We start from the raw sequence: 222,727 nt of genomic DNA, 5'->3' as shown, positions 1-222,727 counted from the left end.
AAGTACGACATTGGAAGCTGGATCCGCTCCCTCTGCCTGGCAGAAAATTGCTCTGTAAATTACAGGGTTGAAAGCAACCCCTCGAGCTCCTGACTTAGAACAAGGTAATAATTTAGGGACTAGAACGGTCTGGTTGAGTGAGTTCCTATAATAGCTAATATCACACCACACGCCCATCATGCCCATTTTATTAAAACACAAACAAACAAAAAAATAGGAAACAGCATAGGTTTGGGACACTCGCCCAAGACCTCGTAGAAAATTCGTGACAGCAGCTGAGGTGTGGCCCTCCTTCCTCTTCCAACCCCGCTGGGAGTCGCAGAACGGGCCGGGGACTCTGTCCCTGCAGGCTCGGCCACAGACCCAGGCTATGTGGTCCGAGGCCAATTCCTTTCCAGGTCTGGGCCTCCCTATCTCTGTTGAGCATGCTTTCCCCTCCTCGGCCAGCCTTGGAGGATTGCTCCACCTTCACTTCTGGGGGTGGGGCTGATGGGGGGCTCCCCTTGCCCTCTCCACCTCCACTACCTCCATCCCCACCCCCACCCCCACTCGTGCCTTCAGGGAGGTCACAGGATCCTGGCTGGACCTATTCCAGCCCTGTGGGCCCCAAGGCCGTGCAAATGGCCCCAGGAGTAGGCGCTGAGGTCTGAGAGGGGAAAACCAGAATGCTTTTACCCAGATGGTTCCAAACAGGGACTGCTAGCTTAGCTCTCCCTTTCCTTTTGGATCGTGAGCCATAAGATGTGCCCCTGAGTTGCAGGCTGCCGTGTCCCTGCCACAAGAGAACGGGACCAACCCAGGGCCAGAGTACAAGACAGTTGAAGGCCGCAGGGAGGATCATATATTCTCTGGATCAACCTGTCGCTGCCAGATCCACCCTTGCTTCCTGAGACCCTAACCCCCCGCCCCACTCATCCCTCTTTGCTTCCCTGTATGAGTTTGCTAGCGCAGCCATAACAAAGTGGCTTAAACATTGAAATTTAATGTCTCACAGTTCTAGAGGCTAGAAATCCAAGATCAAGGTGCCAGCAGGGTTGGTTTCTTCTGAGGCCCCTTTCCGTGGCATGTAGACGGCTGTCTTCTCCCGGGGTCCTCACATGGTCTTCCCTCGGCCCCTGTGTCCCCTCTCCCTCTTCTTATAAAGACACCAGTCATACTGGATTAGGACCCACCCTAATGGCTTCATTTTAACTGAATCACCTCTTTAAAGATACTGTTTCCATGCACAGTCCATTCTGAGGGTGAGGCTTGCAACATGTACATTTTGGGGGGACACAGTTCAGCCCATAACACTCTCCCCCATTCACCCCCCCCTCCCCCGGCCTACTTAAGTCAACATGAATTGGGTTTCAGTCTCCTGACCCTTGAGCCTCCATTAAGCTACACGCTATCCACCGGGCTTGACCCCAAAACGCCCCTGTCCCTTCTCCTAATCTCTACATATGCCACCTACCTGTGTGCGCGCACACAGCCTCCCCTCAACACGTCAAACCCTCTATCTGCACTACACAGAACAACATAGAAGGATGAAATGATTTTTAAATCTTTTTTTTTTTTTAACTGACCTAATCTTCCCAGCTAGAGCTGCGCCCTCCCTTGAGCCTGTGACATTGCATTTGTGGGGACGACACTGCCCTGTGTCTCCTCACTACCACACCACCATCTGGACACCCCAAGGGATGTCACCCCTCTTTTGGTTTCCTGATGGCGTTTCAATGCCACTCTGTTCCGCGGCCAGGCAGGACCACTCCGGCTCTAGCCCGCCGTAGCGGTCAGTCCGGAGCCAAGAGGATGGAGCCAATGTCATCCTGACAACACTGAGCCCAGAGCACCCAGAGCAGGGCTCTGTGGGGGGCCCCACGGAGGCAGCCGGCATGCAGCACCATCCATGCGAGAGCCAGGGACGAGTCTCTGGCCTCAAGTGATGGACAAAAAGAAACACATAACATGGAAGCCGGTGTGAGGGGAAAAAAACACACAAGGCAAGGGGAGAAGACAGCAGGAGATGCTCGGGAGGTGGGCACGGCGCCAACAAGGTGGTTCTTTTGCTCCTTCCCTCTCCGGAACCACCCGTGGCTCTGGTTTCGTGGCCTCTTAACTCCGTGAACTCTAGCGTCAGAGTCATCGGCAGCCTTGGACTGACTTGTTAAAGATGCCAACCCCCTTCACAGAAGCACCCAGAGTGTGGGGGGTGTGGGGTGCAGTCTGCATTCGTGGGAAAAAGCAACCTGCAGCATCACCAAGATTGATCTTCAGACCCACGCAGAATGTTCCTCTGAGGCTGGATTCCCCAAGACCACCCTATTTCTGCCACATCCACAGACCTGCCCCATAAATACAGGCCTGATGTCTCAGTCCAGCTGGCTGCCCCCTTCTCGTTGTGTCCATCATCCTGGTTGGCAGGAGGGGCGAAGGAGCTCTCCGGGGTCTTTATTATAAGGGCACTCATCCCATCCATGACGGCTCACCCTCATGACCTTTTATCTCCACTTTACAGACGCAGGAAGAAGTTTAGACACTGGCCTACGGTTACACAGTTGGGAGTAGTAAAAGTAGGACTCAAACCCAGATATTAACACTATGTTATAACCTCCCCTAACCTAGGTATTATGCTTCTAGTAATATGACCAAATATAGCATCAACTTTTTAAAAAAATCCATATCCCACAGTTGTCTCATTTAACTTGTGGCCAGCTGAGTCAGTGGTGTTGAAGTCAAGTTGCCCTTGGGAGTTACTAGGGGAGTTGCGTTAAGAATTTGGATTCCCAAATCCTATCCCAAACCTAGTAGTTTAGGGGTAAAGCCTGGAGATCTATATTCTAAAGCTAAACTGCAGATTTTCAGGACTCAGAGTTTCTGATGCAGTAAGTGTGGCACAGGGCTTGAACATTCATATTTTTTGAAACCTCCTTGGGTGAATCTATGGCACATCCAGCAGTTGGGATCATGGCCCCAGGATAACCAAGTCCAGTATAGATGGGTCTCGAGCCATTATAGCTCCCAGTCCCACCACCCACCACTAGATGGCGTGAACCTACGTCCCTTGCCAGCCCAACCCAGCTCTACCCAGGAAGGAGCAAACCAACCCAGACCACCCAGCGATCCCCACCCAACAGGCACAGCTTCCTGAGGCAGGTGCCCCTCATTGTCTCTGCCCCTCCCTGCAGCCCAAAGAGGGTGGCTCTTGATGGGGGAAATGTCTTTTGTTTTTGTTTCCCCGACATGAGGCAAAAACACATCTTCAGTGGGACAGGCAAAATTTGGAAGCTGGGCTCGGGACAAATTGGAATACCTGTTGGCCCACCCAGATTCCCTCCCAGACAGGACACCCAGATCCTGACGGGCACAGTGCTGGCAGTGAGCTGAGGACTGGGGCCGATGCTAACCCAGGCTCCAACAGTTTCCCTCCCTCTGAGGGACCCCAGGTGGGTGGCCCCGGGAGCAGGACATTTGCTGGGAGGTAGCTGGGAGCAGACGTTGTTCCCAGGCAGAGAAGGCTATAAACCAGCCCCACGGGACCATATCTGACTCTCCAAGAGATTCAGATACACAGATGGGGCACCGGCAGCATGGCCATAAACTTCACCTTGTCCAGCCACCTGCCTCATCCTCACGTTCCTAGACAACAAATGAGCCTTCCTCCTGGTCCCTGGGCACACCGAAGAGGGCCTCTCACCTCCAGTGCTAGGTCACAACAGGGATGATCAGGCAGCCAGGTGTGAGGAAGGGGCGACCCTCGGCTCAAATGAAGACAAATGCATGGAAGGACTCTATGGTGAGCAGATCAGTGGGCCCCCGGAAACACCCACGCCCCTCATCCCCAGAACCTGGGGCCATGTTAGGTTACATGATCAAAGGGGGATTAAGATCACTGATGGGATTAAGGCTGCTACTCGGGTGATTTTAAAATAGGGAGGTGATCCTATTCTAGGATTGCCTTCTAGGTGGGCCCTGTGTAATCCCAAGGAGTCTCAGAAGTGGGCGAGGGGGACAGAAGAGGAGAGTGCAGGGAGATGTAATCACGAGGCCGTGTCCGAGAGATGCTACTGGGCTAGCTTTGCAGACTCTGGAGGCAGGGGTCACTAGCCCCAGAGCTCCAGAGCCTCTAGGAGCTGGAAAAGACAAAGCAACAGATTCTCCCCTGGAGCCTCGAGGAAGGAATGCAGCTCTGCCCACACCGAGATTTTTAGCCCAGGGAGGCCTGTGTGTGACGTCTGTCTGCAGAACTGAAAAATGATACATCGTGTTGTGTGAGGCATCACGTTTGTGGTGTTTGTTAAGCAGCCCTGGGAAATGACGGGGCAAGGCCGCATAGCCGGCTCATCCCACTTAACCCTCTGCTCAGCCCCGGGGGAGCGGGGGGAGGGAAGCAGCCTCTGTTTTACAGAAGAGGTTCAGTGAGGTTGATTAATGTGTGGTTTCACGTTGTGGGGTAAGAGGAAAACTTGGCGTCAAACTCCGCTCTGCCAGACCCCAAAGCCGAGATCTTTCTGATGCCCCGATGGCAGAGCCATGTGCCCCAAGCGTGGCTCCCGTCAGCCCCACCTCCTGGTGTTCACGCTCTGGTGAAACCCCCTCCCCTCCAGTGTGACTTGCTTCTAAGACTAGAATCCAGCAAAAAGGATGGGATGTCACTCCTAATGTCAGGTTACAACGAGATCCTCAATTCGGCCGAATTGAGTACGGGACGTACTTCTAGATGCGACGCTCACTCATATCAGGCTTCCCCTCCTGCTAGATCAGCCTCTGGGGAGATTCAGCGCCCAGAGACCTGCCTTCAAGGTTGGTCCCACCACTTCCTACCTGCATGACCTTGCCTAGACAATACCCCAACCTCAGTCACCTTGTTTAGAAAAGGGGCATGAGATTAGGTGTGCCTTTCTCTCCCTGGGTTGTTGGAGGGATTGGATGAGACCCAGGCGAAGGAGTATCCTGAGGGCCTTTCTCTCCCTGGGTTGTTGGAGGGATTGGATGAGACCCAGGCGAAGGAGTATCCTGAGGGGCAGAGTCCTTCCAATACCACTCTTGTCATGTAATAGTCACGGCTGGGCTCGTCATGCCCCCCCGTGCACCACACCTCGGAAGGGGAAGTGGTTCTAGCTGGGAGGGGGCAGGTGGAGGGGGAGAAATAGTATGGGGATCTATCTGGAATAGAAGTAAATCATGCTGTGAAGTTCACGTATTCATTCATCACCTGCTTATCAAGTGTCAGCAATGAGGAAACAAATGGGACGTGGTCCCTCCCCTCGAGGGGCTTACGTTCTACCGAAAGAAGACATGTGAGCAAACAAATTCCCTGAAGAGTAACAGGAGCTCTCGTGGGGCACCCGAGGCACAGAAAAGGCCACAAAAAGGGTGCCCCAGCCCCCCCACCCCACCCCCTACCCCCCACCCCACAGTTCTGTGCCTTTGCCCAGAGGTGCCTACTCTTCAAAGGCCCATCCCAACGTCCTCGTGGCTCCTCTTAAGAAGTGAGGCCCTGGGGAGCACCTGGGTGGCTCAGTCGTTAAGCGTCTGCCTTCGGCTCAGGTCGTGATCCCAGGGTCCCCGGATCGAGCCCTGCATTGGGCTCCCTGCTTGGCGGAAAGCCTGCTTCTCCCTCTACCACTCCCCCTGCTTGTGTTCCCTCTCTCGCTGTCTCTCTCTGTCAAATAAATAAAATCTTAAAAAAAAAAAAAGAAGTGAGGCCCTGGTCATTAATGTTTATACCACACAGGACATGAGGCTGCTGAGCTGTCTGGCACAGCCCTGAGTGGGCAGCAGTGACCTGTGCCTAATTGCCCCCTCAGGGCTCAGCTAAGGGGTACAGTTGGGCCATGGGCTGCAGACTCAATTATGTACATCAACCACGGGGGATTGTCATTATCAGGACTGCCCCTCCCCCCTGCCACCTGACAAATGTGTTTTATCACACACCACCCATTTGCTGTACTAACATTGTTCTGGTTCAGGAAATAATCGGACCTGGAAGACAGAAATATGCCCCAAACATACAGATTAAGAGGGAGATGTAAATATTTTTCTATTGATACAAAGTCTATTAACTCTGCAATTCGTTTTTAGTTTTTCCCATCCATAATCATAGATAAGTAATATAGGTGAAAAGTTATTCATATAGTTATTCATATAGTTTTACAGTTATTCATAGGAGTTGAACAAATACTTGTGGGCTAGCCTGGAAAACCACCTAGGCTTTAATAACATCATTGCTATAAGAAAACAGTTTTGATTCCCGGTTCACGCACCTATCAAGGCACCTTTGGAATGTAAGCAGCTGGTTGGGTATGGACTGGCCAGCTCCCATAAAGCTTTCTTGACTATTTCAATCAGGAGCATTCAGGGTGCAGTCATCACTGGTAATGCCATTGGGTAAATAAGGAGAGAATACTTTTTTCTCCCCCAGGAGGCCATCCCGTTAAGTCAGAACAAGGGGCAAGATCTAATTTAAAACCTTCCGGGGAAAAAAGATAGCACAAATTTCACAGGAAAATGAGATTATCAAAAATTTAAACCAGAGTCCTTCTAAAGGCGCTAGGGCAATTTTAAAGATTCATAGATTCATAAAAGGGACGTTGGATCAAGTCCCCGCTGCCAAGTGGTGAAAGAGTCCTGAGAGATTTGTCCCGTCAGCCTTCAGGAGACCAGCAGGTGCACCCAGACCAGCCTCCTCTAGCCAGGAGCAGTCTTATGTGTTGACCTCAGGGTACCAAGCTGTGATGGAAAGCAGGGCCCTGGTTCAGGGGTCCTCGAGCATAGGAAACACCTGAATGGATGTTTAAAATACAGATGCTCCCTAGACACACTGAGCTAACTAAGGGGTTCTTAATCCTGGAGGGGAGGCACAGTAGAAGCACCTGGAATGTGCTTTCCACCCTAATGTTAGGGTCCCACCCCCGGAGATTACTATTCAATTGGTCTGAGGTGGGGCTCATAGTTCCTCTTTAAAAGGTGTTCCTAACAGGCAGCCAAGATTGAACACCACTGATTTTTTCATCCAACTTCCCACCCAATATAAGAGTTTCCCGGGACGCCTGGGTGGCTCAGTCGGTTAAGCGTCTGCCTTCGGCTCAGGTCATGATCCCAGGGTCCTGGGATCGAGTCCCGCATCGGGCTCCCTGCTCCGCAGGGAGCCTGCTTCTCCCTCTGCCTCTGTCTCTCTCTCTGTCTCTCAAGAATAAATAAATAAAATCTTAAAAAAAAAAAAAAAGAGTTTCCCAAGACAACTTGACAGATGTATCTAGCTTAAGTTCCCAGACATCCCCCCCTCCTTCTTGCTGCTGAGACCAGAGCAAGCCCTATGTAAATGCTGGCTGCCATTTTACTATCATCATTTGTATTTGGTCATTGCTGCAAGTTCAGCTCACCTGTCCCCGAATCCCAGGGGCCAGGACCCCCTCTGGTTTGGGTGGAGCATGGGAGCTAGGCTAAGCCAATCAGAGTCATGTTTCATTCCCCTACCTGCCCCCCACCAGGTAACCTACTTCTTGGTTGGGAAATTTAAGGTGTGAGAACTAACAGGGTCATGTGTATAAAGATTTTAGCACAGTACCTGGTAAGCCCTAAATAAAGATGGTAACTGGTGCCCCTTAAAAACAATGGTTAATTGTCTGTTTTCCCAGTAGCTTCCTCTATGCTAGGCCTTAGTGTAAGTACTTCAATAACACTAACCCATTTAATCTTTCTAATAACCTCAGGAGATCGGTAACATTATCCCACTTTTCAGGAGAGAAACCCCCAAAACCTGCCACGTGAGATTGAATTATTAGCCATTATTCTGGAATCAGCCTCCCCTTCAGGCCTGACTGTTGTCTATTCCTTCAACAAACATTTAACTGAGCACCTGCTAGATGCCAGGAACTGTTTTAGGCACAGGGGATAGTGCACTGAGCCAGAGAGTCCCCGGGGGTCCTGGAGTTTACATTTTAGTGGAAAAGACACCAATAAAGAGGGAATCAGTAGCAGAAACCAGCTCCTCTGGGCTTTTGCAAAAGGGAACTTACTGGAGGTGGCCCTCAGGGCATCAATCAAAGGATGGACTTGGTCAGATTCAGATCCAGAGGAGAAGCATCTGATTGGCCAGGCCTGGGTCACGTGCCCACCACCGTGGCCGCAGGAGGGCAGAGCTCCCAATTACCTTCCTCTCTACCAGACCTTGTCCAGAGATGAGTAATTCCCCCAAAAGGACATCAGGTGGGTGGGGAGAAAGGAGAGATGGATGCTAGGCAGGCAGAAAACAAGCATCTGTGACCCCAGCCCTCGACTATTAAAAGACACAATCTTCCACTTGGACCCGGTCCCCGCTCTGAGCTGAAACCCTGTTCCCCACTTGGGACTTGGTTTCCATCAACCTAATCCTAGGTCTGTATGACTCTAGTGCTGAAAGCTACAGTAACCCAGCCATACGGGGGACCAAGCCTCTGTCGTGTGTAGGAGAAGCGGGTTGTATACCTCAGGGTCCAACTAGAGAAATAGAACCAACAGGAGACATATGTGGAAATTTATTGCAAGGAGTTTGGCCAGCTGGCAAGTCAAGCCTGAGCTCAGTAGGGCGGGCCATGGGGAAGGGCTGGCTAACACTCTGGGGCAGGGGGCAAGGCAGCCATCCCTAAAATCCACAGGTAGGATTTATCCTTCATCAGGGAAACCTCAGCTCTGCTCTTAGGGACTTTCAACTGATTAGATTAGCCCTACCCAGATTATCTAGGATAACCTACTTTACTTAAAGTCAATCATTCCGGACTTTGATCTCATCTATACAATACTTTGGCAGCAACACCTAGATTAACATTTGACCGTGTAACTGAGGGCAGAACCTGGCCAGGTTGACACATAAAAGTGTCCATCATACAGAGGTGACCTCACTAAGCCTCCGAGAACATGGAGCATGTTTAGACAGAATAAAGGAAAATTTAATGCCCAGTTCAGTTCAAATTTCAGACAAACAATAATTTTTTCGAATACATATAGAAGAGAGCACAAGGAAGGAAGGGAGGGAGGGAGGCAAAAAATATCCTTTAAAAGCCCTCCTACATATAAAGACTTGAACTCAGAAGCAACCCCGGGAAGAAATGGGGCACACAAGGACCCTTGGCCCCTCTCATTCACTAACCAGCCATGCATTTGGAGAATATTTATTGAGCACCTATTATGTGCTAGGTAAAAAAAGCTATAGCTAACATTCCCATAGTGAGTGTGTGTGCCAGGTTCTGCTGCGTTTTTGCTTATTAGTTCATGTAATATGCACAAATCAATGGGGTAGGTATCATTCTTATTTTATAATGAGGCAACAAAGGCAAAAAGACTAAGAAATGGTCCACAGTCCCAGAGCAGGTAAAAGGTAGACCTGGGATTTGAACCCAGGCAGACTGGTTTCAGAGCTCATGATCCTTGATTGCCTGTGTATTAGTCAGGGTTCAAAGCAGCAGAACCAGTAGGCGATTTTCTATATATCTAAAGGGAGGGAGGGAGAGAAGGAAGGATGGAGGGGAGGAAGGAAGGAAGGAAGGAAGGAAGGAAGGAAGGAAGGAAGGAAGGACAAAAAGGAAGGAAGGACAGGTAGTAAGGAAGGAAAGAGGGAAGGAAGGGAGGGAGGAAAGGAAGGAGGGAGGAATTACCCTTTAAAAGTCTTCATGTATGATAAATATGTATATATGTATATATGGCATGGAAGGCACATTCTGTCACCTCCCCGTCACCTCACGCTCTATCGGTCACTTAAGGCCAGCCCTATTCGGTGTGGGAAGGGATGCCCAAGGTGTGAATACCAGGAGGTGGGGCTCACCCACGCCATCTCAGAGGTTCTGTCCCTCTACGTTTTGAGCTTTGTACTTGGGGAGTTGACAGTCAACAAGACCAACTCATTCTCTGCCCTTCTGATGCCTTATAGCACGAGAGATGAAACAATCAAGAAGTAAACAAATAAATAAATCATTACAAACTGCAGTGTTATGAAGAAGGCAGAGAGCTGCTGGGGTGACTCATTTCCAGCAGGGAGGGCAGAGAAGGCCTCTCCGAGGAGGTGACATTTGAGCTATGACCTGAAAGATGAGGGAGAGGTGGCAGTCAGAGCAGGTCTGAACGGCAAGTGCAAAGGCCCGGAGGTGGAAAAGGCTCAGGGCCCCAGGGAGAAAGGTCAGCGGGGCTGGTGCATATTCAAGGAGCGTAGCCTTACATGAGGTTTGATCATGCAGGTGTTTGTAGGTCAGCTGAGTGGTTAGAGCTTTGTCAAACACCTCCCAGAGAAAAGAGAAACTCCCTGGCTGACTTTGGGGAAGGGATCCCTAGGAGGGATCTAGAAGAAGACCTTGTACCTGAAACTCAATGGCTCTCTTTGCAAAGCACATCTCTGCATTCAGGGTGGTCTGGGATTAGAACCAACATCAACCTACCAGGGAGTCCAACTGGTGCTGTTTTCAAAATGTTACTGGCACACGTCTCCCTCCACTGTCTCCACCTGCCTAGCCAAGCCCCATCATCGGTCACTGGATCATTGTCATAGCCTGTTAGCTGGTCTCCCTGCTTCTGTCCTCATCCCCATCCATTCTCCACGTAGCAGCCAGCTCCCCTTAGAAACGTTAAGTCAGACCTCATCACTCCTCTGGGGAAACTCGGAAGGCACTGCATCTCACTGAGTAAAAGCCAAAGTCCTCGCCACCTGTATGGCCTCTCTGTCCCTCACCTCTCTGACCTCATCTCCCATACCCCTCCCACTTGCTCAACTCATTTCTGCCAAACAGTTCCCCGGATACCCCGGGATCCTACCTCAGGGCCTTTGCACTTGTTGTTCCCCCTGCCCAGAACACTCTCCCTATCCCACAGCCCCCACCTCCCCCCCCCCCAGGCATCCCTCACCTCCTTCAGGGCTTCTGAAAGTCACCTTCCCTGACCACTTTGTTCAAAACTCCAACCCTCCCTGTCCCCAAGCCTCTAGCACTTCCCATCGTCCCTCCTGCTTTGTTTTACTTATAGCACTGATCTTTATCCAACTTACTTCACTTTATGTACTTACTTATGAGTTTATTGCCTTCTCCCCTGTGACAATGCCAAGTTATATGAGGGCTGGAGTGCTAATCTCTCTCCTCCCCTGCTGTATGCCCAGAGACTAAAACCCTACCTGGCACATAGTAGGCGATCAATAGAGTAAATCTAGAATCTGACATCCACTAATCATGGAAGGATGATTACTAGGAGACTCTAAACTTTGGGGACGACAGTTCCAGTTTAGCCAGATAGCACTGGGAAAAACCAAAGAATATGGTCCCTTCCTCCTAACTTACAGAGGAGGCCACTAGAGGCCAGGATTCTTTGTGTCCCCGGTCCTGCCATTTACCAGCTGTGAGGCTTTAGGCAGGTCGCTTCTAGTTTTCCTATCTGTAAAATGGGAAAAATGTACTCGGTCATCTCTGAGTTCCTACACGACATTCGAGACTTCAGCAGGCACCATCACAAGAGAAAGAGCAGAACTTTCTTCCAAGTTTCAGAAAATCTCTACATACATTGCCAGCATGAGGTCAGATGACATTTTTGAAAGGGGAAATGCTGTTGGCAAGGGGCCGACGTATTTTTACATCTTCTTCTGAACGTGGCTGCTGTGGTGTGGGACCCTCTGTCTCCTTTCTGCTTCTCAGACTCTCACGCCTGCCACCCCGACACGGCTCTGCAGGGGGAGGGGAGTGGAGGGGCAGGAAACACGCTAGTTCCCTATTCCCCGATCTTGGAGCATTTTCAAATAGAATGTCTAAAAGGCCTGAAAGCACTCCAGGGTGGATGTCTCACAGAAACGGGAACTTCTGTGCCCCAAAAACCAGCTGCAAAAGTGTTCCTAGCTGCTTTACTCATAATAGTCCCAAGCTGGAAAGGAACTGAATACAAACATAAATTATGGGATATTCCCACGATGGAATATTATACAGCCGTGAAGAAAAATGAAGTACAGATGTACGAAAACCCAGACACAATATCGAATGAAAGAAGCCAGTCACAAGAGAATACATACTGTACGATTCTGTTTATTTGACGTTCAAAAATAGGCAACAGTAGATGAGGGTGATAAAGGTTCGAATTGAGGACCCTGGGGAGTCTTGAGCTGGGAAAGGGTAGGAGGCGGCCTTCCTAGGTCCTGGGAATGCTCTAGATTTTGACCTGGGTGGTGACCTCACAGGTATATACATAGGTAAAAACCCATCGAGCTGTCCACTTAAGAGTTTTGCACTTCACTAAATGTAAATTATGACTCAATAAAAATAAATAAATAAAAATCAGTAAAAGGCTGGAGTCGGAGGAGAGTTCCAGCACAGGGAGGCCCTCCACCCGCCCCCCCGCCAACCATCCACAGGGGATTTCCACAGGATTGGGTGGCGGTTCCCACCTCCCCTAGCAGCCAGCAATGTCATTAACTCAGAACTCAGCACATCTGGCCACGACTTCCTCCTTCTGAGTAACCCGCTCCCCAGAAGCTTAGAGGACACAGGGCACAGCTGCTTCTGGCCGCAAGCTGTTTACCCTCCTCCACTGCCTTCCTACCTCCTTCCTGAGAGCCCTCTGAGTGGGTCCCATTTCTCCATCCCTTGCCTTCCTCCCCAAACAGTATTCCATAATCCAGGATGAGCTGGAGAAGAAATTGCAGCGGGGCACCTCCCTCCTCGCCTCAGTGGCTCGATGGGTCGGTCCCGAAGCTGGTTCTCCAGTGCCAGCCGAGACACTGGAGAGTCTAGTTCAACTGGCAGCACTATGTCCTTGACACTCCAGTTAGAGGTCTGCTGAGTAACCCCAGCCTCAAGTGCAGCGACCCTGTCACCCCACCCCTCCCTGACCTGACCTAGAACAGTTTCATTTGTGTTGCGAGTTTTTCTTCAATAATAAGATCTGCCTTTTACAGAGCAACTTTGTTTGCTGCCCTTCACTGACACTGACTTGGTCAGGACTCCCACTAACCCCATTTTGCAGATGAAGAAGCTGAGGCTCCATAAGGTTAAATGCCTCCCGCAAGGAGCTGTAGTCAGTAACTGTGGAGCCAGGATTTGAACCCAGGCAGCCCAGCTGCAGGGCCATGTGCCTCTAAGTACCGAGCTAGACTCCCTCCTATAGGAACAACGCTAAATACAAGTGCCAGCATTTCGAATGGTGTCCAGTGTTAGCTAAAGAGCAATGTAGGTGAAAGAAAGCGTTATGTTTCTAGCAGGAATTTATCTCAATCTCACTTAATACCCATTTTTAAACGTTGAATTACATTGAACTAAAACCAAAACAAAACCCTTCCCTCTTTCTGGCCAGAGGGCCAAGTTAGCTCAATGGTGCTATCCAAACCTGGTCCAGATGCTGTGCGGGTGGATGCCGCCTGGGAGAAAGCCCAAGGACCTGGGGTGGGTCTGTCTTTTCTGCAGGGTGGGGGGAAGAAGTTCTGCAGGGAGCTGAGCAGAAAACCCAGGACGGCTCTCTAGGCTCTGTCTTATAATTAGATTTTGGAGAAGAAAGCTTTATCCTGCTTGCAAGGCGGGCTGCTGATTTACAAATTGATGGCAGCCAGCATCTATCCTTTCCCGTAACGAGGTTTGCCAACTTTCTGACTCAACCTCTTGTTTTGTCCTTCCATTTTTATCCCTGTTCTTCTCCAGGGGGTCGATCTGTCCTGGCCGTCTGGACTCTCATGCTGCGGTTAAAGTGGCTTGCCGTGGGAGGTCAATATATTTCACTGTGCCAAGGATGGCCAACCTGTCAGTCACGGCCACCCTGCCAATCAGCTGGGGGATGGGCGGGGCTTAGTAAAAGTTCGACCAGTGGCCTTTCACTTTCACCCAGGTAAGGATTCGGACTGGCCTCTGCCACGGTGGTCAGGTACCAGGGAGCTCGGGAAGCCGGAAGGGTGTAGGTGAAATAAAGCCATACCTTTGGGGGAACCAGATGGCTAGGATGATCTACTCTGGGTTCAAGTCTCAGGTCTGCCCCTCGCTGGCTGTTGACTTTGGACAAACACTTCATCTCGGCCTCATTTCCAATTTGAGGTTGAAATGAGAGAACGCACGTAAAGAGCTTAGCACAGCACCTGGCGTGTAGAAAGATGATGAAGGGTGACATCTTAAATTAACTGATGCGTTTTTCATTCCCAGTTTTTGTTACTGCTTCAAGATCCTCTCCACCCCCCAAATTCAGGCAGCTGTTATCATATGCCTCCAGAAAGGGATGACACAGCAAAAAAAAGAGAACCAAAGAGTCCTGGCTTTGGATTTTGAAAGCCTAGGAAATCAGGGGAAATAGAAAGGACTGGTGTGTTTAGACAATAGAATGGGGGGGGGGCAGGGCGGGGAAAGAGACACAGATGCTGGACTAGCAAGGCTTCCTGCCTCTTAGGGCGGACAAAGGTTCCCAGATCAGGAGGAGGAGGGAGTGTCTGAAAGGAAGGGAAACTGAGAATGAGGGCCCTGGGCTGTGTCCCATTGTGTTCCTTTCCCGTGTGGAGCCAGGGAGGGCAGCAAGACCCCAGACTGAATGGCCATTTGATAAATCAAGGCAGATGGGTCTGAGACAGCTCCACAGTGCTTTTCTGCACCCCAGCAAGGAGCAGGAGAAAAATGGGGCCCAGGGACCCAAAAGTGACACCGAAATAGGAAAGAGTGAGGTTGCCAACTCAAGCGACTATGTGGGCTAGGCAGATTTTGCAAATGAGTGAGCCAGGCCCCATAATAGGGAATGGTGGGGACTGTGGCAAGCCGACAGTGAGCATGCCTGGTATATTGGGGCAGCCACCACGCAGTGGGACTGCTGCCCCACTGGGATGTGTCCCCAGAATGATCTGCTCCAAATTTCTAGATTTTTTTTTTACAAGACATGAAAATCTTTATTATTTTTTACAAAATGTGAAAATATTATTTTTACAAGACATAAAAATATTATTTTTTACAAAATACGAACATATTTTTTACAAGACACCAATATCTTGTTTTTCTTTCAAATATCTAGACGCTTATGTGAAAATTCCCATTTCAGATATTGGCAAGTGATCTTTTAAAATACGCTATGGATCAAATGAAACGTATCTGTGGGCTACATGTGAGTCAGAGGATACCAGGGAGTGACTTGTCCTGCAAGATTTCCCTCAGGCTCAGCATGGACTTGCAGGGACCAACAGCCCAGCAACCAGTGTGGGGACAGGGATGGATGGCATTTGCACCAGATGTGCCCCTAGGAGGCTTTGGCATGACACAAGGCTTCAGAATTTAGATGCAACCCCAGCAGAGGGGGGGGGGGGGGGAGAAGGAAAGCATTTCTGCCACCTGGCAGAATAGGGGCTCCTAGATAAATCAGGCTGAGTCATGGAAAAATAGTTCCATTTCCTGCCAGCTTGAGTTTGTGGTCCGAGTCTCTCACCTCCTCTAGTGATCTGGGGAATTTAACTATTTTTATGCTGCACATGTTTTGGGGAATTCTTTCCTCCCTTTTGTCCCTGGGTATTTAGTTTCCCCAGGTTCAAATCTTTATCTTGAAATAATAACAGATTCATAGGAAATTGCAAAAAAAAAAAAAAAAAAAAATCCCAGGGAGGTCTTGTGTGTCCTTCACCCAGCCTTTGGAGCAATAGTGCAGCCAGGAAATTGACGTTGAAATGGACATTGGTACAACCCACAGAATTTATTTGGATTTCCGGGTCCACCTCTATTCATTTGTGAGTCTATCTGTGTGTAGGGCTGTGCAGTTCTATCATGTGTACAGGTTCATGTAACCGGCCCCTCCCCCTCAGTATCCAGAACTGTTCCGTTCCCACAAGGTCCATCCTGCTGCGCGGTGGAAGCCACACCCATGCCGGCACAACCACACCCCCTGGCAAGGTTCTTCATCTCCAAAACTTGGTGCTTTCAAGAATATTCTATGAATGGAATCATACAGTATGGGACCTTTCGAGATTGGCTTTTAAACTCAGCATGCTTCCCTTGAGAGCCATCCAGATTGCTGCATGCCTCGAGGATCTGTTCCTTTTTATTGCTACGTAGTATTCCACCACGGTGTGGATCTACCACCGTTTAACCACTCATCTATCGAAGGACATGTAGGTTGTTTCCGGTATTTGGCCATTATGAATCCTTATTTTTTATAAAATTAGCTCAGAAAATGCCAGCCAGTGGCATCTGTGTTCTGAGTTTGGACAAGGTGCAATATTTTCCATGATCCCTCAATGATGGAAGTTTGCACAGACTTTTTCATTTGAACCCTGCAGAAGCCCTGGGAGGGAGGCAGGGCAGAGATTCAGTCAGTCAGTCAACACATTTTTATTGAGCACTTACTATGTACTATGTACTATTCTAGATAACTGGGGATACAGGAGTGAACAAAACAGACTCAAATTCCTTTCCTCGTTGATTATCCCCAATACTCATCAGGGAAACCTGAAGCTCAGAGAGGCTATATAATTTGCTTAAAGGCACACAGGTGGGAAGTGAGACTTGACCCCGGGACTTCTGACTTCCAGGCCACTAATTCTCTGGTTAGATTTTGCCATCTATCTTCACTGACATCAACTTCAGAGCAAAAAGCACATGCTGGGGATCCTGTATGCAGTATTTTTTTTTTTAAGATTTTATTTATTTATTTGAGACAGAGAGAATGAGAGAGACAGAGCACATGAGAGCGGGGAGGGTCAGAGGGAGGAGCAGACTCCCTGCAGAGCAGGGAGCCCGATGCGGGACTCGATCCCGGGACTCCAGGATCATGACCCGAGCCGAAGGCAGTCGCTTAACCAACTGAGCCACCCAGGCGCCCCTGTATGCAGTATTTTAAGCAGTGGTTCTTAATGGGGGCGGGTGGTGATTCTCCCTTTCCCCCAGAGACGGTTGACAATGTCTGGAGTCATTTTTGGTTGTCAGAACTTGAGAGGGGTGTTGCTACTGGTGTCTAGTAGGTAGAGGTTCAGGGAAGCTGCTAACCATCCTACGGTGCTCAGGGCAGCCCCCACGACAAAGACTTATCCCACCCAGATGTCTATAGTGCCAAGGTGGCAAAACTCTGGTGTAAAGTGCCCTAAATGTCATGGACAAAGACAGCAACTACCTAGACAGCAGTGTGTAATACTGAACACACAATTATTTGCATGGCAGTTCTCGTGAAGGCAGCACACTGTTGGTCGGGGGCTGATAGAGGGTCACTATGAAGCCTGGAGGGCTGCCTGAAAGAGGATGCAGAACATGCAGGGGTACCGTTCCTCTGTTCCATGCTCTCTTCTTCCATTTCTCTTAAAGAACCTTATTAACCTCCTTCATGCAGAAATGGACCAGAGAGCAGAGCTGAACATGCAAAGCCTTTTTAGGAACAACCGGGAGGCAGGCAGGACGCTCAGTCTGCATTGTGGAGTGTACAAGAAACATAACCTCAGTTTTCAGAACTAGGCTTAATTTCGATTTCAAGTCCCCGTTTTGCTGGGTGGGAGAAAATCACAATTAATCAGAGTCTCCCTACTGCTTGTTCTAAGTTGTATCTATATTTCTTTTTTTGGTGAAGGGAGCTCACAACGTGCCAAGACCTGGACAGGGGCCAGCAGCAATCTGCTCTTCTCTGGCACCTGCTGACATGGCCTCATTTCTGTCTTCCGGATGGCAGACGTGCCTTCCTGGCCTCCTGGATGCCCTCTCTTCACCCAGCTTCTCCCTCTTTCTTCTCTCAGCTTCTTCTGCCCACCTCTTAGGCACACGAGGGACATTGGCAGGGCCAGGGAAACTGCTGCAGGACTGTCGCCACTCCATGTGACCATCCCCTCTGGTACCATCCTGGGTGAGGGACAAACATCCTCCGAGGCTCCCCCCAGCCCACACCCACTCTCAGAGCTGCCACAGGACCATTGCTTTGGCCACCACTCACCTCCCTGGAGACCCACATCATCATAGCTGTTTCCCCTCTCCTCTGGTCCTCTGCGTGGACCCCCAGCCCCGAGACACCTGATCTTATCTGGGTCTGGGCAAGTGGTTGTTGGATCTTACTTAGTACCCAGACCTTTCGTTAATGACATAAACATTACGCCCAGGGCTCCCACTTTTGAAACTCAGAGCTCAGGTTCTTACAACCCCAAAGTCTTGATTCTTAAAAATCAAAACATTATTTCTGCTTTTCTGGTGAATCTGGTTCACCCCGAAATAAGAAGAGCCACTGGCTGAAAGAGCAAAAAGGAAAGGAAAAAAAAAAAAAAAAACCCTTTCATAGCTATCATGAAGTATTAGCTCACTCCAGCAGTATGTGAGGAATGAATGGAAGACACCGTTGTGTTCTTCTGTGGGCCCTTCCCAGCCAGGGACAGCTGAATCTCGGTCCCCAGGCTCATCTCCCATCCTCCAAACCTGGATCAGAAGTCCCTAAGAGCATCGCAAGCCGCACTAGCGGGAGAGCCAGGGTAGAGAAGGGTGTGGGTGCCCGGACTGCAGGAAGCCTGGGTTCCCAGCCACACGCCACCACCTACCAGCTGAGTGAGCTTGATCAAGTCACTTAAGGTCTCTGGGTCTCAGTTTCCTAGTCTGTAAAAGGGGGAATATAATACCGCCTTCCTGTGGTTATGAGGGTGATTAATGAGACAGAAATTGTAAACTGTGTAGAATGGTGCCCAGCACGGCCCAGCGCGGAGTCAGCGCTGTAGGGGGGCTGGCTGCTATGGCCGTCACTCACTTATCCTAGAAGTGAATGGGTTTCCTGGAATCCAGGTCACACAGGGCCCCGGGGCTTGCTGCTGGGGGTTTCAATGCAGTCGCTTCACCGAGAGAGGGTCAGGGCGTCTGTGCCCGGCCTCCGGCACTGCTGTCAGCTCCTTGCAAGAGCATCAGAGGGATTCTCTCTGGATCCTTGCGTTGCAAGAAACATAAGACTAGTCATTAGACTAGTTTAAGTAAAAAAGGAAACTCATCGGAAAAACAGGAATGCTGCTCAGCACTAAAAAGGAAGGAAGGCGGACAGCAAACCGGGGAGCTTCCCTCTCGTGCTCTCTGTGCAGCCAGCTTCCTGCCTTGGTGGAAACTGGCGACCTCCCTGCACCCGGGCCGGCGGGGGGGGGGGGGTGCTGCTCTAGGTGCCTACTGGGTGCACTGGCCTCTTCTTCCTATTGGCAGAGGCTCCATCTGATTCGGGCGTCTGCACCAACCCCAGTGACTCCTGAAAGTCTACACCAGTCTTAAGGGCCCTTGCCAGTCATGGGTTTCAGAGTGAGCATGTGACCCAGTTCTGGCAAGGGAGCTATCAAGGAAGTTTACAGGGAGCTTCTGGGAAAGGTCTCATCCCTGATGGAAAAGGGACCACGGAAGCGTGACAGGGCCTGGAGCCTGAGAGAGCCATGAGTAACAAGGCTGAGTACGTCAGAGGGGCCTCCCCGCTCATGAAGTCCTGTTTCCTGGGCAAGAAGTCCAGACTCAATGCTGAGGGCCCCGGGGAACCATGGCTCAGGTCTGTGTGTCACACCGCTGACCGTGAGACATGGAGAACGCATTCAAGGGGGACGGCCTGGAAGAAGGACACCAGTTAGGAAGCAGCTGGATGAACTGCAGATGGGACACAGAGGAAGGTTCTAAACAATCGGGGTGATAAGGAGAGAGACTTGCTGGCTCTCTGTGCTCAGGGGCCTCAAGAACTGGTACCCTAAAGTAAGGAGGTCCTCACTAGCTCCATTCTGGACTGTCTGACTCGTCTACACAGGCCCAGTTACAATGGTAACTGAGGTAGAGACATAGTTTCTGAAGCATTTTTTGGGAAATTGAATCCAAATGATTTCATTTAAACCAATAGTCCACCTACCCAATTTCACTTTGCACTGTATGAGCACAACTTCTCTGCCACCCAGACCTGATGCAACCTTCCAAGAGGTTGGGCCAGTACGTCCCGGGTGAAACCAGCCTGTGAGCACATCCCTTCCCAGTGACTAATGGGATCCGCTCCAGATGAGGGACATGTTACAAGTACACGTACGTATGTGATTACTGCTGACTTTGGCAAGAGTCACACAGTGGAGACATTACTCAGCTTCTCAAGGGTTTAGAAATGAGCCCTCCTCCAGAGTGAGTGGGAACAAGGGGTCACCTGCTCAGAATGGAGCAAAAGAGTGGCTGATGGGGGAAGACACAGGGGCAAGGGAGGGTGTGCTCCTGAGGCACAATACACAAGCCTCCTGGATGCCTTTTTTTTTTTTTTTTCTTAGCACATACACACACTGCTTTTCGATTTCTAAGGGCAACCACAGTTTGGTTTCATTCCTTCATAACATGTTCTTTTTTTATTTTTTATTTTTTTTAGAGAGAGAGAGAGAAAGTGAGTGAGCACGGGTGGGGGGGAGGGGCGGGGGGCTGAAGAGAGAGAACTCCAAGCAGACTCCCTGCTGAGCGTGGTGCCCAACACGGGACTCAATCCTACAACTCTAAGATCATGACCTAAGCCGAAATCAGGAGTCGGACTTTCAAGTGACTGAGCCACCCAATGCCCCCTCACATATACTTTCTAGGCATAAGCAAATATATGTGTGTCTATAGCTTAAAAAAAAAAAACTTGTGTGGCATCATAATGCCCAGTCTTTTGCCTCTCTCAATTCATGATACATCTTGGCTATTCTTCCCTGTCAGCTCTATCTCCTTCTTTTTCGTGACCACATAGCATCCCGGCACAAGCCTACACCATGACTTAACTATCTTCTACTGGGGACATATTCAGGTTGGTAACCATTTTCCCCATTCTAAATAATCAGCAGTGAAAATCCTTGAACACACGGTCTTGAGCACCTATGTGAGTTCCACATGATGATCTGTTCCTCTAAGTAGGTTTTCAGCTTCACTTCCTTACAGATTGAGGTCTAGTCACCAAGCAGAGACAGTCTAATACTTTAAACTAGTTACTTGCCCACTCAGCTGGAGCAGATACAAATGTTTGCTAGGAGAAGGCTCAGAGCAGCATTCTCTCCTCTTAGAATCCAGACTTCCAGAAATGGTCAAGCTAATGCGCCAAGCGACTCGTGTTCAGATGACACTGGGCCATTGACGAGGCACTCAGCCACATCCTGTCGCACCTGACTCTCATGTCAGTCCGCAGAGCAGGAGTTTTTACAGAGGATTCAGAAACTGTTTTACAGAGGATTTGGAAACTGAGGCTCAGAGAGGATGAGACATCTATCCAGGGTCACACAGCTCGTAAGCGGCAGAGGACTCAGAAACGAGAGACAGATCTGATGAAATCCTGCCTTCTTTCTAAATCCATGGTGCAGATTGTATCACGGAGCCTCTTAGAGAAGAGACATATGGTGGATGCTTAGCTGAAAAGGTAGGTGACATAAACATCTGCCTACATGGGAACCGTCATCTTCCCCACCGCCTGTTATGGTAATGGGTAACGGAAATTCCACCATTCAAGATTTACTTCTTTGGCTCTTTCCCCAAGGACACAGTCACATCTCAGGCCCTTGTGAGCTGACAGAGAAGTTGGCAGTTCAATGAAGTCAGGCTCCTCAATAGGACCTAGAAAACCAGGGAAGAATCAGAGAAACTTACCATGGAGAGGGAGAGGGCTGTGAAGGGTAGGATGACAAGGAGAAACACACTTCCTCTGCCACTTTCTAGTTTTGCCTGTGGCTCCACTTTAGATGGAAATTTCTCCAGCCTCTTCCCAGATTAGCCAGGGTGAACTTGCCTAAAAGGAACACTCTGAAGATGATTTGCTGAGATAGACGAGACCTGCCCAGTTAGGCACAGCAGGATGGATCTGGAGTTGGATCCTGGCATGGAAAAGTACTGAGGTTCTTTGCTTCCAGATGGGAGCTAGAGCCACTGTCTGAAATGATTATCCCCAGTCTGAGCCTCTCCAAAGTTGGTCTTGCAGAGTGAAATGAAAGCCAGATTCTGGGTCTTATCTGAGAGCTACATGACTGTTTCTCATCAACCATTTGGAGACTGGAAGGTTCCCAAATTCATTGTCTAAACTTTGTGATGGAATACACACAGCTCTCCAATGTGAGCTTGTGATCACAGGTACTTGCCTACACAAACAGTTCACCCCATTCAATAAAAAAATGTTACTATTTGGGGCTTTCAATTAGCCAACAAGTATTTATTAAGCACCTGCAGGGGGCCAGGAGAAGTGGGCAGGACACAGGGGTCCCTATCCTCAAGGAGAGCAGGAGGCAGACTTGTAAAGAATTATGTCCCTGTGCAGAATGAGACAAAAGTAACTTCTCTTCCTGAAAGACAGGAGAAGCAGGGAACCTTGCCTCAGGGGAGAGAGTATATGCAGAGTGACAAGGAATTCTTCCAAAGCTGGGAGAACAATTGAGGTCTAATTGCTGATACTTCCCAGCTGTGTGACCTTGGGCAATGATGACCTCACCTTCTGAAGCCTCAGCTTTCTCTTCTATAAAGTGGGTGTAACCAAAAAGCATCCCTGGGGTTGTTACAAGGATTAAATGGGCTGGGAAGTGAGTAGCAACCTGGTGATGGGTCCATAGTAAGGATGTGAGGAATAAGCTGTTATTGTTATATTCATAGAGATTCATCACTGTTTCCCTAAATGCTTTCCTCATCACCAAATCACAAGTCAGCCCCAAATTTGCCTATTTGTGGACACCAGGGACCTGTGGAACTGTTACTGGTCAAGTTAAAAAGCAACAATGGGAGAAAATAACCCACGTGGGACAACATAGGTATACATACCTTTGGATGATGGATACCCATGAACTTGGAGTTTGATTACAATTTCACCAGGGTGGACTTGATTACAATTCCACCAGGGTGTCTAATTTCTGTCTGGGACAAAGCAGATTCCCAGTAGGAGGCGCCTTCTGTCCTCAGCTGGATCCTCTGACACCCGGCCAGCTGCCTATTGGCCTTTCTCAGGGTTCAGAGAACTGGACAGTTGCGGGAGAAGGGGACCCCCGAACTGGCCTCTCTTGGAATTCAAAACAATCTAAGATTGGGAGAGACGGCGGCCTATCTTCTCCCTCTAGGTTTAGAATCCAGGTTTTTTTGTGGTCTGGCTGAGATCAGTTTGGGCGCGGGAGAGGCATGGTTCCAGGGCAAACCTCCAGGTGGGGGCGGGGGGGCAGAGGCAGAGCCGCCGCGGTAGAGAGGCACCCTCACCAGTTCCGGTTTACCCTCCCCAGAGCCAGGTCTCAGGCAGCAGTTCTGGGGCTCTAAGCAGAGGTGGGCCAACGCCTGCAACCTGGTGGTCAGGACGACGACAGCCGGTATTTCATTGGGAAAGTTCTCCGGAAAGCTGGGAATGAAAGCCCCCAGTAGGCGAGATTCTCGGGATAGGGCGCCCGCATCCCGTATGCATGCAGGCGCGGGCCCCCCGAAATGGGCTCCACCCGGACCGTGCGACCGGGAACCTGCAGGGGGCGCGCAGGGGACCGGAGAGAGGGTGGGGGGCCGGGCCGAGGGCAGGAACAGACTCGCTTTTTAAAAACCTGCTTCCTCCTTTCCTACCTCCACCCATCAGTCACCTCGCAAACCACCAACCCTGGGCGGTGCAGACGGGTCCCAGCGCCCCGAACACGCCCAAGGGTGAAGAGGGTGGCCTCGGTGGCCTCCCCAGGAAGTGGGGGGGGGGGGGGGGGGGAGAGGCCGGCGCACCGGGCGGCCAGGTGAGCGCGGGGCCAGGTAAAGGCGCGGCAGGTGGGTCCGCAGTGCTGTACCCGCCTACTCGCGCCTGAGTGGGGATTGGGGTATGCGGTGGGGTGGGGGGGTCTCCCAGCTCTACTTAACATTTAAATAACCTGGACTCCGGTCCCGAGTCACCGTCCCCCGTTCCACCCCCACTTCCACCTCCGCGGCCCGGGGGTAGGGATGTCTGGGCTCTGTTCCCTTCCCACATCCCTGTTTAGCCAACTCGGAGGGCGGGGTCGGGGGAGGACTTGGCCCAGCGTCCCCCCACCCGCTGGCAGCCCCCCCGCAATCCGACGCGAGAGAGTGGGTGCTTTCCCTCCGCAGCTCGGGTCCGCGCCCCAGTCCTGAGGGTGGCGCGGAGGGCCGGGAGGGAGGGTCGGCTGGTGGGCGGCGCCTCTCGGGGCTGGAGGCCGCTCCGGGCCGGCGCCGCCCTCTGTCTCTCGCCGTCCCTCCCTCCTGCCCGCCGGCGCTCCGAGGCCGAGCTTCCTGCGTCCCCATCCCGCTCCCGGAGCGGGCTGTGCGCCCTCTACGCCACCGCCTCCCTCGACCGAGACCCCCCCACGCCGCCGAACCTCCGGCCCCGGGATCATAGCGCTCCGAAGGAGGCAGCCCGGGGGGGACCGGGTCGGGGAGCCCCCGGTCCCCGGCCGCCCGACCGTGACCGTGCTGGACCCGCAGCCGCCCGGGTGAGTCTGCGCCGCCGCGCCTTCCGCCCCGCGGCGCCCCGCGGAGTGACTGTTGGCGGGGCCGGGGAGGGAGTCGAGGGCTGGCGGGGTCTGTTTGTCCGTCCGTCCGGGAGTTTCCTGTCCCGGGTCTGCGGCCGGGAGGACTCCGAACCGGCACCCACTGGAGCCGCGCCCCGCCAGTGCGGGACACCCCGCCTCCACGGCACCGCGCTGACCTCGGCCCGGGGAAGGCAGCCAGCCTCCGGGGCCCCCTGTTGGCGAGGACAGGCGCCATCCGCCAGGTGGGTTTCGAGCTCTCGGCCTCGACCAAGAGGCACCTTCCACCCATGCTTAGAGCAGAACTTCCCAGTAAGTCCCCGGAAACCACCCTGGCGCTGCCCAATTGATCCCCCTTCCCCCATCCCTAACTCTTTTCTGGAAACCGAGGCTTTGGGGGAATTTAGATTCGTGTGTGTGTTTTAACGTACCAGAGGCAAAAAAAAAAAAAAGGTGAGAAATCGGGCGTGAGCGAAGTGGGGTGAAACTCAGTTTCTTCACTGTGAAATGGGTATGATAACCTCCTGGGATGAGGTGGGGCACTCGTGCCTAGCACATAGCAAGTACTTAAAATCCAAATCAGATCTCTTGTCTGCTTCCCGATGGGAGGCGTGTGGCCTGGGACTGCCAAGTCTAATTGAAAGGGATGGTCACTTCTAGCAAGTAAGCTTTCCTAACCAAGGGGTGGGGGAAACAGGAAACCTGGATGTCCTTACGGTTCCCCAGCCCTGCCTGGGCCCTCCCTGGCCGGTAGCAGCCATGGGGCACCTGTGCACTCTCGGATGAGCTTGTGTGGCCGGGGCCAGATCCCTCCTAGCAGTGCGGGTGGTCCAGGCGCCGGGGTTCCCGGCGCCGCTGGAGCGGCGCGGGCGGGGCCTAGGTGGGCGGGGCCGGAGCCAGCCCAGGAGAGCTGCCGGAGAGGGGTTACCCTCTAGAGCTGGCTTTTGGCTTTCGTTGGACGTAGTGCTCTTGGAGTATGGCTTCTCTAGTGGAGGGTCGGCTCTGGGACCTGTGAGCGGCTTTCACACTTGGGAGACTCGTCACACAAGGATCTTGACCGAAGTTGATAGGAACGAACGGAATTGGGAAGGAGCCCCTTTCCCTCCAAATGCTTCCCTCCGCAGCTTGCCAGAGGTACTGCCCAGACTGGGACAAAAGGCAGAAGAGAGGAAGGGGAGGAGGCTGGTGGCGCATCTGTTTCTCACAGTGTTCTGTCCAGTGGTTGGATGATTAGGGCCTCCTGGGCATGAAGCAGGGCCAGGCCTGCCCCAGAGATGCAGAGCCTAGGGACCTCAAGAGCTCCCAGCCTAGTGAGTAGTAAATGACAAGAGTCGCTCAGAGGTGATATTACAGTCAGGCCCCAGCACTGCCTGGCTGTGTGACCCGCCTCACTGGCCCTCGGGTTTCCTCATCTGTACGATGGGAGTGATAACCTCCTAGGTGGGACCTTCATGCCTAGCAGGAAGTTCCTTTACAGGGCTTAAGGGAGAACAGGAGAGAGAAAATAACTCAGGCTGAGGTGTGCTGGGACGCCCTGCTAAGAAAAGGATGTTCGACTGTGCAACAGTGTATTGGAGTCCCTTGTGGAGGGGGAAGGAAGGGTGTCTGGGCAGATGGAACAGCGCAAGCAAAGGCACTGAGGTACAAAGGTACACGGGGTGGGGTGGGCCTAGGGGAGTGTGCTCAGGCAATGGCAGATGGGTTTGTGGGAAGGTGGGGAAAGTAAAAGGAATTGGAGGGTCTGGGATGGGGGCCAATCATTGCACGTGGGATTTTATCATGTGGACGTCTGGGAACCATTCAACAGATGTTGACTGAGTGCCTTCCATGGGCCAGGCACTGTTCTAGGTGCTCAGGATGGATCACTGAACAAGAAAGACAAAGAAACAAATCGCATTCAAGATCTTTAAGCAGGGGAGTCATCTGACCCTGTTTGATCTATGTGAGGAAGATAATTCTGTGTGGAAGTCGGATGAGAGTTTGGGGAGGACTGCTGGGAGAGAGGAGGCTGGTCTGCGGGCTGGGGGCAGTGGGGATGAAACGGGGGGCTAGAGTGGAGCCCCGCACAGGAGGCAGAGATTAACATGTGGTCTTCACACGTGACCACTGCTCAAGGGTGAAGTTTGTGGATTTGGTGTGAGGCCCAAACTGCCAGCCTGTCTTCCACCAGAGAGCGCGGGCGAGTGCCGGGGACCTTGGCAGGGCCCAAGCCCCTCCAGCTGTGGCCTTCCTGCTCCTAGACTCCAGAAGGCACAAAACCTAGGAGTTTCTATGTGAGGAATGGCAAAGCTGCAGGCAGAGCCAGGAGCCCATCTCCTGGGCAACCTGCGTCTTTTAGGGCTCCTGTTTTCCTGGGTCACGGTTCTGGTAAATGTTCTCTCCCTCCATGCGGCTGGCAGTAAACCTCTCAGGACCCTCAGGCTAGAAGAGGGGCTTTGGCTCTGGGCTTCTCTTCTCCCCATTCCAAATTGAGGTGGAATTCAAGGGACTGAGCAGAGTTTTCTCCCTAAGTGCTGAGAAAGTTCCAGAAGCTCAGATGTCTTCTGTTGGGGATGTGGTGAGGGGTCTGCTTCTGGCTCTTGGCTTTTGCTTTCAGTTTGTTCTGAAGCTTGGACGGGTCATTCTTGCAATTGATAGCTCTAAGAGTGTCCTCTGTGATGGAAGTCTCCCTTTGCTTGGAAGGGGACCACACTCTGTCTTTCACCAGGAGGACCCCAGAATGTCTTGGGTGGAGGGGACCACTCTCATTTGACAAATAAAACTCAGAGAGGAAAAGCGCACATAGCAAGTCAGCAGCAGAACTGGGACTGCCACCCACCCCCTGACCACTGTTCATTCTCCCAGGAGACTGGCCACGTTCAGGTCAGAGACTTGTTTTAGACCCCAGTTTAGTACAGGTTTGGTGGTTTCTCAGGACCTCTGTCTTGCTGGCCGCTTCATAGAGTCTTGTTCCTCCCCAGCCTGGACAGGTGGCCCAGCTTGGCCTGGCAACATTTTTGTTCTCCTCGCCTTGGATTGAGCCCTTGGTGCACTGGCTGGCCCTCCTGGGAGCTCTGGCCCCCCAAAGAAACAGGTCTTCCCTGCTTCAGGCCAGACTGCCCCAACACGCTGGCCAGAGGCAGCCCTGTGAGACTCTCTGCTGAGCTCTCCCCGACTAGCTGTGGCCTCAGACTCTTGACTCCTCCCTCCCCTTGGCCCCAACCCTTATCTCCTGAGGCTGGTTGGCCCTGCCTTCTATCCAGTGTTGTTTACTTGCGCTAAGCTGCCAACAGTCTCTTATTCTCTCTTGCCCTAGATTTATCAGACCTAGCAGCCCTTAAACCTGAATGCTGGTCCCTTTAGCTCTTAGAATTTTGGAGCCAGAGGGGACCTTAGCCGTCAGAACGTCTAATCTGCTTATTTTACAAATGGGGAACTGAGGCCCAGGGAAGGGAAGGCACTCACCTGAGTTCAGGGCTAGGACTAGACCCCATTTCCTGATTTCAGGGATGGTTCTTGAAAATAAACCAACACAATAAAACCAGAGGAGCCCACCCCCCCTCCCCCGAAGCCTCTGTCTCTCTACGCTCCACACGGGCAGGTGCTTTGGAGACGTCCACAGTGACCTATCCAGGAGGAGTACATGCTGAGGGACCCGGAAGACGAGGGGTGCACATCAAGGAGTATGTATCTTGACATTTTCAGGTCCTATCTGTTCAAACTGATATTAACGCCAGGGAGTAAGCTAGTGATTAACCGACCTTATTTGCTGCTCTTTATAATGTACCTCTGAATGGATCGGCATTTAAAGTTGTTTTCTCCCCCAGATCACCAAGGAAGTACATGCTCACTGTAGAAAACCTGGATGGGTTTTTTTGTTTGCTTGCTTGCTCTGCTATCTAATATCCTGGTTCATTGTCATAACATGTATTTTCCCTGTGTGACAGCACGGCAGTTCTAACCTGTCAATCTCACACACTTCTACCCTCTGATGGCTGGAAGGTTCTCAGGAAGCCAGCTTTTTGTGGTATGTCAGAATACTCCAGCCACCAAAAATCCTAGCACACTATGCAAATTATTCACCGTGTGGGACTTCAGGGGGCCATGTCTCGCACCACCATGGTGTTTGGGAAAGGGCTATGTTTACAAAAATCTGAAGCAAAGATCCGATTCTCAGTGAGCATCTTAGAAATGGAGGAGGTTAGGGGCGCCTGGGTGGCTCAGTTGGTTAAGCGACTGCCTTCGGCTCAGGTCATGATCCCGGAGTCCTGGGATCAAGTCCCGCATCGGGCTCCCTGCTCGGCAGGGAGTCTGCTTCATCCTCTGACGTTATCCCCTCTCATGTGTTCTCTCTCTCTCATTCTCTCTCTCTCAAATAAATAAATAAAATCTTAAAAAAAAAAAAAAAAAAGAAATGGAGGAGGTTAGCCATCTCGGTGGGATGGGTGTGATCCAAAGATTATAGGAGGGAAAGAGAAGTCTTCGTTTCCTCTGTGTTGGTTTTTAACCCAGCCAAGTGCTCCCACCACCCTGTTACCACCCCTTGCCCTGAATCTCCCCAGGATTAGGCACTGGGGTGGCAAGTGTGGGTCCCTAGGAAAATCAGGACTGTATTCCGCTTGCTTGTCTCCGAGCCCTGCATCTTGCACAGCAAGATGACTGTTTCGATGGCAAGCCAGAATTTGTTGCTTACTCAGGTGATCCAGGTTGGTAACTTCACCTTTGGGACAGGGTCACCTGGTGTCACCTCTCAGACTCTAAGATCACAGCTTCATTAATGCCATGTAAATTGTCTGTGCTAGAAGTGATCTCGGAGGGTCCCTTAGGCCAATGCCTATAGACTGTGGGCAGCAACTTTGTGGGTTTTAAAATCAGTTAAGTAGTTTTCCACTGGCTTTTAAAAAGTGAAATAGAAGAAAGCAGACTAGAAAACAAAATGCATCTCCTGTCGTGAGAAGCATTCTTTAGTAAAACTTTCATCTCAATTATCTGTATATGGGTATTCACTGAGTCACCAGATAACTATATTTCCATCTGCGTGGTAAGAACCTTGGGCAACCCTTGCTCCGGTCCATTGGGTTTCTTTTTAAATTGAGGTACAGTTAACATACAATATTATATGAGTTTCAGGTAGACAACATAGTGATTTTGACATTTGTATCCACTGCAAAATGATCAACACAGTAAGTCTAGTTACCATCTATCACCTGACAAAGTTATTACAATGTTATTGACTATATCCCTCACGCTGTACATTACATCCCATGACTTCTTTGTTTTATAACTGGAAGTTTGTACTTCTTCATCCCCTTCACCCATTTTGCCCCCACCAAGCCCTCTCCCCTCTAGCAGCCACCAATCTGGTCTCTGTATTCATGAGTCTACGGTTTTTGTTTAGTTTGTTTTGTTTTTTAGATTCCACATATTTGTGAAATCAGGTGGTATTTGTCTTTCTCTGTCTGATTTATTTCACTTTGCATAATATCTTCTAGGTCTATGCATGTTGCTGCAAATGGTAAGATTTCATTCTTTCTTATGGCTAGGTAGTATTTATTTATATATATAAATATTTATATCGCATCTTCTCTATTCACTCATTCATTGAAGTATACTTAGGTTGTTTCCATGTCTTGGCTGTTGTAAATAACACTGCAATGAACATAAGGGTGCATGTATGTTTTCAAATTAGTGTTTTTGTTTTCTTTGTATCAATACCCAGTAGTGAAATTGCTGGATCATAGGGTAGTTCTATTTTCAGTGTTTTGAGGAACTTCCACACTTTTTTCCACAGTGGCTGCACCAATTTACAATCCCACCAACCATGCACAAGGGTTCCCTTTCTTCTACATCCTTGCCAATGCATGTTATTTCTTATCTTTTTATAGCCATCCTGACAAGTGTGAGGTACTATCTCATTGTGGTTCTGATTTGCATTTCATGATGATGAGTGATGTTGAGCATCTTTTCATGTGTCCGTGGCCATCTGGATGTCTTCTTTGGAAAAATGTCTATTCAGATCATCTGCTTATTTTTTAATCAGATTCTTTGTGGGTTTCTTTTGTTATTGAGCTGTGTGAGTTCTTTATATATTTTGCATATTAACCCCTTATCAGATATATGACTTGCAAATGTCTTCTCCCATTCTGTAGGTTTTCTTTTCATTTTGTTGATGGCTTATTTTGCTGTGCAGAAGCTTTTTAGTTTGACGTAGTCCCAATTGTTTATTTTTGCTTTTGTTTTCCTTGCCTTTGGAGTCAGATCCAAAAAAACATCGCTAAGACCAGCGTCAGGGAGCTTACTGCTTCTGTTTTCTCCTAGGAGTTTTGTGGACTCAAGTCCTACATTTAAGTCTTCAATCCATTGTGAGTTAATTTTTGTGTATGGTGTAAACAGTCCGCTGTTTTTTATACTGTGATTCTGGGAAAGTTGGAATTCTTTGGACAGGTCCCAGAGGCATTCAGGGGGTTGAGGGGACAGAGCTGAGTAGTGGGAGGCAGGGCCAGCTGGAAGGAAGCTCTGTTTACAAATGTTCCAGATGTCAGGGGTGTGAAAGATTCCTTTAAGAAAGTTCTGTGGCTTGGGGCACCTGGGTGGCTCAGTCGTTAAGCCTCTGCCTTCAACTCAGGTCATGATCCCAGGGTCCTGGGATCGAGTCCCGCATCGGGCTCCCTGCTCTGCTGGAAGCCTGCTTCTCCCTCTCCCACTCCCCCTGCTTGTATTCCCTCTCTCGCTGTGTCTCTCTCTGTCAAATAAATAAATAAAATCTTTAAAAAAAAAAAAAGTTCTGTGGCTTTAAAAACAATACTAAACAGCAGGTTGGAAACCAGTGGCTTATCTATCCACCTCAATTCTTAGAAGAAGAAACAGAGGCCAGAAAACAGAGGGTCTGTACGGGGCAGGTGGGGTCTCCAGCCACACCCTCAAGGGTCTCTAAGTGTAGACCTCTGACACCTCTCCAAATGATGTGCCAAAGTCAGTATCAGACGGAGCTGTTGGCCTGAAACACGTTCACCATGCAGCCTGAGTCGCCCACAGGTTACACGTTCATGTACACCAGGAATTCATGTTTATCATAAAGCCCATAACTGTCATGCTCATGGCCCAGTTTATATTGCCATGGTGCACAAAACATTAATTTGTTCAGTGTCAGCATCTAAAACTCATTACAGGATTGGTAAGTCCATTTCGGCATTTCTTCTTTTCTTAATGTCGCCAGAGCTTCACTAATGGAAGCATCCTAGAGGTGATGGGCCCAAGGTCACCCAGCAAATCATGGCAGATCCAGGATGGGAACTCACCATGGTAGGTGAGTTCCTTTTTTTTTTTTTTTTTTAATATTGTGGCCTCATATGATGGACAGTTCTGGATGTCTCCAGAAGGTTCTGCTATTTCTTTGATTCAGGATATAGAACCAGGTGGCTCTAATTCTTGGTGAATTTTATGTCTTTGCCATTTTTTCCTCTCCACATCTGCTCTGGGAAAGAGAATTTACTTACCTTACCCTTGTTCTACATTTTCTGCACACCTACTGGCTGGGCGTCTACAGGGATACCTCATTTCATTGCGCTTTGTAGAGACTGTGTATATTACAAATTGAAGGTTTGTGTCAACCCTGTGTCCAGCAAGTCTCTTGGTGCTATTTTTCCAACAGTATTGGCTCACTTCCTATCTCTGTGTCACATTTTGGTAATTCTCACAATATTTCAAACTTCTTCATTATTATTATATTTTGTGTGGTGATCTGTGATCACCGATCACGACTTGCCGAAAGCTCAGACGATGGTTAGCATTTTTTAGCAATTACGTATTTCGCAATTAAGGCATGTACATTGTTTTTTTCAGCCGTAAACACACTTTGGGACCCTAAATATTACGTCTTCATTAGCTGCAGTTTGGATGGTAGCAATTACATAGCGGAGTTGTCCTTGGGTCATTGTGTTCAACCAGTGACAGGTGCAGATTCTACTGTGGTGGTGGGAGGCGTTATCTTTGGCTCACCACAAGCCGTGGCTTTTAAGAAATGTACTGGGATGTTCTGTGTGCCAGTGGAGAACTAGAGGGCTGGCTGGATGTAAAGGCACCATTGCAGTTCAGTTGACAGGGATGACGAAGCCCAGGAGCGGGAAGAGGAAATTTCTTTCAGACCTGGAGTGTCAAGGGCAGGCTTTCAGAAAACTGAATCTATGCTGAAATCTGAAGGGGGGCAGAAGGTTGGCAGCAGAAGAGGTTAATTGACATGGGCTGATACTAGATGTGAAGGGTGGGATGGGAAAAACCTTTTATACAATTTCTTCTTAAGAGTCATTTTGGAAGTGAGACTCATTCATTCAACTGGTATTTATTGAGTTTTCTTTCTACAGGCCAGGTATTCTGGGTTTGGGGGGGACATGGTCCATAAGAGAGACATGGTCCTTGCTCTCGTAGAGCTGACACCTTATTGGGGCAGAGTGAGGAATCAATAAATTAGGACACAAATAAGTGAAGTAACCAACAATCATATACTCACAGAACTAAAATCTTTACCACTCCCTCAACTGCCTGCTAAGGATCAAGGCTAAGCTAAAACCCTTAGCTTTCAAAGTCTAAAGACTGGACTCTCCTAAATACTGGACTCTTTAGAGTACAGACTCAGTTTACCTTTCCAGACCCTTTGCTGCTGCCCCGCCCCCTCCCCCCAACCAACGGATGAGTTGTAAGGAACCAGAACCACTTTCCACCTCCGCCTCCCTCCTACACCCCCACCCATAGCCATGAACTGTGATGGTTTTTCTCTTTCTATTCCTTCTGCTTTTCTGCCTAGACCATTCTCTGTCCTAGACAAAACTCTTAAAAAAACAAACACACCCAAACTCTATTTATCTTGGAATAATTTTAGATTTATAGAAAAGTTGCAGAAATAATAGCTTTCTTATATCCTTCACTCAGCTTCCCCTGATGTTAGCATCTTACCTAACATGGCGTTTGCAACAAAGCTGAGAAATTCATGTTATTACTTACAAAATGGCAGACTTTATTTGGATGTCACCAGGTTATTTTGTTGTTGTTTCCGCCCTGTGATCCATTCCAAGACGCCACAGGGCATTCAGTTGTCCTGTCTTCTTCGTCTCTCCCGGTCTATCCCAGTGTCTTAACGTTTCCTTGAATTTTGTGACCTTGAAAGCTTTGAAGAGTACTTGTCAGTATTCTCTAGAACGCCCCTTACTTTGGGTTAATGTCATCTCATGATTAGACTGGGATTTGGGGTTCGGGGAAAGAATGCAACAGAGGTGAAGTATCCTTATCATTGCATCACATCAGGATTTACACGATATATAGCAACATGACTCACCAATGATGCTGATCTTGATCATTTGGTTAAAAGTGGTGTCTGCAAGACTTCTCCACTGTAGAATTACTACAGCCCCTTTTTGGAGGGGGCTTTTATAGGGTGATAGTAAAAGGTAACATTATAAAAGAAATAACTGAAAATGATTGATAGATTAGGCTCCTAAAATTAAAAAACTTCAATACAGCAAATGATAAACTAGGGCAACATTTGCAACACATGGCAGACAAGGGGCTGTTTTCCGAATACATACCGAGCTTTTCCAGTTAGTAAGGAAAAGTCAAATGCCCTCAAGAAATGGAATAAACAAAAAACAAAACAAAAACAAAAAGGAGTTGGAACTAAGAAGAGATGCTGTTGGTCAACAAGCATGTGGGGAGAAAAGAAAAAGAAACAACCAAGAAATGTAACAATGATATACCAATATTATCTAATTTATTGTCCCTATTCAAGAGTCCCCACAATATCAGGGTCCACATTGGGATCACCCATTGATTTTATTTTTCTTAAGTTTTTATTTAAATTTCGGGTAGTTAACCTAGAGTGTAATAGTAGTTTCAGGTGTACAATATAGTGGTTGAGCACTTCCATTCAACACCCAGTGCTCATTACAACAAGTGCCCTCCTTACTCCCCTGGGCCACCCATTGATTTTAGTCTCCTTTAATCCAAGATAGTCCCCAAACCTTCTTTGGTCTTCCACGGCATTGACATTTTTGAAGAGATGGAGCCAATGTCTTAATTGCTTTGCTTCTCCTCTCATGACTGGATGAGTTCTAAACTTTTATGGCAAGACATTCTCATATGCGCTGTGGGATAGTTGTCTTGTATCCCATCAGAAAGCACAGCAGGTCAGAGTTCAAGAAAGAAGGAGGAGGAGGAGGAGGAGGGGGCAGAGAAGGAGGAGAAGAAGAAATGTCCTTAGGCAATAAGCATGTGGGAAAAAACCCCAACATTCACCCCCCATCATATTAAAGAAAATGCCACTTAAAACAATACCATCTTTCACATATGAAATCTTTAATGTTTTGAATGTTTCAAACTTTTAAGTTAAAAAAAGAAGGCTGATCCTTCACAAGCTCATGGTGGGGCCAAGGACAGTCCGAAATGCATGTCAAAGCTTTAAAAAAAACACAGCAGTTTCAATACCAAGAATTTATCTAGAGGAAACACAATTGTGTAAGGAGTTAGTTTCAATACTGTTATTTTTTTTTAATAGCAATAAAATTAGAAACCAACGATGTATCTGGAGTAGGGGATTGGTTAGTTATGTAAATTATGAGTCTTCCACGTACTGGAATATTCCTCAGCCACTAAAAGTTATGGTTTAGAGGAATACTGGTGCTGTGCAAAATTGTTATGGATCAACATTTTAAAAGTTAGGGCACCAAGCCACGTTGCAGTAAGATCTCATTTTTGTAAAAAAAGAAAAAAGAAAAAGTATGTTTGTTTACAAAACACACAAGAAAGCCTGAACACCATCATAGGTATTATCAGTAGTTAGGGATGGTGGGGTAATCGGTGATTTTCATTTCCTTTCTGCTAATCTAGATTCATTAATGTTTGCTTAATTAAGAAGCATTGTTTTTATAATAAGAGAAAAATGTTGTTGTTGTTTTTTTAAAATCTCCTAGGGTTGTAGTGGATTCCCCCAAGGATGACTGCTAGTTAAGGTGCTTGTGAGCTGTTGAGGGCTTGCGTTAGATCAGCCCCTAGTCCAGGTGGTTCTTTTATGATTTTAACTTTGAGCATCTGGTTCTCCCTTCCCAGACTTAAAAAGCTGAGAAGGGGAGCATGGTGAAAATACAGTAGCACACTCGCCTGCACCTGTGAAAACCACCTGTTCTAGGCTGTTTCTGTCTCCCCCAAATTCGTATGTTGAAGCCCTACTCCCAATGTGATGGGATTAGAAGGCAGGGCCTTGGGCAGTAATTAGGTTTAGATGAGGTCCTGAGAGTGAGTCTATCCTGATGGGATTCGTTCCCTTAAGAGCAGAGGAGGAGAGAGAGATCACCCTGGAGGGGCCCAGGAGAGGCCCCAGGAGAACCCAGCCAGAAGGCCACCATCTACAAGCCAGGAGGCGGGCCCTCCCTGGACACCAGATCTACCGGCACCCTGACCTTGGACTTCCAGCCTCTGGAACTGGGCGGAGTCAATGTCTGTTGATTAAGCTGCCCGGTCTGTGATGGTTGTTTCAGCAGCCTGAGCTAAGACACCACCCTCCCAGCACTCTGTCATTTATGTCATTATGTCACATACATCCTTCTAAATTTACAAACAGTAAAATTCACCCTTTCTCATGTGTAGTTCTGTGGTTTTGATAAACGCATACCGTTGTGTAACCGCCACCACAATCAAGAGATAGAAAAGTTTCATTAGCCCCCCAAAATTCCCTCGTGCTGCCCCTTTGTTGCCAGCCCCTTCCCTCCCCCTGGTCCTCAGCAACCACTGGTGTTGGCCGTCCTCAGAGTTTTCCCTTTGCCAGGACGTCATACAAATAGAATCAGACATTATGAAGCCCTTTGGAGTCTGGCTGCTTCTACTCAGCATCCCGCTTTGAGATTCTTCCATATCGTATTGCTCCATTGCATGGGTAAATCCGTTTATCCCTTCACCTGTTGTAGAATATGTGGATTGTGTCTAATTTCTAGTTCCGGGGCGATCATGACTAAGGTCACTATGAACAGTCATGTGCAGGTTGGAGTATGAACACACACGGTTTTCTTTTCTCTTGAGGAAACACCTAGGAGTGGATTTTTTTTTAAAGATTTTATTTATTTATTTATTTGAGAGAGAGAGAGAGAGAGACAGCATGAGAGGGGATAGGGTCAGAGGGAGAAGCAGGCTCCCCGCTGAGCCGGGAGCCCGATGCGGGACTCGATCCCAGGACTCCAGGATCATGACCTGAGCTGAAGGCAGTTGCTCAACCGACTGAGCCACCCAGGCGCCCGGAGTGGATTTTTTTTTTTAATTTTGTTTGTTAATCACCACATCACATCATTAGTTTTTTTGTTTTGTTTTGTTTTTTTCAAGATTTTATTTATTTATTTGAGACAGAGAGAATGAGAGAGACAGAGAGCACATGAGGGGGGGAGGGTCAGAGGGAGAAGCAGGCTCCCTGCCAAGCAGGGAGCCCGATGCGGGACTCGATCCCGGGACTCCAGGATCATGACCTGAGCCGAGGGCAGTCGCTCAACCAACTGAGCCACCCAGGCGCCCCACATCATTAGTTTTTGATGTAGTGTTCCATGATTCATTGTTTGCGTATAACACCCAGTGCTCCGTGCAGAACGTGCCCTCCTTAATACCCATCACCGGGCTAACCCATCCTCCCACCCCCCTCCCCTCTAGAACCCTCAGTTTGTTTTTCAGAGTCCATCCTCTCTCATGGTTCCTCTAGGAGTGGATCTTTACATGAAGTGGCCAAACTTGAATGTGTCATGCTGAGGATCCAGGGAGGGGAGGGTGGGTGGGAGGAGTATACTCTTGCTGAGCACCTACTGTGTGCCTCCCACAGCACCAGGAGCTTCGTGCGCATGGCCTCACGTGGTCGTCAGCACAGCCGAGGAAATAACAAGCTCCGGCTACCCCTTGACCCACAGAACAGGCAATGACATACATTTCAAACCAATTAACGCAGAGTTACTGTCTTTGAACTTGGAGAGGGTTTGCGGTGGCAGACTGTTGAGCCTCCACCGAATGTCTTCCCTCCACATTCCAACTTTGTTCTAGCATTTACTATCTTCACTAGAGAGTAATGGCTCAAAGTCGATTAGGTTGAGGGCTCTCTCCCTGAACTTCCATAAGAAGGTTCTTCCCAGTTCCGACTGCCGGCACCACTCGGTGTATGGACCTAATGAAATATGAATCACCACCTGCCTCAACTTGGAACTTTAATGACCGATGTTGAACACCCAGAAGAAACAGAGTCACACCACCCCCGCCCCCTTGACGTTTTGCCTTTCCCCATCCCATGTGGGTCCTACTCCGCCAGCAAGTCAGTTGACCTTTTCTGCATTGGTGATCTGCCCCTTCCCCATGTCACAGCAAAGACGGTCACAGTGGGTTGTGTCTAGTTCTTAACTTAAATAACTTTTTCTCAACTCTTTTTGTTTCATTAGAAAAAAAATGTTACCCGTGGTGAACATTTTTAAAAATCACACACTGTATAAAGGGATATCCAATGAAAAAATACAAATCTCCCTTTCATCTCAGACCCCCAGTCTCGTTCCTCAGAGATAGCCACGGCTCACCGTTTCTTGTTTAGGCTTCCAGAAATGTTCTGTGTGGATAAGGTGCTTTTAAATGCTGCTTTTCGATGTTCAAGTGTTATAGTTGTCCAGTCGTTCCGAAATTGTTGGGTACTTTTAAACTCGTAATCACTCATATCGGGGTCCTCGGATTGCCTTTGAGGACCCACAACCCACCTGAAATTTTATGGCAAACTTCCATCTCTGCGTTTTTCGGTGGAGGGTCAGTAGCTTTCATCAGGGGTCTGTGCACACACACCCCGCCCACATGCACACCCCCCCCACACACACACAGGAAGAAACATGGCTTACACAAAAAGGCATGGCGGGCGGGTATGAGAAAAGCAACCTTTTACTGACAAAAAGTAGTTACATGTGTAATCAGCTGGGGGTGCAAGTTCCGAATTTATGGATCACTGGTCCCTAGTTCTGTGGTTGGAAGCCAATGGAGCCATTGAACAGTTTTGTCCCGGGCTAAGGGGAACCGTGCCTGGCTGAGCCAACAGCCATGAAGTTCACCGAGCTCTTCAGCCCTGGGTATTTCTACTGAGTCATTGCCTGTGGGGAAGTGTGTTGGCAGCTTTAGAACACAGGCATGCTCTTGCCCGGGATGGAGTTACCCATTCACTGGGAACTTCTCACAGAGAGGAGGAGACAAACCTGCTTCTGACAAGAGGATTTCCGGCTGAAAAACATTCAAAAAGATTTTAGGGAAATTCCTGAGAGCCAAAGCCATATCTGGTTGGTGTTGAAAGTCATGAACGTGTGGGGAAATGTCCTTCATGGGGTCAATATTCTTGATGGGGTGGAGGGTACGGAACAACCAGGCTCCCCATATCCTTGTTTTGGGGTGGCCCTGGAGGAGGAGACCGATCCTGGCTGGACGGATGGAGAGAGGGTCTGACCTTACAAGGTAGTTCCCGTGTTGGTTTAAATGCACATCGCATTTTGTGTATATTAACTCATAACTCATTGATCCTCATAACAGTTCAATGACATGGGGAAACTGAGGCAGGAGTATGCTAGCTACTGTGCAAACAGCCCCACATCTCAAGGGCCCAAGACAATTAGGTCACAGTGTCACCTGCTGGGTGGGGAAGGTGTGGAGTCTTTGCTCCACAAGGTCCTTCAGGGACCCAGGCTTCTTCTGTCTTCAGCACTTGGTTTCCAAGGGCTTGGTGAGCTAATAACACCAACCACTAGTTGTAGAGAGGTTTTAAGTCCTGGTAGTCTGGTTCCAGAGTCTGTATTCTTAACCACTACATCATAGTAAGAAATGATAGCCCTGGCTTTTAGCTAGATTTACGTGGTGTGTCACCTCAGAACTGGAGGGAGGGAGAATACGAGGCGTTCTGGAGAACATTGGCGCCTCATTGCCAATGCCAGTCCTAAGGACTGAGCTGGGTAAATGTCATGGACATTTTTACCTCATCTTCTGCACATAAACATGAAAGCCTTTCCCCCCAAAAGTTTGCACCTGAAATACATGTGCGTCAGCTTCGTTGCTGCCTGGCACACGGGTCTTTCCGCCACAGACATCATCCGTGCTGTGACTGCCCCGTATTGCTGCTTGTTGTAGGGAGGAGGTTTTGCTAAATTTCAGCACCCTGATTAAAACCTTTTTCCCCAGTTGAAGTGTCTTCTTGTGGAAACAACCCAAATGTCCAACATAAAAGCCCAGACAATAGACTGTGGTACATCCACACAAGGGAATGCCACACGGCCGTTAAACATGGCGGTGATGGAGACCTTGAGAGACCTCGAAAGACAATTCTAATCTCCCATCCAAGTGCTAACCAGGCCCGACCCTGCTTAGCTCCCGAGATCAGACGAGATCGGACGCGTTCAGGGTGGTATGGCCGTAGACGAGACAATTCTAATCTCTTAATGTGAAAAAGCAGATTTTGAAAGCAGTCCGCTTTTTTCATTTTAAAAAGGATACAAAGAATTTAAGATTTTGAATATTTACTATTTCTAAAGTTCCTATAGAGAACCACGTATGGCTTTGTATTAAAGTTACAGATTTCAAAATTTAAGTGCTGGCCCTAAGGACTGGACTGACTTGGGTAATTGCTGAATGTCTCCTAATGGGGAAGAGAGTTGTAGGATTTAGTGAGGATTAAATGAGCTATGGGTAAAAAGTACACATGGTAGATACTCAGTACATTTTTAGATGCTGTTATTGTCATAACTGCTTTTAAAAAACCTTCCATTCTGACAAGCCCACTCCAAATCCAAATGAACCATTTCCAGTAGTGGGAGGTGGGGGCTTTATTGCAACAGGCCTGGGGTTGTGGACCTGTGAGGAGGCCAGTGTGCACCCCTGACGTCCCTCTGGCCTCTGCTGTAGGGCAGGGTAGAGCTGAGTGACTGAGCTGCTGCTTTTAAGTGTTGCCCAAGGGGGCACCTGGGTGGCTCAGTTCGTTAAGCAACTGCCTTCAGTTCAGGTCATGATCCCAGTGTCCTGGGATCGAGTCCCGCATCGGGCTCCTTGCTCAGTGGGGAACCAGCTTCTCCTTCTGCGTGCCGCTCCCCCTGCTTGTGCTCGCTCTCTCTCGCTCTCTCTCGCTCTCTCTCTCTCTCTGACAAATAAATAAAATCTTTAAGAGAAAAAAAAATGTGTCGGCCAAGGGGCGCTCTGGCTGATGTCCGGTTTCTGTCCGCTGCACAGAGAAATAACTCAGGTTCTGAGTCAGACTACCTGGATTCCACATCGATTAAATAGAATTTAATGCCACCACCGTAGGGTGGGGGTGAGGATGAAGTGGTCCTAAGCTTGCGGAGCCTTAGCACAATGTCTCAGGAATTGCCAGTGCTCACAGACAGGTTAGGCCTCAGAAATCCATATGACATAGTTACATTAATAATACAACATATTTTACACTGTTATAGTTCCAGAATCTTTTCATCATCCTAGACAGAAATGGAGGAAGGCTTTTTAAATGCCTATAGGAGTGGTTCTTAAATTTCGGCACGTGTTAGAAGCTGCCCCAGAATTTCTCATCCAGTAGGTCTGGAGGGTTGGGGCCCAAGAACTTGCCTTTCTGACCGGCTCCCAGTGGTGCTGATGCTGTCGGTCCGAGACCACACTTGGAAAACCACTGCCTAAGATTGCAAGGTCTGCAGGAAAGGGCGGATGATGACCTCATTCAGGCTGAACCCGAGGAGCTGGGGACTGCAACCAATGGAATTTATGATAAGAATTAGATCTTTCCCAGTTATGGGGGGGGGGGAGCAGAAGTGAAGATGAAACAGGAACTGAGGGACCAGGGTGTCCAGCCACCAAGGTGAGACCACAGGGAGGCTAGTGGAGAAGCCCGTGGGCAGCTATGGCCTGGTGGGTGCCCAGCCAGGTGTCCGGCGGCAGGCCTGGGGACACTGTGGGTCAGCAGGACCAGCAGTCAGAGAGAAGAGCTGGACACAGATCAGGCAGCAGGACGGGCTCAAACCTGCTGGGCCCCACAGGGCCTGTCCATCACTGCATCTACCTCAAGAGCCTAATGGCTGGCTACTTCTTCACTTCCAGCTTCCAGATTTCCCACAGACTCCTCTTTGGGCCAATTCTAACCTAGAGCCAATAGGAAGGAGGATTCTGGGGAAAGCAATTCCGGCTTCACCAAATTGACACAGCATAAGCTACCCTAACAGATCAGTCAATTCCTGCCATGGAGCTGCCTCCCTGAGCCCATGGGTGCTTTGGGGGGCCTGGCTGGGGGTTCTCCAGCTCTCCCAGCAGGACCTTCTGTCTGGCACAGATGTGGCCAGCGATCCCCAGCGATCCTTTGCTCAGAGCATCAATCAGCTGGATTCGAACCTGTTAGGGAACTTACAAAAAACAGATTCCCAGGCCCTAGCCCAGGCCTCCGACAGCAGGACCCGGGAATCTAGATTTTTCACTTGCTCTGAAACTGATTCAGACATCCAGCCAAGTTTGGGACTCCTGACATGTGGAGCAGAAAGGAGACTCTGGGGCCAGGCAGACATGAGTTTGAATTCTGGTTCTATAAGTATTAGCTTTGTGATCTTGGGCAAGCAGCTAACCCTTTCTGATGTGAGACTGTTGACTCATCTGTAAAATGGGCATAATGCCTGCCTTCCTCGTGGAGGGTCGTGGGGACTGAATGACAGAATGTATCACAAACTTCTGGCACGTGAATATTATGGTGCTTAATACAGTTAATAACTGTGCATATACACGTCCAGGGGTGTGTCAGATGGGCCCAGAGTCTTCTCTTTCTTCTTAGGAATCTGGGCCTTCACCTGGCCATATTCTTACACAGATTGTTTTCCTGACATCATGAAAACCAGACTTGCTTTTCCTGTGTCTCTATTCATACTCCAGGCATTGTTTCATATAAAGATCAGTTGCTTCAATCTTGAAAAAGAAGAACAAAACTGGAGGTTTCACACTCCCAAATATCAAGATATGCTATGGCACAGAGAGCCCAGAAATACACCCACACTTTTATGTTCAATCTATGACAAAGGCAGCAAGAATGTACAATGGGGAAAAAAGATGGTCCCTCCAATGAATGATGTTGGGAAAACTGGACAGCTACGTGCAAAAGAATGAAACTGGACCACTTTCTCACATCATATACAAAAATAAACTCAAAATAGATGAAGGACTGAAATGTGAGACCTGAAACCATACACATCCTAGAAGAGAGTTCAGGCAGAAATGTCTCTGAAATCGGCAGGAGCAATATTTTTCTAGATATGTCCCTTGAGGCAAGAGAAATGAAAGCAAAAATAAACTATCAGGACTACACCAAAATAAAAAGCTGCACAGCAAAGAAAACCATCAACAAAGCAAAAAGACAACCTACAGGATGAGAGAAGATATTTGCCAGTGACATATCCGATAAAGGGTTAATATCTAAAATATATAAAGAACTGATACAACTCAACACCAAAAAAACAAATAATCCAATTAAAAAATGGGCAGAAGACACAAACGGATGTGTTTCTCCAAAGAAGACCTCCAGATGGCCAACAGACACATGAAAAAAATGCTCCATGTCACTCATCATCAGGGAAATGCCAATCAAAACCACAATGAGCGATCATCTCACACTTCTTAGAATGGCTGTAATCAAAAAACACAAGAAACCACAGATTGCTGGTGAGGATGTGGAGAAAAGGAACCCTCTTGCACTGTTGGTAGGAATGCAAACTGGTGTAGCCACTGTGGAGAACAGTATGGAGTTCCTCAAAAAAATAAAGATAGAATTACCATATGATCCAGTAATTCCACTCCTGGGTATTTACCCAAAGAAAATGAAAACACTAATTCAAAAAGAAAGAGCCCAGGTGTCCATCGATAGGTGGATAGATACAGAAGATGTGACATATATGTACACACACAACACACACACACACAATGGAATATTACTCAGCCATAAAAAAGAATGACATCTTGCTATTTGCAACAACATGGATGGAGCTAGAGAGTGGAATAAGTGAAATTAAGTCAGTCAGAGAAAGCCAAATACCATATGATTTCACTCAAATGTGGAATTTAAGAAACAAAACAAAGAAAAAAGGAAACAAAAAACCAGACTCTTAACCATAAAGGACGAATTGATGGTTCCCAGAGGGGAGGTTGGTGGGGGGAGGGGGATGAGGGAAATAGGTGATGGGGATTAAGGAGGGCACTTGTTTTGATGAGCACTGAGTAATGTATGGAATTGTCAAACCACTATGTTGGACACCTGAAACTAATATAACACTGTATGGTTAATTATACTGGAATTTTTAAAAAAGAATAATTTCTTCAAAAAAAATATCAGTTGCTTATTTCTTCTTTAGGCAAACTTCACAAATTCCATCTTTAAACAAAAATGATTCCATCGAGACCACCCCAACCTCCAGCCCGGTTTCATCTCAAAACGTTTCCTTGAATCTGGAATCTTTGTTGTTTTCTTGGAACATTTCCATAAACATCTTTCCTTCCATGTCTGTCACTTTGACACTCAGTCAATTGCTGTGGTCTGTGTAATAGAACGACCTGCGTTTCCAAGAAAGCAAAGCTGGAAGATTTCGCAAGGTCTGCTCCTCGGTGGATGAAAGCGGTACCTCCCGGGCCAGGCTATTTGATAAAAGGAGCTTTGGCTTTGAAGTGAGCTTTTAAAGAAGCCTGTTATTCCCAAAGCAAACAAAAGCAGCAATAACGAAAACAGAAGCTTTTGCATTTCAGCTGCTAGAAGGGTGAAAAGGGAAAGGATGATTTTTAATGGTCAGAAATCAGGGAAGGGGGGACCTTTGGAAAAGAGCTTTCAACATTAGGCCGAGGCCCAAGGGCACGGAGTGAATGCAATGTTCCACACCTTAGACACACCTCTGTAGGCTTCAGTGATGTGATCTCACCATTTCCCGTATCAGTCTGAACTCTGAGATTTTTCGTCTTAGAGACATCTGTAATCATTCATTGTTTGGGGCGCTTTCCCCATCTCCGGAAAGGACCCGGATTAGTCAGCCCAGGCTGCTAGAACAAATACCATATACACTGGGTGGCTTAGTAACAGAAACCGATTTTCTTACAGTACTGTAGGCTGGGAGGTCCAGGATCAAGATCTAGCATGATCAGGTTCTTGTGAGGGCTCTCTTCCTGGCATGCAGATGAATGCCTTCTTGCTGTCTCTTCACATGGCCTCTCCTTGGGACATAGGTGTGGAGAGAGGGAGAGAGAGCGCGCGCGTGCAAGTTCTCTAGAGTCTCTTCCTGTAAGGGCACTAATCCCATCAGGCCAGGGCCCCGCCCTCATGACCCCCTCAACCTGATTACCTCCCAAAAGCCCCATCTCCAAATACCAGGACATTGGGAGTTAGGGCTTCGAAACATGGATTTAAATTCAGTTCTTAACAGTGCCCTAGCATCCTCTCGATTGCTCAGGTTAAAATCATCTGCCCCCTCACCCCACTTTCCCTCCCCAATCAAATCCATGATAAATTCATCTCCATTAGTCAACTTTGCCCTGGGCTAGGAGTGTACCCTCCTAACTGGCTCCCTGCTGCCCTTCTGCCTTGCCCATTTCCAAGGTTATTTCTGCCTCAGGGCCTTTGCACTAACTGCTGTCTCCACCCAGGACTCCTCCCACCTTCCCATTCTGCTGTGCTGCTACCTTGTTGATCCCAGCTGAAACGTTTCCTTCTCTGAGAGGCCTTCCTCCATCACCTCATCTAAAGAACCACCTTCACCTTTATGCTGATGTTTTGTTTTCTTTTCTGAACAATTGTTAATCCATCCCTTCCAATGTTTAGAAGAGAGGCTTCATAAGAACAGGCCTTTCGTCTTGCTCATTTTTGTGTCCATTCCTGTGTCTGGCACCCAGGATTGCTCAGTCAACATTTGTTGAATGAATGAATGAAGTCAGCAGAGATTTGTTGAGACTTTGCAATGCATACAGCTCTTTACCCAGTGTTAGAGGAATCCCGGAGAAATGTCAAAATGCCCAGAGGCAGCAATAAGAGGAACACAGGTATTAAGCCCTGCCTGCTTAACTTCAAATGTAGTTAGAGAAAGTAGCATGAAAATGACACCCTCCAGACCTCTCTAAATGGTCAGGATCAGGTGGCTCATACCAATGACTGGCATTGACAAAGCTCGAGAAGTGGAGAGCTCCTTCTCGCTGGCCATGGGAGGAGGCTTCACAGAGACAGGGCATGCGAGCTGGATGTGGAAAGAGGTTAGGCCTTCATGGTCAGCTGGGGGAGGGGAGAAAGCCAATGCAGGGAGACGGGACAGCATGCAGAGGATGGAAGGCAGACCCATGTGACTGGAGTTGTGACATCAGGACTATTTCCCTCCCTTGGACACGTCCCTGACATTGCACTGATCCTTCTCCTGGGAGAAAGCACGTTTTCCTCCACCCTGTATTGCTGGTGCCTGGTACAGGAGCCAAAGCGGGTACTCCAGGAACACTGGCACAGGAAGTAAGCTTGAACGGGGGTCCGGGTGCTCCTGTCCTGTAGGCTGTGAGGGACTCCTTTGCAGCTTTGATAGACACAGTGGCTGGAGGGTTAGCATGGCCAGGGGGCTGAGACAGCCTTAGAGAAGTGGGTTATAATAATTGTCACAGTCAGCCAGGCCTGAGAAGTAAGAGGGAGGTGGACGGGGGCCAAAGAAAGGCTTTGGGAAGGGAGAAGAATTGAATTTGGGACCAACTGAGTCCAGAAGCAGACAGGGGTTGCAAACACATGTGTCTGAAAGGAGGCAGCAGGGGGTGTGTTAAGGAGAAAGTCAGGCCAGGCGTGAGGCATCAGGGAGTGGTGGGGATCGTGGCAAAGTGGAAGGCAGGCCCCTTCCATAGGACACAGCTCTGACTCAGCACCAGCTGCTTGTTACATGGGAGAATTGGGGCCAGGCTTACCAGATTTTCAAGTTTTATATATGAGATCACACCCATGCTCTCACTATTGGCTACCACTCCATATTACATAAAATAAATAACCCTCCACAGTCCAAAGAAGATACTTCTATGGGTCAGATACAGCCCTCAGGCTGCCAGTTTGAGACCCAGAGGTGTGTGTGTTCTGGGGGATAGAGTAAAGAGGGGAGAGAATGCCCAAGGGCATTGAGATTTCAAGACCAGGTCACCAGGACAAGAGTGAGCCATTGCACTGTAATTAGGAAGTCGGAAGGACAGGGGTGTGCGGAGTGGAAGATGTTGAAGTGAGGTGGATGGTCTTATGAGCTGGGGAAGTTGCTGACTTGCAAAGGCGGTGGGTTTGAGATGGGAGGGAGGGCCTGTTTGTGCTTAATTGGGGACTAGTAAGGAAGTGGTCTCTCTGGGCCCCCTGTGCTTCTTTAAGGGGATTATTCTGGTTTTGATTTTTGTCTTTGTGTTTTATCTACCGCCCCCCGCCACGCCCCCTAAGATGGCCTGATCTGGCCCCTGGCAGGAGGCACACGTAAGGACACTGGTGTTAGAGACGTAGGGACAGGGTTCGAGTCCTGGCCCAGCCCCTGGCTGTCAGGGACGTTGAGCAGAGTCCCTTCAGGCCCCGCTTTCCTGGGTCTTTGTTACCCGTGTATGAGAATGCCAGCCCTGATGGGTTGGGAGGAGGCATCCACAGCCCCCTCCCCAGTGTTCGTGTCCCACCCATGATGGTTGAAACTGTTGTCTTTTGGCTCTCCTTCCTCCTGTGTGGCTCCCACCTTCTCTTCTGAAATGAGGGACACAGACACGATGAACCCAGGGCCCTTCCTGGTTCCACTCATCCTGCCTGGGCCTCGGGAGTCCCACCGTGGCGATCCCCTTGAAATCTGAATACAGTCTGGCTGGAGGTGGAAGGCAGAGGGGAATCTTGCAGCTGATGCAGTCTGTTCTCCCTCCCCCAGCCACCTAACACTGCAGCACACCCTAAACAGCTCAGAAGAACCCCCTTTCACCGTTGAGGGACTCCAGCCATGGGGGGAGGGGTCCTGAAGAACAGTCATCGGCCACCTCCCTGGTCAGAGATGCCACGGAGCATCCTGAGGCCCTGCGTGTAGATTGTCTGACAAGGTGTAGATTGTCTGACAAGCCCCTCTGTGGTCATGGGGCTTACAGTCGCCAGCAGGAGGGAGGGTGACACAGGCTAGAGGTTAAGTACTTACTGTGAGCCAGGCACAGGTTAGTTGGTGTATCTGGCTTACATGTTTTCCTGAAGCCCCCACAACAGTGCACTAAGGTGGGTTCAGTATCATGTCCACTTTACAGATGAGAAAACTGAGACCCAGTGCAGTGAAGCTGCTTGCTCCCCACCCCACCCCACTCAGGTTGCAGAGCTGGGTCTCCCCGGCTAGCAGGAGACCCCGTTATCTATCTGTACAGAGCTAAGCAAATGGGTACATTCGGAACATCTTGGAGGAGATGCATTACAGCTGAGACGGAAAGGAGGTGAACGCGGCCCGAGGGAAAGAGGCTGTCCGGCCAGACGTGTCCTCTGTCCCCGGGGCTGTATGGGTTGAGGACAGTCTCTCAGTTGTCAGGAGTCACCAAATGCATCCCCAAACCAAAAGAGGAAGCAAGATAAAGTCCTAGCGCTTTCAGTACTGACCGTGTGACGGACGCCACGTGACGGTGTTAAATGCTCTACCCACTCGAGCTCATGACCGCCTTCCAGCATTTGTATGAGAAAAGCCCCCTACATTTTATTAGGCTCTTTCTACAGCTGATCTGAAATAACTTGCTCAAGCTCATCCAGCCAGGAAGTGGTGTAGCTGGGCGTCGAATCCAGGGCCTCCTAACTCCGGAGCCAGAACGTTTAGCCCTGGCCCAACAATGCCACACTCGCTAAGCTGTCAGCACTTTGCTGAGTTGATGCACAGGCCACATGAGGCACATGTGGCCAGAGCTCCTGGGCAGAGCCAGGAGGCAGTCTTGGTGAAGGAATAAATCCATCTCTGGTCCTCCCTGGCCTCCTTCCATTCTGTGGCTCTTCCAAGCATCACCTGCCCTTCCTTCCACTCCACCTGTCTCTGCATCCTCGTGTCCAGTGGACTTCCCGGGCTCTGCCTGGGTCCACACTGGGGATGAGAGTTCCAAGGCTTTTGTGAGCATTGGGACCACTTAGGGAGCTTCTGGGCCCCAGAATCTGCTTATTTAGCAAGCCCTGCCCTCCCTATGCCAGGTTGGGGATGCAGAAGTCCTCAGGTAGCAGTTGGTCTCAAGGTACTGTTCCCTCTGCTTCTTGACCCCCATCTGCTGCTCAGCCGACCACTGCCACCTCCCGCTGTTCACCTCAGCCTGCTTAATCTTTACTCCGTATTACAGGTAGTACTCCTAGAATCCCCATTTTACACATGAGGGGAACGAGGCTCAGAAAGATGTGGATTTAATCATCACTGATTCTAACCATCTTTACTGCCTCTGCTAAACTGGTATTGGGGGGGGTCCCTGAGGGCCCCTGGTGGGGTTTAGAGGAAGGGCCGTGAATGATGCATTTTCATGAGTGCATTCAGTCTGTAGACTATAAGGGAAGGAGCCATGAAATTTGGCCAAAGCCTTGGTACCCAGGGGCGCCTGGGTGGCTCAGTCGGTTAAGGGGCCGACCCTTGATTTTGGCTCAAATCATGAGCTCAGGGTTGTGGGATTGAGCCCCCCATGGGGCTCCCTGCTCAGTGGGGAGTCAGCTTCTCTCCTTCTCCCTGCTCATGCGTGCTCTCTTTCTCAAATAAATAAATCTTGGGGCGGGGGGGAAAGCCTTGGTACCCAGAATATTCCTTGCACCATTTCCGTGGGCTTTTAAGTCCTAATATGAACAGCTGACACCATTAGTCAGAACAAACCATCCAGATTTAGTTCAGCTTTCAAAGCTAAATGTGAATCAAAATGTAGAATGGTCATTGGTTAAGGAAACTGATTCCTCTGTGATCCAGAGCATGTCCTGTAATCTCCAGGGGCCTCCCACCTGGACAGAGGGCTGAAGAGAGTATAGCAGGGAATCCTAGCCCCCCCCCCCACGGGACTGCTGTAGCACCTGGAGAGAGGGTTAAAATAAATTCCTCTACCTGTGTCCCAGCCATTCCCCTGCTGGGTATTTGCAGAGAGAAGTGTAAACATATGCCCACGCAAAGACTCCTACGCAAACGTTCCTGGTGGCCTTCTGCATAACAGGCTGCAGGAGGAAGCAGCCCAGGTGTCCATCAGCAGGTGAACAGGTAAACTGTGCCACTGTTGCTCAGTCAGATAAAGAACGAACCACGAAGACTGGCAACTCTGCGGATGAAGGCAAGAAGGCAGAGAGAGAGCGCATGCTGTAGGAGTCCATTGATAGAAACCTCTAGTACAGATACAATTAACCCATCATGGCAGAGAGCAGATCAGTGGTTGTCTGGATGAGGAGGGTGAGGGCTCACTGGGTGAAGGCACACACACAAGGAACTCTCAGGGGTGATGGATCTGGGCAGTGGTTACATGGGCGTATACAGTTGTCAAAACTCGTCAAATTGTGCACTAAGGTCTATGCATTTTACTGTATATAAATTATACTTTAAGTAAACAAATAAGCAAAGGAGCAGATGCTTCCGCCCCGGGCCCGACAACTCTGAGTCAGCAGGTCTTGGGAGGGACCCCAGGGCATCTGCGTTTCAACCAGTGGCCCAGACAGTGGTGACCCCCAACCTGGGATGTTCACCCTCAGGCTCTAATCATGAAAGTCTCTTCTGGCCAAGACAGTTGAGTCTTTGAAGATGTCGAGCACTTACTGCTAGTCTGTTTTTAAGCATAAACCTAACTGGGGTCAAAGTCTGGCCCTGGGGCTGTCTCCCCGTAACTGGCAAGACCAGCTCTAAGCCATGGACAAAGCGCCCTCAGTCACCACGCCGATCCTGGTCATGTGCCAGGCATCACAGGGTCTGCTATGCTAGGAACAGAGGGCTGGACTCCACGCGGGGCTGCAGACGCCTGCCAGGTGCTGGGCATCAGGCAGAATTAGACAGGGCCTCTCTGGGTTCTGTCTCCCTGGCCACCCTCCAGATATTAATGATTTTGGCTGCATGTTGAGGAACTATTGTGTTATGGACACTATGCTGGTTGTTTTGTGTTGAATTCAATAACAGGATGCCATCATTAAGAGCCTGGGCTCAGAGGCAACCTGGGCTCAAGTCCCCACATTTCTACAATTAGCTGTGTGTCTTTGGGCAAGTAACTTAACCTCTCTGAGCTCCTCATCTGTAAAATGAAGAGGATGGCAATACTTCTTTCTTCATAGTGCCTTAAGCATGGAAAACATGTTGGAAATGTTGGCTATTATTATTATTATTACCTAATTTAATCCTAATAACCCTATGGGTTAGGAGCTATTCTTATCCCTATTTTAGAGAGCAACATCTGAGGCTCAGAGAGGCCAAGCCCCTGGCCCAAAGTCACACAGGGAGGACCTGGAATTACAACTTGGGGCGCCTAGCTCCTGATGCTTTCCACTGCACCGTACCCACCATCAGCTTTGTGGGATGGGGGTCTCACTGTAAAAGACCCCCGGGTACTGGAATGAGTATCCATCCCCGCTTGAGTGAGAGATGTGCCCTTCCTCGGGAAGGCCGTACACACTAGTTCTGAAGATGGGTTCAGATCCCTGCTCTACCAGTTGTGTGGGACTTTGGATGAGTTGCTTAACCACCTCAGTTTCCTCATCTGTAAAACGGGGCTGCTAATACCGGCCTTGAAAGGCTGTTGCGAGGATGACGTGAGTCACTAGGTGCAGGGCACGCAGAACAGCCCCCGGCACATGGTAAGCCCGTCACACCTATCAGCTCTATTTACTGTATCTGCTCCGCTCCTGACTGAGCTAGGAGGGGCTCTGGGGGCAGATGCACCCGAAGCTGTCCCCCACGACTTCGAGGAAGTGACAGGACAGTCTCCAGGGTGGCCTGTGGCAACACGTAGCAAAAAGCCTTCTTGAACCATGTCCAAGGAATCTGAAGATCTGCGATTAAACCCTCTCTTGGATTCTCTCACCTGAAAAACTCAAAGCCTTCATCCCGGGCTCTGTTTCCTGCCCATCCTGTGGCCGCCTTTGGGAGAGATTCCCGCCCCACTGAGCCGGCTCGACAAGACCAGAAGACCGAGCTCAAGGGGGACAAACAACCCCTTTTGTTTGTTGGTTTTGCATGATTCATTGATTGATCGCCTGCATCTTGGGAATCACAATGTGGGTTTCTCAAGCTTCTCTGTTTCCCCTGGGTTGCAAGCAAAAGTCAAGCTGTGACATCCAGCTGCCTTGGTGAGACGTGCAGGCTGGTTTATAAATGACAAACGTGTGACTGCAGCAGGCTGAAAGCAGGGTGACGACACAGCATGGCATGTCACTTCTGGATTCAAACTCCTACTCTCTTCGTGGCTGTGTGACCTTGAGGATCTGTCTGTCTGCCTCTCTGAGCCTCGGTTTCATCATCTGTAACATGGGCACAGTCGTGCACCTCCTCAGGGGGCTGTTGTGAGATCGGAAGCCTGGAAGAAGGCGGAGGGAGCCAGGGTCCAGATGACAGAGTGCCCGGAAGGCAGGTGGGGAGTTTGGATTTTATTCTTAGGGCAGTAGGGAGCCAGGCAGGAGAGTGATGTAACTGAAGGGCACTACTGGAAGCTCGTTTGGGCTGCCACAGGGGCAAGGGCAGCAGCGGGGGGACCAGGCAGGAGGCGGATGCGGTCGTCCAGGTGAGGGTGGCCACAGTGGACATAGGTGTAGGTGTCTTTGGGCTCACTGGGTGAAGGCACACACGAGGAACTTTTGGGGGTGATGGATCTTTGGGCAAGGAGAATAGATAACACTTGCCAAGGTGTTGACTAGAGATATCCTTAATAATCTCCATAAAAATGATTGTGCATGCTTCTTTTAAAAAATCTTAAACCAGGGCACCTGGGTGGCTCAGTTGGTTAAGCGACTGCCTTCAGCTCAGGTCATGATCCTGGAGTCCCGGGATCGAGTCCCGCATCGGGCTCCCTGCTCTGCGGGGAGCCTGCTTCTCCCTCTCCCACTCCCCCTGCTTGTGTTCCTTCTCTCGCTGTGTCTCTCTGTCAAATAAATAAATAAAATCTTTAAAAAAAAAAAAATCTTAAACCAATCATCTAGGGCAGTGGTTCCTGGCTGAGGGCATCTTCCCCCCGCCCCCCGCCCCCCCCCCCCCAACCAGGGAACGTTTGGCCATGTCTGGAGACATTTTTGTTGTCCCAGCTGGGACTGAGATGCTACTGGCCTCTAGTGGATAGAGACCAGAGACGCTGCTAGATATCCTGCGATGCACAGCACGGCTCCCGCGACAAAGAACGATCAGCCCGACATGTCAATGGTGCCGAGGTGGAAAAGCCCTGGTGTAGAAATGTCGAAAGTCAGAAGGATGCTGCCCCTTTTTCTCACCCCACCCACGCCCCAAAGATGACCACCATGACAGGTTTGCTGCATAACCGTCCAGGGGCTGCTCGCTGCATATACGCAGATTCCTGTAAATCACCTCACCTGGCAAGGAAGACGAGGCAAGTGTTCAAAACTTGGGAGGAGGGTCTAGAGGAGGGCATCTGTTTTGCTGAATCTCTCACCCCACAATAAAGGTCATGGCCCAGCCAGAGGAGCCGGGAGGTGGGCAAGTGGCCTAAAACCTATTTCCTCTAAAAGTTGTGAAACTCCTCCTTTTCTCCAAAGAACTCTCTACAGACTGCATATCCTGATGATGCATGAAGCCTCTGTAACAGGGCTAACTTTGGAAATCTGAGAATTTCAGTGCTGGAAGAAACTTTGGGATAATCTGCAGTCTCGCCCGACCTCCTGTGTCTCAGATGGGAAAACTGAGGCCAGAGACTTTTTTGTGAATGGGAAGATCCTTTTATAATAGATAGTCTCTTCTTAATTTATTGGGATCAGAGATTTTAATCTCTGATTTTTATTGTGATGTGTGGTGATAGCTTATGTTTCTGATTTTATTTTCTTGGTGGCTTCCCTATGTGAGGTTGGTTACGATGGCTGACAGAGGAGACATAATTTAGCCTTGTCATTCCTCAGTGGCTGCGTGGAGGCTCTGGCCTGGCAGTGAGAAACACTTCATCAGTTCACAGCTGGAAAACAAAGGACAATGTATTAAATTTCCCCCAAATAAAAATTAATGGCATCTAAGGGTGTGCCCTCTACCCAAGATTCCCTCCTACTGTTTTTACTGTGACACAAAGCTTTCTACCACACAAAGACAGCGGTAGAAGGGAGGATGCTTTTTGTCTGGGTTTTGTTTTGCTTTAATGCCCTTCCATGGTAGAAGAGAAAGGTTGTGACCCAATGTCAGGCTTCTCCAAAGATTGGGAGGGACTTTACTGGTCTGTGAATTCCCGGGTCTGGAAGTCCTGGTTTCATCTTTTTTCAGTGGCTGAACTGAAGGCGAGGCTCGGCGTCACCCTCAAATGCCCGTGGAGCGCCACAACCATGTGCCGGTCACCTTCCAGCACAGCCTCAGACTCAGAGTGCTGTAGCCCGTGGCCCCCCTCCAGCAGGCCAGTGGGGAGAAGTGAAACCTCTAGAGAGGGGCAGGGGGTGCATTAGGATGGGTAAGGAGCCCTCCCAGGGAGCTATCCTAATGCACCCCCCCCCCCCCGCCCCTCACTGGCTACCACAGACCAGAGCTTATTAGCTGTGTTCCAGATAGCTCCCTGGGAGGGCTCCTTACCTATGTCCCAGACCCCTCAGGCTGGGCAGAAGGACCTAAATGCCAAGCTGAGGGCTTTGGTCTTTGATTCTCTGGCACTGGGGAGCCACCGAGGGTTTCTGAGCAGGAGAGTAACAGGACAAAAAAGGCTGTTTCTGGAGGATCAAAAGGGCAACGGCATGCTGGATGAGTTGGATAGAAAGGAAAGACAGTGGGGCAGGAAGCTCAGGTAGGGACCCTGGGGTGTAAGGCGCTATGCTGGAGTGGTAGCAGCTGAAGCAGAAAAGGAGGAATAAATGGACCTTTGAATTGACAGGGGCTGATGGGAAGGACTAGGGAGAGCCAGCAATCACAGATGAGCTAGCTTTCGAGCCCAGATGAGGACGGACCCTCTCCCAGCCTCAGTTGTCTGTAGAATGGGGGGAGACCAGGGGTGTGGGGAGGATGAAACGAGATTGTGCATGCAGAGTGCATGGAAATCAGCCCAGACCCAAGGGGAGCTGCAGGCAGGTGCTAGGGGCCAGGAGGGTGATGGGGAGCCATGGAAGGATCTTGACTGAGGGTGGTATGATCACAGTTGCCTTTTGGAAAGACCCCACCACCACCACCACCAAAAACAGCATAGAGAGGGCAGGCTGGGAGGCAGGGAGGCCCCAGAGGAGGCCTTCATGGTCCCCATCCAGGTGAGGTTGGCCTTTACCGAGCAGGAGGTGGCGGGCCATCCTGGGGTAGGGACTCTTCCCAGGGGCCCACGTGCTTGCTGGGTCCCCTCTGTGCTCGGGCAACCGCTGCGTTGAATGTGGGGAGGCAGATGTTTGCCCAGCACCCCAGCTCCGGGCTTCTCTGTGCCTTAGCTGTGCACACAGTGCAGATGCTGGGCCCGCCCCTGGGACAGCTGCCAGACAACCAACTCCGGCCGTTTGACCAGAGGGACAGTAGCTGCCCATAGTGGGAACCCAGCAGCACCGGATTCACCCTCCCTTCCAAAAAATCCAGCCCACACCCTAGCCCTGTATCTGCGCCCTCCCCCACAGTGGTCTCCCCAGCAACCCCCCCTTGCCTGTTGGGGACCAGGTCCTCATGGCTCCTGCTCTCTACTAGCTATTTCTTCCTCCTACTACCATTTCTTCTCCTTCTCTCACCGGGGCCCCTCCATCTCTGCTCCCTCTTTGAGCCTCTCTGTTCCCTGGTGCCCACCCCCACCCCGCTCCCTGTGTCATCTCTCCTCGTATTTCTTCCTTCTCCTCCTCTTGGGCATGCAGGAGGCTGAGGGCGGAGTGCTGTTGAGGGTTCTCTCGGTGCCCAGCACAGTGCCCGGCCCACAGGGTAGAGCCATGGCGACCCCTCGGGCGTGTCTGCCTGTCCCCTCATGCCCTTCCAATGCCTTCCCCTCTTCCTCTCTTTCTTCCTGCGTGTGTCTGTCGGCTGGCTGTGCATTATAATCTTGGCAGTAACGTTTTCAAGGGCAGACCTGGTTCTTCTTTCTGCCCTGTGATTCCTGCTAACAGCCTACAGGCATTCCCAGCCTCGTGATTTATGACAGTATCTACCGGGTGGGGGGGTTCAAGGGTGGTGACACACGGAGAGATTTGCCCCCAGCTTTCAGCCCATGGACCGCATCCTTCCTCAGTCACTGCCGTGGCCCCAGGCCTCTCTTAGTCAGCAGCCCTAACAGTCATCCTCAAAACATCCCGACCAAGGAAGGAGATCCAATAACCCTGCAGTTGGGTCTTGATTCCTGGCCCTGCATTCCAGAACGCCTACCTGTGCAGGTGCTCGTGGCCTGACCTTGCAATCTGAGAGGATGTGTGAGGAGGTGTCCTAGGGGAAGGTGGTGGCCACTGCTCACTTGGTCAGCACCAAGCTTGCCTCAGAAAGGGGAGGTTTGGGCCAGTGTGGTTTTGCTTTTGGGTTTTTTTTTTTTAAGTCATTATTTATTTTAATTTTCTTTTTAATTAGGCAAGAGGTTTATATTGGTTCATGCAACTGGCATATTGGGAAGTCCAGCGGGATTCTTGGGTTCAAGTGGTGTGTTCTGGCGTCCGGCTCTCATTTCCTCCGTGCTGGCTCCCTCCTCGGGCAGCCTCTCCCACCAGATGGCCACCAGCTGCCACCAACTACCTCCTGTCCCGCCAGCAAACCCAGCGGGGGTTCCCCTCCCGGGCATTTCCCCAACAGGGAAGAATTGAGTCTCATTGGTCCCGGCTGGGCCAGGCCCCGCCCTTTGAGAAATAGGAAGATCTGATTGGCCAGGCTTGGTCACGCCCAGACTTCGGGCCTGGAGAAGGGGGCTGGGATGCTGAGCACCAGCCTGGCCACAGGGCAGCTGTGCCCCGGTGCAGGTAAGCCCTGGGCAGCCTGGCTCCTCCAGCCCAGCATAGCCCGGCCTCCCAGGCCTCCAGGGACCCTCCTTGGGAGTGACTTGTGCCAGGGGCTCTGTACAACTTGGCGCTGCGGAGAGCACAGCAGTGCCTCATTCCAAGGGTCCCTGCAGAGACTTTTGTGATAATAATAGGTAACCCTCAGAGTCCCAGTTGGGGATTTTCCAATTTGATCCTGGATCTTTGTAAAGAGAGGGCCTATGTGTGGGGCTGGCCGCCTCAGTCCCCCAGCACCTGGACTTCCGCCCGGCACATGCCGTGGGTGCCCAGTTAACGTTGGGGGTGGGCAGAGAGACTGCCAGGAGACAGCAGGCAAGACAGAGGTCGGCGGCCTTGCTCCTGCCCCCCAGGACCCACTCTCACCGGGCAGCCTCCTCCATCGTTGCCCAGCATGTGGGTCCTGCACTGCCTGGGCCCCCTGTAGGGTGGAGACCATCTGGCATAGCCCCTGGCCTGAGGGGACAGGGACACATGCTGCGGGGCTTCCAGGGGGATGATCCAGGTTCAAACATGGACAGAGGCTGTGGTGTCTGAGTGCTCACCAGCCTCAGCCCCCCTTCCTCCCTCTGCAGTGGGGACGACGGAGCAGCCGGCGACTGTTTTGATGTGCAGAAGTGTCTAGCTCAGTGCCAGGAAGGAATTGCAACCCCCAACGCTGTGCTGTGGCCTGGGACATGTGACTAGCCGCCTGAAGCCCCGAGTCACAGGAGCTGAGCCTGGGTGGCAGAGAGGCGCAAGGTCAGCACTCAGCCCTGACCCTGGACTTCCAAGCAGGTTACTGAAGACACTGGTGTTTATCTTGGTCACTGAGCGGCCTGGGACAAACCCGAGTCCTCTCCATCTCTGTGCCATCAGCAAAGCTTGGCTGCCCGCAGTGGACAAAGGAGTGCCTTGTTCGTGGAAGCAGTGTAGCCGTTCAAAAAAACCATGCTTTTACAGCCTGGCTTGGGGGCAGAGGAGAGGCAGGATGTTAGAGGGACTCTGGACTCAGACCATCTGGTTCACCGCCTCATTCTGCTACTTATTAACCTGAGACTTTGGGCGGGTTACTTAGCCTCTCCGGGCCTCAGTGTCTGCATCTGCAACATGGGGGTGATGGTAAGCGGTCTCTCTGTGAAGATGAAGTGAGATAATCCCTGCGCAGGGTAAGCATCCAAGGCGTGTTAGCTGTTCTTATCATGATTTAAAGACACATGCTTTTGAAAACAAAGGGCCCTTTTGTAAAACGTGTAATCCCCCAATTTGCGTCTGATGTGGGTTGTCTGTATCCAGATTCACCTGAAGCATTAAGAGCCACGCGGGTAGGTTCCAGACTGGGGTTTCTCATCCTGGAGGACAGTCCCGGAAAGGCCTGTGAACCCGAGATTGGGCAAGATTGTGCCTATGGCCCTTACCGTAGGCTGGATGACAAATGTATTACTGAATAATGGCACCCTCCTCCCCCCAACGATGTCCACCTAATTTCAGAGCCTGTGATTATGTTACCTTCCTTGATCAAAGGCCTTTGTGGATTCCCATTATCCAGATGGGTGTGTCGTAGTCACAAGAGTCCTTGTAAGAGGGGGTAGGGAATGTCAGAAGGAGGTGTGCTGATGGCTACAGAGGTGGGAATGAAGTCCTGGGAGACAGAGGAGGGGCCTGGGAGCTAGGGAGCTGAAGAAGCCAAGGAAAGAGATTCTCTCCTGACTCCTCCAGGGAGAATGCAGTCTGGCTGACACCTTGATTTTAGAACTCCTGCCCTCCCGGACCACAGAGGATGAACTGGAGTTGCTTTAAGCCACGAAGTTTTCGGTGATTTGTCACCGCAACGGGAAGCCAAGAAGCCCTTCTCAGGAGAGGGTCTGTGGTCCTTTTCAGATTTCCACCCACGTTGACAGGCAGATGCTCAACAGTCACAGGTGCAGAGTATCCCGGCTGGCCTCCAGAGCCCCCTGCTGGGTGTTAGGACAACCACCTTCCCTCCGGGTCTGGCCTCCCTGACCCTGTGGAGCGCATCTGACATGCAGGTGTATTCTCACCAGTCATTTCTTTTCTGGAACAGACTGCAAGAAGCCCCACAGAACAGCGTGTCCCATGGCTCTGGGGGTTTCTAAATTCCGGCCAGGACGGGCGCTGTGGAGTGTGCCTCCCTGGCCTTGGGCCTCCCTCTCCAAGTTTCTGGTGCCTCTCCAAGCTGCCTCTTAGCAGCTGCTAGAGGCCACAGCCTGGCACCTGACTTGGGTTTATCATTCACGCACCCAAAACAGCACCAGCTTTGTGGCAGAACCTTCCGGGTTCCCACACATTACAACAGCCGCTAGCAGTCGGCCAGACCTGATGTAGGTTATGACACTGGACCCTCAGAAGCAGCATCTTCCTTGTACAGGGAAGGAAACGGAGACTCGCAGAGGTAGAGTGCATTGCCAGGGGCATACAGAATTAAGCAAAGCCTGGACAGACTCTAAAACCCATGTATTTTCCACGATACCGCTATGTCATGCCACTCCTTCATTCAGCAATGATGCAGCTCCTCCTACATGCGCCAGGCCTGTTCTAGGACAGAGGGAAAGCAGTGAACAAAACAGACCAGAACAAAACAGCTCCGCCCTGCGGAGCTCACATTCTGGATCAGCGCTGTCCCGTGGAGATAGGATGCAAGCCCCATGTGTCATTTTCGATTTCCTGTAACCACATGATTTTTTTTTTTTAAGTACAAAGAAATAGGCAAAGATCGTGATCTTTATTTAGCTTGGTATATCTGAAATATATCATTTCAGCCCAAAATTGATTACAAATGTTAATGAGATGTTCTTGTTGCGTTCCTCTGTCTTTGGAATCCGATGTGTACCTTGCACTTGTACAGAACATCTCCGTGTGGACCGGCCACATCTCAGCGGCTCACTAGCCACGTGTGGCCAGCGACTGTTGGGCAGTGCCCCTGTGGCAGACAGCTGATGCCCATCCGGACAGTGACCTGGGTGCAACCTGTGTCGTGCCACCCTGGGAGCTCCACGGCCATCAGTCCGTCCCTGCTAACGTCGAGGATGGCTCAGCAATGGCCCCACGTGGCTCTGCAGCTTCTTGTGGCTGGGTGGTTGTGGAATTAGGGAACCAGCATTTCTTTGCGGGGTGGTGGGTGGAGGTGCTGGGCCTCAGCTCAGGAGGTTGGATTAATCCAGCCCTTAATTTGCACCACATCATCTTCAGTAGCCATGCAGGGCCTCTGTCTTGTTTGATTATTGCTGCTATTATTTTATTCCCCTTTTCTCCCCTCCCCTCAGTCCATTCTCCTTTCCTCTCCCAGCACCCATCCCCCACCCTGGAAAATGCCCTGATTGGCCCCTGTGATTGGCAGGTGCTGCCCCTGGAGTCAGGGTTAGGGTCACACACTTGGACTGAGAGCCGGGAGATCCTGGCAAAGGAAAATCCTAGTGCCGTTCCACCAGGAATGGGAATGGCCATGGGCCGGTGGAAGAGCAGAGTCCTCTGGACGCCTCCAGGCTGCTTGAGGCTGACCATTGCCCCTCCCCCGCCTGCCCCACCTCCGGAACCTCTGGACCCTGTGTTCCCTCCCGACTCCCGGCCTCTCTGCCCGAAGAGCCCTTCTCAGCTTCTTCGTCCAGGCTGTCCTCTTTCCCCAGGTCAGGTTCAGGCTCTCAGAGAGCCTGCACTAAGCCTCTCATGCCCCTCTTTCCTGTGAAGATTGCTGCTCGGCCAGCACTCCACTGACGAGCACTTTCTCTGCACATTCTGTCTTCGGGAAGGTATCGTTATTGCCATTTTACAGATGAGGACACTGAGGCTCCATAGGGTATAAGGAATAGCTAGTTGAACAGAGGAGCCACGGCCGGTACAGAGTCCTGCCTTGCAGGGCCATAGTCCCCTCTCTTCCCGATCCACATGGAGCGCAGTCGCCAAGGCCTGGCTCTGGAATGTGGCACCTTTGCCCTACAGAGCTGCACCTGCCCACAGCCAGCCTCCAGGCTTCGCTCCCACCGCTGTAAGCCTCTCAGCCTGACTTTCAGACTGACCCACCCTTTCCAGTCCTCACCCCTAGTCCTCCTATGGGGAGAGATGGGGTCCTCACTGACCTCCCCTAATCTCTCCAGAGCCCACTGGGAACACGCTGTTACCCTCTTCATAAAGTTCCCCTCTTGGTCTGGTGCTCTGTACCCAATTACCACAAATTTAGTGGCACAAAATAACTCACATTTATTATTTCAGTTTTTGTGGGTCAGGAGTTCAGGCACAGCTCAGTCCGGTTCTCTGCAAGGCCACAATCAGGGTGTAGGCCACGGATGGGTTCTCATCTGGAGGGTCAAGTGGGGAAGGATCCACTTCCAAGCTGTTGTGGCTGACGGCAGAATTGGTGCCTACACTTGTCATTGGGAGCCTACCTCAGGTCCTTGCCACATGGGTCTCTCCCCAAAATGTTCACTCACTTTATTAAAGTCAGCAAGCAAGAGAACATCTCCTTGCAAGGTGGGACATTACAGTTGTACATAATATAGTCTCACATATTCATCCCATCACTTGCCATATTTTATTGGCCAGAAGCAAACCACAGGTTCCTCCCACACTCAAGTGGAGGGGTCACGCAAGGGCATAAGCACCAGGAGGCAGGGACCGCGGGGCCACTTTATGAGTCTGCCTGCCATATACTTTCCCTCTGATTATCTTTTCTTAATGGCAGGATGGGAGACTGGAGTCAGAGAGACCTGCTGTTTGGCTTTAGGCAAGACCTCATTTTCCTCATCTGTAAAATGGGGCAATACCATCTGACTCGGTATTCATGGGATGATTAAATAAACTCTATAGGTAGAGCTTTTAGCAGTATCCTTGGCATAGCTGTTAGGCTATAAATAGTAACAAATTCACTGTTACTATTCACCAGGCCTGGGCTGGTTTAGGTGACAAAAAGCCCTACATAACAATAGATTCAATAAAGTAAATGTTTGTTTTCTTTCATGTAAACAGAGTCCAGAGTTCAGCAGTCTAGGGCTGGGAGGATGGCTCAGCAATCAGCAGGGTCCCAGGCTCCTCTCTTACTGCTCTGTCATCCTCGACTTCATGCTCCAGCAGGGCTGCTGAGCTCCAGCCATCACATCTACACCACGGTCAATAGAAAGGAGGAAAGGGAAAAAAAAGAGAGAGAGAGAGAGAGAGAGATGTACCTTCTAAATGTCCCTTCTACAAACCCTTCCTGAATGTCCCCCTCCCCTGATACACACTTCTGCTTATGTCCCATTGGGGGGAACGTAGTCCTGTGGCATGGCACAGCTCAAGAGGCTGGGTAATGCTCTTTATTCTGGGAAGCCCTGGAAAACTAAGCACCAGGAGTTTCCTTACAGTGGAGGAAGGGCAGAGTGGATATTTGGAACCATGAGCTGGCAGAACAAAACCACCCTACTGAGAATATCAGGCTAGTGAGTCAACATTACCTGCTCTTCTTTCCCTCCCTCCAGCACAGGTAAGAGAAGAAAAGATCAGGTGAGCTGGGCTGGGAGGTGAGCTGTGCCCTCCAGGTGACATCTCACTTCGGCCAGCTGGTTCTGGGGCATCCCGAGGAGGTCATCGCCTTTTCCAGCCCTTAGCTGGGGCCTGACTGGCAGTTACAGACCAGAATGGCAGAGAGGAATGGCAGCCAAGGCACGCCCGCTGGTGCCCCTGAGAAATCGTTTCGCACCTCAGGGGTTTCATTGGGGCTCATCTGTTGACGATGAGGCCACTTCCCATGGTGGCGAGCACAGAATCCAAATGTCATCTGTCCCTTAACCCTTCACTCCTTAACCCTATGAGGTTGACACTGCCTGATCTACTGGACAGAGGGGATTGAACCCCAACCCTTGCACAGACTGTGCTCCCCAACTTCTGTGTATTGTTGGGGGGTTATAGGAGCACTCTCCTCCCGGGCTACTGGGAGCAACAAGGGACACGGTGTTGGGGAGTGCGAGCGATGCTGTGGACATCGTGAGCACTCGTGGAGGTTCGTTCTCCTTTTATTTCCCAACAGAGGTGCCAGCCCCACCAAGCAAGCCTCCTCCATGGGCTGTTATTCTCCTCCTCATCTCCTGCGGGCTGCCCTGTCTTAACCTCGGTTCCAGTTTTATGATTAAACATCCCAGCGTCAATTATTTACATGTCCAGATGACTATCAGGGGTTGCAGGGGGCTGAGTGACTCACATGGGAGAAGTTGGTTTTTATGGAGGGGAAATAGCATGAAGGGAAACAAGGAATTCTACCACCTGACCACAGAGACTGAGGTCAGCCTCAGAAGGGCTGGAAGCATCCAGGGTGCCGCGAGGGTGCTCTCAGTGGGGGTGCGGGGCACCAGGAGGCAGGAGTGGGCGGTGGAGCACTAGCTCTGCCCTCAGACATAGCCAGTTCGAAGCTTAGCTGGATGACTTCGAGCAGGCGTCTTAACTTCTCTGAACATCCATTTCCTCATCTGTGAAATGGGGATTACTCCAGAAAGTTTCTCATCAGGGTTCTTGGGAATGTTCAATGTGTTAATATATGATACATTTTTAAAATAAGTATATTAACTAAATCATAGAAATAATAAATCGTTAATATTTATATCAAGTAAGATATACCAAATTGTCTAAATGCCATTAATAACAATAATAATAAATGCATGGAAAGCACCCAGCACTTGGTAAGCGCTTAGGAGACCGTCCACGGATGCCTACTGTGATCCCAGAACGTTAACAGTTGGGAAAAGAATTGGGTGTGACTTTCAGGGAAGTGACTTCCCGAAAACTGGAAGCAGGTGGAGATGGGGGGCTTCCAGTGGGAATCACAGGTAGCACGGGAAGAGAGGGCAGGGAGAGAGCTGGACAAGCTTGAGTGGATTCCAAAACGGTGCTTGGCAGAAGGTTTGGGAACCCCTTCTGCGGAAGCAGCATCACTGTGGCTAAAAAAGAAAATGTCCAGATATGGGCAGGATAAACGCTCTCGGACTGTGTCCTGGCCTCCACAATCAAGGGCAGCCCCGCTAAAGGCCTGGGAACGGGGAGGGCTTTGCTTCTGCAGGATCCATCGGCCAGCGGAGGTCTGCCTGTCTTCTCTCCACACCTCCAGTTTTGACTCAAAACCCCCATATAAGGACCCCAGAAAATAAACGTCTGCCAAGCTTTGTCCCGAGGGCTGAGGAACTGGAGGTATGAGCCACCAGGAAAGCGGGTGCCTGCTGATACAGCGTGAGAATGCACACCTTTGTCGGTTTCCACCCCAGCCACGTTAGAACAAGTGCAGGCTTGCCTCCAGAGCAACCTCGGGTTAAAATGTAAACCCAGTGCAGGAGGGCCAGGCTGCCCAGCCTCCCTCTGGCCTGGCCACACGAGGAAGAGGTGCAAAATTCACCAAGGGATCCATTTGATCAGGATCCAGGAACGGTGCCCAATTAAAGGAGCTGTTGGACAAGTGAACGGTCTGAGCACCGGCAGGTGCCAGAGGAAGGGTATGCTTGTGCGGGCGGCCTGCGTGCATTTTCTGCGGCTGCTGTAACAAATTACCCCACAGGGTGGCTGGAAACAACACGCCTGAACTCTCTTGCAGTTCCTAAGGCCAGAAGCCCTCAGTCAGTTTCATGGGCTCAAGTCAGCAGGTTTGCAGGGCTGGTTCCTTCTGGAAGCGGAGGGGACAAGTCGCTTCCTCGCCTTCTCCAGTGCCAGAGGTGGCTGCACCCCATGGCTCAGGGCCCCTCCCCTCGTGGCCACAGCCCCTGGCTTCTGACCTCACATCTCCTGCTTCCTCCTCTGACCTTTTTTGCCTCCCTCTTCTAAGGACACTTGTAATTAAATTGGACCCACCTGGATAATCCCAGCTAATCTCCCCATCTCAGGATCCTTAACTTAATCACACCTGAAAAGTCCCTTTTGCCATATAAAGTTAACAGTCACAAGTTCCAGGGATTAGAATCTGGATATTTGGGGTGGGGTGGGGGATCATTATTCAGCCTCCCATTACCTTCTCCCAAATTCTGAGAAACACGGAGTGGGTGAGTGGCAAATAGCCCCGAGCTAAACCCCAGATTCTTCTCTGCCCCCAACTTGAATGGCCTTGAATTAGCCTCTCACACCCCCCGACCCCCCACCCCGGGCCTCTGTAAAGATGATAGATGCTCACCTGCCTCCACAAATCTGGAAATAACAGCTAACACATTGGGAGCCGTTACTCTGTGCTCGTAATGCAGTCACTCATGGATTTTCCAGCCTTACTGTCCCTGGAAACAGCCCGGCAGGCTCCTGCCTCAGGACCTCTGTTCTGTGGTTCCCTACGCCTGGAAGGTCCTTCGCCCAAATATCCACATGGTTCCCTCCCCCACCTCCTTCAAACCCCTGCTCAAATATCGCTTTCTCAGTAACTGTGTTCCCTGACCACTGCATTTCAAGTCCCCACCCCCACACTCCCTACCCCCTCCCCAGGGGGGTATCAGCATTATTGTTCCCAGCTTGTCCTCCCCACCCAGCATTCTATGGAGTTTTCTCCAACAGGTGGTTGTCTGTTGTCTTGGCCATTCCTCTATCCCCAGCACTTACAGCAGGTCCCGGCACACAGTAGGTGCTCTGTTAATGTTTTGTCGAGTGAATCACTAAATACCCGAACCCCCAAACTTTGAGCCCATCATGCATACCAACCCGCGAGGTTTGATCCGAGTCCAGCTCCCCCGACCGGTAAGGCTGCTGAAGCGGACAAAGGTGAGAGGGAGCCTCCAAGCGAGTGTGAAAGAGCCGGGCTAAGGTGGGAGCACAGCCGCTGGTCCCATGAGCTCCCTGTCCCGGGAAGTTCTACGACATCTCGCTGGCCCCGGTCGGGGGGTACCTGTAACAGGTGCCACCTGCCCTGCCTTGGTGAGTTTGGCTGAACGGCTGCTTTCCTACTGCCTCGTGGATGAGGGAGTTCTGAACAAGGAGACTCTGCACAGGGCCACCACTTACATGCTGTGTGACCTGGGGCGAGTTTCTCAACTTCTCTGTGCCTCAGTGTATTCAGTGATAACGTGGACAGAAGGGGGGATAAGAGCACCTCTCTCATAGGATGCTTGGGCGGAACAAATGAGCTGACCCATGCCAAGCACTCAGTGTGAGCCCAGCACACTCTAGGGTCTGGGAAACAGTAGCAGATGTATCCGTTGCTGGCTGCAGGCTGGGGCCGGCTGGGATGGTCAGCGCCTGCGCTCAGCCTTGCTTGCCAGAGTGGGAGGCCACTGGTGGCCCAATCCCAGAGCCTGGAGAGGGATCAAACGGTCAGACTCCCTTTGAATCGGTGGTGACAGGAGCTCTGGTTGCTGCCCTGCGTCTCATGGGCACCAGACTCTGTCCTGGCAGGGGACACACAGCGATGTCACCTTTCCCAAGAAAGACTGAATGTGGCTGGAGCCCTTGAGACTGGTTCCCAGTGCCAGCCTTGCAAATAGGGTGACACACCAGCCACTTGCTTAGAGAAAGATACTGCGTTCAAGCTCCAGAAGACTTAGATACCCGGTTTGTTTTTGTTTTGTTTTTAAGATTTTATTTATTTGAGAGAGAGAGAGAGTGAGCGAGCCAAAGCAGGGGGAGAAGCAGGCTGAGCTGAGCAGGGGGCCCGACGCAGGACTCGATCCCAAGACCCTGAGATCATGACCTGAGCCGAAGGCAGATGATTAACGACTGAGCCAACCAGGCGCCCCAATACCCGGTTTGTTAACTCATTCCTTCTGTTGATGACTCCTGGAGTCATCAGAACGTGTTTGACTTCCTTAATCTCACCAACACTTAAATGGATGAGCAAGGAGACTGGAAATGTCAGGTCTTATAAAATCCATGGAGCTCTTCTGTTGGGAGGGGGGAAGCTGCCTCTTTTCTCTGTAACAAGTGGCAAGCATCTGGGAACTGTCCTCTCCCCCATCTCTGCAATTTCTCAGGCTGAACCCTTCCCACAGGTCTCCTTCATGTCCTCGTACCCCCAAACTCCACCCATGGTAAATGTACATACACCTTAAGGCCTTGCAAAGCGGCTGCTTTTTTTTTTTTTTAAGGTTTTATTTATTTGAGAGAGAGAGAGAGAGAGGGCACACAAGCAGGGGGGGAAGGGCAGAGGGAGACGGAGAAGCAGCCCCGAGCCGAAGGCAGATGCTTAACCGACTGAGCCACCCAGGCGCCCCCAGCTGCCGCTCTATCTTCCTTCCCCCACCTGCTCCAAAGCTAATTTGTTGCTCTCTCTCTAGCCTCCTGTTAAGCCCCATTTTAGCAGTGCTGGTGATTAAAAGCATGGGTTTTGGAATCAGACATACTTTATCCCTGCCTTGTACTAGCTGTGTAACTTTGGATTAGTTACTTTACCTCTCTGAACCTCGGTGTCCTTATCTGTAAAACAAATATAATAGCTCTCGAAGGATTGTGCATGGATGTGTGTCTCCCAAAGCCCTGGCACACAATAGGAACCCGGGAATTGTTGGACTCAAACTCTCTAGAAAGCCAGTTTCACAAAGGCACATCTGTTACCCCCAGTGCTTTTGTGACGAAATCTCTCTGAGGATGAAGTGCAGTGCTCACTGCTGGCCTGCCCGCCCTGCCCAGGGAGGGGTGTGGTGCGAGAGGAGGAGGTACACTGCAAAGTCAGTGGGGATTTGATTGTGAATCTTGCCTGCTGCCTAGAGCTGTGTGACCGAGGGCAAATTACGTAACCTCTCTGAGACTCACAGATAGTGGGGCTAATCATTCCTTGAAGGGTGGATGCTGCTGGTACTTATACTACTATTCCTATAATTACCGCTCTGCCTGGCAGATTCCTGCACATCCCTTCTTTCCTTTTACCCCCGTCAGCTTTCTCGGGCCCAGGCAGCCCTCTCTCCTCCCCTCTACCTTTATGACTCATTTGCACTCACTGCACTTCATTTTTCCTGAATGCTCAAGCTACAAAAACTTGTTCTCAAAGAATGGGAACCTGACATCTTTGACCTTGGTTGGTAGGGAGGTGGCCTGAAATGCCCAGGCAGGACTGGGGCAGCATGGTGGTGGTGGCTCAGCGCCTTTCTCCTCCCGTCCCCCACTGCCTGGGACCGGAACTTGGTGACCAAAGTGACTAGGGGCTGAAACTTGGCCCAGAGGCCCCCACTGAGTTCTTCCTTTGTGATGGGAATGTGGCCTGGTTCCCTGGGAATGCAGCTGGGGATCCCTTTCCCAGTTATGCAGCTTGGCAGGCAGAGGTTGGGGCACAGGGAGACTGGTCAAGGAGCCTCTTTGTCCTGGGATCTGGTCAAGCTGCCAGGCACCTCGGACCGCTGAGATTCCCCTCCCCACGAAAGGCAGCCGGGCCGGGCCAGGCGCTCCTGGAACTGTGCCTTCCAGGGCCAGGGGGCAAGCTTGATGTCCACGCAGGGGTCTAGATCAGATCCCTGCTTTCCAAATCCCCATAGAATTTCTGGGATTCAGAAATTCTGGGAACGGGACAAGGGAAGGCTTAGCTATCACTTGGGACCCTTTGCTCTGCCTCAGCAAGGACAGCACCGTTTCTTTTTTTTCTTTCTTTCTTTCTTTTGTTCAATTTATTCAAAGCATTGTCTTCACATTAGATTCATAGAGACTCCAGTCCAGGTGCGGGATGGCCACACTCGGGTCTCAACCAGGTGGAGTGCTCTAAAGTCCAGAGCTGTGACTATCCGCCCCCACCCCGGACATCCCTGCTGGCTCTGGTTCGCCAAGGGTGCCTGGTGGGAGGGAAGACAGAGGCTGCCCAAAAGGAGGGAGGCTCGGGCTCTCACCCCTGCAGACTTCTGCCTAGGAACACAAGGGAACGCTGAAACCTGAAACTCCACCATGGAGGGATGCCTGGCTCAGTCAGTCAAGCGCCTGCCTTCGGCTCAGGCCATGATCCCAGAGTCCTGGGATCGAGACCCATATTGAGCTCCTTGCTCAGCAGGGAGCCTGCTTCTCCCTCTCCTGCTGCTCCCCCTGCTTGTGCTCTCTCTCATTCTGACAAATAAATAAATAATCTATATATATAAAAAAAAAAACCCTCCACCAGGGCATGTTGGTAGAGTCACCTTCTTGGGTCAGAATGGAAGTCACATCTAGCCTGGGCACCTCTCCCATGTTGCTGGCAAATCGTTTGTTTACAGATACTCCGGAAAGTTGCTCAAACTAATCCTCTCCCCCTCGGTGCCAACCGTGGACTAGGAATTTCCCCAAATTGAAACGGGATATTGGTCAAACTTTTTAACTTGCCAGATATTCATTCTACCAATAGTTATTAAGCACCTGTTAGGTTCCCTAACGAGAACTTTCATTCGGGGAGTTTATCCTCCACTGGGGGAGACAGGGAGCCAACAAGAAAGCGAAACAATACTATTATAGATTGTGAGGTAATGTCATCCATCCATGGGAAGAAATGTCATCAAGGAACCAAGCATGGGGCTTAAGAGTAGCTGGGTTATGGAGAGACATTTTATATAGAATGGTTAAGGAAATCCTCCCTGAGGAGGTGGCATTTGAGCTGAGAGACAGAAGTAGTAAAGAAGTAGCCAGACCAGGGCGCCTGGGTGGCTCAGTTGGTTAAGCGACTGCCTTCGACTCAGGTCATGATCCTGGAGTCCCGGGATCGAGTCCCGCATCGGGCTCCCTGCTCGGCAGGGAGTCTGCTTCTCCCTCTCCCGCTCCTCCCTCTTGTGCTCTCTCTCTCTCTCTCTCACTCTCTCTCTCAAATAAATAAATAAAATCTTTAAGAAAAATTAATTTAAAAAAAGAAGTAGCCAGACCAAAGAGACAGATGGAAGTGTTTCAGGCATGGGGAACAGCAAGTACAAAGGCCCTGTGGCAGAACGTGCTTGGTGTGGGTAAAAAACAGAACAGAAGCACTGAGGGTTGGTGAGCCAAGAGAGAAGATATGAGAAAGGCAGGAGCCAATCCAATCTGGTGGGGCTTGAGGCCACAGGAAAGGAGTTTGGAATTTATGCGAAGAGTGGTGGAAAGGTGTTGATGGGTGTTGGAAATTCCTATTACAAAGTAATTCAGCCAATGAAAAGGGTCTCTATAAGGTATCTGTGAAGTGTAAGGAATAATGTAATAAATAAACACCCATATATTGTTTGGTTTTACCTGGTTTGGAACATCACAGAAGTGGAAACATGCTGCATTTGCTTTTCTGTTCAATGTCACGTTTGTCAGAATGGGCCACGTTGGTGCACATAGCTGCGGATGACATATTCGTGGCTGCGTGGGACTCGCGGAATAATGCTGTCATGGCTTATCCTTTCTCCTGGTGCATGGCCTTATTTGATTTTCTAATGTTGAACCAATCCTACATACTTGGGATAAACCCAACTTGATTGTGATGTATTATGTATTTATCTTTTTAAAACTAATTAATTTATTTAAATTTAATTAATTAACATATAGTGTATTATTAGTTTCAGAGGTAGAGTTCAGAGATTCATCAGTTGCATATAACACCCAGTGCTCATTCCGTCACATGCCCTCCTTAATGCCCATCACCCAGTTACCCCATTCCCCCCCAGCTCCCCTCCAGCAACCCTCAGTGTATTTCCTATGATTAAGAGTCTCTTATGGTTTGTCTCCCTCTCTGATTTTGTCTTATTTTATTTTTCCCTCCCTCCCCCTATGCTCCTGTTTTGTTTCTTAAATTCCACATGAGTGAGATCATATGATAATTGTCTTTCTCTGAAAGACTTATTTTGCTCAGCATAATACCCTCTAGTTCCATCCATGTTGTTGCAAATGGCAAAATTTCATTTTTTTGACGGCTGAATAATATTCCATTGTATATATATATACCACATCTTCTTTATCCATTCATCTGTTGATGGACATCTTGGCTCTTTCCATAGTTTGGCTATTGTGGACATTGCTGCTATAAACATTGGGGTGCAGGTGCCCCTTCGGATCACTACATTTGTATCTTCGGGGTAAATACCCAGTAGTGCAATTGCTGGGTCGTAGGGTAGCTCTATTTTCAACGTTTCTGAGGAACCTCCATATTGTTTTCCAGAGTGGCTGCACCAGCTTGCATTCCCACCAACAGTGTAGGAGGGTTCCCCTTTCTCCGCATCCTCGCCAACATCTGTCGTTTCCTGACTTGTTAATTTTAGCCATTCTGACTCGTGTGAGGTGGTATCTCGTTGTGGTTTTGATTTGTATTTCCCTGGTGCTGAGTGATGTGGAGCATTTTTTCATGTGTCGGCCATTTGTATGTCTTACTTGGAGAAATGTCTGTTCATGTCTTCTGTCCATTTCTTGACTGGATTATTTGTTCTTTGGGTGTTGAGTTTGATAAGTTCTTTATAGATTTTGGATACTAGCCCTTTATCTGATAAGGCATCACAAATATCTTCTTCCATTCTGTCGGTAGTCTTTTGGTTTTGCTGATTGTTTCCTTTGTTGTGCAAAAGCCTTTTATCTTGATGAAGTCCCAATAGATCATTTTTGCTTTTGTTTCCCTGGCCTTTGGAGACGTGTCTAGCAAGAAGTTGCTTGTCACAGAGGTCACAGAGGTTGCCGTCTGCGTTCTCCTCTAGGATGTTGATGGATTCCTTTCTCACATTGTGGAATTCCATTTGCTGGTATTTTGTTTAGGATTTTTGTTTGTGTGCAGACAGATCAGATTGGCCTGTCATTTTCCTTTCTTGCCTTGTCCTTGTTTGGTTTTGGTATCAAGGTTATACACTGCTCATAAAATGACTTGGGGGAATGTTTCCTCTTCTTTTAGCCTCCGGGGCACTTGTGGAAGACAGATAAAACCGCAGAAGGGTCTGGTAAACGCAGCTACCAGACTGTCATCCTTCTGCGGTCCCACTTTTTGGTACAACTTTTCTCGCTTGTGCCTCCAGCCCGACCTATGCCCCCACCCCGCCAAGAAAAAACAAAAACACATTCCTCCCTCATAAGCGTCTCAAATTGAAATGCTCACAGCTTGATTAGAAAGCTGTGTTTCTGGTTTTTTACAGGTGGGTCCTTAACTCAAAAGTTTAGCATGAAGAGTTGTTTTCAGGCCTGCCCTGAGCGCCCCCACGAAACAACAGGTAGGTGCCTCTCTTAACAGATTAACCACTCTTCTTGAAAACCCAGGTATAGGATCACTCACTTATCCTTTAGGGCCTCCCCGAACATGAGCCAGAGTCCAGCCAGAGGTGAGTCTGGCGGAGCTGGGACCCGGGTCTGCCCGCCAAGGCTGCTCTGTTTTAGGGATGTGTTGGAAACTATGTGGTCCAAATCCTCTAAGCACAAAATTAGCTTCTTTCCATATTTTTGAAAGGGAAAGAACACCTTACTAAATATAACATGGGTCAACAAGCCAGAAACAAGATAAACAGCCAGCAGCTGCAGCTCAGGAGCTGGGTTCCACACCCCTGGTGAACCCACCAGGGTCCTGGTCCCCAGAGGGAGGGCAGAATCGACGGACAATTTTAAGCGACCCCCAGGACACATAACCCTGCCACGAACCCAAAACACAAAAACCTTTATTTCATTTTTTTATTCTAAAACCAACACATACACATTTGTGTGTTTCCGATTGTTACTCTCCCAGTAAGAAAAAGAAAATAAAAATCACTCTAATCCCACCGTGCAGAAAACAACTAAAAAGACCATGGAATGCATAATCTGAGTGTTTTGAAATTTAATATAAAACATAAGTGTTTCGGGGCGCCTGGGTGGCTCAGTCAGTTAAGCGTCTGCCTTCGGCTCAGGTCATGATCCCAGGGTCCTGGGATCGAGCCCCACATCAGGCTCCCCGCTCAGTGGGAGGCCTGCTTCTCCCTCTCCCGCTCCCCCTGCTTGTGTTCCCTCTCTCGCTGTGTCTCTCTCTGTCAAATAAATAAATAAAATCTTTAAAAAAAGAAAAACATAAGTGTTTCTCAGCCTTTTTTCCCAGTATTGTTCCCTAAAGTCTTTTTAGACATTGTTTTTGTAATGCCCCCATTTTACCCCCATCCCATGAAATTTTAATACTGCAGATATCCTGTGTGTCTGTTAATGTATGGTGGAGGGCCACAAACCATTGTAATATCTAAGACTATATTACACCATCCCCAAGAACGAATTTTTGCCCCCGCCCACCGTGGGTGGTCTCACCCCACTGGGAATGCAAGCTTTAAATAAAATTAAATAACAAACCTTTCTAGAAGAACTTGCTATGTGCTGGTCACATATAAATCTAGGTGCTTTATGTATGTTTTCTTGTTCACTTATCATAACTCTCCTATGAGGTGAATACCAGAAAGACTTGGTCTCCTTTTACAGTTGTGGAAGCTGAGCCACAGAGAGGTTAAGTAATTTGCCAAAGCCACACAGCTGGGAAAGTTGGGAGTGAGGATCTGAGCCCAGGCAGCCTGGTTCCAAAGTTCATAACTGCTTTGCCTTGCAACAACACCTTCTGATTGTAACAAATCCAAAATACAGAAACAGAGTAACAGGTATACTTCCCAAGCCCTCTCTATTCTCTGAAGCAATCATTGCTAAGTTTGGAATGTGTCTTGCCTGAGATTTTTACATATATGTTTGTATATATGAAAATCTTCTGTCTCTTGTTTATTTTAACGTAAGGAGGATCATCCAGTCTTCCTTCCTATATATTTATGTATACAGATGTGTATATAGAACTTCTTAAAAATTAGAATCACACTGAACATACTTTTTTTTTTTTAACTTTGACTTTAAAATGTATCGTTAGCTGGCTTAAAACCATAATTTAACCAGCACGTGTACCATGTTTTATTTAACCAGATGCAGATTATTGGCTATTGAGACAGTTTCTAGTTTCTCACTGCTACAAAGCTACAATGAATATCCTTGCCTTGTACATAATTCTTAGAAGTTGGAATTACAGAGCCAAAGGGTATAAGCATTTTTGAAACTTTTGATCCATCAGTGCCAAAATTTGCCGTCCGGAAAAATTGTATAAAATCGCTTATCCCAACACCATTACCCACATTGGGTATTATTGCCTGTTTTCCATCACTGACCATTTAACAGGCCCAAATGTGTGAATCCCGACATTTTCATCTCTTTTGGTGACTCTCATCTGGGGCTTGTTTTACTCATGTGACAGGTAAGGCAAAGCTTGAGTCGAGAGAGCAGGGAGGGTAGGAGGTTAAAGTAGCCCCAGTCACTGGTTTAGAAAACACACTCTCCACCTCCCAAGGACAAGGCCTACCTGCTGGACCCCTAGCAGGTGCTCAGTCATGGGCTTTTTCATCTCCTGCTTCCCACACCAGCTTCCGGCTGCACCTCCGCACCACTGTGCCCTCCTCCTCCTCCTCTGGCCATTTGGCAGAACTGCTAAAGCCCTCATCCTTTCCCTTGCTGGCTATGAGTGATATTTGGGAAACAAATACCCTCGTGTGTTAGGTAGCTGATCCACAGCAACTGTCTGCAGTGGGATGGGATCCCTGTTCAGTGCCCTGCATGCCTACACATACATGTTCACACATCAGTATGCATGTATATGTGGGTGTGCACGTGTGCATTTAGCACTGCACCATCCGGGTGCAGACCCTCTTATCTGAAGTGGGACTTGTCTCTCACAGAGACTTTCCATACGCCCTTCAGCCTGAGTTAGGACACCCACCTACCAAATTCCACAGTTTCTAGACTTTCTTCCCACTTTGTCGTTACTCCTTGTAGACTTTTCTGCTGGCCCAGAGCCCCACTAACCCTTAACTTGCTCACCAGTGTCCCTCCAGTGCCTAACACTGCTTAGCAGATGCACAAGAAATATTTGTGGAGTGAAAAAAAAAAAAAAGAAGGAACAGACCTCAAGCCGATAAAGGATATTATCCCAAATATTTTTAGAGTATTTTTTTAACAAAGTGGCCACTTTCAGATTGAGCCCGTTGTTTGATGAGAAAATATCTCTGCAGCATTAGATTTCAAGTGGCCTGGTTGGCCGTCCTTCTGGAAAGATCGGAAAGAATGCAGAGTTGAAAATAGGACCTTGCCCATCCAAACATCTGTCAGGCTTTACTGTTCTGCAAAGGTCGCTGGCCTGGGAATAATGTACTGAGGAGCAGTTAGCCAGGAAGGGTGCTGCTCACTGGTCCTCCTGGCCCCTGAAAGGGTTCTGAGCTAAACCTTCAGGTGACTTGCTTATCTGGCTCACTCTCCCAGCTTACAAATGGTTGTGGAATCCCAGGACGGTGGGCTTGTTTCCTTGAGCACAAGGTCTCTGAGCTGCTTCGTGGGAAGAGGGTTTCTCGCCCAGCTGGGCACAGCAGCTAAGATGGTGAATAGGCTGGCTTCTGCCCCTTTAAGAAAAGCGAAACTCCGTGGGGCTGAAGGGAGGCGAGTCTTGCAGGTAGACTTCAGGTGGCTTCCATTCATTTCATTCAGTGATTGAGCAGACATGTTTGGAGTCCCTGCTGTGTTCTGGGCACAGAGATGTGTCATGGGAAGAGAGAGACTGGCCACAGTAGTCACTGGTGGCCTGTGGGAGTCCACAGAAGGGGCAGCTGAGGAGGGGGGACCAGAGAACTGCAGAAACGCTGGAGGGGGGTGTGCAGAGAAGGGCGAGGTGAGAGATGAGGGGGGAGAGGCGGTCACACGCGTGACTCCAGGAGCCCAGATTTTCTGCTGCAGGAAATGGGGAGCCATGGAGGGTGAGGAGCAGCCCACAGGCCGTGTGGACTGGGACACACCCCCGATGGATGCCCGTCGCCCAGGCGATTTGGGTACAGCTACTGACCACGGCTCACGCACACCATCGTTCACGCTCCTCGCTGGACCCCGTGCCCGCCGAGATTTCACTGCACTTCATTAAATTCCACAAAATGTTTTCAGGCCCCAGAGTGCTGACCTCTCTGGTCTCCTGCATGGAAAGGTCTGGCTTTTCCTTTTCGGGTGGGGTAGGCGGATCAGCCCTCCTTCTGCAGGCACGTAAGCCATCTGGAATGCATCAGCGGCCAGGCCCGGCCAGCGCGCGGCTCGGTCCCGCTCTGGGACTCCTTCAAGAGTGCGCCGCTGCGTCCACAAACGCGTCCGGAATCCGAACTGAGCCTCCTCTCTCTTCTTTCTGCTTTCCTTCCAGACCTCTCGGCCGCAGCTGTCCACGCAGGATGCCTCGAATTTGCTGGAAGCCGTCCCTCGAGAGCGCAGCCGCTGCTTCTTTAGGGCGGCACTAGGGATTTCGTTCCGTGCGTTGAAGGGGTTTCTGTTGTTCTTGCTGCGGCTGCTGGTGCGCTCATTTATTTACTTTCTTGCTTTGCACCGGCCCTCGGCCCGCTCCCACTGGCATGATGGCCCAGTCGAAGGCCAACGGCTCCCACTATGCGCTGACCGCCATCGGCCTGGGGATGCTGGTTCTCGGGGTCATCATGGCCATGTGGAACCTGGTGCCCGGGTTCAGTGCCCACGAAAAGCCGACAGCTCAGGGGAACAACAAGACAGAGATAGGCAGTGGCATTCTCAAGAGCAAGACCTTCTCCGTGGCCTACGTGCTGGTCGGGGCTGGGGTGATGCTGCTTCTGCTCTCCATCTGCCTGAGCATCCGGGACAAGAGGAAGCAGCATCAAGGCGAGGAGATGGCCCACATCCAGCACCAGCCAGGGGTCGAGCCACACGGCCGGGAGGAAGACAGGTGAGGACGGGCTGACCGCCCTCGGACTGGGGGATGGACACACACACACACACACACACACACACTCACACCCACAACGTTCACTGACGAGACTGCTTTAGTCTAGGAGGCTCTGCCTTCCCACTTTCCCCCACTAAGGCTTTGTAAAGCAGTTTATAATTTTCCAAATAACTTTATACTTCTATCCCAGAGTTTCCCAAATCATGCGGTATGAATAGATTACAGGTGTATCAAGATTTTGACACCAGCAGGAAAGCTGCATGGGGCCCAGGGCAGCCAGAGCCTCCAGACGGGCTGTGTGTACGTGCTTTGCGTTGAAAAGGTTGGGAACCAGTGTTCTATTTGGACAAAAATGCCACAAACACATTTAAGAGATAAGCAATAAATCGGGGAACACATGATGAAGGTTGACATCCCTACTAGAAAAAGAGCCCTTGCAAATGAGTATGACAGGGGAGCATATCAGTAGGAAAAGGGACAAAGGATACAAGCAAGCATCTCATAGATGTTCAGACAATAGATGTCCAACCTCATTCGTCACGAAATGCAAACAAAAAGAAGGTGTCGTTATTCTTTGCCTATCTTAATGGCCAAGCCGGGCAGCCCTCGGTGTTGGAGAGCTGTGGGGAAATGGGTCACTGATGGGGGTATTGACTGACACAACCTTTCTGAAGAGGAGTTTTCACAGTGAGAGGAGATATTGAAGATGCGTGTTCCTATCCATTCTGTTCCTACGAGTTCACCCTTGGGAGAAAAAATCACGCAAGTGCAAAGGAGTCTGTGCCCTTAGGTTTATCAGAGCGTTGCTTAGAACAGCAAAAAATTGAGAAACAACCTAAATATCCACCATTCAAGCTAAATCATGGCACGCCCACTCGGTGGCATTCTGCACAGCCATTGCTGAGCTGTAGTTGCTAGTGCGGGACCATATGCACCGTGGTGAGAAAGGGAGGTTACAACACGGCATCTGTGGTGAGGTCCTAATCGCATCAAATGTTGCAGCTGTGGGATTAGAGGGGGGTCTGGAAAGGTGTACAACAGAGTATTAACAGTGGTTGTCTCCAGGTGGAAGGAGATGGGACGGTTTTCTTTTCTGCCTTAGGTTTTCCTGTGTTTAGATTTTCTGCAACTTTGTCATCCTTCTAGTGGGAAGGGAGTTGTTTTTGGCTTGGAAAAACGAAACCTATTTTCTGATAATAAAAGATCATGCACACATATTCTCGAAAACTCAGGAAATACAGAAAAGAACAAAGAAGGAGAATCAGTCTCCCCTAATTCCCCACCCTAGCCAGGAGCACACACATGCTAAGGGAAATGAGAGGTAGGCCTGGACAAACAGGGAGGGGCTGATGTTGACCACTATCACCCTACAGGTTCAAGTGCAGAGTCCTGGACTATGGCTTATGGCACTATTCCCTCAACATGTGTAAAAAAAAAAAAAAGAAAGAAAAAAAAGACACCTGACTTTCTGGTTTTCTCTTTCAACAGTCAAAGGAGACTAAGCCTGAGGATAAGACCTTTGAGCCTTATAGTGAACTTGGAAGACAAAATTACAGAATACCTTGAAATACATATAAATTTTATAGTCGACATTCCTTCTCTACCTGGGGACAACCATTCTGCTTCAAACTGGCTGCTGCTTCGTGCACGTTTGTGTGGCCTTTGGCAAAAGGACCCAGCTTGGCGCCAGAACAGTCCATCTGGCATGTGGTTAAGCATGAGTCTTAAAAGCAAAGGGGGGTTCACACTTCCTCGTGTTAACACTTCCAGATCATCCAGTGTAGTCGTTGAGTGTGGCATTCAGTTCCTGCTCTCCCACTTCCCACGTACATGACCAAGTCACATAACCTTGACGTATCCGTTTCCCCATCCATAAAATGGGTATGAAAATAGTACCTAACTCATAGCATTGTTAGGAAGATGAAACTGGTTGATATGTGTTAAAGTACTTAGCACAGTACCTGACGCCTAGCACACGGTTCAAGTGTTAGCTTTTATTACTTTTGGCACCCACGGGTTGTTCACAAGGCTGGTGTATGTGGACCCGGTGCTGACACAGGATCCGGAGTTCATCTACTTGTGATTTTCAATATGGCGGGAGCACATGCTAACACTCTCCATGTTGGTGCTTGTTGTCTTGCAGCCAGGAGGAGGAGGAGGACGCCTCCTCCAGGTACTATGTCCCCAGTTACGAGGAAGTGATGAACACAAACTACTCAGAAGCGAGGGAACTGGACCAGAACCCGAGGATGAGCATCTCTCTCCCGTCCTATGAGTCCTTGACGGGTCTTGACGAGACGAGCCCCACAGCTGCCAGGGCCAACGTGGAGACCAGCCCGGGGAATCCACCCGACAGGCAGAACTCCAAGTTGGCCAAACGCCTAAAGCCACTCAAAGTTCGAAGGATTAAATCCGAAAAGCTTCACCTCAAAGACTTCAGGATCAGCCTCCCGGACAAAAACGTCCCTCCTCCCTCCATCGAGCCTTTGACCCCCCCACCACAGTATGATGAAGTCCAGCAGAAGGCTCCTGATGCCCGGCCACCTGACTGACGGCCCCGCTCAGGTGTGTTCCTCCGGTCGCTCACCCTCCACGCCACGGACCCCCCGTGAAGCCACTTCAGCTGCAATTGAGGAGCGGAGGGGGCAGATGCATACAGATTGATGTGGATGGGGGTGAGGGAGGGGGGCGTGGGGAGTCCAGTGACTAGGGACTGACTGACATCCACAGAACCTCACGTGGCAGGTGCGTCGGGAATAGGTGCTGCCTCGGATCTCGGGATGTGGACCCCGTCGGGGTCCTCGCGGGGTACGCACCTTCCCCATCGTTTTTCCCCAACTCTGGGTTGTTGGCCACAACACCTCTCTTTCCAAACAGGAGAGGATGCCTAGCAGCTGGTTTAGGTTGTGATTTTTGTTTTGCTTCCACTAGGACTGTTTTGTTTCAAAAAGAAAACAAGATATGCCTTTGCTTTCTTCACCGGAGTCCTGAGCTGTGGGTAGGAGATATGACTCGGCTTTCTAGAAAGGACGCGGGGCCGTTTCGGGAATGAAGTGAAACAAGAGGCTGATCGATGATGTGGGGGTGAGGCCCAGCTGGGGCTCTCTCAGAGCCCCTGAAGCTGTTGGCTCTCGGAGGGCACAAGGCCCGGTGATGCATAAGATCAGAGTCTTTACTGGTACGCTTTCCTAGTGCCTTCTGGGTAAGGGCAACAAAGGAAAGCTGTGTGAGATATTTTATTCCTTCTAAAGTGCCGTGCAAGTGAGCTTTTTATAATAAAATATTTTATATGTAGTACATTTGGGCGCTGAATTACTGTCGCAGCTCTTCCAACACTGACTTGCTTAGGGAGAAATATCACTGATAATAATAGTTGCTGCTAATCTGCACAAAACACTTCACCCGTGTTACGGCATTTCATCTGCATCCTGGTATCACTGCCATTTTGCAGGCTAGCTCACAGAGGCTCAGGTTCAAGTGCCTCACGTCACATCGCTAGGAAGTAGCCGCGCTAGAGTCTGAACCCCAGCCGTCTGGCTCCAGGGCCTGAGTTCTTTAAATGCTCTACTGTGCCATTCAGCGTAAAGAGCTTTTTCAAACTTCGAATGAGGATCTGTGCTTCCCAGGAAGGGGAAGCTATTACTGCTGCCCCTTCGACCCACATACCCAACAGAACATGGTGGCTGTCTAGACAGCAGCTCCTACCGACCTAAACGTCCCCCCAGCATCCCCCTCCTGAGACCCGGCCCAGCGGGAGCCGAGGGGCTGTATGCTCAGAAAGGCCGGGTGAGTGTGTCCTCATGCAGGGGGCAAAGTGCCTGCCTGTGGAACCCAGGAAAGCAGTTCAACTAATGAGGATGCCCAGGGGATTGCTGACTGCTGAGACTAAGCCAGAAGAGGAACGACTGGGGTCAGGGTCTTGACCGTGGAGTGGGAGTCTGGGAAGACACACCTGAGTCCAGGGGTGCCTTCCTGGTACTGGGAAGCATGAAGTGGAGTCTGCATGGCTAGGAGAAGAGTAAATTCTGAGGCCCTGGATGTTTCCTAAAAACTTCTAAGTAGAGAAGAGGCAGCAGGTAGGGAATGAATCACTCCTGATCTCAGGATGGGCAGTACGGTCTAAATTCCAACCTTTCACTTTCCTTATGCAAATCAATCTATTAAAAGGGAGCTGCAAGGACCTGCTTCGTGGCTTAAGACACCAGAGACCTGTGGCTCTCCATGTATCTGGGGGAAGTTAGTCTTTATGCTTCCTCCTGATGGGAAGACAAACAGGAGGAAAAAGAAAAGATGAGCAGGGCACCTGGATGGCTCAGTTGATTAAGCCTCTGACTCTTGACTTCGGCTCAGGTCATGGTCTCAGGGTCGTGAGAATGAGCCCGGAGTAGAGCCCTACATTGGGCTCCACGCTCAGCAGGGAGTCGGCTGGAGATTCTCTCTCTCCTTCTGTCCCTCCACCGCCCCCTTTCTAAAATAAATAAATCTTTAAAAAAGAAAAGGAGAATAGCAAGATTCCAAATGATAGAAAGGGCCCTCAAAAAAAAAAAAAAAAAAGAAAGGGCCCTCAGTCTGGGCTCTGGTGGATCATCCTGTGGGGCGTCTGCCCAGCCTAGACCCTCCTGGGGGGAGAAAGTTTTGGGGCTTGTAGTGGGCTGGATGGTAACCCTGAAAGATCTCAGGACCTAAGTCCTAGGACCTGCGGAAGTTACCTGACAAGGTAAAGGTTTTGCAGGCATGATTAAATTAAGGGTTTTGAGATGAGGTTATCCGGGAATCACCAGGTGAACTCTAGATGCCATCCACAAGTGCACTTGCAAATGAGAGCTGGGGGACACCACACGCATAGAAGGGGAGGAACCATGGTGACCACGGCTGCAGAGACTGGCCTGGTGTGTCTGCAAGCCAGGGACTGCCGGCAGCCCTGGAGCTGGAGGAGGCAAGGGGATTCCCCCCTAAGCATCCACAGGAGCTGCAACCTTGACTGTGGCCCAGCTGATGCTGGTTTTGGACTTCTGGCCTCCAGAACCATGAGAAAATACCTTTCTATTATTTTAGGCTACTAAGTCTGTGGGAATTTGTTGCCTAGAACATGTAGCATATAGAGCATGGTTCACCTTTGTCTATAGGAAGGCAGAGAGAATGTTAGCTGGAAATGTGGCCTGGAGACCTGAACAGTGCCTAGAGAAGCAAAAGAAAAAAGAAAAAATCCATCTGCAGTATTAAGATAAAACCACCTGTCAAAGCAGGGGACCACCTTCACCTCAAAATTCCCCAAGGCACACTCATCCTGTTTGCCCCTTGGTCCAGATCTATCAGGGCCCTCCATCTTTTGACTCAAAAAAAAAAAAAAAAAAAAAAAAAAAGGTGGGGGGCAGAGGGTAAAAGCCAGAATAAAGCCTCTAGCCCTTTCCTCTCCATCATGTTTCTGTTCTTAAAGTAAACATGAAAGGACAGAAATATGGGAGAAAATTCAAAAAGCCACCCAGGCTTCTTGAGCCTAAATAGCCCCAGGGCCAAGAGCAGAGAAAAATCCCACCTAGTGCTCCCACTCCACCCAAAAAGGAGGAATCTCAGCCACTATATTGGTGTCACGTGAGTGCTACTCTCTCAGGTCACAGCTAATTGGACCTGAGGTGTGTGTCCACCTGACCCAGGAGAACCAATCAGAAGCTGAGCTGGGCTAAGCCCTGCTCCCTCAGGAATTGGTCCTGTGATGGATGGAGAGGCCATTGGATGATGGGGTCTCAGGGATTAGGGGGCAGTTTGGGCGCCATCGTGATGGGCCACAGGTGAGCAAAGCAGGGGAAGAGGCAGAAAGAGGCAGACATGAACAATGAGACCTCGGAAATAGCTGTCTCCGGATGGCTTTCTGGTCCTTGGTCCTTGTCCCTTGGGAAGCCCAGCCCAGCCTTTGGGTTCTGTAAGAGATGCTGTGTCCTCCCAGTAAATCCCCCTTTTGAGTTCTGACCCTAAATTTAGCCAAAGTCCTTGAAGGGAGGCACTGCCTTTGCATCATAAACAGTGCTGAGCACACAGTGGGCACTCCACCTATCCCCGATTTTTTTTTTAATAATATATATATAATCTTTTTTTTTAAATTTTTTTATTCTTATATTATCCCCATACATTACATCATTAGCTTTAGATGTAGTGTTCCATGATTCATTGTTTGTGCATAACACCCTGTGCTCCATGCAGAATGTGCCCTCCTCAATACCCACCACCAGGCTAACCCATCCTCCCACCCCCCTCCCCTCTAGAACCCTCAGTTTGTTTTTCAGAGTCCATCGTCTCTCATGGTTCATCTACCCCTCCGATTTCCCCCCCTTCATTCTTCCCCTCCTGCTATCTTCTTCTTCTTCTTTTTTTTTCTTAACATATATTGCATTATTTGTTTCAGAGGTACAGATCTGAGATTCAACAGCCTTGCACAATTCACAGCGCTCACCATAGCACATACCCTCCCCAATGTCTATCACCCAGCCACCCCATCCCTCCCACCCCCCACCACTCCAGCAACCCTCAGTTTGTTTCCTGAGATTAAGAATTCCTCATATCAGTGAGGTCATATGATACATGTCTTTCTCTGATTGACTTATTTCGCTCAGCATAACATCCTCCAGTTCCATCCACATCGTTGCAAATGGCAAGATCTCATTCCTTTTGATGGCTGCATAATATTCCATTGTGTGTGTGTGTGTGTGTATATATATATATATATATATATATATATATATATATATATATACCACATCTTCTTTATCCATTCATTTGTCAATGGACATCTTGGCTCTTTCCACAGTTTGGCTATTGTGGACATTGCTGCTATAAACATCAGGGTGCACGTACCCTTTCCACCTATCCCCGATTTTTACTCTCACTTTTCTCAGACTGGTTAGAGTCCTGACGAAGGGGAGCCACGAGCAGATCATTGAGGCAAAAGGTTTCTCTCTTCCTCAGTTCCCAAGACAGCAACTCCCATCATGGAGAGCGGGCAAATCAGTCCATTTTGTTTGCTCTCTGGCCTGATACCAGCTCTTCGGTACCTTTAGAACTGAGTGGCTCATACTAAGAAAGTGAATGTCAGGAGGCCATGGCTATCAGGACTTAGAGACCCTCTCCCTTGTTGATTCCCAAGCTTGCTTCCCTAGACTTTGATGAGTGGAAGTGGAAAAGTCCCTGATTAAATTCATTTGGAAATCCACAAGTGAAACATTTTTACTGAGCATCTACTATGTGCCACATGCTAGGGATCAGCTGCAAACAAATGGACCAAGTCCCTGCTGACACCAAGGCTATGTTCTGGGCTGAGGGGGACAGACAATGAACAAAGATATAAATACATAAGCTATAATGTCAGGAAATGAGAAGCCGTGTGAAGAAAGATGAGGCACTAGAGCGTCGCCTGTTTGGGTGATTGGAAAAGTCTCTTGGGAAGTAACATTGGAGAAAAGTGGGGAGTGAGCCACATAGAGATCTGGGTGCAGAGAATTCTAGAAAGCCTCTCACATGCTTATGCACATTATGAATCTCCAAGCAGATGTTGCAGGATATAGCATTTCCCAAACCAATTTGGTCTCACCACCTTTCTTCCCCACAAAGGCTCTTCCATGGTCAGCTTTCATGGACTACCCCATAGGGAATGGTGATTGAGCCAAACCCAGTAATTCTGCAGGGGGAGAATCAGGCCCAGAGCAGACAAGAGCCATGTCCAAAGTCCTACAGCTCATTGACGAAGCTGTCCGTTAGCTTCCTTGTTGCGTGGCATTCAGGTCAAAGATCGCCAGTGAGGGCCCCAGCAAAAGATCACAATGATCACAAGATGGCCCAGAACCCGACACCTCAGGGGAGAGCCAACCTCACATGGGAGGAGGGCAGTCAGATGGATGACATGCTGATACAAACCAACCAGCCCCCAGACACAACGTGTGACAAACCATTCTCAGCTGCCGGTGACACTGGTAAATGTTCACACAAATGCCAGACCTGGACATCTTCACCTTAGATCAGTGGTTCTCCACCAGGATTGAGTTTGCTGCCCAGGGGCCATTGGGAATGTGACAGTGGTGGTGGGGGGAATGGGGGGGCTGCTAAGGGCATCTAGTGGGGCCAGGAAACTATTAAACATCCTACAGTGCAGAGGACATTACCTACAACAAAGAGTTATCCTGCCCCAAATGTCAAGAGTGCCAAGGTTGACAAATCCTGCCCTGGACAAAGGAAGATCTGTTCTCTTGAGCAGTGGGGACTCTGGGGATAGAGCTTGGCCACCCAGGGTCGGCTCTATCAAAAACCCAGAAACACTCATCCTTGGAGATCAGCCTGAGTGTGGTATTTATGATTTTCCTTAAAAAAAAACCTGTCATTTTTACAAAGACCATTTTCCTATCCCTCCCCAATAGAACTATAAATCTAATTCTCCATGGCATGTATAAACAGATCTCTTCCTTTTCTCCATCCCCAGTCCCTATTCTGTGCATTAAAAACTCTCCGTTGGAATTTATTAACTGTCATTTAAAGGATGTGGGAAAGATAATAGTAGTATTTACAAACTCAAAAAGATTTTAAGAAAGTTTAGATTACTTAAAAGCATACTAATGAAGGCTATATTTCAAAATAAAACAACTACAATATAATTTGAGAAGCAAAAATTATGGCCTGATCTTCTGGGATGTAAGTCTTCTCAGAAAAAATGTCAATAATACAGCAAGCTTCTCAGGGAGAAGCTGGGCTCAGTACTGTATAAAATTTGAAAGGTGCGTGGAAACTTTATTTTTTTTTAAGATTTTATTTATTTGTTTATTTACTATTTGATGGAGAGAGAGAGAGCACAAGCGGGGGAAGCAGCAGAGGGAGAGGGAGAAGCAGGCTCCCCGCTGAGCAGGGAGCCCGACGCGGGGCTCGATCCCGGGGTCCCAGGATCATGATCTGAGCCGAAGGCAGATGCTCAACTGACTGAGCCACCCAGGTGCCCTGCATGGAAACTTTAAACCCAAGAATGTTCTTACTATTTATCCTCAAGATGTCTTATTTTAGAAAGCATCTTGGTAGTTGTGTCCAGTCAGGAAAAATTATTAGCATCTACTTTAGCAAAGCACAAAAGAGGGAAAGATAATGTAACAATGTGGTAGCAACTAGACAAGCCGTAAATATGTGTTTATAAGAGAAAGTGTGTGAGTACTTGATGTAAGCAAGTGAAAAAATGCATCTGCCTTACCTCAAATTGAAAAATTGAACCAATAAAATAAAATAAAAAGCTGCATTTTTTGTTTCTGACAAATTAGTTGTCTTTTTAAACATCAGATTCAACTTGTCCACAAATTGACTTTTCAAATAGTACCATTCTAGCACTTTCCACTGGTAAATTCACTTCACTTCAGCACCAAGTGGGTTGTTTTAAATCAATACAAATGCAGCAGAAGAAGGGATACAGGAGAAGCCGTGAGCCATAACTTTAACGACATTCAAAGGTAATGCTAAGTTTATGGAAAACATCCATTCAATTGATCAAAATGGCAAAGGAATGGGACCCAAAAAAGCTGACTGCTGTATGGGATAAAACTTGATTTTGATATTTATTTCCTAAGTTAAAGAAAAAAAAAATCAAGGCATAATGTTTTCCCATTGGCCTGAAAGCAATATAAATTGTCCATTAATCTTCCCTTAAGCCAATAATAGAACAGTCTCAAGGGGCAAAATAGGAGCCAGAAATAAGAAGGGGAAATGTAGGAGAACGCCAAATGGCTAAGTTGTGTGGATATGTTAGGAACAGACTGTCCCATCATTCTATTTCTTGTATACTGGAATTCTCAGATGTGTACCTTTTTTTTTAAAGATTTTATTTATTTATTTGACAGAGAGAGACACAGCGAGAGAGGGAACACAAGCAGGGGGAAGTGGGAGAGAGAGAAGCAGGAGAGGGAGAAGCAGGCTTCCCGCAGAGCAGGGAGCCCGACGCGGGGCTCGATCCCAGGACCCTGGGATCATGACCTGAGCCGAAGGCAGACGCTTAACGACTGAGCCACCCAGGCGCCCTCAGATGTGTACATTTTTATACATCCTTTCATTGAATAAACATTAGATTAAAAGGAATATGCAAGTCAGGGTTTCTCAACTCTGGCATTATTAACACTTGGGGCTGGATGACACTGACGTGGGCTGGGGAGCATGCTGTCCTATGCACCATAGGATGTTTAGCAGCATCCCCGACCTCTCCCAACTAGAGGACAGTAGCCTCTCCCACGTGTGACAATCAGAAAGGTCTCCAGACATTGTCACAAGTCCCCTGAGATGTAAAATATCCCTGAGAACCAGAGCTTGAAGTCTAGTGGGAGAAGTGCAGGATGGGAAATTGGAAAAACATATTATCATTCAGGTGGTACTTTCCATGTTTGTAAAATGCAGATGTTGACAATCGCCTCGGGTCACCAGACTGGGAGAGTCAAATGAGTAAACTATATGTGAAAATGCTACAAAAAGTAGTCTTGAGCTGGAATGGATCTAGAGCTCATCTTGTCCAACTTCCTTGTACAGAGAAGGAAACTAAGACAAAATGTTTACCTAAAGACCACACCAAGGTGATACTAACATAGATAGTTATAATTATTGTGTGGTTTCCACCTGGAAAAACAAAGCACACAGAGCCCATTTCAGTGGACCCCTGAGATTGCATAGTGTGATCCTCAACCCAAATAATGGCTTCGATGAGCTGAAGCACCTCTACAAATTTTTTTTTTTAACATTTATCCATTCATTTTAGAGAGAGAGAGCACGGGGGGAGGAGCAGAGGGAGAGGATCTCAAGCAGACTCCCCGCTGAGCGCAGAGCCCTGTGTAGGGCTCAATCCCATGACCCTGAGATCATAACCTGAGCTGAAATCAAGAGTCAGATGCCCAACTGACTGAGCCACCCAGGCACCTCTACAGATTTTTGAATCAAAGATTCCTAATGATATTTTTAAAAACTCACTGGTCACTTTGGCAGTTGCTTCTTACTTTGAATATTGATACATAAAAAGAAAGAACCAATTTTTTATTCTGCCTTTCCTGAACAAACCCTATTTTATGATAAACATAAACAAATAGTTGATGAAGGAAAACCCTTCTTTCTCAAAGAATTCTAGCTAATACTTACCAAAGGAATAGCAATCAGAAAAATCACAACTTAGCAACCCCAAAGGAAATAGTGGATCTAGAGAATGATACTCAAAAAAGGCTAAAACTATTAGTTGAAAAGTTAACAGGTACCAGAAATGGGAGGTTAAGACTTGGACCTTTGCCAAGTGCGCTAGCCAAGTCTCAGATGCCCAGACTGAGCCAGCACCCTCAAAGGCAAAGGGAGGGCTTTAAAATTTTTTTCCTGGACCGCCAGTAAAGGGAGCCTAGGAGGCAATCTGTCTGTTTTCAGTGTGGGTCTGGAGGGAAAATTTTAATTAAGGCCACAATAATAATAAAGATGCCTGTCACCCTGAGACCCTGAGGATCTGTAACCACATGGGGCTGGGGTTCAAATTTATACTCCATGTGTTCAGTGGGAAAACTCCAAGCTAAGGAAGTAAATGTAAGTGGTTACAGGTTATTAGCATCCCTGGCATCCAGCTGAAACCAACAAAAAGCTTTCCTAAAGGAAAGCAGCCGGGAATCAGACCCCGAAGGATTCCCACAGGTTAAGTTCAATCCAAAATGAGATCAAAATCAAATCACTATGCATCTGAGAAACAAGCCAGGATGAGGCAGAGTGGGCAGAAGCAAACCATAGAAGGAGACATGCACACCCCCCAATCACCCTCAAGGACTTCAGACACCGGAATTCTCAGATTCAGCTTCTAAAATCATGATGTATGAAATCTTTTTTTCAGAGGGATTTACCCATGGGCAAGGAATGAGACTAGCAAAAAAGGTAGGCATTTGTCCTCGGGAGTTTATGGGAGCACGGGGAGAGCTATCTGACCCCTGTACCCTTTGGCACTTCCATTCTGGTAGGAGAAACAGATTTATTTACAGAATTGAATTATGCTGGGGATGAAAGCCCAAGTGCTCCCAGAAGCCAGAGAGGAAGTGTGAGCGGTGCAGTGGGCAGGGGGAACACAGAGAGTATCTAAAGAGGGCAGTCCCTCCTCGGTCCTCACAGACTGCTGATCTATATGCAAGAATACAGCCCAGGTTCCCATTTTCCAAGGAAAGGCATTAATTTAATATAAGTTAAAATGGTCTGTACATGTTGGCCACTGTGATAGATATCTGCAGTTTTTGTCACTCAGGACCTCTCTTCTAAAACAGTATGGTGGGGCGCCTGGGTGGCTCAGTTAAGTGTCTGCCCTCAGCTCAGGTCGTGATCTTGGAGTCCCAGAATCAAGCCCCGCGTCGGGATCCCTGCTCAGCGGGGAATCTGCTTCTCCTCCTGCCTCTCACCCTGCTCGTGTTTTCTCTCTGTTTCTCTCTCATAAATAAATAAAATCTTAAAAAAAAAAACAAAACAGTATGGTGTTATGATCCCCCTTTGGGGGACCATACCTCTCCCCCTGTCTCAGCCTACTCTCACAGAGATGGTGTGGATACCACCTGGAGGCAGGGAGAGGCATGTAACTCAAGCCTCAGCCAGTCAGAGCAGAGCAGTCTCTTGGCCTCAATAATCGGTTCAGGAATGGGCCTGTTCCCCAATCAGAGGAAATGAGAAGCAGTGAGGCCCTTTGGGCGAAACTTCAGGAAAAGACTCACCCTCATTCCCCATGGGATTCCTGAGAAGATGCAACGGCTGGAGCTATGGCAGCCCTTTTGTGACCATGATACCAGGATTCTCTCTGAGCTTGGATCCACATGGCTAAAAGCATTGCTAAGAGCTGAAGAGAGGCCAGGGCTTGATGACATCACTTGGGCCTGAACCCAGCTGTTCCCTCTAGACTTTTCTTTCATGGTAACTAGTGACTTTGCTTCATGCTGACACCAGTTGGAATTGGTTTCTCTTTCACTCCACAGAAGGAGGCCAAACCCTTCAGCTACTACTTAAAAGTCTTTAAGACACTATGAAAGCCAAACAAACATCTCTCAGGGCTGACATGGGTCTCCGTTTCCAGTCTCAGCACCTGGCCTCCCCTCCTACTCTGTAGGATCATACATAGCCTCTCCTATTCCCGGGCTTCTAGCCTCTGTTCCCACTGCCCCTTCCTTCCATAGAATCTTCTCTCCCTGCTCTACCACCTGAATCCTACCCATCCTTCAAGACTCGGGTAAAATGCTTCCTTTTTCCTTAAAAGAGCCTTTCCTGAGGGCCTCCCCCCAGGTCTCACCCCATAGCAGAAGAATGTACCTTCCTCTCTCTGCCCAGGTCCCTCTGACACCCCCTTGAGCACTCGGCCCTTCTGCCGAGGAGCCTAATTACCCAGCAACATTCCTGTCCCCCGTGCTTCTTGACGGTGATCCAAATTCAGAACCAGATTAGAAGGGATGATCTTTGAGACTTGAATTTCAAAAAACAATCCGTTCTCAGGAGAAGTCAGAAAACATGGTGAAAGACGAGGACCTAAGTGAGGGATTGGAAAGAAAGAGCGGTTGTTCTGGGGAAAAGAGAGGGTCTATGTTGAATGCCGTGAGGAAGGAGGAAAAGCTGGCCATATCTGGACCGAATGAAATGATTCAGAGGAAACCGGAGAAGAAATGTCTTAGAGGGGTACAAGGTTGATCTGTTCGGGAAGGAAGATAAAAGGCATGTGATGGGAATGACCCAAAGCTGAAAATAGGAGCACTGTTCAAAGGATAAAAGAATGCAGACAGCAGCAAGATGCTGGGAAACCTCCAGAAGACAAGACACGGGGTGACAAACGATGAGGTCATCTCAAACTGGATACACCGAGAGGCTTTCTGAAAAGGTGGGGCTCATGTTGGCTTCCGCAGAAGGAAACTGGGGCTTCTGTAAGTGCTATTCAACAAACAGACACAGGGAAGTTCCCCACGAAGCCCGGCAGTTGCTAGGCCAGCCGGACCCAAAGTCACCATGGGTCAAACATCCAAATGGGGCAAGGTGTCAGTTTGTGAGCCCTCCAAGCAAGCACTCTCCCTCTTCTTTCTTCTTTTCTTTTTTAAAGATTTTATTTATTTATTTGACAGAGAGAGACACAGCGAGTGAGAGAGGGAACACAAGCAGGGGGAGTGGGAGGGGGAGAAGCAGGCTTCCCATGGAGCAGGGAGCCCGATGCGGGGCTTGATCCCAGGACCCTGGGACAATGACCTGAGCTGAAGGCAGGTGTTCAACGACTGAGCCACCCAGGCGCCCTCCCTCTTCTCTCTTCTAAACTCTGTTCTTCCCCAGGACTAGCTGTTTCTTACCGTAATCAGATAACCAAGCCAGACTGGATTCAATCACAGCAGCTCTTAGCCTTTGCGGAGAAGAATTTGGTTAAGGCTCTGGGCCCTCTTCCCTGAAAAATGCACAGGGCTCCGATACGTCCAAGTTTCCTCCCGGTTTCAGGAGTTCACACCCTCTCTAAGGCCTATTTTGTGAACAACAGTGCCTGAACTCATTCATTTAATTAAAAAAAAAATGTAGGGGAGCCTGGGTGGCACAGTTGGTTAAGCTTCTGACTCTTGGTTTCTCAGGGTTGTGAGATCGAGCCCCATATCAGGCTCCACGCTCAGTATGGAGCCTGCTTGAGATTCTCTCCCTCTCCCTCCCCCCTCCCTCTCTGCCTCTCTCCCTGTGCCAGGCACACACTCTCTCATTCTCTCTCTAAAATAAATAAATTAATTAATTAATAAAATCTTTTTTTTTTAAATGTTACTGAGTGCTAACTACCTGCCAGGTGCTACTCTAGGCACCAAGGATGCATCAGTGAAGAAAACGAGGATTCCTGCCTCATGGAGTGTAACTTTCAGTTTATATTCTAGCCCTCAAATGATTAGGAAGTCTGGAGATGTGGCCCCGAAATTTGGTGATTCTGACCTAGGGCCAGGTTTAGAACCTCCTGTCCCGAGGAACCCCAGATCAAACCCCCTCTGTAAGGCAGGGGTTGGGGGGATAGTCTTGAAAAGCAGGTGATCTGGCTGGAACGCTCACACACCACTCAAGGATTGTAGATGGTACCGGTGCTTTGGAAAAATGTTTGGCAGAATCTTCTACAGTTGGGCCTCTGGGTTCTCCGAGGCCCAGCCAGTCTACTCCTAGGTGCATGTATGCATACCCCTAAGACAGATACAATGGCCCCCAATTATCGCTGGTGTTCACACCTCTGGGTAATCCCTTCCCCTTGAGCGTAGGTGGGACCTGTACCTTATTTCTGACTAGCACAATGCTGCAAAGGTGATGGGATGTCATTTCTGGGATTTTGTTATGTAAGATGGTAACCTCCATCTCACTAGGAGACTCCCTCCATTGACTCTCACTGGCTTTCATGAAGCAAGCCACCTTAGGGAGAAGCCCACCCGGCAAACAGAGAGTGGGGGCCTCTGGCTAACAATCCTCAAGGAACTGAATCTTTCCAACAACGACATGAACTTGAAAGTGGATCCTTCCCCATCTGAGTCTCAGATGAGACCCCTGGCCTTGGCTGACCCCTTGGTGCAGCCCGTGAGAGCCCCTGAGCAGAAATCTGCCACCCCCAACAGTGGCCGGATTCCTGACCCACGGAAACTATGACATGATAAGGGTGTGTTGTTTTGAGCCACTATGTTTGTTGTAATTTGTTATGCAGGAACAGGAAACTACCCACCACTGTGGAATGCCGTACAGCAGTGAGAATGAATGAGCCAGTGACATCACACAACAAGGGCAAATCCCATAAACATCATGGTGAGTGAAAGAAGCCGGGCGGAAAATGGAATCTGTATACTTCCGTTTAAACAAAGCTCAAAATCAAGCAGAACTAATCTACGATATTGGAGGTCAGGGTGTTGGGTGGGTAATGACTAGAAGCGAGCACAGGGAGGCTTCTAGGGGCTGGCAATCCGCTTCTGGATCTGGGTTCTGGTTAGGTGAATCCATGCACTTTGCGAAAATTCTTCAAGTGTACACTTATGATTGGCGCACTTTTCAGTATTTCAAAATGTGTTATTTTTTGATAAACAAGTTTGCCAAAAATGCAGCATTCTGGAGTCGAATCCCAGTCTGACCTCTTACAAGATTTGTAACCGGGCAAGTCACCTGACTCTTCCGTGCCCGCTTCTGTAAAATGGGTTAGGCTAAGAATTGAATAAAACTGTGCACGACATCGTGGCTGGCACCTCACAAGCCTAGATATATATTAGCTGGTTTTGCTAACCACACCCATAAAGGTCCATTGTTGACTCGCAAAAAAAAAAAAACCCAAAAAACCAAAAAACAGCAGAGGTTTGTCCAGATGCCTGAAAGTAGAATTTATGGAGTTGCCCAGCAGGTACCATCCCAGAGAGACCAGGTGGGTTCTCAGGAAGCCCTCCAGGGGACATCACGGGAGGGAGCTCAGCTGTCTCTGACATCCACTCCCAGAAACGTCCCAGGGCAAAGGGGAAGATGATGTGCCACTGGTCAGAGGTCACATTTGCTCTGAGTTGGGACTGAGTCTTGATGCAAATCAAAGTTCTCCCCAGGGTGTCTGTGACCTTGGGCTGTCCTCCCATATCATCCAGAAACCAAAACAAACAAACCAAACGGCCACTAATAATTGTAAACACTCACAGAGCAAGTCTGTTGTACTGGGCACAGTTTAATAGTTTACACTTACTGGCCCCTGAATCCTCACCATCCTGGCCTTGCGATCTCCACCGGACAGGTGGCAGAAGTGAGGACAGAAGAAATCAGAAGAACACACCCATGGTGGGATCGGCACACTTAGCAGTTTGCAAACAGAAGGCACACACCCACTCCCGTGGCAAAGCCCGAGGAACCAAGGGGACTTGACTCTGGAGACCGATTTGCAAGAGAAACGAAGGCGTTGAGCAAGCAACAGAAGAATCCATTTGAGAAAAATCTTCAAACCTGCATGTTTTCTCATGTTCTGTCAAGGGAAGGGGACGATGACAGCGGCAGAAAGCCTCAGTGACCAGTTCGTCTTTCTGCAGTTTGAATTTATTTTTGTGAGTGTGAGTGTGTGTGTAGTGTGTGTGTGTGTGTGTGTGTACGTAAATAAAACCCATATTTCCTAAGGCTGAAGGGCCAGGTTATTAGTGGCTCTGGAGTCTCCAGCAGGCCAGGCGGTCTGCTCTCCCCTCCGTCATCCTACTCAGCAGCTTGGCTACTTCCTGCCCTCACGCTCTCTTCCTCCCTCTTGCTCTCCCTTGCGCCTGTTCCCGTTCTTTCTCTGGCTCTCCCTCACCCCATAGAGGCTGGGCAAGCCTCCCTACCTTCATTTCAGTTTGGAATGCAAAGGCACTAGGAGGGACAGGCAGGTCTGGGAAGGGTGCGAAGGGGGTGCAGTGGGTGCCATCTCCCTGATCAAGGACAGCCCAGGGAAGGTGGCTGACACGGAATGAGGTCCTACAGGGGCAGAGCCCCTCCCCTTCTCCCCAGGAAGGAAGCCCAGTGTCTGGGCCTCCGAGTTTGGGGGCAGCCCCTTCCCTGGCCCTTTTCTCTCCTTGCTTCAGGCAAGCCTTCGGTTTTACATTATTCAGTCCCTTGTATGAGGACAGCTGGGAACAACGGAGCCGGGACTCGAACCCCGGGCCCTTCAGATGCCAGCACTTCTGCCGTTGAGTCACGATACAATATGGCCTTGGTAGCCACCCACAGCTGAATAACACTGATTGATCATAAGCATCACCAAGGAACCCATATACTCTAGAAACCTCTATTTTTTCCTTCAAGGGCAATATTTTTAACACCCCATCATGGTTTAATTGCAAGTTACAACCCTCTCTCTCAGTCCAAGAAATCATAAAGCCATAAGTTATTGGGGTGTTTTATGTTCTGTTTTTGAAATTAAAATGGATTACATGTTATTGCATTTCACGGATTGTACACACCCTTTGAGATAACTGTGGCATTTTGGGGGGAGGGGAGCCCAATCAAGATTTAGCAGTTTCTGCTCGCATGGGTCTGAATGTCAGCTTTGCTCTCAGTTTAGAATTCTTCAGAGGGATGGGCTACTGGCGACATACGACCTCTCAAAGACTATCTGGGGCCTTGGGCTACTCTGGCTCACAGCCAGCCTGGCTTCTGTTAGGGTCTGCCTGGCAGTAAGCAAGTTTGCATCCTGCACTCATACTGGGGACAAGAATTGGGCTAAATCAAACATGGAGGTGGAGGTCCAGGTAGGGGTGGTGCTCAGGCCTCCTGTGAGCCCACTGCCTGGACAGCTGGCAAGAGAAGCCAATGTCCTGGGGTCAGGACAGATCAGCTCAGTGGCCGGAGAAAGTAGGAAGTCAGGCTGTGGGTGAGTGTTGGGGGCGGGGGCTGTCCCCTCCACCCCCCATTCACTCAGGCACTGTTTTAGGTACTGGTGATCCAGCAGTGAACTAAACAGAAAAAAACTCCCTGCCCTCCTGGAGGAGGGTGGGGCAAGGAGACACACGAATGAGATAAATCAAATAGGATGTTAGATGATAAGCGGTCAGATGAGAAGAGGGAGAGAGCGTTGAGGTTTTTGTTTTGTTTTGTTGTTCTTGTTGCTCTTCCTTGTTTATTGGGTTTGGTTTTTTAAAAGAATTTGAAGTAGGGCAGTATTTGAGTAAAAATCTAAAAGAGATGAAGGAGATCCCTGGTGGAAGTGCTTTCTAGGGAGAGAAAACATAAGTGCAAAGGCCCTGAGGCAGAAAGGCCCTGGGGAGTTGAGCCTGACCCTTCCTGTTCCTGTGAAGCTATTATTCCTTAGGCCCCAGTTTCTGTGGTCACTCCTCCGACTTTAGGCCTAGGGTCTTTCTGGATGTGGGGAACTGACCCCAGGCACAACCTTCCAGGCTGCGTGAGGCCCTGGAAGAGATTTCCAGGAATAGGCCCTGGGGAAGGTCTCTGCAGTTCAACTTTCTAAGACAGGGTTTTGCCAAGTTTGTAAGAAATGCACATTCCCAGACCATGCCCCTCCGCATTTGCCTGCTCAGAATCTGTGATGGGGTCTGTGCCTGGGAATCTGCATTTCTAAAAGCCCCTAGGCATGTTTGAGCATCTTCACTATGTCCATTTCCATGAGTTCTCTCTTAGATCTTGTTCTAATTGCCTAGGATAGAGTCTGCCACATTTCATCTTTTTAAATGTTTTTTGAGGTTTTCTGGAGGCACCTTGCCGGCCATTTCCTGCCAGGGAAGGGAAGCATTGTCCAGGTAGGCAGAGTCGGCTGGGCTGTTCTGCTCCCAGGCAGAAGGTGACATGGGGGTGGTGGGAGATCTTTGGGATTTGCATGTTTTCTCCACAGCCCCTCCCCCAGTCCTGCGCCCAGGGTGGGGCTTTCAAGGACAGTAACCGATGCAGGTCAACTCTGGGGACTCAGGAGATGTTTGTAGAGATAAAGAACAAATGGCCGAATAAACGTCGGTTTTGACAGGGAAGGACAGGAATCATAGCGGGGTTGGCGGTTTGGAAGTATCCTTTCCCCAGCCCATGGGAAAAAATCCTCATTCTTTCAAAATTGTTCCTTCCACCCCATCCGTCTCCCATCCCCATGCCCACCCCCACCCCCAGAAGTGGTGATCCCCCCAGCTTACTCTATTTTCTGCAACAGAGAGGAGTCGAGATTCGGGTGGGGCAGGGGTTCTAACCTCTAAGCTTCTCCTGGTTCAGCTCCATCGCCCTCCCACCCCGCCTCCACGCACCCAGCCTGGAGCAGAGAGTAGGAAGAAGGACTCTCGAGTCTGCTCCTTCCTCGCTGGAAAACCGCGGGCTATTTCTGTGACCTCTGAGCCTCCGTTTCCCCATCTGTGAAATGGGCCTGGGGATCCCTAAGCGGCAGACCCCGGGATACTTCCAGGCGCTGCAGCAGGCTGCGATCCTCGCGGTGGTGTCCGGCACACCGCCCCTCGCACCACCCCCCCACGCCCGCCCCCCTGCGCTGCGCCACGCAGGCCACGCCCCTCGCCGGCCCGGCGGCGTTGCCATGGCGACGCGCGTACACAGGCCGGGCGGGCGCGCGGCGTGCCGGCCGCCGGCTGGAGACTCCGCGGGAGCGCGGCCAGGCGGCCTCGCCCGGGAGCGGGCCGGGCTCCTCCCGACCCCGCCGGCCTCTCGGCGGAGGACAGAGCGTGGGCTTCTGCTTCCGGCCAGGTGAGTGCGACGCGGGAGGAGGCAGCGGGCGGAGACCTGGGGCCAGACCCGGTGGGCTGTGCGAGGTCAAGAGCTTGGAGGCGAGGTGCGGGACGCAGCCCCACCCCCAGCTGGAACTCCTCTCGATCCAGGCTCAGGTCCCCAGGAGCACCCAGAGGAGTTGCTCCAACACCAGCCCGTCCGCCCTAAAATGCAGGCCCCCATCCCGCCTCCAGAAGTAGCCTGCGCGGGAGCTTCAGGACCCTCCTGGGCACCAAGCATACCGCTCTTAGATATCCAGTGGGGTACAGCTGGGATTAGGAGGGGTGCCCTCTGGTTCCCCTGATTTAGGGACAACACCCACCCAATGGCCAGAGATCCCCTTACCTGACCTTCCCTCCCTTGAGGAACTTTTGCAGCTCCCAGGCCACTGAAGACCTGTAGCCCTGAAAAGACATACTGCTTCTCTAGCCCAGTTCTGAGCCATCCCAAGTGGTCAGGGGGTATGCAGGTGATTTGCTCTTTACTATGCCTGGTGCTTCACAGCACTAAGAGCGAATTTCCAGAATTTAACACATTCAAATTACTTTCTACGGTGTTTTCAGGCAGGGGAGTGACTGCACAGGGCAAGATTAAGATGGAGAGATAGTGTCCAACCCAAAAGCTCCAGGTAGAATTTAGGGTTTCCAAAAAGGATATCTAAGGTAGACACCAGGTGGGAAGATTCCTAGCCAGCTGGCAGCACAGATTTGCTTTGATGTGTCATTTGCATTTTCATTCATTCAGCAAATGTTTACTGAGCATCTACTATGACCCTACTTGACTCATGCCTTGACTCAAGGCATGAAGACTTAGGCTGCAGATGCTGGAGATGGGGTAATGAACGAAACTGTGAGGAACTGCAAAGGGTCTGAGCTTTTACCTTGCTTGCAAGCTAATAAGTTAGCCTGGCCAGCTTATAGATGCTGGCAGAAGACACAGGACAAAATTTGTCAATGCCTTTGCTCCATAATGGGTACAAATACAAGGTACCCATGAAGAATTGTCTCTTAACAGAAACAATGCAGTTCTGGCTCTCTGGGAACATATATCTCAGTGAAAGGAAAATAAACGGCAAACACAACTAAATAAAGGAACCAGAAAATGTCAGAGGTTAATAAGCACAAAGAAGGAAACACAGTAGGTGGTATATGCCAATAGTGACTAAAGGGTGCCTTTAGCTAGGGTGGTCAGGTGGTTGCCATACAGGGGGGCCACCTGAGCAGAGAGAAGACACCAGCCTTGGGAACATCTAGGGGGAGAGCTAAAAATCAAGCATGCACACGACCCAAGTTCTGGCGTTTAATTTAGTAGCATTCCCTGCAGTTTTCCTGCAGAAGAGACTTTTCTCCCGAGTTTGCATTCCAGATTAATTAGGCTTGAATGTGTTGCTTGATAACATGATCCTCTGCCATTGAAGTGAATAACTAAAGTGATTTGACAGCTAACAGAGCATGGTTCTTTGGGAAGAGGAAATGTCTCTCCCTTTCTGTGAATGACATTGAACTTAATAAAATGTATTTCTCATTACAGGAAAACATATTTGTGAGGTATCCGTAGCTCTCAGACTTTACAAATATAAAATAAACTATCTGGCTTATTTTTATTTCTCTTACCCCCAGGTTGGGTCTTTTCTTCCTTTCAGAGGATGGAATCTGGGTGTCAAGGACTTTCTGACATGTCCCAGGTGTCAAGACACAGTGCAACTCCCCCCACCCCTCTCTGTCCAGCAGCAGTGGACATGGAAATTGAGCTGCCGGCTGATTGTTACATGCAAAGGCTCAGAGCTGTCTCCCTGACACTTGGTGCTGTGTGTCCTTAACCTCTCTGAGCCTCAGTCTCCCCATCTGTAAAGTGGGACAGTACTAATACCTACCTCACAGGGCTGTTCCAAGGAGGAAAAGAGACAGTGTGTATAAAAGAATAGCACAGGGGCGCCTGGGTGGCTCAGTTGGTTAAGCAACTGCCTTCAGCTCAGGTCATGATCCTGGAGTCCTGGGATTGAGTCCCGCATTGGGCTCCCTGCTCAGCAGGAAGTCTTCTTCTCCTTCTGACCCTCTCATGCTCTATCTCATTCTCTCTCTCAAATAAATAAATAAAATTTAAAAAAAATAGCACAGTGCCTGGCACTTAGGAGGGATTCAGTCATTGATGATGGAGATGTGGATGAAAAGCAGAATCAGACCCAAGACCCCTATGATCACAACTAGATGGTCTTTGTTTTGTTGTTGTTGTTGTTGTTGTTGTTTTAAAGATTTTTATTCATTTATTCATGAGAGACAGAGAGAGAGAGAGGCAGAGGGAGAAGCAGGCTCCCAAGGAGCAGAGAGCCCGATGCGGGACTCGATCCCAGGACCCTGGAATCATGACCTGAGCCGAAGGCAGACGCTCAACCATCTGAGCCACCCAGGCGCCCCTGGTCTTTGTTTTTATCCACAGTCCAACAGCATCACATTTCAGTGACCTTTTAGTTGAAAAGAAAAGAGAGGGACTTCGGCTCTTGGACACGGCACTGAGATGAAGGATGTCCCACTGTGTAACTGGACATACCTCAAATCAGAATTCAAGCGTCATATGAATTATCAACATTTTGGAACCTACTGAAGTCACTGAGATTTTTATATTTTAAAAAACCAGTATAGAACTTACTTTGGAATGCATCTAACTACAAAATGGATGGATACATGGCTAGATGGAGGGTTGTGTGATACAGCAAATATAGCAAAATGTCAATTGTAGGATCTAGGTGGTGGGTATAAAGGAGTTCACCTGTGTATCTGACATTTTCATAAAAAAAGGTTGGGGGAAAATATGTACAGAGTCTTGATCATATGTTCAAGCTAGACTCTTGATGGTTTGCCTTTCAAAGTTACCCTTTTCCCCCTAATTTATGAAGAAATGGAGTGATTTACAAAGAAAGTATCCTTTAAAGCCCATTCCCTCAATGACTAACTCAGCAGTTTCAGAAGCTCTATAGAAGGCTAAACTTCCTTGGGTTCAAGTTCAATAAGCCCAAGATTATTCTTCATCATCATCATCATCATCATCATCATCATCATCATCATAACAGGACAAATGTGTGGTTAGTGCATAGCGGCCACCACCCCAAAAGCTTCACACACATGATTGCATTTCATCCTCACAGAACCCTTTAGGTTACAGAGTATTATTAACCCCATTTTACAGATGAGAAAACTGAGGCATAGAGAAAGAAGTAACTCACCCAAAGTCACAGAGCTAGTGTGCGGTGGGTTAAGAATATGGGACAGAATACCTCCTGTGTCAGATAACTAACATTGTACTGAGCTTCATGGGAGGTGGACAGAGATTATCAGTGGAATTCAGGTTTGTTGTTGGGTTGTTTCTGTTATTGGTGGTTTGGGCACTGAGTTATGTAAAAAATGTCTTCTGTTTGATGATCAGAACCAAGCTCATCTTTGCTAGATGTCACTGCTTAAAAAGATAGTCTTAAAAATCTGCAGAAATTGTGCTCAAACTGTAAAGTCCATCTATCCTCTGCAACCTCTGCTGATTTCTCCTTTAACATGACGGTGCATTTCATCCATTCTAAATGTGATGTTGAATAATCAGAAGATTGCATTTTCCTAATAACTTTTTTTTTTTTTCTGAAAACCTTCTGTAGGGAAAGCAGAGAGTATGAAAGCCTACCTAAAGAGCGCAGAAGGCTTTTTTGTCCTGAATAAAAGTACTACTGTTGGAAGGCATGAAGACTCAGACCTTGTTTTAGAGGTAAGAACTGTTCCTGCCCACTCCCAGCATCTCACCCCCTCCACACGTCCCTGCTGTTCTGTGGACTCGAGTCTTTTTTAAAGCACATCTTCTAGCTACCAGCCACATCCTCCCTCCATGTGCGACCCATAACTACCTGTGGAATGTACTGGGTCTCCTCAGCATGTGTAGTGAAAATGAGTATGAGATAGAGTGTGATGTGCCCTCTGTCCTTTGCTGACCATGTGTATGGATGCCCCACCTATCGTCCCCTCCCCCCAGCCAAATGGGGGGCATGGAGCTCATGCTTTGACCTTCACCTGCTCTGGGCCTGACAGCGAGGGCCACCTGAAGTACTCGGCTTGAGCAATGGCCTCTCGCCTTTTCCAGAGCTTTTGGAGACTGTTGTGATGTGTATAACATTTGAGAATGTTATATAAATGGAATTATACCACATGTGACCTTTTGAGATTTTTTTTTTTCTCACTCAGCATAATGTCCTTGAGATCCATTTAGGTTGTTCGCCTGTTCCTTTTTGTTGGGAGTAATATTTCCATGGTGGAGATGTACCAGTTTGTTTAACCATTCACATATTAAAGGACATTTTGATTGTTTCTAATCTGGAGTTGTTACAGATAAATCTACTTATGAACATTTGTGCACAGGTTTTTGTGTGACTGCAAGTTTTTATTTCTCTGGGATAAATGCTCAGGAGTGTGATTGCTGGATCAGATGGGAAGTGTATGTTTTCTAAAGAAACTGCTAGACTATTGTCCAGAGTGGCTGTACCATTTAACATTCCTGCCATCAAATGTATGAGACACGGTTTCTCTGCATCTTCACCAGCAACTGGTGTTATCACTGGTTTTTAATTTTAGCTGTTCTGGTGTGTCGTGATGTCTCCCCATGGTCTTCATTTGCATTTCCCTAATGGCTAGTGATGTTGGACATCTTTTCATGGGCTTATTGGCCTTGTGCACATCCTCTTTGGTGAAATGTCTCTTCATGTCTTTTGCCCATTTTCTAATCACGTTGTTTGGTTTTTAACTATTGAGTTTTGAGAGTTTTTTAAAAAATATTTTAGAGACATGTCCCTTTTCTTTCAGATACAGAGGTTGCAGATCATTCCTCCTTGTCGATAACTTGTCTTTTCATTCTCTTAACAGAATATTTCACAGGGCAGAAGTTTTAGATTTTGATGAAGTTCAGTTGATCATTTTTTCTTTTCATGAATCATGCTTTTCATGTCCTGTCTAAGAATATGTCGCCAAGTCCTTGATCCGGAGGATTTCTCATATTTTTTTATAGAAGTTTTGTAGGTTTTGTGTTTAAATATATGCACCATTTTGAGTTCATTTTTGTATATGACATGAAATTTAGGTCAAGGTTCTTCTTCATTGCGTGTGGATATGTAGTTGTCCCAGCACCATTTGTTGAAAAGACTGTCCTTTCTCTATTGAAATACTTTTGGAACTTTGTCAAAAACCATCTAGCCATACTTGTGTGGGAGATATTTCTAAGTTTCCTATATGTTTCGTTGATCTATGTGTCTGTCCCTCTACCTGTACAACACAGTCTTGATTCCTGAAGTTATGTAAGTGTTGACTCAAGTCGAGTGATTCCTTCCATTTTATCCTTCTTTTAAAAAAAAAAATTTCTTTTTACCTATTTTAGTTCTTTTACCTTTTCACACCAATTTTAGTATAAGCCTGTCCATATATACAAAATATCTTGCTGGAATTTTGATAGGAATTGTATTTAAGCCAATATATCAGTGTGAGAAGAATTGATATCTTTACTATGTTGTCTTCCAATCCATGAACATGGTATGTCTCTCCTTCTATTTAGGGGGTCTTTGATTTCTTTCATAAATGTTCTGTAGTTTTTAGCATACCAGCCCTGTACATGTTTGGTTAGATATGCACTTAAGTATTTATCTTTTTTTAATTATTGTAAATGGTATTATATTTTTAATTTGGTTTCCACATGTTCATTAATAGTATATAGAAATACAATTGATTTTTGTATGCTTATGTGGTATCTTGCAACCATAACTAAACTTTCTAGAAAATTTTTTTTGTTTTGTGTTTTGTTTTGTTTTGGAGATTTTACTCATTCATTTGACATAGAGAGAGAGCTCAGAGCACACAAGCAGGGGCAGCAGCAGGGGGGAGGGAGAAGGAGGGAGAAGCAGCCCCCTCTCCAAGCAGGGAGGCCAATGTGGGGTTTGATCCCAGGACCCTAGGATCATGATCTGAGCCAAGGGCAGATGCTTAACCGACTGAGCCACCCAGGTACTCCTAGGAAGTTTTTACAGATTTATTGGGATTTTACACATAAACATTCATGCCATCTACAAATAAAAAGTTTATTTCTCCTTTCAGAAAAGGAGATCTTAAATACCCTTAATTTCCTTTTTCTTGCTTTAATGCACTGGCTAGAACGTCCAGTACTCTGTTGAATAACAGTGATCAAAGCAGTATAAATCTTTATAATTGCTTATTCCTAATTTTCTGAGAGTGTTTGTCAGAAACTCTCAAATTTAAAAATAACTCAATGGACCTCCCCTTGAGGTTCTTATCCATGATGTAGTCTCCCTACAAGGAAGGACACAGAAATCTCTGTTTAGTGCACAAAGTGGGGGAAAAGAAGAAAAATTGAAGATTCTTCTTTATCACAACAAGGGACAGCTTTTCAGTAGTTTCATTTCATGTCTGGCCAAAGTAGAAACAGAGATCTGTGTTTTGAACCCGAGTATGATATTAGAAAACTGTAGGCTTTGGAGAGAGACAGACCTGGGACTGAATCTCATTAGGCCACTGGTTGGCTTTGTGACTCTAAGCAAATTACTTGATTTCTCTGAGCTCATTTTCCCTGTCTATAAGCCACTGATCTCACAGGGTTGTGGTAAGGAATAAGTGAGAAATGCACATAAAATGGCACATGATTCTAAGTAAATGACACCATGATCATTAATATAGGCTCATAAAATGGAGATTGAGAAGAATCCTTAAAGGTGCACAGGATTAAGATGAGGAGCCACTGATACTAACAAGCTATATGGAAAAAGGAACTAATGAGGACAATTTTTATATAGACAGAAATTGAGTTGCATTCACTGTATAAAAATAATTGACCACCTACTGCTCCTCAGACTTAGTTTAAGAAGTAAATCACCCCCACCAGCCACAGTCACATTGATTTATGAGCATTCGGCTGTGTTTCCAGAAGCACGAGCTCATCTTGGCTCCCTAGAGAACAGATGACACATGAATTGCCAAATGTTTTGTGAACAGACTTTTGATGGGTGCTTCTATCTTCTCTTAAACAAATCCTCTTCCCCAAGTTTAAATGGATTTGGGAGAGGAGATTTGTTTAAAAGGGGTTGTGGGGACACAGGTCCATTTTGAAAAATTGAAACCTGCGGACGTGTCAACATTTTCTAGTTTTATAAAACAAGACAAGTTGAAAATTGCTCTGTTGACTTCCTTGGGCCTTTCTGATGAGAAGAATCACCCTTGATTAGCTATGGGCCACCCTGAGGAATCAATCACCAGTCAATTTATAGTTTATGTTATTTGTACCACTAGAAGTCATTTCACTAAATAAAGTTCAGAAATACATATTAATAAAAAGTAATCTCCAAAATTACCCAGAGGTTACATCCAGCAAATAAAAAAAGATCGTTTTATTTACCTGAGTAAATCCTAAAGAATAGACAGTCTTACTTCTAGGGATTTATACTCATGGCAAGGTTGACATATTGTTCTGATTGTTGATGGCATCAGATTTTGACACCATTTACTTTTTCCGATAATGGAAGGTCATTACACACTTACTGTTTTTAAAAAATGGGAGAAAGCATGGGATAAGGAAGAAAATAAAAGTCACTTGTAATCATTTGGCTCAGGGAAAAATCAATATTGATCTTTGCAGGGTTTTGCCCTGCAGACTTCTTTCTCTATCCTGTAAGGAGTTTGGTTCTCTCACGGCAAAAGGAAGCCTGTTTTCACCAGGCTAGCTTTTACGGTTGTTATCACTCATTCCTCCCACAAATATTTACCTGGAGCCTCAGTACTGAGGCAAGCCTGGGGATAAAGCAATGGTAGAATAAGTCATGGTCCCCACAGTCAGGAAGCTGCTAGGAGAGAGACACATAAGTAATAGGATCCCACAAAGACACATATGGTTCTATTCACATTGGGGCTCTAAAGGAAAGGAATATGGAGGATAAGGAAGATTTAACTAGACAAGGGGAAAGGGGAATGGCATGTGCAGAGGCACTGGGGTGGAAGAGAATATTATGAGCCCAAGGGACTGAGAGAAAACCAGTGTGTCCAGAAGAGTGGGAACGGAGAGAGCTTAAGAGATGAGTAAGCCTCCTTCAGCCACCATATCTGAAGAGTATGGGAAGAAACTGAGGAATTTTAAGCAAGGAGAGAGACGTGCATTTTGAAATGACCATCCTGGCTGCCACGTGCAGACTCGCCATCAGGAGCTCTGTTCAGGGGAGCCTGGGTGGCTCAGTTGGTTAAACGTCTGCCTTTGGCTCAGGTTGTGATCCCAGGGGCCTGGGATCGAGCCCCGCATCTGGCTCCCTGCTCAGCAGGGAGCCTCTTTCTCCCTCTTCTCCCCATTTGTGTTCTCTATCGCTATCTCTGTCTCTCTCTCTCTCAAATAAATAAAATTTTTTTTAAAGAGCTCTGTTCAGAATCTCCCCTCTCCCATTTTCCAGAGCTTGAAAGCCTCAGCCTTGTTCATTTAAGACATAAACCTTGTGAATTTTAATTTGTGTGATCGGATGTGGCTTGTGAACTGTAATTTTTCGAGTTAGATGTGGCTGTTACTTAACCCCACTGAGAAAGGGGTTCAGTTCTTCCAGAATGAAGAAATACTGCAAGCCAGTGGTTGTAGAATTTTCCATCTGTATCAGAGTGCTTGTTAAACTTGAACCCCTAGACATTCTGACCCTGTGGGTTTCAGGGTATGGCCCAGGAATCTTCACATTATATATGCTCCCCAGGCTCAGGTAGGGACTGGGGTCCCATGGAGATTGGTTCCAGGACCATGCTTTGAGGGCCCTCCCTCTTTCTTCTTGACCACACATTTTTTTTGGGAGATGATGTTGTGGGAACCCCTGTTGGGGGGAGGGGCACATACTATTTCAATATACTCTGTTTTGAGGGAAAGAGAAGCAAGAGTTCCACAGTGGAGAGCTGACCCACCCTCACCCCTCCCCAAGAACTCAACTGGGCCACACCTGAGAGGTTTCCAAATCCCCTCGAAGACTGAGCTACAGGACAGCCCAAGTCAGCACCATGCTGTGGCAGGGAGGGGGGAGATGGAAGAGAAGAAGAAAGGACAAAAATGACAGGGGGTGAAATGCTTATACCTGCACATTTGGCCTGGGCACTCAGTACCTACCAGCTGGTTCCTTTCCAGCTGGAACAGTCTAGCACGTGGCAGCCCCTTCTCAGGTGGGATCTGAGAGTCGTGGAGCAAGACTGATCTAACAGACACACCCGCACCCATATGGCCAGAGGACTCTTGTCCCTTTGCCTGGCACCTGCCTGTTCTGGGCTGCCTCTTAGAAAAGAGCCATCAGAGCCCACGTCTTCTTGTTTATCACTATTAAACAAGGCTGCCACAATTGTCCCGTTATTTACATCACTTCGCAGACGTGTGGGCACGCACATCTGTACTTCTGACGGGCGTCTCCAGATTGCCCACCAGAGGTTATCAGCACTGGACAGCCCCGCCCCAGTGTGCCTTGTCCACCCACTGGATCTTTGCTCAGACCCGGCATCCATGTCGTTTTCATTTGTGTTTCTCTTATGAGCAAACCCCTGCATTTTGAGAGATGAGGTAACAGGTGGACCCGGGCTAGATAAGGATTCTTACCCTGCTCAGTCTCTGTGGGGAAAGGCGCAGAAAGACACGGGAGGTCGCCACCCCTTCCATCCGCTCTTCTTGCTCCCTGCTCACCTGGGCTGTGCTCCCATGCTCACTCCTGGCTCCTCCCCAAGCTCCACTGCTTCGGGATTCACCCACCTGCTCTCCTGAGTCCCAGGGGAACTTTCCTCTCCCCCCCATTCAAGAACTGGCAGCTGGAACTCGGGACTGATCTCACTGGTCACTTCCTACTGCAGCAATTCTTTTATTTTTTTTTTTTAAGATTTTATTTATTTGTCAGAAAGAGAGAGAGCACAAGCAGGGGGAGTGGCAGGCAGAGGGAGAAGCAGACTCTCCACTGAGCAGGGAGCCCAACGGGGGACTCGATCCCAGGACCCTGGGATCATGATGTGAGCCCAAGGCAGACGCTTAGCCCACTGAGCCACCCAGGCGCCCCCCTACTGCAGCAATTGATGAGCCGACTTTCCCTCCAGCAGGTGGAGGGCTTCCAAGGGGGGAGAAAGTTTATAGAAAGGGGCTGATCCCATGTTGCTCATTTTTTTTTGTTATTGTGGTAAAATAGAACACAAAATGTTCCATCTTAACCGCTCTTCGCTGTACAGGTCAGTGGTGTTCAATACACTCACCTTGTGCAGCCATCGTTGCCTCCATCCCCAGAGCTTGTCACCCTACAAAACCCTGCACCCACTCGACAACCATCCCCGGTGCCCCTCCCCCAGCCCCTGGCCCTCACCCTTCCGCTTTCTGTCTCTATGAATTTGGCTCTTCTAGGTACCTCCTGTAAGTGGAATCACGCAGTGTTCGTCCTCTTATGACCCTTACTCAGTTCACTTAGCATCATGTCCTCAAGGTTTGCCCATGTTGGATATTCCGTTGTATGCATTCGGCACACGTTGCTTACCCGCTCGCCTGTCAGTGGACCCTGGGTTCTTTCCACCTTGTGGCTCCTGGAAATAATGCCGTGAACACGGGCGTACAAACATTTCTACCAGCCCTTGCTTTCCATTCCTTTGGATGTATACCCAGAAGTGGGCTTGCTGGATCATATATCATTTTATCCTTAATTTTTCGAGGAACCGCCATACCATTCTTCTCATCTCCTGCTCCATTTTACATTCCCACCAACAGAGTACAAGGACTCCACTGTCCCCACATCCTCACCAACACTGGTTTTATCCCGGTTTTTTTTTTTTATTGTAGCCATTCTAATGCATGTGAGGTGGAAGATCATGATCTCTTCAATAGCACAAATAATACAAACAGTTAGAGCGTGCATTTCTAGACTACTTACCACACCTAATGTGGCTTCATATATATTCTGTGTACTGTACGTGTATTTACAAAATTACACCCTCAAAAAAAAAAAAAACCCTATGGGGTAGGAACTGCTATTATCATTATTATCCTCATTTACGGAAAGGTTAAGTAACTTTCCCCAAACCACACAGCTGGTCAGGGGAGGTGGGGCTGATTTCAGATTCAGGGCCGTCTGACTCAAAGCTTCTAGAGAAAGAAGTTTCATTCCCTGAGTGTGAATTTAGCTTTGGGAGCATCTAAAATCTAAATATCTGAAATTCCTTGTGAGTTCACTGGAATATTAAAATAGTTCACTGAGCTAGGGAAGTTCCAGAGCGTGAAATCCAAAGTGAGGATCATAGGTGAAACACGAAATGAATTTTCTTGTGGTCCTCATGCCCACAACTAGCTGGCGTGGCGCCATCTAGTGGGGGACTTGTGTGGGGGAGGGAATGTTGACCCAGTGCTTTCCAGCCAAGAGGACCGTTGGGGCTGTAAGTTGAGGCCCCACGAGAATCCTTTCTGGGGGTCAGGAAACGCCTCTGAGAAAACCAAGCTTGAGCTGCCTCTTTAAAAGAGAAGTCTTCAGATTTTCCAGGCAGAGCAAGCAGGAAAGGACACCCGAGGTGTTGAAATAGCATGTGCAAAGGTCCGGAGAGGTTTGGTGAATAATTTGGCCCCGGGAGAAAAGGACATGTTGGTGGCAATGTGTAAAATGGAAGCCAGGCTAAGCATTTGAGGAGGAACCTCTGTGCCCCCTCTCCCCCGCCTCCTGCCCTGAAAAAGGCTTTTAAAGCTGGGGAGGAACTGATGGTCTTTGTTATTTGGGTGGGAGAAGAGCAGGCAGAGAGGCCCTGGAACAGAGCAGTCAAGGGCATGACCTTGGCACCAGGCAGCTGGTTCAGAGCCCGGCTCCGCCCTGGTGGGCTGTAGGGTCTCAGGCAAGCTGTGTAGCTGTTCCCCATTGCAGTCTCTGTATATGCACCACGGGGACAGTTGCAGTGACCACGTTATGAGATAATTACTGCGAAGGGCTCAGATCAGTGCCTGGTGCTGTCATTTCTGCAGTAAATGTTGGCTATTGTATTTGTGTTCCACTTACAACAGCACAAAGGGATTATGTCACAGTGCTCTACTTCAGAAGTCAGGGTGAACTCAGCTGGTTTCTCTGCCCCAGGTCACAGGAGGCCAAAATCAAGGTGCTGGCGGGCCTGGGCTCTGACACAGAGTCTCCAAGGAGAATCCGCCGCCAGGTTGGTTCGGGTAGTTGGTGGAACTTAGCTCCTGCAGTTACGGACTGAGGTCTCCTTTGGAGGCTGGCTGTCCATGGAGGTGGCTCTCAGCCCAGAGAGGCCGCCCACATTCCAGGCTGGTGGCCCCCTTCATCTTCAAAGCCAGCAGCATTGGATCAAAGCCTTTTCGTGTTTCAGATCTTTCTGACCCCCAGTTCTGGCTCATCTGTCCCAACTCCAGCCAGAGAAAGTCTCTGCTTTAAGGGCTCATGGCATTAGACTAGTCCCACCTGGAAGATCCAGGATACCCTCCCTCTTTTAAGATCATGGATTAGTAACCTATACATCTGTATAGTCCCTTGTGCCATGTAATGGAGTATCATACCAGGATCCACGTTTAGGGCATAGATCTCTTTTGGGGGCCATTCTACCTACTGTGGTTAATCCTACCTCTTGCTTGCACCATTGCCACGGGGAGGGTGTGGCCTCGTGGGGCTTGTTTGAGAGCATTTTGGAGGAACCAGTAAGGACAATGCCAGTAGCCATGGAGAGAGATGGTGGGTGAGCTGGGAAGGGTTATATGGGACGGGAGGAGGCAGGATGCAACGTGAGGTGAGTGCATCAGCATCCAGGGGCAGGCGGTCACTGGGAGGCCCAGAGATGAGCTGGGGGTTGGAAATACACATCAGAGAATTTGGGGGTGGTGCAGTGGCCCCACCTGTGGATGGAGCGAGAAGGAAAGGGAGCTGGCCCTAGACTCCTCGGAGCCATGGAATCCGGGGGCAGGCAAAGGGAGAGGAGTCCAGCATGGAGACCTAGGAGTAGTCAGAGAGGTAGCAGAGCCAGCAAGCTGTGGCCAGGCCAGGGAACTTATCAGTAACATATACATAACACACTGAGGGTTTACTTGGTGCCAGGCACTGTTCTGGGCACTTCCGAGTATATTAACTCATTTAATCCTTACAATGAACAACCCTACGTGGCAGGCACTATCATTTCCCCCATTTTACAGATGAGGAAGTTGAGGTCACACAGGGTGGGTTGGGGGCTGGGAACCCTGTTCAGGCAGTCTGATTTTAGGAACTAGCCTCTTCTTGAGGCTTTGCCCTTCCTCGGGGCCTTTCCAGGGAGACCAAGGTAGGTGGGTGTCACTGACAGAGGGAAGGAGAGACGCTTCCCCTGCCCTTCTCCTCCCAGACTCACTGTCTTACCAGAGCCCAGCTGTTTCCTCATTTCCTTATTCTTTCGAAAACCTCAGTTTTCACTGTTTCTGCATTACATCTTTTTGAGGCAGTAAGGAAGATGGAGCAAGGGAATGGGATAGCCAAGAACCAAAAGGTGAAAAGAAATAGATCACATGCACATACACACACCATTTAATTTTTAAAATGTTGTCCTCCTACCTTGAAAATTCCTTCAAAGAGTACCTCCTGTCAGTCCTGTGAGGCACAGCATATGAAACCCACTTTTGCAGGGGAAGCAACCACTCTGTCCTTTCCTGCTTGCTCTGCCTGGAAAATCTGTCAGAAAGCACAGCATATGAAACCCACTCTTGCAGGAGAAGCAAGAGACTTGCCCCAGGCTGCACAGCTGGGATGCGGTGGAGGTGCGATTGGACTCCAGGCTTTCCAACCCTAGAGCCCGTCCTCTTGCTCGCAGTAGTGAGCATTTTGGCATTCTCTATATGTGCCAAAGTTCTCAGTGCTTTTATATGTGTTATCTCATTTATACGTCACCGATAACTACTAAGCTGTTCTATTGTCTGTATTCACCGACAAGGAAACCGAGGCACTAAGAGAATAGGTCACGTGCCCAAGGTCACCCAACTAGGAAGTAGGAGAGCTGGACTTTGAGCCCAGGCCCCCCACCATGAAAGCCAGTCCAATAAGCACCACACCGTCCTGCCTCTTCAGCCCCTTAACCAGGAGGCCACATGCCTCCCCTGACCACAGTGCTAGCTGCCGCAGAAGCTGGGGGACCATGGGTGACAGTGACAGTGGGCTGAGGGCTCAGGTGGGAAGGAACACTCTCGAGACAGTTTGATACCAATGGAAAGGAATGGGGGATGGGGAGGGGAGGCATTGTGAGGATGGTGAACATGGTCACGGGTCAGGGGGTCATGCTGAGACTGAAGATACAAAGAGGAGACCCTCCGTGAGCTGGGACCAGACGAGGTGGGGTAATGACAAGACCACCCTGAGCCCCTCCGTGGCTGAGAGAAGGGGACCTGAAAGTCATATCTGACAGCTTCTCCCTGCTGGAACTCCAGGTCCTGGCAGGGGGCAGAGGGCCATCCAGAATGGGTATGGAGAGACAGAGGTGGGTTTCATAAAGGGACTCCTACAGGGGGTGGCCAGACTTAAAGAAACCACTCCGGATGGTGCAGTGCCCAGAGCCACTAAGAGTGAGGGGCTGTTCCCACCCCCTAGACCTGAAGGGTGAGGGGGTTACATCTCCTGGAACCCCCAACAGGAGCTGTGGCTTTTGGTGGAGGGTTGCACCCAGCTTATGGTGACCCCACAGGGAGGGAGCCAGGAGAACAACTACCCTACCCTCTCTCCTCCCTGCTTGGGTCTCTGATCCCCCATTGGCCAGCCCCAACCAGAAACCAGAAGCAAGGAGCCCATCAGCCCATCGATGCAGCCACTTGGGCTGGGCCCCGGTCAGGCTCCATGCTGAGCATGGAGTCAGCCTGAGATTCTCTCTCCCTCTGCCTCTGCCTCTCTCCCCCGCCATGCACACACATGTGTGCCTGCGATCTCTCACTCTCAAATAAATAGATAAATAAATAATAAAATGCGTGTCCCATATTCAGTTCCACCCCACTCCTGTCTCACTATTAAATCACTGTCTACTGTGAAAAGCATAAGGGATAAGTCAAGGACACAGATTTTGGTTCTGACAGTGCCATGTGCCAGCATCTCGATGTTGGCTGAGGCACTTCATCTTAGCCATTTTTCTTAAAGATTTTATTTATTTATTTGAGGGGGAGGGAGAGGGACAAGCAGACTCTGCGCTGAGCAGAGAGCCCAACGCGGGACTTGATCCCATGACCCTGAGACCAAGACTTGAGCCGAAACCAAGAATTGGACACTCAACCTACTGAGCCACCCAGGCGCTCCCATCTTAGCCATTTTCAATATTGTGGTAAAATGCACATAACGTTTACCACCTGAACCAATTTTAAGTGTGCGGATTAGCAGTGTTAAGAGTGTTCACATTGTTGTATAACCAATCAGAACTTTTTCATCTTGCAAAACTGAAACTCTATACCCATTAAACCACCAAATAATGCCCAACTTCCCCTCCCCCACCAGTCCCAGTCCCATCGTACTTTCTGTTTCTATGAGCTTGACAACTCTACCTACTTCATATTAGTAGAATCAGACAGTAGTTGCCTATGTATGACTGGCTTATTTCACTCAGCGTGATGTCTTCAAGGTTCATCCCATATTGTAGCATGCATCAGAATTCTCTTCCTTTTTAAGGCTGAATAATATTCCATCGTAGGTACTTGGCACATTTTGCTTATGCACTCATCTGTCAGTGGACCCTGGGTTGTTTCCACGTTCCAGCTATTGCAAATAAAACTGTGAACATGGGCGTACAAATATTCCTTCAAGCCCTTGCTTTCTGTTCCTTTGGTTGTATGCCGGATCATCTGATAATTTCATTCTTAAGTTTTTGAGGAACTGTCTTCCACATCGAGCTGCACGTTTTAACATTCCCACCAGTGAATCGTGGGACAGCTCAGCAGGGTGGAGCTTACACATTCAGCCTATCTGAGCAGCAGGGCTTCTGTCCCAATAGTAGCTTTTCAATTTTCCAAGGAAGTGGACGGTCTGGTATGATAGGGCAGTCCCAGGAAGCACTCTCTTGGCCCAATATGTGGCAGGGGCTCACCCCATTTTATGGAGTCATTCAAAACTTCCTGCTTGCTTTGATTTCTTAATAATGGCCTGACAGCTACTGAGGAACTGAAAGTAAATGAGGCCTGGGAAAAGAAAAACAAAATGCAGCCCATAGAATTTCTCTCTTTGATGGGTTATCAAGAGTTCATGGAGCACAGAGATCAATGAGAATGGTGATGACCATGACATGAGTGGCATTTCCCAAAGAATTGATGTGTTTTAATATTGAAAAAAAAGTTTCTTTTTTAGACCAGGTTGAGGTTTATAGGTTATTGAGCAAATAGTACATAGAGTTCGCATATACCCAGCCCCTGCAAACACACACAGAGCTTCCCCTATCGTTAACGTCTTGCTTTAACATGGGACATTAGTTACCACTGAGGAACCAATGTTGATATATTATTATTAACTGAAGTCCATAGTTTACATTAGGGCTCACTCCTCGCATTGCATATTCTGTGGGTTTTGGCAAATATATAATAAGTATACACCACTGCCGTGTCATACAGAATAGTTTCACTGCCCCGAAATCCCTGTGCTCCCCCTATTCATGCCGTCCCACATCCATCGCTTTGGATGGGATGAAGCCATCCAACTGGAATTCCATTTGGAATTCCATTCCATTCCAGTTCCATCCAACTGGAAACCACTGATCTTTTTACCATCTCTATAGTTTTACTTTTTTCAGAATTTCATGTAGTTGAAATCGTACAGCCTTTTCAGACTGGCTTCTTTCACTAAGAAATGTGCATTTACGTGGTTCCGCCATGTCTTTTTGTGGCTTGATAGCTCATTTCTTTTCATCACTATTATTTTATTGTACGGATGTACCACAATTTGCCTATCCATTTACCTTTTAAAGGACACCTTGGTTGCTTCCAGTTTGGGGAAGTTATGAATAAGAATACTATAAACATGTATCCAAAATAAATGAGTCTTAAAACTCAACAACTAAGAAACAGACAACCCAGTTTACAAATGGGCAAAAGATATGAATAGACACCTCACCAAAGAAGATATACAGATGGCAAATAAGCCTATGAAAAAATGCTAAACATCATATAGTTTTCTTCATATAGATCTTTACATATTTTGTTAGATTTATACCTAAGTCTGTCTGTCTGGTCTTTCTTTTCCCTTTTTTTTTTTTTTTTTTTTTGGTGCTAACGTAAGTGATGTTGTATTTTTAATTTCCAATTCCAGCTGTTCATTGCTGGTATACAGGAAAGCAATCAACTTTTGTATATTAATTTTGTATCTTGCAGCCTTCCTATAATTGCTTATTAATTCTAAGAGTGTTTTTGTTGATTCTTTGGGATTTTCTACATAGGCAATCATGTCATCTGCAACCAGAGACAGTTTTATTTCTTCCTTCCAAATCTACGTACCTTTTATTTCCTTTTCTTGTCTTATTGCGTGTCCTGGCTAGGACACTGTACTGTGTTAAAAAGGAGTGTGAAAAGGGATATCCTTGTCTTGTTCCTAATCTTAATGGAAAAGTTTCTAGTTTCTCATCATTAAGTGTGATTAGCTTTAGGGATTTTGTAGATGTTCTTTATCAGGTTGAGGAAGTTCCCCTCTATTCCTAATTTGCCAAAAGTTTTGTGTTTTTGCTTTTTAATGATGAATAGGTGTTGAATTTTGTCAAATGCTCTTTCTTCATCCAGTGATATGATCCTGTGACTTTCCTTCACTAGCCTGTTGAGGTGATAGATTACATTAATTGATTTTCAAGTGTCAACCCAGTCTTGCATACCTGCATACTTGCTTGTGGTGTACAATTCTTTGTATATATTGTTGGATTCAATTTGCTAATATTTTGTTGAGGATTTTGCTTCTATGTTCATGAGAAATATGCGTCTGTAGTTTTCTCTTCTTGTAATATCTTTGTCTGGTTTTGGTATTAGAATAATGTTGTCCACATAGAATGAGTTAGGGAGTGTTCCTTCTGTTTCTATGTTCTGGAAGAGGTTGTAGAGAACTGATATCATTTTTTCCTTAAGTGTTTGATGGAATTCACCAATGAACCCATCTGGGCCTGGTGCTTTCTGTTTTGGAAGGCTATTAACTATTGATTCAAATTCTTTAATATATATGGGCCTATTCAGATCATTTAATTCTCCTTGTATGAGTTTTGATACATTGTATCTTTTGAGGAGGTGGTCAGTTTCATCTAAGTTATCAAATTTGTGGGCATAGAATTATTTATAATGTTACTTTATTATCTTTTTAATGTTTATGGGATCAGTAGTGATGGTCTCTCTTTCATTTCTGATTTTAGTAATTTGTACCCTCTCTCTTTTTTTCTTGGTTAGCCTCCTAGAGGCTTGCCAATTTTATCAATCTTTTCAAAGAATCAACTTTTCATTTCATTGATTTTTCTCTATTATTTTCCTGTTTTTTTATTTCATTCATTTCTGTCCTAATTTTTTCTTCTGCTTGTCTTAGGCTTATATTGCTCTTCATTCTCTAATTTCCTAAGGTGGAAGCTTAGATTATTGATTTTAAACTCTTTCATTTCTAATATATGCATTCTATGCTATAAATTTCCTTCTCAGCACTGCTTTCCTGCATCCCACAAATTCTGATAAGTTGTATTTTCATTTGCATGTACTTCCATTTCATTTAGATAATTTTTTCTTTGTCTTACGACTTCTTCCTTGACCAACATGCTGTTCAGAAGCATGTTGTTTAATCTCCAAATACTTTGGAATTTTCAACTATCTTTCAGCTATTGATTCCTAGTTTGATTCCATCATAGGCTGAGGGCATACTTTGTATGATTTCTGTTCTTTTAAATTTGTTGAGTTATGTTTTGTGCTCAGAGTGTGGTCTATCTTGGTGAATGTTCTATGTGAGCTTGAGAACAATGTGCATTTTGTTGTTATTTGGTGAAGCAATCTATACATGTCATTTAGATCCAGTTGACTGATGGTGGTGTTCAGTTCAGCTTTATCCTTACTAATTTTCTGCCTGCTGAATCTGTCCATTACTGATACAGGGATGTTGAAGTCTCCAACTATCATAATGGATTTGTTTATTTCTCCTCAGACTTCTATCACTTTCTGCCTCACCTATTCTGATGCTCTATCTTTAGGCACATACAATTAAGGATTGTTATGTCTTCCTGGAGAATTGACCCCTTTATCATCATATGTAATGCCTCTCTTTACCCCTAGTAACACTTCTTGCTCTGAAGTCAGTTCCATCTGAAATTAATATAGTTCCTCCTGCTTTCTTTTTGTGTTTCAATATTTTGAATACCGAAGTATATGATAAAAATTTGCAAAGTGGGTAAGAACACAGACATTTGAATCAAGCAAATCTGAATACAATCCAGGCTAGCCAAGCTGGGTGACTTTGGGCAAATTTAATCATTCTGTGCCTCAGTTTCCTTATCTACAAAATAGAGAACCATCCCTTTGGATTATTGTGTAGATGAAATGGGATAATGCAGTAGAGCACTTAGCAAATTTCCTGGCATGTAATGTTGAATTAATATATTCTATTAATACAAGTTATTATATTACTGTATAACAATATAAGCTCAATAATATAAGCTATTATTATATTATCAATACAAGCTATTGGTATCATTGTATTATGGGACTTTACACTTTGTACTGTATTATGGGACTTTATACTTTTCTAAGTGCAAGTACTCTGTAAGAATGTCAGATGAGGCACTCCGAGAAGATAAATCTAGAAACTAATTGCAAAGTCTCAGGCCGGGGTGGATGTCTCATAGGCACAGTGTCCTGAAAAGAGAAAGACTTCACATGTGCCCTACAGCCACAGTCCAGAGCCCCACGACTCAGGGAATGTAGTCTTTCCTCCTGGGTGCTAAACTTTGCTCACTCTTCTAATGAAAGAGAAAGTACGGAGGAGCCTTCTGCCCCACATTGCCAACTCACAGACACACTATCTGGGCTGGAGTTCCTTTCTTTCTGGAAATGTAGTCACACCTGGCCCCATTGAAAAGCAGATCATCACCGATGAGATAAATTCTGAGCAGCTTTTAAAAAGCAATAGAAATAACTAATCACATGGGAAAACCTTCATTGTACACCAAGGTTTTGTAAAAGTAGTTATAAAACTGTATGTTATGTGGTGTGATCTCAATTTTGTTTGAACTTTTTAAAAAGATTGTAAGCATAGACAGAAGACTGGAAGGAAGTGAGCCACAGTGTTAAAACAGTGCCTGCCTCTGGGGGATGGGAGCCTTCTTTGTGCTTTTCTCCAATTCTCATTTTCTGTAACACTTTTAAAATCTTATTTTCAAAATGAATAAAAAAATTAATGAACAACAATCATTAGAAACTCTCCCCTTCCTTAGCTCTATGTACCTTATTCCGCAAACTTGGTATTTTCCTTGCAGGAAAGTGGACAGTTGTCACTTGCCAACTGATCTTTCTAGTTTGTGTTTGGGGTGATTTTTGCTTTCTGTCCTGCCATTCTGGACAACCAAAAGCGTACCTATGTGGGGTCAGGGAAAGAGAAAGGGGCCAACTCCCTGGCCAGAATATGTGCTCATTCAGACTCCCCTGAGTTCCCTTTGCCTCTGTGCTGCCTGGTTCCCCACCTCACAACTTGGGCACCTGCTCTGGGTCTGGAGTCAGAGAGTGCATACCCCAGCTCTGCCACACACTAACCATGTGGCCTTGGCCAGGTTACTTAACTTCTCTGACCCTGAGTGTCATCATTTTTTTTTTTTAATGGAGAGAGTGTTGTGGGGGTGGGGCAGACCGAGAGGCAGAGTATCTTAAGCAGGCTCCATGCCCAGCCCAGAGGCCAAGCGTTATCATTTTTAAATGAGGGTTGTGGTGACCAGCCGGCCAGGCGAGGGACTTAGCACCTTCCGGTACCCAGTGCTCACTAGTAGATGTTGGGGCCCTGGTTACAGCTGTCTTCCTTCTGTATTTCAGTCTGCTGACATCGACAACCATCATGCACTTATTGAATATAATGAGGCCGAGGACAGCTTTGTTCTCCAGGACTTCAATTCCCGAAATGGCACCTTCGTCAACGAGTGCCACATTCAGAATGTGGCCGTGAAGCTGCTACCCGGAGACATCCTGAGATTTGGGTCTGGAGGGCTGACCTACGAACTGGTCATCGAAAACCCACCCTCGGTGAGTCCATGCCCTTGCAGGGTAGGGGGCCAGAGGCGCCATGTCCTGTTGCCTTTTGTGCATCCAAAGGGTGGTGCTTGTCCAGAACGTGCCACCCGGATTTCATGCTGTGCATACAAGTGACATTGACCCACCCGACCTTGCAAGGTTCACACCAATCCAGCCCAATCCTGGTGGGGTGTGCATCCTAGCACCCTCTTCTGGGCATTTCCTGGAATGACGTGTAAGAGTTGTAGAGGGGCGAACTCCGAACCATAGCGTTTTCCTGGAAACGCAAAGCTTGGTTAGGGCAAGAGGAAAGCAGGCGTGTGCTTTTGAAAACTCAGAAATGGATGCTTCTTTTTAGGCAGACCAGTACTCTGCAGCTTCCTTGCTTTGTGACCTCAGCCAGGGTTCTTTATATGCCTGGGTCTCGGGCTTCCGATGCTGCACGGCATTGAGAGGGTACCTATCTGTAAAGCGTGAAAGTCAGTGTCCGCCTCCGGCAGAGAGTCAGCACATGGCCCCTCTTGTCATACCCCCGATCAGAAACATCCCTGGGATCCTGACCTAAAATATGGCCCCAGTTTAAGCAAAATGCAATATAAAACTTCCTCATTAAAGCTCAGTCCCAAGGAACACACCGTTCATGGGGGAGGCAGGCTGGGGCCAGGTTGAGCCGGGAGGCGCGGGGGGCTGGTTAGCGGCTCAGGCTTTGGTCAGAATCCCAGCTCTGCCACTCGCATATCTCATGCGCTCCTGAGCAAGCCTCTGGACCCCCCACAACCTCCTGTTTCTTCCTTTTCTTCCTCTATAAAATGGGGCCAATGACAGCAATTACCTTGCAGGCTCACCTTGAGGGTGGAAAGAGATGATTATAATTGTAAAACTAGCATGGTGCCCGTTCACGGTGAGCACACAATTAACATCTGTCACTTGTGTCCAAGAGAGATGGCATCTTTATCTTACTCACCGCCCCCCAAGAACGCTACATGGACTGAGGCCTCCAAGGCTTAAAATCCTTTCTGGAATAAGGCTGGGTATAAATAAATCAAATTTAGAGGATCTAGACAGACTCCTGGGGTTTTGAGCCCACAGGCAGACCTAACTGTGCACCCCAGGAAGATGGACGGCGTCCCTCAGGTTGCGTGGGTCATGATGCCACATCCATCACATTTGGCTTTGAAGATGTGGGGCAGGCAGATTTTTCAGCTGCTGCTCAGCTGCCTTATCCTCCTTAGACCATTAAAGTATGTTTGCTCATGGAATGCACCAGGGTCCTGGGGCAGCACTGAAAGGGGGTGCTCCTGACCCAGAAGGTGTTGACCTGATCAAGAGTTCTCAACATGGATAATAAGGACCCCCCCACACACACACCCACATCAGAACCCTGTGGGGAGCAGACCAACAATGCAGATCCCTGGGCCTCATTCAGGCCCAAGGACTTATACTTAAGGTTGCCAGAAAAAACACAGGACACCCAGTTAAATCTGAATTTCAGAGAAACAACAAATAATCTTTTAGTATAAGTATGTCCCAAATATTGCAAGGGATCGCTTATGCTAAAAAAATTATTTAGTATTTGTCTGAAATTCAGAGTTAATTGGATACTCTATATTTCATTTATATCTATTTTTTTTTAAAGATTTTATTTATTTATTTGACAGAGAGAGACACAGCGAGAGAGGGAACACAAGCAGGGGGAGTGGTAGAGGGAGAAGCAGGCTTCCCGCCGAGCAGGGAGCCCGATGTGGGACTCGATCCCAGGACCCTGGGATCATGACCTGAGACGAAGGCAGACGCTTAACGACTGAGCCACCCAGGCGCCCTATATCTATTTTTTTAATCTACGTATTTATTTATGTTAAATCTGGTGACCCTACACAGCCTCCCTGGGAGTGGGGCCTGCATTGGGGAATATGCATTCTCACAGGCTCCTTGGTGATTCCGATGTACCCCCAATAGAAGGGAAGCCTAAATATGGAATCCCTTGTATAGAGCATTTACAGATATTTTTCCTGAACCAGAGAAAATGGAGTTTCAAACCCCAAGCCTGTAAATCCAAGTTTGTGAAGTTTGAGTCAATGTTTCTCAAATATGTTTGATTATAAGAATGTTTCTGGAATGTTCAACAAAATTACAGGTTCCCAGAAAGCCCTGCCTGGGAAATTCTTATTTTGTGGCTTGCCAGCAGGGGAAAGACCAACAGTGTTTGCATTTTTTTCATATGAAGATATTTATGGAAGTATTATTTATAGGGACACAAAAATTGAAACTTAAATATCCATCAAAAGGGGGCCTTGTTTGAAAAAACTACAAGGAGTGCGTTCATATATGGAAAACTGCTGCTTTTTTAAGAAATAGCTTTATGGAGGGGCGCCTGGGGGGCTTAGCCAGTTAAGCGTCTGACTCTTGATCTCAGGGTCGTGAGTTCAAGCCTCGCATTGGGCTCCAAGCTGGGCATAGAGCCCACTTAAAAAAAAAAAAGGGAAAAAACCCAGCTTAATGGAGATATGATTGACATACAATCAGCTGCACATGTTTAAAGGATAAAATCTGATGGGCTTTGATTATGTAAAGTAAAATTTACATAACATAAACTTCATTCATTGTAAGCCTGTGATTCAGCCCATTTTTGTATGTTTTTTTAAAAGATTTTATTTTTTATTTGAGAGAGAGAGAGAGAGTACAAGCAGGGGAAGAGGGAGAGCTGAACGGGAAGCTTGATGTGGGGCTCGATCCCAGGACCCTGAGATCATGACCTGAGCGGAAGGCAGACGCCTAACCAACTGAGCCACCCAGGTGCCCCCCGTTTTAGTATGTTTACGGAGTAAGACATCACCACAACCTTTCAGGACATTTCCCTCCATTTCTGTTACTCCCCCAAAAAACCTTGGAGAGGGGCGCCTGGGTGGCTCAGTCAGTTAAACGTCTGCCTTCGGCTCAGGTCATGATCCTGGGGTCCTGTGATCGAGCCCTGCATCGGGCTCCCTGCTCCGTGGGGAGCCTGCTTCTCCCTCTCCCACTCCCCCTGCTTGTGTTCCTTCTCTCGCTGTGTCTCTCTCTCTGTCAAATAAATAAATAAAATCTTTAAAAAAAAAAACAAAACAACCTTCGAGGTACTTGGGTTTTTTTGTTTGTTTTTAATTTTTAATTTTAAAGATTGTGGCCAACTACTGAAAATATTCACCATCGTAACCGTTTTTAAGTATAGAGTTCCACGCCATTACATTCGCATGGTTCTACAGCAGTCTCCAGAACTCTGTTCATCTTCCCAAACTGAAACTTGGTGCCCATTAAATAAAAACTCCCTCCTCCTTCCGCCCCCAGCCACCGTTTTTTCTGTCTCTCTGAATTTGACCGCTCTGGGCACCTCGTGTAAGTGGAATCTAACAGTGTTTGTCCCTTTGTGACTGTCTCGCTCCACTTACGTAGTATCATGTCCTCAAGGTGCATCCATGTTGTAGCAGGTGTCAGAATCCCCTTCCTTTTTGAGTAAAGGGATGCTTTTGAGCTGAGTAATATTCCATCGTGGGTCTACACCACATTTCGTTGAGCCGTTCATCCATCGATAGTTGTTCCCACCTTCTGGCTGTTGTGAATAAGGGTGTCATGCACAGAGATGTCTAAGTATGGAAGGGGTACTTCACTTTACAAGGTGTTTCTGATATAAGTGTAAGAAACAATGATGACGACCTCGAACCTTGACTACAGAAGGAGAGGACACTTGGTAAAAAGAGAAATCAGTGGAGTAGCAGGAGTTACAGATATGAACGACACTGTGCTAAGCAATTTGCCTGCTCTCCCTTATTTAACACTCACAACAACCTACGAGGTGGGTTCTCTCATGATCCCCATCTTACAGACAAAGAATCCAAAACTCAGAGAAGTTAAGTGATTTCCCCAGCATCACACAGCTGGTCAATGCAGAATTCATCTCTGTCCCCACTTGTGGGGAACAGAGGGAAGAAAACCATTTAATCTAACGCTAGCCAGAGCAATATCCCCGACTGGTTTTCAAAGACAGCAAAGCACACTTTTGTGGGCACTTGAATATACACACATTTTTTTCCATTCTTATTTCTATAAGCATTTGCGTCCCGCTTCATTCCCTCAAGTGACTGCAGTCAGCTGCTCAAATGTTCTGCAGGCCTGTGCCCAGGGCGCTTATAGCAGCCTGGGCTTTCCCAGGGAGCCACCTTTCCCTGCAGGCTCTCCCCTCCTCCATCCTCCCCAAAGTGCTCTCTGCTCAGGGCATTCCTAGATTGAGAGACTTTCATGCAAGCATCCTCTGAGCTCTTAGTAATGGAGGGGTCCTCTGCAGGGCCTGAGTGAGGGTAGGCTTATGGACTGGAAGGAGGGAAAGTAGGACGGACAGAAGGAAGGTAGGGCGGTAGGAAGGAAGGAAGGAAGGAAGGAAGGAAGGAAGGAAGGAAGAGGAGGTAATGAAGGGCATCTCTCATTAAATACTTTGAGGTCCAGCTTTTCTAGGAAATTTGTGGCCATCCTGATTGCTGCATACTCTTGTTTCTGGCTGGGTTTTTGGGTCCCTGGTGAGGGCACTGTGTTTTCCCCTGAGGTAGAGTTTTCAAGGAGGATCATCATGATGTCAAAAGGGATGGGCATGATCAGAGCTATTCTCTTCCTGACAGAGTTCCCAAATGAAAACATTTATTTCAGGCTTTGTGGTGACCATACCAATCAGAAGGGATGTGACCGCCTTTTCTTGGGGATGGGGGGTGGAGGGTGGTGGGAGGTCGGGGAGCCACATGTATTAGTAGATGTCACGGTGGGGAGAGTGTGTGTCCTGGTCAGGCTGCCTCGAGCACAGTCCCAGCCCTGCGCTTACACTGTGGGCTCGTGCCCAAGTCACCCCACTCTCACAGCTTGGTTCCTGCTGCTGTAAACTCAGGGCACTACCGGTCCCTACCGCATGAAGTTACTGTGGCGTTAAGTTCATAATGTATGTAAATCGCTTGGCCTGGCGTCCAGCCCCTCTGACAAGGTCATGGTAACTCTCAGCTTTAGAACCAAGCAAATAAGCATGTTAGCAGCCAGGATGCATGCCTCTTCTGGGAGTTAGACAGGACAGGAAGGACCCCCAAAACCTCCCCAGCCAGCAGATGGATACATGTCCATATAAATTACCTGTGGGATGACATCCAAGATGAAAAAATACCCCCAAAACCCCTCTTGGTTGACAAAATACATTGGCACCTGCCCCCGGGGGATATGTCCAGGAACATGCTTTGTAAATCATAGTTCTTCCGCCGAAGTCTATAGGGCCGCCATTTTGCACAACTCCAGAGTCACCATTCACATCAGAGTCCATGTGGAGGGCGCCACCCCCCCACCCCAGCTAGGCAGGACATGAGCTGCAGGGACATTTGCAATGCCCCCCAAAAAACAATTAAGTAATAAGAGAGTCTCTGCTTCAGCATGAGGCATGGGCAATTGAAGTCACATCCGGACATGGCTGCCATATTGTGGGTTTTGTCTGTGGTTGCCTTTTGGAGTGCTTTCTGATCTCCGGGAAGGGAGGTGTGGAAACAAGCTGTCCTATTCATGGTAGTGGTATTCTGATCAAGCAGAGGGGCAAGGAAACCCACCTTGCCCAAATCTATAAATCGGGTCTTTCTCTGTTCTGAAATATGGCAAGTCTAAGGGAAATGTGCAGAAGGAAGAAAGGCAGCCAGACGTCCCAAGTGATGTGTACAGTTGTTTCATGAATGGGTTGACAGCCCTTGGCAGCGGTTTTCCTCGCCCCGTGCATGGCCCCATCAGCAACCACCCCAGATCGGGCTCTGGGCTACCCTTGCCCACAGGGGCCAGTGGGGGGCCCCACAGTGGTAAACATGACTACCCTTCCCTTTAGCTGCTTGGCCCTGTTCCCAGTCCAGCCACACTGTCCCATGTGACCTGGATACCTCCTTCGTCCTTCCTGCAATGTCATGACATCCCACCCGACACAAAGAGCACCTCTATCAGCCCCGCACCCCTTGCTGCTTGCCGCTGTGATGGGGAAGCTCTGCAGATACAGTGAAGAAAGCAAGCGCTTTGGATTTCGATAGACTCAAGTTCAAATTCCAGCTACAACTTATGTCACCTCTCTAAGCTTTTGTTTCCAGTTTCTGCCAAGGAGATACTCATTAATCACAGGTCCCCCTTCTCCCTTCAGAATTTCTGTAGAGGTCATTGGGACCACCCTATCATTGTGTAAATGGTGCTCAAAGATTTCCTGCGACTTCCTCAAGGTTATGTATTGGTTACAGCCAGCGCTGGGATTGAAAGGCTGCTCTCCTGAGTCCCTAGGGGTCCAGGGGCTTTTCCTAACCTGGAGCCCCATGGTGCTGCGAGAGCTCAGGCAGGTCCTTCACTGCAGGGCGGTCAAGGCACGTCCTGGGGGCCCCAGGCCAGCCTGCAATTGCACCTGCTGATGGGGAAGATGTATCATGGCAGTAAAAACGAAAGCCACCAATAGCAGAAGAAAATGCAATTGCACTTATTGGCTTCCTTATTTGCCTCCACTAACTTTTTACCCGGATATTGCTGCAGCTCCTGGGCAAATCCAGCCACACCCTTTCTTTTTCCTCTTTGCTGCTGATGATAATGTCTGATGGCTACTGTTCAGTGTTCACATACCACGTACCAGGAAGTACTTTAAGCGTGGTACATGCGCTATCTCGTTCACTTCTCACCAACTAAGAAGTAGCTGTTACCATCCTGATATTTCAGATGAGGCACAAAACGAACACATTCGTCAGGGTCACACAGATGGTCAGGGACAAAGAGGGAGCAGCACCTGATTCTGTGCAATGCTGAATCCCACGCTCCTAACCAGAGGTTGGCAACCTACAGCCCACAGGCCAAATCCAGGCCATCACCTGTTTCTGTAAATAAAGTTTTATGGGAAACCAGCCATCCTGTTCACGTCGGCGTAGCTAAGTCTGCTGTCCCGCTACGGCGGCAGAATTAGCTGGGCAGAGCATGCGGCACACAAAGCTGGAAACATCTACTGCCTGGCTCTACGGGAAACATTGACCAGCCTCTGTTTATAACCCCATGCTCCACCGACTCTCCTCTTTTCCTTAGTTTTCTGAAAGAAGAGCTGAAAATGGAGATGAGGACAGGGAGAAGGAGCTAGCCCAGCCCGAGCCCGCCTGTGTTCCAGAAACTGCTGCTCAATTGCTTTTACTTGGTTAACTGAGGAATAAGAAAAAAAATAGGCAAGCTAAAAAAATAGATTTGAACAGTCTTTTCACCACATCTTTTTTGAAAAAGCTGGAAATATGTGGTTCTAAATATGTAGATACATTATATATATGCATTTGCACATGTCGTAATATAATCACATTAAGACATATCTGATAGATATCCTAGACGTTAATATATAATATATACAACAGATGCATATTATACATTTTACTGTTTCTTCCATTGGAAAGTTTTCTTTTAAAACTTGGAATGTTGTTCCTGGTATAACTTTTGAAAAGATATTTGGGATTTGTAGTCTGAAGTCCGCTGTAGCTAGAGAACTGTTTATTTTTCAACGTTTCTCTATGTGATGTTTCACTACTGGTCTTATGGTTGGTTCCTTGGTCTTAAATCACTTCTTCTCTGGGCCACTGCTTTATTTTTACAAGTTTAAAGATAAATGTGGTGCCTGTTTACAGTCTGGTGGGTTGTATTTGAGTATATCATAACCTGCATAACACCTCTCATTCTGACTACATCCTGATGCTTGTGCTAAAGTCTCAATAAGCATATTTTCCAGGAAATTTTATTGTTTGCAAGTGTCAGAAACCCAACTCAAACAGCCTAAGGCATGGGGCGGGGGGTGGGCGGGAGGAGCTCATGTAACTGAAAAGGCCAAAAGTACCAGCTTCAGGCCCAGCTGGATCCAGGTGCCCAAACAATGGTCAGGAATCTCTTTTTCATCTAGCTTCACAATCTCAGGCAGTCCCTTGCCTTACCTGTAGTGAGGTGGTGGCCAGCATCCCCAGCACCCTCTAAATTTAGCAGTTCCAAGAAAAGTAGAAATTTCTTAATTAGCTTGACTTGGACCACATGCCTATCCCTGAACCAATCACTGAGGCCAGGGACAAGGAATGCTCTGATTGCCAGGCCTAGGTCATGGTCTCTCCCCTGGAGCAGAAGGGATCAGCCCCACCAGAATTACATGGACCAAAATTGGGGGGGGGGGCAGGCTGTCTGCTCCACAAAAATTAAGGTGCGCATCCAGAAGATGGAGAAATGGATGCAGGGTAGGCAAAACAAACAAAGAAACTCCAGATGTCCGTGACATCAGGAAGCATTACCCCTGCCTCAACCGAACCTTCCTATAGGATTGAGAGTAGGAATTTGGGGGAAGAGGGAAGAAAATGAGAAACAATCCACTTTTCCATTGGAAAAGCCCCAAGCCAATCCCCAAAGAAGCGGAGTAGCTCATTCCTCTCCTCTGGTGAATGGGTGTGATGAGAAGCTCATGGAGTTGGGGGCTTATTGGTCCATCCTGGAGAAGGGTGGCATTTCCATCTTCATGGCACCTTTGCATAGATTCCATTCTTGAGAAGATGTGGCTTTGCCTGTCCCCAGGCTTGAGGGACCAGTGACCAAATGGACCAGAGAGCTCTTCAGAACAAACCTCTTGCTAGGCAAGCTTTGTCATCCCCAACCTGATCTCGTAGGTGTGGGACCTGCTGATGTGATGAGGCGCCCTGAGGCCAGGTGTTTCTTGTCAGAGGAGATTTTCTGAGGCCAGTGGCTTGTAGGGCCTGGGCAGCACATGCCTCAGGAGGTGTCCTCAGCAAAAACTCACACAAAAGGACTCTTGAGGTCTGTGTTGTCATCAGATGTCTACAGGCCACCCAGATGACATCGGAGGGCAGGGCGGGGATGCAGAGAGAAATGCGCAGGTGAAGCCTTAGCATCCAGGCAAAACAACCCAGCCCAGGAAACAAGGGACCGACCGTGGCTGCTTACGGTGTCCTCTGGAAGCTCACACTCTATGATCACACTAGAACCACCTTGCTGCTTCTCTTTTCTTAACTTAGTGGGAGATCAATCATTCTTTGACCCCTTCAGTCTCAATCTGGCAAGACTGACCTGAAATAGACCTCATCTAGGGGTAGAAGAGGCTATTTGCAAAAATCTGGGTCTTTTCTCATTAGACTCTATTTCCCATTTTGTGGACTGACCAGGAAGCTAGTTAGAACATGAAAGGGAAAACTGGAGGCGCCTGGGTGGCTCAGTCGGTTAAGCATCTGCCTTCAGCTCAGGTCATGATCTCAGGGTCCTGGATTGAGCCTCATGTCAGGCTCCCTGCTCAGTGGGGAGTCTGCTTGTCCCTCTGCTTCTCCCCCTCCCCTGCTTTCCCTCTCTCTCTCAAATAAATAAATAAAATCTTAAAAAAAAAAAAAAGAAAGAAAAGAAAGGGAAAACTCTAGGCTAGAAGACTTACAGACAATGGAGAAATTCAATGGGCCAGATCTCCTTTTTAACCCAGCTGGTAAAAATCCAAATGAATGATTCTTATGAACCCCTCAAACAGACCGCCTTTCTGAAGCTCCAGAAATTATATATAACCTGTCCCGTCCCTGTTCCAAATGCATAATCCCGATTTCTCACACTGAAAGTCTTGGACACAATTTCTCCTTTTCTAGGGGACTTAGAATTATTACCCCACTTGGAGTTAGTGCAACATCCCAGGAGCGGCTGAGGTAGGGAAGGCTGTTGGCCCTTGTGCCAAAGAGTGCCCCCTGCTGGCTGTTGGCGCTAACAGCTGTGTTTTCTAGTCTATCCAGTTGAGCCTCCTTGCTGTGGTCAGTGTGACTGTTTTCCACCTTCACCCCTTCCAGTCATTACAGTTGTGTAGCTACAAGAGTAAAGTTTAGTAAACTTTATTTTGTAAACTTCTGGGGCTGGAAGCAGTCCCAGAGAACTCTCCCATGAGTAAGCTACATTAGTAGTTGCGTAAGGATTTTGTAGGGTTTTCTCCTGGTAACTCAAAGCCTTTCTTCCCCGCCCCCCGCCCCCAGCCAAGGAAATAACATTTTCATTTTGGAATAATTTCTAGATTTACATAAAAGTTGTAATGATAGTAGTACAGAGAGTTCTTGTATACCTCTCCCTCCATTTCCCCCATTTTAAGCATTTTACATTACCATAGTAGAGTTTTCCAAACCAAGACACCAACATTGGCCCACGATTATTAACTGAACTTCAGGCTCCATGACCTAACACAGGGCACCATGCTGCCTTTCATCACTATGTCTTCTTAACCTCCTCTGGTCTGGGACAATTTCTTGGTCTGTCTTTCGTGACCTCAGTAGTCTTGAGGAATACTGACCAGGGGTCATTCTCCAGGATACCTGATTGGATTGCATTGTGGTCATATCTGATTTGCCTGATCCTCTTCTCTTATTAGGTTGGGGTTATGGTTTTCAGAAAACATGCCACAAAGGTGAAGTGTCCTTGTCACATATCAGGGGGTACCCAATATCCACATGACATCCCTGGGGATGTTAACGTCTTCCCTTGGCTAAGCTGGTCTTTGCCAGGTTTCTCCACTAGAAAGTTACTACTTTTCCCCTTTCGTACTCTAGTCTTTGGAAGCAGGTCATGTGTATAGCCCACCCCAAAGGAGAGGGGAGGAAGGAGCAGACAGTGGGAATCAAGCTCCACCTCCTGGAGGGGGGCCTATCTACATATGCTAAATTCTTCTGTAAGGAAGATTGTCTCTCCTTCCCTGTTTATGTATTTCCTGAATCGTGTATTTATATCAGTATGAACTTGTGTATATTCCGTGTATACTTTGGGTTATGATCCAATACTACGTTTTCTGTCTTGCCGCTCAAATAACTCCAGCCTTGGCCACTGGGAGCTCTTTGAGGTTGGTTGCCATGTCCCTTGACAGGTCCCCACCCTTGGCTTTGGAGGACCTCCTTACTTTCCGCTAGTATAAGATGAGCCAGGCTTGTGGTGTATTTTCCCCACCCCACCTCCAGAATCAGCCAAAGGCCTCTTGACTTGTGCTCTGTTTGCCAGTTGTCCCATTCAGTTCAGCCAGCTGACGCCCGCAGCACGTCCCAGGCACGGTTCGGGGTGCTGGGCACAGCCATGCTCCGCTTGAAAATGTTTACCAACCAGCTCTCTGGAAAAAGTAAAGCATGCACACAGAGTGTAAGCCTTACTGATGGAGAGAATGTGTAACACATTCTCTACAAATAATAATAAAATATACACTGCTCTTTATCGTAAGTTGCATATAGCCAATCGACCCTCACAGAGCGCTTTCCCTGACGGGCTGAATGCTCACACCCACAGCCAACTTACCTTCATGACTGACGAGAGAGTGGGTTCCCAACCTGAACGTGGGTGGATATCTTTGTTTGCATCCACAAGTAAACAAGGAAGATGTATGTTGGAACTTCACGTGTTTATCAGTGGCCTCTTTGCTGTACCAGATAATAGTTTTTGAATACTTCCTCGAGAACTATTTCGCCGATTTTACATGCTACTCATAATTTAATGGCTCTAGACATAACATGCTTTTATATAATTTACATTGTTAACATTTTCGCCAGAACCTCCTTAAGTGTAGACGATCAGCAAAACAAAAAAGATCAAGCTCTGATTTACAGTATGTCCTGATTTCTGTGGTATAAATACTTCCATCAAGACCAATGTCAAGCGACCAGTGAGACCTCACTGAATACAGAGATGCAGAGAGACGAGCGGTAACGCACACATATGTAGAGTTAAATAACCTCAAGAGCATGAATAATAATAAAATATAGTAAAATAATTAGGAAGGGTGAGTTCTAACTATCTGTTACCTTTGTTTCTAATATCATTTAATTGTATGTTTATGTAATTTGATTTTTATTAATGGCTGTGTCTCTCAACCAGCTCAAGAAACTCCTGGGCGGGGCACCTGGGTGGCTCAGTCATTAAGTGTCTGCCTTCGGCTCAGGTTATGATCCCAGGGTCCTGGGATCGAGCCCCACATCGGGCTCCCTGCTCGGCGGGAAGCCTGCTTCTCCCTCTCCCACTCCCCCTGCTTGTGTTCCCTCTCTCGCTGTGTCTCTCTCTGTCAAATAAATAAAACCTTTAAAAAAAAAAAAAAAGAAACTCCTGGGCATTTAGTAACTGGCTCTCACGAGCTGGTAGCGGCTGGCCCCAGCACACCCCTGGTACAGAGGACATGCCCCCGTCCTGCTCGGGTGGAGGTTGGTTGGTGTCCTCTGAGTAACATCCAGCGTGTGCCATATGAATAACACTTCCATAAAAGAGTTGTCAGTGTTCCTAGAAAATCCTGTTTCCGTGCAACATCTTGTGGTCCTTCACACTGTTTCTTTCTTATTTTCTTTCTTATAACTCAGAAAATCTCCTATTCCTCACTAATCAATCGTTTAAGACCCTTTCGTGGGTATAGAAAGCAGGTATAAAATCATGACTTTGAATAACCTCAAAGCTCTGAGAGCACGGTGTTAGAGTCAAACAGCATCACTTCTTCCTGGCTGTGGGACCTTGGGCAAGTCACTTAACCTCTCTGAGCTTCAGTTTCTTAATCCACAACATGGGGGTAAAAATGCCTCCCCACCTCCGAGATTATCCTGGCAATCAGATGAGAACACATATGTTCAGTGCACAACACAGTCTCCGGCACATGTGTGCCTTCTCGACATGGTGGCTCATAGTCATAGAAGTATCGGCAATTACAAACAACAGAGCTTGTGACAGGCTCTCCAAGGGCATGGTATACTTCACTTTCTACCCAGCTTCCAGGGCTTCCTGGCAGAATGCGTGTGTCCTGTAGGCACCCTGTATCCAAAATACCTTGATTACTTTAGAGTGTCCCATTCAGCCTGCACAGGGCTAAAAGCACATACTGGAAAGATAACACAAAGAACAAGTAGATAATCTGAAAAAAATGGATTATGTTTTCTTGAGTAAATCATTTCCAGGTGTTTGTTCAAGCTGATATAAATTCAGCAGTGGCTGTGTCATGGTTAATCCAGGTGGTTGACAACCTGCTATTTTAGAGAGAGTGTGAACATCACATATGCTCCCTCAAAAACAAAACAAAAAAACATGCAACATGCCATAGGGTCAGAGAATGGGGGGAAAAAAAGAACAAGAAAAGGCATTAGCATGTATTTTTAAACTAAAGTTTCTAAAAGCAGACTTGTTGATAACTGACCTTGACCCCAACCTCTGTGTACATTCTAATGTGAGCACAGCCCAGAACCAGCTTTTTAATGTGAGTCTTTTTGTGTTTGCTTTACCCCTGCCTATTTCCTTATAGTTACCGGCAGCAATTTCTGAGAAAACCTTGACCTTGCCTATTATAGAGCAAGCAGGCAAACCAGAAAAAATCAACTTTAACCTTCCAACTAAAGCTATCCACAATCAACAAGCTTGAGAAAGAAAATGAAAAGCTTTATAGTTTTATTTTTGAAGCCAAAAAGCCGATTGGAGGCTTTGCTGCATTCGGGAGTCCCTGGCTCCTCCCCATTTAGACACCCTATGGTTAGGGCTCTGTGCTGTTCTAGCTGGCCTCATGGGGCTAAGCAGCTCAGGGCACCCAAGCCAGGGCTCAAAGTGAGCTTCCCGGCGTGCACGTCCACGTTCACAGCAGCATGGTCACAATAGTCAGAGTGGAAACAACCCAAGTGCCCTCTGACACTGAATGGATAAACAAAATGTGACGTATACAAAAAGGAAGGGAATTCTGACACCTGCTACAATGTGGATGAACCTTGAGGACCCGCTGCTCAGTGAAATAAGCCAGTCACCAAAAGACAAATGCTGTGTGATTCCACTTACCTGAGGTACCTAGAGAGTCAAATTCATAGAGACAGAAAGTGGAATGCTGGGTGCCAGGGGCTGGGGGGAGGGGAAAGGGGAGGTGTTATTTCATGGGGACAGCGATTCAGTTTTGCAAGATGGAAACTTTCTGAAGATCTGTCTCCCAGCAATGTGAGTGTCCTTAACACTCCTGAACCCTGCACTTAAAAATGGTTAAGATGGCAAATTTTATGTTATGTGTGATTTACCAAATTAAAACAGCAATAGCTTCCATCTCTCGGTGCCCGGGCCCCACTCCCTCATCCGCGGGGGCTACATTCTCGAGTCTGGGAGGTCTTTCCAGATCCTGGTGTCCAGCCGCGGGTCCCACGGGTCCTCCGATTGGATCACATGCCCCACTACTGGACCAATCACGATGCCCAGGGGATGTGATTGGCTGAGTATGTAGCCCCACCCACAAGAAGGAGCTCGGCTATTGGGTGGGGGATTCCCCGGGAATCTCCCAAAGGACCCGAGTGGGTTCTGGCCTGAGCGCTAGGGAAGTGGAGCACTGGAGACCCCCGGTGTGTTCACTCCTGCTAGCATCCTTGCAGTTGGTTAGCGGTGAGCAGGTTACCTGAGGACCCCAGCGCGAGAGGGAGTTCCTCCACCCCTGCCAGTAACCTCTAGATTTGCTCACCAGCAGGCTGGGGGTAAACCACATTAGAATTTACCCTTTGTCACCTTGGGCCCATTCGTTCAATAAATATTTATTAAACTGACGGGAAAAGTTATAGGAGTGACTGAGGCAAGAGGAGGGGAAGGGAAGGGACAGAGTGGATGGAGAAGTCAGGGCAGGGGCAGGGCACCTCAGCCGCGGAGAGTGAAGACAGGAGGAAGGCACAGATGGAGAGACTAAGGTGTTGACAGTGGAGAGAAATTCGAAACTGTGCAGAGGGTAACAGATTCCCAGCACCCTGCCAAGTCTGTTCCTGAAGCAGATGTAAAGTGGGCCAGTAACATTAGGTATGCTGGGCCAGATGTCTCCAGGCAGTTGGAGCTTGGAGCTTGATTTCCCCCGAACACTGTTCTCATCGGCTCCAAGAAAGAGTCTTCAGAGGGAACGCACAGGATCCTTGACTTGCTGGGGAAAGACTGGACCAAAAGCTTGGTTCAGGAGACTGAGTGAGCGGGAGAGCCTTCCTCTTGAATAAAATCCAACTGAAGCTCTGCAAGCTGGTGCTCATATTTTGGAAGTGTCTGTTTCTCTCTGTGTGCCTCTGAACTCATATTCTCTCCAGTCTACAGAAGGAGAAATGTGAGCCAAGGGGAATAGATGTGTGGCCCTACATAGGTCCTGACAAACATTTGAACTTAGTGTGTTTTTTCTGCCAAGAGAAGGGAGTGAGGGTTGAGAGACAGAAACAGAAACAGGGGTCATCAGACCTCCATCCCAGTTCCCTCCCCACCACGACCTGAGCCTGAGTAAATTCCTTAACCTCACCAAGCCTCAGTTTGTAAAGTAGGAATCAGGAGACCTGAAGGGCTATTGTGAGGAATGGATAAGGAAAGAGCAATAAATGACAGCCCGCCCCGGTGTCATTGTTTAACCCCTAGACACAGGGAGAAGCCACCACGGAGGCATTAAACCCAGGCACAAGCCAGGTGTCAGCCCCTCTATGTGCCTGGCCGAGGTTAGATGGAGTTGGGCTTGCTTCCCAATGACAGTGGCTGCAGACATCTTCCACGGGTCAGATGCTGAAACATTCCCTTGGTAGATATTTACGGAGCATCTCCCAAGAATCAGGTGTGGTAGACATTGAGGATCAAAGGTTAATGAGACAGTTGGGATTCCTGTTATCCCAGAGCTCTCGGCTTCGGAGGACAGATGGCGTAGAAGTGCCCAAGAGATGGGCAGTATGGATGGAAAGAAAGCGGGCTGGGGGTCCTAGAAAGCTGGGTGTGAATCTCAGTGATCTGTTCCCTCATTCTTTCACCCAGTATTCGAGGGCCTGCTCTGTATGTGCCAGGCACTTATTCTAGGTGCTGAGGATACAGGGGTGAGCAAGATAGACAAAAAGCCCTCTTCTCTTAGAGGTGACATTCTACCAGCTCAGAGGCTCACCAGCAAATCTGTGATCTTGGAAAGTCACAAGGTCTTGCTCAGCCCCAGTCTCACGACAGAAGAGTGTTGGGTGTATTAAATAGGGCAGTGCACGTGAACCTCTTGCCAGGATGCCTGGCATGAAGGCTGCCCCCAATTAATGGTGGGGTGATAGTGTGCAATGTGCAAACTTGGGGAGAGTCTGGGAGGGCTTCCTGGGGGAAGAGACTTATAAGGTGAGCCCCAGGGCAGCAATTATAGGGCTGGGACAAGAGTGGAGACCACCCCCCAGCAGATTGGAACCTCCTCTGACCCTCTTGTCTGCCCCTGCAGGTCTCCTTCCCATGGATGAGTGGTTCAGCACCTTGGCCAAGACCACAGCCACCTCGAGCCACACAGCAGTCGAAACAGTCACCCTCACCACCACAGATGCCCTTCCACCCAGGCATCCGGACACCACCAGTGCAGAGGAGCTGGTCCCAGGGGTTTCCCAGACCCACCATGGTCCCGCCTGCCTCCCACAAGCGGCCTGTGAGTGCTGGTGGGAAGATGTTCTCCTTTGTGGTGGATAGCACTCACAGGCCTCCCATCATCAAGCAAGGTATTCATGCGCGCTTCCCCTGGTGGCTTTGGGGATGGGCTTAGAGCCACAAGGGTGGGTCTTGATTTTTGCTTATTTTCTCCAATTCCAAAAGTAGAACACATTTAATTGTGAGAAAATCGGGGTTAGAGGTGCCTGGATGGTTCCGTCAGTTGAGCGTCCGACTCTCGATCTCAGCTCAGGTCTTGATCTCAGGGTGATGGGTTCAAGCCGCATGTTGGCAAAAGCCCAGGGTAGAGCCTACTTAAAAAAAAAAAAAATCAGGGATAAAGAGAAAGTAAGAAAATAGTTAAAGACCATTTGTCACCCTCATCACCCAATATCCCCTGTTGACTTTATGGGGCATATCCCTTCAGACTTCGTGCTCTGTACATTGACACCCGTCAGTGTCCCTGTGGCGAGTGTGTGGATGTGGGTGTGTGTCAATGTGTGTGTGTGTGTGTGTGTGTGTGCTTATATATGAATGTGTAGCAGGACTGTAAACTCACAGCTTTGACTCACATGTGCAGAAATATTGGCACCTGAAATCCCCCTTGGCCACAACAGCCTTAGGAGGTTTTTAAATATTTTATTATCATTTTACAGGTGAGAGGAGGCTGAGGCTTATTGAGGAAAATTACCTCCCAGATGTGACATATTCAATCTAGTCCAATCTAACATTTTTCAGTCAAATTTAAGGCTGGTTATCTCAGTCACTGTCGCTGTCACTCACAGCCTGGTCCCTCTGGGGACCAGCCTTCCCGGTTTCCTTTCCTCAACCCCTTTCCCAGAAGGTCTCATGGCATCTGAGGAGGGGACTTCCTGTCTGTCACTGTCCTCTTGGCCTCACCAGCGGGTTTGATTTAGTCCCTGGCATGATTCCGGTTTCCTCCATGCCTGTGATGTGAAGATCCCGTTCTCTGCCCTCTGCATCCCAGCCCCAGACCCCTTGGAGTCCCCAGGTGTCTCTGTGGCTTCGCATCCTCCACTGGTGTCACTCAGGACCGTTCACCTAATCACCTCCCTCAGCCATTCAAATAATAGTTATTGTTGTGAAATATACAAACAGAGGAGTAAATGAAATGCAGTTATATCATCTTCATCTTCATCTTCATCATCAGAGGAACCCTTACGTGCCATCAACAGCAAATGAAATTACTCAGCCATTTCCCCCCTATATTTTATAAGTATGAAAGTTTTCAAACATACAGCAAAGTAGAAAGAATTTGACAGAGAACATCCTACCTAATTGCATCATTAACATTTTGCTATATTCGGGGCTCCTGGGTGGCTCAGTCGTTAAGCGTCTGCCTTCAGCTCAGGTCATGATCCCAGAGTTCTGGGATCGAGCCCCACATCGGGCTCCCTGCTGGGCGGGGAGCCTGCTTCTCCCTCTCCTGCTCCCCCTGCTTGTGTTCCCTCTTAGGCTGTCTCTCTCTCTGTCAAATAAATAAATAAAATCTTTAAAAAAAAAACCATCTTGCTATACTCTATTGCATATCTGTCTAACCATCCTTCTACCCATTTGTTAACCCATCTTATTTTTTGGTATGTTTCAAAATAAATTGCACATATCTATAGTCTTCCCCCTTAATATGTTAATATATGTAACAGTAACCAGAGTTCAACAGTTTTTGTCTTTTTGATGTAAAATTAACTGCAACATATATAAGTTATCAATTGCTGCATGACAAATTCTCTCAAAATTTAGTAGCCTAAAGCAAACACACACACACACACACACACACACACAAAACCCCAAACATGTATTATCTGATACAGTTTCTGTGGGTCAGGAATTTGGGAGCAGCTTAGCAGGGTGGCTCAGGGTCACTTATAAGTTGCAGGTAAGCTGTTGGCCAGGACTGCAGTCTTCTGAAGGCTTGACGGGGGCTGGAGAATCTGCTTCCAAGATGGCGCACTCACGTAGCTGTTGGCAGAAGGCCCCACGTCCTCACAATAGGGACCTATCCAGAGAGTTGCTGGAGAATCCTCATGGAATAGCAGATGGCTCTTCCTGAGCAAGTGATCCAAGAAAGCAAGATGGAAACTACAACATCTCTTAGGGCAAGCCTCCAAAGCTACTCTGTCATTACCCAAGTCAGCTCCATCCAGGTTGGGAGAAGACAGCCCATGGGCCTGAATACCAGGAGGCAAGTGTTATTGGCAGCCCTATCTTAGAGGCTGGCTACCACAGTCTGCCCTTTGATCCTCAAGGATTCACCCCACCTCACTTGTACCACTCCCTCACCCTCTCCCAAGTTCCCCCAAAGTCTGACCCCATTCCAGCATCAGCCTAAATTCCAGAATCTCATCATCTAAATCAAGTCCAGGAGCAGATGAGGCTCACTAGGTGTAGTTCCTTAAGTTCAGCTTCTCAAGTACCATTTCCAGCAATCTGAAGACCTTTGAACTAAAGAGACGGGTCGTCTGTCCCTCACACACCCAACATACACTGGTGGGACACACATAGCATACTGCTGTGGACACGCCTTCTGTTCAAAAGGGAAAAACAAACACACAGGAGTGCTTGGCCCAAAGCATTCTGAAATCCAGCCAGGAAAATGTTGGAAGTTCCCTGATTAGGACTTAGACCTATTCTTGCCCAGAAATGACCCTCCATGGTGCTCGCCTCTGCCCTCTGGTTCCTTGGATCGGCCCTCTGAGTCCTCCTACCTTTTCCATGAAGGACATCACATGTTTGCAACTGTATAGTTTTATAGTCAGCTACCTGCCTATAGACGTGTGGGGTTCATTGGCTTCTTTTGCTTTTTTGGGTCTCTGCCTCCCTCAATCCACATCGGTAGTGTCCCTTATTGGGGTTCACCCAACTAGGCAAAAGCCATGCCCACATATTCCTTTGACATAAGCACTCCTCTGCCCTGGGCTTCTGCCAAGAGTGGGAGGGACAGCACTTCTTAGAAGCCCTATGCTTTGCCCAGATCATTCTCTGAGACACTGGCTCAGATTGTTCTGCATTCTTGACAAAGGATATTACAGTCTTACACTCAGCTTCATCTTCGGAGCATGTTTTCCTGAGAGTGCCCTGGATTTGACCTTTGCCCAGAACCTATGTCTTGCATTTCTTTTGCCACGTGGAGAGGCAGGGAATCTTCAAGCCCAACTGAGTCCCAGGTCCTTGTGGTTCAACAGTCCCTCCGTTGGCCTCTGTCCCCTCCCACATTCACAGTAAGTGCCAGAAAGGAGTCAGGTGGCACTCTGCCTGGGCTCCATCACCCAGTTCATTAGGAACATTTTCTACTTTCCCCATCACCACAGGCAATGTGTTATAAGACTTCCTGCCACCACATCACAGGGATCCTTATAAGAAGAGAAAGAGAAATAAGACAGACACACTGACCAGGGATACCTACACATGGAGGAAAGGCCATGTGAAGACACAGAAAGAAAGTAGCCATCTACAAGCCACGAAGAGAGGCCTCAGGAGAAACCAACCCTGATGGCATCTTGACCTTGGACTACCAGCCTCCAGGCTGTAAGGAATATCATTCCATTGCTGAAGCTGCCCAGTCTATGGTATTTCATCATGGCCGCTGAGCTGACCATTGCAAAGTCCATCCACTGTTGGAGAGGACAATCCAAGGGTGTGGATAGCAGGAGATAAGAACCATTGGTGCCATCTTGGAGGCCGGCCACCACACAATGAAAGGCATGCAGTCCAAATCCTAAAGACACAATGCAGGAACACACATGCTGTCCCTGGTGAGAACTGATAATTATCTGATAAGTTCCGGGAGAGCCAGACAGTTGTTAAAATATTGAAGCAACGGGCGCCTGGGTGGCTCAGTTGGTTAAGCGACTGCCTTCGGCTCAGGTCATGATCCTGGAGTCCCGGGATCGAGTCCCGCATCGGGCTCCCTGCTCAGCAGGGAGTCTGCTTCTCCCTCTCCCGCTCCCCCCTCCTGTGCTCTCTCTCTCTCTCTCATATAAATAAATAAAATCTTAAAAAAAAAAATATTGAAGCAACTTCTCTCCCATTTGGCAAATAGTTGTACCTTGAAACTTCTTAAAGCACCTCTATCTCCCACTCCTGCCATCCCACTGCCCCAGCCATCCCATCCCTCCCTCGGGGTTCTCCCCACTGGGACCTCCAAATGATCCAGCAGCTAGAGGGTTTGTCTTGAACTGAGTTAAGCCAGTTTGGTCACACATGGCCCCTTGGGTTCTCTTTGAAATGTAACAGGAGCCAGTAAAGACATTTGGGGCCGGTGGGGGAAATTGCTCCAGCACCTCCCTGCCTGGGTATAAGGAAAGCAAGTCTCAGATAAATTCTACTCCCATGCAGACTTCCAGTAAACAATATAGCAAAGGGGTCCCAAGCCTCATTCAGCCTGCCCTGTAGGTTTTATCAAGTCCAGGCTCTCTGTCCTTTAAGGGCTCCAGCTGTCACCTGGTAGAAAAGGCTCACTCAAGACAGCCAGGACAAGGGCACAAGGGCATCTGGAGTTACTCCCAGAGATGGCATCAGATGGCAAAGATCATCTGGACACAGGTCCCTCCTGGGGAGCACACGGGAGGGGCTCCCCAGTACTTTGGCTGACCCTCAGGCAGTTCCTTCCTCCGTTTGACCATTGGGAGCCTGTTTCTAACATAGAGCATACAAGGTCACGGGCCATCAATTTTACCAATAAAAACCCATCTCTGGTCTTCAGTTTGCTAATTAGGAAAGCCTCAGGTGTCAGAGCTGTCTCTGGACTGTGGCCTGTCCATGTAATGCTGCCCGGCATGTGCTTTCTGATGGGGTAGCCACCAGCCACACAGGGACTGAGCTAAGGTGGCTAATGGGACAGAGGAACAAAATGTTTAATTTGCATTAATTTAAATTTCAAAACCGATACCTGATTCAGTTATTGGAAGGTTTAAAGTATGCCCAGAATGTCTTGAGTATGCAAATCTGCTTCTTCCCAACAGTAAGTTATGGTGAAGCCCAAACACAGATCAAGTCTTCCTGTTGAAAATGCAACTTACAAATCGAGGGGCGTTAGACATGTAAAAGGAACCCTGGATTTCAAAGACTTGGTGCCCAAAAGAAAAAGAATGTAAAACACCTCCATCGTTTTTGGTCTTGATTACGTGTGGAAATGTGATGTTTTAACGTACTGGGTTAAATAAAATACGTTTCAGAATCAGTTTCATCTTTTTACCTTTTTAATGTGACTAGTGCTAGAGGAGTTTAAATTCTCTTATGTAGCTCCCATCAGTTTTCTATAAGACAGCGCTGCTCAGTGACATTCCCCAAGAAGCCCTTCTGTTGCCCCTTACCCTGTTTCGCACTTGCCCTTCCCCCCACACTTAGGGGCAGCCACCTTCCAGAATTCCTGGGGAGGAAGCAGGAAGAGCATTCCACAGAGAGAGGGAGTCGCCATCTTGGTGCTTTGGGCCCCAGGCCTGCTCCCCACGCACAGAATACTGACAGAACATGGGAGGCCCATGCTCAGGGGTGGTGTGAGCACACCTGTGTCTGAGATTTGAGGCCAGCGCACCCAGCAGGACTTCTTCCCTAAGCCTTTTCTGTCCATAGCGCTGTTGGCCTCCAGCATGGACACAGGAAACCAAGTGGGTGTGTAGGTGGGTAAGTAGGGAGCTTTCTTTTCTCGACTATTTCTAGGAAGACCAACTGGTCCTGGTTTGCCTGGGTCTTCGTCAGCTTTGGTACGGAAAGTCTCCCCTCCCAGGAAGCCCCGCAGTGCCTGGCAAACCAGGACAGTTGGTCACTTGACCAGTTTCATCAGGCAGCGGCTGAAACTCCATCAAGTGAATCCCAAATCCAGTCCTTGGCGATCAATAGGAAGGGAGACACTCCATGGGACACGGTCCATGCGAAACTGCTCCTCGTTGACGGGTTTGTCATGGCGAACCAGCTCCTAAATTCCTCACTCACGGCCTCATTCACATGTTCACCACCGGGGAGGACCTCCTACGTGCGGGTGTGTGCGCCGGTTCCGGAGCCAAACTGACTGGGTCAGACCTGACTGCCCCATACCAGACACGTGGCCTCCATCTCTCTGCACCTGGGCTTCTCAAAATGGCTGTAACAGCAGCTGCCTCACAGCGGATGTTGTGAGCCCCAGCATTGACTTATGGAAGGCACTGGTGGCCAACAAGCCTTTCGTGAGTTATTGGTCAAGAGTGGGCCAGGCCCCGAGCTTTTTGTGCTTCGACAATACTCCTGAGCACCTTTCCCTGTCCATGAGCGCATCCCAGAATGGAGACAGGTGAGGGCTTGGCCTCTTTCCAGCTCTGTGAGCTTGGGCAGAGGTTTACTCTCTCTGTGCCCGTTTACATATCTGTCAGATGGGATTAGCCAATTCATTTTAAGGGGCACAAACTGAGACATGATCCCCAATCTCACAGAACTTACCATTCATTCGGGGAGACTGACATTAACAAAAGGATCACAGAACAACAGCTATAAAATGGTAATCATGGTAACACTCGGCAGCAGAGATGCCCAGTACCCATTGGCTCGTAACTATAAGGCCCTGACTTAGTTGAGGGATCAGGAAGGTGTCCCCGAGGGAGTGACACTCAAGCCAAGCACTGAAAGGCAAGTGACCTTCACAAAGTGCAGAGGGGAGGGAACAGCATTCCAGGTGGAAGGGACAGTGAGTGGCAAGGGTGGGTGGTGGGTGGGACGAGTGCAAGACGTTGGGCAGTGTGGCTGAAGAGTACCCTCCCAGAGGAACGTGGCCTGAGACCCTGTAAAAAGACCCTATAAAAAGAAGGAAGTGATGGCAGATGTTAGCCAGGGAGGGGATGTGACCCAAGGTCCAGCTACACCAGGAGGCCTATCCCAGCCTGTTCTGGTGCAGATGCAGGGAGGGTGGTTGGGAGCCCAGGCCCCTTCCCTTCCACGTGCCCAGGAAACATTTTGTCCAAGGCCACTCATCCAACACGCAAGGCCACGCATTTGCCAGGCACCACAGGCCTTTGACTATGTCCACTCGTGCTTCTGGAGTCCACAAACACGGTCGAGACCTGGGGGAGAAAATCGTTGGCTCTGAAATGCATAAATAAAAAATGCAGAATCAAAGAGAATCAATGATTGAGTAAATGTCCACAAATGTGACGGTGTGTACTTCATTAATTGTTAATGTTAACATTCATTAATGTTTCATAGCCTTTGAAAACAATTGGTTCAATTTCTCACTTCACAAGAAGACAAGAATGTGCAATGATTGCCCAGAAATCAGTCAGTTGGAAATTTAAAACATGCCACTTAGAGCCAAATGATCTCAAAAACAGAAATATAGAAATCTTTTCAAAAGTTTGTACACCCCCAAAGAAAAAATGTATTCCGTGTTAATGTGAGTGAATCGTGGTGTGTTTGATGAGATACAAAGTGGGGCCTCCAAGCATAACAATGCCAGGCCTCCTGAAAGTCATGAACATCCCTTGTAATACTGTGGGGAAATAAGCAAAAAAAAAAAAGAAAAAAAAATCAGGAAATCCTGAATGTCTATCAAGTGGATCCAAGTTAAATATGTTTGGCACATTTGTATGATGGACTGCAACACTACCATTAAAAAAAATACAGCATAGGGGTGCCTGGCTGGCTCAGTCAATGGAGCCTGCAACTCTTGATCTCAGGGTCATGGGTTTGAGCCCTACGCTGGGTGCAGAGATTACTTAAAAATAAAATCTTGGGGCACCTGGGTGGCTCAGTCAGTTGAGCATCTGCCTTTGCTTCGAGGTCATAATTCCGGGGTCCTGGGATCCAGCCTCCCATGGGGCTCCCTGATCAGTGGGAAGTCTGCTTCTCCCTCTCCCTCTGCCTCCCCCACAGTTTGTGCTCGCTCTCTCTTACTCTCGCTCTCTCAAATAAATAACTAAAATCTTTAAAAAATATAAAAATAAAATCTTAAAAAAAACAGAATACAATATAAATAATGAAGGGGATTAAAAGGTACAAACTTCTAGTTATAGAAAAAAAAAAAACACCACAGCATAGCTACAAATATTGACATAGGAAGATGTTTTTGATATAGTGTCAGTGAAAAAGCAAGCTGGGGAAAAATCTCTGCAATAGAAATCCATTTTTGTTTTTTTAAGATATAATTGCAATAAAAATCGCTAACATTTCGTGCTTAATGTTAGTATAGTGCTCAGGGGTAGGAAACTTCTGTAAAGAGAAGCTTTTTCTGTAAATATTTTAGGCTCTGTGGGCTATATCGTCTCCATCACAGCTACTCAACCCAGCCTTTGTAGCTGGAAAGCAGCCATAGACAATATGCAAATGAATGACTGTGGATGTGTTTCAATAAAACTTTATTTACAAAAACAGTTGGGAGGCCAGATTTGTCCCTAGTGCCATAGTTTGCCAACCCCTGCTCTACTACTTCAGTTAATCCTCAAAGTGTCCTTTATAACAGAGACGGTAACATGTAAGTTATATAACCAAGGCTTAGAGAGTTAATGACCTGCCCAAGGTCACCAGCTCTTACATGGAATAGCAAAAAGCCTAGAAAGGGGTGCAGCAAAGCGAATCAGCGCAGCTAACCCTGGAGAAGAGGGAGGAGGCTGTTCTTTCCCTTTCTTATACTTCTGTAATGCCTTCTTCATCGCTTTGCCGTGAATGTAGACACCGCTTTACCATTTCTAATAACAGCAGGAAAAGAATTAAGAAGGTGGTCTAAAAAGATCCTTCTAGACCTCAGGGTCACTCACAATGTCCTGTGTGCTCTCTGTTGATCTTGGCGTTAGTGTGGACCAATGCTGTGGAGCTGTCGGAACAGTCAGTGGTCGAAGGAATTTCCGGGGCAGGACCTTCCAGGGATATTTACGTGGACCAGGACCCAGCCCAGCAGGATAAGGTGAGGGCTCTACAGCAGCAAGAGAGACTGTAGAGGGATTGTCTCTTGTTCTCTGTGGTCTAGAAGTGCCTTTTTTTTTACTACTTCCAAGAAGCCACCTTTGACTCCCGGGACATTCAACCAAAGGTTTGGTAACTGCTCATTTTATCCCAAATAACAACATCTACAAGCACAAAGTATTGAGCACCTACTGTGTGCTGGACTGTCTCCTGGGCCGTTGACATTCAATTAGCTCAGTAATCTTCACCACCTTCAAAATAAATGTTAAACTACCCTCACTTTACAGAGGAGGGAGCCGAAGCTCAGAGAGGTTCAGTAACTGGCCCAAGGTTGCACAGAGTGAGGGGCAAAGCTGGGATTCAAAGGTAGGCCTGGTTAATTTGCAAGCTGGTGCTCCTGGGTCCCACACAGTAACTGCTTGGTCAAACATGAGTGGCGGCATAGTGGTGGGGAAGACACGTTTCCTGGCAGGAAGTAGTGAGCAATGAAGTTGAGGACTGAGGGAAGACAGAGGTTTGTTGAAGAACCAGAGAGGTTTGGAATGAAATGGGAATGGGAGCCAGAGCAGATGAATCCAAGCCATGCTGGGAAGGGTCCAGGTTGATTTCTCCCTACACAGACACAACCTGAAATTATCCTAAAAGAAGCAGTCCTGCGATATCTTCCTTTCCTTAAAGACCGGGGCCTGAGCCTGCAGCAATTCTCTGAGTCTGTGAGGAGCAGAACCACGTGGGGTCCAGACTGGGCGTGGGAATCTGCGACTTCAGGTGGCAGGTGTCCCAGGACCAAACCTTGGAGAAGTATTGCAGTGAGGCGAGAAGCCAGGCTCAGACGCGGTTATTAGTTCTCTCTCGCCGTGCACAAGCCATCCCAAAACTTAGTGGCTTAAAATGGCAATTTATTGGGCACCTGGCTGGCTCAGTCAGTAGAGCATGTGACTCTTGATTTCAGGGCCATGAGTTCAAGCCCCATGTGGGGTGTGAAGCCTACTCAAAAAAACCCCAAAAAACGAGCAATTTATTACTTCCCAGAATCTACAGGTTGACCTGGAATGTTCTTCTGCTGGTGTCCCCTGGCTTCGTTCATGCAACTGTAGTCAATCAGTGGCGTAGCCCAGCCAGTGGTCTCAGATGGCCTCATTCCCATGTCTGGGACCTCAGCCAGCATGCCTGGAGTGATAGGCCTCTCTCTGCACATGGTTTATCGTCTGGGGCTGCTTCACAGCAGAGTGGCCCCAGGCTTCCCAGAGGGCCAGAACAGAAGCCATATAGCCTTTTAAGAACTTGCCTGGAGATTGCTGTACATCACTTCTGCCATATTCTATTGGTCAAAGCAAGATACAGGACCGGCCCCAACTTAGGGAATGGGGAGGTCCAATTCTGCTTGATGGCAGAAGGTACAAAGCATTTGTGGTCATTTTTCAATCTACCCCAGTTTTATTTGAGAGAGAGAGAAACAGCATGAGAGGGGAGAGGGTGAGAGGGAGAAGAAGGCTCCCCGCCGAGCCGGGAGCCAGATGTGGGACTCGATCCCAGGACTCTGGGACCATGACCTGAGCCGAAGGCAGTCGCTTAACCAACTGAGCCACCCAGGCGCCCAATCTACCCCAGTTTTAAACTGGAAATAGGATGCAACCACATTTATATATTTTTTCCTATTTATAAGCCATTTATGCCCTGACTTTCCAGGACTCCTTCAAATGCAAGTGCCAATAAACAAATTAGCTTAAGCAAAAAAAATAAATAAATAAAAAATAAGCATTTATTGGCTCATCTTCTTGGAAATTTAAAAGCCCACTAGCTTCAGGCATGGCCAGATACAGGAGCTTAAGCGAGATCAGAACACTCCCTACTACCGATCTCTTCCCTCTGTTTCCCTCGGATCTTGGCTTTCTATAGCACACAGACTTCATGTGTTGGAAAAGACAAACTCAGGCACATAAGCCCATAAATTTAAAGTTTGTGATCCAAAAGGAGGCATGATCCTCTCCCTCTGTGATGGATGCATGAAATCTCTGAGAAAACCCTGATTGACCAGCTTGGGTCACGCGCACATGGGGAGGCGGGACAGGAAGGAGCAGGGCACATGATTGACAGTCCTACCAAGACCACATGGAAGGGGGAGGACTCTCTCAAGGAAGAGCTTGGGGTCCTCACAGAAAGGCTTAAACTCCATCTGTACAGCACGCCTTACAGCCTTCTTTATACTCCAGAGCCCAGCACAGGGCCTGGCACATAGTAGCTGCTCAATAGATGTTTATTGCATAACTAGATACTAAGCACCTGGCTGACCGTAATTGGGTGAAGCAGGCATGGCTGCCCAGGAGTATGGAATCTGTTTGATGCTATCCCTTGAAACTTTGCCACAAGCATTTGCAGGGATTCAAAGAAAGACCCTTGGCAGCAACTGGCAATGCCAGAGAAGCGTCCTCACAACGGAAACCCTGTCCTTCCATGGGTCGGGGAGCTGGAAGGTCTTGAGGCTGATTGGGTAAAGCTCCCCAGGAAACGAGTTGGCTTACAAATGACTCATTTACCTCCTTCCAACCGGTGGGAAATGGTTGGAAGAGCAGGGTCTACTTCAGAAGCAGAAATTCTGTAGCTACATTTGCAAATACATCTGGGGACTTGTGTTTCAGTTTTTTTGGACATTTTATTAATGACTTCCGGTGAAAAGTTTGGGGAATTTTTTTTTTTCTTTTTGGTGGGGAAGCCTAAAAAATTCTTTGGCCTTAGAGCTCTTTCTTTTGGAGAGATGGAGAACTGGGTTAATTATACTTGTGGGTAAAGTCAGCCGGCAATTTTTTTTCCCCCGACCCAAAGTTGATGAGCCCACACGAATAAATCACCACTCTTATCTCATTTACTTGCAGATTCAGTTACCTGGAGTAAATTTTTACATGAATAACGCAAAGAGGCAGGAAGTACCAGAAGGGAGGAAAGGGAAAAGAAATATTTCAGAATGTATTAAATTTTTTAAGTTAAAGAATAGTCCTCATTATATGCAGGATGTGGTCAAATAGAATGTCGTTTTCCTAACTACCTTTCCTGGGTCCCCAGTGTGCTAGGCTGAATATTATAAACAAAAATATTATAAATAAACTCCCTAGCAACAAAAGTTCCCATGTGGGGCGGTTGTTCTCAACATGAAAGTATAATTTCATGGGAAAGGAAATTTTCTGTGAAGTATAAACACCTATTACAGGAGTCTGTATACAAGTATGTCATTTTGTGATGGAGATAACCTTGAAACTACGCTTTTTCCCCTCCCCACCTGTCCTCACCCTCCCAAAAGAATCACACTCCGTTTTCCCTACATTTTTAAAAATGGGCTCAGCCTTGCACCCCGGACCCACACCTACTAAACTCCCCATCTGGCCTCCACCCAGGATGAAATCATTCTGCTGCTGGGGAAAGAAATCAGCCGTCTCTCGGATTTTGAACTTGAATCCAAATACAAAGACGCCGTGATAGCGAAGCTGCAGAATGAAGTGGCCAGCCTGAGTCAGAGGCTTTCGGAGTCCGCCTCGTCCAGGCAGAGTCAGTTCCAGGATCTGGATGAAGACATCGATGCCAAACGCAGAGAGATCCAGAGCTTGAAAAACCAGGTAGGTAGGACTCGGAGACACATTGGTGGAGGCCTTAGAGTCAGGACACAGGGCGGCAGCTGCCGGGGAGAGCCAGGGGAGCATGGAGGGGAGTCACCCAGATGGATAGAAAAGGGATGGTCCGCACAGTGCTGTGGGTATGAGCACACATCCCAGGAATCGGGGGCGTGGCAGGCTCCTAGCCCAGGAGAACCACGTTCAAGGAGCAAGCTTTGGTGTAAGTGCTGTAGATGCATTGGCTCACTTAAACCGCACGGTCCTCTGACATGTACCATTCTACAGATGAGGAGACTGAGGCAGGCTTGGGGACGCCCGGGAATTGGTTCAGTTCACACAGCAAGTTAGAGGGGGCGGTGCAAGTTGAACGCAGGTCTGCCTCCTCGCAGACCCTATGCTTTCATCCCACCTACGCAGCTCCATGGCTTCAGTGACGGTCACTCACCCCCAACCCCAACCCCAGCCAGAAAGAGCTGTAGGTAGTCAGCTGGAGACGGGGAGAAGGAATCCCCCGTTTTCCAAACCCAAGCCCGAAGGCACTTGCTGCCTCACTTGTAGGGAACTTCCTCAAACAAAAATTCTCCATGCAGAATTTCTACATTATCCTTGAGACTAACTAGATCCAAAAAAAAATTTTCTTCAACTACTTTAAAATTGGCTATTGATCTTGTACATAAATTACATGTCAACAAAGTTGATTTGAAACAACAACAACAAACTGGCCACTGATGAATTGTGGCCTTGGTATAAACTGTTGCCCAAACCTGTAGACTCCCTATGCTTGGGGCCTCTGTTCTCTGCTTCCCTGGTCACTGCCTTTCCCCTCCTCTAAGCAACTCAAGGTGTGTGGCTTTGATCCGAGAAATGGTGCCCCAGGAAAGGACTTAGGTTGTGCATGGTGAACCTAGGAGATTCTACCAGGAGACCGTAAGCTCCGTGAGAGCAAAGAGTGGGCCCAGCTACTTTCTAGAACACTGATAGGACCGTGTCCGTTCATTTGTTCATTCACTCATTCAAGTAAGATTTATTGGGTGCCCATCTTGTGCCATGCTCTCTTCTGGGCTCTGGGAATTCGGCAGAGAACGAGGCAGGTATGATTTTTGCCTTCCCTCCTTTATGTTCCAATGAGGGAGACAGAATTAATAAGTAAACAAATATATGCTCTCATATTCAAATGAACAAATGACTCTCTGTCGGACGTGTTTTGGAAAAACAATGAAAGTAGTAGATCCTATAGGAATTACTACTTGACAGCTACTTGACAGGAAGCTAACTCCTTGACGGGCATCTTGTTCTTGATCTGAACCCAATTTTGCCATCGGACAGGGTAATATCTCTTTCGGCTATTCTCCCATCTCAGAGCTTTCCTGAGTACAAGTGGCGTGTCTTGTCCAGGTCCGTGGACAAGGGTGAATAATTCCCACATAATCTTTATTAGTCAAATATATTTGACATGTAAAGTGTAATCCTCACGTATCTTTGAGCATCCGTAGGTCACAATTCGAGTCTTGTTTAAAGTGGCTAGTGATATCTGGGGGGAAAATGTTCACAAAGAAAGTATCTAGAAATAATTACACCGATTCATTATACTGTCGCTGCCCCCCACCCCTGAATCTTCACTTGTAACCGAAAGAGAGTATTTTGTAACAAGGCATATCTGGGCTGGAAACTGCAGTTAGTCTGAACCCAAATCAAGTTCTATCCGCTCACATTTTAGTTTTTTAAATATTCTACTGCCTGCAGAACATTCAGCCAGAAATATAAGCCACGTGGCTGGTTGATTTATTGTTCTGATTACTCTATAGTCATCAGGTCCCCCTGAAAGTGTGTGCATCATGAGGTCTCTCAACGGTCTTCCATCCGCTACAGTATCACTGGGAAGTGCTTGCCCCTGCCTGTTCTTGAACGCCTGAGCTAATTAACAGCCGAATTATTTTCTCGAGGCCATCCTCCTAACACTATCAGCTTTCTTAAGATTCGGTGCCCATCTTATTACCCAGGATAGCAGACATGCAACTTCTTGGGATACATGCCCATTAGAGACAATCTGGATACTTATTTGGGTGGGGAAGGAAACAGAGGTTTGAAGACTGGAGTTTCCTTGTAATCCGAAATCCTCAAACCCTGGTGCCTAGATTGAATTATCTTCTGTCTGTCAGAAGCAGAAACACTGGCGTCTTTGGGCAGGCGGGCATATGTCTTCCCATCCCTTCTGGAAGCTTGTCTCTTTGCCCTGTGCCTCTGGTGTTGTGCAAATAAAAAGCACGACGTGGAGAAGAGCTAGAAACACTCTTAAAAATTATCCCAAGTACCTTTTATGGGAAAGTTGCATGTCCCCCACCGAGAACAGTAAGAGGTGAAAGAAACGTTTTCACTCAAAGTTTCAAAAGCACAAACATGCAAAAGTATAGCCTTGGGGACGGTGGGGGACAGAGTCATCTGTGTCCCCACCACCTTCTTGCAGACGCCCCCTTCCCAATGTCTCAGATACCCCAGGGAAAAAGTAAGTGTACCTGCCCCCGCTGTCATAGAATCTGAACAATGATGGTGCGTGAAATGAGCCAGGGAACGCGTGAAACCTTGTTCCTTCTGTTAATTCTCCCAGAGTAAGAATGACAAGGTTTTCAGGGACAGACACCAAGAACAAGGACCGTGAGCGCCCTCTGCTGGCCAAGGCCTCTGCGCCCGCACCCGCATTACCTGAGCGCGCCCCACCTGCCTTCGTTCTTTAAGCCACGCCTCCAGCAGGGTAAGAGGCTTGACAGGGAGCTGTGGGGTTGACTCGGGGAGCTGCCGCTCACACACACCTGGGTAGTGACACCTGGGTAGTGAGGTCAGAGGACAGTCACATCTACCACCTGTATGCCATGGGCCAGGCACCATCTGGGCGCTTGTACATACACGGGAACTTATTAAAATACTTCTCACGATCCTATCCGATTGGGACTGCCATCACCCCACTTAATGAAACAGTGAGACAGAATCCGGTGTCCTCCCGGTGTGTTCCTCAGCCGGTGAGTGGCAGCAACGGAATCTGAAGGCCACAGTCAGGCTCCCAAGTCCACGCTGTGCTTTACAGCCTGCAGCCTGGACTCCTGTGCCTAGAGCCACCCGGCAAGGGGGGCAGAGCGCGAACCGGGCACCTGGAGACCAGCCGAATCGGGACTCCACCTCTGCCGGCCATGTCATCCCCACGGCCGTGAGACTCGGGATGCTCGCTTGCAACCTGGGAGCGTTAATGGGAAGCTCAGCCTCCTGCGATGCGGTGAGGAGCTAGGGAGGTAGCGTCTGGGAACGGGCTTTGTGAGCTCTGGAGTGTTCTGAGATATAAGCCACTGTTGTTCTCATTCGAGGAAGTTAATTTTATAACATGCTTCCCTCTCGTGAGCTTTGCTCTGCATCTGGTCGGCGCTGGATGACCCGGAACCAACAGCTGGTCTCCTTCTGGCGGGGAGTCCAAAGGTGGTAGGAAGGCACGTTAGGGATCAGCTGTCCCCAGGCAGCTGCACCTGAGCCATTTTGTGGACACAGAGCTAAGGCTCACGTTTTCATTCCATATGATGCGGTGGTCACTGAAGGAACAGGCCCTCTCCTGTCCCTCCCACTAGTTAAAACTAAAAACTCGGTTTCCCCAACACCCCACCAAAGATCAGTCCAAATCTCTTGTCCAGCCGTGGAGAAGTATACCTGGGCCGGCCCCCTCTGACCGTGTGTTGCCTCCTCCCACAGATCAGTGCCTTACAGAAAGGCTACAGCCAGGTGCTGTGCCAGACCCTGTCTGAGAGGAACTCAGAGATCACATCCCTGAAGAACGAGGGCGAGAACTTGCGGAGGGACAATGCCGTCACCTCAGGTGAGCTCTCTCTGACGTGGGCCTGAGAGCCGCTCCCCTCCGCCTCCTTCCCAGGCCACAGCAGACATCAACAATCAACCACCGCACCACTGCTCACTGATCTGGGGTGCAGCCTCGGAGATCTTCTGAGTGACCTGCGTCTGTGAGTTGCAGCCTGCCCTCAAGAGAGGGTTTTTGCCGTCCGGTTCCTAGGGCAGGGCCTGATAACGATTTGAGTGAAGGTTATCACTTAGCTATGTCTAGTGAGTGCCAGGCTCACCAGGGAGAACACAGGGCACCGTGTGGCTTGGGTGGTTCCAGAAGCCAGCTTGCCTTCAGTGCAAGCTAGAATGTGGACAGAGTGGGGTCACCACGTTAGGGCCCTGGTGCACTTGGACCCCGGTGGAAACATTTCCTAATTGGCCAGCAGAGGAGGTTGCATACTACAGACTTGGGGGAGGTGGGGCGAGCACATCGTCCAGAGGCCAGCTGCTTCTTACCCTGGATCCTTTCATTCATTGCACGTGTTTACTGAGCACCTACTAGGTGTCCGGCCCTGCTCTAGGTGCTGGGGAGAGACAGCCCTGATCACAATGTTTCTGTACTCCTAGGGTTCACATGTGCAAGTGGGTGACAGACACTAAACGTAAACAGGTAAATAAACGAGCCCATTTCAGAGACAAGTGGGCAGTGTGGGAGCAAAGTGCTTGAGGAGCAGAAGTGAAGGGAGAATAGCTTAGTGGGCTGGAAGGGACAGGTCTTTGAAGAGGTGAAAGGGAAGGGCAGTGAGGAAGCCAGAGGGAACAGTGTTCCAGGCAGAGGGATCACAAATGCAAAGGGCCTGAGGCTGGGGCCAGCTGGCCGCGTGGGAGGAGCTGGAGGCCGGTGTGGCTGGAGTGGGGTGAACGTGGGAGTGGGGGACGGGCAAGGTCAGAGAGGGACGCAGGGGGTAGGTCACAGGGAGGAGTCTGGGTTTTATTCTAAGGGTGATGGGGAGCCACTAGGGTTTTTAGAGAGAAATCACATGCCTGAGAAGGATGGGCCATTAACAGAGAAAGAGGGGAGGGAGTGAAGCAGGGGGGATGGGGAGCAGGCAGTGAGTCTGGAAGGGGCATATTGCTCTCAGAGTGCTGGCTACACGGCAGGAAACGCGTCCATAGCTGTGAAAGCCGAGCATAGCGCTGAGCCACAGGTGAATCGCCATCTATCTCTTTCTGAATCCGGGTGCCATGCACCAGGACAGCCTGACCACTGGCTTTTCCTCCGCCTCACTCTGCAACTTCCCACCCTTACCCCCACCACCTGCCAGGCCTGTTCATGCTCTTCCCTAATTTACAATGTCCTCAGATATTTGCTGAGCCCTTCCTGTGGGCCAGGTGCGGCTCCAGACACAGACACCCTGGGCCCTTGTCTTCCTCGCCCACACCGGCCTGTCAGATCTCATCTGTGCTCCAGGCCTGTCTCGGATACCACCTTCTTCACTCAGGGATTGGACAGACTTGCGTTAGGGTAACACTTGGGGTGGGCTGGACCCACTCACGGTGTGGTCCCCAGACCAGCAGCATCAGCCTGCTCTGGGTCCTGGTGAGAACCACAGAGTTTCAGGCCCCAGCCCAGAACCTCCTGAAAGGGCATCTACTTTGCTGAAGTCCCTGGGGTTTCGTATGCACATTCAAGCTTGAGAAGCACGGGGCTGGGTTACGCTGCAGCTATGGGCCCTGAGACTCAGTGGCTTATAACAGACGGGCTCATGTCTTGCCTCCGCGTGGTATCCATCGTGGGTTAGCAGGGGCTTTGCTCATCGTGGCCACTCAGGGACCAGGCTGACAGAGGCCATCACAGCGCCTGCTTCCACAGTGAGAGAGGCGGGAAAGACGTACAGGGCAAATGGAATGACGGGTTTGCTCTCCTGCCCGAAACAACCAAAAAAAGAAAAAATATATCTGCGATAATTATTTTCACATGACCATGATCCGGGAGAGAGGAAACAAACCAGTGGGCCCCCACTTTGAGGGGATGGCACTGGAGAGGCCAACACAGCTCCGGGGCGCTGGGCAGCGTGCCAGGGAGGAGAGGCAGCACAGAGAGGTGATCTCTAGAGGGTCCCCCACCAGTCTTCAGCTGAGTGTTGAATAGCACAAGTAGGTGGGCAGGGAAAGAAAACCCAGCAGGAGCAGAGGGGACCATCTCGAAGCTCACACAGGCCAAGAATGGTTGACTTTCCCAGCCTCCAGAACGGAGCGGCCTCATAATCCACAGGGTATCTGGTAGAATCAAAAAGGTGTTGGCTCAGTCATGAGGCCCAAATGCCACTAGACTAGAGGTTGCTCTGGGGGCATGTGTTGGGATGCCCACTGGGTGTTACACGCAACTAATGAATCGTGGAACACTACGACAAAAACTTATGATGTACTATATGCTGGCTAAATGAACATAATTAAAAAAAATTAAAAATAAGAATAAAATTAAAATCCACATGAATATGAATAAATAAATAAGTAAATGTGTGTTGCTCCAGTCCCGCCTCCCAAAGCTAGAAGGCAAGTCCCAAAGGGATCAACTTGTTTCAAAGTAACTTAACCGTGTCCTGTGACAGAGCTCATTGTTTAAATGAAATTCTGGGTCACACTGTCCTTCATCTCACATACTTTGTTTGATTGATGGCTATCAATGAAATTGGGCATGATGTTCTTCCAAGAAAAGAACCACGTGAGATAATCCAATCCCACAGCATTTCCACGCCCTTCTTCCCACGTGTCCTCAACCTGAGAATCCAATAATGTATTAGTGATCTCCTGCTACCTAACAAATACGGGGACTAGGGACCCACAGACAACCCAAAAGTTCGTGGGTAAAACAACAACCACTATTTATTATATCATCCAGCTTCTGGAGCTCAGGAATGAGGGGGTGACTTGGTTCTCAGGGTCTCCCATGAGGGGCAGTCAGGACATTGGCTGAGGCAAATGTCACCTCATCTAAAGCCACATCAGGAGCTGGAGGATCTGCTTCCAGAATGGCTCGTCCACGCGGCTGTTATCTGGACACCTCCATTCTGAACAATTTGGGCCTCTCCCCTGGCGGCTTGAGCATCCTCACAACATGGTGGTTGGCTTCCCCCGCTGAGTGAGTGATCCGACAGAGAGCGAAAGGAAAGCTGCAGTATCTTTTATGACCCACCTAGGAAGTCACGGTCCATCTTTTCCACAAAATCACACTGGTTACACACGTCAACCTACTCATGGTAGGAAGGGGCTGTGCCAGGGCATGAACTCTGGGAGGTCAGGATCACTGGGGCCATTTTAGAAACCGGCTACCACAAAAAATAATGGGTACCCTGTAACAAATGCGATGGGTCAGCCACTCTCCTAAATTCTTTATATGTCTTTAACCCTTATAATAACTCATGGGGGACATATAGTGAAAGATACTTACAGGGAAAATAACTTGCCCAAGAACACCACACAACTAAGTGGTAGAAACGGGTTCCAAACTCGGGTGAGTGTGAATCCAGCCACCCTGCTCACAGCCTCCTTCTGCCGTAAGACTTTTTATGGCCCCTGGTGAAAAATTCCTGGTCCTTCCCCGCACTGGCCTTTGTTCCCCAGGCCCATGGCGTGGCCTCTCCTGCCAAACCTGAGCCCACGGGGGCCCCCCAAAGGCTCTTCTTCTCCCAGCAACACTCGCTGACTTCTTGTTCTCACTGAGGTCTTAAACAAACACTGTTCCACGCTTTTCAGGGTCATCCCTGTCCCAGCTCCGGGAGCCTGGACAAAAGCTCCTGAGTTGCAGACGAGGACCAGGGGCCTCCCGGGCTTGTAAGGGGCTCCCCCACAAGTTGGCCGACAGCTGTGGTGACGGTCATCCTTCCTGCCCCTTTGACCTCTGCGAGTCTTTATTTATTTATTGTTTTTACAGGGATGGTGTCATCATTACAAAAAGAAGTGTTAACAAGGGATGAGGAGATTCAACAACTCAAACAGGAGGTGAACCAACTAAAAAGTGAGAACAAAGAAAAGAATCACCAGCTTGAAGCCCTCAGCTCCAGAGTGAGTATCGGGGCACCATCGTCATCCTTGTAGCTGTCCCCCAAAAGCAGAGCGGAGCCCCATGACTCATCTCACGTACCCCGGGCCCCAGCTTTAAATGTCACTCCCATCTCTCCCACCACTGTGAGATGGACTGGTGCCCAAGGGCTGGTGTCCACCGGGAGGACAGCTGCTAGGTGGCCCAAAACACCAAAGGCCCACCTGGAGAGACTAAAGGCAGGGGCCAGGTTCTCTGCAAGGTGAAGAGCTTTTTAAGTGTAACTTTGACTCTGCAAATGATGCCTTCAATCCTGACTTTAGAATCCTGATCCTGTAGAGGACGATTTCTCAGGATGCACGTGCTTTGTGTGTTTCAGTGAGTCGAGGTAAAACCCAATAGCTGTCATCTTGGCCGGCAGCTAAGAGATTCCAGTGGCTGCCTGATCAGGTAGCTCAGTCTGCAGGGATGGGGGGCGGTGGCTGGATAGAGCTCGAAGTTCCAAAGAAAAGGCACAAGAAGTAAAGTCGGGTGCTTAGTACGATACTCAGTTTGGAACTGAGAAAAGGCAGAACGTGAGCTTTGGGGTTGGACAGACCAGGATCCAATCCCAGAGCTTTCTTTTCTTGTAACTTATTTGGCCTCTGTTTCCACATCTGTGAAATGGGGATAACAAAACCATTTTTCTGAGAAGTGAGAGGCGGATTTCAGTTGTGCTCTTCTGCCTCTGCACCTGGTCAGCTGCCTGGCCGAGCCCCGTCCATACATTCGTTTCTCCCAGGTAGATTGACTCCCTAGATGCACAGTATCATTGCTTTATGTGGGGTACGTGAGTGTGTGCGTGGGTGTGTGCGTGCATGTTGGGGAGGGGGGGCGGGTTGCAGAGCTGATGCTAAGCGGAAGAGATATGGAAAAACAGCCCCGTTTTGACTGTTCTACTTCTTAAAGTACATTTGGATTCTTTTTCTCCCCATTTCCTCTTCCTCATTGACCTTGGAATGAGGTATCCCTCCTCCCCTAGGCTGTGCCGTCCATTAGCACACAGGGGTCCTGCCCCCAAGGGTTTGGCTCTGAGGAGCATGTGGGAGGCCTATCTTTTGTTTTTCTAATTCCCTTTGTCATGCGTGTGAATTTTAGGGAAATAAAAGTAGATGATACTGAGAAGCAAAACTAGAGAGATAAGAAAGAAAATGCTACCCTAGAAATCCACATTAATATTTTAATATATAGTCTTCCAATCTTGTTTCTATATACAATAAAGGGATAAATATTTTAACATATATACTATACACATTTTTTAAATTTTAAATACTTACTATTTTCCCATATTAATAAATAAGAGCTCATATCATCGGTCCTAAAAGCTACATAATATTTTTCTGGATGTACACAATGTAATAAAATGGTCTGTGGTTGGACACGGTTGTTTCTTTTTTCCTTTCTTTTTTTTTTCCTGTTGCTAACAATACTGTGAAGAACATCCCTGAACCTACAGATTTGCTGATTTCTCTAATCATCATCCTTAAGAGACAATACTAAAGTGGGAATTTCTGGGTCAAAAGAAGGCACATCTTTATGTTCTTAATGCGTGTTGCCAAACTGCCCTCCAGAAGGGCTGTTTCACTTACATTTCCATGGCCAGGTGGCTGTGTTTTGAGATGTCACTTGCAGAAAGCACTGAGAGCCATCCAAGTTCACTAGCAAGACCCTCCCGGTATTCCTGCAAGCTCTCTTGGCTGGTCACAGAGGAAAACACACCCATCCTTCCACCCTAAGGATCCAGACTCTGCAAAGCTGTGTCTGTCCCATCGTGTAGATTGCTGGTTCTTTTTTTAAAAGATTTTATTTATTTATTTGACAGAGAGAGAGAGGACAAGCAGGGGACACTGCAGGCAGAGGGAGAAGGAGAAGCAGGCTCCCCGTTGAGCAAGGAACCCAACACAGGGCTCGATCCCAGGACCCTGGGATCATGACCTGAGCCTAAGACAGAGTCTTAACCAACTGAGCCACCCAGGCACTCGTTGAGGAAGAATTTACATATGTTACCCCTGGGAATCACGAGAGGGGTGACTAGGAACTGCTGCAGGGCCCGGGGCGTCCCCCAGACACAAATGGCCTCGCCTCTGGGAATTTGGGGAAGTGATTGGATGAAACAACAAGAAATGCTCTTAGGGGCAAATACGGGGACTAGGGACCCACAGACAACCCCATGTGGTCTTGCTGTCCTTTCTCTCCATAGTGCTCCATGCTGAAAGAAGAGTTAAAGAAGGAAGATGCTCACAAGGAGCACCAGGAAGCCCAAGGGAAAGAGTTAAAACTCTGCAAAATTGTGAGTTGAGTCTCTTTACTGCTAAGTGTCCCCAGAAAAGCTAGACTTTGACCCTCAGCGTTTTCTGGGGGGCCGGGGAGGGGTTCCTTGGACCATTAGATAGCACAAGCTGTGGGGCTTTAATGATTGTTCATTACCCTAGCCTCCTAATTCTTTGAAATGCTGCCTCTAGCCTCAAGGAAGAGATGGCTGAAAATACCGTAGAAAACACACTCTCCCAGCATTCTCTGGGCAGTGGGCACATTCCCCCTGGGCCTGGGTGTGGGACACACAGCCCCGGCCCCTGGACCCATGGTGCCCACACTGTCATGTTCCCCTGTCAGAGTTTATCAGAGGCATGGACACGGTTATTAACACAAAATTCTTCTTGAAGTATTTTTGCGGAAATAAACCAACGTTACACCAATTCATAAAAACAAAACAAAAAGAAAAGGTATCATTTGCCTTAGATAGACGATGACTTTGGAAATAAACAACGACAAAAATACGAGCACTCAAATGAAAATGCTCATCGCCTGCACCAGCTGAACCCTCTTCCCCAACAGCAGGCATGAGTTTCCATATGCTGGGAAGTACAGCGCCTTCACCACGAGGAGGAGACACGTCTGTTCTCTGTGCCAGGAACATTGCTATTCTCTGCCTCGAAATGGGAAAAAAGAAAAATTTCATTGTTCTGTCCTTCCAAACCGTGTCCATTGTTCATCCAAGCAGCCATTATTTAGATTGATCTCAAGAAGATACCCCAGGAGAAGAGCTTCTAATGAGTTGATAGATATCTTGTACTGTTTAATCCAGGGTCCATGCTGATTTTCAAAAGAAACTAATCATTTCCCTTTACCCAATTTCCCATACATCAGTTGAAGAAACATCTACTTTGCCCCACGGATGTAGAATTTTCCCCCAAGGGAAGCAATTAAGCTAATACCAGACTAGGTTTCTACCTTAATGAACCCAATGAAATGAGCTACAGAGATTAAGAATTTTCAGCCTAGAGGGCAACTCCCACTTCCCGTGAGGGAAGTTGACTTCCTGTTGTTGAAACTCTTTCAGCAAATCCAAGACATGGAGAAAGAAATGAAGAAGCTCAGGGAGGACCTGAAGAAGAGTTGTACTGAACAGAACATGATCTCTAAAACGCTGCGAGAAAAGAGCAAGGTAAGACAAGGACAGTGTGGCCCAGTGACGGCTCTGGGCCAGGCTCTCTGCACGCAACATCTCCATGAATCTCACAACAACTCCGTGTGGTCAATACCGGTATTAACCCCACTTGACGGTTGAGAAACCGAAGCTCACAGAGGTAAAGTTCACGCAGATAAAGTAGCTGTACTATTCAGAAGCTGAACCCAGGTCTATCTGACTCCAGTGCTCTTGTGTGTAACTGCTAGTCTAGACTGACTTCAACTCGTAATTGGTAAAATTTATCCAGAAGAGAATTGATCCATTAAATCAAGTTTGCCAATGACGTTGTTCAAACTTAAATGCCCTTATTGATGTTTTTGGCTATGTGTTCTATCAGTCATTGAAGAGTTATATTTTTTAAAATTTCATGATTGTGCATTTGTGTATTGTTACTTTTAGTATTGTTACTTTTAGTATTTTGCTTTGTATATTTTGAGGCTGTGTTACTAGGTGCCTATAAATTTAGAATTTTAATACTTCTCATTGGAAAAAAAAAAAACCCTTTGATCATCATAAAACATCCCTGTTCATCTCTAGTAGTGTTTTCCCCTTAAAGTCTACTTTGTCATTAATATAACTCTGGCAGTGGGGCACCTGGGTGGCTCAGTCGGTGTCCAACTCTTGGTTTTGGCTCAGTCATGATCTTAGGGTCCTGGGATCAAGCCCTACATCAGGCTCTGCACTCAGTGCAGAGTCTGCTTGTCCCTCTCCGTCTCCCTCTGCTTCTCTCTCTCTCTCTCTCTTAAATAAATAAATAAATAAATAAATAAATAAATAAATAAATAAATAAATAAAATCTACATATATATAAAACTGGTGGCCACACTGGTTTTTCTTTTGGTTAGAATTTTCATAGCATATCTTGTTCCTACTTTTTCTGTCAATCTTTGTTTTGTGTTTTAGACACATCTCTTCTAAATAGCACATCATCTTTATAAAATCCACTTTGACAATCTTTGTTTTTTAGTCCATTTATATATAAAGTGGTTGCTGGTTTATTGGGGTTTAAATCTACCTTCCTGCTCAGTACCAGCTGTACAATCTGTGTGATGCTCCCTTTTCTTCCTTTCTTGCCCTCTTTTGAGTTAGTGGTTTTCTGTCATTTCATTTTTCTATTAGCTTGGAAATTCTTTCCTCTTTTACTACTCTTTTAGTAATAGCAAGACAATAGCATTCAGCCTTGACTTACCAAAATCCAATAGTAATTGAATTTCTCACTCTTTATTCTTTTAATGGTCAACCTAATGGCTATAATCTGCATTCTTGACTTACCAAGATCCAACATTAGTTGATAATTATTCACTTCTCCTTGGTAAGGCAATGACTGTAGAACACTTACTTCGCTCATCCCCCTCCAGATTTGTATGCCACTGTTGTCATTTTCTAGACTATTCCTTTTATTTTATTTTATTTTTTATCTTATTTTATTTACTTTGTGTTTTCCTTCAGCATGGCTGTGCTGATGACAAATTCTCTCAGATTTTTGCACATGCATCTTTGGAAATGAATATTTAACCTTCATTCTTAAAACACATTTTGACTGAGTATCGAATTCTGCATTGGTGATGACATTCTTCCGGTGCGTTACCCGTAGCATCAGGACCATCATTCCCTTGTCTCTCGGGTCCTGTTGTTTCCACTTAGAAGTCATTTAGAAGCCTAACTCTTGTGCCTTTGTGTAATCTGTTTTCCCTGGCCACTTTTAAGATTTTCTTTTCTCTTCATTTTTAGCAGCTTTATTATGATTTATTTAGATGTGGATTCATTTTTATTTACCTTGTTTGGCATTCACATGGGCTTCTTGAATCCTTGGCTGGGTGTTTTTGCATTCATGTGGCACTCGGGTGACCTACCACACAGGCAGTGGAGAGCTGCTGAAGGCTCTTGAACAGGGAACTGGTATGATTACATTGTGATCAGTAATAATGGTGAAGGGCGCCTGGGTGGCTCGGTCGGTTAAACATCTGCCTTCGGCTCAGGTCATGATCCCAGGGTCCTGGGATCGGGCCCTGCGTCGGGCTCCCTGCTCAGCGGGGAGTCTGCTCCTCCCTCTCCCTCTGCCCTGACCCCCTGCTTGTGCTCTCTCTCTCTCTTTCAATCGAATAAATAAAATCCTGTACAACTAATAATAATAATGGTGAAAACAATAGCTATAATAGCTATCATTTCCCATGTACTAGGCATTATGCCAAACATTTCATCTCTCTCAAACATTTATCCTCTCCATTTTTCAGATGAGGGAATCAAGGCTCTTAGTCACTAGTAAGGTAACCAGCCCATGGCCACACTGTCAGCAGGAGGCGAAGCCAAGACTGGAAGCCAGGCTTGTCTGGCTCCAGTCACTGGGGCACAGCCAGTAGCCACGCGCGACTCTTCACACTGAAATTAATCAAGATTAGGTGAAATTCAAAATTGAGTTCCTCAGTCACACCAGCCACATTTCAAGTGCTTGAGACCCAGATGTGGCTACTATTCAGCACAGACGTGGGGCATTTCTATCGCTGCAGAAAGCTCTGTCAGACCGAGCTGCCCCACAGCCTGGTGACTTGCACAGCACCGTGGAGAATGTGCTGGAAGGAAGTAAACGGGAAGGAGGAGGCCACTTCACCGCAGGCCAGAGGTGCCCAGTGCCCGGTGGCGGGGCTCGCCAGGCTAGGGATGGAGGCGTGGACTGGATGTGAGAGAGGTTGGAGCCCCAGGCTTGGAGATCACCGAGCGTGAGGGGCAGAGTGGGGTGGCAGTGCAGGAAGACCCCCAGGGTTGGGGCGGGGAATGAGGGACTGTTCATTCGACGGGGAGCGTAGCTAAGAGCAGAGTCCGGGCTGGACTTGGCTTTCCCGGCGTACGAGAAAGTCTGCTGAAATAGAAGTCGGAGCATGTTTAGACATGTTTAGGGGGATGTACGCGGAGGAAGCTAAGGCCCAGGGAGGTTAGATGGCTTTGCCAAGGTACCGTCGCTACTTAGAGGCCCTGCCACCATGCCACACTGCTCAGAAGAAAGCTCTACAGGGCTCTTCTGGGTCTTTTATTACTTCTGTGATTCCCCTCCCCCCCATCAGCCCCCTAAGAAACAGCTCGTGAAGTTGTTTCAGCACAAAATCCTCACGTTCATTTAGGGGAGTTTGCTTCATTTCCCAATGGTGCCAGAGCCCTGGTTCAACAGGTGCTTCCAAAATATTATTGTTCAGGAAAGAACGGCTCAGCTGCAGGGTCCCATAACAGCCAGCAGAGGGCAGCCTCGAGCACCTGCAAGCTTGCCTCGCCTTGACTACTGACCAAGCAAGGGGGAATAAATGGGCAAGTTTCCCCCGCTGTAAACGCCTTCTTTTGAAATCTGCGATTCTTAAAAGACATTGCTTAGCAAGCCCCTAGAGCGGCTTCCACCGGTGAGTGTGCTAAAAGTGGCAATGACAAATCGTTACGATGATAAGCCTAATAATAACATCTACCAAGTACTAACCATGGGCCAGTTCCTGGCGGCCTTAGAATGACGCCGCCTGGTGGACGTTCCTGTCCACCTCTACAGACTACACCACCTGGTGCATGCATAGTGCCCTCAGGAGGTACTGGCCCTACTCTAAACATTTTGAATCCCCGCAATAACCCTATGAGGCGTACTAGGATCATCATCCCCATTTGATAGATGAGGACACTGTTCCGAGGTCACACGGCTTGCTGGGGACCTAGAGGGGATCGGAGCCTGAGCCCCGGGGGGGCGCAGAGCTCGGCCCTCTCCCCTGGGGGACAGCTCTGGCGAGCCTGCCTCCACCCTGCTCTGGCCTGTGACCCCTGCCACCTGGGCTGCAACCGCCCCTGCCCCCCTGGGACTCCCCCATGGCCATTAGACCTCCTAGAGGAAGTTCCCCCGGAGTGCATTATGATCACATTAGTGGCGAGCACATGCTTTCATCATCATTTCAGGTTGAAGAGAAGCTTCAGGAGGATTCCAGAAGGAAATTGCTCCAGCTACAAGAAATGGGGAACAGAGAGAACCTCATTAAAGTCAATTTGGAAAGGGCAGTAGGTCAGGTAGGCCAGCTCCAGAGCCCCCTTTAGTGGCCCACGTTCCCCATGGGTTTTCTGCACCCAAGCCGCTGGTGGGGATGAGTGAGGAGGACATTGGCCGTGGTTGAATTCTCCCTTTTATCCCAGAGGAGAAGCCGAGTGTGGCTTCTGCATCCCAGTGAACACCTCGAACAGGCTTCTCCTGCTGGGAAGTTGCCCACACAAGCAGTTCCCTGTCTGAGACCCAGGCAGCCCATCCCGGCTCCATGCCTGCCCCAATTAACCCGCTGGGCGGCTCCCTCTGGGGAAGTTTGAGCCTCTTGATCCCATGGTGTTTTTAGTACTTTCTTCCTCACATTTTTTGTCTTGACATTTAGCATGATCTCGCTTCCTCTGTTCGCCAGCAGATTTCACAGTCAGTGTCCTTAAGGAAATAAAGTAAGACCCCAGAATGTCAGAGCACTTGCTCGATGGGGAAGTTCCTAGGCAGGGTGGTGAGCAGGCTCTGACAGGGGATGCCATTTCTCTAGTACTCTGGCTCCAGGTGGCCCAGTGACCCTTCTTCTTATGTGTGGCACAGATGTGAGGGCCAGAACATGCAAACAAGACTTCACCAAAGGCTAAAGGAGAGCAAACGGGAAGCCAGAATGGGGGCACTGACCCTCCAGAATATGGCTCTCCAAGAGCAACCCACCTTGGACTTCTCCCCAAGGGGCTCTCTCCTGGCAACCACGGACAGCTCCAGGGGACCCAAGAACATTTTATGTGTATATATGTGTTTGTGCTTTTGTTTTTCTGGGAAGGAGGGTCCACCATGTCGCCCATTGGATTCTCCGAAGGGTCTGTGAGCCACCAAGAAAAGTTAAGAACCACAAGCCTTAAAGGAGCCCTCTATCCCACGAGGCCCAGCTCCCAAAGCCCTTCTGAGCCTTCCCAGGGCAGCGTGACCTGGCTTTGTGAGAGGCGCACACAAGTTAAATAATGACGCTGACCATTGGACAGATCTTAAAGCCCCTTCAACGAATGTCACCCCCAGTGTCATCTCTGCAGGGGGCCAGCACAGAGCAAGGGCAGAGAGCCTGCCAATCTGGGCCTCCCTTTTGCATCTGGACTAGCCCCTCACCCTTCCTGTGCTCTGCAGCCCCCAACACACACCTGATTTGAAGGCATGATCTGTGTCACTTGCCCAAGTACCATGGTCCAGGTTATGGCCCTGGGGAGAAGTCTTTGGGAGGACCCTCAGAGACACTGAGATTCCTCCAGGTCTAGACCCAAGAGACAGAGGATGAGCCCGGTCTCTGCCACCTTCCCATCCCACCCCCCATATTTCCATGGCCCTGCTCCCTGTCTGAGATTCTGCCCGTCCCCAGGCAAGTGGGTCCAGGACTGAGCCCTAGAACCAGGAGGACCTGTCCCTGAGCAGTGCTCTAGGGTGCCTCTGGTGGTCATGGGGAGCCATCATTCACTGGGGCCTCTCCACATAACCTCTTCCTCTTCCTGGGCTAGTTAGGACCCTCCCCTTGGCTGTGGATCCAGAGGATGGCCTGGAATGCCTCGAGGCACCCCCCCCAGTCAGCTTTGGGCTGGCTGATTGCAGCGGCATCCTTAGGAGATTCATCATTCCACTGTTGGGTTCCCAGAACTCCACAGTATATAGTAAACCCTGCATATTAGGACCTTTTGATTTTTAAGTTGATTCAGTGGCATTTATGGTCCCTTCAGGGCTCTGTTTTATTTATTTATTTATTTTTGTTTTGTTTTGTTTTGTTTTGTTTTGTTTTGTTTGTGTGTTTGTGAGTGTGTGTTTGTTTTCTTTTTTCTTTCTTCTTTTGTTTATTTTTTTAATTTTCAGGGCTCTCTTTTAGAGTCAATGACCACATTTTGCTAGCGAACCAAAAACTCAGGTCGTGTTGGTAAATTCTCAGAGAAAGTGGGGCTTCTTTGCTTCCCACTTCTCCTGGAACTGGACACCTTGAACTTGAACTTCTGTGTGCCCTGATTTAATTTAACTGTGCCGTTTCATCGGCCATAATCTGAAAACACCAGCGCCCAGGAGACACTCGATAAAAGCCAACTGAACCGGAGTAGAGGCCCCGGGTTTGTGACAGATGTCTCTGCATACAAGCATCCGATGAATATGTATTGAGCGCCCACACTGCCGGGCACCGTACCAGGCTCTGGAGAGACAAAGACAATAGACACCGTGTTCAGGACACGTATGGTCGGAGGCCCAGGATGGCAGAAGGGAGCACGTTGTCCTTCTCGCCGGGCACCCGGGCTGATGACACCATTTACTTCGGCTGACAGCCTCAATATTTATTTCACAGTCTGGTGCCAACTTAACAATTATCGCAGAGCGCTCCCGGCCCTAGACATCCCACTGGATAATTGGCAGCAAGTGGCTCTTCCGAGGTCACCAGACGTGTGTGCGCTGACCACGTGGGTCGGTTGGGTTGGGCAGGCAGACCGAAAAAGTAATTAAAACCCGCTGTTCTGTTCTCTTCTGTCGGCACTGCCCCTTCCAGCAAGAGGTGAAGATTGTCATGACCCACAATGACCATTAGCAGTGCGTGGAGCCTCCTCACTCCTGGGCCCCCGCCCCGCGCCGCAAGTTCCGCACCCAGGCTTGCGGGGCCCCCTGCCAGCCCCGCTGACTCTGTCGCCTTCCCTTTGTGCTGTAGCTGGAGCATTTCAGAAGTCAAGTCATCAAGGCCACCTACGGACGGGTGAAGCCATTCCTGGACAAGCCCATCACCGATCAACAGGTTTGTCTCGCGTTGTCACTTCCTCCTCCGGGGACCTGGGACTCCAGACACTGGGAGCATATGCTTCTGTGTTTTGTTGGTGGTACATATTTTTCACACTGTTGCTACACCATAAAGATTTGTTTTGATTTTATGGGATTTCCTGGCTTTTAAAGTAAAAGCCAGTTAAACTCCCTTGAAATGTTTCTGTGAAAATCAAATTAAACCACTCAGGCCTATTTCTGGTCTCCAGACACACACATTTACCCTTCGTTAGCACCTTAAAAAAGGGGGGGGCTGCCTCTCTGTAGATGATGCATTCTCACTTCTTCCTTCAAGGGAAGAGATGGTAATGGGGGTGGACTTCTGGCCATAACGATTGCCTGGTCATTCTTCCGATTTTCTTTTCCAACCCTCTGTGTCCATGCAAATGTGAGAAGACACACCATGGGCTGCTCTCGTCGGCTGTGGACACTGACCTGCTATGCATGAGCCCACAGCATCAGGCTCCATGTTACAAATCACTGCTACTATGCAGAAGAATCTAGAACAAACTCATGACAACATTACAGACCTTTGGCTCTTAAAAGCCATCTCAGATCCTGGGAGACATGTCCTGGGGACAAGAGCCGATGTCCTTCTCCAGAGCCATCACCAAGACACGTCAGGGCCTCCCTGCTCAGCTGTGGACCCGGGAGCTTGAATTATGCTCCCAGCTCCCCTCCCAGAGCCACACTTTTCTGTAAATCTCTCTCTCCTTTTTCTCACCAGCTAATAGAGAAGATTACCCAGGTCACCGAGGACAACATCAACTTTCAGCAGAAAAAATGGACGCTGCAGAAGGAGACTCAGCTCAGCAATTCCAAACAGGAGGCAATCACGGAGAATGTCGAGAAGCTGAAGGCATCTTTAGAAAGCTGCCAGGTGGCCTCTCTCGGCTTTTTACAAACGCCCCCTTCGTCTCTTTCTTGTGCTGCTGGTTTGGGAAATTGCCCAGGGTTCATGGAGCAGGTCGGGCAGAAATGCTCTGCTCTCTTTTGTCCTTTTCTCTTGTCGGAGAAATCTGTTTGGGAGCAGAAAACAAAGAGCCTCAAAAAAATGCCTCCAGGTGAATTTGGTGTGGCCAAGGAAAAGAGGCCTGACACACTTCTGGTATTGATTTGGGGAGACCCCAGGCCCCGGCAAAAAATAAGTAAATAACTAAATAAGTCCCCTGTTATTTCCAGAGAAACCAAAGAAACATCCCAGCTCTTTATTTGCATTATTTTTTTTTTTTTTTTTTTGGCCCAGCAGTGGGAAGGCTATTGTTTGGGTGTCTTTTTTGTGCCTCTTTTGCTTTTGACTCTGGAGGAGACGGGTCCAGAAGTCTGCCTGAACCCCCGCGGCTCCCACACTGAAATGGAGCCTTCCAGAGTGGGCAGCTGCTTCTGCTTTCTCTGGAAATAAGCAGCTACTATTTGGGGAGCCCATGCAAATGCTGGCTTGTCAGCACTCTGAAATCAGGAAACCCCACTTTCTGACCAGCTGATGCATTGATCTCAACAGGAATTTTGATGAACAGGAGTCGCCAAACTTGGTTCCCATTGCCACCAGATATCCTTGGCAATTTGGCTTTGGAACTGCAGATACCTAAAAGTGGGGTCTCTTTGACCATCCAAAGTCCAAATTAGAGTGCAAAAAAACAAAACAAAACAAAACAAAACAAAGCTGCCCCCAACAGATGGTAAATACAACGGAGCCATCCCAGTGCATCCAGCATGTGGGCATCATCTGCCTCAGAGCAAAGGTGAGGGCACTGCTCAGGTGCCATCTCTGGCCACAGGGTCTGGGCGCCTCATGACCTCGTGTCTTTCCAGGCTTGCATGAAGATGTCCTGCTGTAGCAAGGACCTGAAGAAGGAGGTGGACATGCTTCAGACCCTTCAGGTGAGCCCACCTGTTTCAGGGCTCCAGAAGGTGGTGCTGGACATCCTGCGCCTGTCGCTATCCTGGCTGGAGGAAACGGAGCATCTCCTCCGGGACGTCGGGATCCAGTTATCCAGCTCAGACACAGGTTAATGGCACTTTTTTTTTTCTCTCACATAGTCCCATGACTCTAAAATGTCGCGTTGAATCTTATCATGGTGGGACATCTGTTGAGGAAGGCTTCTTAGGTATGTGGCCAAGTATTCCCTTCTGCAGACTTTCTTTGAGAAGTGATTTTTCCTTGGGGGTAAAAAAAAAAAAAAGTGAGACCTGATTACTGAAGAAAAATGAGACGTGACACAGCAAAAGGAAGATTAAATCAAAATTATGCTAAATCCTATCGCTCAGAAGCAACTACCAATATATATATACATATATAATTTTTAATAGACTTTTTTTAGAGCAGTTTTAAGTTCACAGAAAAACAGAGGAAAGTACAGAGACTTCCCGTGTACCACCTGCCCCCCCCCCACATGCCCAGTCCCCACCCGTTATCAGCATCCCCCACCACAGTGGTACATTTGTTACAGTTGGTGAACCTACATTGACACATCATTACACCCAGAGACCGTGCTTCCCAATTGGGCTCACTCTCGGCATTGCACATTCTGTGGGTTTGAACAAAGGTATCATGGCATGTATCCACCATTATCATATCATATAGGAGAGTCTCATTGCCCTAAAAATCCTCTGCTCTCTATCTACTCATCCCTCCCCCAACCTCCAGCTCCTGGCAACTACTGATCTTTTTACTGCCTCCATCGTTCTGCCTTTTCCCGAATGTTACGCTGTTGGAATCATACAATCTTTCAGATTGGCTGCTCTCACTTTGTAATATGCATTTATGTTCCCTCCACGTCTTTTCATGACTTGATAGCTCAGCACTGAATAATTGTCTGGACGGACCACTGAATAATTGTCTGGCTAGTTTATTTATCCATCCACCTAGTGAAGGACATCCTGGTTGCTTCCAAGTTTTGGCAATTAGGAGTAAAGCTACCGTCACCACCTGCATGCAGGTTTTTGTGTGGGTATAAGTTTTCAACTCCTTTGGATAAATACCAGAGAGTATGATTGCTAGAGCATGTAGTAAGAGTAGGCTTAGTTTCTAAAGAAACCACCAAACTATCTTCCAAAGGGCCTGCATCCGTTTGCATTCCCACCAGCAATGCACGGGAGTTCCTGTTGCTCCACATCCTTTGCCGGCATTTGATGTTGTCACTACTGTTATAGTTCAGGTGTAACTTTCACAGCATTTTCCCATGGAAATAGCTGTAGGATTCTTACTCTCTCTTGCCTCAGTTTCCTTATGTGTAAAATGAGGATAATAAGGAGTACGTACCCCTTAGGGTTGTTGTGAGGATTAAAATGTATTGGTATATGCAAAGTACTTAGAGTTGTATCTGGTACAGAGTAGGCATTGCCTATACATTTTTTAAATTTTTTTTTATCGTGGACATTTAAGTTATTTCCAGTTTTCCATACTTACAGATAATGCTGAAGTGAACGCTATTGAACATATACCTATTCACCTTACATTTGTCATCTTAGAGGTGGAAGGACATCGAACCACTTCCATTCAGCAAAGACTTATTGCATGTCTACTAGACATCAGCACTGTGTGGGGCAGAGATGTAGTGGGGCCAGAAACAGGTGGAATCCTGGTCGAGAGTGTATGGGTGTTAGCTGGAAAATTCCTCTAGTTTTATGTACATTTGAAATTTGCCATATTAAAATATGGAGGGGAAAACAGGCACTATTCCTGCCCTCAAAGACCTTGTGGTCTGGGGAGGGGAGGGTGGGCACAAATTGAAAAATCACTCACACATAAAACTTTAAAGGTGACAAGTGCTACAAAGAAGACATGCAGAACTCTGACCTGGTCAGGGAGGGCAGGGCATCTGCAGGATGCATAGGAGTTATGATGCATAGGAGTTATTTGCCAAAGAGGGGAGGGGAGAGAATTCTGGGCAAAAAGAGTTGCATGGTGGTGGGAGGGGAGCATGAAGAACACAAGGGACTGAAAGAAATGGGGATCAGAGGTGGGACAGGGCTGGCAGGGAAGGTCAGCAGGGGCTGTACCGTGTGGGCTTGCAGGGCCCTCCTAAGAAACTCTGCTTTAACCTAAGGGCAGTGAGCCAATGAAAGATTTTTAAGTAGGGAACTGATGGAACAGGTTTGCTTTTGGAGATAATCCTCTTGGCTGTGAGTGGAAAATGTCCTGGAAAATGGCCACCACAGAGCGCCAGAGAACCAGTTAGGAGGCTGTCACAAGAGATGATGGTAGCTCCAGGGCAGGGGTGGGACAGAGAAAGAGAGAAGCTTCTCAGGCATTTAAGAGGTAAATCAACAGGCCTCAGTAGTGGAATTGGATGTAGTTAGAAGGGAAGTGACAGAGAGAAAGGGGTCTACAGACCTCCAGGTTTCTGGCTTGTGTAAAAGGACAATGCTTCCTTCACTAAAATCCAGAATAAGGAACACTGCATGAAGACCAGGTTTGAAGGAAGTGCCTGTGAGATATTCAAGATGAGGTGCCAAGGATGCAGCTGTCACCCTGTATGTCTAGTCTGGAAATAAACATTAGTGTGGTGTATCTTCAGAACCCAGAAAAGCATGTGCCACATAGCGGGTGCTTAATAAATAACTATGGGAGGGATGAATGGGTGGATGGATGGGTGGATGGATGGTGGGTGGGTGGATGGATGGACGGATGAGTGGATGGGTGGATGGTGGGTGGATGGATGGATGGATAGATGGGGGGATGTATGGATAGATGGGGGGATGGGTGGGTAGATGGTGGGTGGATGGTGGGTGGATAGATGGATGGGGGGATGGAAGGGTGGGTGGATGGATGGATGGATGGATGGATGGATGGATGGATGGATGGATGATTAAAGCCATAGGTGTGAATGCTCTCACTTAGGAAGAAAGTATATGAGGGAGAGAGCCCAGGGCTACACCTTGAGGAACTCTGACATTTTGAAGATTGTTGCTACACCTTGCCAAGCCACCCTTCATAGAATGACTTTGACATTCTTATAGCAATAAATGAGAATAGAGTGATTTTCAACTCTGATTATTCAACATCCCTAGCCATGATTTCTCCAAAGTAGTCCTGAAGGTGGTGTAAAGTTATTTTAAAAAGAAGGCAAAAGCAAAAACAAACGCAAGTTTAACTTCTATAACTGCCTGCCCATCATATACAGCACAAAGAGGAGAGCTGGTCTTCTCGGACCACCCAGTGGCTCCCCAATCCCAGTGTTACTGTGGTAATGTTGGCAGTCTTGAGCAAACATGAAATCAGGTAACACATGGATCACAGTGCTAGTTGTTCTTCAAGATTAGAACTAAAACAAAGACCGTCATCTCTATCCTAGCAATAGTGGGGCCAAGCCATGTGTGTACCATCCCCTCCCCATGTCCAAGACCATTTTAGTCATTGTAGCTTATGTCCATAAATCTAGTCATACATGTTTTCATAAAGAAATGTGGATTATAGAGTTAAGTTTCAGGCCAGCAATTCCAGAAAGACTGACAAAGAGTCATTTCAGGCAACATTTCTCAGACCTGCCATCTCAGGCGCAGAGTCCCTCCTATACTAATATGCACTATGGATCTAGAAAAATGGGATAAAGAATGCAGTGTTCCCAAAACACATTTCTCCTTTTTTGCTGTCCTCACCTGCATCTAATATCTTTTGGAATAATGCTCTGTGGAACACCTGTGGGGGAAACACAGACTATATTCTGTAATTACAACTACTTGGTTCAGAGAAGTCAAAGAGGAAGCATGGAGGGTAATAACAGAAAGGTCAGTGAGTAGGGCCCATCCCTCATTCATTCGGCAGGAGAAGTTGATGGTAAAGGTATTTTTCTCTTCCAGTAAAAGCAGTATTATGGCAAGGTCCCAAAAGGCTAAAAGAAAGGGATGAGCTAGAGAATTCCCTGTATTCTCTGTGGTAAGTACTACTGTATACCTCATTCCTAACACAGAACCATCTACACACAGATGGCAGCCGCCATGGTAGTGATAGGATGGAGAAAATGGTGAGGATGATGATGATGGTGGTGAAGATGATGACAGTGGTGAGGATGATGATGATGATAATGGTAAGGATGGTGGTGATGAAGATGATGATGGTCATGATGATGATGATGATGGTGGGGATAATGATGATGGTGGGGAGGATGACGATGATGGTTGGAAGGATGATGATGATGGTTGGAAGGATGATGATGATGATGGTGAGGAGGATGGTGATGGTGATGGCGACAATGATGGTGGGGAGGATGGTGGTGCTAAGGATGATGATGGTGGTAGTAGAGGATAATGGTGATAAGTATGACAATCATGGTAGTGATCAAATGGCGATGGTGGTAATGTTGAGGAGGAGGAGGATGGTGATGATGATGATGGTGGTGGTCATCATTCACTACTGAGCACTTCTATTCTAGATGCTATTCCAAGCATTTCCATACATTATCTCAGTTCATCCTCACAACAACTCTGTGAGGCAGGTACTGTTATCCTCATTTTAGAAATGAAGAAAATGTCTCAAAAACCACTTTTTGTGAGTATTCCAGCATGATAAGGAGATTCAAGGTACTTCACATAACTGAGGCCAGCAGGGGGTCCCCAGTCATTCACCGCCATCCACAAACACTCCTAAAGGCCTCTGTGTCCCCAGCTCCCGAGAGAAGGGTGGAAACCATGGTTTATTTAAGCTCCTCCTGGGAGCTTATCACTGTGTTAGACGTTTTATAGGCGTTGTATACTTTTATCCTTCCATATCCCAATAAGCGAGGTACTATTATTGTCTTTATTTTTCAGGTAAGGAAACTGAGTCTCAGTGCATTAAGAAACTTGCTCAAGGTCACACAGCTGGTACCTGGTAAGGTCAGGAGTCAAACAAGTCATTGGGATCCTAATACCTGTGTTTTTTTTCCTGTGACCCCACACTCCCTCTGAAGATCCAGAGAGGTACCAGGTACATGCCCAATTCCTAGAGGACAGATTCTGTCATCAACTTGGGCAAAGAAAGAGCTAAGAGTGCTCACTCCCCAAGGTGAGCTGCCTCTCTGATGAGCCTCTCTGAAGGCTCATTTGCATTCCCCAGCAGAATTGTTCTGAGCATGGAGACCAACTGCCAAAGTTTGAATCTCAACTGTGCACTTATTAGTTGTGTGAGCAGGTTGCTTGACTTCTGTGCGTCCCTGTTTTCCTGTTCATAAAATGGGGCTAAGATCCCATAGGGATGTTGTAAGGATTAAACACTGAGATGCATGCACCAATCATGGAGCCTGGGCCACAGTAGGCTTAATAAACAGAAGCCGCCATGATCGCCAACCTGAAATATTTGTTGACCTAATTTGACCTAAACATGGGTCAGATAGGTATATGTATAGGCCGTATAGCTTGATTTATTCACACTGAGGTAACTTGACCTGCAACCTCCCATCTCCACTTGGCAGCAAACGGGATTTTCTTAGCCATGACCACTCAGTTGGGTTGCACCCAAAAGAGCCTTTCCCAGGTCTCCTTCCTAGAGTCATGACAATGGGCCGAGTGTCCCAACAGCCAAGTGGTAGATCTGGGATTCAGTTCAGATCCCTCTGATCGCCAAGCCCCTACTCTTAACTACCATACCACCTGCCTTTTCCAATACTGTCCTAAGAGGTAAAGCACACCTAACAGCTAGGTTTGTAAATCCTGAAATAAATCCCCCAGGGGAATGCAGGTCGAGTAATGTAAAGGGGAACTATTTGAAGTATTGTTGGCTAGCATCCTAAGGGACCCAGAAGGTTGGTGTTGCCACTAAAGACCTGACTGGTGAAGGATTTGCTGTGTGGTCCAGCTGGGAAGATATAAAATGTCTAAAGAGGGACCTTGAAAGTTAGTCCCCACTCCTCCTGCCTGGTTTCTCGGCTTCTTTTGATAAAGGAAAGGACGGACTGCATTTTTTCTTGCAAGGTCAGTTGTTTGTCTCTATTTCTGCAAGACTTTGTTACAAATAAAAGACTTCCCAGCATGCATAGAAAAATCACTCTTTCTCAGATATCCAAAATACGCAGCATTTTTAAATGAGAAAAGGAGGTTGTAATACAATATGCATAGTGTGCTCCCATTTCTAAGTATCAGTATCCAACCAAAAGAAAAATCTGAAGAAAAAGACATGCAAGTGTTGGGAGCATTATCCAGCATGGTGGGATTACACAGGACCTTTGCTTTCACTTGGTCGTTCATCAACTATTTGTTGCAGACCTACTGTGTGCCGGCCCGGGAAGCTAGAGCAGTGAACACTTTCCACGTCATGGATGTCTATAATGTTTGGATTTGTATAAGAGACACATAACTTTTGTAACCAGAAATATAATGAAGAATTGCTTCTCAAGAAGAGAGAAATCCTATTATGATTACAGCTCATCATCAAACCCAGACACATAATCGCACTCTCCGTCTTCCCCTTCAACATTCTTGAGTCCTTCCTCTCCCTAATCCTCTCTGAATCCTACTCATGCTGTGCTCCTTCCCCTTGGGTTCCTGGGTCGCAGATTGAATCCCAAGTTAGCCACCCCAAATTCATGTGCTCCTAAAGTTCATGCCAACATCATCCAGGCCACCTCCCCCGATGCCTGCCATCTTGATATCCTCACAGAGCACCTCTCCTGATGCACCCTTCATATTTGCCACCCAGTCACTTGAAAGAGAATGACAGACTGAGATCTGGATTCTGATCCTACCACTTAACCAGCTCTGTACCTCAACCTTGCTGAGTTTCTGTTGCCTCACCTACAAATGCAAACACATTTCCTTGCTGGGTTGTTTATAACGATGAGAAAGTATCACGTGTAAAACTCCTGGCATGGTGCCTGGCACACAGCAGGTTCTTAATACTTGATAGCTATTATTATAATATTACTGCTCTACTCTTGCATGCTGGAAATTCTCTGAAAGTTGCACTGCCAGGGATCAAGGCTCCAGGCATGAACATATTCAGCTCTCTTCCTTTCTCTCTCTCTCCCTCTCTCTCTCTCTCTCTCTCTCTCTCGACTGTCTTTTCTCCCTTCCCTCCAAATTCCCACTGTATTCTCACTGCTTTCTCCAGATGCAGCCCTTCCTTCCCTCCCCTCCCCATGTCTCCCCTTCGCTGTCCCTTCCCAGGGAGCCTGTGCACAAGGTCCGGAATTATGACTTCCTTCTCTGGCACCTACAGCCTTTCTCTCCCCCTTATTCCTCCTCTTGCCATCAAGCACACCTCTCAAGAGGGCAATCCTTCCCTGGAACCTGCTGCATCTCTAGCTCTTTTTCTACTACTGACTCTCCTGTCCCACCTATGATCTTGAGGAAGTGTGTTACGTCCTCTGTCTTCATTGCAAATGTCCTGCTCTGTCTTTGCCTCTTTGCTTTGCCCCTGCATGTAACTGACACGGAGCCCTCCTGCACTGACAGGCCCGCCATCTTTCTCCAGCCTGTGTTCTCGCTGGTGCACCCAAAGCTCTTAGATCTCTTCCTGGAAACACTCTCACCCCTTGGCTCTCCTGGGACTGGCATACCCTGCCCATCTCTGGACCTTCTCCGTTTGTTTTCAGCAGCCCCTTTCACCTATTCCTGCCCCTACCCGAGTGTCTCCTCCAGTGCAGTCGGTGGTCCTCCCCTCTCTCTTGTCTCCCTTCTCAATAAGAAAGTCTCCATCCAGGTGCTTCAACAACCCCTCCCATGGCAGCAGTGGCCAAGGGGACACCCCCACATCCATGCTGCCAGGAATGGCAGCAGGTGGGACCCCTGGCCGGGGCCACGTCCACCAGGAAGAAGGCTGCACCTTCCTAATCTCACAAAGACCGTGGGTGGGCCGGGCTATTCCTGCTCTCTGCCGACCACCCTCCTGACAGTCCTTCCAGTACCTCAAATTCCACCTGTCTGAAACGAGCTTGGCGGCTCCTCCCTTCTCCCCAGCCCCCACACCACCCAACCTGTCTCTTCTGTCTGACAGTGGGGCCACCATCCAACCCCTAGAAAGAGCTTTCTCTCTCTCCTTTTTATCCCCATTTCTCCCACCCTCTTTTAGAACTTCAGCACTGAAGACTGGACGTCCGTGGGCTCTCAGCCTCTAACTCGCAGGAAGGGATCTGGCCACTGGGAGACACCCAGCAATGTCTGGAGACATTTTGGTTGTCACAGCTGGGGCGGAAGGTGCTCCTGGCATCCTACAGTGTACAGGACGCCCCCCCCAAACAAAGAATTGCCTAGCCCCAGCTCAGTAGAGCTTCAATTAGGATGCCCTGCTAGTCCCTTTGCCTCTAATTCATCCCAGCTATTTTTCTGAAAAATTGTTTTAAAAAGCAAAACAACAAAACACTCTTCATCAGGGCAGTTCATTGCTCCATCAGCAACTGAAGTCACAGTGACTCAAACACCGGCGTCACGCTGACTTGATCCCAAGGCCCGGTTGGGCCATTTGCCAGCCTTGTGGCGCTCGGCTGTCACAGGGTCCCAGAGCCCAGCTGCCTCACCTGTCACACAGGGGGATGATCAGGTGATACAGTGGGGTGATGCACTGACCGCCTGGCAGAGAGCCGGGCACACACACATGCTCGGCACACTTCAGAGATGTTTAAATCGAGTCTGCACTTTGTAGGTTACTGTTGTAACCCCACCACAACTTGACCCAACCTTCCGTGCCCTGCCTTGCACCATCCGTGCGGCCCAGTTAAGCGCAGCATCCTCACGGGATACGCGCTGCCTTTCCCTAGCTCCCCACCTGCCTCCCCCCGCTGCCCCGTGTTAGTTTCCTGTGCCTGCTCTCACAAGTGCCACAAATGCAGTGTCTTATTCACGTACGGTCCTGGAAGCCAAAAGCCTGGAATCAGTGAGGGTGTGCAGTGAGGCTGGGTCCTTCTGAAGGCTCCAGGCAAGGATCCATTTCTTTGCCTTTCCAGTCTCTAGAGCTTTATTCCTCGCATTCCTTGGCTTGTGGTCCCTTCCTCCATCCTCAGAGCCAGCAGCGCGGCATCTCCCAGGCTCTGTTTCTCTCACATCATCTGTCCTCTGTCTGTCTGGAGTCAGATCCTCCCATGGGATGATACTGGGTCCACCCAATAATCCAGGCTAACCCCCCACATCTCAAGGTCCTTAACCTGATGACATCTGCAAAGTTCCCTCTGCTCCGTAAGGTAACATTCACAGGCTCCAGAGACTAGGACGTGGGTATCTTCGGCGGCCACCATGTAGCCTGGCATGTACATCTTCCATTCAGAAATGCCCTCCCCTCCAACTCTGAATTCTGCCTACCCAGCAGTGCCCATGCCCAGTAGCTCCTTGGCCAAGTAGCCTCCTATGATCCCTCCAGGCTAATGACCTCTCCTCCTCCGAGACTCTCACACTCCCGCACTCCATCAGCAGTCACTTACATGTTACATGGAGCCACTGCCTATCTCCCATCAGACAGCTAGACCCCGTGCCTCAGACTGAACCTTGAGAAATAGCTTCATAGCATCCCCTGCCCCCCGCCCCCAACACTCAGCTCATGGCTTTGCACACAGGGGACATTTAGGCAACAGGTGCTCTGTTGATGGGTTTCATTTCCCACCTTCAAAAAGAAACTGGATTTGAGCCCATTTAAGGCTGACCAACCATTTTAAAAACACACATTGGATGGCAACTCATGTCTTCTTGATGGGGGGGCCATGTTGCCCGCATCCACCTGCGAGCAAGCTCTGTTACAACACTATTTGGAAAGCAAAGGAGGTGAATCGAATTGATACTTACCTTCTTGCTTCTCTTTTCAAGGATTGTCTTTGTACCTGGAATATCTTCTGGTATATTATAAAAAAATTACAAGCCAAACCCAGGAACTTCAGGTAATATTTTAACTTTGAAAGTTCATTTCAGCTCCTCCTTGGAGCGTTTATATAGCACTGTGCATTTTAACCCTGTTTTTTCTCTGTTAACTAGTCAGTCCACATTCTCCAAGATGTGATATGATATCTCCACCTGACACAAAAAGATTCAAACAGTGGCTAAAATCTCCCAGGAGGGCAAGGGCAAAGACAGGATGCTTGTTGTCTTCTGTCAAAATTATCAGAAAGATTTAAATGCCATCAGATCTTGAGAATTATGCTTATTAAATACACAGCTACCCACAATATGGGGAGCAGGATTACCAGAAGTTACGTAATGTCCACATTTTAGAGGCAAATGATCCTTAGGGATTGTACTCACTCTGGTAGCTACTGCCATAACAAGGCTTTGTAATAAACACCTACAAAACTTTAGTGGCATTCCACAATTACTGTTCACTGCTCACATGTCTGGGGTCAGCCACTAGGTGGGTACACCAGTCCTGGACAGGCTTGCCCAAGTGTCTGGCTGTTGGCTGGCCTTGATTGGTCTAGGCCGGCCTCAGCTGGAGGAGCTATGCTCTGCTCCACCTGTCTCTCATCCTCCAACAGACTAGCCTGGCCATGTTCCCATGGCGATGAGGAGGTACAGGAGAAAAAGCAGCCCAGTCATGGAAAGCTTTTCAATTCTCTGCTGTGTTAACATCCCATTAGCCAAAGTAGGTCACATGGCTGAGTTCAGTGTCAAAGCAGCATATGGGTGGTCCCTGCAACGTACATAGCCAAAGACATGGTGGAGAAAGGGTGAAGTATTGGGACCACCATCATGATCAACCCCACAGACCATCTAGTCCAGCGGTCGACAGACTTTTCCTAAAGCAAAGGGCCAGATGGTCAATATTTTAGGCTTGCAGGCTATACAGCATTTATCACACCTACTCAACTGCTGCTGTAGAGTAAAAGCAGCCAAGGACAATATGCAAATGAATGAACATGAGGGGCGTGGCTTTGTTCCAATAAAACTTTATTTATAAAGATTGGCAGTGAGCCAGATTTGGCCTGTAGACAGCACTTTGTCAACCCCTGATCTAGTCCATTCTTCTTATTTTACAGATATGAATATAGAGCCTCAGAGGCACGTGATTATTTCAATGTCACACAGCTAGTTGATGGAAGAATCAAGACAAAACCTCAGGCCTTCTGACCCTAGCTCACTGCTTTTTCTCTTCCACTCAGCAAATAATAACTAATAATTCTAGCTGCCATTAACTGAGCACCTACTCTGTGCTAAGCACTGTGCTAAAAGCTTTCCATCACACTCTCACTCGGTCCTTACTCGAAGACGCAGATACCATTATTATCCTTATTTTCTAAATGAAGAAGCATCTAGAAAGAAGTAGAGCTGAGATTCTATCTAGATCGAGAGTCTGAGTTCTTATCTGCTCTACTCTACTGCTTCACTACCAGAAACTAGGCTAAGCATAGTATTTCTGTGTTTTTAAGAAAGTTTTGTGGAAACCTTTGTACCCCCAAAGGTAAAGAACTTGTAAAAGGAAAATGTTGACATGACTCCTTTAATTAGTCCTGTTTCCCCCTCATCAGCTTCAGTTTCCTTTCCTCTCATTTCAGATCAAGATCCATAGTTCTCAGGAAACTCAGCAGTCTTTCATGCAAGAGAAGCTGCGGGAGCATCTGGCAGAGAAGGAGAAGCTGAATGAGGACAGGCTGCAGCAAGAGGAGAGGCTAAAAGCCAGAATCAAACGGCTGATGGAAGAGAAGGCGGTAAGGTGGTCCCCGTCATTTTCTTTACTCCTGGAAACTGACAGAATGGCCTTTTCTGAGAGCATGTACTTGGGAGGAGAAATCTCAGCAACTCCTCGTTTGATGCTATGGAAGTAAATTAATTAAATAGGTGAGTAATGTTGGAGGAATTAACATGAAGCTTGAATTCGAAAACTCAATTTAAAACAGTAAAGTTATTGAAATTCCTGGAAAGGGTACCTTATTAGCTCAGATACCACAGTCGATTTACCAAGTTCGAGTCATTGCTGCCGGCCCTGGTTTGTAACCGACCAACTGTCTCTTGAGTATGTGCAAGACCAACTTCACATTAGTCTTCTGCTCTCTCTTGATACATATCATAGGAAACAAACAGCCAAGATTGCTACTTACTTTTCTAAAAACCAAGCCAGTTACAAGATACTTTGCAGTAGCACCTCTCAAACTTAGAGGTGCCCAGGAAGCACCTGGGGAGGCTGTTAAAATGCAGATTCTGACTCGGGAAGGTCTGGGGGCAGAAACTGGCATTCTGCATTTCCAACCAGCTCCCAGCTGGGGCTGAGAGCACAGGTCTGCAGACCACATTTTCAGCAGCAAATCTTGGAGGAAGGTTTTCCCAAAGTTACCTGATAAGCACCACCTGGACACTTGTTAAAAATACAGATTCTCAGGCCCCAGCCCAGACCCACTACATCAGAATCTCTGGAGAAGGCCAGGAAACAGCATTTAATGAACCGGTTCTCATCTTTGTCCAAGAGTCGGCCCTTTTTGATATTCAGGGACTGCCATGAATTTTTAACTACTTCACTGCCACCACCCTAGATCCATGGCTCATGACTTTGGCTGCCCTTTTGTCACTTAGGAGATTAAAAGGTCCTAATAATGGGCGCCTGGGTGGCTCAGTCGTTAAGCGTCTGCCTTCGGCTCAGGTCATGATCCCAGGGTCCTGGGATCGATCCCCGCATTGGGCTCCCTGCTCGGCGGGAAGCCTGCTTCTCCCTCTCCCACTCCCCCTGCTTGTGTTCCCTCTCTCGCTGTGTCTCTCTCTGTCAAATAAACAAAATCTTTAAAAAAAAAAAAAAAAAAAAGGTCCTAATAATGCCTGGCCCCTCTCCTCCCACTCCCATCCCCATGTTCAGCTCTAATTGCGGTGAGGGTGTAGCTGGGACTGTAAATGCTCCTGGGTGGTTCCTAATATGCAGCCATGGTTGAGAACCACGGCACGCTGTCGCGGCTCCCACCCACCTGGAGACCACAGCCCCAGATCTGCTGGACCCCCCCTCCTCCCCTGAGGAGGGCTGCACCTGACACCCTCTCCACCTTTCCTCAGTCGCAGCTGCGTGACTTCTGGCTTGTACCCCCCCTCCCTGTCACACGCACCAGCTCTGCAGACCTCTCTGCCTCGTTCAGCCTCTGATTCATGCCCAGTTATCTCAAGAAATCTCTCTCCTCCTTCTACCTCTTCTTCTGTTTGCCCCTTTCTGCTTTTTATGAAGGAAAAGACTAAAAAGGGAACACTAAAAATTGCATGTGGTCCCCTGAAGGCAGTATTAACAATAGCCTTAAATCAAGGTGAGCCCGTTTTGAAGGTCAGTTCGACATGGAAAAAGCCAGTGTCATTCAAGAGAGGAAAACAAAACCAGAAAGAACTGGAAATCTTCAAAGTCCTCACAAAGCTCTCCACCTGCTTCCTTGCTCCTCCCTGATTACCCTCTCCCTTTCCAAATGTCTTATTTGACTTTTATTTGGGGTTGACTTTTTCCACTGCGGGTGTGCAGTATTTCGGCCCCACTGTGTTCAATGCCAACTTGGGCACAAGCCTGGGCCTCCCAGATGCCCATTTATAACCTCGATCCTGATGCAGACAAGATCCTGAAGCCAGCCTTGCAAATCCCCTTTAAACAGAATGAACCTCAGTGCACACCACCGCACGAGGAGGGGAAAGCACTATCAGGTACCCACCCAGACGGTACCCTGCTCATGGTCATTATTATCCCATTGAGGGTCATCACTCACCAGACACTTGGTAGATCAACTTGACCCGAGGGACTCAGCTGAAAGTACTGTCCGAGACTTAACAACACAGGTCCCAATTTTATTTTTATTTTTTTTAAAGATTTTATTTATTTGAGAAAGAGATAGAGCACAAACCGGGGGAGGGGCAGAGGGAGAGAGAGAGAGAGAAGCAGACTCCCCGCTGAGCATGGAGCCTGACTCGGGGCTTGATCCCAGGACCCTGAGATCATGACCTGTGCCGAAGGCAGATGCTTAACTGAATGAGCCACCCAGGAGCCCTGCGGGGGTCCCAATTTTAAATGAACCTTCCTTACACCATAAGACACCATCACCCCCCCCCTTTCTAAAAATACATGTGTCAAAATTCATTAATTAAACTCCTTCTCATGAATCCTGACTCATTTGAGGACTGTTTGAAAAGTAAGAAATTCTAGGTTGCTTTATCAAGCTAATCCTTTTTTGTTATGAAATGTTAACAACGTGCACTTAACTTGTGCACACACTCATGATTTAGATCAGGGTCAGCAAACTTTTCCCATAAAGAGCCAGATAGTATTTATTTTCAGTTTCGCGGGCCACGCTGCTCTGTCGTGACTGCTCAGCTCTGCTATTTGGTGCAAAAGCGGTCATAGGCAATCTACAAACAGTGAGCAAGGAAGTGTTCCAATAAAACTTGAGTTACAAAATGCAGACAGCAGGCCAGATTTGGCTGGTAGGCTATGGTTAGCCAAACCCTGGCTTAGAAAACAGGCTCTCGAGTCAAATGGACCAGTATTCGAATCCCTGCTCATGTGATTTGCTAGCAAATTTGACAGATTCCTTAGTCCCTCTAAGTCTGTTTCCTCCTCTGCAAAATAGAGATCACAGAAGAAATGACTGACCCTTATTAATGAACGGTGATCACGTGCCAAGTGGTCTGTGTTCAGCCTCTCATCTGCCCCTCACATTCACCCAATGCAGGAAGCACTATTATTGTCCCCATTGTACAGATAGGGAGACTGAGGCTTCTATCGCTTCTCACCTTCCTAGGGTCATGCACCTGGAAAGGCCCAACCTGGGGCTCTGATCTGGGCCTGCCTGCTCTGGATCCCTTGCTCCTCGCTACCCACAGTCTCCCCCATGGGGTTGTTGTAGGAGTAAAGAGCTAGCCTGTGCAGTGCCTGGCACAGAGTCCAGATTCCTGCCATGGTAACTATGTCTATTAAACAACAGTCATTGACTTTCAGGCTTTGGAGGAAAGCATTACTCAAGAGAAAAACAGAGCAAAAGAAGCTTTAGAAGAAGAACAGAAGAGAATCCAAGAGCTGGAGAATCGTTTAGCCTGCCAGAAGAAGGTATGCTGCTGGGGGAGACAGAGTCGGCCTGAGCCCAAATCAAGGCCACGCACCCAGGGAGGACCAACCTGGGGCTCTGAACTGAGCCTGCCCACTCCGGATCCCTTGCTTCTGGCTGCCCAGTCTCCCCCGTAGGGTTGTGGTGAGCAGCGAAGGGCTACCAGTGTAGTTCCTGGCACAGAGTCCAGGTTCCTGCCATGGTAACTATGTCTATTAAACAGTGGCCATTGGATTGCAGGTCTGGGAGGAAAGCATTACCCAAGAGAAAAACAGAGTGAAGGAAGCATTAGAAGAAGAACAGACCAGAGTCCAAGAGCTGGAGAATCACTTAGCCCGCCAGAAGGAGGTATGCAGCTGGGGGAGACAGTCGGCTCGAGCCCAAGTCCGGCTTGCGGGCCATGTGGAAGTGAGTTCTGAACCACGGATGATGGGGGTAGAGCGTGGCAGAGCTTTCCTACCGTGATCTGTCCTTGGGAGGGTTTGGCTACTCTGGGAAGCAGTGGGGCTCAAGGAGAGAGCCCTGGAGTCGTAACTTGGACAGCCAGTTGGAAAAACTGTAAACATGCAGACATAGATGGAACTTGAGAGACAAGTTGGTGCTGGTGACACAGCGTCTTCTGCATGGAGACTGTGTCCCAAAGCATAGACAGGCAGGAGGTACAGGGTCCTGGGACTTCAGGGCTGTGTCAGTCCTCCCAACAACATCCTAAAATCATCTAGCCTTCAGCTCCACCATCAAGGAATTTTGTACAGGCCAGGGCAGTCCAACCCAGTGGTGATGCCTTGGGCTGGCAGAAAGTTCTTCTTTTAGGTTGAGCACAAGCAAACTCTTTCTCCCAGAAGAGCATCAATCCCCCACTGGCCTCCCAGGCCCCTGCAAGGCCTGTCCACCTCCTCATCCACATAATAACCTTTTAGAGGCTTGAAAATGAGACATCTGCTCCTTTCCAGACCCGGATATGCCCTTGTTTCTCCTGGAGCCTGGCCTTGGTCCCCTCCTCTGGCCTGCTCTGTTCTCCAGAAGGCACAGATTGGCAGCTCACTGGCTGAAAAGGGCCTGGGGACATGTTACGTTTGGCCCCCAAGTATTTTATTTTGAATTCATAACATTTACTTAAAAATCCAGATTTCCATCCTCTCCTGAAAAGTCAGAAAATCTGGCCCCATTTCCACTTGGCAGAAGTGGATGGGAGCTCAACCAAGCAGCAGGGATTTCCCACCGTCCCCACCATTCCCTGTTGCACTCAACGCAGCCCACTTCCTTGCTGGCACCTGTCTGGCCCCTACAGACACCTGAGTTTGCAACCCCTGCTCTGTTTTCTTCCCGAAGTGCGGTGGCCAGAATCGGCCCCGGTTCTCCAGCCATGGTGGCCCAGGGCAGGACTTTGCTCCCCTGTTGGAAGATTTTGCACTTGTACTGATGCTCCCCAACCAACTTTGGGGAGCGCTCTATGACCTCGTCGGCTCAAGCTTGCCTTGTGGTCGCCCTTGGACCTCGGAGTCTTTTTCACATACTGTTCTCATGAGCTCTTGCACCCCGAGGGGCACAGAGGGGTGAAGAGCGCAGGCCTTGCAGCCATGTGAGAAGCAGGTGCAAATCCTGGCTGGACGACCTACGGGCCTCGGCAGCTCGCTCAGGACCCTCCTCCTTTTGGGACGGCTGCAAGGGTCGGCGGTCATGCACGGTGAAGCATCTGACCCAGAGTTGCTGCTCGGTCAGTGTAGCTGTTAGAATTATCACAAGCCCTTCTCTCCCTATCGGCCCCCTCCCCATCCTCACTGCCCAGAGGGAAGTCCTCGCCCACCCACCGCTGCCAGAAAGACAAGGAGGCGGGCCGGGCAGAGCCCGTGCGGTCCCACCTGATCCAAGGAGGGAAGATGTTTATGTGCCAGGTGTCACCTGGGGTCACCTGTATGGCTGTGCTCGGCGGCCTGTGTAAACAGTGTCACAGAGGCCTGGCCCTGAGTTATCTCTCCAGGGGTGCTGACGAGGAACAGAGTCTCCCAAGGGTTCACGGGGGCCAAATGCCACTGAGAGGTCAACAGCTCAGCTCGAGGGCCCGGGGCAGCCCTTGAATTTAGAGATGTCGAGGTCACGGGGGACTTCAGGAGAGAGATTTAAGGAAGAAGGCGTGATGGGGTCAGCCTCACTGCAGGGGAGGAGCTGTGGCCGGGTCACCCCAAGCCTAGGAAAACGGCAGCCTACCTCTCCCAGCAGAACCTCTCTGTGGTTTCTTGACGGGGAAATCTGAGATAAAAAGTCCCAGGCACAGACTTTAAGCAACCTCAAATGGTTCTTTGATTTTTCTTTTTATTAGGCTTTCTGCCACATTGTCAGATGAATCTTTAAGGGCAACAGAATGCTAGGCCATAATGCGAGTTCTGAGGTAACGTTAGAGGTGAACTCCCATTACCTGCCTGGGAACTTGGGAGCAGAGCGGCGGAGGGGGCCAGGGCCCGTGTGTGTCGAGTCGTGCAAAGACGATCTTCCCCTTAGTGCCCCTCTCGGCTGCGGAGGAGCTGCCGAGAACAAAGTCGTGAGTATAGATGCGAGATCAGATGCAGCAGAGCTGACCCTAAGTCACTGGAAAGTGCTTGGGAGTCTCTTCCATAAATTACAGGAAACCCCGACCCCCCCCCCCCCCGACCAAATGTTCAAAAGCAGTGTGCCAAGTCCCATGATACTACTGTTCTGCTTTCTCTAGGGCTGCTATTGGGATTTTTTTTGTAATGACTTTTCACTACAAAATAGATAGTATTTCAGCCAGGCTCATCAGGGCAGGCTAATCTCTGGGACCCTAGCCACGGGTTATAATGGAAACCATGTTCCAAGTTCCAGACATCTTATGGTCAAGCTGGTGCTTAGAACTCAACCCATTTGAAAGCTTACGTGCCCTTTCTTGCAGGGACTAGAAACGGGGGCCTTGTGGGCAATTTCTATCCTTTGTGATTGGTGTTAGCCATTTACTTCCTAAATAAAATTCCTTGAGCACGAGTACCCAACCACATTTTTCCCCATACGCCCTCTCCGAGCCCCACGTGCGAGGTCCACCCCCACCCCTTCTAGAAATGGGTGTTGCGGCTCATGAGTTCAATACACTGTCCGCATCTTGAAACCTGGTTCTCTTTAGGAGATTTATTTTAATATTAGGATATCCATTATTAATGAGATTCTTCTCCTTATCAGAGCGACTGCCTGGCGCAGTGATAATAAGACAGACCCGGTTCCCTCTGCTCACGTGCTCCCTGCCGAGGGCCTCCGGATGCAGGCCGTGGGCCGTCCTCTGCACAGGGCTCAAATCCTGACCTCACCTACAGCAAACTGCATGACCCCTGGGCCTTCCGCACCTTTCTGTTCCTCAGCTTCCTTGTCTACAAGCTGGGGCCACTAACTCGTCCGCTAGGGTCACCGTGATAGGGTCCACTGTGTGTGACGTGCTGGCCATGGGCCCCAGCAGGGGATACTCACCACCCCCCAGCGTGGGACCTGCTACCACTATTAGTGATATGGCCAGAATGAGCAGTTTCCCCGCCCGAAATGCGCAGGCAACCGAAAAGACTGGTCGTTGATTTTCAGGTTTTGGAGAGCAGCATGGCCCATGAGAAAAGGAAAGCAAAGGAAGCTTTAGAGACAGAAAGGAGAAGAGTTCAAGATCTGGAGAACCACTTGACCCAACAGAAGGAGGTATGAGGAGCAGAGAGATAAATGGGCCATAGCGGCCAAAACCCCTGTGGAAGGAGCTCTGAGGCCAGACAGGAGGCCATGGTTCTACGCCCCAATGGAGAATATGGCAGGCCAGTGGGCAGGTGCTGGGTGGCACTTCCGTGGGAAGTGGCCAATGTCGAGTACAACTCACTAGTTGTATGACCTAGGGCAGGTCACTTAACCTCCAGGGCCTCAGTTGCCTCCTCTGTAAAATGGGCATGGTAACAGCCCCTGCCTGGCAGGATTAAATGAGTAATATAGACAGAGGACTTAGACCTGCACCTTGCATGTAGATGGCCCTCTACATAAGCATTCCCCGCCCAGTCACCGAAGGCAGAGAGATGCGCTCCAGGAGAGAACCCTTGGGTTGGCATCTGGGTCAGTCCCTCAGCCAGCAACCCCCTCCTCCTCACGGAAAGGTATTTATGACACAATCCAGCATGGACACCGTAGAAAAACACTCGCTCCCAGCTCTGGTCTCCTGGTTTCATAGATCTTTTATAGAGACACAAACAGTTGTGGAGTAAGATGGCGTAGACCGGTACCTGACAGGCTCGCATAGCAGTCCCATGAGCAAGTGCCGGAGATCTGGAGTGGATGAGAAGTGCACCCTCAGGGAGAGGGTGACAATGGTTTGGGCAGGCCCGAGCGCCATGCCTGGGGAGCGCTGGAAACGTCCACCTCTAGCCACCTCCACCAGCCTGGGGACGGGGCCCACCAGCCACACCGGCCTGGAGCAGTCATGGAAGGCAGGCCTAAGGCTGAGAGGAGGGATGTCACTCAGGTTAACCCAAACACCCCAACCGCCCCCCCCCCCCCCCGCAAGAAGTCAAAGAAGGAGCTGGAGGCCAGGGCGAGAACTCAGTGACCTGCGGTGGCAGCTCCATGAGCTGGACTCCAAGGCCGCAGGGGGCACCGACGTGAGCTGGCCCTCGGGGAACTCCCAGGAACAGAGTACTGACTCCATGAATTGTTCATTTCTGTTCCATTCATCCACCCACAAGTGCTTCCCGAGTGCCTAGCAGGGGCCAGGCCCTGTTGGGCGTAGGCGACACCACTCTAGGCTTCCACTCTAGGCTGAGGGACAGACACCACATACCCAGGGGCACACGAGAACTCCAGGGCCACAAGCCTGTAGGGAAGATCAAAGGGGTGGGCTAGAGAGTGGCCCCATGCAGGGAGGGCCTCTCTGAGGAGGTGACACTTGAGTGAGACCTGGAGGGGAGAAGGAGCATGAAGGGAACATCTGGGGGGGGAGAAAATGCCACTGGGTAAAGTGGCCCAGCTGCAGGGGACAGGGACCTCCCTTAGCCGGAGGGACAGGGACAGCGGTGTGAGGAAGGAAACAAAGCTGGAACAAGATGGAAGCCAGATGAGGGGTTCCGGGGAAGAGAGCCGGAGGGAGACGCAAAGGTGGTAAAGCAGGAAAGCTTGGTAGGCGAAAGGTGCCAATTCTGGCTCAAATCCCAGCTCTGCCCCAACATGCTGTTTGACCCTGGGCAAGTGTCTTGCCGTCTCTGTGCCCCCATCTGTAACGGTGTAGTGGCAGAACCACCCTAGACGTCTGTTGTGAGGAGTCAGTGTATTCATTATGAAGTACCTGCCCAGGTGAGGTCAGCGTCCAGGTGGGGTGGGGAGGATGGTGTGGGTCCAATGAGGTGGGGGGGGCGGGGCAGACAGTCCAGCAAAGACCTTGGCAGTGGAACTGTGTCAGCCCGTGCAGGGAGTGAGGTCAAACTTAGCAGCTGTGCCTAGAGTGTCCCTTATACAGATGGGCCAGGAGTGGGGTCTTGAGGCGCTGGCTCCTGCCGTGGTGCGGTGGACACTGTGCCCGACTAGGTATGGGCGTAGAAGCAGGTCTCTGCCTCTGGGGAGGGTGGGGTTTTAATCAGGATGACACATAAGTCAAGGTCCAGAAGCCGAGTGGCCATATGGTTAGGGCAGGGCGCTGGTGTCCCAGCGTGCACCGCCACTCCCTGGTGGCGTGACCTCTGTACATTATCCGTCCCCTTACTGCCTCGGTGACAGCCACCATGTCCTCACCTGCAGAATGCAACTCGCTGGGCAGACATTCTGGGGGTTTGCCGATGAGATGCACGGATGCACTCAGTGCCTGGTGCCCAGCACTCGTGTTGCAAGCATTTCAAGAGGAGTCAGTGTCAATCATTATTTTCAACTGCGACCCGCCAAGCGGCGCAGAATCCCACGGGGCACGCAGAAGGGGGCCAGCAGCCTCTTCCGGCTGGCAGGGTGGGGGCTGGGCAATCTTAAGCAGACATGGCAGCAGGCAAATGCCAAGCTCGTGCAGGGAGGTGAGTCAGAGCCCAGGTGGGGCTGGAGGCCTGTGCAGAGCAGGGCAGGCAGGATGGTGACCGCAGACACAGGCTCCGATGGCAGGACTGTTGGAAAGACTCTTTCTCCAGGGCCACGCAGCCCCAAAGCCTCATCCTACCCCCAGCACCGCATTCCCTAGGACAATTTGCAGTCATTTTTCTTTTTTGCCAAATAATGTATGTTCACGCAAGAAAATATAGAAGATACAGACCAGCGAAAAGAGGAAATGTAAATTGCCATAATCCCAATCCCCCAAAATAACCGGTATTTACATTTCAGTACACATCTCTTCAGGCCCTTGTCTATGCATACATGCATATATTTAAAATATTTTTCTGTGAACTTTGTGTTTGTATGGGAGCATCACTGCAAGGATTCCAAGCTGCAAATTGAGTTTTCCAACCCCCCCTGCACTGTGTACCTCCTGGGGCTTGTGTAGGTGAGGCTGGTCCTCAATCCCCACCTCCATGTCACTGGACCTGCGGGCTACATGTTCTCAGTTCCAAATGGTCCTGGACATCAATTTTTGGACCCAAGCCTTTGAAGGCTGGAGAGAGCCTGAAGCCACAGGTGTGTCAGGTCTGCTGGGACAGGAGGTGTCTCCCCTCCACTTTGCCTCTCCTGCCCCACCTCCCAAGAAGCCAGGTACTTCCCAAAGGAGGGCCCACATTCCAGTTCAATTAGTGGCTCAGTGCCAAACGCCTTGACCCGAACACTCACCAGCACGTCACTTCCTGAACACAGGCCCGAAATCCTGAACGATGAATAACCCTCTCTTTTATGCGGTGACAAACAGACATGACCTTCAGGTTCTCACCGCCGTGGCGGGCATGCCAAGACTCCCACCCCTCTCTCCCGTGAGCATCCTGTTCCCTGAGCCTTATTCCCAAGCCCTGACTCACTGATCTGGGCAATTACTAATCCTGGCTTCCCTCATGGTGCCCCTTCCCTTCCTCCCTCGCGTACACTCCCTCAAACCAGTTGTCCCTGACTTCCAGATTTCAGAGAGCAGCCTCGCCTACGAGAAACACAAAGCAAAAGAGGCCATAGAGAAGGAAAAGAAGAAGGTGCAAGATCTGGAGAACCACATAACCAAGCAGAAAGAGGTAAGAGTCTCAGAGAGGAGCAGACACGGAGACGCCCAGCACGGTTAAGAGCAGGGCTCTGGGGCGCCTGGGTGGCTCAGTTGGTTAAGCGACTGCCTTCGGCTCAGGTCATGATCCTGGAGTCCCGGGATCGAGTCCCACATCGGGCTCCCTGCTCGGCGGGGAGTCTGCTTCTCCCTCTGACCCTCCTCCCTCTCATGCTCTCTGTCTCTCATTGTCTCTCTCGCAAATAAATAAAATCTTAAAAAAAAATAAATTTAAAAAAGAGCAGGGCTCTGGAGGCAGGCGGTCTGGGTTCGAATCCCACCTCTGCCGCTTTCTGCCCATGCAATCTGAGGCAAGTGTCTTACCATCCCTGTGCCTACGTTTCCCTAGTTATGAAGTCCAGATAATGACCATAGATCAGCCCCATCGAGTGGTGAGGCTTGATTGCTCACAAGCTCATAAAACACAGAGGAAAGTGTCTAGCACTCAGTGAATGCTCTGTGTGTCGGCTCCTTTTATTTTATTATTATTATTATTATTATTATTATTATTATTATGAGCTCATAGCTGGGATGTGGAGGGGCAGAACTGAACCCCGCACTGTCCCCCTCCTCTCCCTACTATCCTTGAACAGTGTGTAGCCTCAGCTGCTGGGGGTCACAGAGGGGATGTCAGGAGAGGGATGCCTGAATTTCCCACCACCTGGACAGCAGCGTCTCTGCCGACCTTGTCCCCGTGGGTACCACGACCTGCCCAGTCAGACCTCACTGACAACTGTTCCTGGGAGGAGCAGACAGGTTGTTGATGGGACCCTGTCTTAGGCACCTCCCCGCTGTAGGACAGAATTCACTCCTCCTGGGTCCCAACAGTACAAGGGACACACACACACAATGGCTAATATCGAAAAAGTCAAGGCAAGGGATTCAACACACACCCTGACAATAGGGGGTTAAATTTCAATGCAGGTAAACACAATTTCAGAGGACTTTGAAGACCAGAGGGGACGAGAAAGGTCTTTGCGTCTATTCACATCAATCTTAGATCATTTTCTTTAAAGCAAGATTCCCAAACATTAGCATGCATAGAATCACTTGAGGCGGGGTTGGGGGGGCGGTGTTTAAATGCCCATTTCCTGAGCCTTGCCCCCAGAGATTCGGATTCACCGTCTAGGGGGTGGACTCAGCAATCTGCATCTTTAACAAGCAGCCCCACGTGGTGCTGGTGCATTTGGAACACCGCTGCCCCAGAGAGATGGGCATCAGTAAACCACATCTGCATGACCTATCAGTCCCAGGCACGGCTTCCTAAGAGGAACCTTAACCAACTGGAGCGTGCCCAGAGAAGGCAGACCAGAGTCGGGGGGAAATGATGCAGGGCTTGTCAGCCGAGGCTGGTGCACTGAGGGAGGGCGGGCAGACACTGCGGGCCCACAGAGCCCCCAGGGCGCAATCTGTTCACACACAGCCTTGTTTCCCCAAACGATTCACCATGGATCTTCCATAAAACACTTCAGTTCGGGGCAGGAGGAAAGGAGACATTAACATTTTTAAAGTAGATTAGTGAGGACATCAAATGGATCAGGGATGAGACTAATGCCAACAAAACCCCACAAAAAATAAAAAAAATAAAAAATAAACGTGTATCAGTGAAATCAACAAATGGTCAGTTTTTACTCTAACAGTTACAGCGAAAGGGAGGGCTCAGGGGGCTGCACAATTCTCTGGATCAAAGTGAACTGATGGCTCGCGGATACTGAGCCATTCTCAGTACTCAACCCAGAGAGAATCTGTCCTAAGGATCATCAGATAGAGGACTCTGCTGTGCATTCAACACCCTCAACAGCCTCAGGGAAAACAACAGTGACATCAGAGGGCGAGGTCTCGTGACGGCCCTCCAGGCAGACGGGGGGGCATCACACCGGACAAGGAGAAACGGGACCCCTCCCCAGGAAATCCCCATGTACCAGGAAATACCAAGGAAGGGCAAGGTCAAAGAACCACCCAGACATAGAGTTGCTTATTCACATGCTGTTTTACTCATATACACAGAAGAGCAATGGGCACAAAGAAAGGAGAGCGGGGAGAAGAAAAATAAATCCAGACCCGGGGGCACAGTCAACTTTGTTGTCCTGTCCTTGGGTCAAAGAGGCTGAGTGGTTGGCAAGGAGCAAAGATGCCTGGCAGTGCGTTCTGCCCTTGGGCAGCTTTGCGGCCCATCAAAGAAACCATCGGTTTGCTGTGGATTCTCGGGGACAGCTGGAGTGTTTCGCTGCAGATGACAGGCGGCTCCGTGGGATGCCTGCCCGCGTCCCTGGTGAGCACCTTCTCTGGCCAGGGCTGCACGTGGTCTGCACTGCACTGGGATTTCTCAACAGTCACGGTGATGTGAAGGCCCCGAAATAGAATCAGGTGGAGTTCAGTGGTGATACGCAGAGAACGAAGTGGCTCCCACGTGAGGCTTACAGGAATCACATGACGAAAATGGATTTTTCTTGTTGTTTTTAAATCCGTTTCCCTTCCCAATTATAAAAGGAGCAACTATTTACAGAAAACCATTCGGAAGAAGATAAAAAACTGCCCATGATTTCCACTGAGCAGAGTTACCACTAGTGACATTTTGATGGGCTTCCTCCCAGACCATCTACACATTGATCCTTATTACAGACATCGCAAACATCCATTTGTTACAAAGTGATTTACCCCGTTACACTGTGCACGCTGACCTGGGTGCTATATTTTAACTGAATACATTACCAAAACGTCTCTATGGCATGGAACATTCTTCCACGACCTGCCACGGACAGCTGACCAGGGTTTGCACTGCGTTGGGTGGACCCCAGTTTATTGACCTGTCCCCTGTGGTTGGGCCCTGGGACTGTTTCTCACTTTCCACTCGAGTGAAAAAATGCTTGGCTGAACAGCCCTGCACGTCAGTCCTCGCGAATGTGTGCGGTTATGTCCTTAGGATAGATTCCCAAAAGTGGAATCGCCAGGTCACAGGGTGTAAACATGTTCAGCCTCTTGATACACGTTCCCAAATAAAAGGTCCTACCAGTTTATCCTGCCAGCAACAGAGTCTGAGAAGACCCAGCACTACATCTCATCAACTGCTCTTTTACATTGGATGAAATAATGCTTGTGAAAAGCCCGCCTACAGTATGATTCCAAGTCTGTGACATTCTGGAAAAGGCAGAACTATGGAGACCGAAGACCAGGGGTTGGTGGAGGGGAGGGATGACTAGATGGAGCATAGTGAAATTACTCTGCACTATACTATAATGGTGGATACGTGTCATTATACATTTGTTCAAACCCGTAGAGTGTACAGCACTGAGTGAATGAACCCTAGCATAAACTACAGACTTTTGGTGACCGTGTGTGTCAGCACAGGTTTATCAGTTGGAACAAAGGTACCATCTGGTGCAGGATGTTGATGATCCCGCACAATGGAGTGGGGAGAGCGTATAAGAGAGCTCTGTATTTTCCTCTCAATTTTGCTGTGAGCCCAAAACCGCTCTTCAAAAACAAAGTCAAGTAGGGGCGCCTGGGTGGCTCAGACAGTTAAGCATCTGCCCTCAGCTCAAGTCATGATCCCAGGGTCCTGGGATCGAGTGGGGAGCCTGCTTCTCCCTCTGCCCCTCCCCCACCCTGCTCATGCTCTCTCTCTCTCTCTCTCTCTCTCTCGCTCAAATAAATAATTTTTTTTTAAGATTTTATTTATTTATTTGACAGAGAGAGACACAGAGAGAGAGGGAACAAAAGCAGGGGGAGTGGGAGAGGGAGAAGCAGGCTTCCTGCCGAGCAGGGAGCCCGACGTGGGGCTTGATCCCAGGACCCTGGTCTCATGACCTGAGCCGAAGGCAGACGCCCAACGACTGAGCCACCCAGGTGCCCCAAATAATCTTTTTAAAAAATAAAGTCAAATAAATAAAGTTCATGAAGCCCCCACCCAGGACCAGTCACAAAGCTTACATTCCGCATGGCCTGAGGAGGGGCTCCCAGAGGAGAGTAGAATTTGGGGAGTCCAAGGCTGGAAAAGTGGATCCAGGAGGAGGGATGAGGTGTGCACGGACATGACGAGGGGAGTCCACCTTGCCGGAGCCCAGAGGGAAGAGGGGAGGCCATCCCTCCGAAGCCAGGGAGGGATGCGGAGGAGGGTGCTGAAGGCAGATCCTATGGCGAAGGGGTAAAGGAGCTCAGCACATTTATCCTGGAAAATAGATTTAGAGAGAGACATGACAGCCCTCCTCAAATATTTAAAGGGCTGTCTCATAAAAGAGAAATAAAACTTGCTCAGTGCACTCCAGGTGACAGAACTGAGCTCAGAGACCAGAAATCACCAGGAGACAGTCTCAGCTGGAGAGAAAAGCAAGCTCTATAGTAACTGGGACCTTCCCAGGAAAGCATGGACTTTGGGCTGAAAAAGGGACAATAACAGAATGGAGTTCACCTCCTTTCTGAAAATGGGGGGCCGGGCCAGGGGGCGGCTAGGGGAAATATTCATTCCTGAATTTCTGTTAATTTGATGTTTGCTGTTTGTCCAGGAAATAGACTTAAAAGTACAAAAAGAAGATCTTTTAAATAATAAATTAAATGACGCACTGGCCATGGTAGAAGAGACTCAGAAAACCAAGACAGCTGAGAGCCTAAGAGCAGAGAGCCTCACCATGAAATTAAATGAAACGTTAGCTGAACTGGAAACCGCCAAGACAAAAATGGTGAGTTGGTGCCTTCCGGGGCCGGGAGAATCTTTCCCTCAATGAAGGATCGCAACGCTGGGAGAACTCATGATTTAGACCAGGGGCTCTCAGCCTGGGCCCTGCTGGTGCCCCAGGCTGGTTAACCCTTTCTTGTGCGCAGCCATCCTTTGCATCACAGGATGCTTAACATCACCCCAGGTCTCACCTGCTAGATGCCAGTTGCAGTCTCCCTCCAGACATGTCAACCCGCAGTGTCTTCAGACTTCGCCAAATGTCCTTTGGGGGGCAAAATCACCCTCTATTGAGAAGCACTGGTCTTGAATAAAAAGTGAACTGAGGCTACAATGCCCTCTCTCCAGGAGTTCTAAGATGTTGTAATACAGGGTCCTCACAGGATCAGGCTGAAGGACTGAGCAGCCCCAGACCTTAGTAATCAATGACTATTCCACAGACTTTAAGATAATGTTTTAAAATTTAGCTCGGCATTCAAGGCCCTCCACCATCAGGGCTCAATATTGCACTCATTCGTCATTCATACATTCAACCAACAGGTCTGTGGGCAAGGAAGTAATGAGGACTCATCTGGCCAAAGTACGCAAAGTGAATTTGAGAGAGACTGGAGTTGGAGAGGCCAGCTCAGGCTGTGGCAAGACAAGACATCTCAATTTAGAGGAGGCATGATCGCTAAAACAATGTGTGTGTGTGTGTGTGTGTGTGTGTGTGTGAGCTTCAGGATCGGGGGCTGCAGCCCAACATGTCAGCTGGGAATAAGGAGCAGGAGTCTGATGTCATCAGGAGAGCCAAGGAAGGAGTGGTCAGAGAAGCAGGAGGGGAGCAAGGATGAGGCATCGAGAAGCCCCGAGAAGAGCCTCAGGAAGGGCAGGGCGGCTGAGGGAAAGGGTCCAGCTCACCTCTTGGTGATGATTGGGACTTTTTGCTTTTAAGAAATAGAAATTTGGGGGGCGCCTGGGTGGCTCAGTTGGTTAAGCGACTGCCTTCGGCTCAGGTCATGGTCCTGGAGTCCTGGGATCGAGTCCCACATCGGGCTCCCTGCTCGGCGGGGAGCCTGCTTCTCCCTCTGACCCTCTCCCCTCTCATGCTGTTTCTCTCTCTCTCTAATAAATAAATAAAATAAAATCTTAAAAAAAAAAAAAGAAATAGAAATTTGGGGCTCCCGGGCGGCTCAGTTGGTTAACGTCTGACTCTTGATCTCAGGTCTTGATCTCAGAGTTGTGAGTTCAAGCCCCACGTTGGGCTCCCTGCTGGGTGTGGAGCCTACTTTAAAAAATGAAAAAGAAATTTAAAAAAAATACGAATTCATTCTCTTTTTCTTATAAAATTGTTCATTTGTTAATTCAACAAATACTTATTGAGCATCTAGGTCTAGATGCTATGGCAGGGATCTAGGCACTGGTGCTGTGGGTACATTGGTAAATAAGGAAAAGTAAGTTTCTGCTCTCCTGGAGCTTACATTCTAGTGGGAATGGGAAATAAAGAAACAAGATCATTCAGATGGTGATAAGCACATCGCGGAAAATGGAAGCAGAAGATGGAATAGAAAGTGTCTCGGTCTGCTCCTTTAGACAGGCAGTCAAGGAAGGGCCTCTCTGAGGGAGGTGACATTGGAGTTGAGACCTGAAACATGAGAAGGAGTCAGCCATGCAAGGAGCTTGGGGACGAGGAGAGTACTGTGCAGCAGGAACAGCACGTGCAAAGGCCCTGAGGTGGGTCCAAGTTCCATGCCTGTGGGTGCAAAAGGGGCATATTGCTATTGTCGTCCTTGACATCACACCCAGCTCCCAAGATCACACTAATGATGTCCCTGTTTTCCCAGCTCATCATGGAGGAGCGGATACAGCTGGAACAGCAGACAGTGAAGGCCCTCCAGGAAGAACAGGACTCACAGAAACACGGATTTGAAACAGAAATCAGGGAATATAAGGAGCAAATCAAACAGCACTCCCAGACGATCGTGAGCCTCGAAGAAAGACTCCAAAAAGTGACTGAGCACCATAAAAAAATAGAAGGAGAGATTGCAACCTTGAAGGACAGTGATCCAGGTCGGTCCAAAGAGAAGCTGAGGAAATCTTAGCGTTTGGGGCAGGTTCTGATTATCCCGTGGGTCTCAATAGGCTGATGAGGGGCCCAAAAAGGCTGCACCTCGCTTGAACACTCCTTTTTTCCCTGGAGGCACCATTTTCTTCCCGTTGCACAACAAGGTTAGGGGCCCTCGAGGCCCAGGTTAGACAGAGTCACAACAACGGGACAGGACGTCCTTTGTGCTGAGCCAGCGAGCCAGTGGAAATGCACAGACTACCAGGCCTTTCAGAGCCTTCTCTCTGCCCTCAGGAGTTTGCGACTTTGCCTAATGGCCTTTCATAACCAGCTTTAAAAAGAAATCCAAAAGGGGCTGAGAAAAGAACTAAGGGTGTGAGCACGTACTCACCCTAAATGACCGAGGCGACGCAATGCATTGCAAAGATGCTGAGCTCTCGGAGGAGAGTTGAGGCCTCGGGCCAGGGTTGTTCTGAGTGCCAGCAGCACCCCCCCACACACACCAAGGGTGACTACCAGAAACGTCTGCGGACAGTGCCAGATGTCCCCGGGGAGGGGGGCAAACTCACCCCTGATTGGGAACCATGGTCCTGGTCTCCAGCCAGCTGACAAGCTGTCGGGGCTCACGTCATGCTTTCATTCACTCAACGCTCTTCGTTAGGTTCCAAGTTTACTCTAGGCGTTGGGGATTCCATATGGAATCCAGGCACAGTCCCTGCAGTTCATCAAATGACGGCCCTGACAGGTGACCCAGTCGGAACAGGGCACCATGGCCCAGGCATGAGGCGGGACTCAGTCTCCCAACCCAAGGTGAGGTCAGAGGGAGCTGGGACCTGAAGGGTGACAACAAAGTAGTCACATTTAGCTCAGAATCTGCCAGAAAGCAGACATTCCATAAACACCTGATGAACGACTAAAGGTGCGACCGAGGATGAGGATGGAAACCGGAAGGCGGTGGGCTGAGGAGTAAGTGTGAGGAGAGGACAGGACAGGACTTGCCTGGGAGGAAAGGCCAAATAGGGAGGAGGCGTGGTCCAGTGGTTGGGGCTCCACTCCTCACCGGCCTCGCTGACTGGCCACCGGCAAGTTCTGTCCCTCCTGTGCCCATTTCCTCCCCTGCAAATGGAGTTCATGATCCCTGCCTCATAGAGTAGCTGGAAATATTTCATGAGCTCGTACATGGGGGGTCCCAGTCTGTGCTGCAGAACCCATGGTGGGGCTCATTAGGTGGAGAGGGCGGCAGAGTGTAGGGGGGTGGCTAAGTTGGAAAAGACGCAGGTGTGTTTATAAGCCCAGGGGAAGGAGAGCATCAGTTGCATGCGGACTGTAATGACGCTCACGGGTCCCTCTGATTCAGCCCAGGAGGAGGTGATGCAGCGAGACCCCCCAGCGGCACCTCCGATGGAGAGCAGTGTCAAAGACGAAGTATGTGACACCTTGATGTGAGTACCCAGGCCAGAGACACCCCTCCCCACCCCCACTTCTGGCCACGTCGTCGGACCCTGAAAAAAAGGAGTCGAGTCTGGGGTCTTCTCGCTGTCATTTGAATTTCTCGATCCTCTAGCAGGTCAGGATGATGTCATGGTAAGATCTGGGTGGATCTATGTTCAGATCCCAACTCAACCCCTTGCAGGTGTGTGGCTCTGGGCAAGTCACGTCCCATCACTGCACCTTAGCTTAATCACTTGTGAAATAAGCTGGTACTTGTCATAGCTCAGCCTCAGATTGAACCCAGCTGGGATCCTCTGTCCTATTTCCCTATATATATATATATTTTTTTGCATCAAAATGAATTTTTGCTTTGAGAATTTTTAAAGAGCGTGCTTCTCCCCCTTGCTGGGACTGGTATCCCTCGGACCCGCACTGAAGAAGGATCACTTTGCATTTCTACCTGGCCCCTTCCAGGCACTGGGGACATCCTGGAGACTGAGGTGAGCTGACTTGGCCTGTCTTTGTGAGTTTCAGAGGGGATCTACTGACCGCTCAGAAGGAAATCCTGTCTCAGCAGGAGGTCATCATGAGGCTAAGGAAAAACCTCACGGAAGCCCACAACCGAATGTCAGATTTGAGAGGTTTGTATGATTGCCTGTGTCTCTTGACTTCCTGACCCACTTTGAGAAAGGAAAGAACAGGCTTAAGAGTTGGAAAGCTTAGCATTAAAAATCCTGCTGACCTGCTTTCCTGGGCGGTCACAGAATTTGAACATTTGTACTTCGGTCAGCAAGACAGATGCCTGATCAGGGGGCCACAGGGAGCATTCTCAGAGGGCTTCAGACCTCTGCATTGAAATGCAACTTTCCTTTTGAGAAAAATGCCCTTTTGCCTTAGAGGATTTGTCTCTGGAGGCAAAGGCTGGGAGGGAGGGCATAAACCCCAGCACCCCCCAGCTCTGGGACCTAGAGCAAGGTATTCTCTCCTCACCTCCCCTTCCTCCTGTGCAAAATCACCTACAACAGACCTATTTCCTGGAGCTGGCTGGACATTAGGGACCTCCTACACTAGGGACCAAAGAGCACGAACCAGTCTAGCTGAATATTCCTACTTTTTGCTCTTTTTCTCTCCCCGCCCCAACCCCATCCTTTTATTTCCGCCTCCCCTCTTTTGCTTCTTATAGACATTTTCTCCTTCCCAGCCCCAAAATGCACAGGCAGGTGGGAGTCAGGAGACAGAACCTGGTTTGGGGAAGTCAAGGGAGGGCGAAGAGCACTCCTCTTGTCTTGTCCCCATCTCAAACCCTGTGTACCCCCAAAACCTTCAGTGGTATTTGCTCCCCCTAGAGCTATACTGTCAATGCCCCCAGGGCATTTATGGCTGAATTTTCCCAAGAGTGATTGTTTTCATACTAAGGTAGGAGAAAGTATAGTAGAGAGGCTAGCAGGTCCAGTTCTAGAATTAGGAGACGTTGGACCTGGTTCTGGATCTGCTACTTATTTTAGTCCCCGGAGTTTCGGCAAGCACCTTTACCTCTCCAAGCCTGTTTCTGCCTCCGTGAAGTGGGGCTGTGACCAGTAACTCACTTGGAGGGTTGCTATGAAAATCTGAGGTAATGCAAGTGTCTCCGTTTGGGTTTTGCCAACAGAGGCTGACCCTGAGACCAGAATGCTCCTGCGGGTGGTGGGTTTGAGAGGCGATCCCAGGACCAGCAGGAATGGAGGTAGACTAGAGGCAGGAGAGGGACGAAGGCAAAGAAAGCTGTGTTGTCAGTCAGGGGCAGAGCAGGCAGCTGGAGCTGAATTCTGCAGGGGGCGAACGCTGGGGAGCAGGGTACAGCCCAGCCCCCGGGTCGCCCGCCCCAGGGGTGAGGGGAACCGGGCTGTGAATTCCAGTCTTGGGTGGAGGCTGATGCACCTGGCAGACCCAGGAGCAGAGCAGACCCCAGAGGCCGGAGAAGGAACACCCTTAGGCAAACAGATGCAGAAGCAGGCAGCCGAAGGTGGACCAGGGAGCCCCCAGAGGCCACAGGTGCAAAGGCTTCTGGAACACTGGGGTCAGACAGGGCTTTGCTGTCATTTGCTAAGACACAGGCAGACCCCCTGGCTGTTACTAACACCCCCCTAGTCCCGCCGCAAGAATTCCTGGAGCGTGGACCGCCTCATGGTTCTTGTAGACCTGGCCGATGGGCCGTGGCCCTGGCAGAGCCCTGAGGCGGGAGAGCCCCTCACCAGCTTTCCTGTCTCTCCAGGGGAGCTTAATGAAAAGCAGAAGATGGAACTGGAGCAGAACGTGGCGCTGGTCCAGCAACAAAGCAGCGAGCTGAGAGCGCTCAAGGAAAAGATGGTGCAGCTGACGGGCCTGGTGGAAAGGAAGGACAGGGAGCTGGAGGTCCTCAAGGAGGCGCTCAGGTGTGTGGGAAGGCCCTCATGGTATAGGGGGCCCAGACACACCCAAGTGCCCAGGGAGCCTCCCACGTGGAGGTCACTCAGTAAATGTTGAAGGGAGGGAGGGAGGGAGGGAGGGAGGGAGGGAGGGAGGGAGGGAGGGATGGATGGCAGGCAGGCATGTGTTTCATTACTGCACAACCTCATCATTTAAAACAGGGTTTTGCTTAGTTCTGTGCCTCGCAAACATTCCTGCCCAGTATTCCAGAGGACAGGCCTCAGCTTAAATGCCACTTCCTCTAAGGAGCCCTCTGTCACTTACCCTCACCAAACAGAGCCAAGGGCTCCTACTCTGCCCGGGGTCTCTCAGCCCCTGCACTCTGTACAACCTAACACTTCTCACACAGCCAGGCTGCTATGGCCTGTTTGACTATCCACCTTCCCCATAAGGACCCCATACAGACCTTGCCTGCTGTTGACTCCCCAGCATTCACACAGTGCCTGGCACATAGGGAACTTTATAAATATTGATGGAACCAACGTATAAACTGGGGTAAAAGAAGTCAGCTTAAAATAAATGTAAGATTTCATTGTCATTCCACGGATTAGTCTGAAAAATACATGTGAGTTTGCAGTTTCATCCACAACTTGCCCTTATTTTGACATAAGAGTAATGTTTTCTCCAAGAAAGGTTGAGTAAAAGCCACATCTTGTGACTACCCTGTAGCTTCATATGCCTCCCGGCTCCTGGCCAAGACAGATTCACATAGTGGTTAAAGACACAGGCTGCCTGGATTCAAAGCCAGCCACCTTCACTTACAAGCTTCATGACCACGGGCAAATTGCTGTGTGTCTCTTTCCTTGCCTGTAAAATGAGGCAAAGAGAGTCCCCAACTCATGGGATTGTTACGAGAAATAGAAGGGTTAACAAGTACAAAGTGTTAGAAACAGCAGATACGCGGTAAATGCCCCAGCAAATGCCCCAGCGGGTGTCCCGCAGACCTAGTATGGGGAGCAAAGGGGGACAGGTGTCTGCTGCCCTGGCCACGATTTTAGAAGTCCCCTGAAACTAAAGTCTCCAGAAATCTGCCGGCAGGAGACTTGAAGACCCGAAGGTTTCAGTTACCTATAAAAATGGAGTTCCTTTGGGGCGCCTGGGTGGCTCAGTTGGTTAAGCGACTGCCTTCGGCTCAGGTCATGATCCTGGAGTCCCGGGATCGAGTCCCGCATCGGGCTCCCTGCTCGGCGGGGGGTCTGCTTCTCCCTCTGCCCTCTTCCCTCTCGTGCTGTCTCTCTCATTCTGTCTCAAATAAATAAATAAAATCTTTAAAAAAAAAAAAAATGGAGTTCCTTTTTCTGTTCTGTCATTGGCTCCAAAGGTCAGTCGTGGTTCCTGGGACCTCAGGCTGCCAGCCATCCTGCTGTCCAGTGACTCATCTTCTCTGCCCTAGGGCCTCCCAAGAGAAAAACAGAGTCCAGCTGTACAAGGAGAAGGAACAGAAGCCCAGGAACACGGCCCAGATGTGTGACATCTCGGTGCAGATAGAACCGGTCCACACTGACAGTCTCTTGAGCAGTCAAGAGGTGAGTGCTGCTGAGGCCTGGCCACTCAGGGGGACAATGCTAAAAAAAAAAAAAAAAAGAGCCCCACGGTGCCCGTCTTTGCTTCTGAAAATATTTGCATTCTAAGTTCCAAAGATCTGACTTGCTTATGTGAAATGCGCACAGCAAAAAGCGGTAGTCCCCGCCCTCCTCCCGAGGCCACTGGAGGTCACAGCTGTGGGCAGTTTGACAGATGCACCATCAGCCTTTTTCCTCACAGAGCCTGCCCTACCCTCATACAGGCGCAACCCCGCAGTGTACGAAGACCAGCCTCAGCTCCAGGCCACCCGGGTTCCATCCCGGGGTGGGACTCCTGCACCCAGAAACGCTGACCCCAGGGAGGTAATTGTATGCCGGCTCCCTTGTCTGGAAAGTAGCAGGACGACAGCCACCACCGCGTGGGGTTGTAGAGAAACAAATTTTGTTTATGCACACAAGCACACACACCCTATATATGCATGTTTATACAAGAGATCTTTTTGCAAAATAATGGTATTAAGCCATGTATATTCTGCAACGTGTTTTTTTCCCCCACTGAACACTATATATATAAAGACCCTCTTTCCTAGTAAGTATATTAAGAACCACTCTGTTCTTTTAATTGGGTGCATAGAATTCCACTGCCTCCCTCTTGTCCACCCCGAGTCCCCTGCGGATGGACACTGAGGCTGTGTCTACTTTCACACGTTGCTATAGTTAATGTCCCTGTAGATTTGTACATAGAACAAATTCCCCAGATGTGAAAATGCAGGGTCCAGAGGGCATCCCAAATTGTGCTTGATGGGGCCAGACTGTCTCCCCAAAGAGCCATGTACCATTTCTGCTGCATGCCCGTCTCTCCCTGACTCCTCTTGGGGTGCCTGGCCAGAAGCCTTTGCATGTCTGGACGCCTCAGCTGCTCAGAACACAGGGAGCGTGTCTCCGAGTGAGAACAGCCTTCACCACGCTGCCCCCCAAGGTGGCACTCCCACTCTGCCCTGGGATGCTTCCCGTTGTCCGTGGAAGGCTGACTGCGGGTGCAGCGATTCCTTGAGGCCTCGGGTTTCCTGGAGCCCAGGGACATCCTTTTCCCCTTTGCTTTATGAAACTAGAGAACAGGGCATTTCAGTAATGGGCTTTGGATCTTCACTTGGAAACAGGGCCAAATGTGTCAGCTTGCCTTCCTGCTTTCTCAAAGATGCCATTCCCCTGCCAAACAGCAGTGAGCCAGGGCCGCACGCAGCTTGAACGAAAGGCCTCGAGGCCCAGCCATCTGGACAGCACCATCGCTGTCCAGAGCATTTCACAGAAGGTGAAGGTGCCCGGGGAAGCGCCAGCGGTCCCGCACCCTGAGCTCTGCGGAGCGGGGAGCAAGTCTCGCTCCTGTCTCAGACCTGTCGGAATCCCGAGCTCTCAGTGCAGGACCCAGCCCATACTCATTCACTCGCTCAACAACCATAGAGTGTCTGCTGCATGCCAGGCCCGGGGTGGGCGCAGAGGGGGAGGCCCAGGGCTCCTGTTCACACCAGACCCCCTCCGACTCTGCACGAGTTTGCTAGAACGGATTGTTGACTGGATACCGAGATTATTAGTTTCCCTTATGAGGCAGGATTAACTGACGAGGATGGGGGAGGGAGGCTGCAAGATAAAAGGAAAAAAGTATTTGTTCTTTCTCCGAATGGCTTTCCAAACTCAGGCTACTTCCTGCTTTCTAAGCCAGAGTGGGTCAGAGGGCTTCAGAGTTGTATGAGAAAGAATCTCCATCTTCTTCTCTAAATAAACAAATTCCCAGAAGAGCCATGAGTAAGGGTCACATCGGGCTCGGGCATACTCTTCAGACAGAATAAAGGCTGTCACCAAGCCTCGCTGCTGTGGCTGCCCCAGCCCCAGGTCAGTAGACCCTATCCTCCTCTCCACACTCCTACATACGTGTGTGCACGCGCACACACACACACACACACACACGACATTCCTGGGCAAACATACATCCTCAAAGACAGCAAGGCCAGTGTAGAATCAACCTGGGAAGAGTGGACCAGCCATGCAGCCTATAAGCAGGCTGAAGCCCATGTCAGGGTCAAGTGAGGTCCTACTAAATCCAGCCAAGAGTGGCATGTCCCCTTCTTTTTGCTGCTGAGCCCTGGTCCCAGCCAGAAAGCTGGAACAAGCTCCTTCCCACCCTGTTTCTAACCTCATTTCAGTCAGGCTCCGTAACTGTGGACCGTCTACTAAGCTCGGGCACAGTGCTGGGCCCTGGGAACACCACAGTCTCCAATGGAGACAAAGACTTTGCTCTCACGGAGCACATGTGTTGCATAGAGTTCATTACTGGGCTTCAGGGGGGCCCTGAACCTCCAGAATCTGCATGCAAAATTCTTAAAGATTTATTTGAGAGAGAGAGAGCAGGGGGGAGGGGCAGAGGGAGAGGAAGAGAGAGAATCCTCATGCAGGCTCCCCACTGAGTGCATATCCCGATGCGGGGCAAGATCCCAGGACCCTGAGATCATGACCTGAGCCGAAATCAAGAGTCAGACACTCAACCAACTGAGCCACCCAGACGCCCCTGTACGCAAATTTTTGTGTGTCTGGGAATTTTTCTGAAAGATGGAACCTTGCATTCTTCTGAATCTGAAAGGTGGGCATGACCCTTAAAAGATAGAGAAGACCTTTCCTTGTCTATGCCTTTCATAAGCCCTACACTAGCTCTGTGCTCTGTGCCTGGTGGCTGCCATATTGGATGGAGCAAGAAGTGGAACCGTTCCTTCATCCCGGAAAGTTCTGTTGGACAGTAGAACCTCCAGAAGTCTCGGAGGAAGGTTTTCCTTTCTCCAGACCAACCGCGAGCCAATCTATCAAATTCCCCCTAGCAAATATTGAAGAGCCATCCCTATTTCCAGTCAGAAAGAAAGTACCATGTGTTCTTATCTAAAAATGCCCCCTCCTGGAGCAGAATTTGATGTGATTATTCTGAGACAAGACCCAAATGACAACAAATGGAAACCCAAGCTTAGAAGAATATTAGAAGAAAATATAAAACACAGGGAGGGAACATAGAGGGGGTTTTATTTATAGATATGCTAAGTAGGTAAGAGAATTGGAAATCTTCCTAGATGTGACTTTATATTTGAAATGAAAAATTTAAATTCCTTCTGCACTGAAGCCCCTTACAGTAGCTTCCAAGGTACTAAGTGACAGGGTCTCTGCTAATCATGAGTTGTACATGTTTCTTGGACTATAAGAGAGAGATTCTGGGGTGCCTGGGTGGCTCAGATGGTTGGGCGTCTGCCTTCGGCTCAAGTCATGATCCCGGGGTCCTGGGATCGAGTCCCGCATCGGGCTTCCCGCTCCTTGGGAGCCTGCTTCTCCCTCTGTTTCTCTCTGCCTCTCATGAATAAATAAATAAAATCTTTAAAAAAAAAAAAAAGAGAGAGAGATTCTGACCCCTGATAAAACTAACCTCTACACCATTCTGGCCACAGGAACAATCCTTCAGGGATCTAGGGGCCAAGTGCAAAGGGTCCCGACATGAGGAAATCATTCAGCGTCAGAAAAAGGCCTTGTCTGAACTGCGTGCGCGAATTAAGGAGCTTGAGAAGACCTGCTCATCAAGTAAGTTCCCTCCCTGCTGGTCTCCCTCTCCCTGCTCAGAGCCCTGAGCCCCAGACTCTAGAGGTCACTCTGGGCACTGACATCGGCCAGGACCACCGTCTTCTGTCCTGTCACTTCATAGCCGAAAGGACATTGTCATATGAGGAAAGATGGCAGGCATGATCTCAGAGTCAAGGGCAAGCCTTAATCTTAAATAAATGGGATTTCATAAAAAACTCACTACATTGTCCTTTTTCTTATTTCGCTGTGGCCTGGTGGGAACTTTGTCATGGACTAACAGTGCAAGGATCAGCTTGGGAACCTCCTAGAATACTCTGTTTAGAAGGGATAACGTTTTCAAGACACTGCACCTGTTGCTGGGGGGTGGGGGGGAGTGCTGGGCTAGGCCCCAGAAGCCAGGGTTCAAGTTCCAGCCTGGTTCCTGTGGCTGAAAGTTCACCGTCCATGTCTCGGCCCTGGCTCCTGCGAGGCCCCAGCCTCCTACTAACTATGTGTGACCTTGGACAAGCCATTTACCTGTCTAGGCCTATTTCTCACCTGCCAAGGGAGGGTGGTGGAGATCAGCACTGGCCTGCAGTAAGGTCCAGTAAACCACAGCTGTGATTTCTTTTTAAGATTTTATTTATTTATTTGAGAGAGAGAGAAAGGGCACGAACTGAGGGGTGGGGCAGGGAGAGGGAGAAGCAGACTCCCTGCTGAGAGGAGAGCCCAACTCGGGCTCGATCCCGGGACCCTGAGATCATGACCTGAGCTGAAGTCAGATGTTTAACCAACTGAGCCATCCAGGTGCCCAGCAGCTGTGATTATTACAATCAATAACTTCTTCCTGACCCTTTCTTTTGACTTTCATTTATTTTATAGATCATAAGGACCACCTGACTGAATCCTATCTAGACTTAAAGACGGTCAGAATGGAAAAAAATGTCCAGAAATTCTTGCACGCAAAACCTGATTTGCCAACTCTCTCAAGAATAGAGATCGGAGCGGTAACCAAAGAAAGTTTCTCTCTGCGGTGACACGTGGTGAGGGTGGGCGTGGGGGCAGACACTAGCCGAGTGCCCCAGCACAGCCTCACACGTCAGGGGCTTGGGGCCAGGCCTCCCTGGGAGGCCAGCGTCTGCACCACCGGCTCAAGGCTTTGGTGAACCAGCAGCCCCATGTCTGAACAGAGAGGTTGCTCTCCGTTTGTGCCCAGCGTGTTAAATCATTGCACTGACCCTGGTCCAGAGCCATCTCTGGTGGGCCCTCCCTTTCACACGATGTGTTATATCCCGCAGAAAATACTCAACAGGCTAATTTTTAACATTATGCCATGAGTTTGCCTGAAGTTTGCTTTGAACGGCAAACTGAGAAGCGTGAACACATAAAGAGCAGCCGGAGGGTTGATTAAGAGGACGCAAGTTCTAGAGTCAGAGGGACCTGGGTCCGAATGCCAGTCCCGCCCTCCGTGTGACCTCGGGTGGGCTCTTAGCCTTTCTGGGCCTCCTTTGCCCAGCTGCGCACTGATGAGAACCTAGAGGTGGCTGGTTTAAGTGCTTATCCCCGCGTCGGCTCAGAGCAAACACTTAATAAATGATAGCTGTTATGATTGCTTAATAGTATTTAGATAGTGACACTCAAGAAACCCTTCCTCTCTTAAGGGAAATAGTTGTATTTGCTAGGATTTTCAGAAGTGATTTGACCGTTATGTTGAAGGTGCCCTGTACCCTAAATGGATGTTTGATGGGTGCCTGATTGACACCTGACAACGGACCGCTCGGGTCACGGTCAATCACGGGATCTGCTGGGCGTGGCTTGCTTCCACAGCTGGATCTACACCACGCAGAGGCTTTTAGACCACGGAACAAAGTCATCCTATCTGTACCAACATTCTCCTGCACCATTTTTCTGGACATTTGCTAGGGATGTGAGTCTTCAGGAATGTGCTGGCTTTCTGGATAAGCCCTCATTCTCCGAGGTTGGAAGTGGAGAGACAGTCTCCAGGTGGGGAACTCAGCTGGCTCTCCTATCCTGACCTGCTTCCCAAGATTTACCTTCTCCCTAGCACTGACCCTATGCTACCACCACGGCCACAGAGCAGGAGAGCCCCGAGCCCTCTCGGAAGAGCTCAATCCTCCAAGGTTGGCAATAATGCAAATTGAAAGAAGAGAAGGAGCAGGAGGAAGGCTCGCTGACATCTATTAAGTGTTTGCCGTGTGCCAGGCACTGAGCTAAGCTATCATTTATCATTCAGCCAGTTATCATTCAACCCTCACAGCAGCCTTGTGCTGGAGTTACTGTCATGATCCCCATTCTACAGATAAGAAAAGTTAAGACTTCAGGCAGTCAGGTACCTCACCCAAGGTCACAGCATAATGACTGATGGACCCAGGACTGTGTCTAGCTCCCTGCTACTCTGCAGAGAAGGACATGGGGACTATGTGATTAAACCTCATCCACCAGATTCTGCCTTAGGTGACCCTCCATCAGGAAGAGAAGGGGAACCCAGAGCGGGATACGGAAGACACCGCCCAGGGCTGGAGACACTGAGTGGTACTTCAGGCTCTGTCATCCTCAAATCCCCTCCTTCACACTCAGCGCTAGAGATGGAGAGACAAATAGCTCACACTTATCTATCACAGTCACTTGCTGAGCCTTTATGTTTTTGTAGTCAGTTTTTTTTTAATCTCAGAGGTTTACAGTGGAGTGCCAGCAGATGCTATGGGCCAAGAGATGCTCGGGGTGAGCACTTAAAACCCAGTTTGCTTTTTAGGGAGATTTATTACAGTTATTTATGGTCTTCTGGACTCCCTGATCTGTCTGGTGGCTCTTCCGTGTGGTCAGTAGGGACTTTCAGCAGCCAGCTGGCTGAGAGGGTGTTACAGAGGGCACAGCTGTGAACACCACTGGGCATTGTTTCTGGAATGGGTCTGAAGGGATCCTCGCCCAGCAGGTTCCAGCACTAGAAGAAGGTTTGGCCAGATTTGGTGATGGTATAGTTTCTGTTGCCTAAAAATGAGATTCCTTTAATAAAAGGAGGAAAGCTATTTTCTCTGCCCACTCTGTGCCAGGTGCCATGCTGGGCGCAAGAGATGGAATAGTGCGCAAAAGCAACACGACCGCTGTTTTTATGAAGCTTGTCCTCTAGACTGGGGTTTCTCAACCTGAGCAGCACTGATAATTTGGGCCAGGTAATCCCTTGTTTGGGAGGCCATCTGATGCACTGTGGGTTGTTTAGCAGCATCCTTGCCCTCCACCCTCCAGCTGCAACAACCAAAATGTATCCTGGCATTGACGAAGGTCTTGGGCATGCAGGGGAGGGTGGACAAAATCACCCTTGACCGAGAACCACTGGTCCAGAGGGAAGACAGTAAGTAACCAGAGAACAAGGCAAGTGAGAGTCATGTTCTGAAGGGTGGGAGCACAGTTACCAGAAAGCAGTTGACAGAGGAATCAGACGGGCTGGTCAGGAACTGAAAGGAAAATCAACTCTCTCGAGTCATTCTTCGATAACTATGGTGTTTTATCTCCAGGATGTAGACATTCACAATGGCATGCCAAGAGAGTTTTCACTTCTTTTTTATTTCAGCCTCAGAATGGCCTTGCCAACTCAGCCATCCCAGCCATGGAAAAGTCAGGGAAAATGGATGTAGCTGAGGCTTTAGATCTCAGTGAAAAGCTGGTATGTACATACAGCACCGTCCCTTCCTGTCCAAAGCTGGGTCCCCCACGGTCATCGTTAACCACCAGAGAGTGTAACTAAACATCAGCTTCGCACGCATATTTACTTGTAATAATAGCTCCGGAAGACCCATCTACTCTCCCAGCATGGGTCAGACGTTGCATAGGCCAATTCCTTGAAAAACTAGGTAGTTAGAATGAATGTTTATGTCTGTTGTCACTTTTCCTCCTGGTTCTCAAAAAGGCATAGCATAAAGGGATGTGGAGTAAATGAAAGTCCTACTGAAAGCCCAGTGGCACTCGCTTCCAAGCATGGGTGTGTTCTTGGCAATTGTAGAAAATGAACGACAGAATTAGATGTTGGCTTCCTCAGAGCAGCCACCAGCAGCCTTGGGCCAGGCCTCTTATCTGCCAAACGCTTTCCTCGTAGTACATGGACATGAGCAAAACGCTCGGGAGTCTGATGAACATCAAGGACATGTCCGGTCACATATCCATGAAATACCTCTCTGCAAAAGAGAGAGAGAGAGTCAACCAGCTCCGACAAAGGGACCTCGATCTGGTGTTTGATAAGATCACCCAACTCAAGAACCGGCTGGAGAGAAAAGAGGAGCTTTTGAGAGGATACGAAAAAGACATAGAACAGCTCAGGTACCGCCGGTGACCCCACAGAAAGGACCAGGTGTCCGTTCTCGTGGCTGAACCTTGGGGCAGCAGCAGACCCGGGTCCAGGGCAGGCAGAGAGACCTTGGGGGCGGGGCGGGGGGGGGCGGTGATGACTAGGGCCCGACAGAGGCGAGTCTGTCCGTGAGAAAGCAGCGATCGAGGTGCTCAGTGTTCGTTCTGTCTCTCTCTCCACGAACAAGCTGCACCTTGTGTGCATCTTGACTTAGGACTCACCATATGTACTTTCCATAGCTCACCCTATTCTAGTGGCCTCAGCTCCCCTACGCCCTCCCTGGGAAATGGGGGGGGTGTCTGGCAGCATACCCTCCTACTACACTTAGGCACCCGATGAGCTATTTATTCTGTCCTCTACGCCCCAAATCTGCTTGCCATGAAGCCGCTAAGTTAGCCGCCGCCGGACGTATTCTGAGACTCTCCCAGGTTGGGGACATGGATGAGAAAGAGGAGGGGAAAAGAGCCTGTGTCTCTCCCGTGCGCTCAGGCAGAGCAAAGTGTCCGTGCGGATGTACCAGTCACAGGTGGCAAAGCTGGAGGACAGCATCTACAAAGAGGCAGAAGAGAAGGCTCTGCTGAAGGAGGCTCTGGAGCGCATAGAGCACCAGCTGCACCAGGAGAAGAGAATCAACAGGGCCATCCGGCAGCAGAAGGTGAGGGGTCTTGCTTGGGGCAGAACCTCGGAGGCTGCGGCCCCTTGGCTCCCTTTAGAAACAGCAAAGTGAGGGCCCGGGGGTCCGGGCAGCACAGAACACATCTACTGATGCAAAGGGAGGCGGCAGAATAGCTTTAGCATCAGACACACTTAGCTTCAGACCCTAGCGCTACCGCTTACTCTGTCATCCCAGGTGGATTCCTTAACCTCTCTGAAACTCACTATCTAGCTCATGTGTATCTTTGTAAATCGTAGCTATTGTTTGCATTTTTATTGTGCTTCTAGGTGGTAGGGATACATAGATGAACAAGCAATCTGTGAATAAAGATCTGGGTTCACTATTCTGAGTGCTTGGAACATAGGTGACGTCCAATAAATATTTGATGGATGGATGAGGATAGATGGATGGATGTCCTTGAAGATCCTTAAAGGATGTCCTTTAGTGCACAACAGACAGGTAAAGAGCTGACTTCAGGCTGATTTAAGGATTTAAAGTCTCTAACGGGTGCTCAGGCTGCGTCATCCAGAGGCAGGCACCCAGCCAGCCCAGAGCATTTGGAGAGTGCTTTCCAAGTGGTGACATCTACACTGAGTTGCAAAGGAGAATTGGGAGTGTGTCCACCAGAGGCATGGGCGGGTGTGCATCCCGGGCTCTGGGAACCCCGGAGGAAAGGCAGGAGGAGGAGAGATCTGCCTCCTGGCATGAACTTGGTAGTAGCATTGCCTTGAGAAACCAAGATTGGAGACTCGGGCTGGTGATCCAGTCAAAAGCCCCCTCCTCCCCTCGCCTTGTTATCTCCTCTGTCACACAGCGCAGGAGTTAGTCCTGGGTTCAGATCCCGCCCCCTTCCACTTACTAACCTGTGGCCTCGTGCAAGTCCAGTCCCCTCTCTGAGCCCTGCTTCCTCACCGCGCGTGCCCTGCAGGGTTGTTGGGGAGACTGCACACGAGGCAGGTACTCTCCCTGTCCAAGCTCTCGCAGTGTGAACTCAAGGGCCATGTGGTTTCGGGAGGTGAGGGACACCTAGAGGGACACTCTAAAGCATTAGCCCAGGGCCTGGCACTCAGCAGGTGGATGCTGCTCTCCTCCATGTGGCCAGAAGCCCGCACATGTGGTGGCTCAGGCAAGCTGTGCCTCAGACGCGGCCGAGGTGCGGCTGACAGCCCGGCACGCGTGACCAGCACCCAGACGAGCGCTTCGGAAGCTCCCCAACAGACCTGGGCCTGCCCCGTGGTCGGCAGAGGGGCTGTCCTGTCTTCTCTGCAGTTTATACCCATAACCCCTCACTCCCGCATTCATTTCCAAACCAGACTCTCCCTCGTTCTTAACTCTTGCCAGAGGTAGAGCCAGTCCCAAGACTAAGATCAGGCAAACAAGGAAAATTACCATAACCGCTATCTCATGATCATCTATAGGCACCGGGCTCCGATCGGGGTTACTAATGCCTTGGCAGCTCAGCCTGGTAGCTATGATGACCCCCCTTTTACAGATGAGGAAACTGAGCCTCAGAAAGTTAAGAGACTTGCCCAAGTTCACACCGTAGCTGGTAAGCAGAATCTAGACCTGGCCCCGGGACCACTGACCCTAGTTCCTGTGTTCTATGCTGGCCTCGCCCCATTCTTCTCCTTGTAAATGTTAGTTTTCCTGGCTCGGGCTGTGTATTTGTGCATGCATGCTCGCATGTGTATAAGTGTAAAGAAGTGCATGCGCGTATGCGCTGTATGTGTGTTTCTGTGTGTATATTTATATATCTGTTTGCATGTGTGTGTGTGTGTGTGTGTATGTGTTGCCTGAATAAGCTCTAAGGAGGTCAAGCCATAGAAGGCTATAGAAGGGTCCCCTCCTCCCCAACTAGGAGACGCTGGTCAGATAAGTTCCTTGCAGGAAGCTGCCCTCCTCCATCCTGCAAACCTTCCAGACAACAGGCTCCCCAGCTTGTAGCCCTAGAAATGAAAGCAGCCACCCTGCTCTGAGGGAGCCCCAGATGCGGGGTTTCTAGCATCCATGGCTCTGAATTAAACATCACAGGCTTCAGGCAAAGGACGATTTCCCTTTATACCAGCAAAGTCAGGGAGAGCTGGGCCAGTGACAGAGCTCTGACTTTTCCTTTGATGTGCCCTCTGGAGAGCTCACCCCTCCCTCAGGTGCCCCCCCACCCCGCCCTAGGACTTGGCAGGCTAGCCCCCGAAGCAGAAACACCAGACCACAGAATGGGACAGCAAAGGGCCCCAAAAAGGCCATTGTCATGTGCTGGCTAAAAATATAAGAAAACCTGAGGATTTACATAATCAGGCTCTACATGCATTATTCATGAGCTGCCTCATTCATACACAATGCAAGGGCCGTGCCAGCCTGTTGGGCACCAGACAGCCTTCTGTGCAGGAGGATCTAAAATGGCCAAGTTGACCCTGCGTCTGTGTCCCCAGAAGAGTGGGAGCTGGGAATGTTCAAATTCCGGGAAGTCACAATTTAGGGAAAGATTATGAAAAACCACAGCCACAATCACAGCAGTGCTGACGTTACTGAGCCCTTCCCGAGTGGCAGGCACCTGCTCCACACTGCACGCGCTTCATCTCTCCATCAACCCTGCAAGGAATGCTGGCACCCGGCCGCCCATTCAGAGAGGCTGACAGAGGGCAGAGGCACCCGGCTGCCCAGCAGCAGAAACGGGAATACCCCCCGCCCCGCCCCAGGCCTGCTGCCCTCCCTGACTCCAGTCCACTTCTCCACACCTGTTGCTCTCTGCACCTCCCTTTCTAGGAGGCCGCCCCCCCACCCCCATCCTCCACTCACCATCCTTCCTGGGGTTTTCATTCCAGGGCTTGGGTTTGCATTTAAGGTTTGTTATTCATATGTTGTGGGAAATTCCTGTTTGTCGGGAAATAAAAACCCATCAATTGTAAAGTTTTGCTGGATTCTAAAGGGAACTTGTATACATCTGTCTTGGCCGCAGTTCCTTCCAAGGAATATATTCGTTCTTTCAATGGAAGCTCAAGGAAAATAGAATTCCTTTTTGTTTCAAGTTTTGCGCCTAATATTTTCATAAGGAGCCTTAATGTTTCCAGTCTCATGTATCAAAGTTCACCCATTCATAGAGAAGGAGTGGTTAAACCACTAGTTAATGAAATTACTCCCCTTGAGCTTCCCAACCAGTACCCTCCTCAAAAAAAAAAAAAAAAGATGTAGTTTTTAGTTTGAATGTTTGAACATCTCTTCACCAAGCAGAACTTCCTGGAATCATACTTCCACACTCATACCTTTGGCTGTGACAATGAGACTGGATACAAAATGCGGGGAAAAGTTCAGGGCTGGGCATTCACAGAGAACCTTGCGGTTATCAGCTCTGAACTTAGGAATGCGGGGGGGGGGGGGGGGGGGGCGCTGGTGCTCCCTCCCTGTGACAGAGGGACAATGACCGTGGCCCAGGCTGTGCTCAGGCTCATCCAGTTCCCCCATCCCTAGATAAGGCAGCTGTGTCTCTCAGAGTTCAGAGGCGGCCTCTGGAGTCAAAGAAAGAGGGTTAAAGCCCCACTTCTGGCCCGGGGTGACCCCGAGTAAAGTGGGTCATGCCTTGTATCTCAGAGTCCTGGACAATCACCACCAAAAATGATAACGGGGGGGACCCGAGAGGGTTAAATGACATGATGCCGACAGAGCCTGGTGCCTGGCGAGCATGGTTAGTCTGGGGGAGAGAAAGGACAACTTTTGGACGGGTGGGGCGAGGCCTGCGTCTCTTCCAGAGAGCTCCCTGCCCGCTGACACAGACGGCCGACCCCAGGCCGCTTTCCCGGGCCGCCTGGAGCCAGCGGCTTTTTTGTGAAGCTCTCCTTTATAGTTGGGTGAATACAGCTCGGGCTACGGCCAACAAGAGCTCAGATACTTTTTGTGAATGGGTTAAAGCTGTTATTTTCACTATGACATTTTTAAGTGCACAGAAGCTGCCATTTGCAAGCGCGCACTCCCCTTCCTGGCCCTTTCTTAGCGTGAGAAAGGCTCGAGTCTGGCTGGGGAGAGCCCCTCAGTTCTCCTGCCAATCAACCCCCCAGCCAATCAAAGCCTGGCCCAGGGGCGTGGCCACAACGTTGCCAGGTGGTGTCGGCGGGGAGCGGGGCTGGACCGTCCCGGCGCTTAATGAGCTCAGATCCGTCGTCTGGAAGGTGAGAGTTAAGGCGGCACCTCCCTCAGTGCGTTCGCTTCCAGGAGAGCACGGATACGAGCTCTTTCGCACCCAGAACTACTCAGTACAAGCGCCCATACGTACATCACCGATATCATCACTATCTTATTTAAATCACGATTTTCCAAAATTTTCTTGGGCCCAAGCTTTCGCGAGATCCAGGTTTCCTCGGTGCCACTTGCGTGATTTTGACCAAGACCTAGAAATCAGTCGGTGTTGCGTAGGATGGGAACGGGTGGGCGGTACTCTGGCCCACGCAAGCATGATGATGAGGGCGCTATAGCGGGTGGAAAGAGGATGACGACCCTTTCCGCCCTTCATCCTCTGCCCACCAATTCCAGCGTGCCCCAGTGGCTCCCAGAAACCTCGGAGGTGTGTCCCAGAACAAAACAGGACAGGTCACACTAAACGCTCTCTTGCTCCCCTAATATTTTCACTCAGGAACGTTTAGAGGATCGCCAACAGAGAAATGCAAAAGAATCAACACCTTGCAACTGTTCCTTCAAAGAGAAAGAGAGGCAGGTATGGAGAGGTCTTCTGATCTCGCAGCCAGGCACAAGATAGATACAGTAGATTCAAAGGGTAGAACCTGGTGGGGTATAGAAGCCAGCTTGTGCCCAGCCAGGAATACCCACACACCTCCACCTCCACCCCATTCCCTCCCCCCCACACCCCAGCCCCTGCCCGTCCCTTGCCTGCAGTCTGAGCAAATGAACCTAAGAGACAGGCAAGCATCCAACCCACTATCCGGAGGTAAAGCCCCAGGGGGCAGGCAAGTGTAGTTTTGGCTGAACAACCACCCTAGGCACTGAGTGATCTGGGGACTTGGAGACAGGTCCTAAGAAAAGAAGAGAGGAGTGGGAGCCCCAGGAACCCCTGCCCTAAGAGTGAAATAAGTGGGTACAAGAAGGGGAGGAAAGTGGGCACAATATGGAGCCAGGAGTGAGGAGGAAGGTGCCAACTCTAATGACCTTCTTACCTGCCAAGGGGGAAACCACACTTGACTGGGCTTTCTGGCAGACAGTGGGATCTGGAAAACCCAGAGCTCACAGTGTCCAGGAGATACAATGGATACAATGCTCGGAAGCGTTCTGAGAATAGGGACAGTACTGGATTTTCCACTAGAGAGGACACTGTGTGATATAATGAATAACATCTCTAAGAAGAACAGCGTAGTGTTGGCTGGGCCATGTCTGAGGACAGCTCTTGAGACAGGCTGGTGTCATTACAGCCCAGGGAGTTCAGGAAAGTTCAGGAAAAGCAGGTGTGCGGGGGCCAGGATCTGTGCCTTTCAGTGTTCAGCCGTCCACTGATTGGATTTAATCCAAGGTATTTTGGAGCAATGCTCAAACTGGGGTTCCCTGGAGCCCTTGGGTGCCATGGAAGAGTGTGACTCTCAACATTCCCCCTTACGCGCCCCCCCACACACACACACATAGACCTTGTTTCCCCAGGAAAAGTTCTCCTTTATCTGTTTCATATTCCAAGTTCCTCATGGGGTTTTGCTTAAATCTGCTGGGGGAGAGGGGGGAGGAAGGGAGGTTGCTGGTTTAAAAAGTCCTGCTTTGCAATTATCTAGGAGTTTGGTTGGTGACTGTCTTCTAAGCTTAGCTCCTCTCAGCTGAGCCTGTGATAAAGGTTGAGAGGCTGCAGGCCCAAGGCCTTCTCAGTGAAAAATGCCCAGAGGGCAATTCAGTTAAATACAGGCGCCTCAGCCTTCATAGACAGTTGCTGTAAGGGCACGTTGGCACCCTTCTGCAGGAATGGAAGAGACAAATGCCCATGCCCTCTCCAAAAGATGGCGAGCTGGGGCCTCCCTGCTCACTCCCTCCATGACTTTTGTGAATACCCAATAAAGTTACCAGAGCTAAGGATAAGCAAAACAAAACAGGATGCCCAGTTAAATTTCAATTTCAGATAAGCAACAAATAGTTATTCAGTATAAGTATGTCCCAAATATTGCATGAGACATACTTAGACTAAAAACATTTATTTCTTTCCACTCTGGAAGTCAAATTTCACGGGGCATCCTGTATTTCATCTGGCAACCCCACCAACAACTCTTTACTGAGCACCAGCTGGAAGCCAAGAGGGCAGGCTCTGAAGAACATGTCACAAAATGGCAGCCCAGCATTTCATTTGGCTCATGGGTTTTCTTTGGGGGGGGGGGGTCTTTTTTTAAGTAACATTTCCAAATAGGGCACTTCCACAAAATACGCTGGATTTCCAGCTTCTCTGTGCAACTTGGAAGATCATCTGGGGCTTCTAGGCCCATAGTCCCACAACCACCATCTTCTAGGCCCCTTAGAAAAGCACTGGGCTTGTGGGTTTGCCGCCTTCCCCACCCAGCTCACTCCACCCACTGCTTTTACTTCCCCAGCCCCTGTAGGCGTCTGGCTAGCACCTCCCGCAGAGGCTCGGGACTCTCTGAGAGACACCCTCTTCCCGACACCCCTGCACCATCCCCTGCTAGAGTGTCAGTCTGTGAGAGAGGCCCTAGCCTGCTCTCACTGTCATGTGCCCAGCGTGCCTAGGACATGCTCTTTTTTCAGCGAACTGTCCCAAGGTGCAGGGTCTTGAGGAGACCAGGATCAGCAACAGTCATCAACCCCCAGGGGAAGGGCAAGCTCCAGATTTGCCACGATGCTGGCTCCCAAGCAGGTGCCTGCCATCCCTGACAGGGAAGTCAACCACTGTGGCTTCGTCATTCCCGGGGCTGTTGGGATGCTGGGTAGAAACCCACGTCTTCATCCTCTTCCATTGATCTGGGAGGCTCTGCTTCCACCCAAAGCTGATTTGTCCCCCAAGAGGGCTGCAATAATCCTCCAGGGACCCTTGCTTGACAAGGCTCCTCCTCTCAGATTCCTCTGGAATCTGGAGCAGAGATCCCTAAGGAGCTCGGCAGGACAGTATAGCAGCGCCTGGAAACCGGGCCCCCTTCTGCAGAAGCACATCCTCACCGTGCCCCCCCCCCCATCCCTAGGAAAGCCCAACATTTCATCCAAATGGGCAACATCTGAAAGTGGAGGGGGGAAAAAAACACTTTTCTCTGATGCAAAAGGGAAAGAAAAACATAAGCTAAATGTTGTCAATATTCCTTCTGTATTCAAGAGACGAATGTTTGTAGAGACGGTGAAGAACAAGATGCAGAATTCAAGTCCCCAGGTGAGCTAGAAGGAGAAAGAAAACAGTAGGACGTCAGCAGGAAACCCAGGTTGACAATAATACCCCCTCTGTTATGGACTGAGCATTTAGTACGTGCCAGGCACAGAGCTATGCCCTCGACAGGCATTATATCTCATTCAGTCTTCACAACAACACTAGGGCTACGTATTGTTTTAATCCTCCATTAGCAGAGGAGGTGTCTGAAGTTCAGAGACTTTACGTTATTTGTCTAGAGCCGTACAGCTAAATAAGAGAGCTGGAACTTGTTGCAGATCTGGACACCCACCCAGGTGAACCCTGCCTCTCCCCTCCTTTAGGTAATCAACCTCCAGATACTAAACCTGATACATTTCGGATGCGTTTTCTCTTGAATTACAAGGAAGCATCCTCTAGAACACTCTTTTTTAAGAGTTGGGAACCAAGATTCCGAAATTTTAAACATGTTGAAACACTGCCATTCACAATTCAGCCCTAGAACTGGAATTGACCCAACCACATTCCCACTTTGCAGAAAGTAGAGGTGAGCTCTCAGGAAGCATGAAAGCTAAACACGTTGCAGTGAAATGAGAAACAGGAGCGATATTCGAGTTTGATAAAAGGCCACAATAATTCCGAGACAACAAAATTATCATTCAAAAAAACAAAGATATTCTAGGTAAGGGACATGTTGGGAAAATAGAAGCCTCTTCTCAACCCACACCCTTTTTCTAATTCTGGAAGGTGGTTACTACCCAGAGCAGGATGTGAAGAGGAAAGAGTGTCCTCTGAGACCTTCGCCAGCCTGCCAGGTGGGAATGAGGGGGAGGTTTGTCACTTACCCATATATCGGGTTGAGCCAGGAGCAGGCAGGAACCGCTCTGCAGGGCGGGATTGTCTGAGGACCACCTGGGAATGTGAGATAACAGAGGAGATGCCAGGATGGGCCCTAGATGTTGTAGGCACCTTGTGCTTCTCTGAGCTGTGGAGCTCCCCGGAATTTCAGGCCGCCTCTGGGCATCACAGAATGTTGCAGATGGTGGTCCGGCTAAGAGCAAAGCATGAGCTTGCCATTCTCCCAACCCCCGAGCCCGAGCTTAGAGGTTTGGTGTCTAGGACCCCCTCAGTACAGAAAGGTCTTCATGGTCCTTACGAAGTGCGGCTTGGGCGTCCCCTTTCTCTACAATGTGCCTTGAGTCCTTAGAGGGAAGGAGTCGCCGTGAGCACTGTGAAAAAAACAGGACATGTAAAATCTGCTTTTGACTCTTGCCCTCTCATAAAGAGTCTCCATCCCTAGCAAGCCTCAGAAATGGTGCCTCCTCCCTCTTTGAGGGCCTCTGGGTTTTTGTTTTCTGTCCTTCCTAATGCCATTCAGTGATTGTATATTGATTTCTATTGCAGCTAAAAGGCATTTATAGTTGTTTGGGAGTTGTGTGCTAAGGAGGAACATCTTCTAGTTAACAAGTATTTACTGACGACCTAGTCTAGGCCACAGGCCACCCTCAGCAGGGGGGATGGAGGGGTGGACAAAAAGGTACTGTCCTGGCAGCCCTCATTCATTCCAGGAATAGTTACTGAGAACCTACAACATCGCAGGTACTGTCCAGGCGTTGGGGTTCAATCAGGAATTCTCAGTGGGGACAGGACCACACCTGAGAGGGGGAAAATTATTTTTGTAATTTATAAAGCACACACATATCTGTCATATTAAAATTTCATGGGGGCGGGAGCAACTAAGAAATGGGAGTCTGAGGAGGCTCCTTAGTGCAGAACAATAATGAGAACAAGGGGGAGCAACTCAGGCTTAAAGGAGAGACACACGAAATCCCCTGCCTTTCTAGCTTCCATTCTTGGACATTTTTTTTTTCCAGTAAATACAGTAATGATTCAATAATTACCTTGCACACAATGCTTTGGGAACAAAGGCCAGTTGCCTGAGTTCAGGAGCAGATTTCACAAGGACTCACTCAGTCCAAGGGCCAGGAGAGGCCTCCCCAGGAGGAGCGACGTAAACAGCCCTGAGACTGGGTGGGAGCAGAAGGGACTTTCTGGAGCTTGCAGTCCCCTCAAGCAGCCACTCCAGTGTGTGCTGAGTTCATTTCCCCCTGGGTGTCGCCATTTAATGGCCCAGCTTCTATCCCTGACCTTTCTTTTTTTTTTTAAGATTTTATTTATTTATTTGAGGAGAGAAAGTGAACGAGAGAGAGAGAGAGAGAGAGAGCGCGCGCACGAGTGGGGGGGAGGGGCAGAGGGAGAGGGAGAAGCAGACTCCCTCCTGAGCAGGGAGCGCGATGCAGGACTGAGTCCCAGGACCCTGGGATCACGACCTGAGCTGAAGGCAGATGCTTAACCAACTGAGCCACCCAGGCGCCCCTATCCCCAACCTTTCATTTCAAGGGTGAGGCGTGTGGTTCCCAGACAGAGAAGCCTAAGGCGTGGTGCTCAGCTGTGGTCCCTGTTCCGTAAGGATGCTGCAAGACTTCCCAGCCCTTCCCTCCACCTGCCCTAGTGTCCTCCTCTTCCCAGGTCATCCCTCTGCCTTCTGCTACCCCCCAACCTTGCCACTCCAAAAGTGGAGCAAAGCTTGCTTGCTCTGAGGCGCTTCCTACCCCAAGCTCCTGGCTGACCTAGGGGTTGACCTCTCTCTCCCTCCCTCCTCCTCTCTCTCTATAATTATATAGAGATGCTGGGACAAGGAACTCTTTATTTTTAACCAAATCCCTGGCTCCGACCCTGATGGCCAACTTCACAATGGGTCAGGGCACTGGAATTTGGGAACCATCCACAGCCAGCAATTTTATGGAAAATCAAAGAAGAGGGGATATAAAGGAAAGGTGGTTTGGGGGAGATTTTTTGACATTTGCTGTCTGTTTTCATTTTCACTGGGCATTCCGACCCAGATTTACTTGGTAGGCTCGTGTAGAGAAGCTAGCCCTTCTCACCCTGAAATGATTTTGGATGCAGTCTCAAATCACCTTCAAGACCCCCTGTCAGCCACTGGCACAGACCTCCTAAGTGAAAAGAGCTCAAGAGATGGTCCTCGCAGTCCCTGCCTTTAAAATCCACCCAGAGGGACGCCTGGGTGGCTCAATCGGTTAAGCGTCTGCCTTGGGTTCAGGTCGTGATCCCAGGGTCCTGGAATCGAGTCCCGCATTGGGCTCCTTGGTCAGTAGGGAGCCTGCTTCTCCCTCTGCCTGCCGCTCCCCCTACTTGTATTCCCACCCCCTCTCTCTCTCTGACAAATAAATAAAATCTTAAAGAAAATAAAATAAAATCCACCCAGAATCTTCTCCTGGCCCATGAGGAAGTCAGGATGGATATTCTGGTCCCTATTTGACAGATGAGGAAACCGAGAGTCATGCAGTAAGTGGCCAAGCTCAAACCTGACGACCCATCAGCCCTCTCCAACCCCCCCACCCCACCCCCAGGAGTATGCGACCTTGTGACTGGAGTCAAACACTTGCAGGAAGTAGGGCTGGATTTGGAGCCTGTTGGAAAGAAACATGCAAGTTAGGATCCCATGTACAGTATGTGCAGAAGAGTGTGAGAGGGAGATGCTCGGGTGGCAACTAAGGGAAACCTGCTCAGAAACAGGAAGGGGTGTGTTTATAGGGGGTACAGGAATCCATGTGTCATGAGAACAAAGGGCTGAAAGAGGCTTCCGCCTCTAAAGAGAACTGGTAAGCCCCAGGTCCCAGGCATCAGCTCCCTCACACACACACACACACACACACACACACACACACGCGCGTGCGCTCATATACCATATTCCTTCTCTGGGTCTCCCTGTACCAGCTCATCTCTTCTCTCTCCAGTTATCCCACTGCAAGAGATGACCTCACCATCCCGCCGTTTAAAGGACCAGCCCAGGGAACGAGTAGCATCTCAGAGCCCATAACCCCAAATCCTGGGCACGATCATATGCAAAGCACAGCCCATGCCAAGTGTCCAATCAACTGTGACCAGGGACAGGGTCACACTTGGGGCGGCTGGGAGGAGGAGGGGCGGTGCGTGGAAAAGGCCTAGACCCTAGACGGAAGACACACACAGCTCAGTTAGAGCTTTCAAGGAGAAAGAAACTCCATCACAATGACTATGCCCAGCATAAGAAGCTCCGAGTTTCAAAAGCACAAAAATGGGGCGCCTGGGTGGCTCAGTCGGTTAAGCGACTGCCTTCGGCTCAGGTCATGATCCTGGAGTCCCAGGATCGAGTCCCACATCGGGCTCCCTGCTCAGCGGGGAGTCTACTTCTCCCTCTGACCCTCCCCCCTCTCATGCTCTCTCTATCTCATTCTCTCTCTCAAATAAATAAATAAATAAATCTTTTAAAAAAAAAAAAGGCACAAAAATGTAAAAAGGACTGTTATTTGTGTATCTGGAAGCATGTATACCACAACAGTCATAATGCTTGCCTTTGGGTAGCGGGATAATTGTGGATCATTTTAGCTTCTTCTTACACATCCCTCTCTCTTTCTCTCCCTCCCTCCTCCTCTCTCTCTATAATTATATATATATATAATTTTTTTTACAACAAACATTTTATTTTGAGTAAAAAAAAATCATTTGAGTGGAACATTTTGGGATCTTGCCACAATTACAGAGTTTGTGCGTTTGTTTTTTCTTGCTCATTGAAGGTTGGATCCAGAAAAGCCGCCCCAAAGATGGACCAAGAAAGGGAGACGCTGAAGAAAGACACATCCAGCAAATCCAGCCAGAGCCTTCTGTTTTCTAAGCCTGGTGACAGGAGCTAGAAATGTCATACCGTCGGGCCTTGCGTGATCCTCCGTGAGTCACGTGGGTGACTCTTGTGTGTCAAAATACTAAGACGCTTTTATAGGACTTTAAAGGTTGTTACCCTAGTATGTTGCTTCCTAGACTGGTGTTTGCACAATGCTGCATTATGGAGCATGCAGGGATGGAGGTTCTTTTTAGAATTACTTACAGATGTATACATACAAAGGATGTAAGTTTCAAGCCCAGGCTCCTAGGCTTGGTAGATACAATTACGTGGCGCCACATCTGAGCTGTGGCATACCCACACATCCACCTCCGTGGAACTGCAAGAAACCCACCACTGGCAAAACGCAAGATGTGTACTGGGGCTACAGGACAGAATGGCAACCTCGGGGCTGAGGCCGAGGCCATGGTAGAGCACATTTATATCTAAGTTTATTATAATAAATTTAGCATGCCTAGTCGTCTTATCGCTTCCGTCATAATGACTGACATTTATGTGGCACGCTGCAGTTTTCAAAATGCTTCTCACCTAATCCTTCCCCAAACCCTGGGAAGTAAGTAGTATTCTGATCCCCATTTTACAGATGAAAAAGATAGGGCCCAAAGAGGTTAAATTGCCTGTCTAAAATCATGCAGCTACTAAATTCAAAAGTTGGGTCCAGAACCCAGTTTCTGACTCCCATCCCATCCTGCCCATTCGGCTGCTTGAGGGGTTCAGGCGCCAGCCTCCTGAGGAGGACAGACCCTAGTACCTGGTCCCGGAAGAGCACACACTGCCCAGGTGGACACACCCCTTTATCACCGTGTTTGTAGAGACCCTCATTCTTCTTGCTCCCATGTTCTGCCCTCTCCTCGTCCATCTGTCCCCTTGCCTTTCTGGTGTGGCCAGGACCGCCGAACAAAATAAGAGGAAGAGCCAGAAGTCATGAATATCGTTTCCTTTTTATTTTTAAAAAGCCACAATAAAAATATTTTGCTATCTTAAAACCAAATGGATTCTTTATACTGATTAAAACTAGAAGGAGGGGCGCCTGGGTGGCTCAGTCGTTAAGCGGCTGCCTTCGGCTCAGGTCATGATCCCAGGGTCCTGGGGATCACCAGGACCCCGCATCGGGCTCCCTGCTCAGCTCCCTGTTTCTCCCTCTCCCACTCCCCCTGCTTGTGTTCCCTCTCTCACTGTGTCTCTCTTGGTCAAATAAATAAATTTAAAAGAAAAAAAATCTTTAAAACTAGAAGGAAATAGGAAAAGTTCTTGGTGTGATATTCCATTGAAGGTATATTTTACACAGGGCTAGGATCTAAAGTCAGTGAGAAAAGTGAGCACTACCTGACCTTAAAAATACTCTTGAAAACCCTGGAAAATGTCCATAAAGAACATCATGGTATTACCTATACTGTATCATATCCCCAAAGTCCAAAACAGCAAGTTTTTCTCCAGCATCAGAAAAGATCACTTAGTTAGGCAGCTGTTCAGGTAGCTGGCTCATGTTTAGAAGCCAAATCGTGTGCAAAAAGATGTTTTTTGTTGGTCGAACATGTCTATTTG

General features: G+C 48.9%; 2 protein-coding genes and 1 long non-coding RNA gene across 4 annotated transcripts; 2 read left to right on the top strand and 1 right to left on the bottom strand.

Annotated features, from left to right (window-relative positions):
* The first annotated feature begins 23,903 nt into the window (after positions 1–23,903).
* Positions 23,904–81,322, top strand: TMEM51 (transmembrane protein 51). 2 transcript variants are annotated; one of them, XM_045898648.3, is made up of 4 exons: positions 23,906–24,283; positions 71,288–71,362; positions 75,364–75,912; positions 78,056–81,322. In XM_045898648.3, the coding sequence occupies exons 3-4, from the start codon at positions 75,569–75,571 to the stop codon at positions 78,462–78,464; spliced, it is 753 nt and encodes a 250-aa protein (XP_045754604.1). In that variant the 5' UTR covers positions 23,906–24,283; positions 71,288–71,362; positions 75,364–75,568; the 3' UTR covers positions 78,465–81,322. The 2 variants fall into 2 exon arrangements, with proteins under 2 accessions (XP_045754603.1, XP_045754604.1); XM_045898647.3 differs by lacking the exon at positions 71,288–71,362 and having other exon boundaries at positions 23,904–24,283.
* A 10,303-nt stretch (positions 81,323–91,625) lies between these two features.
* Positions 91,626–221,306, top strand: FHAD1 (forkhead associated phosphopeptide binding domain 1). Its single transcript, XM_064589895.1, has 33 exons — positions 91,626–91,692; positions 99,731–99,837; positions 117,094–117,300; positions 133,508–133,775; positions 142,479–142,588; positions 145,977–146,195; positions 149,922–150,045; positions 153,943–154,073; positions 156,290–156,379; positions 157,430–157,534; positions 161,480–161,587; positions 164,245–164,328; positions 165,079–165,231; positions 166,164–166,359; positions 176,058–176,128; positions 177,737–177,889; positions 181,129–181,236; positions 181,475–181,582; positions 184,814–184,921; positions 188,275–188,382; positions 192,911–193,084; positions 194,901–195,126; positions 196,479–196,563; positions 197,087–197,193; positions 198,804–198,963; positions 200,391–200,523; positions 204,000–204,129; positions 204,991–205,115; positions 207,698–207,790; positions 208,220–208,440; positions 208,958–209,123; positions 213,745–213,825; positions 221,079–221,306. The coding sequence occupies exons 1-33, from the start codon at positions 91,641–91,643 to the stop codon at positions 221,193–221,195; spliced, it is 4,428 nt and encodes a 1,475-aa protein (XP_064445965.1). The 5' UTR covers positions 91,626–91,640; the 3' UTR covers positions 221,196–221,306.
* LOC123860051 (uncharacterized) lies at positions 190,387–200,301 on the bottom strand. The gene is made up of 4 exons (XR_010411087.1): positions 200,066–200,301; positions 195,691–195,954; positions 193,272–193,342; positions 190,387–192,576 (listed from the first exon to the last, which is right to left on the bottom strand). It is a non-coding gene; the product is annotated as an uncharacterized LOC123860051 (long non-coding RNA).
* Positions 221,307–222,727: the final 1,421 nt, after the last annotated feature.

Source organism: Mirounga angustirostris, unplaced genomic scaffold, assembly GCF_029215605.1.
Source record: "Mirounga angustirostris isolate CCGP_5_RB_7025 unplaced genomic scaffold, mMirAng1.0.hap1 SCAF_4, whole genome shotgun sequence".
NCBI classification, from domain to species: domain Eukaryota; kingdom Metazoa; phylum Chordata; class Mammalia; order Carnivora; family Phocidae; genus Mirounga; species Mirounga angustirostris.
The sequence above is the reverse complement of the archived record's forward strand: the minus strand, read 5'-3'. Positions and strand labels throughout refer to the sequence as shown.

Excerpts from the sequence above, each read along its gene's own strand:
- TMEM51 (XM_045898647.3), top strand. The coding sequence starts at position 75,569 with ATGATGGCCCAGTCGAAGGCCAACGGCTCCCACTATGCGCTGACCGCC. Across the intron at positions 75,913-78,055 it reads CACGGCCGGGAGGAAGACAG|CCAGGAGGAGGAGGAGGACG; the intron begins GTGAGGACGGGC and ends GTTGTCTTGCAG.
- FHAD1 (XM_064589895.1), top strand. The coding sequence starts at position 91,641 with ATGAATGAGCCAGTGACATCACACAACAAGGGCAAATCCCATAAACAT. Across the intron at positions 165,232-166,163 it reads CATCTTTAGAAAGCTGCCAG|GCTTGCATGAAGATGTCCTG; the intron begins GTGGCCTCTCTC and ends GTGTCTTTCCAG. Across the intron at positions 198,964-200,390 it reads GTCCTCAAGGAGGCGCTCAG|GGCCTCCCAAGAGAAAAACA; the intron begins GTGTGTGGGAAG and ends TCTCTGCCCTAG.